Source organism: Agelaius tricolor, unplaced genomic scaffold, assembly GCF_023055355.1.
Source record: "Agelaius tricolor isolate 1412-34295 unplaced genomic scaffold, bAgeTri1.0.p SCAF_7, whole genome shotgun sequence".
Taxonomy (NCBI): Eukaryota; Metazoa; Chordata; class Aves; order Passeriformes; family Icteridae; genus Agelaius; species Agelaius tricolor.
Window position 1 is genome coordinate 30,711,187 of NW_027269267.1, and position 263,537 is coordinate 30,974,723.

General features: G+C 42.6%; 3 protein-coding genes across 7 annotated transcripts; 1 reads left to right on the plus strand and 2 right to left on the minus strand.

Annotated features, from left to right (window-relative positions):
• Nucleotides 1-7,659: 7,659 nt before the first annotated feature.
• Nucleotides 7,660-56,915, plus strand: TBC1D8 (TBC1 domain family member 8). 2 transcript variants are annotated; one of them, XM_071430791.1, is made up of 20 exons: nucleotides 7,660-7,918; nucleotides 21,545-21,655; nucleotides 26,073-26,191; nucleotides 27,550-27,778; nucleotides 31,426-31,666; nucleotides 38,994-39,201; nucleotides 40,366-40,560; nucleotides 41,792-41,974; nucleotides 42,355-42,505; nucleotides 43,561-43,775; nucleotides 44,569-44,686; nucleotides 48,764-49,049; nucleotides 49,526-49,655; nucleotides 49,928-50,026; nucleotides 50,530-50,598; nucleotides 51,908-52,148; nucleotides 53,702-53,767; nucleotides 54,369-54,458; nucleotides 54,619-54,719; nucleotides 55,953-56,915. In XM_071430791.1, exons 1-20 carry the CDS (start codon nucleotides 7,792-7,794, stop codon nucleotides 56,409-56,411), a joined length of 3,438 nt encoding a protein of 1,145 aa, XP_071286892.1. In that variant the 5' UTR covers nucleotides 7,660-7,791; the 3' UTR covers nucleotides 56,412-56,915. The 2 variants fall into 2 exon arrangements, with proteins under 2 accessions (XP_071286892.1, XP_071286893.1); XM_071430792.1 differs by having other exon boundaries at nucleotides 39,042-39,201.
• Nucleotides 56,916-57,448: 533 nt separating this feature from the next.
• On the minus strand, nucleotides 57,449-62,419 carry RPL31 (ribosomal protein L31). Its single transcript, XM_071430793.1, has 5 exons — nucleotides 62,303-62,419; nucleotides 61,590-61,706; nucleotides 60,041-60,166; nucleotides 57,975-58,087; nucleotides 57,449-57,514 (listed from the first exon to the last, which is right to left on the minus strand). Exons 2-5 carry the CDS (start codon nucleotides 61,694-61,696, stop codon nucleotides 57,483-57,485), a joined length of 378 nt encoding a protein of 125 aa, XP_071286894.1. The 5' UTR covers nucleotides 61,697-61,706; nucleotides 62,303-62,419; the 3' UTR covers nucleotides 57,449-57,482.
• Nucleotides 62,420-64,647: 2,228 nt separating this feature from the next.
• On the minus strand, nucleotides 64,648-170,505 carry NPAS2 (neuronal PAS domain protein 2). Of its 4 annotated transcripts, none has more exons than XM_071430795.1 (21): nucleotides 168,958-170,505; nucleotides 118,362-118,415; nucleotides 113,421-113,569; nucleotides 110,146-110,237; nucleotides 106,755-106,844; nucleotides 100,771-100,891; nucleotides 99,647-99,760; nucleotides 90,613-90,731; nucleotides 88,165-88,247; nucleotides 87,147-87,253; nucleotides 85,848-85,995; nucleotides 85,168-85,249; nucleotides 84,330-84,471; nucleotides 83,500-83,606; nucleotides 83,235-83,309; nucleotides 77,251-77,397; nucleotides 71,422-71,616; nucleotides 69,954-70,132; nucleotides 69,364-69,456; nucleotides 67,290-67,476; nucleotides 64,648-66,154 (listed from the first exon to the last, which is right to left on the minus strand). In XM_071430795.1, the coding sequence occupies exons 1-21, from the start codon at nucleotides 169,248-169,250 to the stop codon at nucleotides 65,966-65,968; spliced, it is 2,766 nt and encodes a 921-aa protein (XP_071286896.1). In that variant the 5' UTR covers nucleotides 169,251-170,505; the 3' UTR covers nucleotides 64,648-65,965. The 4 variants fall into 4 exon arrangements, with proteins under 4 accessions (XP_071286896.1, XP_071286895.1, XP_071286898.1 ...); XM_071430794.1 differs by having other exon boundaries at nucleotides 83,235-83,327; XM_071430797.1 differs by lacking the exon at nucleotides 168,958-170,505 and adding an exon at nucleotides 158,008-158,031 and having other exon boundaries at nucleotides 83,235-83,327.
• Nucleotides 170,506-263,537: the final 93,032 nt, after the last annotated feature.

Genomic DNA, 263,537 nt, shown 5'->3' on the forward strand with positions numbered 1-263,537 from the left:
CAATGCTCTGACACTTCTGCGACAACCAGGCTTGTGCTGTGACACAGTTTTGCTACTCCTGCAGCTGAAGCTCCCCACAGGTATTTTGAAATGCTCAGAAGGTGAACAGAAGTGGTGGCTCCTCCCTACACCTTCTGCTGCACCACCATGCCCAGCACAGGCAGCACTGGCAGTCCCAGCACGCTCACCCTGACGCTGCTTGGGTGATAATGTGGTGCTTCCACCCTTGGGGAAAGGTGCCAACTGTCTGCAGCTGCCAGACAGGCAGGCAGGATTCAAAAAATGGAAAACAGTAGAGCTTTATGTAGCTTCAAACTGGTTGTAGGGTCCCTATGTGCACAGGGTTGTGATGAATCCCATATGGTGTCAGACCTTGTGGCATACAGGTGGGATAGAGACCATCATGACTTCAAGGGACATAATATGCTTTCATGTGTTTCTGTTATGTAGCTCTTGTGAGGCATCTCCGACTGAGAAAAAGGCACAGTTAATGATTTTAAAAGGCCTTACTGTCCACACAAGTTGATATTCCAGGGGATCAAAGGAAGAACAGGGTAAGCACCTAACAAGAACCTCTGCAGCCAAGAAAAATGGAAATTCTTCCAGTTTCTTAGGTCATACTTTTAGCTAAGGCAAAATGTACCCAAATCCAGTAAAAGACAGCTATGGTAGGAAAACCACAGCCCATCTCCATGCAGAAGCCAGATGGGGCACTATAAACAATGCTGGCATACTTCTGGAGGTGGTTTAGGTTTGGGATTTTTTATTCCCCAAATCATTAAAGTATTGCTGAACTCCTGAAGACTTTTGATCTTGGAAGATAAATTAGTATGGGAATTTTGGATCAGGAAACAGTGCCGGAGGAAGCTGCTGCTAACAGAAGCCATCCCACTTCAGGCTTCCTTTGGGACTGCCTGGCACAAGTGAATGCCAGCAGCTGCATTTTTGGTAGCATGTTAGGGCAGCAAGACCTTTTTCCTATCAAGGTAATTTGCTATTGCTGCTGAAAGACCTCTGCTCTACAGAAAACTGCCATTAGAAAGGGGGCATGTTGCAACCTCTGTTCAGGAAGTGTTGTCCTCTCTGCTCTGGGCTTTTCACCTTGTCACAAGTTATGGAGCCTTTGCACCTTTGCTTTTGATTCTGCCTCCTTTGTTCCTGGCTCTGCTAATTTGCTCTATTGTTTAAGGTCTTGCATCTACCAAAAGGTAGAAAAATCACTGGCTGCTTGATTCATTCTCCCTAAAGAGCAGAAATGCATTTTAGGAGGCCAACTCTTCCATTCCCGCTACACTGCAGCGACTTATGCCGAGCCAGAAATAAATTGTATTCTTGGAGTGCAGTTTCTTATACAGAGCTGGCCATTCCTCTTCTTTTGTACCAGAATAATTTTCTTATCTCAATGTCAGACAGGGTTGTATATAAGAATCCTGAGAGGATGGGGTCTACCCATAGCCATATATTGAGAATGAAAATGAGGATGGGCAGGGAGGGTTTGGGTTAGGGTTAGGAGACTGGAGAAATACCTTTTTCTTTCCATCATAACTGAAGTAATTACAACATCTCCTCCTAGCTTCCTGGGGTCACTGCCTCTGTGCTCAACAGAGGTCTTCTGCACCTGCTGAAGGTGGGGAGGAAAGCTGGTGTGGCTGAGCTCTGGCAGAGTGCAGACACATTCTTAAGCACTGGTGGAGAGGGTGTCAAGTAGTGGGTAGGGCAAGACAAGGCCTCACTCCCCTGCTGTCCTTTGGAGAAACAGTGGCCCTGCCACTGTTTGCTCTCTGTCCCCTGTGTGCTCTGCAGAGATCTGCTATCTATGAGTAAAGGGCTAAGGGATTGTTTTTCTCATCCAGTGTTTTGGAGAACTGGAAATTTAGTGAGACAAGAAAAAGCTGGAGTTTACTGCCTTAAACCACATGTATGTATTATTTTAATTGTGTCCTGAGAGAGGCTGTTTTCATAGGAAACGTTTGTTAAATGCCTTGAAATGTGATGACCTTTCCAGTGTCACAGTAATTGTGTGGTTCCCAGAAGAGCTTTGACAGTACTAAATTGCAGAAGTGGGTTTTACAACTGGAAGTGAGGAAGTGATGCTGGAAGTAAAATAAGAAGTGGAATCAGCCACATAATCATTTTGGATATTGCTGTTCTATTGCTGGTACTTGAAATATAAAAATGCACATAATAATGTTATTGACAGGGAAAAAGCCAGGAAATATCATTGCATAAAACTGTGAGTCAAGACTTCTAATGTGTTTTTACAGTGTTGCCTATAACTTAATTATACTTGCTCCTGACACTGTATTATATCCTCATATATCTTCTTTATTGCACAGGCATTAATTTAATCAGAGATAATGAATGAAACCTCTGGAATTAATTACAGGTTGTAACAGTTTTGTTACTTTGCTAGAACAGGCAGAGGGACAAAAACATATGGACCCATAAACATTAACTGGCTTTTGCAATCCAGCCATTACAGGAGAAAGACAAGGAAGATTAAATTACTTGGAGATGAAGCTGAGAATGCTCAGGCAGTTTCAGTGTTCCTGAAACTCAGCAGTTCTCAGTGTGGAAGACCTTGACTACTACATTTCTGTGACCCTTTCAAACCAAAAACCACCTTGTGTTTGAATCTGTTCAAAAGATCTAAGCCTAAGAACTGCTTTTACAGATTCCCAGGATCTGATCTGTCTGGCAGGAGGGGTCTTTGCAGTCCTGTTTCAATGGAGGCATGCTGCCAGGATTTAGGATCTGCGTGTGAGCTACCGTGATTTCCCTTTCGGCCCTCTCATCTCTGCCAAACTTGAAGTGGACTTTCTGTGAGTGAGAAGCAAACATGGCTCCATTCCAAAAGCACAATATCTGGGAGGGTGTCTGACAGGAAAAAACCTTGCAGAAGAGCCTTTCAAAGCATCTTTAAAAAAATCCCCTCTTGAAGGGGATTTCTTGTGGAGAAAAAAGTCATTACCTGTGCTTAAAAGACAGAGGGTATCTTGCTTGGTTGCCTAATCTTTCTGATCACAAAGTTAACATCACAGAGTAACTCCATCATACATGAAATTATTTATCTTATCCTATTTCTAAAATGCCTCTAGTCTGGTCCTTGATGTGCTATTCACAGTAAAATACTTTCAGATCAATCTGATTTGCTTAGTAAGCTTAGTACTTAATCTTAACTTCAATTTTTTTAAAAAAGCAAAAAACCCAAACCTCTCATGCTGCATTTAGTGAATCACCTTTTTAATGCAATAAATACATCATCTTCTTTGTATTTAACACACAGGTTCCTGTAGGCAGCTATTTTGTTCTTTACTTCAGTCGTCACTTCCAGCTGAGCTCCACATATATCACACCAGTGCAATGTGAGCTCACAAGTCAGCTTTAAACCCTTAATAATTCCCATTGCTCTTGTCTTTTCTCCACTACATCTACATTTTTCAAATACTGAAGTAGTCTGCAATTAATATGATATATCAAGAATGGTCCCATCTGATTTTTGTAGAGGAGGACTATTATCTACCTGGTCTGTGAAGGAGATTTGTCTACTCCATGCAGGAAATATAATCCTATGTTGTGTGGAAAGCCTGGCAGTGTGAGCAGTGGGGTATTTTGGATCTTGAGAGTTCTTTCAAGAGTGAGCCAGTGCCTGGAGCAGTGTGCTGAGGGCTTAGGGCTGCCACTGGGCACTGACCCAGTGTGTCACTACATCTCTCCTTTGTTAGGTGTAGGTGGGAGATAAAGTCTTTTCAGTATGGTGATTCTGAAGACTTGTGGCTTCATTTCCTCAGCAAAATCCCTTCCCTGCTCTGAGGGTGCTCAGTGGTTTTCAGCCGGGGGGCTGTGGATCTCTGCGTTGGCAGATGGCTTCAAGGGGACATGCCACAAAGAAAAGTAAATTTACTGATTCCTGTTGTCATCTGATCTACAGGAGGCTGAAGCTGCAGTGGAATATTTTTGGGGCTGCAGAACATAAAGTGTTGAAAACAGCAGCTGTTGATTAGTCTCTGTGAGGTGTGGGTTTGTTTTTGTGGTTTTTTGTGGTTTTTTTTTTTTTGTTCCCTGAAAGAAGTATATTTTAGTTTTTTTCTCCTAGATGTATTAGCCAACAGTTTGAATGTCCAGTGTTATATTCACTAATGTGTATTATTTCCCTAGCACCCTAAACATTATTTCTCTGCACTATCTGCTGTCTCTGATATGTCCAAACTCAGGATCATCTGACAGTTTCAGCAACTCTGTCTTGGGAATTGAATCAGCTCACTGATCAGGGTTCTTCAGACACTAATAAACATACAAGGTAAAGAATCAAAACTGGAAACATGGAAATGATTGGATTGTGCACCTGCAGAATTATAACCAATTTCCAGCAGTCACAATATGACTAAGGAACTAACTTAGTCAAAAACACATTAATAAATTTAAGTTTTCAACTAGTTTAACTAGTTAAAAGCGTTCACTACAGATAGTCTGACAGGAGTCAGGGAGGGAGCATGGACAGCCTGTTTTTGTGGCAGCCCATGTGTGCATCAGCTGCAATCATGCACCTGCAAGCCCTGGAGCCTATCCTAGAACACTGGACACTCACAGTCTCCCAAGTTTGTCCAAGTGTTGCCAGTCCCCTCTGAAGGTTTGGTACCCTCTGCAGAGGGCCAGCCAGGCAGGAGGCCAGAGCACCACAGCTGCCTCTTTCCTGCCATCATTCATTTTATGCACAGGAGGAGTTTGCCTTCCTTGAGCACCTCAATGACATCCAGAATAAAAATTATATATCTGTTTGATGGATGAAAAAGATGAAGTCGTGTGAAGTTAAAGGGCAAGACTAGTGGTGGGAAGGCAGCCAGTGACAAAGGTAAGAAGGAAAAGCAAAGTTTTCCCTCTGAGTGTTCCCTATGCTGTCTATACTCTATTTTATGGATGCTCAGAATCTCTGCAGTTTATTCTGGGTATGACTGATGCTCCAACATAATCTGAATGGCAGACTGCCTTGTGCTACTAGTACTGAAATTTAAGAAAGATAGATAGCATCGTAACACAAACACAGTCATTTCAGAGTGTGTGCTAAGGGTGGTATAAGGCCAGAAACCTCATTTTCTTTCTGTTCTTTCCTTTCAAATACATCTTTATTTTTTACAGCTCTTTTTCTTCAGCTTAGTAACCTTAAGTACCTTCAAGAAAATGAGTAAGATAGTACTATATTTTCTAGACTTTATCAGAGAATAAATAAAAAGGTATATAACTTCTCAGGGTACTCTGATTTTTGTCTCATAATCTACTAGATTCCCATCCTCCCTGGTTCTATGTACCTCTCTAGACACCAGCATTTTAAAACTATTGCTTCACAGGAGACTTCAGAAGATCCTCAGATCATCCAAATCCTGTTCAAATACTGGTTATGAAAATAATCAATACATTACTGTAGGGCTTTCTTCATAAATAAATAAACTTACTCTTAGCTGCTGCCAAAGACTGTCTAGTTTTCAGGTAGAAGCTGTGCCTCAGGATGTCAGGGACTGCCACGTGCAATGCCATATTGGGAAAGAAGTAGATGCATTCAGTAGATGCATTTATTACAGTATATATTACAAAATGCTTTGTTTTACTCTGTCATCCTGAATAAGTTTTCTCTCATCTCATCCATCCCCCTTTTGCTCCTCTGAAGCCATTTCTCAGAGATTCTTTGTTAATTATCTGCCACCAGTTCTATGTGTGGGAATAGCTGCTTAAAAAGCATGAGCAATCCCATTTTGATTGAACAGCTGTTGGGCCAACTTGGATGTGGTTCCAGAGCCCATGGTTCTGAAGGAGTACTGTTGGTGGGGTCCAAGAGAAGCTTGTCTCAGGATGTAACACAGGCAGGTATGCATGACACTGGATCCTCAACTGCTTTTCTCTTTTGCTAACTCTCAAGCTCAAAAGGATGTCAAAGGTGAGCAACTTGTTTGGTTCTCTTCTAAATTATGTCTCAAATCAGCTGCCCAAAACCCAAGACTGAATGTAAAAAAAGCCCCAAAACCAATTACTGAATTTAATATTCAAGTATCTGCAAAAGGAAGAAATAATTCACCATCTCACTTCACTCACTCACTTCCAAGCATTTAAACTTTCAATACTTACATATCTTCAGGATAGTTTTGGGGGCAGGGGAAAATCTCTGAGCTATTCTTATCCTGCAAGAGCATTTAAAGTAATTTCTCCTTAAGTTCTCATTAATTTTTAATACATTATTATGTGGATGTCCATCTTCTCCTTTTGACAGTTTTATTTTTATATCAGACAAAGTGCTTGCTTGCTATTCTATGTATGGAAATGAAATTGTTGCTTTACACCGAAATTGTAAAGAACACAGATCACACAGTGTTTACCAGATTGTAGCTGAATACAGAATTTTGACTATTAAATGATCCCATTGGCAACTCAAAAGCAGTCCACATGGCCACCTTCCAATTCCCAACTAATAATTACTGCTGGCTGTGCTGAGTAGCGCACTGCAGCACTGGTACCTTTCAAAGAGCTGGTACACAACTCTTGTACCCATAGGCAGAGGCTGGGGAAGTGAAGATCTTTATCCCTAATCGAAATTCTCTACTTAGAGGCATCTTGGCTGAAATTTAGGTGTGATTTAACCCTCAGTGACTGAGGTCTTTAATCTAGAAGAGAGAGGTTTTGCAGCCTGCTAATTCAGTTGTTGTAAAGTAATTATTTAATATTTGCAGTTAACTGGAAAAGGAATGTGACAGAAATTAAGTACAGTGGCTATATTTTAATCATAGAATAATAGAAAGTGTTGTCTTGCGAGGAACCTTAAAGATGTAGTTCCAACCCCCTCCCACAGGCAGGGACACTTATTGGATCATGCTCAGAGCTCCATCCAACCTGTCCTTGAACACTTGCAAGGGTGAGGCCCCCGCAGCTTCTCTGAGCAACCTGTACTAGTGTCTCACCACCCTCATTAATGACCTGTGCTAATAAAAATGTAAAATACAGTGTCAGAGGTTTACAAACATAACGTGCTGCAGCAGTAACCATTTGTGCAAGTTCACAAACGGTACTGTCAATAGCTCAACCGCAAGCAGTGATAGATTATTTCTTAAATTGAGAAAAAAAACCCGAACTGTAAAATTTAGATTCTGACTTTTCAGTCAGATACGAGGTTTCAAGCATCGGCCTTTAAATACTAAAGCAGCTGCGGGTTCACGCTTTAGGCTTAGATCTAGAAGGAAACAGGAAGGCAGAGACACCCCCATCCCCCCAAGCTCTCTCCAAGCCCAGGACACCCTTTCCTTCCCGCACTGCTGGCGGCTCCGCGGGGGGACCTGCGGGGCACACGCCGGGGGTGCGGGGACTGCCCCAGCCGCTGTAAAACGCAGCGGGAGCCGCCCGGCTGCGGTCCCGGCGCAGGGCATCCTCCAGGACCCCGGGGTACCGCGGCGGCCCCAGCGGGCTCTGTGTGGGGCTCGGGGCGCCACGGGACCCCCGAGAGGGCGAACCTGGCCCTCCCCCGGTTCCCGGTCCCCCCTCCCTCCCTCCGGCCGGAGCGTCCCGCCGTCCCCCCTGACGGTGCGGAGCAGCAGAGCCCCGCTGCACAAAGCCCCCGGCTCCGCGGGAAGGGCGGCCCGTGCCCGGGCTCCTCCCCCGGCCCCTCCCCGGCGGCCGGGCCCGCGCCGAGGGAGCCGGAGCCGGCGCCGCGCAGCCCGCGGGGGGCGATGTGACCCGGGCGGCCGGGTGCGGTGCCGTGCGGGGCAGGCGGGCTCGGAGGGGGCACAGAGCGGGACTTCGAGCCGGGGGAAGATGTGGCTGAAGCCCGAGGAGGTGCTGCTGAAGAACGCCCTCAAGCTGTGGGTCACGCAGAAGAGCAGCGGCTACTTCATCCTGCAGCGGCGTCGGGGTCACGGAGACGGCGGCGGCCGCTTCACGGGTACCTGCGGGCGTGGGGTATCGGCGGGGCGCCGGGCCGGGCCGGACCGGGCCGGGTGGCAGATCCCCCCTGCGTCTGCCCCACGGGAACTTGGCCGCGCCGGGGCACCCGCCGGCGGGTCGGGCTGCGGGAAGCGGGAGCGGCCTCTTTGTTCGGGCCGGGCACGAGTGGCCCGACTCGGCGATAGCGGAGGCGCCGCGGGTCCCCCGCTGCGGGCAGTGCGGAGGCAGCCGCCGGCCGGGAGGTGCGGGCCGCCCCGGCTCCCCTCGAGCTGCCTGGGGAGCAGCTTCGCGTTTCTGCAGCCTTGAGCACCGCCGAAGCCACTTTTATTGTTACTTCCCCGCTCTCCCCTCCCGATGGGCTTCTCGGCGTGACTGAGGGCGGGCGCGGAGCCCGTCAGGAGGTGCGGAGCCGGTGCCCGTGGCCGGAGGATGCGGCCGGGGAGAGCCGCCCGGGAGTGCAGCCCGCGGGACGCGACGGAGGTCCCTGGGGCCGGCAGTGAGAGGTGCAGGGATGGTCCCGGGGGCACGCAGTGGGATGTGGTACCCGTGCCCCTCCGGGACCGTCCGCGACCTGCCGCTCGCCTCCCCTTTCTATAACGAGGGCTATATAAGTACACATAGGACTCCTGGCTTTTGGGCGAGACATGACATTGCGGGGCGGGGGTTATGAATTCACTGTTGTGTGAAGTGCCTTCTGTCTTATTTTTTGCATTAATTCTGCTCCGGGTTATGGTGGCTGTAGATCGGGCACGTTATATCCATGTGGCACTCCAGATACGTGTAGTGAAGGGTGTGCACGGAGTTATTCACGCTCTACCCTCGCAACAGTATGGATCCGTGAATAACTCCGGCGAGAATGATGTGTTAGGCTGCGCTGACGTTGTAGCATAGGGAATTTGGGCCAAACTTTTGGTTCGAAGACAGCAGCAACTGAATTCAAATAAACAATGCTTTGGAGAATTAATATCGTTTAACAGTGTAGTTCTTACTAAAAAGCAAACCAGGCTGTTTTGAATATTATAAAGTGAGAAGTTTTAATGGTAGCTTATATATTTGAAAGAATTGTCAGGTATTTTAACAATCAGTATTTTCTGTGGAATTTAAAAAGCTGCATTACCACGTTCAGTATTTATGTTATGAAAATCTTTTTTTCCTGAACTATTGACCCTTGCCATTTGATAATACTGCTTTCTGCATTGTTGCCTTTTTTAATTGGATCTTATCCTACCTGTCCATAAAGTGCACAAAACTTGAACTGTGGCTTGGTAGATTGCATGCTGTCAATGTATCACTAATGAAATGGAAGTTTTGCCAGCAAGTTAAAACACTTAACCTCCTATTTTCTTCTGCCCTGTTTGGAAGTCAGGCCGCTCTTTTGTGACAGTAAAGACGATGTGGATTAATTTTCAGAGTTAAAAATAGCCGTTTTACAGCTGCTTGATTTAGGTCCAGGACAATCATGAGGTTCAGTTTCACAAATGTTAATGCCTTGCGCCTGAGCTTTTCACTACAGAAATTTGCAAGCTTAAACCAAACAAACTGCTTTTCTCTCTGGTTCAGTTTCAGGTGAATCATTTTGCTGAATCTACAGTGCACAGGCTTGCTCAAATCTCTTTTGGCTGGCAAAGAAAGCCACTCCTGTCTTGCACATTTTTCCAAGGGAACTGTAGGTTCTGACAGTCTCTTAAACCATTTGGAAACGTTTGTATTTCAAAGGGCTTAAGAATTTGAGTCCTAAAACCAAAGTGCAGGAGTTACAGAGCATTTGATATGGCTGGGGTTAGATAGTGTAATTTTATTTTTTCAGTTTTTACTTGCAGTGAAGGAAATGGAGATGGGTGCTGAGAAACAGCAAGGCTTTGCTGGTGTGTGTTTGCTTTCAGTGCAAAACTTATCTCCTGATTCTTGCTTTACATGACTGTAGAGACACTTAATTAGTACATGTCTTTCCCAAACTGGCAGAAGGGCAGTAAAGCTCTGCCACATTTCAGAGTATGATTTACCAAGTGGCAAAGCCAAAAGCTAGAAGTTTTTGTCTGTGTTACTGGGGAAGCAAAGCTTAAGTGAGAACAATATCCAAATCTGTTTTCCCTTTAATAACTTGATCCCTGGGCAACTGCAGTTACATTTTATGAAAAGAAGTTCAAAGATGTGAAGATTTGGTACATGAGAGCAGGTGCCACAGCAGAAGAGGATCTCAGCTCCTGCAGGGGAGGAGGAGGATGCCATATCCTGAGGCTGTGTTAGACCTAGGTAGGATCAGCAGAACAAAACTCTGAGAATGTTAGATTTCATACAAGTGTAGATGGAGCAGCTGACCACCTATGACATAATTTGCTTTCAGCAGGGTGGAAAGGTGTGATGCCTGAGTTGCCCTTGTGCATGTTGCCACAACATGGTATTTGCACTGAACCTGTGTGAGGACATCTGTTTTATGGCCCAATTCTCATATTTGCCTGTCTCTTTCTTCTAGGACTCTTCTTTGTTCTTACCAGGGCATTTTAACTATTAGGTAAGAGTAAGTTAGCACAGCTGGAGGGTGTATTTTATGTGGATTTAATTCCTGAAGAATGCACTAAAGACAGTCTCTTGCACAAAAGTGCTTTTTCCCCCATATCTGTGTTTCTTTGTGTACTGTGTTTTTGTCAGACGCTGAGCAGATGTTTGTGAGTGAGAGACTCTATTTCCTACTGTTATTTAATTTGTGTCCTAGGGCAGTTCCCAAATGCACACTGGGCTTGCAAGCAGAGGGTACAAACAATGATGGGGGTTGTATTTAACTCTTCATTGCTTCCCCAGTCTTGTTCTGGTTTTTGTCTCCTTAGGGATGTGCTTTTTGAAGTAAATGTTTAACTTGCTCCTTTACCTGGATCTCTTCTTGACAGCTCTGCTGGTCAGAGACTTAATAAGAAAATTGAAAATGTTTAGAAATACTTTAAAAATCTGAATTGCAATTTTTAATTTAATGACTAATTTTAAGTTACAGATTTAAACAATTATTTAGCTCATCAATATCAGTTGATTTTGGAGTTTTCTTTGCCTAATTGTAGAGCACTGTAGTGATCCCTACAGAAAAAGATTTGTAATGTAGCCATGATTAACAGATCAGAGTTAATTGGATTTAATTCATACTGATGTCTTTGGTTCTGACATTACATATTAATGATAAGCTTGATATGACAGTAGTAAAAAATACTGTCAAATGCCTTATGGTAAATACTGCAAGATGGTTTAGCCTTTAAATGAATCACTACTTTAATTTTTAGGAAGGGATATTGAAATCTTTATGCACCTTCCTCTTTGATTAGTTTTCTGCATTTTGACAGCAAAACTGCTTGTTCTGGGATATGTTGGGAAGGATTTTATCAGGAGTGCTGGACTGAGAGTAGTCTTTCACTCTTCCTGAGCAGCTAGTGTTGCAGTTTTTGTTTATACAGTGCTTCACATTGCACACTCTTAGCATATAAAAACCCACTTAGCAACACTTGTGAATTTTTCCTTTTATAAATAAGGTTAAATAAGACCTTAAAATGAACTCTTGTTTCAAGCAGCTTTTTGTCTGGTTGAGATACAGTGCTTCTTTAACTTCTTGCTTGAAGTAGATCAATAAAAAATTATGTTTTGTTCTTGTTTTACCCATGTTTTTAATTTAGCTATGATATTTTTCCCTACTCTTCTAGCTTCCATTTTCAGCTCAGGGCACTTTCCAAGCTGGATATAGTTTTGCATTATTTGAAACTTGCAGAGAACTAACATTTTAAAAGGAAATTAATTTATTTTTTAGTTCTTACAAAACTTTTTTGGTTCACAACTTTAAATATAATAGACTGGCAGAAAAAACATCTTCTGTATATGAATCTAAGCCTTATTATTGCTTTAATAAATATAAATGTGGTAGGCATGGTAAATACATTTCCAAGCTCCATCTTTAATGGAGCTTGGAGGATTTAATTTTTTCTCTTAAATAAATTTTTTGCAGGGCAATAGCTTTTGAACTCACCTACCAACTACCTCTTGAGTGGAGAACTGTCTAGTTTGTGTGATAAGACCTTTCTTCCTTATTTTCCCTTTGCTTGGGTGTTAGTTTTTATAAGGCATACAGAGAAATGGCTACTGATAAGCTCTGTAAAATTTTCCTGGAAATGAAAAATTAAAAGATCTTTTGCTGCTCTTTCATACTCTACTGTCCAAGCAGTCCTGTAATCATTGTCAATAGTTCAGCTTTTGGTGGCCCTGCACATCTCCCAAGGTCTGAAGTAAATAATTTCATAATGGGAAAGGCAGTAAGAGGACCACAGTAGATGAAGATTGCTGCAGCTCAGATGGGGAATTCATCTAGATTGCCCCTATTCATTACATTGTAGCAGAGGAGGGTCCAAAATACCTCAAGACTTGGATTTTTACCAGGGAATGCAAATAAGAATCCCCATACTTTTTTTTTTTTTTTTTTCTTTCTGGAGAGGCAAAAGGCGAAATTAGTAGCCTGTCATATTAAACGAATTATTCATTATCAAATATCATAATCAATATTCATTATAAAAATATCATAATCATATAATTATCAAATAGAATAATATTAAAAGGCCTATCCCAATACAGTTTTCAGAAAAGTGTTCCTTTTTGTCTTAATATATGTTCAGGATACCAAAATAAGTTAGACTCAATCTCAGCACAAATGAAGAAAACCCCAAACCCAAGAGTACACTTTCATTTTAAATTAAGCAGTTTGAGGAGAGGAAGGTGCCACAATACTGATGTTAATAGAGGATATTGGTAATGGTTACTGTCAGTATTCATGGTTTTGTTTCCTTAAGGAACAGCTCTCTGAAGCCTTGCACAGGAGAAGGAGAAATATGCATACTTTATTGAAAGCTTGGACTCTTGTCAAAACATTATCTAGCCTTGCCCACAACTGGAATTCAGATCAGCAGGTTTTTTTTTTTCCTTTTTTTCCTCTCTTTATTTTACTGTAACATTTTTTTAAGGAGAATGCATATTTAGAAGTGCTTTCCCAAGAGGATGGCTTCTCCATTACAGTGTTTGGCCAAGAGGCATGACCTGGAAGGACAGGAGCAGGGTGCCAAGCTACCACCTGCAAAGCTGGGCACCCCAGTTCCTGACCTCTGAGCCCCTGAGCTGTGTGTGCCACTCTGGCCCCCTCTGCTTGCCTTTCTGGGGTGAGTTACCTGCTCCTGAGCACTGCTGTGGTGCTGAGATGGCTAAGGGGAAATGCAGGTGCTTGTGTTGTAATGTTAGCAGTGTGTTAAGTGCCAGTATTAAAGGTGAGGAAATACCTGTGCTTGGAAAGGAGGAGCTGGGTTGTGTCTGCACAGGGACTGACCACCACCTTGTGCAAGACTAATCCAGTAAACCCTACAGTGGCTTTTTATTTTCATGATGTGGAGGCCAAATGGCACAGAAAAAGGCAGGAAAATCCTAGAATGATTTGGGCTGGAAGGACCTTAAAGACCATCTAGTTCCAACCCCCCTGCCAAGGGCAGGGACTGCTCCCACTAGAGCAGGTTGCTCAGAGCCCATCCAGCCTGGCCTTCAGCACTTCCAACACAGGGCATCCACAGTTTCTCTGGGCAACCTGATTCAGTGTCTCACCACCCTTGCAGGAAAAAATGTCTTCCCTATAAAATAAATGAACATGTCAGTGGTGGGTGAGTTAGTGTAGCACTAGTTTGGTCTATTCAGCATTATTTACAGTACCCACCGAAAAAGAGACTTTTTTATACTCCCCTGAGTAGTGGTGCATGTTTGAATAATCTACAGGGCTGCAGCAGCAACTGGTATATCCCATCTTCTTGTGCATATTCAGGTGGAAAACAGTTTCAGGTATTTTTACTTGTAACATGAGAACCAAAGCATTTGGCTCAGTGGCCTTCAGGGTTATAAAAATAGGCTTGGCTTGAGCTGGACTGATGGCAGAGGACTGAGATAAGCAGCTGTGAGTGCTTTGCCATGGCAGCATGCCCACCTGGGGAAACAGCCCGTGGGGAAGCTGTGCTGGGGAGAAATAATCAGTGCTCCAGGGTGGGGATGCCATTTCCACCATTCCAGGAGAGACAGTTCATAATTCATCTCACTTCTTCCTCCTGTGTGGTCTCTCCCTCTGCATGTGGTGGTCTGACACAAGCACTTAGCATCACATCCAGGGATAGGGGAGTCATGGGGACCATGGGACACCAGCCCCCACGAGACTTGCTTGAGCTCCCCACATTTCTCATGTCCACCTTCTCTCCATAGCACTGGGACCTTGCATAATGATTAAGTATTTTGTTACAATTTGTTTCTACATACCAGGTTGAAAAAAGTCCCAATTCAACAGAAACCAATTTACCCAGTGGCACTGTTTGATCTGGCAAGGTCTGTGCTAGAAGTAATGTAAGGGTTTGGATGTTGGGTATTTTCCTGGGTGAATAAATACTTGGAGCATTAGGTCTTTATGCTGAAATCTAATGTTGTCTGTGCTTATCTTTCAGTGTGGTGAGCCCTTATCATTTCAAAGGAAACAGAGCCTTCCTACAGCCGTTGCAGGAGTCCTCCTTCATCCTTTTTCTTATGTACTTACCCAAATAAGTTTTGCAACTCCTTTTTTCTGGTGGTAGAAGTGTAATAAATACTTTTGAATGGGTACTGTACTGGATCAAAACCTGTTTATACAATTTTGCAGAATTCAACAAAGACAGTGTGGTTGCATTAAGCCGTTATTATTAGCAGCTTTGCATAACTGATGGTGTTATTATCCATCAAAACCATGGATTTTAGGGTGGCCTGAGTGAAATCAACAACCCACTAAACATCTGAGTTTTGAACTTTTAGAGAAATCAAATGATATGAAAGATCTAGAGATGTCCCCAATCATTTATGCTGGGGGCCACCACTGGCCAACAGTAGCTTCATGACCCCTGCCCTGGGCTGTATCCTACCTTGGTGTGGCTCAAAAGCTTCCACCTTAGCCTGGAATGCCCAGGGCTGGCACTCCCTGGGTGAGGATAGAGGCTGCAGTGGTGCTCACTGCATCTCAGCCCTGGGTGATGGTCACAAGTTAGGGCTCCTGCGTGGGGAGGTGGTTGAGGCCTGATGAGAATCAGCTTCATGGTCCTCCCATGCCTCTCTCAGCAAGGACATTGGTCCTAGGGAGAGCTTCCGAGATGCCTTGCAGAGCCAGGCAAGCAATCTGTGCTATTTGGTGCTGTCCCAGGAGTGCCCTTTGGCCAGGCTGAGCTTATCCTGGTGTGAAAAGCAGCTTTCTGTTCCAGCTAGAGCCCAGGGATGGCAGGGGTAGGGAATGGGTACATCCATGTGTCCCTCCCTGTGTTCTGCCTGGAGGTGGGCTGTTCCTTCAGGCAGTTTGCTTGCCTCCCCTAGCATGGCTAATTGCTGCCCACCATGGCTCTTCTGAGACACTAATTGTTTGTAAATCATTGCAGGATGGAGGAAGCTATGTGGAGAAGTGTAATTAGGATTCGGGGTATGAAGTGCTTCTCTGCCTCAAAAAGCCAAGATTAATTCTGCTTTATTGAAGCTGTTCAATTTCACTGTCCTTAAAAAAAACCTCCACCTTTATTTTTATGATCATGTGAATTGTTTGATTTGTTCTTTTCTCCCAATTCACATGCCTAAACAGCTTAGAGTGATTCTTGCAGCTATTAACTCTCCTTGTAAAACTGCAGCCACTGGGAAGCAGCCTGTACTGTTAGCTCCTCCACTTCCTGGAAGAGCTTTCTCCTTTCCAGTAAGAGTACAGCTTTTTTCAGACAACTGGGCTTATTTTTCTTTCTTCTCCCTGCTTTCTCTGGTGGAGCAGATGTAGCAAGCAGCAGTGAGCTCCCGAGGATGAATTTGAAGGCATGCTTTTTTCTTCATGGTTTCGCACTGGAGCAATGCTGCTCTGTGACTGTAATTGTAAATTCCCCAATTTGCTGGTTTTGTCTTACAAAAATAACCTAGTCTGACTGAGAAAAAAGGGTATGAGTACTTAAAACATGGCTTTGGCATGATATGAGTGAGTGTAGCCACCAAGTGCTCTTTTTCATGTCCCTGCAGATCAGTCACTGCAGTCCCTAGAGACCATGTGGTGCCATAATTTTCTTGACTTTGGAAGTGCCAGGTTCCTGCAGCTGAGAGAAACCTCAGCTTTGGAGTCCCTGAACATCTTGGCAATCTGGTTTGGGTCCTTGTGTGGTGGTGGTCCTGTGCCTGTTTTCTTGGAAGGGCTAGATGTGGCAAATACTCTTCAGTCAGGCATTGTTGCACATCTGTCTCAGGTGCAGTGGAAATCTCAAGGTTTTTTTTTTTTTTTTTCAAAGTAGACTTAGGAGAAGAGGAAGGACAGTTTTCTCTCTGCTTCAAACTTCTGCAGCAGTCACTTTGTTTGTACAGTGACTAAAGGTGTTCCCCAGGATGCTGGAGATGCAGTCAGGACTCTGTCTTCTCTGTCACCCCTTTCATTTTGGTAGAGAGGGTGTAAGTGCTTGATTTGGGAAGTTCATGGCTGTGTGGGAACAGGTGCCTCTGTGCATCTGACCCTCTGTTCCCCAGATTTTAAAAGCGCTATCAGAATTTCTTACTGACCAATTGCAGATACCACATGTAATTGCTTCTTGGAGCTACACTGGCTTTCATTCCCCACTTTGTAATGGATGGATGAGTTCATGTTAATCAAAAGATCTGGCTGTGGTGACTAAGTGTCTTACTTAAAAACCAAGGAGAACTGAAAGGGTAACAATGCTGAGTGTTGTGACACTGCAGGCTTCCTTATCACTTAGATTTAAATCTCCTTTTTTTTTCTTCTCCCCTTCCTTCTTCCCCCAGTGCCCCCCTTCACTTCCCACCCCCCCCCCACCAAAAAAAAAAAAAAAAAAGGCAAGCAGTTTTGGTCTTATCCCTTTTTGTTTATTTTTTTTTGGGAGGGTTTTATTAACTTGTTAGTCCTGGACTCCTAAGTCCCTCTGTCTTGCAGCATGGTTTAGCTGCTGAAGTGGCCACCCCATTTTTGAGTAGTTCTCAAAAAATTTCCCTTTAAGGCCTTTCATATATGATGGAGGTAGGTAGAAATCATCTTGCTGTATGTAGAGGGTATCTTGGACTGCCTCTTGAATATTGTCTTAAAAGATGGAAATAACAGATGGTTTTTCAGTTTGAGTTTCGAGTTCGGCTTTACTCACCCTCTGCCCCATGTCTTGGAAGTTTAAAATGATTTTAGAAATCCCACATAGATGATTAACAGTGATTTGGGAAAGGAGCCTGCATTCTTTAATTTGAAAGATATGGAACTTTAGTAGAAGTTGGTATAAAGTTAACCTAATGTAAACATGTTCCTTTTACTAGATTAGTTATGAACATGACACAAGAGAAATTGTAATGCAATCTTTTATCTTTAAGTGGGGGAAGAAACCATATCTTTAAAGATGAAGAGTAGTGCACTTTTGATAGTTCATTTGAGAACCTGATGCTTATAGAAATATCCTTGATTAATTTTTATATGTGTGTGAAGAAATGCTCAGCAAATCCATAGTGCATGATGTCCTGTTTGTGTTCTATTTGGTTACAGGTTGACCTCTGTAAAGGAGAGACAGTACCTACCTGTTGTAGAATTTGAAATTGTTTCATACTAATTTTAAACTTAAATTTATTTCTTGTATTGTATCCATTGTATGCACATACATTTGATACAAGTAGATGTGTTTTACTTGAAGGTGTTTTCTTTACTCAAGCAACCAAATATGCATGAAAGTAGATGTTTCAGTGAAATAAAAACTACCAAATAAAGCATGGGATTTCTAGTGAGTTTTCCAGATATGTTTTATAAATATACTTCTGAAAAATATAGATAGATGTTGCCTCTATCTGAAATCCAGCTTCCAGCTAAAGTGTTTAGATTTATTGAGAACGTATAACTTCAGTAGAAAAGTGTCTTTCCCCTTCTCCTGTCTTCTTCTCCATATGTGTCAAAAGTATGCATATTACACCAGACATCTGCATATGAATTTTAGCCTAAAAATATTCCTTCTGCATGAAGAAACTTGCACCTTTTGAGGAACCTGCAATGTTCTGTCAGTGGTCTTTCGTGAGAGGCTTTGTAAACCAATGTCTGCAGCTTTCCATAGTACAGTTAGTGTATGGTTATTTGCTTTTCCTGAAATGCTTTTCTGTGTCTTGGGAGGTCAGAAAATGGACAAGAAGTTGGTGAAGTGGCTCATTAAAGGGGAAGAGCTACTCTGAATTTTAAGTTCCTCCCAAAAATCTTGTCTCATATAGGATGAAAAAAAAAAAAAGAGTTTTGGGAAGAAAACCAGGGTAGCAGTTCTCTTTTCCTCTTCTGCTTCTGTTTCCTTTTCATTTTTTGCTGTCTTGAATTATAGATGGTTTCACTTTCATCTATGATGTGGAAGAAGTCTGCCTCACCCTGACTGAAGGCAAGCTGATGTGTCAATATGTGAGCCAGAGGCTCTTAATGTAATTTATCTTGCTAGCCAGATACCCTTCTGTTTTTTAAACACATTCTGTTTTATAAAAGACCTTCCATGGAACCAACTGATTGGACATGTTATGAGGCAGGTGTTTGCTCACAAGCTGGGTATTTTTCATAGCAGAAGTTTCAACATCAGTGTACTGTTGTTTGTTTCTTCACTCAGGGATCTTTAGGTTGGTTGTTTTTCAATCTTATGATGCAAAAGTTACCCCGAATTAATTATGAGGCAACTTACACTGGAAAAAAATTGCCTCTAGTTTTGGTAATTTTCTTGCTACCACAGTTTCAACTAAATTATCATATTGGCCAGGGTGTGTATATTAATGTTGAATCCTTTTCATGCTTCTGCAAATGCACTCTTAGTAATCTCTTTTTTCTGTTCTCTATCTATCTCTGTCTGTCTCTCAGCCAAAAAATAAAGGAGCCTCTAAACACGGGGATGGGACCCACTCTTTGTGCTGGCTCAACTTTAGCAGTACTTGCTCTTATTTTCCTTTGCTCCCCTTATGACCCCACTGCAGCCTCTCCTGGCAGAGGTGGGACAGGACAGGACTCCTTGTGGGTGGCTTAGGATTTATGTGTGGAGTTGCTGTTCCCTTGCAAAGCACTCACAGAGGGGCCAGGCCACCTGGGCTTTATTCTGGCAGGTATCCTGATGGCCATGCTCTTTTTCTTCTCTTTGTGTCTTAGTTCTGGCTCCTCTTTGTCATCCTGAGTTAATATTTTAGCTATGGATAGTTTAGAAATGGGAGGTGATTATTTCTTTGTACAGTTGAAGGAGGAATGGTTTTCTTTTTAATAGTTTGTAAGCAAAATGGAAATTGTAAGCAGAAGTAAACAGTGAGAAGAGGAATTGGGTTTTCTGGTCTGTTATTCAGGAAGAGAAAAAGGAATTAATTTTGCACAGGCTAAGAATTAGTAAGGCAAAACTTTGCAGCTACTTCTGTGCTGTCATGTGTTTGTTTCATGGTTTCTGAAAGGAAAAAAAGATATTTCACAAATTAGATTTTCATTTAGCATTCTCTAGGGATTTTGGTAGCACTTGCTGTTAGTTGACTTTTTTCTATGACTTTAGTGAAATGAAAAAGAATCTTTCTCCTAAGCCTATCATCAATTCTGAAATTTGAAAGTTAAATTCTATTTCTGTTCTCTGCATCATTAAATGCTTTCTTTAATCCAATGTTTTGAAGACTGCACACTAAAGTTTTCTGCATACTGCTTTCTGTGAGCACAGCTAATTTGATACCTTTTATACTAGGATGAGTTTTTATGCTTTTTTCTTGTAGTTATAGGAGAGCATGTAGCAATTTCAGATACTATATATGTCATCAGTCTGCAAATTCAGAGCTCCATTTTAAACAGATGGGTGTAATATGTGTTCACATATTTAAGTGAGACGCGCGCTGCTGTTGAAGAGTGTTTCACTGTACAGTTTTAAGACATATTGTGTCCAACTTCTGCTTGGTTTTGAAAGCATCATTGATGTTTTGTGTGTGTGCAAGGAGGAAGTATTTAATGTAATTTTCTTTGCTCTCAGGTTATTGATGCTGTTCCATGTGAGCTTCTTACAGCTCCTGGACCCGAAAGTGGTTCAAATGCTGTTTGGTTGTGTTATACTCAAATTAATTAGCTGTCATTTGTTATCCCAGTGAGAAGGCAATTAGGACTTTGTAGGTCTCTATTATTTCCATTAATCACTTGGGTGATGGACTGGAGAATGCCATATTTAAAACAGCATGTGGTGCCAAGGGCTGGCAAACCTTTTGGAGATGGAGATTAGTTCCTTTTGTGTTGGGTTAATGGTGAAGAAACAAAAATACTACAGGTTTAAAAAGTTACATGTGCAAAGAGAAAAAAGTATCACAGAAAACTTCCTAGATACTGTAGGGATAAAACAAACATGATAAGCTGTTCCTCCCTCTCTGCCATCCCTCTCCTTAGGAGATTGTGTCTCTGCAGAATGCACAGGAAAATTGAGTATAAAGCTGCCCTGAATTTCTATTTGTAAGCACCTTAAACCAATTCTGAGTTACTTTAATATGCCAGCTTGCATGTGTAAATCATGGCATTCAGATAACTTTTTCATGGATAGCTTGGTTTTACCTGTTCAGGGGAATGGGTAGCAAGAAACTCCAGGTGTCCTCCAGACTGGAAAGTCTTTTTTGGCGTTAGCAATTGCTGCAGCTCTTCAAAATGAATTTGTCTGTACTGAAATCAAGTGGTGATTTGCAGTGGAATACTGCTGCAAGCTTTCTTGGATACAGTGGTAGGTATGCAAGATACAGGAGGTGATCTTCCCTTCTGCCAGTGGCTGAGACTTCAGGAGCAGTGAGCATCAGGTCCAGTTGAGTGTTGTTCTTAAAGATAAGCTGGAGAGAGTCCAGTGTAAGTTCAAGAGCAGTGAGCTGTTTGAAAAACATGACCAAAAAGGAATAGATGAGATGATTTGGATTTCTTTAGAAATAGAGAAATCATTAAACCATGAAAATTTTTTGTTATGTTGAACATTAGTATCAGAAGTGCCTGTGGCCAATTACTCTGCATGTTCCAGGGAGCAAGATTAATTTCCAGCAAGAAAGTTTAAGATTGTGGTAGTTGACTTGTTTGTTTAGGGTAGGGTTATTTGTTAGGGTTTTTGTTTGGTTTTGGTTTGTGTTTTGTTTGGTTAGTTTTTGTCTTTTTTGTTTGTTTGTTTGGTTTGGTTTTTGTTTGGTTTTTTTTGTAAGAATATTTAATAAAAATAGTGGAAGAGGCTACCTGGAGAAATTGTTGTATCTTGATTGTGGCAGGTTTTGAAGAACAGGTTAGACAAACACCACTTACAGCATAGGTGTATTTATCCAACTTCAGAGCAGGGCTGGAACTGTAACTTCTTAAGATGCCCTCAGGTCTTTCCACTTCAGTTCTGTGGTTATATTCATATATATGAGGCAAAACCAGAAATGCAGAGGATTCTATATGCTTTTGATCTTCTAATCTGGTTTGCCTTTTGCCCTCTGAGCACCTGTAAATTAGAAGATAAAACTGGGGAAGAATCGTTACATTCTGGATTTTAGTTTTATGGCTGTAACTGTGAAACAGCTTCCAGGCTACAGAAGTGAGAACTGGCGTTAATCCTCTTTTCCCCCATTTTCTTTGCAGGTCGCTTGGTTGGTGCCCTGGACGCTGTGTTAGACTCTAATGCCCGCGTTGCTCCATTTCGAATTTTACTCCAAGTTCCAGGCTCTCAGGTTTACTCTGCCATTGCATGTGGTGAGTTATTGAATGGATCAGAAGTTTACTGGGCCATAGCTATTGGTGAGTCACAGACAGAAAACCCCAAACTGATTCTGAGCATGGTCAGTGTCTGCATGTCCAGGAAGCTCAAGGTAACCCCAGCTAGTTGTGTGTGTGTGGAAAGCTTGTTTAACAACCAAATTAACCTCTGGTTAAAATCACTGAAAAAGTGTTGCCTAGGAACATTAAGTTTCAATGGAAAACTTGTTTAGCTGAGGGTGGTTTGCTGCTTTCATTTTCTCTGCTGCAAAGTAGTGTGGTTCTGTTCCTATGCATGTCTTTTCCTGCAGAAGTGGTCATCCCTTACAGCAAGAAGCTACTTAGTCTAGGCTTTCACCAGCCCAGTCCTGCACTTGCTTACTGTGAAATATCTTCACACACTTTGCTATAATGAAATATACCTGGAACATTTGGAAGATTTAGGAGGTAAAGTTGTTGGAGAGAGAGAATGTCAAATCCCTGATCTGTTATGCACTGATCCCTTTTGCAATGTTTCTGCAACTTTTGAAAGTCAGGCTCATCTTCAGGAACGCGATATTAACATGAGTTGTAGCAACCTTGCCATGACCCAGTAAAAGCCATCTGAAGTTCCATTCATCCCACTGTTGCTTGGTCAGTGTGTAGGGCTGTTCTTTTCTCTTCTGCTCCCATGTAAAAAGTCCTAGCACTGAAATTTACAGCAGTTTTATTTTGGGAATGGTTCAAAGCTGTGACTGGGGAGCATGAGGAAGCATCTCTTTAATGAGAGGATGGCCAGATGCTGGAACAGGATTCCTTCTGAGAGGTGGTTGATGTCCCACCAGACCTGCCAGTGTTTAAGAGGCATTTGGACAAAGTCCTTAATAACTTCAGTTTTTGGTCTGTCCTGAAGTGGTCAGGCAGTTGGACTAGATGATTCCCAGGATTTCAAAGAAAACAAGAAAAGCTTTTTGAAATGCATTAATAACAAAAGGAAAACAAAGAATAATGTGGGCCTGTTACTAAATGAACAGATTGCCCAGAGTGGTTGTGGAGTGTCCCTTACTGGGAACTTCCAAGGGCCATTTGGACACAATCTTGTGCAATGTGTTCTGGGATAACCTTGCTTGACCAGGGAGGTTGAACCTGATGACCCATTGAGGTCCCTTCCAACCCTTTCCATTCTGTGATTGTTGTAGATCCCTTCCAACTGACAATATGCTGTCCTATTCTGTTCTTTCTTATACAGATCAAGCAATGAAATAGTTAGGTAATGTAAATGTTAACGTGTCATTTATAGTGTTTGACATAGCAGTCCCTTAAGTGGAGGAGTCATAAGTTTATATATTCATCCTAATCCTTTTCTCTCTACATGCTCATCCAGCAATTTTTCCTTGGTTCAGCAGAGATCCCTCTGCATGTTCCCTATTAATACTGGGAATTTTTCCCTGGGCCAGATGTGTGTATGAAGAGGCTTGCATAAAGTCCATTTGGGCTATTTTTATTTTGGCTAGGTTTTCTTTGTTTTGCAATTGCTCTGTGCTTTCTATCCCTCCTCCCCTCCTTTTTATATTTAAGTAATGCCCTCTCATGGAGAAATTTAAGAGCTTCATGCTGTTACAGTCCTGTGATGAAACCAGGTAGCTTCCACTGGAAAAGGTTTCATGGCTTCCTGATTATTTGAACATATGCAATACTACTTTCTGGGGCTGATCCTTGCCCCACCCACACTCTTACTGCACACAGAATTTGGTGTGGTTTTTTGATTTTGGTTTTTTATTTTTTGAAGGAACTACAAATTACAAACTTGCTGGGTTGGAATGGCTAAGGATTTTGCTGAGACAAACTTACATGATTAATGTTTTCTAAAATTCTCTTTGGCTCTTCTGAATGGATGCTCATCCCTGAGAAAATGAGATTTACAGTAATAGAGCGGAAAGCAGAGGGTCTGTTTTGTGTGCTGCATGGGGAGAACACGCCCAGATGCCAGAGCTGCGCAGAAGTAAAGAACCATGGAGCAGAAGCTGTTTGTGAATAATATTGCTGCTGTGAAACCCTGACATGAGTGTCCAGGGGAGAGCTGGCAATAGGAGGCAGAGGAGCATCACCCCAGCCCCTTCTTGGGAAGCTGGAGAAGGACATTCCCCAGACAGAAGTGGCCAGTTCCTGCTGCTGTACAGTGAGGGCAAGGAGCAGTTCCAGGAACTCCTTCCAGTCTCTCCTCTCCAGTGTAACTTAATTGTGGATAGCCATCATGTCATCAGGCAGTTAATTAAAATGACATTTTGCATTGTATGTTGGCAGCCCTCTGTTCCAGGAGCTGTAGGCTTAAATGATAATATATGCATAAGGGCCAGGTCTGTTACAGACATTTGCAAATCTCAGGGGGGTGCTAGGAAATCTGATCCCTGCACGGCTGTTTTGGCAGAGATGTTTTAATCCAGATGGTTAATCACATTATACCAGTACAGGAAAAAAAAAGTCTAACCTCACCCCTTGTGTAGAGCCACTTGAATTTTCCTTTCAGAAGGCTCATGGGCAAAAAAGAAACTCAAGACTCAGTCAAGCAAAGTTGGTTTTAGGAGAGGGAGAGCAAAGGATTTGGTGAAAAGTGGGTTTAAAGAAAAGATTCTGAGGAATCAGGCAGTGGTTTGCCAAAACACTTGACATGAGCAGATGAAGAAGGTGGTAGAAGGTGGAATAAAATGCTGTGCAGAACATCAGCACAGGAAGAGGAATAAGGAATGGAAATAAGAGATTGGCAGTGCTTGGGTCAAATCACAGAACAACTTTAAACTATGAAATACAGATTATAAATAAAGAAGGGACTCAAAAAATTGAGTTGGCCTGACCAAATGAAAGGGCCAAAATGATCTTTTGGTATTTGAGCAGAAACCCTGGGGGCAGGCAGGAGATACTGCAGGAGTCCCTGTGGAGTATAGCTGCTGCCTGGGCTCAGAGCAGTCCCAGCAGTGGGGATGCTACTGTGAAAGGGATCTTGCTCTCAGCTTATTTCACAAGAGGCAGCCTGACAGCTTGCCCATACACTTGGTATCTTGTAGGTTACTCAGAAATAAAAAGTCAACTCAGTATTTGCTTTGTGCAGCCATTTCAATATAAAATTACTCTTATTTCTGGTATTCTTAAACATTTATATCATTTGTTTTCTTGACCTAAAAGGCTTTTAAGTGTCTCTAATTGTATGATTTTTAAATTTAAATTTAACCTTGATTAATGATATTTAAGAAGTTCCATTACAAGTCCTTCCTGTCAGGGAAGTTAAAGCATGGAAGGTTTCCCTGCCAGCTGGCATTCTGCATGGAAAACAGAGCAGAGGGAAATGGAAAATCCTCACCTAAATTTATCATTTTTTGTTGTTGTGAGGCAACATGATGCATCACTAATGTACAGACAAAACAAATCTTGAGATAATGGGTCTTTTATTTGAGATTAATTTTATTATTATATCCATGTGTGATTTGTATTTCTCTTACATACAGCTATTTCTCTTCTTTCTTCCACAAGCAAGGCACTAGGAGAAGCACCTATTGCTGCCTTTACTTTTTTACCTATAATTTCTAGTTACTGACCAGTAAGATCTGGAGGGCTCAGATTTTCCCTTGTTGGCCCTGTATGGTGCCCATCTTGCTGTGACTTTTCTGTCCTCGTGCCATGCAGAGACAATTCAGTTTCAAGCAGAAGGAGCCAAAGCAGATCAGTAATGAGTGAAATATTATTTCTGGAGTTAGTGTGAACAGATTAGATTTATAGAACCAGCAAACCCCTCAGGTGTTTAGAGAAAGAAGCTTTAAAGATTTGAAAAGCTGTATTAGTCAAAGATTTCTGTTTGCTTTATTTCTTCCCCAAACTGTAGAAATGTGCTCTTGTAGAACCTTTAGGTGCTGCTGAACCAAACTCTTTTTTAGGTACTTTATTTATTGTAGAGGGTTTTGTATTCCTCTCAAAGGGTGGGCATGTGTTTGTGTGTGGGCTGTGTGTGTGCATGTGTGTATTGAGGGAGGGAGAGAGGAAGATCAGGGACTTTTGGGAGCAGGACATAAATCAAAGGTTTCCAGTGGCCACTTAGAGAATGTCATGTCAGAATAAGCTGCAGTCTGGCAGCTCAGGATGAAGTTTTGATGTTTTTTCTGCTTTGACTTTTAATGCAGCATTTGCTGGCTGAGAGCATTCGAGAAGATAAAACTAAAAGCCCTAAAACTAATTCTCTAAAACAATGACGTTTTTGTTTTTCTCTAACTATGCTGCTATGAATGAGACCTTTTTGACCTGTTTGCTACTAAGAATTCTGAGGTTGAAAGTTCAATTTCTCATAATGAATTTATGGAATAGTGCATTTTATGACTTTTTTTCCTCCCTTCCTTGTAATTTTATATTGCAGGATTAGTTTCAATATACTATTTTTTTGCTTTTCTAGGTGCCACTGCAGAGGAAATAAACCAGCACTGGGAATGGCTGGAACAAAACTTGCTCCATACTTTGTCTGTGTTTGACAATAAAGAAGATATTGTTAGTTTTGTCAAAGGGAAAGTCAAGGTAAGGAAACTGTCTCACTTGCACCCTCCCCTGTCCAATTACATGTGGTTTATTAGAAGAATGTCATGAAGTTGTTGTCACTCATGCTTGGTTTTAACCATAAAAACATGACTTGTTTTCTATGTGGCTCTTGCACCTGATGTGGCCAGCACATGAAGCTGCTGGCTCGCCACAGGGTTGGAGAAATGAGCATCCTTTTGTAAGGTTAAAGAATTTTAAAAGTAAAGGAATTTTGTGACCATAAATCAGATTAAAAATAACAATGGTGTGTGGGGAGTAACTTAGAAAGCCTGGAGTCCTGAGCTCTGCTTTTAATGAAATACAAGCTCTAAGAGGAGCTTGGTGATGTCTGGATGGGGGTGTGGGTTCACTGGTGGCTGCTGTACCTCAGGTCCTGCTACAAGCTTTTTCTTACTAAGAGTTTTAATGGGATGCTCTTCCCTCCATAGCCTCTTTTTCAGTTTGGAAATTTTGTAGGAACATAATGTATTTGTGAATTTCAACCTTGTTGCTGTAAGCTCTGTGGGCTCTGAATCTGGGGAAGAGGACAAAACCAAAACATCACTGTACAAATCCTAGTTTTTATCCTGCTTTCTTTAAAAAAGGCATATTGTCTTAAGTGCACTGAAATACCAAATACAATTAATCTCTCTTGATAACACAGTGACAGCCTGTTACCTAGCAGAATACATATCTAAAATTCTTCAGGTTTCATGAGTTAATGTTAAATCCAGGTTTTAGACCCTTGCACCTGCTGAAGACTTTTAGCACGTTAGGACTGCTTGGTAGTTACAAACTATAGCAGGTGCTGTAACACATGGATTATTTGTCTGCATGGTGCAATACATACTTAACTCCTTTGTTGTAATACCACTATTAAAAATCTGAAATCTTAATTACATTTATGTAGATGTTCTTGAAACAGTGTTTGTAATGGTTCCAAGCATGCCTCAAGTTGTTGACACATCTGACTGCTTTGCTTCTTCATAGGTAAATAGTACTGGTCAGTAGCCACAACTGTTACTCTATTTTTACTCTGTGTATACAAAATAAGAGCAGTCATAAGCCATAGTGAAAGTGCACAGATACAGTTCTGCCAGACTTGTTGAAAAAACTATGAATAAGGTAAAGAAGGCCCCAATAGTCTTGCTTTGGGAGCATTCAAAATGTATGAGAGATGCAAGCGCCAGAGAAATTTCTCCATGTGTGAAAACTGCGAATTGACTGGAATTTCTTTGTTGCATTATTAGAATTAGAAAGTGTTGCATTATTAGAATTTGAATGGGCAGCTTGTAGCAGCTTGCCTGAGTGTGAGTGTCATAGCTTTATGCTGACATATGGTCTTGTCCTGGGCTCAGGCACTGATTGCAGAGGAAACAAGCAGCAAACTGGCTGAGCAGGAGGAGGACCCTGAGAAGTTCCGAGAAGCCCTGGTGAAATTTGAATCCAGATTTAATTTTCCTGAAGCAGAGAAGTTGATCACCTATTATTCCTGTTGCTGTTGGAAAGGAAAAGTTCCTCGGCAAGGCTGGCTTTATTTGAGCATCAATCATCTCTGTTTTTATTCCTTCTTCCTGGGCAAAGAATGTAAGTGTAAATGCATAAGGAATCTTATGCTGGGGAGAGATAGAAATACATTTAAAAGCAAGAATAGCCAGAGTTCTTATGAAAAGCCTAGCTGACCTCTGGAGTTTAGTTTCTGAGTTTTTAGTTATTAGGTGAAAAATCCTGTTTAATTAAATTTTCACTTCAGCCTTTTTGTTTTAATATGAATCCAGTAATTAAAATAACGCTGCAAGAGCACACAGACATGGTTGCTACCTGGTTTTTCTTTTTGCCATGGTGAAGCAACCTTAAGATGTAGCAGACCTCCTAGAAGTTCTAAAATGAGGAGTTTTAGTGCTGAAAATGGTAAGGATGGGTCCCTCCCACAGGCAGGGAAGCAGTCACCACATTGCAGCAGGGTGGTAGGGGAAGGGCTGGTGGGGCCAGAGGTGCCTGAGTCAAGCTGCCTGCCTGAAGAAATCCCAGGACAAATAAAAGGAATGTGCCCTGGAGAACCAGGTGAAAATTCAGAGCTTTTAAGGAAAAACAACAGCAATTTAGGGATTTGTTTGTGTTTCTGAATGGCAGTGCAGTAAGGTCACAAGAAGCATATCCTGAGGCTTTTTGGCCCTTCAGATGGTTCAGCAAGTTCTAAGGATTTAGCTGAGGTGTTCTTCTACAGAGAAAGAATTGTGTGAATGAAAAGCCTGACAGAATAGATATAAGAAGGTAAAAATAAAAGTAACAGATGTAAAAATGAATGTAGCCATTTAAACTATAGCATTTCTCTGTTTAGTAAAATTGTGCATAAACCTCTAGCCTTTCAAGGCCTGTTTATCCTGCTGGAACTTAAACAAAGTCAGCAATAGAAACCTATACTGCTGTAAATATAGCAATGTTTGTCAGATCAGTTAGGAAAACTTTGCCATATTCCAACTGGATTTAATATTGAGATATAGCTGTAGATTTAGAAATGAAGTTCATCTTAAGAAAGATAGTAGCTTGTAATTTCTAAGACTGAAAACATACAAAGACATGCTTAGAGCTGGAGGCCCTTTCTTCCCTTATATTATTTCAAGCTACTTATTTTGTCATATCACCAAAGATGGGAGAATTATATTTGAAGTGCAGCTAAGTTTGTTATTCATTATAAAAACAAAAGTTGAGTTATGCTGGGAAGAACAGAATGGAATTTCTTCATATACTAGATATGTGAGTTCTTGTTTAATCCCCTTGTTTTCTGGTTAGTATTAAATTCTTTGTCAATCATTTCTTATTATTATTATTGCAGGTTTTCTCTTATTAAATCTGAGAGAGCCAGTCTGCCAAAGCACACAAAGCAGAAATTATACTTATTAATGATAGATAACAGTGGAAGGAGGAGGGAGAGTGAAAAACCCTTTATATGGTTCCAAAAATTTTGTTTATGTAATACCACAGATTGTTAAATGATAATGGAAATACAATATCATGTTGTATTGTTTAAGAAGAGATTTCTTCTCATGTCTTTAATGATATTCATTAGGAAAATCAATGAAAAAAACCCCAAAACAACCCAAACCAAACAAACAATTACATGTTTGCAACTTTTTATTTTGACCATGGAAAATGCAGTGTTCATTCAGCAGTGCAGTCAGTCACATTGTCTTTGTGTTCCCATACATTTACATGGAAATGTGAGAAAACCCCCTGAATTTTCTTTTGGTTAAACAAACTTCCCTAGCTCAGTGGGAAGCAGCATATATGCTGAAATGATTCTCACTTCCTTGATTGTGATAAAGCAGATTACTTCTCTTTCTAGCCTAATGTTTTGTCATGTTTATGAAATATTTGTATTACAGGGAATAATCCAGATTTAATACAGTTCTGGTTGTTACTATTTGAGAAGCCGATGCTGATTACATGCAGAACAAGTGATTCATTGCCTTTGTCTTTTTCAGGCAGCAATCACAAATGAAATCTGGTTATATCTGGTCTTCAAAATATTGCTAAGAAATCACATTTATTGTGTTCTTCAATACTACACAGAGAAAAAACTCAATATATGAGTTGCAATAAAATTAGATCTCAATTCTGTTTTACCTCTATAAAAATCCCCCCAAATCATAGAATGAAACCTCTTTATAGGCAAAGTGTTAAGTCTTCTGCTTCTGGCAAGTCTTTTCCCTTCTTTTGTTTCAGTTTGTGTTGAAGTGACCTGGAATGTGATATTAGAATCTGTTTTCAACTTCTCATAAAATTAATTTACGGCTCATGTGAATATAAACTCCATGGAAATTTTTTTTCCAGGACAAGTCCCCTTTTATCTTAACTTCCAAGTGTTTGTAGGATTTCAGAGGTTTAGATCATCAGATAGCTTGGAAGGGTGTGCCAAGGTTTCTTCATGTTTTTAATTAAATTTGTGTTTTTCTGAAACTTCGAAGACTTTGTACCTTTTATCAGTGGCTCGAGTCCTGTACATGCTGTTGTGCTTTTTCTGTAACCAGCACTGTGGAGCCGGTGTGACTCTGACCTGCCTGAACAGCAGTGCTGTTGCTGCAGCATTATTTAATCTTTCTTCCCTTGGCTGGGCTGGTGCAGTTGATTTTATGATCATTTGCAACAGTCTCTGCATGTTGATGCAGCTGTGCTGTATTTAAGTAAGAAAAAATGCAATCTGTAAATAATCTTGACAGCTGTGGTTCATGTAGTACAGAAAACTTGCTGAGGGTAGCTCCTTAGGTAATGAATGATCTTTGGTAAGTGTCATATATATATGACAATGTTTGTTATTACTGCCTTTTTATTGCTTTATTGGCATCAGGAGACCAGCTAGGGATGTTAAGGGGTGTAGTCTTGATGTTATTGGCACAGAGAAATCTGGGAAGTTTCCAACAGTTGTTAAGAAGAAATTGAATCTATTTTAAAGTCCTTTCTAGCCTAATTTCTACCCAGAGATTCATATGAGAGGCGAGTAACATCCTGCAGTAGTTATCTAAAGTAAGCTGATTCTGTTTCCACTTGTATTTATATGATTCAACAGCTTTAAGTATAGAGAACAGTGTCCTTCACTTCTTGTTCTCTATAAACAAGCCTGACTGCAGTTAATGTTTAGGGCAAGATGTGCCCTGTGCATCTTTTCAGTAAAAAGTAACCAAATGGAAAGATCCCAAATGCTAGGCAGCTTTTTTAATGTCTTGTTTATAGTCGTAATTACACTTTATAGCAGTCTCCAAAAAAGCTTTCTTTTGGAGGGGAGTTAGCTTTATTTTAAAACCCAAAGTAACTGTGCATGTAATTGGTTTTCCACCTGCCTAGTGTTTTGTTTCTAGGAGATAACAAAGCTTTTCCCTCTTACCTCTGTATTCTGGAGATGAACTGTTTCTTCTGGTGGAAAGGAAGCAGGCTGCAGAAATGACTTGTAAAGGAGTTAGGAGCACAGGGTATGGCAGATGTTCTGCAAAGGCACCACTCCCCAGCCTAGCATTTCTTGTGAAGATAGTTAAAATTGAGGGAGAGATTCTGAAAAAGGAGTGGGTGAGATTGAATGCAGAGTCATAACAGACATTTCAGCATGTGCTTGGCCTTGCCCATAAAAATTTCTCTCTCTCCTCTTTGGTTTGCTTTTCATTCTGAATTTGATTGTTTCCCAAATCTGAAAGATGGAACCAAAGTTTCCAACACACTTTTGCTCTTCTCTTGGATTGCAGTGAAACTTATCATTCCTTGGGTTGAGGTCCAGAAGCTGGAAAGAACCTCCAATGTCTTCATGACGGACACAGTCCGTGTCACCACAGCAAACAAAGAGCGCGACTTCTCCACCTTCCTCAATATCTCTGAGGCTTTCAGGATCATGGAGCAGCTGGCAGATGTGACACTCCGTAGGCTGCTGGATAATGAAATCTTTGAACTGGATCCAGGCCTGCAGGATCCTACTCAGATTACTAAGAGGTAAAAAGCTCAACTGCCTTATGAGCAATAGTGGGATTCATGGTTTGGTGTGTTAGCTGGGTAAGATTTCAAAGCTTTGTTTGATTGGATGCAAAAGAGACTTCATAGTTTGTTATGGTGTATCCAAAAGGTGCATTTTAACTTTATGCAAGATACATTTTTGACTTTATATTCTTCCCTTAAACAGCACAAAGTTTCAAAAATACTGTTCCCTGTGAGAACTGGAGTTCCCATAGAAGGGAAGAGTGCAGCAAGGGATATTTTCCATCTTCTCTGAAGAGCAGCATTATTTTGCTTAAATTTTTGGTAATATGTAGGGTTTCCTAGTGCCTTCAGTTCTCTGGAATTACTGCTTTTGGTCACATCTGAAACATGGAATTCCCACTAGTGTGATTGCCATAGCCAATTTAGTGAGCAGTTACAGGTATTACAACACACAGTTGTGGTACTGCTGTTGTCAGCTCTACCCCTTGGATCCCTGAAATGCATCCCTGCGTTCCTCTCCCACTACAGAAATGCATTTGGCTCTCAGGGAAAGATTGATGGCTAGTTCTCTGCTGGTAGCACAAAACATAACTCTGTGTTTTATTTGCTGCTTCGAGAAAGGGGGAGGGAAGCTGCCCTGAGGAATTTTAGGTGGGCAGGATGGAATAGCCCTAACTGGAATTTGCCTGGGGCATCAAGGTTAAGGTGCTAATTTAAAATACTTCTTTTCTGAATGGGATGTTTGTGGAGCAGTTATCTCCTCTTGAATCATGCTCTTTCCTGCTCTTCCTTCCTCTCCCTCTGCCAGGGGTATGAAGGGAATCACACAGGTGTTGCTTCCTGACTAAAACATAAGGAATGCATGGTATCATTTCCAAAAATGAGAGACCAGTAGCCATTTTATTGTTTCTGAGGTACATTTTTACAGTGGTGGTGGGCCTGTATCTCAGCTAAACACTTCTGCAAAGTTTCATAATGGAGTTTAAAACAATAAAATGGACTTCCTCTGCAATTTCATATATACACACAGTAAAGAAAATCAGTGACACCGGTGAGCAACCATAAACATCTTTGCAGGCTTTTTTAATAACCAGGGTTCCTCGGATACAAGAGCTACCACTTTTTTTACACTATGTATGTAACTTGGGTTTTTTAACATTGGAGGCTTTTGGCTCAAGAGATGTAGGGATGTGTACTTTAGCTAATGCAGAACATGGCTGTGGTAGGTTGTATCTCAGCCCCTTTCCATGGTTTACCATTTTATGTTCCTCTTGCTTTTGAGCTGAAAAGTTAGATGCAAGAAGAGAAATCCAGAGGAGATGTAACAAAACTCCCCTCTCCTGGGGAGAGATATTTTTCAGCATCTACCAATTTTTGTCATTGTCATTTCCCAAAATAGTCTTTGAATCAGGGGTACTAACTGAATGGAAAGAAAATAAAATTACAGTTTTAAAGAAAAGTATAAGCTTAGTAATATGCTATAAAAAGGGGCTCTCAGGGAATCATCTTGTAAGTACCTTGTGGCATTTTTGAAAAGCAGTGTGCCCATTAGCGGTCAAGCAAGAGAAACCATCCCACACACTTATTCAAACTGGTTCTCTCTCTCCTTCCCTCCAACTAAAGAATAAAAAAGAAAGTAAAAGGAACACAGGGAGAAGGAAGGACAAGAATATATTTACTGGAGATTTCCCGGTCAAGATGTTCTCTGACATGTGCTGTGACTTGGGATGGCATGGATGATACCAAAATCCCATTTCCTCTGCATGAATTAGGTAGTGGTTGGATAAGTTGCTGTTTCTGGTGCCCTTTGTCCCACTTCAGCAACCACTTTGATGTAAGGTGATTAAGCAAGACTGTAGTTTGACTAGTGGATAAACTGGTTTTTAGTGTTAACATGTTTTGGGGGGAATGTTTTACTTTCTTGGTGAATGAAGTTTTGGTTGCTGTTTTTTTTTCTTGAAGCCATTTTAGTACTACAAGAGCAATTACTTTTCTCTCAACATGTTCCCTCTAATTCTAATTGTTAATTCTTGTACATGATTTGGAAGCAAATAATAATCTACAAAAATGAAAGCAGACATACACATCATTTGAACTATTCTAGCTCTGACAAATTAATGAAGTTGTAGATGTCTTGTGTTTGCTAGGCTTTCTTTTGTGAGAGGCTTGTTTCAATATCTTTATTTTTATAAAAATACATTTTCAGTGCTGTCATGATCTGTATATTCTACAGTCTGAAAACCATAAACCTTTGCCATTCCTGAGGCTCTTGGAGTCATCTTCCTGAGCAGTGGAGGGATGGGACTCAGAGAGGCTGTGGGATTAGGCCCACAGCCTGTGGCACAAATTATATCATGGCCAGAGTCAAATAAGTCAGTATGCAATTTTTTGTGCTGTTTAATGAAATTATTATGCACAGAACAATGAATTATGAAGGGATTAATGGCAATGGAGGTAATTGCCATAAAAAGCAAAGTAAAGTTGATGTGTTTGGTACCTACAAATGCCATTTCTTGTAGGCATATGTATGTGCCATAGAATTTTACTGGAACACATATGGTAACTATTTTTTCTTTAAAAAAAAAAGGCTGCAGCAGTTTCTGGTATAGGTTTCTTGTACTTCTAATTTCCATCTCTTTCAGGATGTAAAAGTACCCATTTAATTTCTCAAATGTAGTGAGAAATTCTCCAGAGCAGAACCCACAATTTAAAAGCTTTAGTGCTGGTGTAAGTAAGGTTTCAACAGTGTGATATGTTTTCCCAGGCTCTAACCACATCAAGTTTTTTTCTTCATGTTTAACTGTGAATTACCAATGAGAATGACTTTGCTTCATGTGAAGGCAAAGAAGGTTGTTAACACTGATCTAAGCCCAATGGAAACTGTTTCAAGTATCCTGAGTCATAAATGTCACTTCAATCTGCATTTATTCCTTCAGAGAGAGAATCTGAGAATGCTTTAAACCTTGAGCAACAAGCAGAATGTGACTAGAAAAAAACTTCCTTTTATTGCATGTCTGTAGCAAAAAGTAGGGTTTGGGTTATCTCTTTCTGATTGCCTAATGTGTTTTTTAGGATTTGCAGTAATGGGCATATCAAGATCCATACCAGTACTTCACTGTTCTGTCACTGAGAAGTCTGAGGTCTAACTTGAATCTTCCACACTTTTTGGGTCTGCCACTTTTTATTCTACCCAGTATTATTGACTATTGAAGAGATAAGAAGTGCTCACTTTCTTTAGAGCACTTTGTGCACACTTAGAGCAATCATTTATGTGTTTGGGGGTTGATATGTATCTTCTTTATCTTCTTTCTCTCTCTTTTTTTTTTTTTTAATTATTGTTTTTTAAAGCTGCACTGCCCTACTTCCACCAGGGTTTTCTTAGTGTGGATTTTGGCCATTCTGGTCACTCTTCTCTGGACTTTGATCACTGATGCCATGTGGGGGCAGGCATGCGGTGGTGGGATATAGGATTGTCCCAGAAACCTTGCCAGTTCTGGGACTGCCATGCTGCATCTTGGTGGCCATGAACTTCTGCAGCCCAGCCAGTGTTCCTCTTCCTCCTGTGAGCATGAGGCTGTTGGCTCTTGTTCAGCTTGTGTTCCTATGTAACCCCAAGGGATGGCTCCTGGTGGAGTTCATCTCCGTGCTGCATTTGTGAAGCTTATGATGTAGAGCTGAAAATATTTGTAATGCTTTTTTTCCACAACATCCCTTAAATTTATAAATATAAATCTGAACCTGATCCTGTTGTTATGTTCATTAGACTCCACCAGTCTTGCATCAAGTGCAAGTTTAGTGACAATCTCTTGATCCATCATACAGGTTGCTAATGAAGACAGTGAACAGAAGCTAATCTAGGACAGATGCCCAAGGGGGTCCTCTTGATACAACCCTCTAATTTATTAGGAAGCCCTGAAGGGCTGTGTTTTGAGGTACTCTTTTGCAGCTGTCTTGGTCCAACAGTTTGCCAGTTCTAGTTTAATTAGTTCCATGAGAGGCTATATCAAGACTTTCATAAATTTTGGCTAAAACATTCATTGCAACTCCTTCATCTACAAGTCTAGTGTTCCTGCTGTGTAAGGGAATGATGTTCAGTTTACATGTGTCCTGACAAGTCCATGTTGGCTCTTCTCAGATAACATCTCCTGACTTGCTTATAAGAAGCCTTTCTTCCCACATAAATTTAGCAGTTCTTCTAAAAAAAAAAAGACATATGTTGTTGGATGTGTTATTTCCAGAGTATCTTACTTTCTGGAGTCTCAATAGTAAGAAGAATCTGGTAATCTGTCTCTTGAAGCAAGAGGTCAACAAGGCTGTTTAGATTTTAGATAGGCAACAAGTGACTCAGCAGAGCTAAAATCTTGCCAAGTTGGCTTCTGCTGGATTTAAAGCACAGAAAACATTTGACAGTGAGGACAGCATTTTAAGCATCCTGATGCTTTTAGGCATTTTGTTAGACTTGTGTGTGTTATTTCCTTTAATTTAAAGCTCTTGGAAGGTAACGTGGGGGTCATGCATAAGGAGTTATTGCAGTTCAGGTTTGCCATTCACTTTGAAGTGCTGGAGTTGGAGGCAGTCCATGATCCCATAACCTGCAGGTTGGGAGCTGCACTCAGAAGGAATTGCTGAGTTTTTTGAAAAGTAGGGAACAAGGCCGTTGCATCTTGTTGCCTTTATTCTTCTGATGCTTGTATAAATACTCAATAAACATTATTTTTACATAATGATAGCTTTCCTTTTTTTAGTCAAGTACCACTCAGTATGCTGCATTTGCTTAAAAACCAAACCCACTTGGAAATAGTTAAGTGAGAGTAGAAATTTTCAAACAGGTAGGGGTGCAAGTAGAAAGATTGCGTTTCTGTTTGGTGTTGGAGGTCTTGTGAAACTCTGAATGGAAGCTGTGGGACTTGGTGACATGGGCCATCTTTGTTGTATCATATTTAAAAAATTGCCTGTCTTGTTTTAGGAGCTAAATTTGTTTGTGGGTTTTTTAGAGTTGTAGGGTTGGGGGTTTTTTTAACCAACTCTAATTTTGTTTGGCTGTGTTTATGAAGGGAAACCTTTAAGCCCTAGAATTTGCTTGCTTAACAGGAAATATATTCTTGGTGTTCAACTTTAGAATAAAACCTCTTGTTTGAGCCCACAGTGGTAGGTGCTGACAGGATCTTGTCCCTCTGCTCCCATTTTTTATTCCAGGATCCCTCCTCCGAGCAGGCTGGCCCATTTCAGCACTTGTGTCTGGGGCAGCCCTGGCTGTGGTGTGTTCCCTGTGGTGTCCCTGTGTGAGCCTGTGTGTGAGTCATGGGGGGACAGGCAGTTCCAGGGATGTTGGGATTGGCAGCCTTCCACGGGTGAGTGGGGGTGGATACAATGCTGCTGAATTTACTTCGTTTCAGATGTGACTAATGTCATTCTTCTTCAGCTTAGAATCCTGTGGTTTGTTGTCTGAAAGTCCCTGCTAGCCCACAGCCCCAGGAAATGCAGGAAAATCCTGAAAACTCAGAAGCTTCAGATTTTGGAGCATAGGAAACAATCAGCTCTTAAATAACAGACATGCATGTCTCAGTAGAAGTCCCACTCTTCTGTATAAAGCCTTTTTTCACAAAAAGGTCGAGAAATCTTCAGAACCAAGTAGATGCTGGGGGGCTCTTACCTTGCAGCACAATAGCAGGAGAGCACAGCTCTACCAGACCTGACTGCAGATGCTATCAGCAGCATTCATCTGTGCTGTGCAGAAATGGAAAATATTTTAGTGGTGAGTTAACTAGGAGGCATATCCTGATCCAGCTTTGTCACAATGGTAGATGGCTGCAGGCACTTATCAGAGTTACTCTCGCTGTGGAATTTCAGCTCAGGAGCAACCTTTTTGTCTTTCTTCAAAAAGGGGGTTTCTCTTTGTTCTCTTTGAAAAAACAGGAGACTATTTGTCTGCTTTCTTTGGATAATATTATTAAGGAAGATAATGCTTGAGAAGGAAACAGAAGCTGAATGCTGGTTGAGCCCATTATGTCTTTTCTGTTGCTTGCAGATACAGATCCTCCCGTCTCAGGTCTCTGTTCTGGATTGTCTTCCTCCCTGTTTCTTGTGGCTAAGTCTTTTTCTATGGATTAAACTAAACTAAAAAACCCAAAACCCAAACAAATAATTTATTTACTTATTGAGCCAGTGGCTTCATTTATCTCAACATATATTTTAACAGGGAACAGGGCTGGGGCAGAGGGAAGGTGTCTGCAGAAGAAGTGGGTGAAGGAGGGAGTGGAGAGGGGATTTACAGCACCAAGGTACCACTCCCTGTTGTGCTTCAGCCCACGCTTTAAATTCTTTCAGTGGCACAAAATCAAGCTATTTTTTTTCCCCTAAGGTGAATCATGCTAGGAAAAATTTACTTGTAGTAAAGAAAATAATAGAATTTAAGCCCTAATGTTTCTGGAGCTGCTGGTGGTGAGCTAATAGCCGTGGCCTGTTTATAATGTAATTGCGTAGTTCTCTAAATTACTGCAGGCTTCTTCATTAAGGAAGGAGAAGAAAAATAAGTCCCCAAAGCCAAGTCTGTATAACCATGGCTCAGTAATGAAAGTTTCATTTATTTAAACTTTTCTCTTCACTTAAATGTGGATGGGTGCTGGAAGGAGGCCAAGTTCAAACTGAGTGTGGCTGGTGCTGTTAATCCCAACTGAGTCTGTAAGTGACCTGAAACTGTTCTGCATTTTGAAACTGTTCTGAGGGCTCTCTGAGGCTGATACCTCTGCAAGTTAAGGATTCCATCATGTAAATGCCACCATCATTAGCCCTTCTATTACTGACCACTTTGGAAGTAGTCATTGAGCAAATGCATTACTTTTGGGTGCAGGTGCAAGTCCCTGGGGTGATGTTGGTAATGCTACTGTAAAGGGAAACAAGGAACATTAGGCTAATCTCCCTTGCTCAATATATGTTCATCAGATGAAAGATTTAGTTGTCTCCTGGGCACTGAAATTTGTAACTCCTGGAGTCTATAAAGTCATACAGCAGCCATAGAAAATGTGTGGTTAAAAAATAATGTAAAAAAACCCCAAACCAGCAAAACAGCTGATTCAAATTAGTGTCCTTTCCCTTCCTACTTACTATACTAGTTGCTTTTGACCTTATTGTTAAACAAGTGGTTATTGATAGTGTTTTCCTTTTAACTTATTTCAAAGTTGCTTGCACAGTGCTCTGTTCACATAGGCACTGAAGATTGCTGTGCATGGTGTTTTTATTCTGTATTCCTAGCTCTTGGTGAGGCCAACAAGAAAAGTTAACCTCACACTGTGTGTCCTGACTTTCGGGATCTCGTGATTCGTTCTTGCTGCTTTTTCTTAAGGGATCTTGAAGCCAGAGCACAGAATGAATTCTTTCGGGCCTTCTTCAGATTGCCCAGGAAGGAGAAGCTGCACGAGGTTGTGGACTGCTCTCTCTGGACGCCCTTCAGTCGCTGTCACACAGCAGGGACCATGTATACTTCAGACAGTTACATCTGTTTTGCCAGTAAAGAAAATGGCTGCTGCACTGTGATCATCCCACTTAGAGAGGTAGCGTTTTTTGTTTGTTTAATTTTGGATCCTTTTCTGCCTTTTTCTACCCTAAGCCTCCGCTGCCACTTGACTTACCTTGACAAAGTGTTGTTTGATGTAAAAGAATAGGATGTTTGTGTGCATCCTGCCTACAAGATGGTTGTACAGCTTGTTCTGGAACTCCTTGGGGCCTGAGCTCCTAAAAATATGGGTGATTCAAAACTATCCATGAAGTGAAGCATGGATAGGTAATGCAGCAGGACAGAACACTGCAAAAACAGAATCTGCTTGGCCCAAGATTTGGACGGGGCTCGTCTCCCAGCTCCACAAACACGTACATCCAGCTTGATGTTGATGGAGACTGGCTTGGACCCATTCCAGCAATGCAAAGGCATCCTTGCCTGGGATCAACACAAGTGTTGAGCTTTCCCTCATAGATAGCCTTTAACAAACCTATGGGTACTTTTCCAGGCTGTAGGGCAGAGAGAAAGAGGGGATGTTATGCATGCAGTGATGGGCCAACAAATTTCCATGAAATCAATAGATGACTTTAAATGCGGGAAAGCACAAGGGAAGGTGGTGGGAGTAGAACAGGAGAAGGAAGCTGTCAGCTAACACCTGCCTTATCTGCTGTGGATACAAGGCTGTTATCATCTCTTAATTAAAGCTTTCCTTTCATCCTGGACTAATAACAGAGTAACATCCAAATCATATCGTAACTGTAGCTACTTACTTTCTACTGTTGCAGAAACAGAAAACAATATGAGAACAGTGTTGTATACATAATGAAAATTAACAAAACAACTGTTTTTTCCCATCTTCAAAGGTGGGAAAATAAATTTCCTCCTCCACACCCAGAATTTGATCAAGTTGATCCTTTTATAAATATTTTTTTTTAATCATACACCCCTTTCTTATCTTTTCCCTCAGTCTGCTGTTTAGAAGTGGGATGCAAAGTAAATTAGGAAAAAAAAAGGCATCTGGGATACTTTTTGGCATCTGCTTTGAGCTTCTGGAGAGACCATGAACTTCAGGCAGTTGGATGTGTTTGATCAAGGAAAGCCAATATGAATAACCACATTTAAAGCATGCATATGAAATGCTGTGTTTTGGTACACAAAATTTGAATATGTTTTTGTGGGTATGGTGCCTAATGTGTTTTCTGTAATGTCTCTGGGAAAGGTAATCAGTATAGAGAAGATGGAGGACACAAGCCTTCTCCCTAATCCCATCATTGTTAGCATAAGGAGTAAGACAGCTTTTCAGTTCATTGAACTGAAGGACCGAGATACTTTGGTGGAGAACCTGCTCCAGAGGTTCAAAGAGGTGAACTCCAGCAACACATTGCACTGCAACAACTTGCAAAATAACAATCAGGTACTGAGCTTTTATTTTATTAATAATTTAATATCCATTATTCCACTGTCCTGCCTTCTTTGGGAGGCCCCCAAATTGATCTTGAGCCAATGCTTATCTGATGCCACCTTTAAAGACCTGGCTGGTGAGATAGAGGACACTCACAGCATAGTTGTGATTGACATGCTGGGGAGAGCAGGGACTGGGATGGGCAGCTGGGTTGCCCTTCACAGAGACCTCCACAGTTTGGGGGAATGGGCTGATAGAGACCTCACGAAGTTCAACAAAAGCAAATGTGAAACCTGGCAAAACAAGCCCATGTGACAGGAGAGGCTGGGAACAGGCTGGTTAGAGAACAGCTGTGTGGAAAAGGAGAAGGAGTCATGAACAAGTTGAGCCTGTAAGTCAGCTGCGTGCTCTCACAATGCTGAGGGACAACCCCATATCAGGTTGTACTAGCAGGAGTGTAACCAGCAGGTCATGGGATGTTACTATTCCCTTTTATTCAGCACTTACGAGCCTGATAAGGAGTACTGTGTCCAGGTTTGACTCTGCTTGATTACACATGAAAAGCATTGATAATTTGGAGTAAGTCTAGTGGAGGGCTATAAGATGGTCAGGGGCTGGAGCACATGCTTTATAAGGAGAGGTGGAGGGAGCAGGGCTTCCTCAGCCAGTCTTCTGCCAAATAGTGGCGAGCTGGAAGATAAAGGCAAACTCTCCTTCCATATGCCAGTTGAAAGAGAAGCAGCCACAACTTCAAGGTTTAGCAAGGAAAAATCTAAATAGATAAAGAGAGATTTCCCCTCATGGTTAGGCAGAACTGGACCAGGCTGCCCAGAGCAGCAGTGCACTCTGCTTTCTTGGAGCTACTCAACTTGACTGGGCACAGACTCCAGCAACCAGGGCTGAGGGCTCCTGCTTTGAGCAGGCTGTTGAAAACAATAGTCCTCTCCAACCTAAATTGTTCTGTGATTTTGTCTTTCAAATCATAACAGTAGAAGACTGTTGGGTATCTTGTCATCAAGGACACTTAGAATTGGCTAACAACTTTTGTTTTAAAGTAACAACCCTTTTCCTGACGTGCAAATGAATGACAATTTGTATAAAGTCTTGAGTAAGACCTTTCTTCCTGAAAGTTGTTAAAGGTTTTGATGCAAAAGGCAAAGGGTAACCCAGCTCTGTCTTGAGGACAGTTGAGGATGTAGTTCTTAGCCTTTTCAGTCATTGCCACTTTTATTTGGCATTGCAGAACAGCCTTGCCTTTGGATCCATGTGCACGCTGGGGGATGATGAGCCTGCGTGTCTGGGAACAGAGGCTTCACACGGGAAAGAGAGAAGTGAATGTGAAAAGGAGAACAATTACTTGCTCAATGCAGAAGCACTAAGGTCAGACTTTCATCAGTCAGGAATGCCAGGCCTTGATTTTGGAAAGGTATGTAACATTTGGGGAAAGCTGTAGGAGTTTTAGGTTTTGTTTTTAAAAAGCTGGGGTTATATTCAGACAGATGTTTTTAGTAAAATGCACTCTGTATTGGTTGGAGAAGTTAGATATGGGACAACTTTTTTATTTGGTTGGATTTTTTTCTTCTCCCTCCCCCCATTTCATTCTGGTAAGTATTTCCAATTTTTATCCCTGTGTGGTGAATGAGGTATGCAAAGTGGGGAAAGTCAAAGTCCCTAGAGCAGACTTCCCATTTCCATTGGTAATGGAATACCTTGTGGAATTTCTAATATGTGAAATGCTTTTGTTTACCAGTTCTCATGTGAGAACATGAGGTTTTTTTTTTTTTTAACGTATGTTCTTGTTCCCAGTCTAGGGAGCAAATCAAAGAGAGCCTGTGGGATGACCATTTCGTAGAGTATGGCAGAACCGTGTGCATGTTTCGCACAGAGAAAATCAGAAAACTTGTTGCTATGGGAATTCCTGAATCCTTAAGAGGCAAACTCTGGCTGCTTTTCTCAGGTGGGCATGCTTAGAAATATTGGCTGTAGGCATCATCTGATTCTGGAGATGGCAAAACATTTAGGCAAGAAATCTCTCAAGGGCAATTAATGTCCTTTACATGGGACCTGTGATACTGCTTAAGGAAAAGACATGATCTGAACTGAACTAATAAATACAAGGAAGTACCCGGGTAGATCTGTAAAAGTTTTACCTCAGGATGATATCATATGACGTACAGAAGAATCAAAATAACATCTTTGTAATCTATGTAATTTAAAATTAGCATCACGTTTTCATAAAACAATGTTCATCTTCAAGCAGCAATTAGATTGTAGCATAAATACTGAGTTAGCCCTAGACAAATCAGATTATTGCAAAATAATGACAATCTCAAAGTTGGCAGACCTGCTCCTGCTTCTTGTTGAATGCTGGCAGGGCTTACAGAAACTGGAGATGGAAAAAACAGCTCATTGCATCGACAGATATGGCAGAGCCAGAATGTGCCTGCAGTGTGATCTCAAGTTAGTCCTTAATCCAATATATGGCATACTCAGACATTTGTAAATGTGGAGCTTTTCCTCCTTGAAGGATATGAACAGTGCTGAGTACATTTCTCCCAGTAATATATGAGGGTGGTGAGACACTTGGAAGGAGTTTCCCAGAGAATCTGTGGATGCCCCATCCCTGGAAGTGTTCAAGGCCAGGCTGGATGAGGCTTTGAGCAACCTGGTCTGGTGAAAGGTGTCCCTGCCCACAGCAGGGGGGTTGGAATGAGGTGATCTTTAACCAATACTTTCAACCCAAACCAGTACTTTCTGCTGGAGACATCTTTTGCTCAATCAGGGTGTTCTGAACGATGTTGTGTCACGTGAGCTTTGCTAATACTTAGTTTTTAAGATGTGTGTTTTGCTAGGGCTTTGTCTTTTAGGCCCGGATATTCACAGATCTTGGGGAAAGCCACCTTGCTTATACCCTTTTGAGCAACTTTTGAGCAGTAATTCCCACAACACTTGGGAGCGGATAAGGACGATGCTAAACCAATCTTCCTCTTCCTCCCTTCCTGCTGCCTCCAGACGCGCAGACGGATCTTGCCTCGCACCCTGGCTACTACGTTCACTTGGTGGAGGCCTCCATGGGCAGGTGCTGCATGGCAAGGGAGGAGATCGAGCGCGACCTGCACCGCTCGCTGCCCGAGCACCCCGCCTTCCAGAGCGAGACTGGCATAGCTGCCCTCCGGAGGGTGCTCACCGCCTACGCCCACAGGAACCCCAAAATAGGATACTGCCAGGTGGGGCATTCCCAGCGGGATTGTGCTCCCCGCTGCTTCCTCCCCTTCTCTTGTTCTCTTAAGAGTGCTTTTAGGGGTGCTTTTTATAAATAAAGACCTTTTAGTTGGAAAAGTACATAGTTTTAAGTATTAAGTGTCATTTTTCCTTGGGAAACAACATAGTCTCACCAAAAGGCTCTGTTCTACCAACGATATTCCTTCAGCATTTTGCAAACTGCATTTATAGTTACAGGAAGGGAAGAATTGTTTCTGATGCTTCTGTTTGTTGAAAAGGGCATTTCATGGACAATACTTGGAAGCAGTGCAGGGTGAATTGGCCTGCACAGATGAGATTTTATGTAGTGCACTGGGGCACAGGCTTAATGAACCTTTCTGCCACTTTATTCCAAAACTGATGATAAATGATGAAAGTCATTTGTCTAGCTGGTCAGCTCCCTGAATTCTGATTAACATCAGAGTGGTCCTGATACTGGAATAAGGGGCAGTGAAAGCAGCCCCAAAACATCTTGCAGTATCAGTTACCTGCTTTGTATCTTGGTAAATCCAGTACTGTGCTTTTCTCCATTGTTTCCTATTGCTCTTAGGAATAAGCTTGGAAAACTTGCTATGCCTGTGGGTTGCAATTATGTATTTGCCGTGTATTCTCTCTTTTTCTTTCTGTTTTTTTTTTTTTTCTTAGTTCTTTACAACCTGTTAGGCTACTTTTCTTTCTATAAAAATAGCCACAGTTGAGCTCTTGTCAGTAGGATTTGCTGTCACTAACAAATCCCATTTTCTTCTTTGTGCTTGTAAGTCTATGAATATTTTGACCTCCGTGTTGCTGCTGTATGCCAAAGAGGAAGAAGCCTTTTGGCTGCTGGTTGCTGTGTGTGAGCGGATGCTGCCGGATTACTTCAACCACCGAGTGATAGGTGAGCTCTTGTTCCTGGTCCTGCAGGCTGGGAAGGGGCAGCCATGTGGCACAGGGGTGGGGAAATGCTCAGGGTCAGTTGGGGTCCAGACCCCACGGATGAGATGCTCCATCTACTTGTGTGGTGTGCAGGGACAGCAGCAGTGGCTGCTCAGATTCCAGCCAGGGCTGGTTTTGGTCTGAAGGGTTTGAGCTGCATGATCTGTAAATGCTCAACTTCACAGTTTGTTTTTTTCTTTCCTGTTGGTCAGAAGGTGGGGACATTTTTGGCTGTTACATAAATAGCTTGTGGGTCTTGGCTAGGAGTGTGCAGTGTTAGAGACTCAGGCTGTTTAAGATGAATGTAGGAAAGATCTGCTGTGTGATCTGAACTCTCTGAATTGCCTGGCTGCTGGAGCAAGCAGGCTTGCATCTACACTAGCCCTTTGTAATGAGAGCTGATACAAGTCCCTCTGCCATGCACTGTGTGTGCTGTATAGTGCTGTATAGTGCTCCTGCATAGTGCCATTATTTTAAAGATCATTGTGCAGACTGCCTAATGCACCGAAAGAGGGGGGCTAAGCAGTACTTGTTGTTAGCAGTCACTTCCTTCCCTTCCAGAAATGTTTGGTAGCTTTTCCCTTTTTATTGCTAACCTCAGTCTGTAGCTGCAGCATCTGCTGTTACACCCTTGCTGTGGCAAAGAGAGGGACCAGGGTCACGTGTGAGAAAGTGAGATAGGAGCAAGTCCCTGGCAATAGTGGTTCTGGGAGCTAGAAATGGTCTGGGCACTCTTGTGCTGCCTGTGGAGTGGAAAGAGACACTTGAGAAGATTACCAGTCTTTTCCTTGAAGGATGGGGTTGTCGTACCTTCCTCTAGACACTGTGTCACTGCTCAGTTTCTGTCTTGTCACAGAACTGGCAAGAAGGTAAGTTAAAGCTGAGTTATTCCAAAGTTTAGCTGGATGTTTAGCATGTTTTGTGGTGCTTTGAATGCCACTGGTATTTTCTGGGCATTGTAACTGTCCCACTTGTCAGAATTTTTCTTCTTGTCTCCAGACATGACTTTAAACTCCTATTTTGATTACTGACTCCCATGTTTGTCTGTCTCCTTCCCTGATTAATGGAGGGAAACACAGCTCTATCAGTACTCAAGCATTTCTAGATATCAGCAGTGTGCTTTGGATTACTCATAACTTTCTGATGCTTGCTGGGCTATTGTCCTTAAGTAGCATTCTCTGCTCCTCACCTGAGTTGTCTCACCTGGCCAGCCATCCCTGCCTGGAGTTGTTCTTGATTTGTGCTTTGTATCTTGCCTGTCACTTGCCATGGCTGCAGCCTACATTGTGTAAGTGCTGAAAGTTTTGGTTGTCCCGTCTCTCTGTTTTCTGTCCCTCTTTATCCCAAGGAAGAAATGCTGTGTCTCTCTACTGCCATAACTCATACTTCACAGTGTGAAGAGCCAGGAATTCAGTTTGGAAGTTGCCCTGCTCTCCCTGGCTGAGTAGCACTGGTGCAGTTTTGCAGCATTGCTGCTTCACTGAGCACAATTTCTGCAGCTCTGCTTTACCCTAGAACTTAACGTGCCCAAATCGGTGCTACTGATCTTCTCCACCCTGCCCCTCCTCTGGTTCCTGTTGCTTGAGTTAGTGTTCTTGGCTCTGCATTTCAGTCGACCTTCTTTTTGATTTGCAACCAGCTCTTGTCTAAACTTTGTATTGTTTCTTCCTGCATAACACTTCCAAGACCAAACTTTTCCTCTTTGTGCACCCTGCCAATACTGTTTGTCCAAATGTTGATCTCTCAATAACTTTGGTGATCTCTGACCTTGCTACTCGTCACTGTGCTTTTCCTCTGCAGTGTCAGCCTGTAATCTCTGCACTCCAAACAGCCACCAAATTAATGACCTTGGTTATAGCAGGCCTTCTTAGCTTCCTTTTGTCTCAGACCTTTTCTTTATAACTTCCAAAATCTTCTATTTATTTATATATGTGTTTAGTTAGTTAGCTAGAATTTTTGCTTTCAAAACTTAGGCAATTCAGTCCTACTCAGCCTTCTTACTTTGATCTTCCTCCTTCAGCCTTGCCAGCTCTGACACCTTTCATAAGCTTTTTCATTATTTCACTGCTTGCAAATGGGAAAAGCCTGCAGGCAGGGCTCCTTCTTCAGGAATTCCCTCTGTCCTTCTTGTCTCTGCAATGCATAGAGGAAATTATAGGCAGATGGGTGCAAGATAGAAACAAGTTGTATATGGGTCAAGAGTGGTGGCAAGAGTCAGGCATATCCTATTCTCAATTACCATGACTTTTTCATCCCCTGCATAAACCAGTAGGGCATCTTACCCCACTTTACCTGTTAGACTGTTATCAACTTGACACTGTATTTCTTGAAACACTGAAAACTTTATTTCATTTCTCTGATTTGCCTTTTCAGTCCTGAAGATGTCATTTATCTTGCATCTAAGGTCATTATTTTTCAAATGCATGCCCTACCTCATGGTATTTTCCTACCTCATTATGGTCTCATGCTGTAATACAGATTCATTTGTTCAGATTTCATGAAAAATGAAAACATATGAAAAAATAGACAGAAAAGTTCATTTTAATAAACTGTTTGACTTTCATCTACAGTGGCAGCACTTTTTATAAGAAGGTCTGTGAAAGATCTGGGAAGTGTTGCATGTTCCTTTTAAAGCTCTGGTTTTGCTCGTGCTGTCTCTAAGTCTGGAATGATCTATTTATATGTGTCTTGCCTATCTGTCTCTGGCTTCCTTCAAATACCTCTAAATCCAGCTCTGTTTTTTGGGTCTGTGTTAACGATGGCTATTAAATTGTTTGCATTAATCTTATTAAAAAAACCCAAACAAAAATTGCCCTCTGTTGAGTAACTCCAGTCCGTTTTTCTCCTTTTCTTCAATCTTACAGGAGGCTTTTTCTTCAAAGCATCATGCTTGATGTGTTTCTCAAAAGCTTTTTGGATGTCCATGGGCTTTTATTTTTGATTTGTGGTGCTGTAATGTTTGTTCACTCACCAGCAGAAGCTCTTTTGGCCTGATGTGAAAGGTTCTAAGACAGAGAAATGTCATAGCTATTTTTTTTCCTATGATTTGGATGCAAAGCCAAAAGATGCTGGCTCTCTGCCACAAATTGTCCAGGTTATATTCCGCTTTTGAGCAACAGAAGTTTTGAGTGCTAGGGATATATATGTTTCAGCAATTAAAATTGTGTCCTAATATTAGCAGAATATGGACTGTAAGAAAGAAATTAAATAACTTGAAAAGAAAGACAAAATAATTGAAAAGCTAACTGTATTTTGTATTCAGGAATATTTTTAACTTGCGGTGTCTTTGGTCAAAGTCCTGATGTGGCAAATTTGGTTTGTAGACACAGTCTACTTCATTGAGAAGAAACTACATTCATTCTGTAACAGCTGCTGACAAAGCAAAACTGAACTAGTAGATAAACCAGGGCCCAGATCTGCTCCTTTGGAAAGACTGGTTGGGACAGTTAGGGAGTCTTTTATCTGGGCATTGCAGAAATCTTTTGTTCTTTGTGTGTAGATACATATGCTTGTAAGTATATATTTGTATGTGTGCGTGTACTTTCCTGTAAATATTATTCTTCCTGCCTGGTGTGTGTAGGTATATCTGGACTTCCATCCTACATTTTCTCAGTTAGAGCAAAATCTTTGCTGCCCACTTCCTTGAGTACATACATCAGAGAGGAATGTGTACTGTCTTATTTTTACTGCATACATCCCAAGTGGAGCAATAAATGCTTTAAGATTGCTTTTGCTAGCACTTAATTATTATGTGCTTTTGTAGCCAAGACCAACAGCTGCTGCTATTGCTATTTCATTGCACCCTAAAGGCACTTAGGAGAATTAACACACTTTTTGCAGAAAGTTGTACAGTAAGGTTTATGGACACAAGGGTTGGGCAGCAGGAGGATAATGGCATTTTTCATTGTAGATGTGTGTGTACCTTGCCTGTTTAAATTTTAAGAAAGTCTTGCAGTTAACGGTTGACAGCAGTGATTAGCTTAAAAATAATTTTTTCCTGTGTCAGTCCTGACTAATGCTGTTCCTTTGTAACTTGTAGGTGCTCAGGTAGACCAGTCAGTGTTTGAAGAGCTTATAAAAGAGCAACTTCCAGAGCTGGCTGAACATATGAAGGATCTGACAGCCCTAGCTTCCATCTCTCTTTCCTGGTTCCTTACCCTTTTCCTTAGCATCATGCCCTTGGAAAGTGCTGTGAATGTTGTGGACTGCTTCTTCTATGATGGCATCAAAGCCATTTTCCAGCTGGGCTTGGCCATACTGGAAGCCAACGCTGTGGATCTGTGTAACAGCAAGGATGATGGGCAGGCCCTGATGATCCTGAGCAGGTATGGCCACACAGGAGTGCTGCTTTCATCTCAGGCTCTTCTGCCCTAAAACAAAGGCATTGCTCAGTAGGCACCAGGGCCCTTCTGTGTCACCCTGCTGCTGCTGCTGTCGCAGTGTCTGCCTTAAACAATGGCTTTGCACGTTGGACAAGATGTCCTGTGAAATTTCCTGGCACTCCGAGACCTGCATCTCCTGCGTCAGCGTACAATATTTACTGCTGCTCTCCGTGCCTTCCCTGGACTGACAGGCTTCCTGCTCCAGACTTCAAGGAGACAGAAGTTTTCTTCCTTGGGCAGCATTTAGTCATTTGGCTGGCTTACTGTTCCTCAGATGAGTAATCACAAAGGCATTTTTGAAAAGTCTAGCTTGCCCAAAAATCAATTTATTTCTAAATCTGAGCCATAAGACTTATTTGCCTATTTGAATTGAGAAGAGCACAGAGCACAGTGTGTTCTTATACATTTCCTCTCTTCAGGTTTTTAGAGCATGTCAAAAACGAGGAAAGCCCTCTGCCACCTATTGGTAATCACCATGCATTCTTCAGTGACGACCAGGAACCCTCTCCAGTGACTGAAATAGCAAACCTGATTCATGACTCCTATGAGGTAAAAGAATTCTTTGTACCTACTAGTCAGTTAAGTTAGAATTTTAAAGAAGGTTTGATTCACTTTAGATGCTTTGAAAGTTAATACACATCTTTGAAGACTCCATGACTGAAGTGCTCTCATGCACAAGACTAGGTGTAGTATGAGTACTTAGATTAATTAGAGACTATGTATGCTTTTTCTTCAAGGTCTCACTGCACTTTAAAAGTGTATTTCCAATTAATAGAGGTATCATAAAACACAAATAATAAACTTCTGTTCCTCTCTTACAGAAATTTGGAGACCACTCTGTGGAACAGATAGAGCACATGCGCTACAAACACCGGATCCGTGTCCTGCAGAGCCATGAAGATACAACCAAGCAGAACGTGGTGAGCAGGATATTGCTCTGTCTGAGGTAGCTCAGCATTGCCTCTGGAGACACACAGGTTTAGTTTTTAAAAAGGGGCCACCAGGTCTTGAAAAATCATTGCTGACTCTGCAAAAAGCTCTTTCCTGGGATGCTGGTGGTTCTTCTTTGGCAGCCATGTGCATTATTGTAGTTTAGGGTGGCTTTAAAGTTCTGAACAGCTGCAGGACTGTCCAGCCCAGCACCTTATCTGTGACTGTGGCAGATGCCTGGGAAGAGGAGAGACAGCACCATGCGATGCCTCCCCAGCCTCTGTGGCCTGTAGCTTAGGGACTTCCTGTCTTTGTTTCTAATAGCCCTTGAGGGATTTCTCTTTTCATGGATCTGTCCAACTGGTGAACCTAAAGAAGGGGGAAACAGCACAAAGATTTTTTTAATAGTGGTTTTCAGCTGTTCCACCTAAGGACAGCTCGTGAGTCTGCCCATGTCAGTGATGTCACTAACATGATTTTCTTTCTTTTTAAGCTCCGAGTTGTCATCCCAGATGTTTCAATTCTTCCTGAAGATTTAGAGGAATTGTATGACTTGTTCAAGGTTGGTCTCCCTGAAAAGCAGGGGATGCACCTCATTGAGGCTTCTTTGGGCATAACTTCCAGCTGTTGCTTGGCAGTGCAGCACTGACCTCCCGTCCTCTGCCTGGGCTGTGCTCCCTGGGTGGGATCCTGCCATTTTGTCCTTTCTGTGGTTGTGCAGTTGTTAAAGAGGAACAGTAGTGTACTGATTGTTCAGAGAACTGCTCCTGAGATCCTTTCTAACTTTCTGCTTGGAAATGGTCCCTGACAAGCTAGCTTCTGTTAACTTTCACATGCAGAATAAATTAAACATTATGTAGCTGTGCTCATTGGGAACTTGGCAGTGCTTTTAAATCCTGTTCTCTAAATGCTCTTTAAAGGCAGACTCTCTTCTCCATGGGGGGAAAGAATCCCAAACCCCACAACCTTGTGTCCTTGCCATTTGTTCCAAATTTTCTTACAGGTTTGTTTTTCTTTTTTTTTTTTTTTAACTAAAAGCAGTTTCATTTCCTTTCTGTCAAGTTGATGTTTGATAAAACACACAATTAAGTTGGAGACAGGGACATCTATGCTTGTACAACTATACTTGATTTAGAGGTCCAAGCTGTAATTATTTCCCTTAATGGACCATTTCTTCTGTGTTCATAGCCATAAATACTGAGAATATGACTGTGGTGTGTTGTTAGTGTTACACAGCTTGGTCACCAAGAGCAGCTGTATCCTGCCTCCATTAGTGGTTGTAAGATGATGCTGCTGGGGCTTGTTCTTCAGTGCTTCCCTCCTGCTCCTCACTGCTGGTTTTGATCTTTGACTAGCTTCCCCTGATTTCATTTTCTGGTAGTGGGTCCTTTTTGTTATTTCCCTTGCTCTCCCAGGGACATCTTGCTTTGTTGAGACTCTTTGTTTTGCCTGTCCCTAACAGAAGACTAATGCTACAGTATCCAAATGGCGAGGTCTGAGAGACAATAAATGAGCAGGTCAAGCCTACGCTTACTCCATATTTTTTACAGAGGTGACCCTCTGTATCTTTGGCTGCTAAGGAACATCCTGGGTCAAATGCAATTAAACAGAGTTTCAGTAGCCCGCAGTGATTTTTTTTTTTTTCAAGAATCTGCCCTGTCTCCCTTCATATTTATTAATTATCCACTGGAAATTGTGAGAGTGGCTGGCTGCCCTGATAAAAGATTTGCTTTTTCACACAGGAGTGATCTTGGTATCACTATGACATCTTGCAGAGCGAATTTTGAGCACATTCCAGTGCAGTTTGGTGTGAATGCCTTTTTCTGCTGCCGTGCCCCACAACAACCTCTGTGTGTGTCCATCTCTCCTAGAGGGAGCACCTGCTCAGGTGCTACTGGGCGGGCGGCAGCGCGGTGCCGGAGCGCCACGACCCCAGCCGGCCGTACGCCGAGCAGTACCGCATCGACGCCCAGCAGTTCGCCAGCCTCTACCGCCTGCTCTCGCCCTGGACCTGCGGGGAGCACACCGAGCTGCTGGCCCACAGGACCTTCCGCCTGCTGGATGACAACATGGACCAGCTCATCGAGTTCAAGGCGCTCGCCAGCTGCTTGGGTATCAGCCGGGCTGGGGGCAGAGCTGGGGGCAGCAAGGGGGAGACAGCAGAGGTGAAATGCCACGTAACTGGCACAGAGGATGGTTCCTAGGGCCTGTAATTGTTGTCATCTTACTGCAGGGGTTCCATACTGCTGTCTCCTTATCGCTAAGGTTCCATCCCTTCTTGGTATTTCTCATGGGCAGCTCCTCCGAGCACTGACTCTTTCTTCTTCACAAAGGAGCCAACTGACTCCAGTTCCCCTCTCACCCAGCCACCCACTCTTTTATAGCACTCTTCTCATTGCTTAGAGCTGTGGCCTGTTAAAGTCAGGCCTGTCCTAATCTTTGATAACTGGCCCAGCTGCAACTCCTTAGGGGTTAGATTACTTTCTGCACTATCTTTTTCTTATATTCTATCCCCCTACATGTAATTACCTGTATCAGTGACCTTTACTAATTTTTTGTGTTTCAATCATCTGAAGTCAATTTGATTTAAAAGACAGCCTGAGAGTGTGATTGAATGTTGTATTAGAATATTTGATTTCTCAGACAATAGTAATTTTATTGAAAATCTTGTATGAGTGAAGAATTACACTTGGGTCTGCACAGAATGCTGGGAAATCCTCTCTACTGAGTTGTTACTCTCTGAGTATACCTCTGAAATCTCAATGTAGCTCTTTGAAACTGCTTCTTGGAGGCTTAACCTTACACAGCTGACTGCTGCCTGCCTTGCATGTTGGCAGTAAGCAGAACAAAAAAAATCTGGCCAGCAATCTGTGGGCTGTGCTAGGGTTGGTCTTGAGACCACCAGCTGTCCCAATAGGTAAAACTGCCTGTCCAAAATCTGGCTGAAGAGAAAGTGGCAGATCTCAACTGATGTCTGACCTCAAGTGGAAAAAAATGAAATTCAAAGCTTCAGTAAAAATCAGTGATTTTGTATTCTTTGCACTTAGGATTTTTACATTTTTTTTAATGTGAACACTAAGGCACCCTGTATTCTCTTTTTATTTGATTCTTAGAGGGATACAACTTTAAATTAAAAGTTTTCCACAGTATTTGAGTGCATTTGAAAGTTTAGAATCTAATTTTTACTGGTTATTGAAAATATGAATTATATTACATTTGAAATAGTTACTTACTTTGGGCTTACCCTATAGAACAGCAGTAAGGGCTGAAGGGGAGAAATACTAAGAATATGTAAGAATATCATACATATGAATATGTATGATGTCCCCAACATTATCTGTCTCCCCCCTCTCACATTTCTGTAAACCTGTGGCAGCAAACAGCCTTTACTAGATTCCCTGCCACCCTCCTTGGTCTTTTTAAATGATGCTGAAGCTCCATAGGGTGAGGTGCTCCCACTCTGTTTCACAAGAACAAAGACCAAACAGATGGCTGTCACCTGCTGTTCCTCATTGACAGGCACAACCTGAAGTTATACACTGGCCATATGTTTATTGTCCATGTAAACAATTGTCCTTTGTGCACAGAGACATACCTGATTTATTTTAAACCGTGGAAGTAAATGCTCTGGTTCACTTCCTTTTTGCTCTTCATTTTCCTTGCAGATGTTATGTATAATGGAGAAATGAATGAAAAGATAAAGTTACTTTATAAGCTGCATATCCCACCAGGTAAGAAATCTGAAAGGAAATTAATAACTCCGTTTCCCAAAAAAATCTCTTGCTTTTGGGAAAAAGCTGCTTAATGAAGAACCCCATCTTGCTTCCTTCCAGCTTGGAGCATACAGGATTTGTAGTTTCACTCACTGCATTTTACACATTACTCTATTAATTACAAATGGAACCTTTTTGGGTGAAATGCATAGATTACAATGTCAAAGCTCACACATCTGTTGCATTCAGAGATCTTTTGCAGCCAATTATATGGTTACTTACAGACAAAATACGAACTGAAATAACACTTTTGAGTGGCTTGTACTCCATGGACACTAGACATCTCCTTGTATATCTTGATCCAGTTTTGATTAGGTGACAAAATTCTGTGGTAGTTCCTCTGTGCAAAGTTTTTAATTAAATGTGCAGTTCTTGGCAAGCTTCCAAGTGCAGCACCTGTCTTACAGGAACATTTTACAGTATCATTTAGTTTCGTTCCTTGAAAGCGTTTGCAAAACATCTTTGCACAATTAGTTCACTTTCATCAAGTATGCAAATTTTAGAAAACTAACCGTTATGTCTAATTCAAAGGATTAAATTTGTCACATTTCTTGGATAGCTCTCACAGAAAATGAACGAGACAGCCAGTCACCATTAAAGAATCCTTTGCTGTCAACATCAAGACCACTGGTCATTGGAAAAGCAAATGGTATGTCCAGAATGGCTCTCTCATGTGAGTGCATGAGATAACCAACTTTCCACTTGTGATCCCTACCATGTTATCTCTGCTCTCTGGGTTTACTTTGAAATGTAAATTTACTCCAGTGACTTGAAAATTAATTATCCTGTTTATGTCTACTCCAAAAAAGGTGATGCAGTAGATTACCAAAAGCAATTGAAGCAGATGCTGAAGGATCTAGCCAAAGAAAAGGATACTAAAACTGAAAAAGAATTGCCAAAAATGAGCCAGGTATGTACCTTAAAGGCTGTACTCTGTTTTTAAAGAAGTGTACTCAAAATGAAATTATTGAATTCGTTTGGCTCTCTCTCATGAAGTATAACTGCAGTACAACTGAACTTGGATTCAGTCCTTTAGGCATTGAGGATTGGGCTCCTCTGATTCAGGGAGCAGGTGCTTAAAAACTTTCACTTTCAAAAAACTACCTTCCTAATAGTTCCCTATGCTTAGACTGGCTGGTGAATAGAATTTCAGAGTCACCCTCACCTGCAGCAGAACCTGCAAGCAAACAGGCTTATGCAGGCTGGAAAAAGGCGTCCTCCTAAGCCAAAGAATTCCCTAGAATGCACATTTTTATTGTTTTTCCATACCTCCTCTGCACCTAAGCAGTAACTTCTTAGTCCACCACACCTGGAACTTGCCCTGTCTTAGCCAAACACTGAGTAGAACTGCAGGAAGACAGCTGAAGGCTGTCACAGTCTTACCATCTGTCTCCTAATGCCAGTAGCTTTCTGTGTTGTTGGCATAAGGAAAGCTACTGGAGGGAAAAGGCCTCATGCTAATAAAACAAATGTACAGATGTGCACAAAGAAAGATGGGACTGCCCCCAGAATCCCTTCTGTGCTTGTGTTGCCAAATGAAGTTTTAAATGGGTGGCATGTACCTAGCCTGTCAGCTCTGCAGGGGCTCATGATCTCATCAAGGCATCATTTCCTGAGGGCTCACAACTCTCCTGACAGGATATATGGAGACATCCTCTGATAACCACCTGAAATGGGTGAGCAAGGCAGAGACAAAAGGAGCTGGGCAGGGAAGATATCTGAATTGTTGTAGAAAAGCTGAGAAAGAGGGGAGAGAAACAGAAGGGAAGCTTGCCTGCAGGCCTGTGGATGGCTACTTTGGTTGTAACCCACTCTGTGTAGCAGCCACCAACAGGGGATTTTCCCTTGCCTTGTCTCTCACTTGCCTGTGGATCATCTGGCGGGTCCTGATTTCCTTCATCAGGGCATCAAAATACTTCACTGCCCTCTTCCCTTTTTGATTTCAGCACAGGGTTTCCTAGCACCACTGGGGGTTGAAATCCTTTCTCTAACAGTTTTTAAAAGCAGGCAGAAGTTATAAAAGAACATATAAATGTACACAGCTTTCCACCTGCCTTTGCACTCCTGTGCCCTGTCTGACTTCTGCAGTGATCCTCAGCGTGGCTGTTCAGGACTCTGATGCTGGTTTTTCATCCTTTTACAGAAGGAGTTCATTCAGTTCTGCAAAACGTTGTATAGCATGTTTCATGAAGATCCAGAGGAGAATGATTTGTATCAAGCCATTGCCACTGTGACCACACTGTTACTTCAGATTGGAGAAGTAGGACAGAGGAGCATCAGCCTGGGGAGCGGCTCAGACGAGTTCACCGAGGACTTGCAGCCCGAGGCCTCTGCTTCTGACCAGGATGCTGTTTTTACTGACACTGTGAAGAGCCCTCACAAAGACTCTCAACCTTCACCTGTGACTGAAGGGGACTGGACTGTCTCTTTTGAACATATTTTAGCCTCCCTCTTGACTGAACAATCATTAGTTAACTTCTTTGAAAAACCCTTAGAACTGAAACCAAAGCTTGAGAATGCAAAGCTAAACCAATACAGTCTCAGAACAAATGGAATGAGCTGCCAGTCACGGAGTGAACATGCAAAACCAAGCATGCAGTAGCAGCAAATATATCAGAAATGAAATGCACTGAAATTATGCCAAAGGACATGCTGTAAAAGGCTTTCAGTTGGCAGTGGACTTCTGGTATCCAATTTGTTGGTCTGTGGTTTTCAGTTTAAGAGCTTTAAAAGCTAAAAGGGTGTGTAGGTTTGTTTTGTGCCATTGACTTATTATGTTCTTGTTCTGAATGTAAAAGGAAACATCTGTCTACAGTGTGAAGAACTGAAGCCCTCTTGTGCATTGGGAGAGCAGAGGCTGGCTCCAGTTGTCTTTCTTGTTTTAAGCAGGGGAAAACACTCATCATCTGCTGTCCAGTTTGTTTCGGTTGCCTTTTTTTGCACTAATACTGAAAACTGTTTCAATGCTGGTAATTGAAACTATTTTAATATATTTGATTGTATTCCAATTTTTATGTCTTGCTGAAATGTTAAGTGTACATGGACTGTGCTTCTGATGTTGGTCTGTGAAAACATGCACTTTTCAATAAACCCTTTTTGTACAAGACTGGCATTGACAGTATTTACTGGTTTAGGGAAGCTAAGTGCCTTTAGTTCCCACTGCTTCCAACAAATACCCTGGGGTAGCATGATCACAATTATTTCACTAATCAAAACCCTGGTTTTATGTTGTACACAGAGCTGCTTTGGGAGAAGCCTACTGAGTCTGCCTAAGAGGCCAGTGGGGCACATCATCCACATGAGATTACATACATGAAATATTGATCTAGCAGTTTTGGTTGAGTTTTTCTTGTTTTGTTTTTAAACAAACTGAACTTAATTTAAAATACCCGTGGTAAAGGCTCTTTAATACCCAGAACAAAACAAACCTAGCACAACTCTGCCACCCACAAAGAACATTTGAATCTCTTTATTCCATTCACAAGTAATGGAAATCTATTGTATCTAATTAAGACCATTACACCTTTATGTTCAAATTCAAAGAAAGCAAGATATTTTAAAGACTGGTACCTGTTCAACTCAATGCTTCACAGTTGAGAGCTTGAAAAGATTAGACAATAAAAAAAAACAATTGAAGAATATATTTTATATTTTTATTGTAATGGAAATCCATTTAATTTTCATCCACATTGACTGTCTGTAGACCTGCAAAACAAGACCACCACCTGTCATATATATGGAAGTCTTCCCAAGAAAGAACACCTACATTTTCTAGGGTAGTCTGCTGATCTACTTCTGGAAGAGCAAACTATATAGACAAGTATTTCTGCAAATGCTATAACAAAAACTTAGTTGCATTTACAGAATTGATTTTTATCAGATGACAAGCAGAGAGGGCTTAACCTGTCTGGGTTTTAACATCAGAGGATGGGCTTAGTAACTACCCTAGTGACTATGGCCTGTGTTTTTCAATCTCTCAAAATTTACATGATCATTTCACTCCTTTTTAATGTGGATCAGGGAGTCCTGTTCCCTACAGCAAAGCGAGGTTAAGCCCGTGGTTTGACTCTTGCAGCATGCTTTTCGTCTGAATTTTGCACAGCAGGACGAGCTTTGCTTCTTGTTCAGAGACATGGCATGGGAGAGATGCATGAACCTTCCTTACCTTTGAATGTTGTGACTGGTACATAGGTAACCAGGGTGTACAGCTTGTTGGGTGAATCCTCGTCCTCGTTGCGCTTTCTGGACAAACGCACACGGATACGGTAAGGAACATTCCTGAAATGAAGATGGCAGATTAATTTGCAGTGAAGTGTGTACTGAAACCCATGTATTCCTATGAAAGTTCTTTCTCAGCATCATACCAAGAGCAAGATCTTGTACCTTAAGAGACTGTATTGTTTGCCTTAGAGGAGCTCTGTTTTGTTTGTTTTGCTTGGTTTTATTCAAGTTAGCAGGTAAGATTAAACTGAGCCTTGAGTAAGATAAATTCATAGTCCAGTAGGAGCATAAAGTCAGAAGTGCATCATCAGTCCACTACTGAGGAAATACACCTTGAAGATGATCATCAAGTGAACATGACCAGCAAGCAGCTGTTAGTAACAAGCATTTCTTACTACAATATAAAATAGTGAGGAAAAAGCCCAACAATCCACCCTGAAAGCCCAAGACTTCTGTCAAAACTCAAGAGTATTGCCTATCTTTATGCCAGAAGCTGTGGAAATTCTAGTGAGCATCAAGCCTGAACCAAGATCTTACTTAAGGGCACAAAACTGATCATCATTTCTTCCTCACAAAGCCCATGGAATCATTAACTAAATTGTTTAATGATTTTGTTCGTAATAGGCAAATCACAGCTTAGTGTCCTCGCCTAATAATGCCCAAAACATGCTCTGAGGGGAGGTGCAGAATTTTTTCTCCACACCATTTTCCACATAACCTGCCACACTGAACTCAAGATTTTAGGAAAGTCCTGCTCAGAGTACTATGAGAAGGAACCTGCTCCTCCTCCCTGCTGCAAGAACAGCCTTTTCAAGAACATACTTATTACATCAGGTGGACATAGCATTTAAGACACAGCAACTGGCTTTGCTTTATTCCCTTCCTGTCAAAATCAAAAGCATTTTTCACTAATTTATGTATATCATTGACTACCATACCAGCCAACATGGTGATTTTAGTCTCTGCTGATCCTTCCAGAGGAAGATACCTTACTTTGCATACATTATGTATTCTAACTAGTAAAAACTGCAGATTCACTCATGTGGTGACTCCTTGCTCCACAGACTGCACTTGCACCAGTCAATATGAGGGAGTCTTGGTTAGCAGCCTCACTACAAAGCTCTGGGGTTATGTGTGCTGTCTCCTGGTTCCACTGTCACTCCCCATGAACTGGGCAGTTTAACAGGGAGGACACAGAACCCCTACCTGTAAGACCCAGTAACTCAGTCTCATCCTCTTTTCAAGGAATGGTTGGCCACATGATGCCAGGCAAAGCATTCTATGGATGTCATAGACCAGACTTAGGGATCTAACTCCCAGAAGACGTGGTTTAAACCCATGTGCATCTGAAAGAATCAATCCAGATCAGTTCACCTTTTATTACAGTTTAAGAGGTCCCACTCCCCACGGGAGTTCTACTGGACCACTTTACACATGTCATATCAGCTGCCTTGGTAGCAGTGATTTAACAGAAGTTGCAGTTTTTGGTCCCCAAACTACTTACTTATTTGTACTTTCAAGAAAAGATGAATGGTCCTGTTGAAAATACACTTCCTTTTGTGCAGCATTTGTTCAGCATGCTTCAAAACCTAATCCTGTTTAGCAACACTGCACAAATCCCACTCAACCTGTGACTGTAGTTATCACTGAAAGGTCAGGTTTATAAAAACTATCTGCTGCAACAGGGATCAAGGTACTACAGTATTACAATACCCCAATCCTTTCTCTTCCCTGCCCTCAACCCCCAAACCTGCACTCCCTCTTTCCCTTGCTTTATTTTTATTGAAAGTAGAAGGAAATTCTTTCAATCCCAGAGTTTACCAAAGCTTTGTTACAAATATGCCAGGACAGCTGACCAGAACACAGAGGTGACAGATTAGGTTGGTGTGTACACCACAAGAAGGAAGCATTTGCAAAGAAAACACAAATACTGCAAGAAGCATACAGTTTTTTCCTAATCCTTCATGTTGGTTTTTTCCTCAGCCAGTAAAGAAAATTGCAAAAACCCACCTTATTCCTTTAGCCCAGACTGCTTTGTTCAGTCGGGTATCAATGCGGACGTCAGGAGTACCCATCTCCTTCATGGCAAATTTCCGGATTTCCTTGAGGGCGCGTGGTGCTCGCTTCTTGAAGCCCCTGGGACAATCACAAGAGCCATTTCTTTAATTTCAGGACACTGTCAGCACTACACACTTGTTGCATGTGCTCTCCCAACATAAAACCCCCAAAGCACTGTGCTTAACAGCAAACAGCTGCACCAGCCTGACCAGAGCTTCACCCTGGCAGGCAGATGCTAACTTTAATAGATCAGAGATGTCACAGACACAGGTCTGAACAAAACCCGTATGATCAAAGCAGTGCAACAACAGTAACATAAACATAACCATGACTGTATTGGTATTGAAATAAACAGCAGAAGAACAAAACTGATGTTATTCTGAATATCAGCTTTTGCTGAACAGTACCTGATGGTTACCTTCTTTTACACTACCAGGACTACACCAACACCACCATCAGAACTGTTTTTCTCCCCCAGTACAGCCTGTGCCATTCCCATTATGGCCAGGTCCTGCAGGACTGGGCATCCACAGCAGAAGTAAGAGCTGCAGCATGAGTGTTCTGCCGTATTTATTAAACCCACACTGTGACAGGGGCTGTGTCAGTAGTACCCGAGGTCCCACAATCGGTTACATCCAGTTATATTATGTGCACACTGCTGTTGTTGATACTTTGTGCTAGAAATGGGAAGTGGATACTTGATCACAGTGAGACAAGCACTAAATAAAAAGCATTTCACTCTAGCATATCATGCCCAAAAAGAAAGGTGGACAGCAGGATCACCAGCATTAAAACAGAATGAAGTGCCAATCAACAGGCAAGGCCAGAATATCTTACTGCCAGAGCCCCACTGCCTCCCATTCCCAGCCACGGCTCTGCAATGCTCCACTGCCTCATTTCTCTCCTATTCCAGGATAGCCACTGCACCAATTATTTGGATTTGGATGGTGTCTTCCATGTGCTTGCAGGCACACACACAGAATGCAAGGGCACTGCAGCTTCCTCTGAAGCACCTCTCCACTACAGCTTCATGAGCTTCAGCATCTGGTCAATCAAAAAGCTACTCTTACCTACACACAACAAATATCCTTTAACACGAACCATATCCCATTTTACACCTCACACAATTCTGTGATAAACATTAAACCAATAATTTGACTACAGCAGTATTTAATTTCTGGAACTTTCTCAGTGGGCTGAAGTTTAGGCATTTGCTTGGGAAAGAATGACAACCTGTGCACAGAAGTAAACTGATCTAACTTTATCTTAAGTCCCAGAACACTCACAGTCACAGAAACAGGCTTATTCCTGAAAGCCACAAGTGAAGTCTGGGGCTGCACAGGTACAGAGCTTCTTCCTCGTGACACAACAGAGGCACAACACAAGGGACCACAAACACAACACTCTTAAGGACAGTCCTTCTCTGCTCTTTAAAACCTACCGAACTCATTTCCAAACGCCACTTCACAGAAGGCAAATTTCGCTGATAAAAAAAACTTACACGCCATGGATCCGCTTGTGAATGTTGATGGTGTATTCCCGAGTTACTACTTCGTTGATGGCAGAGCGCCCCTTCTTCTTCTCGCCGCCTTTCTTTGCGGGAGCCATCTCAGCGACGCTGAAAGGCACCGCGCACACATCAGACGCACATCTCGCACCTTGCCCGTCCCCTTCCCTCCCGCCGTCCCCAGCCCATTGCAAACCGCACAACTCCCACATTCACATTCAGAAACTTAAACCCAAGCCCCATTAACCCCCGGGGTCGCACCAGTCGCAGGCTTCACGCAGCAACTTCCCAGCACCACAGATGCTTTACTTCCATCTCCCCGAGAAGAGCAGGAAGCACATCCGAGACTCTTGGACCACCTCGCACTAACATCGGCCTCCTGGCCAGCCCCAAGCCCCCTCCCTCTGCAAGGCGACCCAGGAGCGCAGCTCAGCCCGTCCCGGGATGCACATGACGGGCCCAGACCGGCTCCTTCCCGGGGCAACAGCACGGGCCGTATCCCCGTCCCATGAGTCCCGCAGGCCGCCCGGGGAGGGCAGGAGAGAGGCCCCATTCTCGCCGAACGCGGACGCGCCGGGAGATCCCAGCCGGTGCCCCCCTTGCCGGGCCGCCCCCCGTGCCGGGCCGAGCCGCACTGGCGCCGCGCCGCGGGCTCTGCGGGGCGGATGGAGGCGGATTCGGCGGGAGCGGCCGCGGCCCACACTCACCCTGCCCGGGCACCGGCCGGAAAGGAGCGCGCGGGGCACGCTGGGAAACAGGAGCGCTTCCGGGATGGGGCCGGGAAGCGACTGCGCCGGCGGCGGGAGGGGCTGGCCCGGGGGGCGGTGTCTGGGTGTGCCCGGGCCGGGGCTGTTCTGTGGTGTCTGCGTGTGCCCGTACCGGGGCTGTTCTCTGGTGTCAGTGTGTGCCCGTACCGGGGCTGTTCTCTGGGGCCGGTGTCAGTGTGTGCCCGTACCGGGGCTGTTCTCTGGGGCGGTGTCAGGGTGTGCCCGTACCGAGGGTGTTCTCTGGGGCGGTGTCGGTGTGTGCCCGTACCGGGGCTGTTCCCTGGTGTCAGTGTGTGCCCGTACCGGGGCTGTTCTCCGGTGTCAGGGTGTGCCCGTACCGGAGGCGTTCGGTGCCCGTCCGCTTCCTCTGTAGGGTCTCTCCCTTTTCCTTGCAGTGGTGTGTGAGGAACCCAGCTTGGCGCAGTGGTGCTTCCAGCGAGCATTGTGCCTCTTGCAGATCTGGAGCTCTTGCTCCCGTGACAGAACCGAGGCATCCCGGCGTGGAGCAGGAGCCTGATGTAACCACCCTGCCTGCCCAGAAAACCGACCTGACCTGAGGGGATTATGCTGGGACAAGCTGGGTTTTGCCTATAATGAACTAGAACAGCCCAGCTCTGTTAGGGGAACTGGCATTGCCTTGTGTCTGCAACAGAGAACAAGGACAATAATCCCAAAACGGAATGTGTGTATGGGGAAGAGCACAAAAAACTAAGTCTTGACGTAAATCTGCTCTTGTGAGCTGTCTGTATCCTTCCAAACAATGTACTAAACCAGCTCAGGAGAAGGCAACCCCATGCTATTTACAGCATCTCCCTGTTAACAGCTTAGAGCACCACTGGCTTTAGAAAGTTTAGTGTTTGCTCCAAGGCTGAGTTTGGTTTGGACATACCACTGGGAATTGGGAGAGATGTGGGTTTGTAATCCCTGAGAGTAGAACAAATTCTTAAAGGAATTTCCCCTCCCTGTGTCTCCTGTCATAGTAGCTGAGATCCATCAGCTGCTTCTTCCACAGGTATTTCCTCTGAGGTGCTCCTATTCCTTCATTAGCTTCCTGCATGAGCTTTGAGCTTACAGGTTTGTCCACTCCTTTCCCAGGAGTGTCTGGGATTTATGAAGTCAGCCTCTAGCGTAGCCAACTGGCCTTTGCTTAGGTTTGTCTACATTAATGGAAGGAGAGAGGTTCCTTCAGACAATGAGTGAAACTTTCACATCTAGCTTTCTAATCTTCATCTGGTGGGGTCACTCTTGCTTCACTGAATGCAAGAATTTAAAGGGATGAGCAGGCTAATTCACCCTGGTACCTAAAGTTAGCAGTAAAAACGCTTTCTTAGAGACCCAGTACTTGATTCCCTCATCTTCTCTCAATGAAGGATGAAGGACTGAAATACACATGCACCCATCAGTGCTACCACCCAGTCTTGCACTTGAAGCATCGGGATAATTTTGTCAATGAATTTTCTTTAGAAGATTTTTAGCTTTTTCAGAACTCAGGGCAAATAAGCTTTTTTCCTTTCCATGAAAGCTTACTTTCACAATTTCCAGCTCCTAGCCCAGTTATCTCTATTGTTCCTATATGGCATAGGAACCTGTGGGCCCTGCTAATGTGATCCTTGGTACATAAGGGAGGGAAGGCCATGTGTGCACTTTGCTGAACTTAATGCTGGCTCCAGTGGCTGCAAGCTGCCCTGAGGGCCATCCCCTTTCAGTCTTACTGAGGGGAATGAAGACATTCCTGTGTTCAGTTACCCACCTCAATCTGTGCTGGAGCTTCTCCCTGTCTGCAGAGGGAAAGCAAGCCTGTACCTTGGCTGCTCCATCCTGTAGTCAATTTGAATTTAACACGAAAAGAAGCCTACACAAGGATGCTAAAGTGGAAGCCAGACTGTCTACAGGGCAAGTATTCCAGAAGAGATGTGCCCCAAAACTCAGGACAGCAGTGTCTTAATACACTGAAGGTGGACATGGGTCAAAGCCCTGGCCTATGCTGAATCAAACTGTTCTTTAAACCATCTGTTTTGTGCTAATATAAAACTCTTTGGTTGGAAGTACAAAGCTGCCTGAGGTCTTCAAAGGTGCTTAAAGTTTTAAAGGTGCTTAAAATGAGCTGTCTTCACTTGCAGCTAATAAAACTTCCTGAGCTTTCATTCTCAGTGTCTATGCCATGACAAAAACTACAAGGGAAAATACTTGGTATTGCTAACTGGGTGCCCGACACCATTCAAGTCTGTGGCTAAGATTAAAAGTCTAAAGTGAATCACATAGTTCAACAGTCACAGGAAAATGTGTGCAAGTCCTGCAATAAAGCCTTTTGGCTATTTTATTTTATTCTACAAATAAAGACAACTGTCCATCATTAAATGGAAAAAAATAATAGTTTGAGTTGTATATAGCATGAAACAGTAGTTCCCTTCACAAAAACATTTCTAATTCATTAGTTTATTACAAAATACCCACTCACAAAAAAACACAAGCACAATCTTTATACTTGTGAAATGAGTTGATATTTCATATACAAAATAATTTCCACATAATTCCATATAATTTTATTTTATATAGAAATAGGTCATTATTACAACAGCTGTACAATACACTACTTTTTATTTAATAATTACATAAAATCTTTCTTAGAAACATATCAACGGAAAACATACAAAAAAAGCGAAAAGTGCATTTTCTTTTTTTTTTCCTCCAAAGGAAAATTTAATCCCAAATGTTATAATGAAAGAGATATGTAATAGTCTGCAGCATCCCAAGTCAGTGGGCCAAAACACAGTGCATATTTCTCAGAGACTTGGAGTGGGTGAGTTTAGGTTGAAGAAGGATTCATGTTGTACTACTGGAGAATTGCATGATTGTGCTTACAATTTGAGTTCTCCTTTGCAATCACAATTCATGTAGGAAACAGTCCAGTGTGGGTTGTGGGTTTGTTTTTTTTGGTTGGTTTGTTTTTAGTAATGAAGAACAGTTAGGGTAAGCTGCATAATACTTTTCAGATTCTAAATCAAGGGTTATGAGCTGTAGACCATCTTCACCAATGGCTGGGCTTTCTCCTCCATTGGATGTGCTAATTTGGCCACAAGAATAAAGAAACAAACTTCTCTTTACAGAAAGTGCCTAGTTTTCTCATCTGTGCAGTTGTGCAAAATAATAACAATAATCATAATAAAAATAATCTCTTGTTCTCTCCTCGATAGACCTTTGACGCAGTGCTTTTCATACACAAAAGAAGAACTGAAACAGTGAAGGCCAAGTACCTCATGAGTCTGTTGGCAGTCTTTTGGAATTGCCAGATGGCTTCCAGAGTGACACGCCGGGACTGACCGCCTCTTCCCGTGCTCCCAGCGGTGATGGAGGCTGCACAGGATAGTGCTCCTTGTGATTTTGCTCTGTCAGTACAGCCTGTGCTCACGACACAGCGCAAACGGAAGCCAGCGTGCCGGAATGCGCTGTCCGTGGCAGTCTGCACTCTGGGCGTACTTCTGTCATAGAGCTTGGAAAGAAATGCTTGTGCAAAAGCCAGAACAGTAAGTACAAAGTCATTCTCTTCTGCCCCATGTGCCCATTGGTTAAAGCTAATCGTGCATTGATTGTGCTGGTGGGACTCTATCGCAGTGGCTGTGGTAAATTTGATGATTCTGATAAACTATTCCTTCTTCTTGATGTTAGCTGTTGCTGTTGTTGCTGCTGCTGCTGCTGTGTCTGATGATACCCCATATTTCCTTGCTGTGGTGAGTAAGATGGCAGGAGCAAAGAATCGGGTTGTTCATTGTGCAAAGAACTTGGTGTTTGCACCTACAGATAAAATAAAATTTATCATGGTGTTTGATTCTTTCATGCGTTAATGCTCTTTGTCCTCAGGTTACAGGATGCTTAGAAATACTATTGGTTTGCTGGCTTCTATTTCTGGAGCTGTTTGGCATGAGGTTAGCTTAACTAATGCTAGAAGGAATGGACATAAATTGCAACAAAGAACATTGAAATGGTTTTCTCACAGTAATGCACTGCCTGGGATGTGCAGGTTATCCTGAAAAGCCTGTTTGGGAACCGCGTGGGTGAACATGTCAGAAATGACATGGATGGATGGAATAAATGAAACAGCATTTTCTAATGTGCCTCATGCTGTCCCTTCTAGCCCTTCCTTTTCCTGAGCTTACAGTTGGGTGTGACCTTGCAGTGTTGAAGCTGATGTGAATTTTGCAGATGCTTTATTTGAAACAGTATCTGCCAGACTTTTTTCATTAATTCTCAGGCTATGATAAGGATTTCATTTCAATAACAAAGTTTAATAATTTGAGGTTGGTTATACTCTTTCAGTGATGCCAGTGGATATGTGACCAGGTTTCAAAGACTCAGTCCAGCTCCTGTTGAACTAATACAGACACACTTCATTTCCCCCCTTTACTTTAGTATGTGTTGAATTAGGTCAAAAATAAGTATTTTTACATATTCAAATCACCTGGTTCTTCCAGGCAACGTGCTCCACTTTATCTTCTTTGCCTTGTGGAGTTGAGAAAATATGTTAGTTTCCTGAAGGGATCCAGATATCTGATCCAGATCTATTTTATGTTGATGCCGGTAATTAAAAATCATCTTTTGACTTGTAAACTAAGCAAATTTTATACTGAATAAAGAGAACAGAACAAATCCTAAGGCATTGATTTTCTCCAGCTGGAAATAAACTTTAAATATATCCAAGATAATCTGATTATGCTTTAAATGTACAGAATTAGTAACTTCCTTTTAAATATTCTGATTGTTCCCACTGCTCCCTTGCTGTACTAGTACCGGCCACTGTAGCAGTGTGTCACATGTCAGAATCTCTTAAATGGACATTTCTGCCAGGATCAGGCTCCAGCAGAAACCTGGGGCCCCATTTGCAAAGCCCACTCACCTTGGTACTCTTTACACATCATCCTCTTTGTCCTACCTGCAGGTAGCGTTGTTGCTGATGCTGTTGGTGCTGGAGTTGCATAGGTGGCAAAGAGGATGGCTGGGAAGGTGGGGTAGTGGTGAACCCTTGGTTTAACACTGCTTGTCCCATCAGTACAATTGGAGAGCTGCTGCTGGAAGTCTGCACTTCCAAACTTTGAAACATTTGTTGGGTTTGAGAATACCTATGGAAGAAAGAAGCAAAACAATCAAGAACAAAGTGTTGGAAACAAAGGTCTTCTCTTAAAAGGGGGATGGCAATCCCTAGTCTTCCTAAATCATAGAATCACAGCATGCTGACCTTAAAGACTGTCTAGTGCCAACCCACCTCCCATGGGCAGGGACATCTTCCACTAGACCAGGTTGCTCAGAGCCCCATCCACCAATCTGGCTTTAAACACTTACAGGCATAGGGAACCCACCACTTCTCTGGGCAACCTGTTTCAGTGCCTCACCACCCTCACAGTAAAGAATTTCTTCCTAATATCTAATCCAAACCTGCCCTCTTTCAGTTTTAATTCACTACCTTTTGTCCTATTCCAATATGCTCTTGTAAAAAGTCCCTCCCCTTCTCTCTTGTAGCCTCTTTTAGATAGTGGAAGGCTGCTGTAAGGTCTCCCCGTGCCTTCTCTTCTTCAGCCTAAACCCCCCAGATAATTCCCAATAAATGATTCCAGTGCATGGGACCTGCTAATATGAACAGCACTACTGGCAGCACTGCTTTCCCTTGCTCTGTGCATGAGCTGGGCTTGGAGGGAAGAATACATCTCACCTCAAAATCCAGATCACATTTTAGATTCATTAAGGATTCTAGTTTATGCACATCTTGTCTTCAGCCACAGCATTCACATCCCCAGCTCATTAAACCAAATGGCCTTTGATTCTGTTTTAATATGCTGAGCCCTGAACTGCAGCAAGAAAGAAGAAATGCACCTCCTGTCCTGCTGCCTGTGCTCCCCTGTGGGGGTGGTGATCTCCTGCAGACACAAGGCTAGGGTTGATTACTTCCTAAGCTGCTCATACACATATTGCCACATAGCAGCAGTTCCCATCACCATGAGCCCTGCTCTAGGAACAGAAGAAACCTCTAGAAACCCTCTGGAACGAGGGATGTGACAGAACCAAAATACTCATCTCCTCTTGCCATTCTGCTTTTGCAAAGCAAAACTTAAATTTGTGTTGTTTTGTGGAAGGCTGTGGGCAAAACCACAATGGAACTATTGCCAACCCAGCCTAATTCTGTTTCTCCTGTAAAGGGTGATGAGATCATAGCGTGGCTTGTGTTCACTCAACAGCTGTTCAACATTAGGGTTTAGTTAGAAACGCTACAGTCTGAGTACTTGTATGAGGATGTGAGCTCTTATAAAGGGGTCCCATGAGTCAAGTCTACATGAACTGGGAGATGCATCTTTGCAAATAAGGCCTCTTTTATTCAGAGGCTTAAAAGCAGAGCTACAATATTTACATTTGACAAATTATCTCAAGATAATTTTAAACAACAATAATGATGTTTAAAAAAAAACAAGTACTGAATACCTACATTCCTGAGGTAACATTAGAAGAGTAGTGTTTTGTAAAAAGAATTATTTTTAAAGGAATGATGTGCAAACAGTTGCTTATTATTTTATCAGTTCACAATTAAGTACAGTGACAAAAAACAGCTTAAAAAAGGGTATATTTTGACCAGTGTGTTCTGCCTCCTTCATCTAAGTTTTGAGGAGATGAAACAACTGAGGTGATGCTTTCTATTTTCACCAATCATTTAACTGAGCCAGTGCTGACTTTCTCACATTTACCTTTGGTGGGTCAGAAGTTCTAGTGCTGAAGCAGGCAGCATGTGAGGGACAAAAATTCCCCCAGCCATGGCTTGTTAAAACGCCACTGGCACTTTGTGTTTCTCTCTGTCACTCTTCCTGATATGACCAGGCAGGATAAGGCTGACCCAGATGCTGGAAGGCAGGCTCAGCACAGTAACACATTCCCAATATTTATAACTACTTCATCATCTTACAAAAGAAGGCTACTTCCCCTCAAAAGCAACTTTGATGTTTTATCTTTGACAAGGCACGTACTTGGCCTGGGATCCCGCCATGCTGAGGTCTGAAGGGTGTCTTGCATTACAGGACCCAGGCATCATGGGCTGAATAGGCTGGCTAAGCAACAATCTGGCACATGAGGGAAAAAAAAAAGACATTGCTGGAAGAGAAGGACCATACAAATCCCACAGTGTGCAAAGAGAAGCGGCATTTTCACAGGCACCAGGCTGAGTGTGAGGAGGTCTGACCCCGCTGCTGGCTGTGGCAGGCGCGTCCTGGGCACTGCGAGGCGGAGGCTGGGGCAGCGCCTACCCTCTGGGCCGATCCGGGTGCCCGACATACACCTCATAAATCACACTTTTTACCATTATTATCTGCTAGGTATATGGATGCTTGAATAATATTTTACAACTTCGATTTAATTCACCTTGTGGTCTTCAAAACCAGCAGCAAGGTATCAGTTTTCATAACGTTACTGGTTGACGCAGCTACAGTTTGGGAGTTTTAATCCACCCGTGCATTCCTGCAGTCCCAAGAGCTGGAGTGCACCGCGCCCGCTGTTCCCGCCGGGCAGGGCTGTAAGCCCAGCCCTCAGCCCTCCGATTGCGGAGCCCGCCCGCCCGTACCTGAGCTGCTGGTCGTGGCTGCAGCCGGCGGGCGCGGGGGTGCCGCCGCGGGACAGGCCGCCAGGGGGCGCCGCGGGGCCGCTGCCGCCTGAGGCGAACGGCGCGGACGCGGGCGCGGGGCGGGGCGGGGCGCGGCCGCCGCCCGGCGCCAGCTCCGCGCTCCGCGCCGCCTTCGGGCCCTGCAAGAGAAGCGGAGAGAGCGGGGAGACAGCCCGGCTGCGGCACCAGTGGCTGGCGGTGCCGCCAGCCGGCTCCTGCCACCGTACGCGAAACGACTGTCATAGCCACGGCTGCCCCAGGCCCGCTTCTGCCGACCGGCAAACCTAAACGACCCCCCCCAGTTAAGGCAGGAGCGAAGTTAAGTGAGGAGCTGCCGCCGAGCCCCATGATAGGAAGAGATCAAAGAAAAAAAAGTGGTGTTTTTCCTCCCGCCACCCCCATTTCACAGAATGACTGAACAGGTCGGGTTGGAAAGGACCACAGTGGGACAATCTGGTCAGGCCTCCCTCCTCCAGCAGGGCCATTCCAGAGCACAGGCACAGGATCGTGTCCACAGGCACAGAAGCGTGTCCAGACGGGTGTTGAGAATCTCCAGTGAGGGAGACTCCACACCCTCTCGGGCCAACCTGTTCCAGTGCATGGTCACTCACACAGTGACAAAGAAGTTCTTCCTTATATTCTGGTGGAACTTTCTGGGCATCAGTTTCTGCCCCTTGCCCTGTATTTGTTATACACTCTCTACTTTAATAGAGTCATTATAACACAGGTATGAAGGAGGTGAAATGCTACAGCTGTGGGCTCAGAAGACAATAATGGAAATATGCTTGCCACACAATCGGGAAGCAGAGGAGCTCAGTTTTCTGTGAAGGGAGGTACAACAGGTGGGTGGAAGACCAAACACTGGAAATGTTGAGAAACCAGCAGTTTGAGCAAAAAGCCAAACCTAATAGCTTTCACAGATCTCAGTTACTGCTCAGGCTGAACTTTATTTTGCTCTGCAGGAACCTGTTAACGTTCACAGCCTGAGGGTCTCAAAAGAATCTCAATGTATTCTGTGTGCCACCACAGCAGACAGGCTTTGTTGCATTGGTGGTGTCCGACTGGGCTCAGGGAGCAAGTATTCTGAGAGGTCTCACTATTTCAAGTTTCCAGTGTGATCAGTCACAGGTTTCTTTCAGGACCACCCGAAGACCAGTAAGTCACTGACACATTTTCCATGCCCCCCTGTTCCAATTTCAAGCTGAAACAGCTGCTCAAGTAACCCTCCTGGCTGAGATTTTAGAAAAAGGCTTTAAGGTAAGGTAAATGCTGTAGGGAAACCCTTTTTATAGGCTGCCCTTTTACAGAAGCATAAGAAAGGGAAGGCAAAGGCATAGTTACAGGACTGACATGATTTTACTCGCTTGCTTAAGAACAGCTCAGTGTCTCCTTTCCATCTAAATGCTTCTCTGTTCAAAGAAATGATTACCTGGCTCGATATCACACTTGCTTCTCTCAGTGACTGCTGGTTGGTTGTTTGTGAAGATGTGATTTGTCCTTGAAGTTGAGAACTGGGGACAAGCTGCTGCTGAGAAAGGGTCCCTGACCTCTGCTGTAGCTGTTGTGGGTCCAGCTGCTGAGTATTGCTAAAGCTCAGGGACACTGTTGGCTGCTGTAAGATCATCTGGAAAAGAAGAAGGGAGGATTTATTTACATAGCCCAGATGTTTTGAATAATGAATGTGACAGAAGTAAATCCAAAGGTATATTCTAAAATAAAGTTACCACATTTCTGGAATCACAACACATCTACTGTTAGTTGGAAATCACCTATCATTCCTGCATTAACAGCTCTACTGTCTCTAGTTTCTTGGTTTCTTGTTCTGCAAGTGCACCCATTACTTGTGAAATGTGTCTACAAGGTGCAAGTCCTTCTCCATGGGGCAGGCACAACCCTCTTAAGAGTATTTCCCAGTACATTCACTGTGTTCTGGGGCATCCTGACCAAAGAGAAGAGAGTAACTCCATGTCTTTTCAGTCCTTTCAACAAAATCCACCTGCCTTTCAGACAGAACTATCTTTGAATTCGTCTCTGGAAATTCGACACTTTACACCCAGCTGAGTTGTCAAATGTTTTTAATGAGGCCACAGTCAGGCCAGAGCTCTCCAAGCTGAATGGCCGTGTCCTTATCATTGACAGGATGTGTAAACAGACAGTCACTGTCATTTATCTGATTTCCCATCAGGTAACTGTCACCTGGTGTTCTTCCTAACTGTGCCATGCATTTGACTTGTGTAAAAGAGCTAGCAGCTCTTCTCTTAGTGTTTCTGTAAATGATGTCCTCTCTACTTTTGCATTTCAAGATGAAGCTTTCTTTAAAAGTTACAGGACTTGGGAATTTTTGCTCTTCTAGGGGCTATTTCTTTTATTACAGCTGTGAAGAGGGAAAACTAATCTTTTAAAACAATGCATTATTAATGCCACAGGCTCTTTTTGCAGTATTTCAGACCTAGCCTTTCTGCCACCAAGGGCTGTATGGAGATACATATCCTACACTGTTGACGTAATTTTTGGATCTGATTCTGATTCCACACCACTGCTACATGTATGGAACTTCATTAATTTAAGTGGAGCTACTTAATTTTTAAATGAAATCAGAATCACAATTGTTCTCTTCATTATTCATCCATCAGTCTCATGCCTAGCAGTACATCTGAGGTATGCCCAGTAATTAGTACACCTTTGTGCAGCTTATTGCTGTATTAACAATTCCCTAAACTATCATGTCCCCTCTAATTTTTCCTGGAAAAAGCCCATAGCTTTCTCTAAAGGCCCAGCATAATGTATTGCTTTTCTCTGCAAAAGTATGGCTTGATCCATCATGGTTGTACTTATTTATCTAGCTTTAAAATCACAACTTATTTAAATATGATAAATTTTTAATTAATTTTTGTGTGCCAAGATTTTACCCAGGAAAAAAGGTACAGACAAAGCTTACATTAATCATCTGGGAGAAGGGGACAATTAAGGAAAAGCAACATCTTGTTTCAGGTGCTGCAGGCTAACCACATCTCAGAGATGTCTGATAGGAATAAATGGGTCAAGTGACAGGGTTGGGGCTGCTGCTTGCAGCAGGTCTGAAACTAGCTCTGAGTGTTTTCTGTTAAAAACACTGCTCACTGAGTTTGGAGCCATTACATATCAGAAAGACAGATGGTCTTGCAACTTCTGCCAAGTAAATAGGTCTTATTATGAATAAATCAAAGACAAATATAATGAAAATTCATTTTCTTGTTTATTTTCTGTACATAAAAGCTAAGTTTTGGACATGTTTAGTACATGAACTCACTTGATTAGCCCTAGCCGTGAGATGGGTCGCCATTGATATAAAATTGGATATAAAATTCAGAACAGGCAAAACAAGTGGTGCATGTGAAAAAAGTGATGGGAAGGGAGTGTGGACCCACTGGTACTGGAGAGATCACTGCAAATTAAGACCTTTAGGAGGATTAGCTTAGTGTCCTTGTACGTGGCACACAGCACTGGAGAAACACTCAGTTCACCCAGTGCAAATTCAACACTATCAAGGTGAATGTCAGGTGGGGTGTGAACTTGCAGCAGACTACTTATTTAGCACGAACCTCCCTGTGTGCTTACTTCACTTCCAGATGAAGGCCAAGGAGTTTATCCTCCAAAGAAAGCAGAGTAACCTACTTTGCAATTACCAGAGTGTGCCACTGGGTAGGAACGTGCACAGTTAATGGTTGGCAGCTAACACACCATAAATTTAGAACCAAGTTTATCCCAGTAGGCCAATTTCATTTGTTCATGTGTTCGTACCCTGAGAGGGCTCTGAGTGTTTCATACCTGGGGACCCTCTGTTGCCATTATAATGGCCAAAGCAGCATTGTTACCCTCTGGACATAAATGACCTGGAAAAAACAAGCTTAGAGCAGGAAGCAATGGTGGCCATGTCCCTGCAGAACTGAAAACTCAAGAGTTAACCTGACAGAGGATCGAAGCATGAAATTTCCACTTGTTAGTTAAACCTAAAAGCTTAATTTGTACAAAATTAATGGTGGTTTTTCATAATGTGCCTCTTTTGTGATAGTCTTGTCTGTGTTCCCCCAAAATGCTGAAATACAGCAGCTTTAAATAACAAGAAAAACCTTTTCATAAAAAATCAAATCTTTCCCTTAGTAGATAAATTAGCAGCCCCCTAACTGTATTGCTGCTAATGACATGTCTCGTTGGTGATTTTGTGGACTGCAAGGTCAGTGAAGCATCTTACAAACATTTTTTAATTGGCCAGATTGTTAACATACACAGCAAAGCAGCAAGGGAGAGGAGGGACCCTCTGACACTGCTGCTCCCTCATTCCAAGATAGAAGGGCCCTACAGCTAATGGCTGAACCACACTGACAAGGCATCCTGAGGAAAACATCTCTTTGACTCTACCTGTCCTTTGGATAATCAGGGCATTATAGCTTTTGGGCTCATCATTACAGGCATCAAGACTCTTTCTTTATGTAAAATATATAAAGATGAGAAGCACAGCACTGGGAAGCTGAGATTCATGACTTCGAAGAGATTCTGCTTTGCAAATGATGGGTGGCTGTGGATGGTCTTGATTGTAGTTCTTGCAAGCTGGTCAGGCTCAGCCTTTCTGCCTTCCTCTTGCATCTGTGAATCATTAGCTAGACTGTTCAAACTAGAGCAGACACAGCATCCTTCAGACTTCTGAGGTTACTCTTCCTGTTCTTGTCCTTCGTTGTCAGGAAGAGCAGTAACAGGGATCTAATGGGGTTTTGAACACTTTTATTCAGGGCCTGCAACCCTCCTGACAGTTTCATCTTTCTCTGCACAAGGCTCCTGCAACAGTTTCAAATGCAGACTACTGTGCTCAACATCTGTCTGTCTGGGAAAGCATTTCTTGGTGGACTGCTGTACTCAGTTTTGAAGATCTCTGAAGGAAATGGAAATCAAGCTTAATTCTCCATGGAGCTACCTGTACACTTCTATGTGGAAGGGAGTGAACCAGTGGGGATGATAGGCTAATAAATCAGCTAATAGGGGAAAAGCAGGGAACACTTTCCCCTTTTCAGACAGCCTACATCACTCCCCCACACTTACAGCTCTATTATGCAGTGTATTAAAGACACCAGAAATGTGCTTGATAGTAGCCAGTTTGTTACTATGCATTTTAGCTTTGATAGTAGACACAGATCAATGTCTGCAGACATCCAGCTCCCTGAATGATGAAATCTGTGCAGCAAAGCACGTGGTTGGATTTCTGATTTAACAGTTTACTCCTCGCTGCTTGTGAGTCACAAAAGAGCTGCATGCAAAAGTGTGCAGCTTTCTTTCAAATTGCCCCTAGCCAAGAAAGACAAAAATTATTCCTCATCTATCCTTGCAACATCACAGTAATTTCTTTCTGTGTTTTTTGTTTTTTTTACCTAGAGAAAGTGGGAGAAGTAAAAGGTCCTGGCCAGGAGTCAGTGTGACCACTTCCATCTCATCACCCTGTTTGATTGCTCTGAGGAGACCAAAAAGTACACAAAATACAGGGGATGTGTTCTCCATCCATCATTGCTGGATGATCCCCATCCAGCATTGCCATTTAAGGCAAATATGCAGCCCCCTGCATTTCCAAGCTCTTTCCATTCTCCCTGCCTCTCAGGACTGCATCTGTAGTAAGCTGGAAATTGGTAGGTACTGACACTTGTAGAGAACTTGTAATGGTCTGAAAATACTTGGTCCAACCTGGTGCAGTTTTTATGGGAGAGGACATTACCCAGATGGTGTAAGTCAGAGCTACAAACTGGTAAGGGGAAGGGGGGAAATACAGATCACCCCAGCATTTATTTACCCTCTGGGACTCTGCCTGAGCTCCCTGTGAGTGGACTTGAGAATCTGTCCCATGCACCCTAATGCATATAGGAGACAGCTTTCTAAAAACAAAATCTGTTTCTTGCTTATAATAATGTGCTCTGAAATTTTATTTTTGCCTGAATGATGAGAAAAGAGTGTGTATGATTATTAAAGACGTCACCAGGAGAGAGTAATGGTTGTCACCCAATTAAAAAGAGAGGAAGTGAGAATATCATGTCTCTTGATAGTCATAATAACAATAATAGCTTTCAGATATGTGACATGATTCTGAACTGAACACCTGTTAATTGCATAGAGACTTTCTCTTCCCATTAATCAAAGTCAGTGGAGAATCAATAGAAGAAACACATTGAAACTAAACCTGGTCTCCCTATGTGATTGTATGGCAGCAGGAACAGGGAGTTCTGGGTTTGGAACCCGCAGCTGCTGTGTTGTCTTACAGCAGTGCACATGCAGCACCTTAGGTGGCAAAGTTTCTAATTTGGCTTTGCTGATCCCTTAATTACCTAAACATACAATCCCAATTTGTTAATGTGTGAAACTGCATTTCACAGATGCTGATGATGGGTGAAAGTCTATTTCAGTGTGGAAGTTGCAAGCAAAATTCCCACTGACTTCTGTAGGTCCCATCCTGTTTGTAAAATACTCTTGAGATTTTTGTTTCCTTGACAAAGCTTGTCTTCTAAAATCATCTTGTTAGTAGAATACTCACCAAGTCCCCAGTGCCACATTACTAGCAAGGATCATTTAACGTGGCATTTATAGTTAAATTATGAGGAATATAGCAGTAATCACCCACATTCAAAAAACTTCCATAAAACAGGATGATTTGTCCACTTCTTGTTAAAGGAAACCTGTGATCTACTAAACTGCACTTACTATTATTTTTGAGGTTTGGTAGATGTAAGGGGTACAAAGCACATACTGTATCAGAGAATTCTACCTCTGTGTAGGAGGTGTCAAAGGAAGAAGCAGAGCAGGCTCAGTCAGATTCACCCTAAAGGCTTAAGCCTGTCTGGTGAAGAAAAAATTCAGATGCCTCCAAAGGTGTGAGCAAATGAACATCAGCAGAATTTCAGGGGTTTTAATGTGACAAGGAAGCCTGAACTTCAACATTCTTTCTACTACAGCTGCTCAGTCTGAAGACTTGGTTGATAAAGTAATAAAATGCTATTGTAAATGACCCTAATTATTCTCCTCCTCCTAAAGCTGAGGTATTCCTACCTTCTCGTCTTCCAGAGAGCTCTTAAACCTTTCCTGACATAGGTTACTCAAGAGCCTTTTAGAGGGCATCATCCCTCTAAAATTCAGATGACCTACTTTCCATGTGTCCAGATATCCTGGACTCTGGAAGAATTTTAATTTGCCAAGCCTATCAACAGAGAGAGGATGCTTGACTCTGTCCCTTCCAGTAGTTACACACCTGTACACTGGAGTCTTGGACCAGGCAGAGCTGCTCCTGGATCTTCTGGAGCTCCTCCTGCTGCCAGCGGATGTTGGCCTGCAGGATCCGTGTCCGCTGCTCCAGCTGGTCCTTGATGGTCTGGAACATGCTGAATTGTGCCGAGAACTGGGGGGAGGAAATAAAAAAAGAGGGAGGGGGGGGAATCAGTCATTCTAATACAAGCAGGCCACAGTAGAACATTGTTCTGTAAGGAGTTACTGGTCTCTTGATTGTAAACCACAGCTAAAAAATAAAAATGTCTTTGTAATATACTAACATGTAGACAGAGACATCTTGTCTATTTTCAGGGTTATGCATATTTATTAAATTTCCTCAGCTAGAATGATCTGCTTACAGTTAACCATGTTCTGTTGTAAGGACTGTTTTTGGGAGTATGCTACTTTAAAATATCAAGAGCATCTTTACTGGATGGCAAATGAGTGCATTATTTTCATTAGCTTGTAGTTTGGAGCCCTTAGTGTGGCATAACAGTATAATCCAGATGTGTTTTACTAATGCTTTCCTTTCTCAGAACAGAAATAGCAGTTCTGCAGTGCTTTGTTCTGCTGATGACTTACTAAGGCATCACACAATAGACCACAATAAACATTTTCTAGATTTGTACAGCTGAGTAGTACTTAAATGACAAGAAATACTCATTAAGTTATTTTTATATGTGATATAAAATGAATAGCTCAACTCAGTGGAAGAAAGGCTGTTCTAAATAATAGTAAAAAATGGAGATCATTAATCAAGGTCAAGAAGCAGGTGCAACCTCCAATAGCAGCAATACTGGCACAAACTGAAATAATCAAGAGTTGTGGAGAGGACTAACAGCAATAAATCCCTAGTATTTGGTGCTTTCAGGTATGATTCAAAGTTCACCAAAGTTAATTATTACTTTAATAGGCTTTGGAATAATTGCTTTTGATAAGCTCATATTCCAAAAGTAAAAAAGACAGTCTTTGAAAAAAAGAACAAAACCCTTCAAAAAATCTTTTTAAGTTTTTATGTAATCAAGGCATCCAAGATCTTCTTGAAAACATGCAGGGCTGAGAGTGTGAAGCAAAAAGAAAAAAATTGCTGTGACTTGAAAATGCTGCCCTGTCCCTGTATCTGTTCCAGTGGCTCTGTGCTAGTGGGTGAGCTGATGCTTGCTGCTGGAACCTTCCTGCTCCATGGTGCACTGGCTTACATTGTTTCTGGCTTTTTAGTAGGAAAAAAAGATAACAAGACAGGAATTAAGGAGTGCTCTGGTACTAGCAGGACTGTACACTTCCTTAGATGAAATTTTTGGCTACTTAGAGAAAGCTAAATGTGACAGAACACATTTGTATCAGCTAACTAGTACACCTTAAACCAGTTAAGTATGTGAAAGTACCTTTACCTTCCCTCTAGCAAAGCTGACATCTCCAAGTAAATGGCCTTTGGCAGAGAAAGAGCGAGGACTTCAGAAGGTTTATTTCCATTTATCAGGCAGAGGGTGTCTTTCCCACACAGCCTGGGAGGTCACTGCATAGAGTGATGGCCAGGTGGGGGTCAGTCTCACCAACCCTGCTTAGGGGCAAGGAGGGCTGCTAAGGTGGCACCTGCAGCTGCTGGTGACAGAGCCCCCTTTGCTGCCAGAGGCATCTGTGAGCACTCGCTGCTTGCACTGTCTGCCCAAGGAGGGGATGGGAGCCCTCGGCCCTGCTGTGACTCATGGTGCTCGTGCCTGCAAACAGCAGCGCCATCATCTGCAACCCACTCCTCTCCCAGAGCAGAAACATGGTGTCAAACCTCCCAAAGGGAAGTTTGTGTTACTTGGAATTGGTGTTACAGAAGCCAGAGCAGGGTCTCCTTCTTTCTTTCTTGCCCATGTATAAAGAATTAACCTGAGGAATGGTGGAGCAGAGACCTCAGATGTTTGGGAATAAGAACAAGTGACTCAAAGGGGAATCCACTGCTGTTCGTTGCAGCCCAGCCTTTTGGTTCTGAAGAGTCCCAGGTATTCTGGTTTTAGGACTGGAATGATGCTGTGAGCAACACATCATCGATGAGATGCAGCTAATTCCTGCTTTAACCTGGCCTGTACAGAAGGATCTTTTAAAAAGACAAGTCTCGTTATCTAATTATCTCTATATGAACTCTTTTAGCGAGGACTACTTTTAAGTTTTTAAAAGGATCCTTATTAGAAAAGGAATTAAAAACAGTTTTAGCAAAGAGCTTCATTTTAAGTGCCTGTCTTGGTGATGGCAGACTTTTGATTAACATGCAAATTCCTTGATGACCCTTTGAGAAAGGAACCTGATCTCCTTCAGTTAATCAATGTAAGAATTTAAAACTAGGTAATTTCACAATCACTTTATATTTCAAAAAGAAAAAAAAAATCAATTTTCAGGCCTTAGTTTTAAATTAGAATTTGCTTTGCAAAGTTGCATACAAGAATGTATTGCTGTTGATTTTAAATTATTATTCCTTAATTTTTTTGTGCAAGTTCTTATATTTAGCATATTCATCTTATATTGTCTTTTTGTTCTCTCTTTCACATGCTTTTTGTATTAAAATACTTAGCATCAACAATTAGCTGGTATATTGGAGTGAAAGCTGTTATGGATGAAGACAAGGAACTTTGTCTTTTGCTTTTTTCCTTTTCCTACTCTAACCCCCAAATTGTTGATAACTCTAACCATGACCCCTGTGCTCACAGAGCTCCTATTGTTTTTGTACAATGAGACACTAACAGCAATTGACCTGCTCCAGAGAGTATTTATCTCAAGATCATTAACCTCTCTACTAATTAAGGGAGAAATTTCTAATTGTATAATAAATTAAAAGAGCTTAACTCAAAACCTTTCACAGAAAACACTGCCCAGCTTTAACTCTGCCATTGGCATCAGATGAAGTTGCTCTTCATCTCACTTAGGTATTTACAAATCCACAGAATTCTGAGATAAGTGCATGTAATACACAGAAAACTGTCATCTTCCTAGATACAGTCAAACATGGGAGACTAAACCTGTGAGATCTCTTTAGTTGCACCAGTTTAATCAAGGTTTGTTAATGCAGGCAAAAAAAGCCCCCAAAACAAATAAGCAAAAACCACAGCAGTAATTTTAGTCTGGTTTCTTAAACAAAGAGTAAAATAAAGTGACGCATTTGGGATCATGTCAGCATATGTTCTGGTAGGGAGGGGCTCGATGCACTAGTGCTGGTTATGGTCCAGGGAGGCTCTACAGCCCAGGGAGAGGGACTGGCACTTCCATGCTGTGGTTCCTCTCCTCCACCATGCCCAAGGAGAGGTGTTTTTCTCCACTGAGTGCTACCCCCCAGTGCCAGGGTTACTCCCTCTCTCTAGGTGCTGGGGGGCTGCAGCCAGGAGTGGGGACCTGTGGCCCCTGTGTCTGTCAGGATAGTTCCTCATTTCTAATGTGATCAACAAAAAGATGGATGTCCCAAGACAATCTGTTCCTACAAGTGTCATGACAATAGGTAGCTGGGTAAAGAAAAGAGACCCTATTTGTTTTGTAGCTGAGTTTCCTTTAAAACTTTCTTTTCTGCCTGTCTTCCAACTTTCTCTCAATTCTTCTGGCCCAAGAGTTGAGCCATGTTTCTTGCTGGAGACATTCAACAGAGTTGAGAGAGTGTCAAAAATACCAGATTGCTGTAACTTCATGAAAGCTTTAGCTGAGCAAAGGAGAGAAGGATCCACTCATCCCTTGCTCCTGTGGGAAAGGCTGGCTCCATGCAGCAGTCCTGCAAGGCACAGCCCCTGGGAAACTGGATTTCATTAGTTTTGCAGCTCACCGAACGACTTGTTCTTTCTTCCTTCATCTGAATAACACCTGCTCAATCCCAAACGGATTATTAGTGTTAATTATTATTCAGTCATCAACATCCGCTGTGTTGCAGGGGATTTTAATTTATGACAATGAGGAAGGCAAACAAACAAATATTCTAATTGGGAGCACTTGGTTTAAAGTAAACCATTTACATTCAGGTGACATCTAGGGTGACACTGTGCTGTCTGTTCATTCACACAAGCAAGGCACAAGCTAAAATCGCATTTCAGTGGAGACAAAACCATCACAGCCTTTGCTGGAAATAAAACTACTCAAAGTTCAAGCAGATGGTGCCCGAGGCAGGAGCTAGCTGCTCACTGCAGACACAGTTGTGCCCACTTATAATGTTTTCCCTGCTGCAGCCACCCTGTAGCCAAATGTTAGCCACAAGGATACCCAGGGCCTTCCAGCTCCTGCCATCAGTCACCTTCAGCTAAGGACAAGTAGCAGAAAGGCAGCAGGGACAAACCTGTGCAGCTCCTCCTGGAAGCGGGGCACCTGGCCACACCATTTCTACAAGCTATGGGCTTGTGTTTTGCCACTAAACTGCACAACTGGAAATGGTCAGCTAGGAAGCCAAGAAGGTGTTCCTGGTGGGATGCACATGTACCTGGATTTGTCCCTCACTCACCTAGTGCTGCAGGCACCTTTGTTTTTTGAATAATTAATTATATTGCTGTAGGCTGACATGTTAATTATTTTAAAGTGGGATGTACAGTAGTAGTAGTATCATAATATTCATAGTAGTATCATAATATTCATAACAGTTTATGAAAATCACATGTGTGTGGAGACGTGGTACTCTCTACAGGAGTTTTACTATGGAGTGTGAACATCAGCAGCCTGGGCTGCAATGTCGTGGTGTTATTTCCCTGCTCCATGTCAACCTTCATCCTGAGCTTTGCCAGAAGCACTGCTGTGACTGCTGCCAGAGGGCTGCCTGAGTCCACAGAGTCAGCCCTCTTCCTTTCACTAAGATTTCGGTGGCCCAAAGAGGCTTAATCAGTGACTGGATGGCACTCTAATTTGTCAGAAAAAAAAAATGGAGCTGGTGCGCCAGAAAGAGCCTTTTACTGGGAAGGGACAAGGCAGTAGGCGTCTTGGTAAACAACTGGAAAGCTTCTCTTCACAAAGAGCTTTGATGGAGAAGAAAGGGAGGTAGAAAAAAGTCAAACAAAACACACAGAGACTTATAATACATAAACTAATTGATGTTTGAAAATGCATTAATGAATAACGGGGAGAAGTATCTGTAAAAGAAAATGAATGTTCAGAGCAGATAATTGATATGCTGTTTATTCGCTGCATGCTAGCATGGAGTCGTGAAGAGAATATTAAACATGGAAGATAAATGAGAATTTGTTATTTTAAAGCCAGGATCCTCAGGACTTTATATGCTTTATGTGCTACAGAAATAAACTCTGGGGTCTTGTGAGTGAGTATATGGTATCAATGGTAGAAGCAGTCTAGGTCCAGCAATATTCTGTCATTCCTAAAATCAGAGGATGACGGGGTGTATCATCACAGCATAACCACAGGAGAAAAACAATGTGCTGGGAACATGGTACTCAAATCTGCTTCTTCAAAATCCACTGCAAATGTAACCCTGAGGTGATGTTTTGGGCCATCACCCACTTTTTTAATAGATTGGAGGAATATGAAATTTGTCTTCAGTGGCATCCTCACCATTACTGGCACACTCATAAAATGGGTGTTGTTGAATTTGCATATCCTATACTGCTAGTTAGTTCTGCATCAGCACAGCCAAACAGGTGTTTTTAGCAGGACTGGGTGTCTCTGTTAGTTTTTGGTTTTAATTCTCATTGTGAATTTGATCTTGAAGGGACCTGGTTCTGTAAAAGTGAAGTTGGAAATTCTTTTTCCATCTGGTTTTTGTCCTCTCATGAAACAGATGTGTGCACACCTGAACCTACATGCACCTGGGCTTCTGAACACCTGCATGCAGTTATATGTTTAAACATACAAGTGTAAAATTCAGATTACTTTCCCACAATATTTTAAGTGGTTGAGAGTTTGGATTTGGGGATTTTAGTTACTACAGAGGTAACTTAAAAGCCCCAAAATGAGAAAGTATCAGGAGATAAGCAAGTGACCTATTCCACTTCCAAATCCCCAACTAACCTGTGCCAGAGGTGCAGGCTGATTTTGCAGAGTTGCTTGAGGCAGCAACTGCTGTGGGAGAAGCTCACATGGAAGCTGAGAAGGCAAAGAAACCTAGGTTAAAAAGAAAACAAACCAAAACTTTATTTAGAAGTTTGGCTCCTTTAAATTTTAGGTTTCTTCTAATGCCATGGCTTCTGTGTAAGTTGTTTTTAATTGCTAAGCTGCATATGTGGCACATGCTGTTCCACCCTCTGCCTGTTTCCATGATTCCTTGTGAAGTTACCTGAAGAGCAGTAGGCTGGCTGAGTCTATGCACAGATAAATCCTGCTGTGCGCTCGGTGTTCTCGGCAAGGGAGTGTTGGACTCCGTAATCAGCTTTGTTGGTGTAGCTGCAAGAAAAGCACCAGTGAGATCTTACATGCTGGAAATCAACCCTGTTTGAAGTGGGTAATGTGACAAGACCTGGGTAGAAATTGTAATGGCCTGGCTAAATTCTAGCGGGAGTCAGGGCTGTTCTTGTTGACTTCAATGGCAATGAAATTAAACTGATAAGGAGGGTCTGGGCAAAGATAAAAGTAAATGAGACAGATTATGATTCTATGCTCCAATGAGCAGTGCAAAAAGACCCATGAACTATTCTAAACCAGCTGGAACTCCCTTTATATGGGCCGAATAACTGTAAATTTAGGTTAGCTCGTTGGCTTTTTTTCCAGACCAGGAAGCAGAAAGAGTATTCCCAAGTCAACACTGGAGCATCCTAAATCTTGGCCAGAGGAGAGTCACCCACAGGCTGTTACTAGTCATGTAAGTCTAGAGAAATTTCATATTGCTCACAGAGGTGCCCTCAAATTTAAAGACAAAATTCTCATTTTTGTAACAGATTGAAACAGCACATTTCATGTCTAATCCCAGTGTTCATCTTCCAGCATTTAGGTGGTTGTGCTAGAACCTTCTCTCTTGCACATTACCATTTCAGCTTTTGCACTTCTTTGTCAGTGCATATCATCAATACCTCATAATTTACTGTTAAATTAGCAGCTGTGGTATATAAGCACACATTCTTTAACTTGGCTAAATGAAAAATAATTCCATAACTCAGGAATGCCACTCACACGCTGGGTCTGACTTGGGTGTGTGGGAAGATTTTGGTGAGCTCCTGGATGATGCTGAGGGTGTCCGACTAGCGCTGAGGATTGAGGCACCAATATCAAGTGCATTAAAGTGCTGTTCAGGATCCAAGCTGGCACCACTCTCCTAAAACAAACCAGAAAAGGAGAACAGCTACTGCATCTGTCAGAGGTAAAGCATTTTGATATTTAGTAATGGTTGCACTCCAGTTCTTTGGCAGACCTAAAATGACTTGAGCAGAACTAATCTCAGGTAGGCCAGCAGACCTGGACAAAGGCATCAATGCCCCTTCCAAACAGCATCAAACCAATGCATTTTACAAACAACTATCACTGAGCTAGTAAAAAGCAGGCTACTGCCATAGTCACTTTGTGCCTTCAGATGTTTTTCTGAATCTTTCTTTTGTGTTCAGTTGGATGTGACAGCAACTGCAACCTCTGTGAGACACTTGGCCGTGCACTGAGGATAAGCTTTGCTGTCTTTCCTCAAGAGATCACTGAGATGTGTCCAAGAGGGCTGATTGCCAGAAAGTGTCCAAATGCATCTCTAAACTGTAGTACCTTGCCAAGGAAAAGTGAGATATCTTACACTGCCCCTGCCCCTGCCCATGTTCCTCTTCATTTGTGGTTGTTACTGATCTCCAGGTTTATTCTTTCGTAAACCCACCTGATTTATGTCCAAATAATTCAAATGAGCAATGAGTTCTGAAGTTAAGAGAATCCACCAACATTGGAGAAAGACAATGCTGGAGTCTTCAGTGGTGTTAACATAGAACAAGTTGTGATTGCTACACAAGTTCATGAAAAGCTTTTCTCATTGTACCTTTAGTGCTGAGGACACCACCTCTGAGGACACTTCTTCCAAGCCCATCTCCTGTCTCCTCTCCACCCGAACATCTGCATAACTGAATGGAAAATATAATTCTATGTATCAACATGGAACTGCTATATTTCTTAAAATGTACTTTCAGAGAGTGGAGAAATAAATTACTGTACATTTTACAGGTTAAATGAACAGCTGAAAAGTGACTTAAGTCAAATGCTACTGAAAAACATTTGAGAGTGTTTTAATTTTCAGGTTTTGCTCTGTTCCTATCTTCTTGAAGTCAAGATTCATATTAAAGAACTATATAAAAAGGTCAAGTTCACATCCTACAACCACTTTATGACTTCACTGAAAAGCTTCTACACAGCTCTTTAAAAACAGTGTAAGGATTAGAGAATGTGAATATTTAAGGATGTCTATTTTCTAATTTTGCACAAAATGAAAAAATGCCATAGTTTATCTGCCCCTAGAGTAAAAACAAAAAAATAAGCTTAACATGAACTAAGGTTCAGTCTGATAATTTTTCTATAATTACCCTATTTCCTTCAGAAAGTTCAGGCTTAATTTTTTTGTTATGTAAATGATGTTATATTTTGGAAAGAAAATGCTGACAGATATGAGAATGCTCCTATCTTCCTGTCCCTTATGTCCTGGCCGGTTGATAGGATTTTCCATACCTTACCACCATGTGAGTGCACACAATGAACTCTGGCTTGGAGTTCCACTGGTGGTAGGTGATGTAGTAATGGGTCTGGAGCCAGATCCACTGCTGTCCTTTGGTCAGAAACCGATAGCAGCACGACTTCCCCTTGCCGAACTGCATCACTGCCAGCAGAAAATACACACAGCTTGTAGCACAGTTTCCCACGTGAAAATGACATGAAATGTGAAAAAAAAGTGACAAAAGTATCTGTCATAGGTAGACAGGAGTATAAGCACCAATTTTGAATAAGTGCTCCTCTCAGCCTTCTGACAGAACAAAAATCATAATGATTAGTAGGTATCTTCTTCTGACACTTTGGATAGTACATTCCTACACAGCACAATTAACCTTAAGTTTGGACACTAATGAATTAGTGTCCTCTACAATTTAAACAGAGATCTTACCCAGCTTTATGTGCTGATCACATACTGCTTAATTAGACACCTGGGATTATTTTCTAAGAGTGATCATCTTAAATTCTAGAGCAGAAAAGTACAGGATAAAAATGCTTGAAAAGATGAGTATTGTGTGCAGATGGATTTAGAATGAAGTAAGCATATGAGATAACACTGTGCGAAGACAAAATTTGAAAGAAAATTCCCAGACTGACAAGAATTCAAACTACGGTAAACCAGGGTGTACTGAAGGTTTTGAAGATTCAATAACCAAATTAATCTCTTCTTTTTCCCCCTGGTGATTTCAAGGGGTTCCCAAACATCCAAATATTTAGCCTTTCTATATTTCAATGTCAACATATAAAAACTAATGTTGACAGGATACTTTCAAGACAGGCAGAGGTGGTAATGTGAGATGTTAAAGCCAGTTCTGTAAGCAAATATTTGAAAAGCATTGCCTTATTTTCTTTACTTAGTGAAAGAGTTTTTCAATTAAATCCTAGTAGACTGTATTTAAATAATCACAGCTAATCCCAAATACACAGTGAACAACATTAGGGGAAATAATCCACAAGAACTGCTTGAACTATTTCTGCATATTCTTTACTAATAGAAAAGGGGTGAAATCTGGCATATTTTATCCATTCAGTGAGTCTCACTGGCTACTTTTGGGGATATAGAAGAGAAAATTGTATTTTTCGGAGCTTGGTAAGTCTGTCCCAGATGCCAATCAGCTGCAGTGTCTGCAGTCTGCTACAGCTCTGCTAAGATAAACAGGTGAGGCAGAGTCAAACCTCCCCTTCCAAACAACTTTTCACTGAAAAGAGGAGTCCCAGTGTCCAGTGACTTCCCAGGAACCCGGGCCATGTGTTACTTACAGTGTTCATGGCACCTTGCCAGCAGCTCTAGGTCATCTATGTGGTAATAGTCATAGCCAGAAGTACCCAGCACTTCAAAAGGGAGGTATCCGATGATCGGCGGCGCTCTGCGGTTGGGCACAACAGCAGGCCATGAAACACAGAACCAGCAGTTCTGCATGTTGATGCAGAGATGCAAACAGCCCAGATCTACTTTCACTTATCAGTGCATAGTTGTTCACCTCAGGGGGCTGGATCCTCACTTTCCCCCACCTTGAGCTTGGGATACCCAGCCGGGCACAGCAATACCGGCAGGCACCGTCCCACCAGGACAAGACTATGACAACACCCCTCCTCCAGGGAAAATGTGATTGTGGAAGGCAGTGCAGCTTCTCAGGGACCTTTATACAGGAATCTCCTGTGAGGGAGTCCTTCCTTGGCTGCGTGGTCAGGGGCTCTGCAATGGCTCCTGCAGCCCTTATACAGGGAACAATGTGTGAGGAGGTGTTTGGAAGCCATCATCTGCTGGGACTGGGGGGATAAGAGAGGAAATCATCTGTGCTGCTTTCCTCTGGGTGCCTGGAGAGCTCATCTGTGGCATGCTGAGGCACTTGCTTTGTACCTTTGCCAGCACAGATGCCTCAGGCCAGCATAGACTTTCCCTCCATAACTCAGTGGGAATTGCACACACGCAATCAATGACTGGATTTGGAAGGAAGGATTTCTGCAGCTGTATAATAATTAGCTCATTTTGCCATGTGACAGACTTTGGTCTGTTGATAATTTTAAGGGAAGGAAGAACAAGCTAATCACAAATTCAGCTGAAGAAATAGAGTCCTTTTGTTTCAAAAGCCCATTAAAAATAAAAGCAAAAGTAAATGCAAAATAGTAAACATCAGCTTTTGTAGGAATTTTATTGGCAGCCCTCCTGTTCATGAGATTTAGATGTGAAATGGAACACTACTTGAGAGAACTGTACTTGTGAAATAGTAGTAGAAAAGCACCAAACACAACCAGCAGGGCTTTTCTTGTCACCAACCTGTGATCCAGGAATAGAAATTTCCACTCCAGACTGTGTCTTGATGTGAATTCCTCTAGAGGTTCTTCTACAATGCACATCTCCTGTCCAGTGGAGAAAACTGACTTACTGAGAGTTGGAGCTTCACCCCTCTGCTTCATCTAGCTTTTGTTAGCTATAAATACATGGTGCATAAGAGGAGAAAACAGAGGATTCACCCATTTTCTGGCCATTCCAGAGAGCAAACTATTGTATTTATCAATGCCAACATTTTTTACAGGAGACAGGGAGAAGAACTTGTAATGCACACGTACTTAAGAGCTGAGACTGTGCCTCAGGGTGCCAAAAGTTTTTTGGCTTTGAAGCAGTGCCTGGGGTGTGATGGCCGTGGGCTTTCCCAGCATCCAGCCTGTGCCTGATACCACCAGGGCTTGCCACATCTTGCTTCACTCCCTCTGTGTTACTAAAGATACCCACCACCCTTGGTCCTTTTGGATGTCTGCCCACCAAGCTCTCTGAGAAAGGGGGACACTTTCCTTCTCCCTCAGTAGCTGCAGAGGAGCAAATGGCTCTTCAGGCAGCCAGCCTGCAGGGGATCTGTCCAGTGGGTTAAGGGGTCAGTGTTGCCTTGCACTTCACTGCCACAGAAACAAGCTGGCCCTCAAGATTCACAGCAGCCCCTCAGTGCTCATGAGCATGATAATTAATGAGTTATGCAAGGCAGGGCACAGGGCTGTCTGTGAGGCAGGACAGCCTTGCCCCAGAGAGATGAGGATCAGGAGGCAGTCAGTGGGGGTCACTTGCTGGGTGAAGGTGGGAAGCAGAGGGAAGGATGGCATCACAGTGCACACCCATGCATGGGCTGGGGCTGGCTGCGTGCCCCATGGCCACATCACTGTGGCCACCTCTCCTCTCCCACTGGATGCTTTGCAGGGGCAACTGCAGCTTCACAAGCTGCCTAGAGTCAGCCTGGAGGCTCCTGGCCTGGGACTTCCCAGCATCAGCATTCTGGATTTGTGGCATCTGGGGTTCTTGTGTCCTTTGTGTCTCTCCTGCAGGAGGGTCTCCATCCTCACTGGTAAGGACAGCCTGCCCAGTGCTGCTATTCCCCTGCGCCCTGATGCCACCCCCCCCGTGCTGTGGGCCCAGTGACAGCTTCCCATCATTTCCATTAGTGCTTCTCTCTCTGCTGTCCCTCTGGCAGAGGAGACCACTGATGTTTGAAACCCTTTGGGACCAGAGAACAAGCTGAGGTGTGCTGCAATCAAGCAGTTCTATGATACATATCAATGCTGACAAAGTTCTTTGAAGTCACTAGCTGTGCAGAGGCAAAAGGTTTCACAAACACCTTAAATTCCTCTCTCCCCCTCTCTCCAGTTTAGGCCAAAATCCATGCTGATGCCAAGATCATACACTAAAGTTCAAGATACAAACACTGCTGTGTGCAACCAAACTGCTGAATTGTCTTCCATAGCTGGTCAGATAAACATTTTACACTCATTTTACAGTAGAAAGCCAAGAGTGGGAGTTAGGTGAGTCACCCAGGTGAACTGAAGTGTGTTCAGGACTTTGTGGCAGTAAAAACCTTCTCAGGGTTGCTCAGCAGCTGCTTCCTCCCTAGCACTGGGCAGCTCATTGCCACAAGTAGCCCATTTTGTTTCCCTGTTTATTTTGAGATGCTAGCTCCCCAAAGACAAGGAATTTGCTTTTAGGGTTCTCAGAGAACCTTTAACTCCAGCCCTTCTGCTAATATGCTTATTGTGGTTAAGATGCATGGGCAGCATCCTCACTTACCTGGAAGGACTCGACTTGCCTGCAGGGTCAGGAATCAGTCTAGAATGCCCTGCCAGTTCCAGAGCAGTAATGGAACCAGGCCAAGGGAGTTTTCATATTGGTCACATCTCAATTACATTCAAAAAAACCTCCAAAACTCTGGGCACAGGACACCTGATGCAGCAGTTCACATTTGTCAATCAGGGAACAGCAGTGCTAGGCACAAGCTTGGTTTGTCTATCCTCATAACCACAAGCAGCTATCTTCCAGGATTTGTGAGAAGGGAAACAAGCAGTAGTCCACCAAACATGCTGAGAAGCACAAATGGAATTGTTGGTGGTCATCTGTATCACAAAATCACAGGATCACAGAATTAGCTAGGCTGGAAAAGACCCTTGAGACCTTTGTACATTGTCCCATTGCAGGAACAGAAAGCAGCAATGAGGAACCAAATTTCAAAGTGACTTTACAATTCCTATTGCAAGGAGGGTTCTGTATCCTGTGCAACACGGGCAGAAGTGACACTGCTTCCACAGATCCTGGCTTGCACTGATAATCCTCTTCACTGGATTTTTATGCATGAAATGTGATACCTGTAATCCATTCAATTAGCAAAACTAAGAACCTTCTGTGTTGCCCCATCTGAAAGTGTTTCGTGAAGTTCTGGAATGCACAGCACCCAGGGTGAGCACTTACCTTTAAAAACTGGGGTGTTGCCAAACGAACAGTTGCAACAAAGCAGATCTGCTTTCCTGGGGATGTTCTGTAAGCCCTTGGGACAGCCTCATCAAAGCCATTGCAAGTGGAGTTAGGCACTAGTTAGGGAAAAAAATGGGACCTGGAGTCATGCCTCATATAAGATTCGCTCTCCCTGAATATTTTGCACACTCCAAGTATACTAATACTATTTTTATTCAGAGAAGTGCTCTAAAAGCTTTTAAAGCTGATATGCATATATTTAAATCCAAGTCAGTCATGTTAGGCAGAAAGGCATCAGAGCTTAACTTCGAATATGAATTTTACAGGTTAATCCTGATAAAAATAAGGCCAAACCTTATTACAGAGCATAAACCAGTTTTCTGGAAAGAAACCCCACGCATCCAATTGCTCTTTTCCACCACTCACATGGAAAAAAAACCCCATGCTGTAGCATGCCTAGTGCTGTAACTTCCATGATGCAGTGAAAAGAAGTGTTGGCAAAGGAGGAAGCTGAAGAGAGTTCGTCAAGTCATCAGTGGCAGAACACCAGGGCCCACAGCCAGGGAGGCTTCATCAAACTATCAGGAGGATGCTTGTGATTCTTGGCTGCTGAAGAATGCCTTCCCCTTCTGCATGGAAAGAACTGTCCCCAGTATGCTCAAGCTCTCCTTGTTTAAAAGAAGAAGAAAAGGGACCCCATGTATGGCACTGGCCTCCGGAGATGGGCACATCTGGCAAGTCTGCAGAGGGCCTGCTGTGTCCTCCAACACTGGGCAGAGGGAAAAACTGGATGTGATGTGGTTACACATTTTGTATATGCTTTTCACCTGTGTCTTTCATGATTGCATGGCTTCAGCTGCTTTCAGAGCCCACTAGCACCTCCTGCCACAGAGATTGCATTGCCAAAAGGATGTGTTGCTGAAAACCAGCCCACAGTCCCATGTTAGAATGACATAATGCAAATTATTCCTCCAAGTTCAAGTTTAGAGATGGTAATCCCACTCCCACAGCTATGAAAGAAAACAGCGTGCCAGGCTGCAGTGGGAAGTGGGCTGGATTCTTGCCCTGCCTAGCTGACTTTCTCCCATAAGGGCAGAGAAGGTCCTAGCTAGCAGCCAGAGTTCACCAATGTGAGCTAATTTCATGCTAACAGGGATTAAAACTAATATGAAACTCTCTTTCCTTACTATTAGGCCCCTACATCCACCTTCATGAAGTTGCAGACAGTTTGGCTCTTCTGCACAGGGCAAAGCATTACTGTGAAATTGAAGAGCTTTGTATCTATATGGAAAGAAGATAAGCCATTTTTATCCTGGGGTGCTTCTGCACTGGGATTTCATTCACTGCCACAAATTGCAGAGATGGAAGAAGTCTCAAGTGATCACATGTGCTTTTGGAACCCAATTCAACCTATTAAAAGCCTTAGAATAAATATTGATGCAAGGATAACAGGGTATGAGACAGAAAAGAAAGTATTCTGAGTGGAATTCACACCTGTGATTAAATGGTTTAGGCCACTGCAGGTACAATATATATTACACCAAAAAGGAAGAGAAAGGTTCTTTATCTGAGAAGATAGCACAGATGTGAACATCTCCAGAGATCAAGTCCTCTCTTATAGACTGGAGGGCATGGCTAACTGGATATAGAGAGAAAAACTATGGGCAAAATTCTCCTCCTTTCACCAGCAGAGCACACGTGCTCTCGGGACTCCCTAGGAATACGTGTTCCCATTCTGATCCTGGAGTTATGTGTATGTATGTGGGCTTCTGTGTGATTATTAACACAAAATGTTGAAAAAAAGACAAGTTCTACAGGACACATGAGTAGCCTAAGTAAAGAGTTATTGATCCATCTCTGATATTAGTATTTTGAGCAAGTCTGTTGATTTCTGTAGTTGGTCCCGTTTAAAAATTAATGGGAATGCTATAAACCCGCATTACAGACACTGTGAAAAGTTACTTCTGAGCTTGCTATGTAGTATGTTGAGACATTTGAAGTCAGTGGGGCTGTTTCTCTCTTTAATAGCCAAGGTCAGTAGCAAATTCTTGCAGTCTGGGCTCTAAGACATGAAATCAAGATATGCACATTAGGCCTCTGAAATACAGGTATGATAAGTTAACCTAGTTAGCAAACCATGGGCTTGCAAATGACACCAGTTGTAGAAGGAAGTGGAGACTGAGTCACACCAAAGAGAACAGATGGCTTTTTTATGTCAGCTGTTGGATGTAAACAGCCACAAGCCTGAGATATATTCCCAAAAGGCAGCAGAATACATCCCTGAATGTGGCATTTACAAAATAGGATTCTATTTCCAACAGGTAAATGCAGTAGTAAGAGGGTAATAATTATTGTGTAGGATAGTTAGGCAGTAATTTGGGATTTCCTCACAACATTTGGAAATGATGAACTTAAGCAGCAGTGAATGAATAAGCCCAAAGAGATGAGACACAGCTGGCCTGGCTGGATGTTATCCTGTCTTTGAACAGCTACTGTGCCATCTCATACTCAGCTGCCTTTGACAAAGTCCAGAGCATTGAAGCCTCAATGATGCAGGCAGGTAGCCACTACATTGTCAAGTACATCTCCATCTGAAAATGACAACTACAATAACTGAAAGGACAAAACCACTCACATTTGCTTCTGAATTACTTTGCTGCCTGACTTCGGTTGTTGGTATCTTTTCTTTCCACAGCTCTATCTGCACAGCCTGCTTTGCTCTGCTTTTGCAGCTGGTCAGTGAATTTCAGCCTTTTTTGGTTAATGAATCTTGAAGTGTAGTTAAAAAAAGAGGTCATTAGATGAATTTTTAAAAAAATTACAATCCTGGTATAACCTTTTAAAAAAGCCTTCTGAAAAATCATACCTTATGACTCTCCAAGTCTCTTCAAAAGAAACACATCTTGAGGTAGCAAAGTTCAGTAGTGAACTTTCTGAGAGCACCACAGAAAACCAGTGGAACAGAAAATATAGGATCAAGCCTGAGGCTATGCAGATATTAAGATTTATCAGTCAAATATAGGGCTTGGAGTGCTTTTGTCAGATGATGCCTAATGAAATGTTAGGCTGGCCATAAACAGGTGAGCTTGGGTAAATGAAGGCCTGTGTATTTCACAATTAAATAATCAGGACAAAATATCTTGAGTAAGGAATCTGAAGGCCATGTGACAAAGCTAAATACATAATCAGAAAGGTGAAACAGTTGTTTCATATATATCAGCTAGCTGATGCTCCTTAGCGTGAATTTTAATCATTTTTGTGGTTACCTATCATGCCTGTTGCCCCTAGAGTACCACAAAATAATTCTGTAGAAGTATTAAATACCTGCAAGTATCTCATAAGACACAAAGAAACTGATTTACCTATACAGAGATCTTAGTTTTTTTTCTTTTGTTTATTTTTAATTTTTTTGAAGACCAGAACACTTGGAACAGAATGTTACAAATAAATAATGTACAAAAGGAACTAAGCCCTTCACTATTACAGACAAAAGGATTTTTATCCTTAGGGAGAGAAATCATGCCATATGAAGTGAATGAAAACATGTTTTAAAAACCCCAGATGCCACTTTATTCAGTTAATAATAGTACAGCAGTCAGTTGCTCGGTCATCTTACTTCAGCTTGGAATGTGTAAAACATAATCTTCCTAAGATAGCAAACCTCCTGCTTATGCCATTTGAAAGAAGAAATCCCTCCTTCCTACTTTGTCAAGAGATGTTAATATTTAAAGAACCAGTCTTAGTGACTGTCAAGCAAACTGAACAGTGATTTCAAAAATACAAGCCAAACAGACCAGAATAAACTCAAATTTGTTTCATATAAATTAATTCAGGCCTCAGATGAACAGAATATTTGGCAATTACCAGATATAATGAAGAAATCTAAAGTGCTGGTGGCAAGCCAGACTGCTCTCAGTAGATATGTAGATGAGTAACAGTGACACTGTCCATACATCACCTGTCCACTTTGATCTACTCTCTCCTCTTTCCTCCTCCTGTTTCTCCCCTGGCCATCCTGTGTTGAATGATATGAATGGTATGATATGTGTGATATGAATCCCAAGTAGATTCCTTAGAACAGGAATGGTGTCTTTTCTTTGCAGAGAGAGCCAAGCATGAATGCTGCATATTGTTAGGTGTGGCTTCTATGATATTGTTAATAGCAAATAATAATATGGGGCTGTTGGTTCTGATCAAAATATTCATTTTGGATTGAATTATTCTTGTTTCAGATGTTTCAGCATATACTTACAGAGCCTAAAGATCAATGTATCTTCTGTATGAACTGTTTACTTTTTTTAAAAATTAATTCAGATGCAATTAATTTTTCTGAAAGTTAAGACTTTTTTCCTCCTCAACATAGTAATTTTCTTGATGCTTATTATTGTATCTGAGAGATGTATCAGCTAACAGTAGAGTATCTTCCATTATTAGCATTCAGTAACCAGATACTTCCTGAGTTTCCATGTAATTGGGAACAAAAATGCACAATTTTAAATTCCACTATAATATTACATTACTTGATTAGGAACTCTTTTCACATAATGCTTATCTACTTCTTCAAGAGAAAAGCTTCAGGGATTTTGGATGAAAGGACAGATCTATCACTTAAAAGATGCTGGTGGTCCTTTTTAATATTGATTAACTCTTTGAAAGGGAGGACTGTTTTTGTCCCTTTCAGGAGTTTTTAAGCAAGTGTGTCACTTCAGAAAGAGGATACCAGAGCCAATATTTGGATATATAATTATGAGAGATCTTTGTGTGTTTACAAATGTACAAACAATTTTCACAGGAGGAATAAATCCAACCCATCTTATCATTTCTTATCTGAGTGAGCTATTAAGCGGCTTTGTAAAATAATGTATTCTCACTCGATCTGACATTTTATACTGGAGCTGAGCACTTCCTTGGACTTTTGGGGAGAGTTACCTTCATTACTTGCCTTCCCCCTCAGCCCTCAGGCTAGACTGGGTGAGAGCCACTGTTTTATTCATTGGTGATGCTGATATGACTCTCTCTCTTATCAGGTACTACAGGTTAATAGGTACAGTGATGCAATTGGCTCTCTCAGATGTGAGCTCCCTTCATGACTCTCGTTAAAATCTGGACTACAGACCCAGAACCTGAAATATATAAAAATATTGGACAGAGTTCCTATTTACAAATAAACCACAAACAACCCTGATGATCTGACAGCAAGTAGGCATTTCTCACAGAAGCAAAAAGGAATTCCACCTTCGTCGTCTGAGTGGCCCATGGGCCACCTCCTTTCCTCTCACGGGACTACTGAATCTTCACATCAGGTTACAGCCCTCCTTTTCTCATTGAAGCTTAATTAATGATGATTATATAATCCTCCCAAATGGAAAATCAAATCTCTTGTATTTGATTTAGCACGGCAGTGACTCATGCAGCACTCTGCACAGCTTGCACTGCTGTCTTGCTGGTCAGCTGCTCTCACTTGGGCACAGCCAGTGCAATGGGGATTCTCTCATGTGCAGGCAGCTCATGTCACATCCCTGGTGCAGATACAGCTGCAGAAATGCTCTGCAGTAGGGTTTGAGGAGTACAGATTCCTCAGGACCAATTCAAAGTGTGCATGCTCTTGCTAACCCTGGCACTGGGCTGTGTAGCTCCTCTAGCCCACAGCTGTAGCTGACCCTAGGAACTCCAGAGACAGTGATCTCCTGAAAGACAGAATACCTGCTGTGAACTGAGAGAGCTTTCCTGGGCAATTTCTGGGCCTGTACATGCATGTCCCTGCCTCTTCTGGGATCAGCAAAGATGCCAGTGACTGCTCCTCTGTGGGAGTAGCATGGGTTCGATGCAGATTGTGTGTGATCTGGCTCCCTGACAGCAATTCTGGTGACAAGTCACCTTGGCAGATATCAGGTATTTGTCCTACTTCAGCATGAAAAAAATTATCTTTGGCATCTCAGTATGACGGCCTTTAAAGCCTCAGAGCTCCCATTAAAGTTAGGGAGAGAAGCTAAGCCCCTAACTGGCTTTCTAAGCTGCAATCCTTCAAATTAATCCATTCAAACCCATCCCTATATGATGTTCTCAGCCAGAAGTCAACAATGAGATTAAGGGGGAAGGTATGAGGGAGGAGGGAGGGGGGCAAGGTGACTGGGGACTCACAGGCACGACCTCCTTGCCCCAAGCACCAACACTGTATGAACAATGAACAATAATAAAATAAGCCTAAGGAGATGATAATTCAAAAAAGATTACATAAAAGGCTATGTGGAAGTAGAATAAAGATAGTGACATTTCTGTTAAAGAGGGTGAAGTAGGACCTAACAGTTCTTAAAAACATCAGCAAAGGTTAAATGAGAAGGAATGGAGACAGATTTACTCCTGCTATGACTCTACATTAATGACAACAGAATAGCTAAGTATCCTGACAGGATATAATCTGCCCAGGGAAAAAAGAACTTCCCTGGCCATAGAGGCTCTGGCATCCTTGTGGCAGGAACATGCAGGCTGAGTGGGCTCAGAGTATGCTCAGCAAACCATTGGAAACAAAGGTAGGAGTTTGCATTGGGTGGCTAAAAAGGAATGGCAGGATTTGTATTTAAGGAACATCCTGTATCAGTCTCCCATGTGTAAAAACATGCTCACACTTCCACTGCTGTGAAAAGCTACAGGGAAAAACATTCTTCAATACATTCATAAGGAATGTCTCCTGCTAATTAAGCCTAATTTGCAATTTCTGTCTTTCTCCCCCAGCTAACTCTTATCTTTAGCTTAGAATCCTTCCTTCACAAACACCTCCAAAAAGCAGGCTTTGGGGCCAGCTGATCCTATGCATATAGGACAAATGCTGCCCTGAGTGATATGTCTCTCCCACCACCCTTCTCACCACTTTCTCTCTTGCCCACTTGGCCTCACACCTGGAGGATGGATGACTGGAGAATGGGCATTTATTTAACAGGAGGAAAAGAGGGCAATTACTGTCAGGCCCAACAGGTGACAGCCCTGAGGAGCATGGGCTGGGGGACGGTGCCTGGTAACTGTGGGCCAAGCAGAGGCAGGAACCCAGTCCACCCCTGCACCCACCAGATGCTTGGAGTTGTTTGTGCCACAAGTCCCTGTGCCAAAGCACAGGTGCCTGCCCCCAGCCCTTGGGTGGCTTCCCCAAAGGGTGGAGCATTCCTATGGCGCTCATTTGAGCTGATTCTCCTGTGCCTTGCTCAGGGTGCAGCAGGCTGGTGCAAGGAGCCCAGTGGATCCAAGGACAGCCACTTCAGGGGTCTGCACCCTCCTCTGGCTGCTCACCCTCTAAGCCAAGGCTATCAGCTCCCAAGCAAACAGTTTGCTGCTGCTACATGTGAGTCCAGGACACTCACTTCCACCTTTGCTGGAAGGCAGCCATGGGGGTGACTCCCAGCCAAAGGGGAGCAGTGCTGGACATGCACTGGTGAGGCATTTCCATCAGGCTCTGCACTGTACTGGCAAAACTAAAGTCAGATGGCAAGGGGGCCAGGAGGCACCATCTCACAGAGCCAGGTAAGGCTGCCCCTCCCTGTCAACCAGAGGGTCAGGCTGCAGCAGAGACGGGAAGAAAGTGGAAGAGACAAAATAAAGTGAAGATTTAGAAAAAAGTGGCACAAAGGGGGAAAAATGTGAAGAAGAAAGCACATGACTTGTTTGAAAGCTATTAAGATGGGGTCTTTGGAAAATGATTTGGTGTCTTCTGAAATCAATATGTTCCCATTTAGTTTCTATGCATTAAGCTAGGGAAGATAGCTGTAATGTAAGTTTTATCATTTTTCTGAGAAATAGCCACTGATGAAATAGCTGGGATGTGAAATACTAACGGGTAAGGGGGCAATATTAATGTCAGACTAAAATAAAGGGCTGAAAATCCTTGAAGAAAATGGATCAGAAATTCCCCTGGTAGAAATGTATCCTTATGAGTCAGCACCTGAAATCCGGTTTCTGCTCTAGAAAACAGAACAGCTTGGTGTGCGCGTCTGTCAGGCAGGCGCATTTCACTTCATTCAAACTAGAAAGCATACAGGCAGCTACATTTTTCAATACAAATAGAGCCTCAAATCAGATGGCACCAAACAAGAAATACATATCTCCATCCTGCACGTAGGTTTCTATTCTAGTCATGTGGAGCAAAAACAGAAAGTTAAATGGGGACAGGGACATTTTTTTTCACAGCGTGGCATGCAGTTTTTGGAAAGCACGGTGGGGAATTTTTTTGCAGAGGATGACCTATTTGGAACAATACCAGCAACTTTGGAAATGCCACTCTGGAGTTCAGTCAGGCAAGTAACTAAAGCAAACTTGGGCAGGCAGAAGAAGGAAAGGAATAAAAGAGTATTTCATTTCTGACACTAATGGCCGTGCAGCAATCTGTTTGTTAGAGAACGGGTGAGGTGGAAATCTGCTCTTCACCCTTTGAAAGATGGTTTCCCTGGACTGACTGTGGTGCATTAGTGACTATGCTGACTGCATGTCTTCCCTTTTTTTTGGAGAGTAGTGGGTTCTGCAGTGCTGGAGAGGAATGCAAAATGGCAGCTGGAGAGGGAGGTGGGTGGCAGTGTCCTCAGCCATTCTGATGAAACATGGCACTGCTGCCTTTCCCCAGGATTTTGCAGAGAAGGGTAAGAAGACAGATTTGTTAGGTTATCAGTTCTGGCACGGAATTTGTGTTTAAAGTAAACCAGCAGATAAGGCAGCAAGATTATAATTTTGCTAATAGGTGGGGCCTTAGCACACAGTATCAGTGAGCACAAATAAACCCTCATCTAAACCTGTCATTATTTGCAAACTTACCCCGAGTCCAGGATCACTGCAAGTGAAGGGCAGTAACAAAAGCAACTAACACAATTTCACTCATCACATGTATTCATCCAGCTATTGCAACTCAGCCATGAGATCCGTGAGAAGCAAAATTTATCCCGTAATGTTAAAAATAGTTCTGTCAGTTAAAAGCCTGTCTTGTTCAATGGAGCAATACTTAAATTTTATTTTACACAGCTAAAGGAACATTTATACAACAATTAAAGCTTACCATTGCTGTAAGACCGAAAATTTCCTACAAATTTTATGTATTCATATGTTGGAAATTCCTTTGGGTTCAAACTTCCTCTCAGAAGATGACAATAAAACTCTAGTTCATTGTCAGCTGGATTGTTAAAAGAAGAAGAAGAAGAAATAAATATACTATTTCAGCTAAACACAACCAATGGTGTCTTCCAACCCCAATCTTGCAACTGGCAGCACAAGAGCAGCTTGTTACCTGTCAGGAGTCTCAAACACCAATGTGCTATACATTGCAGGAGCAGAGGCTCTGCAAGAAAGCCTTGCAGGGATGCAGGTTGCTCAGCACTGTGCCCAGGCGTGCCTGCAGCTTGGGGACAGCTTTGAAGGCTTGCCCTTCTCTAACACCACCTCATCACAGGAGTTACACAGCCACAGCCTCAGTGCAGCCACAGAGAGAACTGGGTTCTTCACTTACTGCTTTTATCTATTTAGGCTCCTCACAACTCACAGCTGTTCTACATTCTGTGTTGGAAAACTATGCTTAATTACCTAAAAACATCTATTAAATTAACTCTGGCATATTAGCTATCAGCTGCAGGTTTTGTACGATACAGTAGATTGGGCAGCTGTACATCTTACATTATTGTGTCATTTTTGGTTTTCTGCATCTTACCTCCTAGAGTGAGTAAGGCTGAGGAAGTAAAAACATTTCCAAGGAAATCAAATTTCAATTGGAAAAAGAATTACAATAGTTTTAGAGGTATTTTTTGACTGTAAGGCAAACCAAAAGTACGCCACATTAGCTGATCTCTGAACAACATCTTACTTGAACAGGCTGAAATATCAATTAAGATGTGATTTGTCTCAGGCGAACTCTCAATTTCCATCAGCTAACCTATTTTCCTTAGCTGTCTCAAATGATATGATATTTAATAATTAACATAACTGCAAGTAGTCTTAGCCTAGTAAAATAAAGGCAAAGAGTTTCATTTAAAAATAGAACCAAAGGGTCATTCCAGGTGGCAAGATCTTTTTGAAAGGCTATGAACCTAATTTTTTTATTGCACATCACATAAAAAACTCTTTCTGGGAGCAAATTTTTTATCCTGCCTGTGCTTTTTCATTTACTAGAGAAGATAAAATGAAACTTACTTTTTAAGTAATCGGATGAGGCAGAATCTGTCATAAGCATACAAGAAGATAACATCTTATAAATTTCTGAGTGTTCTTGTTCTGGGAGGAAGTTTAACAAATTCTGATCCAAGACATCACACTGCAAAGAGAAATAAGTTTTGAGACAAACAGAAATATCACAACAAGCAACACTTGCAGAGATGTGCAACAATTTGTGGTACAAAGCCTGTGGCATTTGACAGGAGTTTCCTCACTGATTTCCAGGTACTCTAAAACAGAGGGAGAACCTGTTGGACAAACTGAGTGGCCACTTCTCTGTGGGCTGGTCATCAGATTAAGTCTCAGCAATCAGCAATATTTGATGTTTCTCAGAGACCATCAGATGCAGCAGGTATGTCGATGCAATTACATGATGAGACCTGGGAGAGGGCTGGAAAAGGGTGTCTGGCTCCCCATAGTGATACTAAGCTCCATGCGCCAGCCTGTTGTGGATCCCTGGGATTTGTTCTCTCCCTGAAAGAGCCTGACTTGCAGGAGCAGTGAGGCTGAGAGTCACCCTGAGTCAGCCAGGTCAGTCCCAGATCAAGCCCCTTCCTGGGGGAATCCCCTCAGCTCCTGGGAAATGCCCTTGGGGTGGCAGGTCTGGTTCCCCACTTCCTGCATCCTGGCAGGTGGGAGCAGGGAGAAGAGGACTTCCACATCTGGACATGACTTTACAGCAGTTAGTCTCCTGGGAGGGGGACTTCACAGTGCCACCAAGTCCTCCCTCTGGCCAGCCATGAGTTGAATATCCATGTGCCTCCAGCCCCATGATCAGCTGGCTTGAACCAGAAATCCATCCAACATCTAGGAACTGAGATTTGGGAACGGAAAGAAGAGATGGATTTGTGCAAAAGGCCATGGCTGGCTCAGGGTGGAGACAAGAACAAGTATGTCATGGGCTGCCAAGAGGAAGGTCTCCCTATGCCCAGTGTGGTGACTAACCCAACAGAGTGCATCTGAAAGGAAGCCTGAGAGAAAGTGACCCTCCAATGGCATCAACTTACATCTGTCCCACTTGAGACTACCTCAGGCTGAGCTGGCACACTGACACAGCTTTGTGTGTCATCAGAGCAGCTTCTATCAGACTGTACAGTCATGCTGAAAACATGTAAGCTCTGTATGAGACTGGCAAGTTATTAACCATCATCTAATTGTGTAAGATTGTGCTTTGGCTTCCATCTGCTTTCTATTCATGCTAGCTTTTCTGTGTGGAATTCCTGTTTAGAGTGGTGAAACTCATTGAGCAGACTTTAAAAATCAGTGCTATGCTTTATACACACACCTTAACAAGAATATATCACCTTAGATGATTCAGTTATAAGTATTATATATGCTCATTACTTGAATATGTTGTGAAGAATACTCAAAAGTTATTTTTGTGACCTTAGTTTATATCTTAGTAATGTGAATCCTACTGATACAGTTTGTGATAAAGGTTTTTTATGTACATATAAATACTTACATACACACTTCTATATACACATACTATACTTCACAAAATATAGTACATTGTTTCATGTAATTTTTTTTGTGCATATGAAGAGAGAGCCTTTGACAGGAAACTGCACTGGTAAATTCTGTTCAAAGCTTAGGTGTAATCTCAGAAATTATTTTTTTCCTGTAAATGATAATGATACCACCAGGTTAATTAGTCTCCCATCTACTCTGCAGTAACTGCAGGAAAACTAGATGTGAGCCATCACCACTCCTCTAACTGAAACCTTTTGTCTCCATACTGTGACCAAGCTCCAATTCCAAACTCTCATCTCTTGCAGAGGTCTGGCACACCAGTAAAACAGTGCACAGGACAGAATTTCTGGATCTTGTACACATCAAGACTTCAACAATGCTTTTCAATCAATATGTCAATCCAGAATACATTGCTAAGTCAAACAAAGAGATGGAAGCAAATATCCCACTGTCTCACTGGAACTGTAGAAAATGCCAAGCAAGCTATTCATAGCTAATTCTGCACCAGACTCAAAGAGCAGACACCTGATGCCATGGCAAAAAGGTAGGTGGTGAAACAGATAGGCTCTGCAAAGGGATCTGGACAGACTGGATCTGGAAAGACCTGAGACCAACTGTATGAGGGTCCAAACAAGGCAAAGTTGGTCACAACAACCCCAGGCAGTGCTACAGGCTGGGGGCAGAGAGGCTGGGAAGCTGCCCCGTGGAAAAGCACCTGGGGGTGCTGGTCCACAGCAGCTGAACATGAGCCAGCAGTGCCCAGGTGGCCAAGAAGGCCAATGGTGACCTGGCCTGTGTCAGCAATGGTGTGGCCAGCAGGAGCAGGGCAGGGATTGTGCCCTGTACTCAGCACTGGTGAGGCCACACCTCAAATGCTGCATCCAGTTCTGGGCTGCTCAATTCATCTCCCACTGAGGTGCTGCAGTGTGTCCAGAGAAGGACAACAGAGCTGGGGAGGGGCCAGGAGCACAGGTCTTACAAGGACCAGCTGAGGGAGTTAGAATTGTTTAGCCTGGAGAAAAGGAGGCTCAGGGGAGACTTTATTATACTCTTAAAACTATCTGAAGGGAGGTTGTGGTGACGTGGAGGTTGGTCTCTTCTCCCAAGCAACCAGTGACAGGACAAAGGGAAATGGACTCAAGCTGCAGCAGGGGAGGCTCAGGCTAGACATCTGAAAAAATTTCTTCATGGCAGAGTGATTAAGCATGGGAAGAGGCTGCCCAGGAAAGTGGGCAGAATCACCATCCCTGGAAGAGTTCAAAAAATGAGTGGGCATTGCACTTTGGTTTAGTGGGCATGGTGGTATTAGGTCAAAGGTTGGACTTGATGATTTTTCAGGTCTTTTCTGACCTGATAATATTGACAAAATTTGACCATCAGTGATAAAAATGGATCAGTTAGAGGGGAATGGTTTGCAGCTCTGTCTAATTATTCTGCAGTGAGCAGTTCTTTGCCACTGACTGAGACAGCCAGAGTATTGCTGAATGAGATAGGCAAAGCAGACAAAAGATAAACTACAATGACTGTGGGTAGACTTGTTAGATGGACTATGTTAATGCACAGTTATGCTGCTAAGCCTGGAATCTACTCTGCATCTTCAAATCTATGGATCCTGCTAAGCAAAGCTTTGGAGTATTTACTCCTGAAAGCTAAGGCAGGCAAAGAACACCTTTGCCTACATGGATGCTGGTTTGTTCTAAACACAATACATCAAGTTCTGCAATAATGGGATGCATAGTTAAAATATTTGTGCAGTTTCAACAAAACAGCTGTACTCCAGAATGGAACTCATAATTTCATTGCTTTTATTGTGGGGTGGGGGTAGTGGTTAGGTGGAAAAATTCTAGCTGCAGGGAGAAAAAAAATCAAAGGATCTAAGCAAACATGGTGACTAGGAAAGGGATGGTGGAGGGCTGCAAATGAGACAGATTTCTTTCCCATCAACACAAGAAATAAAGACGGCTATGCACTGGTGTGCTGGGATTTGGCCCCTGTATGAACCTGTATGTCCTGTACTGATTCCCACTGCTGCCCTGTAACAGCAACACAGCATTATTAACTTCTGCACACTGTAAGGTGCCACGTCCTGGATTCTTCCACCCTGAGGTTTGCCTTAAGCACCCAACACAGCAGAGCAGCTCCTTGAGTTTCACTGGGTCACCCCTGAGGAGAAATCTCAACCCTGCCAGGGACCTTCTGCAAAAGCAGGCAAGAAGGGACAGGGAGGACCCTTCTCAAGAGACTGCATATTCCTGGAGTCACAGTGTACCATCTGACTGGCAAATGCTGAGTTGTGATCAGATTTCAATGAGTTCACTTCAGTTAAGAGTCATCCTTACCATGTGAGCTTGACCTCTCCATCTCAACTAACCCTATGAGTAGTCTCCAGACCTCATTAAAAAACATCTAGATTTACAACAGGGGAAGTTTGTGTTTGAAAATTCTCCATGGAAGTACGGGAAGCTGTGTTAAAGAGAACCGGATATATTTGTTCTCAGCACTGGAACTTTCATGATTTTAATGAAAGAAAATACATCAGTTTTCTTAACAGGAGCCCTCAGAGAGCCCTGCTCTGCATTCTGCACAGTTTTGCATTCCTTTCATTGTACAAAGCAGAAGATTTTCAGAGTATTTTTTCCCTGTTGTCACAGAGGAGAAAGAATTGGTACTTTGTCCCTCAAACAGTGACTGAATTTAGCTTACAAATAGATCCTCGAGGTAAACAAAATAAGGCACATAGATTTTCCAGATAGCACTCTGATCAGTTTTAAAACTTAAAAAAAAACAAATGGCAAGGGCAACAGAGGACTAAAATACCCAGTGTGCACCTAGAAGCACCCTCAGCTGGGCCCCTGCCCATGGCCACAGAGATTTGCCAAGCTGGGGCAGGCAGAGGCCTTTATTCCTTGCTCAGTTATGGCCTCTGGGATGCTTCCTCTGCATGTGTGGGCTGGTGGGGCTGTTGTTAACCATTACCACTCCAGCAGCTGCAGGAAGGTCTGCTCCACCTCCAACCCAGCCAGGCTGGTCCCTGACTTGGACTGCCCTGTGCTGCTTCTATGCAAATAAAAAGTAATGTCCATCTTTATCCTTATTTTGGGCTGGATACCATGTCAGGTTATCACACAAAGGATGTCTTTGGGAGAGAAAACCAATTTAGGTTCTGATGGTACAACTCAGGAATTGTAAACCTGAATCTATCCATGTTCAGTCAGGGCTTCAGACTTCAGGCACAGGGTCTGAAATATGTTTTTCTGAAGAGGAATACTTTCCCTCAGCAGATCTATCACCTCCACTAAGAATCAGTATTTGAAAGGGATACCAATGAAACGTCCAAATGATGAAAGACAAGGAAATTTCATGGAAATCAGTAAGTGTATGAGAACTCCACAGCCTGTGTGTAGGACAGAGCTCTCCCACCCCTGAAGTGAAGAAAATGTCAGAAAACAGTCAAGTACTGGTCTTCTAAACTGTTGAGGATGAAAGAAAACTGAAATAGATAGACTCAGTTCAATCTGTTGTTGCAATATTTTTGCATTTACCAGGAGCTGCTCTTTCATCAAGTTCTTTTGTCTCAGAAGAAAATAATTTTCCTTCTTATTCCAGCAAGGTAGTGTTGTGAAATACATTTGTCTGGGTGGAAAACATAACACATATTTGGTGAAAAACTAAATGAGAGAAAGAGAATTGTAATTTTCTTAAGAACATGGCAGGGGGTAGTACAATAATGATTTGGCAGCTAATTTTTTCTCCTGGGCATGTATTTATTTGAGACCAGGGTACTAAAAATGAGTGTGAGGATTAATCCATAATTATTGTGCCATTTCTCCTAGAGCAGCCTTAGCAACAGGAGCAGGGTTTGGAGCGGTCCCTCTCCCCTGCTCCTCCAGCCCAAGCCAAAGCACAGGAGTGTCTCCTGGAGCAGCACACAGACAAAAGAAGCTGAGTGTACTGAGCATCGCTGCACGGGTGTAGGGTTGCACCCAGCACTGGCTCCACCAGCAGCTCCTGGGAGCAGTGTGCTCCCCTTGGGAAAGCACAGGGGAGCTGCAGGGAGAGCTATCAGCAGCCTCCAGCTCACTCCAGATTAAATGGGGCTTTTGTCCTTTACCTCCCTGGAAGCAGAATAAGGCCCTTAACAAGCTCCTCACTGGGCTGCCAGCAGCACTGGTGCTATTCTCTGCTAGCTTAGAAATCAGAGATGGAAAAGATCAGCCAGGTCACCCTGTCCCTCCCCTGGCCAGACTATTCCTGCAGAGCTTTTTCCATTCAAGCTGAAGCGCCTCATAGCAACAAAAACCTGAAGGATATGAATCAGACAGAGAGAGTGCAGAGCTGAGCAACAGCAGCAGCCAGCATAATGCAGGGACAAACTCCCTCACCACATTTTCAGGAAAACACCACCCCCAGCACTGTTTTACACTGCTCCTACAAGTGCAGTGCCCAATTCTACAACGTGTAGTAGAAAAGGCAGTGCCAGAATTACTCACCGGTAAATGCCCCAGAAGAGGTGTGATGCTGTCAGACACATAGATGATGCTTCCACCTGTGGTTACTGCTATAATGAAGCCATCTAATGCCTAAGGAAAACAGACAAGTGCAGAGTGCTTCAATAGGAATGAGTGGTGTAAACAGGACATCTCATCATGTATTGATCAAAACAGTTTGACTTCGGCACCATATTGTTATCGAGTTGTAGGAATGTTATCTCAAGTTGCAGAACAGTAATTCTCTGATTTTACAGTCTGATTTAACTTTTACAAGACTCTTTGTAGTCTAGTAAAACCTACTATTGAAGCAACAAAGGGCTCACAGGAACATTTCATGTCTCAGTTTTTAAATTAATCACACATTTTAATAATGCAAAATGACTAGGACTGGATCCCTTGGAAGTTATTAAAATGAACATTTGAGCTCTGTGTAAATATCAAAGGACGATGAAAGGATGCAGTCCTATCTCAAAACGGTACTTCTCTGCAAACCCCATAAATCTCAGTTTGTATTAATGTAACATTGTATATTACTGGGCTTTCATGTAAGTAAAAGCAATGCAAATGATCAAATAATCCTTAGCCTGAGTTTTAATTGAGTGATTTATTTTAAAGGTCATGGTATTAGATTACTCATTCCAAGACAAATTCACCCTTCTGCAGAGTTTCTTCCTCACTTTGGTCCCATCTTGTAGTAAGCCCCTTCACTCACAGGACTGAAGGGAAATGTCAGCCTTATCCCCACCCTCTGCACAGGAGCAATTTCACCTTCAAAGTGAGTCTCTTCTTTAGTCTGAGCTGCCAAGTTTTGAGCTAAGTTTTGCTCACAATTAAACCTAGGTGGATTTTGAGATCTAAGGCAAGATTAACTTAATTTTTTGGGGGATTCTCCTCAGAGTGAAATAAAGCTAGAAGATCTTCAGATCACTGTAAGGAGAACATCTCAAAAAATTAAGACACAACAGTAGGTGCTCAGATAATATATTAAAACCTTCCCATGGTCATTAGGGAGTCACCAGTGAGGCTCCCAACCCTTCAAGAGGAGCAAGTCTGGGTCCTTCCTGTCAGTTCCCCGCTGATCTGGAATCTGTTTTGCCAGCAGTACTTGAGCAGCAAAGGTCCTGCAAGCACAGCTGAATCAGAGCAGTGTTTGACAATGCTCCAGGGGCCATACCTGCTCAGGAGACAGGTGTACTGCAAACAGCCTGACCAGAGAGCCACGGCAGCATTACAAAACCATACCACAAATCCAGGCCTGCCTCCAAGACAGACTTGCAGTTGATCTTGTAAGCCACAGCACATCCTTCCCCCCCCGCTGACTTCAATAAGGGAAAGAATTCTGAGAATACTGGAAAATGCTAATTGTTAAAAAAAAAAAAGAAAAAAAAAGGGAAAACACAAAGCCTTGAATAAAGACACAAACATATGTTCCTTTTTCCAGAGAATGCTGAGCACCCACAACTATTTAAGTCAATGGGAATCTGCTGGTGCTTCAATCCTTTGAAAAGCAAGTCAATAACTTATACCCCAGTAGAAGAGTGAGTGTTTAGCATCTCTGAAAACCCTCCAGCTGCTATAGTTAGTTTGATTTTGTTAATCTAGGTGCAGAGAATATGTTTTTCTTTAGTGCAGTACATTCAAGCTGTTTTCTAAAAAAGCATGATAGCTGTTAACCCATAGAAGAGAGCAGTGGTTTTACAAGGCAGTTGGATCGTGCATGTTACTATGGTGAAGGTTGTTAGTTTTTAAAAAATCAAGTCTTTATTTCATATCCAATGCAAATTACACACAGTGACTCATATCAGAGCTTTGTGGTAAAATCAAGTTAATGTGTGCATACATAACTCTGTTTTTATTTACTTGCAACTGGACATTCCAACATTTAGAGAGAATTTTCATCTTCAAAGGTTTTACTATTGCATCAGTCCTAGACAGACAAACAGAGCCTAATGCCCACTGTAATTTGGTGACAGCCTTTTCAATGTGGTAAGAAAAGGCCATTTTCAGGAAAGCTGATATATTACTGCAGTCAATTATGCCTTGAGTCTTTTGAATTAGTGCTCAGAAAAAACCCTATCCATCTTTTAATAACAGGATGGGAAAAACTTCAAGCAGTCTTGTCCAAATGCTAATAAAATAAGATTATTAGAAAGGCAAAATAGCAGGGAATGATGAACATCTGTCACAACAGGACATCCCAATACCCAATGTTATCTTGAAGGGCATGGAAAATCACAGTAGCAAGAAGGTGATTTATAAGCTGGGAAACTAAAAGTGATTGTTTTAATCTAAAATTGTGTAGCATACAAGTAGAATCAACAAAGACCCAACCTGTCAAAACAACAGTCAATTTACTGCTATCTGAGGGACATATTTCAGTGCAAACTGAAGGAGTTATGTGTGTTAAGTTCCTGTGCACAGAGATGGAAATGGGTGGTTGTCAGAGCAATGGGAGCAAAGTGTCTCATAAAACTAGTCCAAGGGAGTCTCATCACAACAAATTGCAATGGCCAAAGGACTGCCAGCCTCTGGGAGCCAGCAACGTGCTCCGGCTTTATGCCACTCCTTGGTGGTGAAGTTGTTCCCCACATCCTTCCCTGCCCATCACCAGAGCCTGGATCATGTGCCACGTTCACACCATTTGTGGGAGGAGAAGCTTGTTCTCAAAGGACACTGTGGGGCTATGCAACATCTCTGTGTTTAGTACAGGAGAAGACCCTGGCTAAAGGCAGTTCTAGCTATTACTGAGAGAGAAAAATGCATTCTAGCAACTCATTTGCTTTTCATTTTGAATCTACATAAACACCATTGCATTGCGTCCCTTCAAATCCCAGCTAGCATTAAAAGAACCTATGCTATAATTGAAAAACTATGATTGGAAAATGCTAGAACAAGAGATGTTTGATAAGGGCCTTGAAAATCAGAGTGGAAGTACCAACTGTATCAAGCCAAGAGGAGCTGTCAGGCTTTATCTGCTTGTTCAGCACCTAGCACTAGAGGGATGCGACACCACTGCATTTCAGGTGCTAATCTTGCATAAATATTAGATGCTAACAATTCCTTCCAAGAACAGGAGAAAAACAGCCATGTGCCCTTTACCTCACCTCTGTTTGTAAAAAAAAATAACCTGTGATTTGAATCTTTGCCCTGAACTTCTTTTCTTGGGAGTTGCTGCACAGCTCTGCAGGCTGCAGCAGCCCAGCGCAACGGTACTGCTGAGAGGGAAGAGCAACAGGTGGGGACTTCACCCCAGTGACAGCTCTGCTTGATGGTCAAATACAGAGTTCCCAAAACCTCCTCTTTTGGAACTGCAGATGACAGTTTGTTCTAAATGCATGGGCGTTTCCGTGAGTGCTAGACAAAATTAGGAAAGGTGTATGTGCATGTTTACCTCCAACATCAGCTGGGTGAATTCTTCATTGCTGAGAAATGAAGGCTTCCAGTCCTGCTGAATTTCAGAAATCTCTGTCTGTGCTGAGACTTCTAGACAAAGAGAATATTTACATCTTTAACATTCAAATTAACTTCTATCTTGAAATATTACATATGAGTTGCTAGGAAAAGACAGAAATAACCTTTGTATTCAAAAATTGCAGTTTTCAAGCCTGAAATGTTTTCCTTATTTTTTACTCAAGTCAACTTGTACTGACTTCAGTGGGGGCTTGTATTCACAAGGCTATTGATCTCAAGCAGCATTACAGGGGTATTGATCAAAAGATAAAACCACTTTGCATGAAATTAAAATCAAGGCAAAGATTAGCATGTGTCCAATTGCTATTTACAATTTACAGCTTCAAAATCAGGATGCTAGAGAGGCTTCAGCCTATAGCTTCTGTGCCGAACAGAACAGAAAGAAAGCTTCTTCAGAGGAGCCCCAAAGGGCTGTGACCCCAAACTGCAGAGCTATTGCTCTGTTTTCCAAAAGGAGAGCAAATCACAAGCATTAGCAGCAGCTTTACACTGGTGCTACTGCCACCACCCTCTCTCTGCCTTCAGCCACATGGTGCAGGGTAGCCCAGGAGAACGAAAGGAGCACCAGCATCTCATCCCAAATCCTGTCTGGAGGGCAGGGTCCCCTGTGCTGCCAGCCCATAAGGCCCCAAGAGGAGATCTGGCCCACTGTTGTCCTATCCTGACCCCATGGCAAAGGGCTTGCTCCAAAGGGCTTTCCATGGAGGAGTGCAGATACACCAGGATGAACAACTCACAGCTTTGCACTGAAACTGGGGACCATTCTGGATAGCTGGTTGCACTGTTAGCTCTGAGTCAGACAGGATTCTGGGGGTAATTTACAGAAACTTGAGCTGGTTTTGTAGTTTGCTGCTCATTCTGCTTCTCTAGGAGGGTTCCCTCACTCAGGTCTAGTAGTGAGGGGATGGTGAGCACAGACTCTTCTCTTTTCAGCACCTTCTGTTGATTAGCACTTTAATTAATCCTGTTGATTAACACTTCCAGAGCATGTAATACTCAATGCTCTGCATTCAGAGCACATAGGTATACTGGCCAGAGAAACACAAATGAAAAAATGATACTAAAGACAGTAAATTTCTACAAGTGCCAGTGATTTTTGTCACCAAGAAAGAAATCAAATCCTCTGTTCAGGCTATATTAGTGGAGATGCAGCCATTTGCTCCTACCAGCTCATTTGAGTTGCTTTCTGCACTACTGGGGGATGTCACTGGCAGCACAGCAACTCTCCACAGCCCCCATGGTCTTACACACAGCTTTGGAAAGGGGACTAAGGAAAAAGAGTCCATCAGATTTTTTGAAGTTGTTTCAGAATATAGGATACTTTCAGCAGATCTGTAGCTTGGAAAAGCCAATGTACATGAAATGGTGAGTGTTGAGAGAATTACTTGAGATTTGGGAGATTCTGTGGATTATAATGAAGGAGGCTGTTTATGAAGGTAAAAATCTGAAAATTTGCCTTCTCCTCTGTTATGACTAAAATCTTGGTTTAGCCTACCAAATGGAAGGGAACATGACTCAATAAACCAGATCCAAAGTACACTGAGGATAATCAACACTTTTAAATGCTGATGCTTTGTATTATATTCTGTGACTACTAATCTGCTTTAAAAATAGATAACATTTGCTTTTTTTAGCCAGTGCACAAACCCCAGTCACATTTTGACCCAATTGCTGTGGAAAGATTTGTGACTGTTAGCTTTCCTTCATTTAGCTGTTTCTCAAGGAAAAGCACCTTCTGGAGTAAATTATTTGGACCTTCAGCTACATTTATACACTTATTTCAAATTTCAGGTGATCTTTCTTTGCTCAGATTTATAATTTAGCATATTCACATCTTCCTGTGCCTTGGGCAGCTAAAAAAAAAAAGGTGAGTTATTACTATAATTTAAAAAAAAAAGTGTACATAACTATTAAACCTTGAGATGTCCTGGTCATCCCCTCCTATACAAACCATAGGTTAACAGTTGGACTCATTGCCCTTAAATATCTTTTCCAACCTAAACAAATATACGATTCTATCTTGTCTGTGTCAAAAATTCATTTAAGGAGAAATTGCACTCTAATGCCAGAACCATTAAAATTATTTCCTCAGTAAGATCAACATCTGTGACTCCATTCTGTTGCAAGTCATGATATAAGAGTTTTATTGATCTTTCCTGTTACACCCAGAGTTCTCCAGAGAGTGCAGGAAGGAGGTGTTGGATGAGCCAAGGTAAGCCAGGTGACATAGTGCATCATCCTGTGAGACCCCTTTATGCTTTCTGGGACCAGGGGCATTCCCCACAATCACCCACTGAAACCTCTTCATCATAGGGGCAGAGCAGGAGAGGCCCAGGCCCATTTTAATCAGTGCCCTGATTTACAAGGGAGGAGCATTCCAGTTGACCACTACTGGTGGATGTCAAAGCATCAGGAAAGCCACAGTGCACATTCCCCCCTCTGAGTAGAAACTAGACCAAAGATAGTAGATCAGCAAGGTCAGAAATCTCCTCTGCCCTCTGTGAAGGTACATTTCTAAGGGACTTAACTGTCTCTGGTGCAAGCATTTAAAAAAATGAACTCCTGGCTTTCTGATGCTGAACTTGACTACTGCAACTGTATGCTGTGCACATAGGATGTAGCTTCTGCTTGTGCAAACTGGGTGAAGCATGTCAACTATCTCTGGATGCAATGTGCTGCTGCCAGCTTCAAAAAAGGAGGGATTTTCTGGTCTGAGTTTTCTACTCAACGTGGAAAATTGAGTCCTGCACAGTTCACTGAGGAGCTGGGGTGCTGAACAGATTGCTTCTCTGCATTTTTTCTGCAGAGAAACTGGGGCAAATGCTTTGTTCTTCTGCTCAGAATATTGCAAATTTCAAGTAAGGGAATCTTCCCTCTGCTCCCAAATCTCTCTTGTTCAAAGCATCTGTCTTCTTCATGAATGCTCCAGGGCACTGTTGCCGTCCTTCTCTCAGCTGCTGCCATTTGCCCCTTCTCTAGCAGGTTGAGAGTCATCTTCAACTGAAGAGCAAACAAGGAGATGGATTTGGGCAGCACAGTGTCTGCAAATGATCTTTTTTGATGAGGTAGGAAAAAACTTCAAATACCTTAAGTTGGCACTTTTAGGTCCCTCAAGCCATTCTGATAATCATTGAAGGAAACAAGATATTACAGTAACTGTCTGGCAAGTGCATGAAGAGCAGCACTAAAGCTTACCATTGTGTTTCTGCAGAAAGCCTATGACTTTTTCCAGCACAGTGGTTTTGTCCATTTTGCGAGTGTTGCCTGGAAGCATGGAGCTGAGCTCTTTGATGAGAACATTGAACTGATCGCGCCTCTTCTTCTCAGACTTGTTACGCGAAGCCCTGTAGACAGGGGAAAAGAAACAAAGGATGAGCAGAGCAAGAAGGAAAATCATCATGTACCTGCTCTTTGCAATATGTTTACATAAAATCAGCTTGGCTGCACGTGTCACATGTGAAGATTGACACTGGACTCCAGCAAAGCTGCAGAAGCAAGTAGGAGGCAATAGTTCCCACCTCCTGCTCTTGTCTTTGAGCCACCTTTAGTGCCCAGTGGGGAAATGGAGGCTCTGCTCACTCCCCTGTGCTGCCTCTGGACACTCTGGCTGAGCTTATCAGGACAGCATTGAGATTGTAGGTGAAGGAGCTCTGTCCATCTCCCAGACATATGTAGGATCTTAAAAATTCATGCAGTCTCTGAGGAGGCACTCAGAGTGAGAAGAAATAGGAATACTGTGACAACAGTAAAACTGTCCATAAAGAAGAAGAGTAGAGACTGGATCATACCCATCTGTGCAGTCTTAACAGAAGAGAGGGATCCCAGTCCTGCAGCTGTTGCACAGGAGCTGGGTTGATCTAGAAGGACTTGCCCACTTTGGTCACAGGTGCTCTGCCTACCTCCAGGCTGGCAGAGAAGAATCAGGATATTGTCTTCCAGTCATTGAGATCAGAGACCTGAGTAGAAGTTGCTGCAGCTCCTATCTGGTTTAGATGCCACTTTGTTTGGTCTCCTTTCCAAGGTCACAATGACAAGCAGGAGAGAGGGCATCAGCATGGATTGTCTGAGACTGGGATGCATTGCCAGACTTGGGGTCTTGGAAGTGCCAGCAGTGCTTGCCCTTAATCTGTGCCACTGGGAAAATCAGTGCCAGTGCCCCAATCTCTAGGTTTAAAACAAAGACTCTACAGCTTTCTTCACCAGTCTTGTCTGTTTAGATTGCAGATTCCTCAGAGAGAGACTGCTTCTGATGCTGTGTTTCAAGAGCTCAAAGGAAGAAAGGATTTGATTTCATTTGGGGTACTTTGGCACCATCATAATGCTGTCATTAAGGCTGTTGATAATCTTTTCAGCATGCGCATTTTGTTTTTTTTTAACCCTATGCCAATCTGTACACACACATTTTCTGACTTGTTCTCATGAATACCACAACTGTTTGACTCAGAGGTTGTCACCTGGACTTCTGTATCCATGTGGAAATAGAAATAAGTATAGCCCAGTAGGTTTGTTTATTCTTCTGAAAGGTCCTCAAGCAGATGAGATTTGCCTTGTCAATTATGCAAAGACTGAAAAATCTGGTTACATGTAGATGGAAAAGAAAAGCCAAAAGGCCAGTTCTCACTCTGACTTTTTCAGTCCCAGTTAACTCTGCCGTGCCTCAAAGCTGGTCTGGATGCACAATGCTGAAAGTCAGAGCAGAATTTAGCCCAGCATCTACATCCCCTGCGAGGACCAGCATGGCAATAAACATTTTCAGCAGAGAAATCACTACAGAGGCTTCTGGATGTTACTACTGACAGAGGGGTAATTTTTGTTTGCCTTGCTCTCAACCCTGAACACACTTGGAGATACGCTGGATAGAAGCCAATGCTTGATTATTTTACAGCTTTGAACACAAGAGATTGGGTGGATACTGCCTGACTGATTTCAGCTTGCTCTTATTACACTGCAAAAGGCTGTCAGAACAAGATGTGAAAAGCTCCAGCCTTATCCTCTTTCTCTACAGTTCAGGGCAACATTAAGAATATCAACATTTTACTTCCTCATAATTCAATCCTCAGTTCATTTTAAGCCTAAAGAGTCCAGATTTCCCTGAAAATAAAGTAAACCACCAGCTGTCAATAGGGAATGTGTTGCTTAAAAAAAAGGAAAAGAAAAAAAAGAAAAGAAAAAAAAAAGAAAAAAGCCTTGACAGAAATATAAAGTATCTATTTTTAACACTTGACATTTTATTCACAAAGGAAATATAAAACCTCCTCTAGTGGAAATAACTCTACCAAGATATGAATCGATGAAAACAGTCAAATTTTGAAAAGGAAAAAAAAAAGAGAAAAGATTGGAAAAAATGATAAAAACTATCCCTGCACAGTTGAAAATACTTTGTTTAGTACAGTTATAAATGCATGAAGTAACATAGTTTTCATCACTTCCCTTTGAAGATTATTTTCTAGCCTTGCTTACTTCACTGCTAGGGCATACAATTACAGTAAGCCCAAACAACCTCTGTCTTAATTCCATACTACTTGTCCTAGTTCTCCTCCCTCCTTGCTACTCCATAAAGATTACAGCACATTCAAGGGGAAGGAGGAGACACAGTATGAATAAAATCAGGATTTTTAGTGAATACAGTTATTTTTAGTGAATACAGTTAAAAGCAATATAGAACAGCCTGAACTCAGAATGATCAAAATCAACAACTTAACAGCCATTTTTATTCACTTACATATATGCTGCTTGCTGTCTTAGACAGATACTGACTGAGTAATAGATACTGCATTTTGCTAATTTACAATGAAATGTGACTTTACACTAAATTTCAGATTTCTTCTGGCTGTCCAGTGGAGTGTGTTATATATGCATCAATGCAAGTAACTGTACCACATACCTTCACTCTTAAATTTACTTTTTATTTCAGTGGAAAATGGCAGATAGTAGTCTTCATGATTAAGCACTTTCTCATGGTTCACTTCAAGCTGGTTTTGGTTGGAATTTGGAATTCAACTGAATTGTAAAAAAAGTATTTTAAAATTATATAGTATTAAAGTAAACTGAAAGAAGAGCAAATAGAGAAAAAAGTGCACAAAGAACACCTTTTGTTTAAAATTAATAAATATCTAAAACCAAATGAACCTCATCCAGCACCAAAGAACTGAAAAGGAAACCACAGTTTCTGATCTGAGAAGATCAGAAAACCTCATACAGGTCTTCAATGCTCCCAACTGTGGTGCCATCATACCCACATTTTAGTCCTCAGGTTGTCAGAGTGAAGTTGTGCCTTAGGGAGTCAGGTGATGCAGAAGGGGGCTCAATTTAACCACCGTTCTTCCTGATCTTGGCCAAATATTAAACACCTGGCACGAGGGTGGGAGTGCAAGTGCCTCTTCTCAGGAAAGGATGGATCCTTTTTTCATGTCTGTGTAATAAAACCTGTAGGTGCCTAATAAATTGCAGCAGATAGACATGGTGTGGATGTGTATCTCTCCACATACCTAACCTGAGAAACTCACCTCCTGGCTTGAGACCATCCCAAAAACCTAGGCCCAGAAGTTTTCAGTCTCACCTACTTTTGACCAAGAAAATAAAAGGAGAGAACAATTTCCTGGGCTTTTTAATCCCCTCTGGTGTTTCTCAGCCCTGAGGGACCCAGCCCTCATACCACATAGAAGGAAAAAAAAGCATGTCCCTTGTGGTACAGGACAGGTGAGAGTCCTCAGTTTACATGACATAGCAGCAAAATATTCATCAAATAGCTTCTCCTAAGCTTGACTCTCTCTGGAAGAAAAAGCTGTAGCTTTTAAATGAATCTGAACCGTTTCAGTACAATGTATTAACTTTAGATCTTCATGAAGCATCTCATGATTTCAAGCTCGATTTCAACTTTAGCTTTATTTCTAAAAAGCAAAATGAACTTAAATTACAATCTGAAGAAGCGGTTTCCTTTTCTAATTTTGAAAGTTATAACTTTTTTATGCACCCTGATAGAGGCCTGCCCCAGGGTACGACAAAAATTCCTTCTGGGAACAAACGGCATGAAAACCATACCAGATGGTGATGACAATTGCCGATAGCGAGGATACATATTATCCTATTTTTTTACATATATGCATTCATTTAATGAATTTTTCTTTTACTAGACAATTGGCACACAAATATCTTGAAGATGATCAGGCCTTTAGCAGGTGAAGCAGTGCTGCAAGGTGGGCTCCTTTCTGCACCCTCCAAAAGGAAGCAAAGGGGAACAGCTGAGCCTGGCTGCAGCCTGTGCTGACCTATATTGGTGAAACAAAGCTGCAGGGAGGGAAAGAAGCAGAGAAGGAATCAAAAGAGATGAAACTGGATCAACTGCTTGTGCCTGGACTGGAAATACTCTCATTAGAAGGAACCAAAGGGAAAAATGTGGGCAACCTCTGTCTCTCTCTAAAGTAATTAAACTGTGGGCTGAGGCATTGATAACCTCGAATGCTTCCAAACTGCAGATGCCGGTCAGCTCTGACAGTCACTAAGAGTTTCATTGCCACAGGTCTTCTGCCTTGAAACACACCTTTTCTCTCCCAACAAAGGGTTCACAGTGAATTCCCACCAACTGGGACTCAATGGAGTACAGACTGTATGTGAATATAGGTTTGTGCCAGTTTAAAGCTGACTTTTCGTGGTCTTTCTCTGCTCTGAAGGTAACTTCTGGGTGTTTTCATTGCTGTGAGATAGGCATTGATGAATAAATGAATAAATGACCATTCAATAGGGAAGAAACCCCACTTTTCCTGTTCTTTTTCTTTGCAAAATGTATTTAAAGAAAAAAGAAAACCACGACATTTTTGTACACTCTGGAAGCTCAGATGATGTATTACAGTGGCAGAAGAATGTTGTTGGTGCTTCAGTTCTGATGTTCTGCAGTCATGTGAAGAAAATGATCAATGCCTTGGCTTTTTAACATTTTCCACAGGAAACACTGCTAGGTTATTTTCTTCTTACAGTGCAGCCAGGAGTAGGAGTCTGTGAGATGGCAGTTTTTCAAGTTGTGCCTGACTGTATTTTACTCTCTTGCTCTTTGATTAATTGATTATGGATAAAACAGCTTCTGCAACAACAAGCAGCATCAAGCTCATCACAGAGAGTTATAAAAGAAAAGATACTCACCTCTTTGCCCTGTCTTTCTCATCTTCATCCATTAGATTGTCTAAGCAGTTTTTTCTGTTGAAGGAATGCAAGAATCAGTATGAATTGCCATTTTTTAAGCTCTATTTGCAGGTTAATCTCATAGTCACTCTATTTCAGTTTAATAACACTGTGATGATATCCAGGTCAGATAAATATGTCAGCAGTGCTCTATGCCACATTCTTTGATTTTAGGAAATATCCATTGTGGGTAATGTTATTCCTGAGCATTATGCTAGCCTAAGGGTCTCCTAGGCAGGGATCAAGGCTCCCAGGCACCACGTGGTGCATCAGCACAGTACAAAAACAGCCACGGGACACTTCTTGGGGATTTTTTTGTGTGGCAGTTACTCTCTGCAAACTTGTAGGCTGGATGAGCCTGGGGTGTGCTCAAGTTGAAAAGCATTTTCATTGCCCCCCATGTTCCCACCAAAACCATCTTCAGTGCAAGAGCCAGCATCACTGATGCCTTTGACCCCTCTGCTCTTCCTACTGGGAAGCTCTTCATCCTCCTCTGTGGATCTTGACCCAAAGCCAAATGAGATGGTAATAACTACTGAATTACACCTCAAATTCAAAGTGTCCTTATAAATCCCACTGTCTAAGCCACACTAAAAAACCCTCTTGCAGCCCAGTCAGACCACCTGCCCAGCCATGCTGTCACCAAGCACGGGGACTGTCCCATCCCCATCACTCTTTTTGCTAATCTTTACCAAAATGTTGTGACCTCAGCTTTGTAGTACAATTGCTCCAGCAGTGTGAGCCATAAGGAGAAAAGGGTAAATTGGGTAAATTAAGTAAATTTGTGTAGGCAAGGCAAAGGGAAAAATACAAAAGCAGCCCAGCTGAAGGCTGAGGGCTTCAGAAGTAGTCACTAGCTCACTGCCCACCCTCCTTTGACCTTATGAGACAGTGATGCTTTATCTGTATCCACTTCAGCCCTGTGCTACTGCACCTCTCATGGCATCTGGCACCCCTTTAGGGTACAAAATCCATGTGCTGCTGCATCCCACACAAATATTTTCTGAAACAGCAGCACAACGCCACTGGATATTGTCAAAGCCTCATTTTCAAAGCAGAGGTGTAGTGATAGGCAATGATAACACTCTTTTTCAGCAATCAATGTTTCTCATTTAATGAGTCCTCAACATGCAAGACATGAATAAAATTGGAAGGGAGGAGGAAGGAAGGTAATTGCTAGGCTTTATTTAAGTCCATGTTATTTTCCACATATGAGTCACACATAAATTTGCCTGTTTAAAGAACATTTTATGAAAAATCCAAAGTGAAAACTCAACAATAGTAAAACCAGTGCTTCTGTTATTAGTTCTCTTACAGCAACATTCTACCTGGTCATTACTCAACAGTTAGCTAAGAACACAAAACAACCCCATAACCTTTTATCAAATGAGTTATGAGGAATTAGATCCACTGGTCACTGATTGGAGGGTAAAGCTACTACTTAATGACACTCAGCTCTTTGATGAAGGATAAGCAGGAAATATGAAGGCCAGGAGACTAGTTTTTTCAGTCATAACTGATGAATTTAAATTGCTGAATTCCCTTACACAGAAAAACCTAACAAATAATACCAAATAGATTTTAGAATTTTTTCAGGTATTTGTTTTGACTTGCAAAACAGCCACAGTCAGCCATGACTTTTGACTTGCAAGTCAGCCAAATTGTAATCCATATTTTGGACTAGGAAAACGTATAAGGCCAGCAAAATTCTATTAACCAGTGTTTTACATATATTTTAGGTGTTAATTTTCTTAGTCCCATAATGAAACTGTTATCCCAATCACTCTGTTTTCAAATAATTCAGGCTAAAATGCAGTGACAATATTCAGTGTGTTTTGTTGTTATTTGTTCACTTACTGCAACCTATGCTATTCAAGAATACAGAGGGCATAGTTTAAATGGCAGGATTAGCACTCAGGATTTTGCAGTGTTTCTTGGCTAAATCTTTGCTCACAATCAGCAGGATGTTAAGGGGTATGAAGGGACCATGAAGATCATCTAGTCCCAGTGGACACCTTGCACTAGACCAGGTTGCTCAAGGCCTTATCCAACCTGGCCTTAAACACTACCAGGGTTGGGACATCCACAACCTCCCTGGGCAATCTGTTCCAGTGTCTCACCACCCTCACAGCACAGCACAGCACAGCACAGCACAGCACAAAATGTTCTGTTGCATGCACACTTGTTGAGTCTAGGGTATGACAATGAAAATGGAGCAGTATCAGCAGCAGAAGTCACTCTCCATGAATCCCTACAGGTCTTCCTCTGGCTGTAAGAGATTCCCAATAGAAAACAGGAATACAAGTGTGCTGAGTGGCTGTGAGGAAGGATGGAGGCAGATGAGACAGTCAGTATTGGTGCTGCTCAGCCGTGGCTCTTTTGGAGAAGCACAATGCACCTAATGAAAGGGGCTTCCTACAGCTGTATCCCATAAACCATCAAGAAGAAATTACAGTGCCCGGAAGCCTCTACTCTTGAGAGAGAGCAACAGATCAAACTGGTCTCTTCTGCCAAGGATTTGGCTAGATCTGTAAAGAAATTCATGGCCAGCTTCCAGTAAACAAGGTTTCTCAGTGACTGACATGAAATTCTGGACCTGCTGTGCTGTTGTTAGCATGAGACAATATCTAGTTGTCATTTTGCTTCTGTTTGCTCACATGGCAAAATCTCTAGAGCATCATAAGCATTGCTAACAGGGTTTGCTAGTACATATGTACCACATGAAATTAAAACTGTTTTCAACAAAATAGACACATCAGAGTATACAACTGCTGCAAACTAGTATTACCATTCCCCTCCAGAGCCCCACAGATGCTGCCTTACACCTTGATGGAGAAACCCATGTCAAGGAGTTTAGGTATGTGCTTAGTGCAACCTGCTTGCTTTATTTTATTCTCCCAATCCCTCAGCTGTGAAGGTCCCAAACTGCAAACTGGAAACCTACTGTCTCTTGATGTAGGAGAAAATTCTGACTCATTGCAATGATGGAGGCAGGCAGTAAATACCAAGGCTCTGTGCCACGGTTCCCCTGCAAAGAAGCGACATAAAAAAACAAGTGGCACAAGTACTTCTCAAACTGTGAAGAATCCTTTCACAATAAGAAAGGGAATTTGGAAACCTATAGGTAAGAACACCACATGACATAACTCCTGCTGGCAGAGTATTTAACAGTGACAGTTACATTTGGAGCTTCATTAGTATCATCATTATCATCAAGGAGTGAAGACTATCACTCAAAAAGATGGGAACTACTTGGAACAGGAGGAGAAAGCTCACGTACTCCCATCAGGGAGGAACTCATACAAACACACAGAAAGACGTATATCCACAAGTGGGGAAGAATGGCATCTTGGAAACAAAAGACTGGCTAAAGCTGTTAACCATGTACCCCTGGCTTAGTTATCAGATGCAGAATTATAGCACAAACATCCCCCCTACATTCATTCATACAATGAATAGTTGCTTGGGAAAGAAGTAATTCAGGCGGAGTGCCAGCTCGCTCCAGGGACTCTCTGGAAGAAAGGTTGCACATGTTTATTTTGATACAGTCTATTCCCACTGGACACAGAGCTTGAACTACAAAAAATCATCTGGCACTGATCACCTTATCCTGTGCTAGAAACATGTTTTTTATTGAGCTAAGCTACTGCTTTTCTGGGCTGGTGAGGTTGGTTTCACTCCTTCCTGCCCTACTGCTCATAAGGATATGCTGTAGACACTCGAATGCAGGTAATCAGTTGTTGATTTCCCACCAAGTTGCCACAAGTCCAGCTAATAGTTTTTACAAATCTGACTGATATTTATCAAGAATTTTAAATCATATTCATTTAACTCAGCTGAATTAAATCAGAAATGTAAATTTCTTTCAGAGGTCCTGAGATGTGCCTGGGGAACATTTGTGAGAAATCACAGTATTTATGCTTCCCTGGCCCTTATGTCTGGCAGCTCAAGGAAAAGACTGGACTTTTCCTCCTCTTCCCTCTCTAGCAAGGTGGGGTGTTTGCCTCCATCACCCCACAGGTTTGCCTGGGTATTCCACCACTTTTCCTGTACAGGTATGGTCAGCCCTGGGGAGAGGGATGCTCCCACCCACTGCAGGCATACCTGAGCCTTACACCTCAGACCTCACCCTCACACCACTTGGGATGCTGGTACAATACAACCAATCCTAATTAAAGATGATGGTATTGAACTTGAAGAACAATCCTCTCAAAGACAAGGGATGGGCAAGGCTTGTATGGAAAACTGGGATGCTGGGATGAAACACCTTGAACTATCCTCTGACCTCTGTGAAGACCCTTTCCAACAACTGCTGTCTTGTGAAGGAGGAAGAAACAGAACAACAGGGTAGGCATGCTCCCATGCCTTCCAGACACATTGCTCAGCCTCAGTTTCTAGGCACCCACTAGCACAGGGGACAGTGTAGCTTGGTCACTGTGCTGGCATTGCTGCCAGATCCCCTGCCCAGGGATGATGAACCAGGTCTGATGGGCACTGTGGTTGGTCAATGGCATCATCCCATGGGTGTTCACAGTGTGAGTTAGATGGGATCTGCCCACCCTGGGGAGCACCACTGTGGCTAGGAACTCCACCTGCTTCTCCTCACCTAAGCAGAGCTCTGAAATGAATCAAACTAACAAGTGAAGTATTCCCCTTCCAAGCCCTGCTGGAAGGCAAAGAGAAAAATCAGCAAACGGGAAGCAGCAGGAAAGGTCACAGAGTGAGAAACAAGAAGTGACCATCTGACCATTTTAAGCATCTTGTTTCAAGCTTCTGTAACATAGATGAAGCACTCAGATATCCCACCAGGAAAGGTACAATGTGAACACACAGCAGAAGGATTTCTACTCAACAGATTCACAGACTTATCAAACTGAACTGTACCACTCTATTCTCTTTTTTTCAGATATAAACTTATGAATTGTTACAAGAACATGCTGGAGTCCATAATTAAGTGACACATTCCTAACCATAGCAATAAAAATTGATTTATCAAAATGTAAACCGACTAGCCTTTAGAAACCTTAAGATAGTAAAAATTCACTTTCCTGATGATATACATGGTTATTTGAGAAAGATACGTGGCTTTTTAGTGGGAGAATGGCAGTCTGGAGTTACCATGGGTCATGTTATGCTGAGATTGTTATGGGAATTACTGTTTTCAGGAGTAAAGAAAAAAATCCAGAAGCATTGTTAAGTGTCCAGCTTTAGAGTTTTTTCCTAACAGTGTATAGCAAGGTCTTCCTGCATTCAGTAGGTTACTACATTTTGTTAACACAAGAGATATTTAGACCCTTCAAAAAAAGAAAAGAAAACTTTTTGAGGAAATACTGAACTTCATGAACCTCAAGGGCTGTTTCATGTTTCATACATATGTGTAAAATGAATCTTTAGATGGTGACAGGCTTAAAGCAAACAGACATTAAAAACAATCCATATGTGGACAGTAAAAAGAATAGAATTTGACAGAAATTAATGCTCCCCTCTTCTGAACTGGGGATGATAGGAAGATAGTTATAGATAATAGAGCTGAGTAGTATGAGATTATGACGAACAGAAATAAGGCTCAGAGCATATTCTGGTTTTATTCTGTTTGGTGGGAAGGGGTATTATTTTCCACATGTCAGAAACCTTGCACCTATTGCCATGTGCTAGACCCCTTTCCCCCTCTGCCTGGTGCAGCTGCATTTTGGGGTGTGCAGCCTGCGATCCCTCTGCGATCCCTGTGTGATTCACATCGGTTTAAGCCAGGGTGAGACGGCTGACGTCAGCAATGCTGGGCTGGAGCGTGGCCAGGGTGAGAGGCATCTTTTATCTCTGGCTTGTGAGCAACATGTAAAGTTTTGTGCAGTGTTTGGATCTCTGATGAAGATCAGTACATACATGCTCATTATCTTCCTCACTGCTGTTGTTACTACTGAATGACTACAGCCATTCAGACTTGAGTGCACAGGCTGTGAATCCCCATGTTCAACCGCTGCTCTGCTCTCCCCTCGCACGGCTGGAAACAGAAAGGCAAACAAATTAAACTAACATTAATCAGCAAAGACTGCCATCTGTATAACTCAGAGCACTTCTCCGCGTGCCCGTCCCCTTCCAGCAATGCTAAACAGGATTAGCCTTCCGTGGGCGGATGGGGAAAGTAGGTCAGTTCGGTAACATTGCTGCGTGTGATGAACGGAGGAGGATGTGACTGCAGTGGTCTACTGGCAGCCCTCTCGCCTTCTCTATGAGCCAGGAGATGAAGCACCTGGGCTTGTCATGGGGTGCATGAGGTGGCTCAGACTCTACATCCCTGCATAGTGACACCTGACAATTCTAGCATCAGGGATTTGGCAAAGTCCGGCTGATGCACTGGAGTTAGTGCATTTCAACAAGGAAACTGAGGCACAGGGCAGCTCAATGCTTAGTTATTACTAGTTTGTGTACAGCCAAATACTCATCAAAGCTTACACATAAGCCAAAGTGGCAAGGGATGGTAAAGCACCTGGTGGAGGTATTGTCTTTCTGCATTGACTTCAGTGGGTATGTAGAGATGGTGACAAGAAAGCCAAAGCTCATTTCAAGTGAGGTCTGCAGGGCATGACAAGGGCAACAAGAAGAGCTTCTGCTGCTACATCAGTAGCAAAAGGTTGAACAAGGAAAGTGCAGGACTGCTGCAGTACTGGAGGTACGTGAGGAGGTGAATCAGTTACAGCAAAACAGGTGAGGCTAATGCCTGCTTTAAGGCAGTTTTCAGCAGCAAGGTCTCCCAGCCTCCCTGCTGGAGGCAGGGGCAGGGAAGAGCAGAAGCACCAGCAACAGGTGAGGATCAGCTCAGGGAACTTGAGGAAGCCTGGGGGAAGTTGACCATACAAGTTGATAGGGACTGACCACTTGCCTCATTGGGTGCTGGGAGACTTGGTGTCCTTTACTAGGCTGATCTCTTTTTTTGAGAGCTTGTAGAGGTGCGGGAGGTCCCTGATGTTTGGAAACAGGCAAACGTTGACCTTCAAGAAAGGTGCAACAGGCCAATCAGCCTCACTTCAGTCCTTGGCAATCATGGAGCGAGTCCTGTTGGAGCACAGGGCTGGGCAGATGGAGAAGATGATGATCAAAACCAGCCAGTGTGGATTTACCTAGAATAACTCGACTGCCTGTTATGATGAAATGACAGGATCTGTGGATGGAGGGAGAGCAGTAGATGTCATTTATGCTGGCTTCATGCTCAAAGGCAGGACTGTTGTCATGGGGGAGGCTGAAGGAAAGGACAGACAAGAAACCTTATGAAATTCAGTGGTGCCAACTGCCAAGTCCTGCACTTAGGAATGAAGAGCCTTGAACTGTGATACAGTCTGGGGATGGACTGATCAGAGACCAGCTCTGCAGGAAAGGCCCTAGGAGTTCTGGAAGGCAGCAGGCAGTAGCTTGCCTTGGTGACAAGGATGGCCAACAGGACCCTGGGCTGCATGGACAGGAATGCAGCCTGATGAAGGGAAAGGTTTATGTCCCTTCACTCAGCACCTGTTATACCATATTTAAGATAATGTGACCAGTCTGGGGCTTTCTAGGACAGAAAACATAGATTTTAGGATAGAAGAAAGGTCAGTAGTATCCCCCGTGGTGGTGCCTGGAGCCCTTGACTTATGTGAAGAGGCTGGGGATAGCCAGACTGACTTAGTCTGGACAAGAGATGGGTTTGAGGACAGCTAAGAGTCTTCTCATTGCCTACAAGGGGTCAGTGAAGAACCAGTGCTGGGCTCCTCATGGTAGTGCAGAGTAGGAGAGTAAAAACTAACAGGTGTAAGTTTAAAGAGAGAAGGAACTTTTCTCCATGAGGACAGCCAGAGAACAGAGCAGACTGCCTGGAGAGGCTGTGCCATCCCCATCCCTGCAGGCCTGACTGGGCAAAACCCTGAGCAGCCTGGTCTGACCTCAGAGCTGGCCCTGCTTTGAGCAGGAGGCTGGACTGGAAACCTCCTGAGGTTTCAACCTCAACTGTCCAGTCATTCTGGATCTACTGAGCTGCCTACATATACTAAGCAAATCAGTCCCCTTGAATGAGTTCCTATATATGCTCTTGAAATATCTCGTATTGTGCTTTTGGTTTCTGTACTAGAAATAGCTTATGCACTGTCTCTCCTACATTGATATTGCTCCTGCTTTATAAACAGATACACGTCTTGACATTGTATGTCTGTATGTCAGGTGTTTGTCATGCCACTTCTAGATGTTAATTTAAAAAAATATTTAAAACTTTATGATAGAATTACAAAATACCCAGACAAACAAACAAACAAAACACAAAACCAACAACAACAACAACAAACCCCAAAAAAACACCCAAAAAGAAAACAAACAAACCAACAAAAAACCAATCAACCAAACAAAAAAACAAACAAAAACCAAAAAAACAAAAAAACAAAAAAAAAAAAAAAGGGAAGAAAAAAGGCCGAACAGGAGAATGGCCCTTGAATGTAAAACCTGTTTTTCTTCTCTCTCTACTTCTCATGTTCTTAATCTGTTTTAGGTATTTATAAAACTTTAATCCTCGTAATATCAGAAGTCCCGAATGTACAAAGACTTTAAAATGTGCTTAACTCTATACTGCTATAAGAAGGCCCTCATGTATGTGTATCTCTGCAAAATCCAGGTCAAAATGTGGAGGTAGAACTGCACAGATTATTTTGCAATTATTAGCTCTGAAACCTCTTGAAAAGGGTCTCAGTTATAAAGTATTTGTAGTTGTAAGAATCTGTTTATGTTCTTCTGCAAATATTTAAATAAGTAGAGTAATATAACATTTGACCTATGATCCTCTGATGGTCAAATGCTCAGCTGATACAGGCAAAATATGCAAGGACAATACTGTAAAGATTTATTTGTCAAAAATGCAAGGATTTTTATTTTGCTTGACATGAACTACCTGGGAAACACCAACGAAGCAGAAAATGAGTCTTTTTCAATGGGACTGTTATCAGTCATTCTCTTTATTTTCTGGCAGCAACAGTTTTGACAAGATCATTTTAACCCTTTCCATATGATTAAACAAGCTATGGTGGCACTGGAACGTAAAGCAAGATGTCCAGGAGCTGACATACTTTGGTCTCACTCCCCCCACTTCTTTGATTGTTAAGTGTTACTCCCCCTGCTTTTTTGTTTGTTAAGTGTTCCTGGATAGCTCTCAAATAACCAAATTACTCTTCTTTTAAAAGGCTCTGGGTCTAGAAGTAATTTTGCTAACAGAAAACTTTGTTCTAGAAATAAATTCTGATTTTTTGACACTGTTATTCAATTAATCGTCACAATTTCCACCAGCTGTGATCATTCCCTCCATACATAAGATGCTGAAATAACAGACTACATGTTTCTGTGGAGATTTCATCAGGAAAGCAGAAACTAAACATGAAGCCAAATTTCCTTTGAGTTTTAGGCACCTATCCTGATGTGGCATCTCCCTCTTATTAAACAGGACCTAGGGTGAAGGACTGTCCTCTCTCAGTGTCCTTGCCCTCTCCCTGCCCATGTGGTATTTGTTTGCTTCTTCAAACCAGCAAGAACTGGAGTGGGACTTGAGCCAGGCAGTGAGTGCTCTCCTTGGGCCCCCATCCTCATGGGCATGGCAGCATGGTGACACCCATGGGTGCTCAGCCAGGCCATAGATGGGGCTGGAGGTGGGAGGCATGAGGGGACAATGGGACTGCTGTCCCTGCAGAGACCCTGCAAGACAACTTCCCTGCCCCATGCAAGAGCCAAAGCTGTGGCCTAGATCTGCTGGTGACAGGAAAAAAATCCCTATACAATACTACAGAAATAAATACAGATATCAACACCAATAATCCCATTGTTTTTGTGTTAACAGCTTGATAACACATCTGCTTATAACTCACACACTGCACTAAATTTTCTGCTCTATAGTAACTATCATATCCCTGTCAGCAGAACTAAATATTTAATCATCTGGGGAGATGAATCATGAAAAGCTGTTTGGGGGAGATATTTTTAAATGGACAATTTGTTGTCATCTAATTTTGAGAACTTGCTGTCTCTTTCTTTTCAGAAGGGACCCTGCAAGCCTGTGACCATACAGATTATTGCTCTGTACTGCTTACTGTCTCCCTTGCAGGTAACACAACCTATGGAGTTCGAAGGTCAATTCTGATCAGAGCAAGGCAGGAGGCTTCAGGGTTTGCCTGGGCATCACCAAGCCTAAAGCCAGCAAGAATAGAGACACTCAACCTGCCTGATTACATGACACTTGGGGAGGAATGTTATCTAATTGCAGACTCCTAGTCTTCTGTCTGAGTCCATAAACCTGCCAAGAGTTCAGCCACAGTATCAGACCAAGGCTGCACCTGTATTTTGTGCCATCTTGAACACTGATGCCCTTGAGTCCCTCCTGTCTCAGACTGAGCCATACTCCAGCTACGTGCAAATACTGCTCTTCTCAGACCCTTCATGCTACCAGTGGCTCCCATTTCTACAAAGATAAAGTTTCTCCAGTGTGATGTAAAATTCAAATCAGGTTTTTACAAAATGAATCTCTAAGGGAAAAGGATAATTATTAAAGAACTTCGTTAGTGCTTTGCAATCTTAATTATGATAATTATATTTTTGTAGCTAATATAACTGAACTCCTGCTTTTAAATCCCATTAACGAGCATTTTTAATCCCTCTCCTACTGGGCCAACAAAACCATAATGTTGAACTTTACATTTACACAGGGCACTATTTTTAAGAAAAATGATGCACTGTTTACTGAGGATTTCCATTCCCTTTTATCTGCACTTCGAAGGTGCACCTTCTCCCAAGACACAATAAATTAAGAAAAGCAAAGACGGATTCAGCTTCAGCAGCTTGGGCTCAATATTCTCTCTTGGCAACAAAAGGGCACAGTCCCTAAGCCAGGATGGCAGTAGGCTGTGAATACTGGCTGCCTTCAGGAGTCAGTGAACAGCACTGCTCCACTGAAAGAACAGACAAAGGTTTTTCCCTGAACAGCCCAAGGGATGAGCTTCATCTGCTCTGGGTCCTCATGTGGACTTCAACAAGAGCACGTGCACCTCCCATGTAAGCAGAGGATGTGACCCACTGGATGAAAGAGAAACCTGTCAGGTGGAGGCAGCAGGAAGGTACACAGGACAACTCTGCCATACTGGAAGAGTCCCATGGATAAGCAGGATACTGAGGGATAGCAGGAGCCATGCTGCAGTGGCCAACAGGAACTGATGACCAGGGGAAAAGGTGGCAGCTGGGGGAAAAGGTCAAAAGAAATCTCAATTAAAAAAGAAATGCCTGAATACACAAACTATTAGTGCTGTGTGTGAGCAGGAAAAGGTACCTCCTCAATTTACTGTAAATCCTGAAAAGTTCCAGCAAGTGACTCTTTACAGTGACACAGTATTTTCTGAGTAAAGTTTATAATCCCTGACAGAGTGGAATTTGCTGCTCTGTTCTGTTATGACCCACCTACCACCACCCAGGTGCAATAGCCTAGTGGAGTTTTTTTATGAATCTGTTTGCAGACAAATATTTTACAATTACCTAAGAGAGAGAAAAAAAGAAAAGAATCAAAGAGGGAAGAGCATACAAATTCAGATATCTCAATAACGAAATTAAAACAATAATGCATATATTGAATATCATCTGCCCATTAATCTCTGGAGTAAATTCAGAAAACTAATTAAAAGCTTCTACACAGATAAATGATAAGCTTCTTTATTCAATGAGCTCAACATATGAACAAACAGAGGTTTGTGTTGATATCATCATTATTAGCAATTGCATTAAAGCAAATGATTTTTGTTGTGCTACTGGGAATACAGTGATTTGAAAAACAAAACACTATGAGATGAAAATTCAAACCTTTACAGTACCAAACATACAGCACTTCCTGGATTTTATTTTTAGTTAGTGGTAACTCCTATGGGTCAGCATGATAAAAAATAAGATGTGGAGAAACAACCCCAGAGCCAGTACAGAAACAGGAAAAATCTCTTCATAATCGTTCCCCAGTGGAAGGCCAGCTTTAAGGGCTGATATTGCCTTACCACATGGGAAATTCTCTAATTTGTCAGTTCTTCTGCACCTTGTGTCCCTTTTTCTGCTATTGGCTTCAACATTCTCAGGGGATTTTGTCTTGAATTTTAGAGGGAGGTTTTGCCTCTTCAACCGTAATTGATAGACGTTCTATTTTTGTGGTGCAACACGGCTGTGTTACATGATGTGTGTGGCAGTGCTGCATGGGGAACTTGCAAGGCAGCTAGAATTGTTCTCTTTTGGTCCTCTGGGAATAAACCTCATCCCAACATCCATTTATATATCTGTGACTTGAAAAGGGGGATTCTGAAGAACACAAGTTTACAGCTTAAGCTGTGTGCTCAATTTAAGTGCAGAGCCTGAAATAATTAGTATCAATATATAGTCAGTTTGGAATCTGATTATTTAGAATAAATTAAAACTGATCTGGCTCCAGAATTCAGATATCCTCTTAAGGATCCTACACAAGGAAACAACTTGAAAAACTCTGTCTTTTATTCATAGAGCATTCCAGTGATCCTGCACTGATTAGCATAAAAAAAGCTTTAAACTGATGAAATGTGGGAACAAGAGAGAAGTATAACTGCTTTTGTTAATATTTTTTATTCATACACCAAAATCTTCCTACTTCATATTGTACATTAAACTCTCCCTATTGACCAAAATGAAGCAGAGATTTTAAGAAGTCTCAGGCTAATGTTCTCTTGAACACAGGCTAAATGAAGGATACAGTCCATAGAGTGTAAAGTGCACTTAGATTTTAGCTTATTCACTCAAATGCAGCAGTTCAGAAACAGAGAAGTCATTAAAAGCCCCACAGCAAAAGATCAAATTATGCCTCTGCCAGATATTAACTTTGAAAAGGAACAGAGACAGTTAGAAAACCACAGTGAAATACTGATGTGCTGATTCACCTTGCACTTACGTGCTGCATGACTTAGAACTGCAAAATAATCTCTGTTCTGCGCCAAATGATATTGGGAGGAAAGCATCTTTTGGCTCTGATGGGTGCTGCTTTCCACTCTTAATGTGCATTTTCCTTTTTCACTTGCAACAAAATTTGCTGTCAGAATCTCAAGTCGACTTGCTATTTTGTCATCTGTGTCAAATATTCATACAGGCACGCTAAGTGCGTGTCCATGTCCCGAAGGGTATCGGTTGTTGCACATTGTTTCCTATCTTTCATAATTACCAGGGAAAAACTAGGAGGGGGTAAAATCTGACATAATTCTAGATCTCAACTCAAGCTGTAGGACATTTTGTTTATGTAGAGTGCCATAGCCATTACTGGAGCACCACATATGAAAAAATAGGACTTGAACCCTTAATGCACCACAAATTTTGCAGATAACCTAAAAAATTGGACTAAATATGCTGCAGAAAAAAAGGTACTTTACATCCCATCTTTTTTGTAGCCAGTACTACAACTTCAGCTCTTGAAACATTATCTGATCTGGCTGTAGAGACGTAGTTCAGCATCAATCCAGCTCATTGTAGGTCTGCTGGTTTACATATTTACCCAGTGTCACCAAAAGAAGCTTGTGTATGGCAGCTCAGTTTGGGGGAGGGCAGGGAGAGGGAGAAAGAGGAAAGAAAGAGAAACAGTTGGCAGGGAGCTGAGATTGGGGTCAGGTTGGATCCTCTGGTTCTCTGGCTCACAGTCTCGTGAGCAGCTGGGAGAGGTAAATGGAAGGGCTGTGAGTTGAGATGAGGAAAAAACAAAGTCCCATGTCCTGTTTCAAAAAAAAAAAAAAAAAAAATCCTCACAAAAAGAGAGACCCCAAAGGCAGTTTTGGGGACCCTAGGGAAAAATGCTGTTGTCACTGAATGGACTGGGAAGTTTATTTCCAAAAATGCTATTGCTCCTCCTTGTTGGGTAGGTTTAAAGCAGTCTCCAGGGTGGTTATTGAAACTGTAGCAACTTTAATGTCTGCGAAAATATACCAATTTATAGAAACTGTGTCAAAGGTAGTCTAAAATTTGATGCCACAGCACTTCACTTGGAAAAATTTATACTTCATCCTACACGACAGTATTTTAGGGGTATTCAGGTCTGGGGATCTTTTGCTTTTAAACAGAAAAATCTTAGGTTCTCCGTGGGTGGTTTTTTTCCCTCCTCAGCCTCCCTTCTTTAGATATTCAAAAGGCAAGATCCTGAGAAAACTTTTCTGCTGGTTCCTATTGTTTTCTACTTCCAAGTGAAAAAAGTACATAATGTTAAATCTGAACACCAAGACTCTATGAATGTGTAAACTTCAGCACTCTAAGTCTTTCAGCCTGTGCCAATGTAAACCACCTAAAGAGCAGAGAATTAAGTACACTTTATCCTCTCTGACCATGATTGAACATGTTCCAGTCCTAAAATCTGCTGCAGGGAGTCACTCAAATCCCCCAAAGCAAAGTAGGGCTTTTTCAAACGAGCATGAGAAAAAGAGGGACATCTTCATCCAAATCTCAGCCCCAGACCTTTTGCTCTCCTCTTTGAAAATTATAACCCTGCTGTTTCAAACCACCTCTCTCTAAAGGACATGGGGCAGAAAAAAGTAAAACCTACCTTTCCTAAGCTAAATGCTCCATATTACTTAAGTTAATGGGAAAACTGCACAGATATTTCAATAAGCACATTTGCAGTGCACATGGACATCTTTCTGTGTCACCCACCCTTTCCAATGCTGCTCCATTTATGTCTAACTGCCCTGTTTTTTTCAAAAAAACAGCTATCTTGGTCCAGCTTCTGGAAGCTGATACATTTTGGGAACCCAGTTATGGGCTTTCTGTCCAGCACAGCAAGAGCTTCTCCCTGTCCTGCTTCCACAGCTGTCCGTGGTACTCTGGGCCAGGACCTCTCCTCTCAAGAGTAACCACTGTGGGGACCATGGCACTGGGCTTCTTCCTCCTGCCCAAGCACACACCATCCCCACTCCTTGCACTCCAGTGCAATCCTCCTGTGCACTGGATCCAGTGCCTGAGTCAGAGGCGCTGCTTCTGGGCTGGTGCTGAATATCTGGAAGCACGTGGGTGCTGCTACCACAGCCCAAAGTGTTGGCCACAAGAAACAGGCATCCAACTGCCACTTGCTTGGGTATCCAAAAGGGTTTAAGCTATTGCTACTCAGGGGAAGTTGGAACAGAAATGCATTAAAAGGCTCTCTTTCCTTAGATTTGCTCTTCTCTCTTTATCACTCGGAAATATTTTACAGGAAAGAACCACAACGCCGTTGCAGCTGTGCTTCACTTAGTCCACTGTCTTGTTCTAAGCTATTTTCAAACTGACATTTTCCTGAGAAATAATGAGAAGTCTTAAACTATACTTCACTGCGTACTGTGTGAAGCACACAGTAAATTTCTAGGCAGCTAAAGAGCAATGAGTGAAATGCGAGACAACGTTTTTCCTGATATATTTTCTCTCTCTTCATGGAAATGTTGATCTGAAGGATTGTAATACTGCTACTGAATTCTGACCCACATGGCTATAAAGATGCATTACTTGCATCAGTCCAGGAGACAATTCTCTCAATCTTGCTTCCTCTGCAAATGCAGTTATCTTGCTCTGGCACTTTGCAAAATCCTCTAAATTACCATTAAATTAAATACTTTTAATTTATGAAGATTTTCAGCTGAACTCATATTTCTGTGCCATTAATTATCAAGTATATTACTGAGTCTTGAAAAAACATTAATAAATCAATCTAAATTAACTTCCACCTTCCCCCCTGAACTAGAGATGGGTGTCATCAGTCACACTCTAACCTGAGAAAGTTGTATTTCCTTTAGATTCATCATTCATCCAATTCCAAATCATGTACTGAGTGGGCTCAGGGCAACATTTTCAAACACATGGTTTTAAGCTAGTGATGGCATTATATTTAGCCATCTTAATATGTGGATGGATTTTCAGAGTTCTCCTGTGATTTGAGACAATTGCCCTTTTGCAATGTTAAGGCTGATTCATTTCTTATTTTGTTTGTTTTCAGAAACAGTAATTATACTGGCTGTCTTCTAGATAAAACATGATTTTCAGGGTAGCCTTAGACATAGTGGAGCTCTGGGAAAGTACAGGTGATAATAAAGGCAGAGACAAATCTGGAGTTGAAGGACATGTGGATGCTTGGGAGGGTAGTTAGTCCAATGGGTAAATACAGATTTAAGTGCTGATGTCTTGACACCCACAATTAAAAATATGGACCTTGATATGCAGTGCTGGTCTTTAGCATGCCCTCACACAGCAAGAAGGCCTGCAGGGGTTCAATAAAGGTAAGTCACAGCCCAGAACAGTCTAAGGAGGACTGTAGTAGCAGAGCAGGCAGGTGAGGTATTTCAGAAGATCACAGTGCTACCAGGGGCACCCTTCTTATCCCCTCAAAACAGTGTCAAAGAGTAAAAAAACAAATGTGCTATTTCACAGACTAGTCAACAAAAGTAGTTCCCATTTCATCAGTGTTTCATCCTTCATTTGCCAAACCCAACACAAATCTTGGCAGAGGAATGTATTTCATGAAGTTTGTGGACTGACTTAATGTATTAATCTTCACAGTGACACAGATTATTAGAAACTCAATGATATGTGGAATGTTTTATGATGTGCTTTCACGCTGATAAATAGCTAATCACCATGTATTTGTGACAACAGAGCATTACAGAGAGCAGTGATATGTGTTCTGAAAAACACCATTGGTCCTTTTACGCCCTCTGCATAATGCCCTATCATCTACAGCGCTTAACTTTGCAGTCTTGCTTTCAAAACCACACAAAAAACATCATTATGAGAATCCTAACATTTGTCAAAGCCTCCTTTCTCGTCTTTTGTGCCGTTGTTTTTTTTCAGTAAAAGTGCATTACATGCCATTTGACAGCTGGTAATTGTATGTGTATTGAATTAAAGCATTGATTTTAATTTTCAAAGTCAATCTCACTCTCTTTTAGCTGAATGAATTACTTTGTTCTTGAGAGAAAACATTGGTACTGGACTTCAGATACAGGATCAGAGCTTAGACAGCTTGTCCTCAGGGGTATTTTCTGCTGCTCTTTTGCTGAAATATCGAAAGGTTCTAACTCGCCCATTACCCAGAAAAAAAAAAAGATAATAAATTTCTGAACAGCTAGCACAGCTTCTAAATTCATAGCTAGCTTTCAACTATTTTGTGTTGGCTGCTAGGATGAGTTTCGATTGTACAGACAAGCAATAACAGACTGGGCAAAGCTGGCTAAGAAACCCTGAAAGAAAATCCAGGTGCTGCTAGGAATTGCACTGACTATCATGGATTGCAATGTATCTTTGGGTCAGTGGTGAAGTACATTAAGAAGGCTCCCTGGGAAACAGATGTTCTCTGACCTCCTGTACTACCCCTTTCACAGATGCAGACACTTTTTCTCCTCTAGACTGCTCCTGAAGAACTAAACTGCAGACTGAAGCAGCTGCTGTCATGTGGAAACCACAGGAAGGAGAAAAAGTAACACTACACATCTGAAAGAAGGATCACAGGTTGTCAATCCAAAGAGATGTTCAAATGAAGACCGAAGCTTTGCGCCATGTGCCAGCAGACAGGCTGCTGCTTCTTCTGTCTCTCAAAACCTAAATGCCACAAACCAAGTCTTTGACCTGGTTGCTCTTAACATTCATTCAAAGGTATCTGCTGTTTCCTTATTCCTAAACTATCAAACCTATTGGGCTCAGTCTGGATTTTGGCCCTCTCTGTGGTACATGAACCTGCCCTCCTGCTGCTCACACCCCTGGTGAGAACAGCTTCTTCCCACAGCCATCCCCATCCAGGTGTGGGGGTGCGTGAGCCTGCCCTCCTGCTGCTCACAACCCTGGTGAGAACAGCCTCTTCCCACGGCCATCCCCATCCAGGTGTGGGGGTGCGTGAGCCTGCCCTCCTGCTGCTCACACCCCTGGTGAGAACAGCCTCTTCCCACGGCCATCCCCATCCAGGTGTGGGGGTGCGTGAGCCTGCCCTCCTGCTGCTCACACCCCTGGTGAGAACAGCCTCTTCCCACGGCCATCCCCATCCAGGTGTGGTTCAGGGAAACACCATTTGCCTACTGGCATCCTCCAGCACGTCAGCTGGGACAGAGAAATGAGGCCAGACGCTGCTCTTACTCACATCAGTGAGAAACAACAGTAAGTCCTTTGAAATGTGTGGAGCTAAAGCTCTGTAAAGCTGACCTGGAATTGTGATCTAGCACTATACACTGAGTCACTGAAATGGAGCTAGAATGACCAAGTACAGCAGCTGCCTCTTTTGTGAAGAGGTTTCCTGCTAGCTGGAGTAGTGGTTTGGGTGAGGATTTGCCCGCTCAGGACAGCTCCAATCATGCTGCATGCTCTACATATGACAGAGATGAAATTTGGCTGAAGATTTTTTTTTGGTCATACTGAGTGTCATATTTGTTGCATAGTAGGCTGAACAAAGAAGACCTCTGCTGTTTAAAAATTTATGTTAATATTGTGCCTTGATTCCTCCACACCCTAATATTCTGCAGACATGCTATAGCCTTCCCTTGTTTCTTTATCTAGCATTTCAGTCCTTCCAAACAGGCATTATAATAACATGCAGCATTAAGACTTTATTAATTCAAATTTACCACTAAAATCCTCCCCAAAACACTCAGAAAGATGCGGCTTATGTCCCATCTCATGCATTTTTGCAGTTCTGCCAGTTTATGTGACACAAAATGCTAGTCCATTCTGGTTAGTGTGTGTCTTTTTTGCCCTAAGACCGGTGGGTTTTTTTGCAGCTGTGCATTAAAGTGGATTTTCTCTGAGGCATAATAAAAATATCACAGTAAAGACATACATCATCTTTTTGATGCCATGTTACGTGATGACATTTTTCATGGTACACTTAGTTTGCTTTTGTCCAAAGCAATTGAAAGTGTGAATGTGCACTGACCTGCTCCAAAGCAATCCTATTAGCCACCAAAAACACAGAAGATCACATACATCAATTTGAGTCTGTGCAGCACAGCATTTATTATTTCTGCAATAAACTGCAGAGAAAATAAAGTATTTCATTCATGTCTAGCTGCCCTAATGCGACGGTATTACATAACAGAAGGAAAAACAGGGATATATATGCAAAGGGCTTTTCTTCATCTGGCCCTGATGTCTGTATTACCACCCACTTTCTGGTTTTCTGTCTTATTTGACTTAAACTCTCTACAGCCTTTACAAGTGGAGTATCCTGACTTCTTCCTGCTGCTTCCAGGCTTAGACTAGCTCCTGTTTCACTGCTTCCATTTCCATGTGGTAAAGGGAGATACTGCTTCAGCAGCTTGATGCATGTTTGCAGTATTTGGCTATTTGCTTTTCTACAAAGAAAGTGATCAACTGATGCCATATCTTCATATTATACCTGAATTTGGGAACCTGACATTAATTAAAGACACAGCTGTAATAAAGGATTTTCTGAGAAGTGAGTGCTCCTTGTAATGCAAAGGTGAACCTTACAACAAAGCTAAGAATTTTTATTACACTAGAAATAATAGGGTGGCAGCAGATCTTCACACAGTATGGAAAAAAATCACGAAAATTACTGGCCTCTATCCAAGGACAATCATGAGGAATTTGGGGAATTAGGACCCTCTTCAAGGAAAAAGTCACCTCTTGGCCTGGGATGATGTGGATTCTACATACGGTTCTTTTGTCATCGAGATTACACAAGCTCCCCAGTCTTGCCTTTGCAAAAATATTAAAAGATTTTAAATGGACTTTATTCTACAGAGACAGAGTCCCAAATGCTGTTACACAAATAAAGTGATGAATAGGATGCCTATATATCATTTATTTCCTCTTGGAATTGGTGACCTTCCATCAGTCAGTAGTCTCCTTCACAGTCCCTCACTTGTGAATTATAAGTTAATCAAGAGTACAATGGAAACAATGCATCCATGGCCCGCTCACTGCATTCATTTCTCTCCTCAGGGTGGATTACAGATGTTAAAGTTGTAATGAGCTTTCTTTTAGTCCAGTTTTGACCTCAATTCTGACTTTGCCAGAAAAAATTTCTCATGTGAGTTCACACAAGATGTATTTGGAAAATACACTGGGATCTGGAAATGAGCGTTGTGAAGCTGGAGTAGTCTAAAAAAGAGTATCTCCTTAACTGCTCTATTTTAGTGTGGTGGGTTACGTGGAAAATAGTTTAAACAGAGAATACTATTTCACAAGAATCAGTGCAGAGGAATGAGTATTTTAGCATACTGCCCCATTTTACACAACCTGAGCTGAGCCTGGGGAATTTCCCCTTAAAGGGGATGCAATACCTCCACTGGAAGTATTTATTTTCAAAACACAGAGATGCACAATAGCTGTGAATTGAATACAAGGAAAGAATTATTCTCCTACAGTTGATAATACCAGTGGTAACAATGAAAGAATTATTCTCATTATAAGGAAGAGTTGATCTGAAAGGTAAAAAGAGGTGGTAATTAATTTCCTTTAATAGTCACACTGGGATCTCCTGTAGTGTGCAGTCTGATGTTAATAATATATTTTCCCCCCTATAATTAATGTTCATGTTCTGTTCCTGGGGGACTCTTCTCCACTACCCTCAGCATTGTCATTACTTAAGCATGCACAAGCAACTTTACCACTTTAGTGGCTGCAATAGCTAATCCAAGCACTGCATCCCTTGCCTGTATCTTCTCTCCTGTCATGTGGGTGGCAAATGGCATCACTAGAACATGCAACCTCAGGAGAGCTGAGAAATAATGAGGTATTTTGTCCCGTTGTGGAGGATTGTGCAGTTTTAAAGGAAACAGTAAGACGACAGAGAGGGAAAGAGTGAGCCCTCTTTGCCTGCCCTGCTTTCTGAGGCTTGTGATTCATGGGTGCAGATGTTGCACCTACTTGCCAGCACAGGGCTGGGGCACAGCATGGTGAGTAAGGAAGCCCTTGGATCTCAGGGCAGCCTGTGGCTCTCATGCCAGCCACCAAGGGCATAGGAAGAGAATGAAGCCAGGGCAGAAGCAGCATGGCCTGAGTTTCTTCTGGATGTCAGCCTGTAGTTTAAATGAAAGCTGTGCTGTGCACCAGAGACCAAAAAATGTTTGACTTATTCTAAAACACTCTGATTAAGCCAAGTTTGATGCTCCTTAGCTACAAATGCAGACATGACTCTTCTCAGAAAGCAACAAATCTGAGAGATTCTTGTGCTTAACAGAAAGAGAGTAAAAAGCTCAAGAAGGAATAGGAGACTAAGTGCTTTAACATTCTACCACTTCCTTCCACCTCTGCCAGATTTTATACTTGTTTAATTTAGGATTCCTGCAGGACAAAAGTGACACAGAAAACAATTATTTTCCCTTTATCACTAAATTTCCTTTAGCCTGCTATGCAATGCTGATGTGCATTCATCACACTTTAGAAGATTAGGGAGAATGACTCTCAACAGACAAGTTAGAAAAGAGGGAGCACAGCAAAAAGCTCAGATACAGAGCCATTTTGTTTTCATAGGATAGCAGAGATAGACACCTAGGAGAGCACAGTATTGCTTTTAAGCTAACTCAAGTCACACAAATGCAAATATCTTCTGTTTGGTTTTGCTTTGTTGTTTTTAAGAATATGTTGTCTTAAGCAACTGGGCAAAAGTTTCAAAACCAAAATGTTTCTGGAAGTGCTTTATTTCCCTCTTCTCCATCCATCACAGCTGCCAGCACTGCCCAGTTCAAACGAGCACTCCCACACCAGCATATCCAGCCTTACAGCACCATCCAGCTCTTCTCATGCACACAGGCAGGTTGGCCTTTGCTCCAATATAGGAACTTTCCCTTTGGCATTCACTTATTTCCTAAAATGAGAACACTTACAGCCACGACACATACCTATGACAGCACCTTTTAGGGCTCAACTGGTGGTCTATCTTTTTGTTTGAATGTGTGCTCTTTAAATTGCAAAAGCTCTTCCTGGAGCAGCAGAGAAAGCTAAAGAAACCCTGAGACTCACTTCCTTCATCTCCTCCCTCTGACCTTTCCTACCCTCATTTTTTTGGTTCTTGGCACAAGGAAGAGTAAACAAGTGAAAGACAGAAGCAGCACCATGTTCACAAACTTTCCTCCCTAATTTCACACTTACTTTACACCTGCATCCTGAGTCAAGGATATCTCACTGAATTCTGCTAAAACTGTAGTCTACCCAGAGATTTAAATATTCTGGAAATGACTGTAAATATAAAATGTAACAGATTTTGCCTTTTTTTTCCCCTTTAGGGGAAAACTGAAATATCAGCAGTTTCACTTCAGAACTAATTTTTATTTACTTCTCTAAGAATAAAAACTCTATTATGCCAAATTTTGTTAGCACATATAGACTACTGCCAGATGTAGATCTAAGAAAAAGGAAAAAATCCTGGCTTGTGAATGGCACCAAAAATGCCCAATACTAAAGACACAGATGTAATGTACACAATGACATTTCTCCCTAGTTGACATATCTGTAAAGCAGTAAAATGACTAATTAAATAACAAGAAAGATGGAAATGGAAGGTGCCACTATCACTGAGCCATTAACAAGAAGGTTCCATAAGACTCAGAGATGGGAAGTAAGCAGAATTAAGGCTATAATGCACAAAGCCACACAGAACAAACCCATATTCCTAGAAGAAAAGCCTGAAAAATAAACATCCGTATTCATAACATAGCTAACATAGTATAGTGACTTCATAGTAGCTTAACTGGAAATATTTTATTGTATGGAAAGTACTTTGAAGGGTGACATTTCAGCACATGAACACTGCTTATTCTGACAAAAGGTATTTCTCAAATACATTCAATTCAAGTTTTTTCCAAGCTTGCATTTCCTACTTTGCATTGTGGGGTAGTGGTGTGGAGAGTGTGGAGGGAAGAGGAGGAGGGAATGAAAAGTAGAGATTATTTTTTTAATTGAAGATTTCAGTAATTGTTTTCAGATCTTCACATATCTAGGCCTTGCACGTTTAAACAAATGCAAGTGCAAAATATTATTAATGAAATATAAATTAAGGAGAGAGCTGACAAAAAGGTGATATAGCATTCTCTGTCTGAAAAATGGCATATTTTCATGGAAAAAAACAGTATCAGAGACACTTTGTGTATCTTTCAAAGAAATCTTTGGGACACTGCTTTTATGGAAAAACTGGAATACATCTTCTCTTTAAAGAAATAATTCAGATTTTCTGACCTTTTCAGTAAAAAGTAAGAACATTTGGGAAGACAAATATTCCAGATTTTCTTATTAGATGTGTTTCATTTGCACATAACTCATAAGCTACTTGCAGGCAGTGTCCGCCAGAGTAAAAACTGAAATTCCCTGTTGCCTGTTCTCCCACACTGGGTAATCACACCTTGAGACTCTGATCCAGGAGGTGATGTGGGTAAATCATGAACTGCCCATGCGAGTTTCCCATTCTGTCAGACCAGCTGGGGATAGTGGTTTATGCCTTTCAATTAGAAAGCTTTCGTGGGCCTTCTCCCTCAAAACAGCAGGAGACACTGGGGTGCCAACAGATCCACAATTTCCAGTAAGAGAGCCAAGTAAAGCCATACAGTGGTGGTGCTTCACATCTGACCTCCCTGGTGCGACTGGAGACCTGTGGGTGCTGATCCCAGGCTCCAGGCAACAATATGATCCTGCTGAGTGAAAGCAGCTCTGCTGCTCTGAACAGTGCTCTTAAACAAACCAAGCAAAATAATACATTTACATTACCACTTACTCTGAGAATGTTACCTTCTCTAGAAGAGGGGATATCAGTGCTATTTAAAATAATTGTGGCAGCTTGGTGTACGTAGCGATGCTGTTCTCCCATGCACAGGGAAACTCATGTCTGGAGATGCACACACTGTCTTATCAAAGGTTTGTTTCTAATAAGGGAGTAACTTAAGCCCTTTTTAACACCTGCACTGCATGATTTAATATACTAATGTGTAAACCTGTCTCAAATGTCCAATCCTAAAAATGTTTTACTTTCTTTTCAGTACTCTTAAGTAGTTAGTCCTGCTAATTTAACTCCATCAGGCTGAAAGGCATTAAATGAAATGTCTAGAAGGAATTAATTTAAGTACTTATCAAAGACCATATCAATTTCCACTGGTAAGTAAAATGAATGTATGTGAACTGGAATCAGATACATTGATTCTGCTCTATTGTGAAAACATAGCTTGGAGATAAGTAGTACTATGATTATTTGCCCAGGAAAATGTGCATCATCCTAACAGAACAGTCCTAACAGTCATGACCTTGACTAAACTACTGCACTCCAGCTTTCTCAAAAGCAGTGCCAAAATACCAACAACAGCATGACCTACATGTCTGTTTTTTGAGGTGTCCATTTTACAATGAGGCTTTGAGAGAAGCAGTCTTTATTCAAAAACATTTATTGACTCATATGTGCAGTTCCTGCTGTACTTCTGCTTAAAGAAAACTAGAAGATAGGACACTGTTCAGAGCCTGTGCTTGGGCTATAGCTAAAAGGCAAACAAAAATGCACCTTGCACTGGCATTTTCAAAGGACAAGTTTGATACCATAAACAAAGCTCATTTGTGCTTCCTGAAGCATCGTTCTGCCTTAGGGGTTAATGGCTCAAAGACAGCACAGGCTGCTCCACATGGACACTAATGCAAGTTTAGGAATGGCATCAGCTGGTGTCTGTCTTTGGAAAAGCTGGAGCTGAATATTTCTGGCTGGCTCCTCCAGGCTGAAAGGCTGTGATTCATTCTAGGCTGGTATTCATGACTTCTGAAGACCTGAGTTTGCTCAAGTCTCTTAATACTCCTGCTGGAGCTGAGACTGGGGCTAAGGACTGATGAGGATGAAAAGCAGGTGCTATTGCTGGGAAGATCATAAAGCTCAGAAGAGCAGAAACTCAGTAAAGCATGACCAGCTGTAGGGCTAAGTGGGAATAATGTGCTTTAGGTCATGTTAGTCTGGGGTTTAATAGCTTGGTGTAGAACTAGAGTTTGGACCCAAAGAACTGAGTTAATCACTGGATCTCAAAGGGCTTAACTGATGATTCAGATAAAGACAACAGCAAAACCTCACCACTGGCCTCCCTGAGCAAAGGCAAGGCTATACCTTAGCCTGAGCCAACACATCAGATTCCTCGTTGCTCACCCTTGTGCAGCATACGCTTCCAAATTCAATTTTTAGCCATGGGAAGCCTTTATGCTGATACATCGAATTTTTCCAGGGCTATTATTAGCTTACTGAAATGAAAGTGCTTGTTGATAAGAAAAAGCTTAGATAAAAAACCAGGACAAAGTGACCCAAACACAAGTATGGCTTCACAGTCTTGCCAAATATACACATTGTGCCAAGGCCTATCATGCACTGGCTGCGTCTGTGCAGAACCTAACAAAGATTGGCAGGCAGGTAGCTTGGGAATAATACCATCCAAGGCAGCAGGCCCTAAGACACCCCCTTAAGAAACCTTAGAGGACCATTTCTTGACATCCTCTCTCTGCTGCTGAAAAGAACAGGGTCTGGTCAGTGACTTGTTCCTTCTGAGTAAATGAGAAAGTGGGATCATCAACCAATGATCTGAGAAATAAAGCAGCTTACAGCTTTCTATTGTTACACAGAAAGCTTTCTTTCTGTTACATTTGCACGTGATGTGTTCATCAGCAAAGATTTTTAGGGTTCTTGCCTGTCTTTTGGCATCGTCTCAATTTCACTAATAAAAAAACCCCTCTGGCTGTTAATCATAGATGCTGGGGGAAGCACCTTCTTTGTCTTGGGTCCAGCAGAAGTGTCCATGTTGTGATGGGAATGAGGATGAAAATGCCAGAAAGTCTCAAGAGACCCACTCAGCTGGACTGAACAAAAATGCCAGCAGAGAAAATGGCTTGTGCATAATCCTTGAGTAGATACAGGCTGCTAAAATATACCAAGGATGAGGGCTAGTGTTAGAGCTAGGTTTAAAGGGCAGGGTAGTGGAATCAGCAGCTTCAGGAGTGCTAATAGCACTGACCCTGCAAGGTCACTGGACTGCAATTGGGGCTGAAGGGCAGGTAGTTATTTGTACTGTGAGGAAGGGCATGTGAACTTCTTTTGATGTGCAAGTTAGGTTTAGAGATAAGATTGATAAAAGTCTCGTATCTGACTGGGTCTGTAGGGCTGGGAGAAGAATGAGACAATGACTGAGGATTCATTTCAGCTCAAAACCTGGGGTGCTTCAGTTTCTGCAGTTCTTCCAAACCTCGAATGAAAACTAATCTTCTCTAAGCTCCTTGGGGAAACCTGCTGCCATCCTACCACCCTGGGCTTTAGACCAAAAATTGATTAAACACTTCAGATCCCATTTCCCTTAACCCCAATCAAGATGAAGGCAGTAAAACTCAGCAAAGCATTTGCCTCTCAGCATATGTCCCAAACCTTCAGTTCAACCCAACAATTCCTGCTGATTGTCCCAGTAGAGCAAGTAGCTCACTTCTGCCTGATTTTAACTGCAATCACCATCCTAAGCCTTATTACATCTTTATCACCTGAAACTTGTAACAGAAGAGTAAATTTAAGATGTTTGACTCCTGCCTTGTCTGCCTCTCCCTCTACAGGTACAGGATCCACCAGCAAACTGAACTGCCCATTCCCAAAGCCCTACTTCATGTGTACGCCCAAGCTTGCTTACCTGTCCTACACCAAACCCAATGGGGCCAAAATTCACCTTAGAGCTTTTGGTTCTACCAGTGCACACTTCACAATGGCCTTCTGGTCAGTCTTCGGCAATCCATGAATATTTCTCCTTGTTCAGTATTTCCACAGCTAAAACTTAACAGTATCTCCTTCACAAACACTACATAAAAGTTGCCCAGTGTCTCCTCCTTTCCTCCACAGAGGGGCTTCAAACTCAGGTTTTCCTCTCATCATCCAGTATTAAAGGGATCCCAGTGAACTCTTGCAGCAATAAATGGAATTCTCCTGATCTTGTGATTGCCAGCAATAACCCAAAGTGACTGTTAATCTCAGTTTTAATTTTCTCTACCCCAAAGCCAAGCAGAATAAGATGGCCTGTGTGGAGTAAAGGCCTGAGAGCAGCTTGGAGACTGGTATTCCTTATTGTCTTGAGTCCATTTACCACCACCTCCAGTTCCAAGAGGTTGTGTTCACTAATGGGTGCTATCAGATATGCATGATGAGGGTATTTCAGTCTCTGCTGGGTGTGGGTCATTTAGCACACCCATCAGGTGTCCCATGTCAGGATTAGGAAGAGCAGAGATGGAAGAGTTCCATTTAGTACCATGTCCTAAAAGTTCCTCTGTTCCAGGATGATATACTGCTGTCTGGTTATGGCTATGCTTATTAGAATAGTAAAGAGTTTTTCAATATTTTTACACAGAACATTTCTCTTTCTTCTCTACAAAAATATCAAGCAAATAGTTTTTGACAGTTTTTGAGTCATTGAAGAATTCCTTTGAAAAAGGCCTGGCTCACCTCCTTTATGGTGAGGTGACTGCCTGATTGCACTGCTACAAAGCAGTACTGCTCAGCTTCAGGAGGCTCCTCTGAAGGGAGGTTCACTGTCTCTCTATGCTTACATTCTCCCATTCCTCCCCAGCCTCCCTAATGATAAATCAGACATTCCAAACGAAGTCTGAGGGTCTGAATATCCACCTTTGTAACTTTCTTGAGCCTTGTCTCCACATTAAGTTTTCTAGAAGTGGGCTGAGTTCTTTTAGAAGTGGAGGGATTGGAAAGCACAAAGGCAATCTTTCTGCCTTAGAGCCATGCAGGAATTCCCCGGCCACAGCATTGGACATGGAGAGCATCCTGTCCACAGGTCAGTGAAATGTTCTCTGTTTTAAACTGTTGCATTGCACACTCGACTGAAACTTTTGGTTCTGAACAAGTTATATTTTTCTGGCACGTTCCTAGGAATGTAGATTTTCAGTTCTGCTGCCAGGTAGAAGCGAATAGTTGAGTTTTTTAAGAGCACCAAGTGGCCTATTAGCAAGTGTAAACGCATCCAAAAAAATGAAAAAAGACTGTATTTCTGCTTCTGATTCACTGTTCTGTGCCAAATAACACTTTCTCAGTCACCTTTTCTTCCTCAAAGAGAACAGGTTGTGACAGATTGAAGTCTTCTCCCCTGCTATGTCAGGAGCCTTTATGTGACAATTACAATATCATTTTTGTTTTACGATCAGCTGAAGTCAGTTCAAAACAGCACGTCACCTCACACATGAAATAGCATTACTTTATGTGATGGGTACTGGAATTTGGCAGGAGCATTTCCTCATTTGCAGTCTGCTTTTTTCTGTCTCAACTCGATGCAGAGTAACTTCAGTTTTGAAGTCAGTCAGGCTTATCTGGAGGAGTGACTCATCTAGGGCAAGCAGAGTAGCCAGCTTCTGCTTGCTCTGAAATGTTAAGGAGTGGAGGAGGAGAAAAATTACAAATTCATGATGGGGAAGACCTCAGACCTTCCAGATAAAACCTGTGATATTTATCGGCAGCCCTGTGAGCAGCAAGCTCAGTGCTCAGCAGGCAGTCTCTTTATCCCCTCACTTTTTCATGGTGTTTGCCTTTCTCTCTTGTTGCACCCAGCTCACGTGCCACAGGCAAGACTGGCCTCAGAAAGTTCAAAGAGGAGCCAGCTGGCTGCACATGAGTGCTCAGATCAGTGGATCCTACTGATGTAATCAACAGCACCACGTCTTCTAGCTTTTTTTATTTTGTACGTCTCTAGAAGAGCAATTAGCCAAGAGCAGGTCTAAATGCTGCAGTGTTCAGAGTGATTCTGGCTTTCCCTGACAATTGCTTTTTCACATCATCTATTATACCTAGGAAAGTAATAAAGCATTTCCCATTAATAACCCCTCTCACTTGTGATTTCTCTTTTTGTGGCCAGAAGAGACAAAGTGTTCAGTCAAGGCACAAAAATCTCTCCAAAACAACCAGTACTATAATTCTTCATCTGCCAAAACTGCTATCACCATGAATTCAAGACACTCAGTCCTAAAACCATCCACTCTTCCCAATTTCTGACCGGTTCCTACTTCTTTCCTGGTTGCCAATTTTTTTTTTTTTCTAAAATGCTTATTTTTTAAAACCAAGACCAACTCACTTCAGATGTGAGACACTTAATCCTCCTGCATTCAGATTCAAAAGGAAGTGTTTGTAGAAAATAAAATAAGTTTTTTGAGCAGTAAAACTGTCAGAAAGTTCTTGAGTAGGTTCTCTGGTGTCTGCAGGGACAGGAGGCCCCAACATAAGATGCATGTGGACCTGTTGCAGTGAGTCCAGATGATTGACCATAGGTCTGGATCATTCCACACCTCTCCTATGAAGACAGGCTGACTGAGATGGGATTGTTCAGCTTGGAGAAAAGGCGGCTTCAGGGAGACCTTATAGCTGTCTCATGCCTGAAGGGGCCTGACAAGAAAGCTGCATGGGACTTTTCACATAGGCATGGAGTGATGGGATGAGCAGGAATGGCTTTAAACTGAAAGATGGTAGCTTTGGATCGAATGTTCAAATAAATTCTTTGCTGTGAGGGTGGTGAGACATGGGAAGATGTTGCCCAGAGAAGCTGCGGATGCCCCATTCTTTGGCAATGTTCAAGGCCAGGAGAATGGAGCTCTGAGCAACCTGGTGTAGAGGGAGGTGTCCCTGCTTACGGTTGAAACCAGTTCATCTTGAAGGTCCCTTCCAAATGAAACTATTCTATGATTCTATGATCTGAAGGAAAATAAAGAAATCTTCATCATTAAAAAAAAAAAAAAAAACAAAACCCAACTTTGATTTGTTTATGGAATAACCCTTTATTTTACTATGCTATGAGACACATGGCCTGACATTGTCCTCTGTATTGTCTATTGTATGGCCCCGTCAGACATAGGGAGAAAGATAATGTATTAAACACTCAGGAGCAGAAATGCAAAAGCTCAAGGTGGAGATTCAGAGGTTAGGAGTCGCTGAAATCCATTTGATTTCATTCTTAAAAAATTATCAGACTGTCAGACTGAGCATGTCCCTTTGACTTCAGTATTCCTTGTGTTTTAAAAATCTAACCAAAGAGCATTAATGTTCACTGCTGTATATTTACAGTATACAGTACAAATGAGAACAGTAACTGCCACTCAGATGTAATGGTCTTTCCTTTAGATGCTTGATATTCTATACTGCTAAGTGCTGCGTGAAAGTTGATTTACAGTCTATTTGGAAGTAAAAACTGCATTTAGTACTTTAATTTCCTCATCCCATTTTAATTTTTTTTTTCATACCCAGGCAGTCCAAGAAAAATGCAAGTTTTGCAGATATCTTTATCGATCTTTGCTTTGTGATTTAGTAATGTGCATCATCTGGTTCTTACTTGTACATCTTAAAAACCCAGAAAAGGAAGATGTTGAGCCCATGTTCTAAAATAGGTATATGTTTTAAACATGCTATTAAATTGTAGCTTCTACATTTTCTAGATTTTTCCATTTCCTTTCCCGGAGTTTTAATTCCTTTGGGGCATATCATAATGTCCTTACTCAGACAAAACTACTTTTCTATTTGCATTGTTTCGGTTGAAAACTGCATGAGGCAGTTAATATCTGCAATACAAGTACCTCTTTATCATTTGTCAGCAAAGTTAAATGGTTTTTTGACATACTAACTATTGAATAAAGTATTAAGGTCACTGGTCCTTTTCCGGCAAGTATTGCCTTAAAAATCCAGCAATCGCTCCAGATTAGTAATCACAGTATTTATACAGATTTTAGGCATGATGGCTCATGTGCACTCAGTTTTTTGTACTGTTTATATAAAAAAAAAAAAAAAAAAAAAGCAAGCTCCCTCAGTCTTGCATGGAGGTTTCCACATTCTCATCAATTCTGTTCACACAATCAAGCTCTCTGGAAGTTAAATTTCAATTTATCATTTTCATTTTTGTACTTTTTCCCCTTGTGTTCGCCTTTCCCTCCATATTTATGCCTTTATCTAAGGATTTTGGGCAATGGGCTGTGGGCCTGCTCTAGTGTCCAGGAAGTAAGCTAGGAGAGTGCTCAGCATTTGATCATCACCATGCCGTGTGACATTTCACATCTTTTATTGTAATCGGAATTTCAATAGCCTTGTCAATACCAATGAAATTTATAACGTGCCAGGAGGGCGCTCTCAGATTAAGCTGTTTTCTTGTGTATTAAAGGGCTGTCATGGAACATTAACCATGAGACATCAACGAAATGGACTGAGACTTTAACACAAGTTTAATGACCTAGAGCTGGAATTCAGTGCCCTTTCTCCTAGGAGAGCTACTTTATTACTCTACAAGTAGTCTCAGTTTGTTCATGGGACTGCTTGTAAGATGCACTCAGTGTGATTAAGAAGGTCAGAATCTGTCCCTGTTGACAAAAGACTACTTTGACACTTCAGATTCCCTTTGTGCTGCTTTTGCTTTGACTGGTGAGCACTTCATCAGGTGAGTCATCCCCTTTCACTGGGACTAAAGCTTGCACAGCTTGATCTATTTGGATTTATGGGCATACCCCATTAGGCTACACCACCGAAGTGAAGGACACTGCTTTGGAATAATGAGGTATTCACTGTGAGCAAGTAATATTGGACTGGGGCTAGAAACACACTGTGAGCATGCTGGCAAAGGAGACGATTCCTCTGAAGTGATCTGAGCTGGCTAATATTCTGTAGGACTAATAACCCAGAGGGGAAGATTTGTTGCATAAATGCATATGGGACTGTGGCTTTAAATTCCTGCCTTACAGATGGCCCTAAGCACAGCCCTCACTAAGGCACTGAAGCAGCAGGTAGGATTTCAAGCCTCCCTTTTATCCTGAACTTCCTCAGGGACATGCATTTTGCCTGCTAGGTGAGCAGGCAGTTCAGGCTCTACATCTTGAATGCTCAAAGCCATGAAGAGTAGGCCAGCCAAGCTGGCTTGTGGCTACCAAACAGACATGGTTGATTGTCCTGCTTCTCCTGCACTGCTTATCTTCATTGCTGGTCCATGTTCCTTCTGTGAGCTCACTAAATTCTGTAATTTGGCAAAAAAACCCCAAAAAACAAACAGCCATCCTTTACTTTTTTCTTTTATTTTCTGATAGAGAAAGCTGACAGGACTTCTTCAGAAGCCTCATTAGGTAGGACAGCAAAGGCAACTGGCAGAAGTGCCCAGCTAGGAGCAGAGAACAGGAGAGGGAAATCTGGCATTTATAAATGGGACTGGTCCTCCACCACCAAAGTGCACTTGTGGTGGCAGACTGAACTTAAATAAGTTGTAGTCTGTGATGAAACCTCATCTTTCAGTTGTCAGTAGACTTCACCATGAATCCTCTCAGTTATCATAGCAACTTCCCTGCATGCCTTTCAGGGAGGCCTGATTTTGTGGTTGTTTAGGCTCAAGAAGAGGAGGTTCAGGGGAAATCTCATTGCTCTCTACAACTGCCTGAAAGGAGATGTAGTGAGGTGGGGGCCAATCTCTTCTGCTGTGCTTTCAGTTATAAGCTGACACAGGGAAGATTCAGATTAGATATTAAAAAAAACCAAACCACTGTTTGTGTTGTCAGACATTGGAACTGGTTGCCCAGGGAGGTGGTGGAGTCACCATTGCTGGAGCTATGTGGATCTGGTGCTGGGTGATGTGGATTAGTGGTTTAGGGGTTACAGTGATAGTGCCAGGTGAGCAATTGGGCTGGATTATCTTGTAGGTCTCTGCTAACCTTGATGATTCTATGATTCAATTGGGCCAGTTTGTGTCAATTTTGCCATGAAAACTAGAAACTCAATTGTGGAAGAAGACTATCACATTTCCCAGGCAACAATGACAGCATTATTCCTTCTGAGTAATAACAATATCAAGATTACACTATTAAATTGAAAGATTACACTATTAATGCAAGATTACACTATTAAATTGAAATAGTTTAATTTTAAATTAAAATTCAGAGTATCTTTCTGGGAAGGTTCTCATGTTTTAAAAAGAAAGGAAAACTCAGGGAACAACAGGCCAGTCAGTCTCACTATGCTAAGGCACATAGAAAATAAGGAGGTGACTGATAAGCCAACACGGTTTCACTGAAGGCAAATTGTGCCTGATAAATTTGGTAGCCTTCTACAAGACTGTTACAGCATTGGTGGATGAGAGAAGAGCAGCTGACATCATCTACCTGGGCTCATGCAAAGCATTTGACACTGTCTGGAACAATGTCTTTGTCCCTGCACTGGACAGACATGGATTTGATAAATGAACCACTCAGTGGGTAAGGAAGTGGCTAAATGGTTGCACTGAAAGATTTGAGGTCCACAGCTTGCTGAACAAGTGGATAAGTAGCATTCCCTGGGGGTCAGTACTGGGACCAGTGCTGTTCAACATCTTTGCAGTGATACACAGGGCACCCTCCGTAAGTCTGCCAACAATGCCAAGGTGTGTGGTGCTGCTGACACTCTGGAGGGAAGGGAAACCACCCACAGGGACCTGGACAGGCTTGAGAGGTGGGTCTGTGCCAGCCTCATGAAGTTCAACAAGGCTACGTGCAAAGTCCTGCACCAGGGTCAGCAATCCCAAACAGAAACATAGGCTGGGCATAGAAGGGATTAAGAGCAGCCCTGAGGAAAAGGACTTGTGTGCTTATTGCCCTGAAAGTCAACCATAACCTAGGCTGCACCAAAAGAAGTGTGACTAGCGGGTCAAAAGAGGCAATTATGTCCCTCTACTGTGTTCTGGAATATTGACCTCAGCTCTGGAACCCCCAACATATAAAGGACATTGACCTGCTCAAGTGAGTTCAGAGGAAAAAAAACAAAACAAAACAAAACAAAACAAAAAAAAAAACAAAACAAAAAAAAAAAAAACCAAAAAAACCCCAAAAAACCAACCAACCAAACAAAAAAAAAAAAAAATCAGTCTTATTTCTTGTCAAGGCTTTCTTTCATCTTACACTATGAACCACAGAAATGCTAGAGTTTTTCCCTCAGGCTTTGATCACTGTATTACCATGACAACAAGGTATTTATTATAGCCATTATAGGTGGACTTCAGATGGTAAGTGGATCCCTCAGAAGTCCATGGGTGAGCTTTTGGTCTCCAAACACCAAGATAAATGAAAGAATTACTCTCTCCCGAAGAGGTATCTAACAGGTAACTTATTTGCTTTCAATTTTTTCAGCCAACTCCATTGCCTTCCATCAGTTTAAATCTACTGACTATTTTAATTATACGGAAAACCAGGTCAAACTTTTGTTCACCACTTTGCTTTGCTTTTTGCTGACTGAAACCTGTAATCTGGCAAGTCAATGCATCAATCTGACAGGATGCGACATATGGGCATCACAAAGGTTTTTATTCTTACTGTTTACATTATTCTACTTTTCAGAGTTTTCCAGCCTTGCACAGCAGAAAGCTGTAAAGCTTTGTTCTCAAAGAGCTCACAACTAAAGAATGCTATTTTGCATACATAGAGGCTTGGAGTGTAAAAATATATGATAGAAACAAGAACTATTACTCCCTTGAAGACATTGATGCATGAGGGTAATCAAGTCACTTTAGCAATAAAAATAGCTTCAAACTTAAGCACAAGTTTTAATACCTTGTTTAGTCAAAGGTATACTACAAAACATGCAATTCTAGCTCAGCAAGCAAGATAATGCAAGATTCTTAAAGACTGTTTCCTCAGCTTAAGGGGTATCCAGACAGACAATGGAAGTCCTTCTAAACAAGGCTTTGTAGACAAAGTAAATTATAAATACACATTAAAACTGCCATTAATGCCTGTCAATCTGCTTCTAAAAGATGTAATTAGGAGATCAAAAAGCTAATTAGAAAATCTGTTTGATCTCAAGAGTTTGGTTACATACTGACAATCTTGAAATAATTTGTATCAGAAAGAACTGTTAAAGCTTTATATAATTCTGAACTTGAGCAACTGATATTTTCTAAGATTCAAAAATGGTGCACAGTTCTTTAAAATGAAAATTGTATCACCAAGGTAGTCATAAAAGTTAGTACTTATTAGTAAGGAAAAATGTTTATTGATTTACTTAAACCAGATAAAATGTATAACTAAAAATCTCAAGAAGATGATTTAAACATACCAAACCCAATGTTTTCCTAGCAGAAACACCTGAAAACAAACAAGAAAGTGTGCAGGAAATATGGATTTTATATAGGGCTATCCCTCACTGGAGCTCTCTCAGCTTCTGCCTTTTCTAGGGAGCAGTCTGGGGACAGAGCCTGCCAGGAAGCCTTGCCTGGTTCTTCCAGTTTCAAGAATCTTAGAAGAAACCACCACACTTGGCTATACAGAACATTTCCATGATTAAACCACTTGGGTTGAAATTCTGCAGTCTGGTGTCTGCCTGGGAATTTTGATGATTCCTATTTTCAGCCAGAAGAGTTAAGAAGTAGAGATTATATATTTATGAGAAAAGTTAGTCTTTGCTTTGCAGGTGTGTGTGCTCTTTGCAACAAGGATATCCTCATTAAAAAATCTGCCTGAATTGACCAATGTTTAATAAAACTGAAGCTTTTACCCAACTATATTGAGAGTAATGTAATGTGAGTACTGGTTTGGGCCAGGCTAAGCTAGCACTGCTGGCACAAAAGTGCTCACATCCTTCCCCTGCCCATCCCAGCTTATGCCAGTAGCTGTGAAGTGACTTAGTGAACTGATTGTGAACTGCCAGTGAATTAAGCTGATTTAAAGGGACCAGCAACAATTAAAAAAAAATAATTATTTGAATACAGTGTGATTACCAAACTATTAAGTACTGCATAACAATGAATATACAGGAAGGGAGTAAATCAAAATTACACAGGCTGACTTAATTATACTATTTCTTAATTTCTGAGTGCTCAGTTTTGCATCCATTGTTAGCATTCAAGGCAGTTTCTGTGAGTGTGTGACTTTACTAGATCTTTAAAAAAATGGAAAACCTCACTATTTGGCATTGTTGTGATACTTCCAAAATATCAGCAGTCTTCCACTCATGACAGGTAACAACCTGCATCAGCCAGAGTGGTCACAGGGTCCTGCTGCAGGAAGGGACAATGGGCTGCAGTAAGAGGTAGGCCATAAGATGGCTCTCCTGCTGGGCTTTGAGGCACCACAGAGAGGCACCATATTTGCCAGCACTGGCATGCCCTCCCAGAAGACCACACAGGCCAGCTTTTTCTGCCTGTCCTCCCTGACTGTCAGCTTGATGCCTCCTTCTGTACCTCAGATTCCTCCTGACCTCCGTTATACACTGCAGGATGAGCACATGCTCATCTTCATTTCTGGCTATCTAAGCCTCAGGTACTTCCTAAGAACCCCACTTTCAGACTTTTCTCAGCACAAAGACCCTCCTCCTCCAACCTCTTCCTCCCATGTTGCCACTCAATCTCCCTCTCCCAGGCTCAGCTCCATGCTTGCTCCCTTCATGACATCCTCTCTTTCCAGTAGATCACACACCCCATCCTTAGCCAAGCTTGTACTAAGGGCCTCTTTTTCATCTCTTCTTTTTCCTCACTGCCATGGGTTGCAGCTGAAATTTCCTTGTCTCCCTTGCTCCTTGTCTGTGTTCTTTCTCCTACTGGTCATCATTTTCAACTCCATCCATGCTCACTGTTCCCACTCCTGCTGGTCCATTTTTCACCCCAGTGCATCATGTCCTTGCCTGACCTGTACAAATCCTTGAGTCTCAGCCTTGCCTTTATTTCTTCACTCAGCTCCCCTCAAGCCCCACTTCTCCTCTCATCCAGAAATGTAAAAAGTTCAGCAGTTACTCTAAAGTGGCTTAAACCCACACTGGTTCCAAAGGAGATTCTTTGTCTTCCTCTCACCTCTGCAACCTGTGCAGCTGCCCAGTAACCCAGCTTAGGAAAATGTAACAGCTGACAATTAACCCATCCACATAAAGAAAAGGCTAAATTTCAGCAAGATCAGCTTTCTGCTCTGACACACTGGTGTCCAGAGTTGGGAGTGAGGCAGCACTATCCTTTGCAGTAGCAGCAGGGATGTACATGGATGTGGTGGTCTGACCCTGGCCAGATGCCAGGTGCTCACCAAAGCTGCCCTATTACTCCCCTCCTCAGCTGGATAACAGACACAAAATGTAATGAAAGGTTCAAGAGCTGAAGATGGGGAGAGAGACTGGAGATCATCCACGAGATACTGTCCAGAGCAAAAGAGACTCAGCTTGCGGAAATTAATTGAATTTATTGCTAATCAAATCAGAGCGGGATCATGAGAAGTAAAACAAATCTTAACACCACCTTCCTGCCACCACTCCCTCCTTCCCAGGCTTAACTTTATTTCTGATTCTCTAACTCCTACCCACCAGTGGCAAGGGGACACAGGGAATGGGGGCTGCAGTTAGTTCATCACATTTTGCTTCTGCCACTGCTTCCCCCTTGGGGAAAGGAGTCCCTCCCCTGTTCCAGTGTGGGGTCCCTCCCACCAGAGGCAGTTCACGGAGGACTCCAACAGGAGTCCTTCCCACAGGCTACAGTTCCTCACTAACCACTCCATTGTGGGTCCCTTTACCACAGGGTGCAGTCCTTCAGGAGTGGACTGCTCCAGTGTGAGTTCTCCATAGAGTCAAGTCCTGCCAGCAAACCTGCTCTACTGTGGGCTCCTCTCTCCATGGATCCACAGGTCCTGCCAGAAGCCTGCTCCTGTGTGGGCTTCCCACGGGGTCACAGCCTCTTTTGCACATCCATCTGCTGTGACATGCAATCCTCCAGAGGCTGCAGGTGGCATCTGCTCCCCGTGGACCTCCAAGGACTGCAGGGGCACAGCTGCATTACCGTGGTCTTCAGCACAGCCTGCAGGGCTATCTCAGCTCCTGAAGCACCTTCTCCCTCTCCCTCTTCACCACCCTTGGCATCTGCAGAACTGTTTCTCTCATTTCTTTTCATTCCTCTCTTCTCTGTCCAGAGTTACTCCTGCCCATAACTGGTTTTTTCCTTCTTACGTATGTTATCCCAAAATCATTAATACCTTTGCTGAATGGCTTGGCCTTGGCCAGCAGTGGCTCTGCTTGGAGCCACTTGGCATTGGCTCTGTCAGACATCAGGGAAGTTGCTAGCAGTTTCTCAGAAAATACACACCTATAGCCTTCACTACAACCTTTCCATGCAAATTCAATACAATGGATAAAAGCAGTCTTGCAATTATGAGTTTAGCCAAAATGGGTAAGATTTGAGGAAGCAATGGGAAATCAGTCTTAAATGGAAAAATACACTATACAGGCAATGCTGCCTGAGTTCATGCCAGAAACATCTTATGACTCCCAGTTACTGCTTTGCTCTTTAAGACAATGGTTTACAAGAGGTGTCATGCTTTGGCAGAGTGAGAGGAGATTCACATCAAATACATTTCTCCAAAAGAAACCTGCAGACTAGCTATGAAACAAGACTAAGAAGAAACTTCTAAAACGTTATTAACTCCAGAATAAAATGCAAAAAAAAAAGGGCTGGCCTGAAATGAGACACTTCCTACATTATAATCCCCCCAAAACAAGCAACTTCCACTGTCGTCACGCTCAAGTCAACATGCAAGAAGAAATGCAACAATTAAGGCTATTCATCAGTTGAGGTTTTGAACCCATTATCCATATTCTATTCAGGTGTAGTCTGTATTTCATATTTTGGGGGACACTGTCAGTGAGGAATGTGAAAGAACCTTCAGTGGACCCTATGTTGGAAACATCTTTCTGCCAAGTCTACTATGCTCCCCTGAAGCATTCTTTTACTGGGATAGCTCATTCTGCTCAGGGAAAGAGTTTAGTTTTGCCAGTAAAGTACCTGCACACAACACATATCTGTTAGAGGAAGTTACCGCTGTGCCCTTACATGTGCTAGTGTCACAAAGATGTTTAAGAACAGACAAGATCTGGCTCACCAGAACAACCTTCCTGCACAACCATTTCTGAGCTCTCTCTGCAGTGCCTTTCTCTTTCCTTCTCTGTTGCAAAACATTAATCTAGATTCATAATTCAGATCCTCAAAAGAAGCGAGAAAGGTTACATCAGTGCCTGAGTCACTTTAAGTTTTGCACACAAAACTGTGAAAAAACATTTTTCATGAATGAAGTAGCTAGAAAGAGGCAAAGGTTTGGGTATGTGCTCACTGCTGACAAATACTTAATAAATTTCAGAAACCTTCTGTGGCTGATGCAACGTGAGAAATCCTCAGAGGACTTAGCATACAGCACCGTCTTCACATGCAGATAGCCAAAAGTGTTTCGCAAAAGAACACTGTCCTCTTCTTGGGGTGCCAGATGGGTGAATCTTAAAACTGACAAACATGAGGTTGCAGAGCAACCAAAAAATTCTAATTATAAACCTACGTCACATCATCCAAGCCATATGCAGAGTAATTCAAAATAAGGAGAAACAGAGGAACAAATGGGTAGACAAAAGCAGAAAGTTCAGGCCTGCTCCTCTTCTTGAGACCATACACAGACAAAAAGAACAAGGCCCCTTTGTGGCATTCTGATTTTCAGACAGTACATCTTCACAGCTGCCGTGCTACTGCGATGAGTGCTCCCTTTCCATCCAACCCATCCTCGCTGCTCCATACATGAGTCAGACTGGAGACCCGTTCAGCCCCTAAATATGTGCTTAAGTCTTTCCATATTCAGGAAAGAAACTCAGATGAAATTCTGACTAATGAAAAGCATGTGCTTAAGTGTTTACCTGAATAAAGCTGCTCTGCTGAATTTGTGCGAAAATGTCAAACGCATGTCAGGCAAACTCAGGATCTTCCACAGCACTCCTGTTTGCAGAGCCTCTGCCATGAAAAGCACTGTATCCCAAAGGGGGAAAAAGTTTTTCCTGGAGAGCAGCCCAGAACGAAAGGAGCCATCAGATCAAAGATAAGTCTTACCTCCCCCACTACACCCCTCACTTCCCCAAACAGCAGATCAAGGCAGAGGAGGACTACAAAAAAGGAAAAAAATAGATTCGTTTTCCAGCAGAAAAATGAGACGTTCCCCTGACTCCCTTGATTTCTCCAAGCAATACAGCTAGGAGCAGGCTGTTGCTTGCCTGGAAGCTCATAGACCACAAGATGTGAAGTCATGGAGTGCCAGTGTAAAGTTATTTATTGGCATCTTCCGCCGCCAAGCCACTTCACAGTTTGGCAGTACGCAGGAGGGTGTTCAAACTGACCACAGCAGGCTGACCTTTCTGCTTCCACAGACAGAATGGTCTCCAGCCCCCATGATTCAAGAAGCCATGGATACTTTTGTTTGTTGGCCATTATTCATTAGATTTGGGAGACCAAGCTGTTTAAACTCAAACTTCTTGAAGCGAAGAAAAAAAATGTTGCACATTTTACATTATGTCTTGAAAATATGAAAGCTTGCTGCAATCTTCAAACACAATATTTATGAATTGGTCTTTCAGCCAAATCCACTTTTGCATAAGGATATACAGCTGCTGGTACCCAAAAGTATGATAGCTCCCAAATATATCTTTGCCATTTTTAAAATCATTCTAGGGGTTTGAAAATAATATTTTCTTTCATTGTAAGCGAAATCTCTAGCTCTGATGTTTCAAAGACAGTCTGAAATTAGCTGGGTTTTGTGTGTGTTTGTTTGTTTGTTTGTGCACAAGAATAATTGATTAAATCAGCACAAGCGTAACTGATTATACACTCTAACAAAACTACTGAAGAATTCAGCAGCAAAACCAGCAGTATCATGAAGAGCTATATCCAGTTTTTATGCTTACATCTCCTATATGGAATTCCCTCTTAATTATACAGTAGCAAATTTGAAATGTGTCATCACCTCGTACCACTGGATATCACAGATTACAAATGAATGTAACCTGAATTTTTCAACATTGTTAAATAAATTTTTTTAAGATGTCTCTTTAAACTTTTTCATTAAAGGGGAAAATTTGCATAGAAGAATATTTAAACATTCACAACTTACAAAGAATGTCAGCCCTCTTTCATTAACCAGAGCAATGACCCTCTAATAGTTTCACACTGAGAAAAAATATGCAGAGAAATATGCCATGTCTAATGCCAATCAGGACTTTGAAAAAATATATATATTATAGACTGGTCAAATGAAATGTGAAATTCAGACTTAAAAATTGAACTTTCATCCTTCAGTCTTCTGAAAAATAATCTATTTTTAATGGAAATAGAAAAGCTATCTTTATCAAATTTCTCATTCAGCTGACAACAATAAATCTATTGTTCAGATGTAGTGGAAATGGGTCTTTGGAAGAGGAGGGTTTTAAGAAAATCAAACAGAAATTGCATCAAAGAAGAAATGCTTCTTTAACTGTCATTACTCTCTATATATAGCCTGCAGTTTTTGATTCGTTTTAGGTTTGCCAGAATAACAGGCAATTGGGCACCATGAAAAATTATTTTTTTATCATTCCCATAAGAGAAAACGTATTTGCTTGTTTAAGGGAGAATAAGCAAGTTTAGTGTTATGTCTTTTGCTTTAAGAAGTATGTCTGCAGGGATCCAGATGCTGAGAAGCAGAAAGCTGATAGCTTTAGCTTGAAATGCTACACTGTACATTAAGAAGCCATATACCGACTATTTATTTCACAAGCATGAATTAGGTCCTGTGACAAAGAACAGAACTTTCAGTCATTTCAGCAAGAAAATAACAATACTTGGCACTCTCCAAAGGTTTTCCATCTGAAAAATACAACAGTTAAGAGGTAGCAGGGTGAGAGGGGGACTGAGCCACTGTGCAGGAAACCAATGGAGCTGGGACATCCAGGGAGAGCTCCAAAGCCACCAGGTGTTGCACATCTGGAAGCAAAGTGACAAGGTACTTACTACCTGATGTATCCTGATCACCACAGAGGTGATCAATGCCCAAAAAACCCCTTACTGTAGCTCCTCTTCCTGTCAATGGCCTGTGTAGCATCTCAGAGCCCCCTGCTTTGTGCCCCTCTCTGACACCTGGTTATGACTGGCACCCAGAATTGTTCATACCCTACAATACTCTGTAAAGCTGTCCTAGTTTACAGATCAGAGAAGTGATGCACAGAAAGCATTATGTATGTGGTCTAAGCTCATAACATTGCACAGTAGAAGAATTATGAATAAAACCCATTTCTCTGGAGATTTCCAATTTTGTCACCCTCAACAAAACCCCTTTTACACAGACTTCAAAATCCGCAAGTATTTTTTTCTGACTGCAATACTATGCCAAATATTTATTTTATCAGTCCAAAACTCATTTTACTGAAACCCTGCATCAATACTTCAGAGGAAACGCTAAGATTCTACCCAGAAGAAGAGGAAGGATTACTGAGATGAATATTGTGCAAATAAATCTCTGCCTGGATCACCAATCTTACAAACTGCTGCTTTGCCCTAAGGCAAGTACCTTAAAATAAGCACCTGTACATAGAAGGGGTCTAAGCAAGCTAAATGAAATTCCTGGAAACATGCATGATGTATATCAACTTTTTCCAGTGCTGTAGTCAGTGAAGGTGAGAATAACAGACTGAAAGAGAGTGCGAGACAGTAAGAGGAGAGAAGAAAGGAGGGGAGGGCAAGGTGGAAAGTAGAAGGTGCTAAGACCTGAGAGAAGTAAAAAGAAAAAAAGATCCTAGTAAAGGAAGCTAAAGATTCAGAACCAGAAATATAAAAGGAGAGGGAAGAGTTAGAATACAAAGTGAGATAATTTTAAATTTTTAAATTAAAAAAAATAATCAAACCCAGAAAGTGAGAAAATTTAGACCTTTTAGAAACTCAAGTCAGTAATTTTCTGTCAGCCAAACTCTCCTTGATTTTTGCCTTAATGGGAGTGGGAGTTTTGCCTTAATGAGGACAGCAGGACAGGCACCAAATGCAGCTTCATTTCTTATACTTGAATAACAGCGAGACATAACAAGATATTCTGTTGTAGAAAAAGATTATGCATTTTTGAGTAAATATGGATGTTACAAGCCAGGCAGTATAAATGTAATTGCTACAACGAGCTGAGTTACCTCAGTGTGTGTCAGCTGACAATAAGGTCCTTTGTGCTGGAAAGAAAGAAAAAAGATGGAAAAAAAATGACTGGTGCCACTCTACAAACAATCAAATTAAAGGCCCAGAATTATTCCAGCAAAGCTCCCATTGATTTCAGTGACAGCCCAGAAACAAAGAAGATTCTTCAGTCCTTCTTCTAAAATATATAAATACAGGAATGACTATGAGTGACCTATTTATTTTTCATCAGTCTTGCTCTTGCTGAAATTGTTGGAAATGCACCCAGCTGCTTTACAGAACTATTGTTTGATTAGGCTGTTTATGTGAAACTATCTATCCCAAATATTGTATTACTATACGAAAAAAAAGGCATTGAAAAGTAGATAGGAGAATAAAATATTCTTGTCACCTTCACAGCCAAAGATAAAGCAAATTATAACAACTCGTTGTTTATCTGATGAACAGGATGAAGATTTTGCCTGAGTAAATAGTGGCCTTAATGGTCCATGTAGAAATCATATAGTTGTCTTCCCCTTTATAAATTATGAACTAAAAGAACCCTCGCTGGAAGTGTAACTGGAATGTGGGTATGTCTAATGCAAAACCTCCAATTTAAAACCTTTTCCTGTTTTATATGTCAAAACCAGGAACAGACAACATACCACAAGTAAAATTTATAGAATTACCAATAAAAACACCGAGAAAGATATTTTGTATGAGAATTAGAAATAACAGAGAAATATCCTATCTCTAGCTGATCATGCTGCACACAGTATTGACTAAATTTTGCAAGCATACTGTTCTTATGCATAACATGGGAAATATGTCAACTCTCCCAAAGTATTAATGAGAGGTGTCCCACCCAAACTAATAAATCTAGGGCATGTTTAAAGTCAGATTTATTCAGTCACTGACTCAATCAGATAACCAGGAATGCTCAGGTTTTGCATGGTTACATCCACCTGTTGATTTAGAGATTACAGGTGGAAGCTGCCTTATTAAAATTATACTCCAGCTTAAAAATTTGACACACCTAACAGAGAGAATCAAGAGAAATATAGTCTGGTCTGTTATCGATGATAAAAGGATAATAAATGATCAAACTCAATTATTACTGTTTGCAGGGCTAACATTATGCTTAAAGAAATTCATTGCCATCTGCAAGCCTGTTAAAATTGATTACAATTTTCTTGTGCTGGTTTTCTTCCCAATGGTTGAATAGCATTGTCTGTTTTTAAAGGAAAAAAAAGCCCCAAAGATGCTTGAATAATAAATTGTTTATCCCTTGATAGAACAAACCATAGTGATGAACTTTAAGAATGGTTACCAAATTAGAAATGAGAGTGAAAAACAAGTACTTTCCTGTTCAAGGCTTTGTTTTTAATGTCTTTTTATTTTTAACTAGATTGAGTGCTGATTACAGAAAATTCAAGGCTACCCAGACATCAGGCTGCTCAATTGACTGGAAAGTTTGATGACTTCTCTGAAAAGTGAGGTCTGTGTATGAAATTAAGTCAGTATCACTGGTTCTAGATAATTTAAGGGGGAAGAGAGTAAAAGGTTAATACTGCTTATTAAATAATGTTAAATGAGATCAAACAAGACATGCAGGATTCAGGAGGGCTCTTGGAGCTCCGGTTGTTTCCCCAGGCTGCTTATGCAACCTTGTTTGTGCAGGCAGTGCAAGGGCCTGCCATTTTATTACATAAGGTAGCCCAAAAATATACAGCTAGGCAGTTGTGAGCTCCATTAAGTGCTGCATTGGAGTTGCTGTATCAGTTAGCATCTGGAAATTTTAGGCAACTACCAGAAGGACTTAAGACATTGCTGAGTTTGGGAATGGTGCTTGTTGTTTTAATAGCAACAGACCTCATCCAAAAGCCAGCAAAATGCCATCAGTGTGAGCTGTATTTTAATACATTGTGCTTTGACCATCGCTTAAGTAAACAGGAATACAGCCTTTGGTTTAGCACAGCCGTCACAAATGCAATCCATGGCTTTAAAATCTGCCTTTCAGATGATTAAGCAAATTGTCTGGTTTAATAAACAGCAGTCAACACAACATTTCTGTTTTAACCAGTGCTTAAATTCAGTGGATAACTGAAGAAATTTAATTCCCAGTCCTCTCATTCTCAGTTCAGAATGTCAAGGCCTGGTCTTGTAGAGACAGATGAAACTCTAACTACAGCAACACCTTGTCAGAGAAAATGCCCTCCTTGGCCCAAATCCTCTCCCTGGCACCAAGCAGCAGGGAAGGCTGGGGAAGCCTGTGTCAGCAGGGTAGGCATGTAGCAATATTACAGTCTCCCAGCAGGAACTTCTTCAGCCAGGCACTGTATCTCATTATTCAATGCCTTCAGGTGGGATTGCTTCCCTGAATGAAGTGCTTTCTGAACCTACTTGAACCCAAGAAGATAACCCTCACCATGACTGCACAGCTCCACAACAGGACACCAAGGAGGGCTCTCAAGCAGTATACACAGCTTTTTGGAGTACAGTTCTGGACCATGCCTTGGCTCTTCTTTGGAGCACTTCAACCAGCTCCTCCCAACCAGCCTGTTCCATGGCAGATGTGCTGTGATGGAGCCAGCTCTGAGCAGGGAAGGTGCGAGCCACTAGCAGCATCTTGGCTTTGGGAACTGAGGGGGGCCAGATGCTGGTCCATTTCGTTTTGCAGAGCAGACACAGGGAGACCTCCTGGCTCAGCAGCCCCTCTCAGCCATGGCCAGACACAGGTGCTGAGGAGCAAGTACAAGAACAAGGCAAACCAGTGGTGGTTTGCCTTCAGGATACTCACCAAGCTTCCAAAATATGCAGCTCAAAACTTCCTATGCCAGAGGCAGTGGTTTTAAATTTAATAGCCCTTGATGGATTTCTCTTCCATGAACTCATCCAGTCACCTCATTAGCTGATGTAACCTCTCAGCATCCACATCCTGTGGTGAGGAGCTCAGCAGTCTGACCATGCCATGTGAAGAGCAATCTCCTTTTGTTTCCATTCCTGCAACTGCCTGCCCAGTGCCCTCTGCTGCTGTGGCTGTGATCAGTCACTCCTGGTTTGCCTTCTGCTTTGCTTTATTTTACAGATGTGTGTTGCATCACTTTATCAGCATTGTCAGTCCTGAGACAGGAGTCACTCTGTTTCTCTGATCCCCTTTGCTACGACACTCCGAACTGTCTCCCTTGCCATTAGCCATCTCTGATGTGGGGAATCAACAGCACAGGACACTGAAGATAGAGCACATTGCAGCTGCTACCGTGAAATAATGAGGATTCTTTTTTATAATTTCCCATCATTTAAAAAACAATCTTAATGTTCTATTTCCCTTTGGTTTTTAACTCACACCTGCACATTGCATTGATTTTTTTTTTTTCCCTGAGTTGACCAGGGAAGATTTTGTCTAAGTTTGGGCACCTTCAGTGACCTATAGCAATTAATTTCTATGATTATAGATATATTTTCTTCTATTTTTTTTCAAACTGACATGCATATTACATTTATATCACACGAAGATACTCAAGGAGAAAGGCTGATTGAAATGTTCCAGTAGATGACACTCTGTCATGCCAGCACTTTGTGTACATTTTGAAATTAGAGGTTTCATACCTGAATTTCCAAATTTCAGTTCTGATCTCAAACATACATACATGTCCTCTCAATTTTTTTTCCCATATCATCATTCCACTTGGCTAGAAATCTTCTATTTTATGCAGATCCCTAAGAATGGTAGTAAAACTGCTGAAAAACACCTTCTGTCATAATCAGGCCAGCAGAAGCCCAGCTGTTATACACAGACTTGTGCCCAAGCAGGACAAGGTTAGATAAGCACCCTGCTCCCACCATTTACATGGTCATTTTTGGAGTATCTTGACACTCAAGGCCTGCTACCTGCCACAAAGACACAGGAGAAAGAGATGGCATTGCCTCAAAGTGCTTGGTGGTAAAGGAGAGAACAAGAAACAGCAGGCAGATGGGGTACTATAAATCTGGTATTATAGTATGGCAATACTATTTCCTAGTAACAAAGGTCCAAACTCACCAGTGACCTAAGTTTTGTGAGAGCTTTATTTTGCTGAAGTCACAGGTAGATTTTCAGACCGAAGCAGGATTAAAACTAGCACTAGGGATGCAAAAGACTATTCTTCCCAAATGTAGCAGGCAGCCTGCAATAAACACTCATTTCTGCCATGGTCCTTGGATAAAGCAACAGAAGTGTTTTTACCAAAGTGTAATTAAAACCAACGTTTTGGTTGGACTGAGCTGTGCCTCATAGTTTGCCTTCAGGGGAAAGAGACACAGGAAGAGCAGCATAAAAACCAGTATTTATCCCTCTATCCCCAAAATGTACGTCCAATTTATGTGGACGAGGCCAAGAAAGCCATTTCCCTAAATCCCTCAATCTAATCTGCCAACATCCCAGAACCACCACAAGATAAATGCAAGGAGCAGAGAATGAACCACATCTGCAGCTTCTCAGCTCCTTGTTCAGAGTATGAGCCTATATGACCCACATCCCTTATCACCCCCTTGCCTTTCCTGCCCTGCAGCTCTTGTAATTTTGAATTCAGCTGGCAATATACTGTTTCACATACATACATGCATACATATATATATATGTATATCTTCTGTGTCCCATACCATGTCACAATGGCTTTAGTCCCTCCCAAAAAACAGCAATACCAAAAGCAGCATTGCATAAATAAATCCGCCACCATCTATGCATTCTGCTTAAATGCTATTACATGGTGTTTCTTTTTCAAACTTCATTAGTTAGACTCATAAAATCATTTTATCAGCTGATGCAGATTACCTACTGAATTAAATTAGCTAAAATACAAATATTTGCATGGCCTCAGCCTACCTTTTCAAGAAGTTTTGTTATGATCAAGGATTGACAGACAGTTAAACCAAATCCAGAAAAATTATTTTTTTATACAGACAATGATCCCTCTAAAAAAATCTGCAATTCAAGTGCATCTCTCCTAAGAGCCTAGACACAAAACTATAAACACAAATGGAAGTTACCTAAGTTCATCTAACACGGAAAGAAAAGCAATTAAATGCACATAAAACGTGTATTTGGCTGTTATTTTTAACTGTATGACATTTACCAATCCAGGGGAGAGGAAAAGAAGCAGAGGCAGGGGCTGAAACACACAGCAGGCAGTGTGGGGAGGAAAATGAGAAGGATGAAAAGGTAGTAGTATCACGCCCTGGTTATTGAAAGAATGGAAACCATTGTGGTTTTGCATGCTCAGATCTCCTGTCCCTGTACACCACAAGTGTCAACTTCCTTCTTTCCACCATGCCTTCTCTTGTCCTGGGTTTACTACCTCTATCCTGCACCTTATTCGCAAGATTTGTCATCTATGACCCCACAAATCCTTTGTCTCAAATCTCTGCTCTTCAATTTCTCCATGTATCCATCACCAGTGCTTCTTCTCAGAAGTGGGACCGTTCGAGTCCCACAATTTTTGTCACCATGCAAGTGAATTAAACAGTTTCCTCCTCCACCCTTCCATGGCATTGCCAGACACACTCTGCCACCGAAGACACAGTTGAGAAAGTCTTCGATTCTCCCTCCTGCACTCACTGTAGAAGCAACACCCTGGAAGAATAACTGGGGGGAAAGTCCACTCAGCCCATCAGCCACCAGCTGGAGGGCTCTCATCCTTCCCAGGAAGAGGAGCAGTTGCTCAGCTCCTAACAGTGCTGGGATGTTCAGCATGCCTTGTGCTGAGAGCATCTTCAAGTGAGTGCAATGGTCAAGCCCTCAACAAGTTTTCTCCCAAGAGCACACGCCCTGAGCATTGTGATAAAATTATACTGGAGAGAAATTCTGGAAGATTCTCAGAGGATCAGCAAAAGACACACCCCCATCACAAGATGATCCCAAGAAAAATATCTTTTCCCTGCTCCAAAACATGATGCCACGAGAATTTAAGTCTCAAAGAAAGTGTTTCTTAGCATAGTGAAAAAAATTCAGATTCCCAGATAGAACAAAGTCTCCTAATGCAGGATAGTAACCTAAACCATCTTCATCAAATACATTTTCAAAGACCAAGTTTCCATCTTACCATGATCTCAGAAATAACCAAACCACTTAATCTGAAACTTCCCAAAGACTGTCTTCAGTGGACACTCAACCTGCAAAATACCAGCCTAGGCTTAAGCTTAGCAAAAAAACCTGACAGCAGAGCATTGTACTAGAAAGCACTAGCTAATTTTAACTGTAGACAACATTGCTGCCTATGATGAAAAAACAACTCCTTCAAGGGCTCTTGCATGCTTCAGGGTAGAGATTTGGGCAAAAATATTGTAATTCTGTGGCTTCAACCCTGCAAATGTGCAGGAAGGGACCTTTATTCGTGAGGGAAAACTAATTTAGGAAAGCTCACTTTCTCCAGGCTTTGGTGCAGGGCACAGAAGTGCTGCCAGCTTGGGGAATCACCCTGATGTCACATACCTAGTTCTAGAAAACCTTCATTTTCACATCTTCAGTGAAATAATGTACGTTTTGGCAATCACATTCTCCAAATACCCCTGGCCATCTCTGCAGAGATGAACTCTGCGTTCATACTCATCTACTGAAATGTATGCAGGATTGGACCCTCCACCAGCTGACAGCTCTCGGAATCAGATGTGGATCAGTGGATGATGAGCTGGCTATGTCTGGACACTGTGAACTCTAATTATTTAGCACCACCAAACAAACTAAACCCGCAGTTTAGGGCATTAACATCTCACACTGGGGTAAATTAGATAATTTTCCACTTCAAGAGGCAACCACTTGTTGAACTGAATGCTCAGGTTGGCTGTGCCCATCCGAGAGATCCTTACAGCCCTTCAGGAGGTTTAGCGCCATGAAAAAATCCAAGTTCCTCTGCTGGCTGTAACGCTTATAACCGCTAATTATTTCTGAGTCACTTGAGTGAAAGTAAGCTGCCATCCTGTAGACAGCTAGGGAGTACGGAGCAAAGTTTCTGGATGAGCGTGCTTGTTAATTGACAAATCGGGCTAGTGACCATAGAGGAAAACACCACGGCACAGCTCCGTGTGAATCCGGTGCTGCCGTTCAGCCGTGTATTTAAGGTTTACCCCGCTCCACACAGGGATGCAAACACGCGGGAGGGGAGTTCTGCGCAAGGCTGCAGCAGCAGCAGGGCTCTCCCAGCACACGACACAACCCCTGCTCCCCCCGGGAGCTTTCACCCATTCAAAATCCCTACTGGTCCTACTGGAAGTTTTCCTTGAGCAAACACCTCCCGGTCGCATCGCAGACCCCGTTCCAGTCTAGCTTATAGGTATCACCAAAGTCAGGAAACGTTCAACCACACCATAACGAGATGGCGAGGAGGACTGCTTAGGGGACAACTTATTTTCCAAACGGAGGGGCCCGCCCGGCCGGACCCCGCCAGCCCGGCCAGGACAGACACGCCGCACATAAGCGGGCTTCCCACGGAAACTTTCCCGCGGCAGAGCCACGCCACCCCGCACCACCGGGCACGTCCGTGACCCCCGCGGAGCGGGGACACCGCGGAGCAGATCCCGGCCGCCGCCGCGGGGTCACGCGTGGCCGAGCATATCCTGCGAGGGTGCCCCGGGCGGGCGCCCCCCAGGCGGGTGTCGCGGGCGGGCGCCCCACGGGACGGAGGCAGGGTCGGGGCCGCACGGCCGCGCGTTACCTGGGGTGCCGGTGCTGCGGGAGCGCGGCGGGGAAGCCCCAGCCTCCGCCGCCGCTGCTGCTGCTGCTGTCCGCGGTGGCCACCTGGGCGCGGGAACCGCCGCCGGTGCCGGTGCCAGCGAGCTGGATGCCGCCGCTTTTCCGGTGCCTCCCGGTGCCGTTGCGGCAGCGGCCGCCGCTGCTCCAGCCGCGCAGGAGGCCGGCCTCGGGAGCCGGCAAACTCTTCCTCGCCGACGAGGAGCCGGGGACACTGCCCGCCTCCTGCCTGCCGCCGGTGCCGGTGCCCTGTCTCATGGTGCGCGGGGCCGCCGCATGCCGCTCTGCCGCCGCCCCGGGCGCCGCGGGACCCACGCGCGCCGGGGCCAGGGGCTCCGCCGGCACCGGGAGGCCGCCGGGAGCCCGGGCTGCTGCGGGGGAGTGCGGAGGCCAGAGGCCGGGGGGGCTGCTGGCTGGGGCTCCCGCTGGGGCATTAAGTTGGACGCGCGGCCTGGAGAGGCAGGGCGGGCGCGGGGGCTGCGGGGCCGATAGTTCTCCGCGAAGTTGGAGCCCGGCGGGCGAGGCGGGGGCATCCTCTCCGCCGGCCCTTCATCGCCGCCCGCCGCCGCCTCCCCTCGCCTGCCCCCGCCGCCGGGCCACCGCCCCGCGCCCTCAGCCGGCGGCTCTGCGGGGGCGCGCCCCGCGCCCCGCGCCCATGGGCGCAGCCGCGGCGCCGGTGGCAGAGGATCTCCCGTGCCGGTTTCCTCCGCCGCTCGTCGCCTTCTCCGGCAGGGAGCGGGGGGAGCTGGGGTGGGGGGGAGGGGGGTGAGGGCCGGGGGGCGCCCAAACGCGAGGCTGTTGCTCAAAATGGTCAGGGAGGGGGAAAGGGACCCCGGCGCTAGGCGCCCCCCTACCCGCGGTGGGCGCCGGGAGGGCCGGGCTGGGGCGGTGGGTAGCGAGAGGGCTGCAGAGGAGCTCTCCCGCCCCGGCTCCTGTGCACAAGTGCAGGGAATGTTCCACTGACCTACATATTTTTCCAAACATACGTGACCTTTTTTTTTTTTTCTCTCTCTCTCTCTCGTTCTGTGGGAGGAGACAGGCGAGGATCCAAGAAAAGGAGAAGCTGGAAAGAGAACGAAAGGGGAAGCAGGGAAAAAAAACCTCAACCAAAGAGCCAGCCCCGCATCAAGGATGGTTTCACACCGCCGCCGCGAGCGAACCCCGGCGTGCCCACGTTTACATATGTCTGTAGCGATATCCCCGCTCCGCACCGGCGGACGGCTCGGTAGCCTGACCCCGGGAGCCCCCGGCGGCGCCGCCGGCCCCGCCGAGCAGGACTGCGCCCGGTGCCCGGCCCTGGCTCCCGGGGCGATCCGGCGGGACCCCTGCGCGGCTCCGCTCGGCGGGCTCGGGACGCCCTCCCCGCTCGGCCCCCGCCTCAGGGGGCGATCCCGCGCCCTGTCCGTGCCCGCTGTCCCGGCGGTGGTGGCGGCGGGAAGCGGGCCGGAGCGGGGCACGGCACCGTGCTGCCCCGGGGCAGGCTCACGGCCTCGCCGGGCACAGGCAGGAGCTCCCGATCTGGTTATGCAACGGCGCACAGGCAATTGGAGCAAAACCTTGACAGAGAGCGCTTTTTTTTTTTTCTTGTTTCAAAGTAGGTCATTCTTTTTAGTCCCTGTTTTGCCTTTTTTTTTTCGCCTTTTTTTTTCGCCTTTTTTTTTTTTTCCTCTAATACTCGTCCTGCAAAGTGGCCAGTAAGAGAGAAGGCGGTGTGCTCGAGCCCGGTAGGAGCTAGCTGGCGATCGGAGACTTGCTCTTGCCTCGACGGGCACTCCTGCCGGTTTCTGGCGGCGGCTCCGGAGTTGCCCTTCTTTCCCAAGGAAGGCAGAAGTGGCCGGGAAGCGGGGGCAGGGCTCGGGCAGAGCCCGCCGCCTCCTCGCCGCTCCCGGCCGCGCTCCCCGCGCCTTCCGCCGGCTCAGCCCCAGGAGCCCCCGGGCCTCGCTGGCTATTGCCCCCTGCCCGCTGTCGCCCTCGCACCGCCTGTGTACCCGGGGCTTGTTCGCACTGCTGGCAGACACCTCTTTCACCGGCAGAAGGGGTTTCTCCCCGAGATACAGTATGTGCTTTCGGGAGAGTTGTAATTTTTTCTGTTCATAGGAGGGTTTTGTTGGGGAGGGAAAGCCCCCGTATCGAGGTGCAAGCTGTGTCCTTTCCAAAAGGCCTGACTGCACAGCCATGCCTCTTCCAGTAGAGTTTGTGTGGTGGGCCGGGCGCTGTTTCCCCATGTCCCCCGATGACTCCTTTTGTAAAGACACGTTAATCCTCACAAAATATCCACCAGCAGAGAACACTGCCCGCTCCGGGTATGCGTCTGTGGATGCAGCCTGTGAACTGATGGTTGTTCCAGCTACCTGGCCCTTGTGGGGAGCTGTGCTGCCTTTCCCACTACCCCCACCACCCAGCTCACCCAGTTATCCCGCCGTGATGTTTGCCTCCTGCCATACACCTTACCCAGCCAGTTATTTGATCCAATTCAATCCCCAATGCAAATGTGAATAACTACAAGGTATGGAAAAATATTGTGCTCCTTTGCTGAGCACTTTTACACCATACTTTATACAACAGGCATGACTAATGTCGAAAGGGTAAAGTTGTTTACTTTTAACCAAGATTAAATACAAAACTTCAAAAAGCTCCTCCCTTCCTTTGGATGAAACCCAGCATTTTTTCCCATTTGGAAATTGTCAAACAGTGGTTAAACAATCCTTTGGCAAACAAGTAGTGCCTGAGGGAATAAAGCATCAGATACATGGGGAGTGGAATAAAAGACATTTATTTTCCTGAGGTACTTTTCTTGTGTTGCACAATGAAGTATAACATAAAATCTTCAAGCCTTGTAAGGTTAGAGAAAAGGAACTTCCCATGATTATATACACTACATGATTTGATATTCCAGTCCTTTCAAAAATCCTTTCCCCAAACCAACCCTGTGCTTTCAGAAGCTGGGAAGCCAAGTACCTTAAGGAAAATACCAGGCTGAGAAATGCAATCAGACACACACAGGGGCTCATGTACAAAATTACATCTCTATCGTGCTGCGTTTTAACATCTTCCCTGTGAATTTCTAAGGACACCATTGCACAAGTGAACAAGTGAGACTGGTTAAGGTTTGTTTCTTAATTCATTCCCTAGGTTACCAGAGTAAACTTTAATTAGGGCAGCAAAGAGCAGAGCGGCTGAGGGTGAGGCAGGCTTTTCCCAGCTCATACCTGAATCCCATTGTGAAATACCAGCCATTCAAAACACAAAGCCTTTCTCTCCGTCCTGTGACACATGGAAAATAACCAAATACTGTCAATACCATGTTTGGCTTGGAAATTAACCAAAGGGTTATGCTAGATGCTACGCATAAGAACTTTAGGCAAGGAGCCCAGCTTCAATTTTAAAGAATGAAATCTTTTAATAATAATGAAATATTAGTAAGCAACTTTTCAGACACCAGGAGCCTGTGATCCAAAGACACAATCCCTTTTGTTTTGACTAGAATAGGCTGGCCAACCTTCACGGCCCAGAAACAAGGCAAGAGGGTTTTCAATAGGCTGTGAACCACAGGCTAGGTGTCTCCCAGTGAGAAGGGCCAAGGGGAAGAGTCTGAGAGGACAGCAGCGCCCCAGGGACTCTGCTGCTCCATTGTGGCAAGACCATGGGAGGGATTTGGGTTGGGTGTGAGTTCAACCCAGACACACTGTGTTTAACTCTGCTGGTTTGCTTTCTCTTGCTGCCAGGAGTTAAATTTAGGAGGTGCTGCCACTGCAAGGCGTAGCCCTTGGCACAAGACCTACCTTGGACATCCCTTGGCTCCAGAGCCAGAGCCTGGCCACCACAATCTGGAAGCAGAGATCTCCCAAGTACCTAAAGGGGGCCTACAGGAGAGCAGTGGAGTCACTTTTTGCAAGAGCATGTAGTGATAGGACAAGGGATAAAGGCTTTAAAATGAAAGAGGACAGGTTTTGATGAAATATTAGGTGATTTTTTTTTTTTTTTACTGTGAGGGTGGTGAGGCACTAAAACGTGTTGCCAAAGAAGTTGTGGATGCCCCATCCTCACAGTGTTCAAGGCCAAGTAAGATGGAGCTTTCAGCAACTTTGTCTAATGAAAGATGCCCATGGCAGGATGATCTTTAAGGTACTTTCAAATCCCAAATGTTCTGTGATGATTCTCTGATTGCCTGTTCTATATAAAGGCTTTTAATTTTCAGCAGACACCAATAGATGTTGTGGGAAAACAGGATGCCATTTGCAGCCCATAATTTAAATGTGAAGCCTACATTCAGATTAGTGTTTGTGTAGAGGTAAATAGGGTTCTCCCAAATAATCATCCTCTAATCAACATAAATGGCAACAGTGGTGCAAAAGTCAGAGATGGCACTGTAGAGCAGATGGAAAAAAAATAAAGGACCCACAAACACCTGACCAATTCCACTGAATATGACTGTTCTCTTTAGTTTTCAAGAAAGTAAGGAAATGGACAAGGATTCATTTGATTCATATTAATTAGGGGGCACAACAGACTTTGGATCATTTTTCTTACCTTACACGTTGAAAGTGAGAGCAACAGGAACAAATAAATGGCAAATAAATCAAATGTCTCATGTAAGTCAGAGAAGTCAAACCAGCTGTGTCTGCTGGGAGCTCTATGCTTCTTTCCAGACAGGCTGGCTGGAGGAGGCAAGCATGGGAGCACAAGGACAGATGTGAGGAGCTCCTTCTTTGGGTAATGTACTTCTGTAACCAATTTTGTTAGAGATTTCTGCAGGGCCGAATAGTCTTGTGGGGATCAGCATTATTTTTCATTCTGCGGCTTGCAGCTTCCTGAGGGAGGGAGAGGTAGTGCATACTTATCAACCAGCAGCACAGTCTTCAGAGCAGGGAAAAGCAGAGAGATTCCACAGTGAAATGGACTTCAGATGCATCCTACTGGAGCTGCCCCAAGCACTGGAGTAGGATGTTTGATGGGTCGTCAGGATCTATTCCCCTAGAAAACCAAACTCCTTGTTTTTCTGCATGGTTATTACAAGAGAAGAGAGAATTTGCTGATTTGAACTTCAGTCAGATCTGGTTTGAAAAAAAAAAATCCATTGCCAGGGTTTTCATGGAAGAACTAAGCCAGGTGTACAATCTACCTGAGGGTTTGACTTTCTCAGCTTATTCAAAAAAGGGGTTGTAAGTTTCTTTTAAGTGGTTAATGCAAAGAATGGGGAGGAAGAAGGCGTGGGTTGAAAAATTAGTTGCAAACCATTGAATAGACTTGCTGTCTGGAAGGGCTGAGATTGCAGCTGGGTGCCCAGAAAGCCCTAAAGCTTGCTTGCAATCTTGTGGCTAAGCATGTGCATCTTTTCTGGGAAGAACTTCCCGACAACATGAGCTGTATGTGTGCACTCAATTGCCACGGAGCACACTGCATGTGTGTGTGTGTCAGCCTGGCGAGCCAGGGCTCAAGGCTGTGGAAATAATTCCTTGTGTGGGAAAGAGATGATCCACTTACCCTCTGGCTGACAGCAGTCTTTGTGCCAGTGCACCCATACAAGACCTTTGGTTCACTCATAGCAGAATGGGAATACATCTCATGGGAATACATCCAGTTTCAGTGGGATTGTGTTGGTTAATAGGAATAAGAAACTATGGCATGGCTGTGCCTGGGAAAAAGACTCTGTTCTCAAATCAGGCTGATGGAGTTTGTTCAGATTTGAGAGCTGTTCAAGAAAAGGAAGCTCAAGCTCGAACCCAGGAGTAAGGGATCTGCTATTTTTGCTCTCGAAGTCCCAGTGAAATGGAAGATTATAAGGGGTTTTATTGCTACGACTGAATTAAGAACAGGTGGGAGAAGTCTGAATGCAAACACAGCATCTTTGTCCTAACCTTGACTGAGAATAAAAGACTATTGCTAATAGTTATTACGTTTAAAATCTTACATTACTGTTGCACTGTGTTAGTACTTTTTTGGCAGGCATATATTCCTGTGGACCTGTATAAAAGTTTTAGTTCCTGGCCAGTTTTACAGAGACCTTCTACCTCATGCAGAAGCTCTTGATGAGCAGAAGGAAGGTGTAGTTAACTGTTGCCTCTCTCCTTACATGAAACAGCCTGATGGCCATCTCCAGTGATTTCAGCAGAAACTGGATTAGGCCTGGATTTCATCATCACAGTCAGGATTCCACAGTTTTTCAAATAATTTTGATAACTGCTCTCCCTCCTCTTTTTTTCTGGGTACTGATTTTGCTCACATATTTGAAGTTATACTACTCACAACCACACACTCCCTCTTTCAAATTCATCTCAGCTTGCTTTGATTCTGTGCGACACTCTGCTCTTGCACCTACCTTAATCTCATGATGTAATTGCTAGTCACAACACATGCTACTAGAAATATGGATAATTTAAATGTGGAAGTTTAGTAAAGAACAAAAGAAATATAAAGAAATATTCAAACTCAGGGGCATAGAATCTCTCCACACATATTCAGCTCTGTCATCTATGATTCTCAAAGCAGTAAACAACTATCATATCGAGACAGTGTGGAAGTCTGAATTTATGTGCTGTTATCAGATTCATTTCTTCATTGTGTCTTTCAATCTTTTTTAACCTACTGCAGTCCATGGGCACTAGATGTTAATGAGGCCTTAAGTGTGTTCTTCCTTGGGCTAGTCCTTGCTCAAACAGATACTGAATTCCTGGTAACAATTAAAAAAAAAAAACACTCTCCTAAATTAAACCATATAAAAATAATTTACTTTGCTGTTTCAAACTCTTAGTTTGAGCATAGTCATACCATTAAAAAAAAACTTCAGAAAACTTTTTCCTTTAAGCTAGATAATGTCCTTTCTCTATTGCCAATGAAAATGGGCGAGTTCATGAGCTGCTCTTCCTTTTTTGTGGCTGTCAGCTCTTCACCCTCATATTGATGCAAATGTGGCTCTTATTCTGTTGTAACTGCCCCAGGAGAGTGTCAAAATACAATCAAAACAATTTCAGTAATGCAAAACCAGGTGAGGTGTTCCCTTGATTTTGCAAAGTCAGAGATGGGGCTGCAAGAACTTGAAGGATGCATTTGGCTTCCATCTCTAGGGCAGGTAGTGCATAGATGTAGCTTCTAGCAGAGGCTGTGATATTCCCCTTTCACAGAGCATTGCAGGAGGAAAGGAAGCAGAGGAAGAGAAAGTGTTAAAAAGGTAAATATTGACTCAAAGAAAGGAGATATAAAGGAGAATGTGGGAGAACTGTAAATGAGCCAGAGAGGATGGAGAAAAATTCTTCAGCAACTGTAATTAGGTTATATTTCGGAAGTAATTGCAGTGTTCCAGCATCAGCAGATACTGTAGGCAATGTTTGCCCCCAGCTCTGTTTGCTGAGAAGGCAGTGAGTTGTTTCAGCCTGCAGGGCCTGATCCTGGTGTGGTGGCATCAATTGTGCACAGACATAGCCCAGTGAGGCAGCCAGTGTCCTCCCTCTACATGCCACTGGGAGCAGCCAGAAGAAGGTTAGCAGGAAGCGGTGAGTGCAGAGATGAAAACACAGTGGCATGTGTGGATGCAAACACACAGCCTAAGTGAATAATATGTATTTAAATGAGCTGCTGCTGCAAAATTGTGTTAGGAATTTAACACCGGATAAAAGATGTTTAAATTGTCACCAGTATCTGGCTGATGCTGCCACCTCTGCATAGGGGAGGATGAGGCTGGACTAGTGCCTGCCTCCTCACCATAGGCTGGAGCAGTAAGTGGGATGCAGGAACTGCATTGCCCTCCGGTTCCTTTAAGATACACTTCTCCTGTGTAAAACCAGATTATATAGGCTTTCTGCAGGGAGAATAGATTTCACCTTTAAGTCTTCTGCAGACATTTTACATTAGCAGTTCATGCACCATCAGAAAATCAATTACCATTGGTATTACGTGCAGATGAACAGTGCAGAGTAACAGAGAATTCATTTTACACAATGCTTTTAATAAAATGCTAAATAGAGCAAAATATTTTCCAAAGGGCTATTTATAGGATCTGTGTAGGAAGCATATCTCCAAGGGGAAGTTTGCACCTTTGTGATTTGGAAGAGGACTCTCAGAATTCTTAATGCTAACATTGGTCAAGAATATATTTCTGCCAGACTGGATTGTAGACGAGAGCAGTGCATCATCTATAGTGCAATAGCTGTCACTTCACGTGGAGAAACACTTTTCCTTTCAGAAACAAGAGTTTCACACACTGTGTTGTTGTAGTGCCAGTTGTTGCAAGACCCTAAAGTAACTAAATTACTGCTTCATTCTTGACACTCTTATCATCTTTTCCTGTTCTTGAAGCCAACACAGTTTGCTGATTAGATTTGCTGCATGTATTTCAGTAAATCATTTACTTCAGCACCTTGTTAGAAACAGACATCTGCAACAGCAGTCCTACTCCTACCTGAGCTTGGGTATGTATATGGGGCAAAGAAAGGGACTCAGGTGGTTTTATCAGGAAGCAATTATGAAAATAAGAACAGAAATGCAGGGCCAGACCAAAGTATGCTGCCTCTAACTGTGGCCAGAAAGAGAAGTCTGAGGAGGTGAGTAAGAATAGCACAGGCATACACTTCCCTGGAGTGGTTTCTCAGCCATCAATGGTTTATGCTCAGGAGCTTCCCATATGCCCATGTAACCACCATAAACAACATCTTCCTGCAGGGAACCCCACAGCTTAACTATACATTTTATGAAGAGCCATCTGGTTTTGCTCAATTTGAACCTGCTGGTGTTATTTGGTATCTTTTTGTTCTTGGGTTGGAAGAGAACAATCAGTCTCTCTTCAACCTCTTTATGCTCTTTGTGGTTTTATAGACATATGGCATATTCCCTCCCAGTCATCACTTTTCCTAGCATGGAAATTGCTCTGTGTTTTTGATCATCCCTGTGATTCTTCTCTGAATGCTTTTCCACAGTATTTCCTGTAAGGTGAGGACCAGGACTGCATGTAGTGTTCAACAGGCAATCCAAGTGCACACACACTAAATCTGTACAGGTGCATGATGATGTTCTTGCTTTTCCTTCACTAATATTTGCTAGCACAGGGCTATGGCTCTTGTGTCATTAAGACCTTTGGAGATGCGTAGTAGTTCAGTTACATGGCCTCAAGAAGGGTTCTTTCCACTTACCTTTTATTTTTAAAATAGGCTGTCTGAATCCAAATTAATAGAAATTTGTCTTAATCTATCTACATATTTCGTTGTATTGAAAGAAAAGAATGGCTAGAATATTGATAAAGGGAAAATGTATTCTTATTTACTGTAACTTCCAAGATTTCTGAAGGGGCTATATTTAAGTACGTATGCAAAAACCAGCCATTTTGGGGGGGAAGGGGGATCAATCACAGAAAGCTTGAATAGCAAAAGGAAATGTTTCAAAATGTTCTAAACTTGTGGGAAAAATGTATGACAGGATAGAATAGAATAATAAAAGAAATCCTTCCACAATCTCCTTGCAATAGAATGTACTCCCTTCTTTTAAACGTTTTTCTTAGAGCTAAAACTGATGAAACCATGAGAACAACTAAAATAGATGAATCCTTCTGCCAGTTGCTATTACAATCTATTACTTGCAGGAAGGAAGCCTTTTTGTTTAAAAATATCCTCCCTGCCCTTAAAGATGCAGTGAGATGTTTGCATTACTTGAAATCGGTTGTAAATATCGTAATTACCCAGTTCCTTTTTCATTTTGCAATCCTTGCTGGATGTATTACTGTAAATCTCTCAAATTTAATCTAATCTGTGCTGCTACTACTAAGTTAGACTGATATGGCACTATAGAAAACCAGCAGTGATGACCTAAGTTTCAGTCCAACATTTCCTACTTCCAGGATAACTGATACCTATTTCCCACTTGGTTCCACTAAGCAAACCACAAAACTCCCCAAATTCCCCAGCTGATGCCCACCCTCAGGTTTTCCACCATTTTTTCCTGCAGCATTGGCCTGTACTCCCTGCCACCACCCTGTCATTAGTCTGACAACCCCAAGCCAAGTGACATGGGGTACAAATATTGAACTTGTGCCTTAAAATGCCTTTCCAAAGTTGTGCCTAAGTATCTCCAGCTGGTTTAGGAGAGTGAGTGAAATGGCCTGAAAGCTTCATTTCAATTAAAATAAGCTCTGCTCCAGGTCTTCTTGCAATAATCAGCAGTGGCATTCAGCTTTCAAAAGCTGATGTTAATGCTTTATTGGCATGAGTGTGCTGGCCTGTTTTCTACTTCTGAGAAGCACAAAAAGAGCTCTGGTCTGCATCACACAAACAGAACTTCATGTTTTAAAAACCTTTGATCTGAAAATTTACTACCCTTACCACTTCAGCTTGGCTTATATATTTGGAACACTTCCATGGATATACAGACATTTCTTTGGGCATGATGAGCTTTTGACTTTTGCCTTTGATTTTTTTTAGATAGAGAGCTAAGATCTTTTCTGTGAGCATGCCTGCCCCAGGCAGCCACTATTCACAGTGGAAGCTGAGTAACATTTTGCTATTCAAACAGAAATCTGAGAGTGTTGTACAATTGCAACAATACGAGACCAACATGGCAAGATGGCATGGAGCCATTCATTCCTGCCTGGTTAAGAAGGAGGCTTTGGGAAAGGCAGGTGGAGAGAAGGGTATTGACAGTATGTTAGCAAGGCATGAAGCAAGGCTTGAAGAACATGTGAGGCATTGAGAAAAGGAGAGATCAAGAAGATGGGATGAGATGCACAGAAGTCTGTTGGGAGATATGGACTAAGACTTGCAGGGATTTGGTGTGACCTGGTGATGTAAGCACTTTGCTGAGGCCCTGGATACTTCAGCATAAGTCTGAAGTTCAGTGAGCTGCTTTATTGCCACTGAAAGGTCACTTCACCTCCCCAGCTCTCAGATTTCCCCCCACCCCCAAATCTCTTCCTGCTCATCAGATAAGCATCAACAAAAAATTGTCAAGAGAGGAGGAAAAGAAAGATAAATTATGCTGTAGCTGAACGATGAGGACATGGGACTGGAGTCAAAAGATTACATGATTCTATGTGTTTTATGGGAAAGGGATGAGACAACTTTAGCTCCCTTCAGAAGATCTGACATTGTTATGTTCAAAGCTCTAAATGCAGAGACATGATCCTGGAGATGAGGTACAGAACGTGCAGCACTCAGCCAGCATGAAAAAATCATTGCCAGGTAGAGATAAATGTAGCAGAGTGAAATTATATAAACCCCTCTCCCTTGGTCTTTAGCTGCTAAAGAAGGATGGGGCACTGAGAAACCCCTCCTATTTGATGGGGCAGAGCATAATCAGCTAAACTGATCCTTTAATAGTGCTCAGGGAGAAACACATGCTAGTGCTGCTTTGTATTTATTTTTCATTTTAATAATCAAAGTCAGCTATGTCTTCATGGATGTATTTGAGTTTGCTTTCAGTTCTCATGTATGTGATGCTATGCCTTATCTTGCTCTGGTGGATCAGTTTGTTTCCACAAGGTTGGCAGAGTGAGGAAGAGCTGCAGTCTGAGCCTTGGATCCAGCTACACTCTCCATTGAAATGGTACCACACACTGGCACTACAGTGTAGGATTCAGGGTGCACCCAACAAGGGAGAGGAATGATGCATTTGACTCCAGTTTATCAGAAGGCTAATTAATTACTTTATGATACTATATTATTCTACATTACATTACATCTAAACTGAATCTGCCAAGCACTCAACTGCACTCAACTGCCCAGAATCTCATGACTGTCGGCCGACAGTTCCAACACACCCACAGATTCAATTGGTCAGTGAATCAAAACACTCACACCAGAATCTAATTACTAATTCTTTTCAGGTAAACAATTTTCTACAATGCATTCTACTTATGAACAACAAGAGGAGTAGCAATTGAGATAAGAATTGTTTTTTTCTTTCTCTGAGGTTCAGAGAATATGAATCCCAGAAAATATCCTTGGGAAGTTGTGCCTTACTTTTCTCTGTGAAGAGAAATGTGGCTACACTACAGGCCCAGGTGCTGCACCCGTGCCCTCTCAGACCCAGGTGTGAATGCAGGACTTGGGATTTAATCAGTGTTAGAGACTTTCAGACAATAACTGCAACACATCTGGAAATGGCAAGCTGTTTATGTAAACATAGCCATAGTGTATCTCTTTTCAGAGAGGCAGTATCCAGGATTCAAAAAATCTTCTGAAGTTAGGAAAAAAGCTTGTGTGCAACCTTGGGAATTCACTTGGTTGTCAGCAGCTGGTCAGGCTTCCTGATGCCAAAGTACAGTCCCTCTCTGTACCAAGGAGGGAGCTCCCAGATGATGTCATGAAGGAAATACAGCAAACTGTGTGCAAATGAAAGCATTGAGCTTTCCTGAAGAAATTGTTCCTTTCACAGAAGGAAGAGCTATGGTCTGGTGTAGGGGAAATCTGAGACTCCTAAACATTCCAAATCCGTCCAGCATAGACTAATTATTTATAATGTTATAGACTTTAGCTGAAATTATTAATTACTTCAGCTCCCCATTCAAAGACTCCAAACTGTGTCTACCTGTCTACCTAGGCTTCTGCAATAGCCACTGGAGATCTAAAGACTACAGTCTGAGCCAGGGTAGTTCAGCTAAGCAAGTGATGGAATTTACCTTCTAACAATGTGAATTTTATCTCTCAACTCCATTCTGTGTTGACTAAACTTCCATTGACTCTAGTGGAAGCTTAGACATGTAGCTCACATATCTATACTGCATTCAACTAAATTTAGGCATCCCTATCAGCAGCTAAATCCCCCTCTATAAGGTTTATTAGGTCAGACTCATCAGGGCAGGTGAGTGGCCTTCTGTTCTGCATGCATTACCTCAGTGCAGAACTCATATTGTCAATACTGAACATTGAAGTGACAGGTCTGAAAACAGAATAAATTGCTTCAGAATGTTATATATAGATTAAATGCATTTGAAATTTCAGATTCCTGAGAACTAAAATGAAATGTCTGAAGGAACACCTGAATGCACCATCCAAAGAATATGATCCTGAAATTGAAGGAAAAATAATGGGGCTGATTGCCACCAAAACTTACCAGAGAGGATGAACTAGACCAAAGTTAAGATCTGTTCAAACTCACACACAGTTTTCAATGCAGACAGTCAGGAAACAGTCCAAAAGAGAGTGACCCTTCCCCTTCTGTGCCGTCACAACTTCAGCAATCAACAGCCACTTGGGTACTTCATATGCTGAAGAATGCATCCAGACAACTTTGTGTAGCTCCTCTGTGGGCTCTCTCCTCCATTAAGTAATTCAAGCTCTTTTGGAATTCAAACCCCTGTTCCTGTCTTGGAACCCCTCAACATTCACTTCTTCAGGATGAGAAATTCAGGACCTACTGCTGTGGCACTAAGCTCCACGATTTAAATATGCTCTGCGAAAAATCTTTGCTTTCCCTTGATTTTCTTCTGATGTGTTTCTCAGAGGTGCTGCCTTGTTCTAGCATAAGATGAAATAGTGAACTGCCTTTCCCCACTCACCTTCTCCATCACTTTTCAGATTTTATAGATGTCTATTGTAGTCTGTCTCTGCCAGAACAAATGTTGTTTATAATAGCTGCAAATGTTTGAAAAGACACTGGTTTGTATGATAATCAACTCTAGGAACCCAAGCAAAAGCTAACTGTAGAAAGACACCTCTAATGAATATAAAATACCTAGGGATTTAAGACTGGATTTTGTCCCAATAAAGTCCTTTGTTTTGGTCAGACATTTTTAGTACATGAGTTGTTGGTTCCTGTGAAACAAGACGGAGGCTGACTGGAGTCTCTTTCTCCACTTGTTTTAGTTCTCACATGAGATGCAAGGTATGAAATCCTTACCTGTTCACAAAACTCCCTCAGAGCTGAATGCATTGCTAGTGGTATCTTTAGCTTGCACTTGTAGGGAATGAAGAAATGAGAAATACAAATGCATATTGCTAACCACTAGTTTAGATAAAGCTTGTATGTAATTCACATTAACTTAAAACCTTAACAGGTTTCAGTCACCAGAGGATATTTTGTTTAATAGCAAATTTTAATACAGCCATAATAAAATGCAGAACCCTAATCATAATCAACTTGCAGTTCTAGACAGAAGGTGTACATGTCTTGGTTCATATACTGAGAAAAGTCTACTTATGTTAGGTCAATTTGGTAGATAAATGTGCTTTTCAGTGATAAGGAGAAGATACACTTTTTCCATTGTTTTATTATTCACACATTACTTAATGCAGACTGGGAAAACTAACTAGACAAATTTCAGTTGGATTTTACAGTAAATACTTTCAGTGCATTTAATAGATCTACTGAGCAGTACTTACAAGAGATAACTTCAGCAGTTAACAGGAATGTAGACTGAAAAATTGAGTGCATATTACTGACAGAAAGATTGGAAACTGATAGATGAGCATGAGAAATTAGTGCCAATAAATGCAGCATAAATTACAGACAACTTAATCTGCTGTAGAACACAGATTTTTCATCATCTCAGAAGAGAAACTCTAGATCTCAAATTCTGTGTGCTGGCATAAAAGCCCTGTTTATCCTATGTGGCTCCTGTCTCTGTGCGTATGTCCAATCTATCACTGAATCGCAGCTTTTCACTGAACCTGTGCTTTTGGGACATGGTATATTGTATGATAAATTTTGAGTGGGATGGGAAACTATTTAAAAGAAATTAGCTTGTTCAAGCATCTGCCTTTCTTACAGTTTTTCAAAGCATGCCCTGGTCTGGAAAAAACTCCTGGTTCAATGTCTCACATACACAGTTAAATTAAAATACTTAATTGTGCAGAGCATTAGTCAGTGCTGATCTCCTGGGGAAACAGGAACTTTATGAATGATGTCTGCTTCCCACTGTGAGGAGTAAAATTACAGTGTTTAAAGAATATATGTGTTAAGTCCTAAGGCTGTTTAGAGAACCTGAGATACCATAATAGACTATCATGTTATTGTTAAAAGGAGTTTTGTGAAGCAAGGTATTTAGTTTGGAAACTAAAAGGAAGAAAATGTGAAATAAAATGGGACAAAATAGTTGTTTTACTTGCTGATATGCTAATTAAGAAGGGGAAAGTGGTTTTGTTGAGCTATGCTGATGAAAAAAACCCTGGGAATAAGAGTCCAGGTGTATTTTGGAGGGAAAAATGGAAGTATATTTGCAAGTGTACCCTGTGCATCTCAGAAGCATGTTGATGAGTGTCAGCCATGAACACTCCAACCAAGTGAAGTGTGCTACCAAGTGCCAGAGGTCACCAAGTGTGATACTGACAGCAAACCCACAGTCTGTAAGCATGGCAATATGGATTTTCTGATTAGATTGGGATGTGAGCACTTTGGGCTTGGGCAGGTGATCCAAGCGTGCACCTTTACACCACTTCATGGGCAAAGGGGCCCTGCTGGCTGTTGGGACTGGAGCCCACAGACAGCCCTAGCTGGAAAGGCAGGGAATCACTCTTGCAGAACCCTGAGCCAGGGCATGGGTGACTCCATCCTGTCCCCAGTGGAGGAGGGTATGGTGTGCCTGGTGTCCGAGGACAGAGGAGCACAAGCACTTTACCCAGACCTGGCTTGTCATGGCTCTGGCCCCTCCAGGAAATAACTTGCTTTTGAGCCACAAGACAAGGATAGAAAACAGTAAATGCAAGGAAGGTTTCAGAATCAAGCTGGTCTTTGGTTTTGCTCCATCCATTGTTCATAGACCTGCCAGCCTGCAGTCCTGATAGTGGTTATTGCATATTGCAGATCTGATTCTTTCCTGGGTCCCTCCTTGAACAGGACACTGCTGATGGCAGCATCATTGACATTTCCAGTGACAGCCATACATGTGCCTGCCATAAAGCCCTGGGACAATCCAAACTTGGCCATTTGAAAATGCTGGGGTTTTCTTACCGGGAGAAAGAGAGGAAAAGGTTTTCAATGGTTTGTTTTGACTGTCCAAGTGACACTACTGGGAACAAGGTGGTGTCTCAAGGAAAAAGAAATCAGAAAATCCATGTTTATAATCCCACTTCAAGCCTACTTTAAACACTGTCCAGAGCAATGTCTCTATCAATAGAGATCGAGCAAGACAACTGTGCAAACACACCTGTGCTTTCTGTTAATTTCCACTTTCACCTATGAGTCAAGAAAAGTGAAAATTACTAATTTAAAAAAAAAAAACCTACTTGTGTAAACATTGTCTGTAACTATTTTATCAGTTTATTTTGTTTTTACTTGTGGAACATGATTAGAAGAAGTAAGGACAGTAGAAGGAGGGAGAGAGTGAGAGAGTGGGGGAATGTACCTGTAGTTTTCAAAAAAAGCATTATGAATTTTTCCATAAGGCAGTTTTAAGCTCTAAGTGCCCTGACAAATCTGTAATGTGATTTTCCAAGTGGTGTGCAAAATGTCATCCAAGTTTAAATCTGTAATATTGCTTTAATCTCCAAAAATTAAATAATAATGTTTGTCTTTACTGTGTTTGATCCAATCCTGCACTCCTTTCCAGAATCAGTTCCTACTAATTTTAGTGATCTGGGCCAAGTAATACACATTTGACTTTTCAGTTTATTTACAGCTTGGATCTGTCATTGCCATTAGGTATCTAGGATACACATTTCACACACATACAGCACAGCACATAGAGAACATGTACTTGTAGATATACTTTCATTGAATATGATAATGTAAGAATCACTATCCTACCTAAAGAAATGAATTTGAATTGCATTACGTCTCAAGCTACCCTCCAAACACCAGATAAATACCTTCCAAAAATAGCATCACTCATTTTTCGCAGCAGGTGTCATTCATCAGGTAGGAGGCTGCATCTAAACGTGTTAGTAATAATAATTCAGTTTGGTATGTGACTCCAGCTCATTACCAGCAGCCCCAGGCACTGAAGGCTAGTGAAGTCACTAGAGCAGTGCAGAAATACTTAATCCTATAGCAAATATTTAGTCCTATGACATGACTATTACACAAATATTGGTCCTGTACATTAAAAAGAATCAGAAGAACCTGGCTTTCTTCTTTCAGCTATCTGTTTGCTCACCTCCATGGTCCTGTTTGCAGAGCTGGACCAGCTCCAGGCTGCCCACCTTACCTGATCAGGAAGGGGGTGGTGGGCACAGGAAAGGAGGAGAGGAGGGACCAGATCCTATCTCTCCACAGGCAGGACTGATGGCTATGCCTGCAGCTCTCCCTGTGAAGAAAGGACATTGCAGGTGTGCGATGGTCCACTCCTCCATGCTTCTCCTGTCCCTCCTGTGGGATCTGCTCCCAGGTGGCAGCCCCTCAGTGATCTTTTTTGTTTTTTTTGAGGTGGCAATGATGCCCTGTTGCTGCTTGTCATGCTGCTTGTCATGCCTTGGGCACCTTGCTGCATTGCCAGGGAACACACTTCAGTGCCATGGTTGCCATCACCACGAGAACACGGTGCTTGGTGTCCCCCAATTGTTGTGCCACCATGCTGGCAGAGGATCCCTGCCAAAAGGCAATTTTGGCATCCCCCACTCCATGGGCAATGCCACCACAAGTAGCAGAACTGCTGATGAGCAGTGCCAGTGTGCAAAGGCTAATTAGGAGTCTGCAGGGAATCTTGCTGCGTGTTTCTGCTTAATTTGTAATATTCACACTAGGCCTGACAGAAAGCCACTGGGGGGACAGGAGCATTTCCAGTGGCCTTTAATGGGTTGTTTGCCCTGGGACACTGGTAATGACAGCCCCATTTGCACAGGCAGTGAAAGGGCTCTCCTCAGGCCCCACCAGACACCAAAGCCTGTTGACCTTAATTAGATTTCATGGCACACTTGGCTCAGTCCTGCAGCAATTGCTCAGCCTTTACTTATATGCACTGGCTAAATGGGAGTGCCCTCCTAGGCAGCAGTTCAAAGGGAGCCCAGGATATGAAAAGACCCATCTACGGTGCCTTGTACCTCTTTTCAGAGCAATATGCTAAAGATTAATTTTTTAAGCAGCATAACAGTGACAAGCAATTGCTTTTCTGTTTATTACTACTCACTATTGTTACAGAAGTGTTTCCAAACCTTGCTTATGTCTGGTGTGTTTGTGGTGCTGCACAACACAAGCAGCAGGAGCCCATATCTTCATCCCAGGGTGTTGCCACTCAGATGACTGCTGGTTTTGGTTTGAAATCTCAGTTACAGACTCAAGGCAAACTGAGTGTCCTGGTTCAGGGCAAATTTGGGAGACAGCCCCCAAAGGGGCTCCTCTAGAAAAGCAGATTCAAATGGCACCTCCCCCAACCGGTTTGGGAGAAAATACCTCCTTAGAGAAAAGTGGAAAAAAGCTGTCTATCAAACAATAAAACCTAAACAATATTAAACAATAAAACCTCTTGCTTTTCCAAAAGAGATGACAAACTCAGAAAAGTTCCCTCCCCCGGTTGCAGCTCAGCTCACTCAGTCTCTGATCAGTCCCTCCAGTGATGGAAATGTCACAGGCCAGGCCCAGCCCGGTGGGCCACAGGTGGAGCTGCCGGTGTTCCTCTGGTGTTCAGTCCAGAGCAGGTTTAAACAGGTCAAAGAAAAGGGAAAAAAACCCCCACAGTCCAGGGAACTTCTTTGCCTCAGCTAGCTAAAACTAACTAAGAGCAAAGGAGAGCTCTGTCCCGCTGTCTGTCCATCTGCAGACAACAGAGTCCAGGAGCGGGAACGTGGAGCAGTGAGTGCAGTGTCTGAAAACAAACTGCGTGCTTCTTCTCTCCCCCCTTCCCTCCCTGGAACAAATCTTAAAGGTGCAAAACTTATTATTCAGCATAAACAGAACAAGAAGATTTGGGATAAAAGCATCATATAGTCAACCCCAGGACCCTGAGCTGTGCTCAGGTGACCAGCCCCAGGCATGGACAGTCACCTGCAGGTGGTGAGTCACATGAGGAAGGGGCCTGACCCCATCCTGGTCTCTGCCCCTAGGGATGCAGGGGGCAGCCTTGCTGCTTGCCTGTGCTGAGGGGAAGGAAGGCTGTCCTTTGCACCAAAGTCACAGAGCAAGTGGTGGAATTACTGTCTCTGCTGTGTCCCACTGCCTGACTTTTCTATCTGGGCCCATGGAGGAGAAGGTCAGGGCTGGATCCTGTCTTGCAGGAGGAAAGAGACACCTGCTGAGGCAATGCAGCCATGCCAAAGAAGCCTTTGCCCTCATTCCTGCCAACAGACCACAGACCTAGAGAAAAACTTCCTCAGTAAGTCCTGAGGCTTTATCCTCCTCCAGAGTCCCAGGAAGTACAAACAAGATCACACCAGGTGTCCTGACATTCCTTTTCTTGGATCTTCTGGAAAACAGAGATAAATTCCCCAACAACCCTTGGGGAGTCAGAAAAGGAGTCCTCAGGCTTTGATCATTTCCCTGAGGAGGAAAAAATTAGAGAGATGGGGGAAAAAATGTGTGCAGTGCTGAAGGGACAAGAGAACGGTGAGAAGAGGAAGATGCTATGGTAAAGAGAGAACAAGGAAAGGTGAAGAGTGGAAGGGATGGAAAGCAGAGTGCAAAGGAGAGAAGCCCTGAACATTTGAAAGAGCAGATAAATGAGAAGCGAGCTGAGATGGGAAGGAGAAGAGGAGCACTAACTTAAGAGAGACATGTAACAAAGGGAAGAAGAAGAAAGTCTTAGCAATGTATTAAATAGGAAAAGAATGGGTGAGGAGCTAAAGAAAGAGAAGACTTTCTTGTTGAGAAAGAGAAGTGAGAGCAGGGTGATTCTAAGAGGGGAAAGTACTGAAATCTGAAGAAATACATTACAAGCTAGACACACAAAAGGAGAGGCATAAACTGTAATAGAGAGTAAAAGAAAATGAAGTGAAAAAAGGAAGCAGGTGGAACAAAAGGAAACAGTGCATGTAACATAGTTTTAAAACATTAAACGTAGAAGTTGGATTTAAAGAAAATATTGCTGAGCTCATTTCTCTCTTAGAACTGTTCAGTATGAAGTGAAACATATGTACAGTCTGGCATTGCTGTTCAAATCCGCTTTTAATGGGTACAGATAATAAAGCTGGTGACCGCTTAAGAGCCAATGCCATTACAAATGATGACCTGTAATCCACTGTAAACTCTTACCCTCTGCTTACACAAACAGACCTGGGTACTTGAAATGAAAAGTTTCTTCTTATTCTTGTTCTTTTCATGTGGAGATCATTGGTCTCCTGGCCAAATTTTATTTTCCAAATGACAAATGGTTAAAACACTGGGTTGTGGGGTCTGTCTAGAAAGAAAACAGTTTTATTTCATATCTCCACTATTAGGAGATGCAGTAGTCTATTCTGTTTGCTACCAGTGAATGTCGTGTGGAGGATTACTGAACAATTTGGCAGAGGGTAGTTTCTTTTCCAAGTGATAAGGTGTTTTGGAAGAGCTGCTTGTTGCCAGCACAGCCTCCAGCCAGCTTCCTGGAAGGCTCCTTGCTCCTCCTTTGCATGCCCAGGGCCAGAATTGCACACTGGGCTGAGCGGGGAAAGGAACAAGCCAAGCACTTGGAGCTACCCAGTGCTGTGTTACCTGGCATGATCTGAGCACTGTGCATGCAGAGGGTGTGACTTACACATTTATGAGACATGGGCAAGGGCATGTGATGGTGATAATCCTGGTGAATGGGGAATGCAGAGCCTTTCCTCCTGCAGGGAGAGAGTTGCCAGCCCCAAAAGGAGAAGCCAAGACCATAGTCTAGGCAGTGTCCTGCCCTACGCTGCAGAAAACATCCTTGGAAAACAGTGTGGGATGCCCCTTCTGAGTGCTGGGCTGGGCTGAGGGGCTGGAGGTTGGTGCAAACTCAGGTCTTCAAACACGTGCTAATGCAAAGAAAGAGAGTGCAAGATGTAGAATGCCTTTATGCAGGTCCTGTGATTTGTAACCACTCCTCCCAAGCTCACCAAACTGCTGCAGCTCCTCATGCAGTAACCAAATAAGATCACATTGCTTGGCAACATTGTCCTTCTGGAATCAGCTCTTCTACAGTCACCTCTGCCTCTATCCTTCCCTCCTTCTCCCATTCAAAAACATCACCCACAGTCTGGTTCCCCCATGTCTCATCAGAACATAAAGCATGCGACCTCTCCACCCTTTACCATGCATGCCACAGAGCAGATCCCAGTTAAAAATCTAATTTTAATGTTGTTTCAGTCATCACTGGACTTGGGAGTTGATGGCAAGAGGTTGCAAGAAGGATGGACAAAAGACATAGAAACCCACAAGAAAAACTAATGATGAATCATCATTTGAAGGGTGAGTCATGCCTGAGTGCATGCATATGTCAAGCATGAGGCTGGCATAGCTTCACTTGATTAACCCACATGTGCTTTGTTTAAGCCTTCTCTTGCAGCTCTGCTTTTAAGGAAACAGTAACACAAAGTACTTGTTTGTGCAGTGATTTTATTTCCTATCTATGGGAATATTTTGGTGGATCCTAGCAGAGAAGCCATGGCTGGAAGAGATACACAGTTTTACTTCGAGTCCCAAGACAGGGTCAGTTCCACTCTAATTCTTTTTAATCAAGGTTTGTATGGTCTGCTCTTTAAATTTGCTGGAAATGGAGATTCAGACCATCCACCACTATAAACTCAAACCACGCACAGCCATCACTGGATTTACAAGGAGACGAGCAGCTATCCTTTAACAGGGGCAATTTCAGGACCACACAAGCAAGCATCCTGCTTTCAATGGCACCCTACTCTCCCTGGGACCCCTTATCAGTGACAGGAGGCTGCACAGCAAGAGGTCTGTGCTTCTGCCTGAACATCCCTGCCGGCTGCCTGACCCCTGGTGCCAATGTGAGGGATGGGGCAGGCATGCCCAGCCCCAGCAGCAGCAGCGGCACAGGGTTAGGGCTGTGTGGAGCGACGGAGAAGCTGAACCCCAGGCTATCATCCATCCTGTGGTATCTCCTGCTGCACTTTGACAAACACTTTGAAATTACCAGAGTCGGAAGTGATGCTGAGTGAAGTGATGGTGGGGCTGCAGCTGCTGCTGGCACGGCTGCCCAGCGTCCCCAAAGATCAGGCACTGTTCTGCTCCCTGCCCCTGGTGAGGCTGATCTGCTGTTAGCACCCTTGCCAGCAGCAGGGCTGCCTCGTGGTGGCCCTCAGAGGTGGGCTGAGCAGTCGCCAGTGTCCCCGTGCTCGTGTGACACCGCAGCTGGGCAGCACAAGCCCATTCACTGTTGCAGTGCTCTGCTGCTCAGCTGGCTGCTGGACTGCTGGCATCACCAAAGCCCTGCCAGCATTTGTCTTGAGTGACACCAAAAAAACCACCACACCCTATTATACTTGTTTCTATGTTTCTGGATAGTAGGAGGGAAGATCTGCTTTATGACAGCAGAAATCGTGTGGCAGCCTTCTGTGATAGGCATGCAGAGTTTTCTACCAAATAGACTGTATGCACTTCTTCTATAGGAAAATACTTGTATATTAACTGTTAAGGATCCTGGGTCATTTTCTGCACTGATGCAGAAGGATTTTGGGTCTTGAAACTTATTTAGAAAAGGATCCAGTGCTGGTAAATGCACCAAATTTTGCTAGGCAACCAGGTGGTCTAGAGAATTCCTGATTTCTAGTCAAGTGTTGAGCAGCACAAACACAGAGATAATATCACGTAACTCTTGCAAGCATTTAGCCATTGGCAAACAGCTGCCTACCAATCTCTTTATGAGATTTATTTCTCTCTCATGGTTTTGTCAAGGAAACAGTAGTCATTGATAACATTCAGAAACACAGAGGTGCTATTTAATACTTGGGATAGTAAACAAGCCAAAAATCCGCTGTGGAAAATAAGCTTGTGTGAACATTTGACTTTAAAAATAATTTTCTAGATTATGTGTGCCTAGTGTTTATAATTCAGGGAATATTTGTTTGCAAGTAACATCAGCCCCAGTATCCTTAGAGCTATAGGCTTTGTGGTTCTCTGATCCCTAACCCAGGGGGCATCTTGAGGCTGTGGCTGAGGTCTCCAACGTCATGAATGACCCAGATTAGTAATTATGTGTACATAGCAGTGTTGGTGCTGTGCTGGGCTCCCTTTGGCATGCTTTTTCCAGCCCCAGTACTCTAGAGGTGTAGTCTGTGTGGTTCTCTGAACCCTAACCCTTGTGCCAGCTTGAGTCGAGGTGCCCAACATAATGGGTGGCCCAGATAAGAATGGTGTGGAGTGCAGTGCGGTGCTCCCTTTGGCATGTGCTCCCTTTTCCAGCCCCTGTGGAAAACTTTTTATTTTATCTAAACATCTCTATTCTAACAGGCATTTCAGCATTCATACTGTGGGTTGCAGCAACATCACTCATCTTCCTGCAGGCAAAACTCTGTTTTGTTTTGACAGTCATTCCTGATGCTTTTCCTTTTGGAAAAAAAAAAAAAAAAAAACAAAAAAAAAAAAAAACCAAAACAAGGCAACTTACCCAATATAAGACTTGGGGTAGTCATGGGAAGGAAACAAAATTGGAATGCAGTTTGCCTGGTGAGGCATTTCTGCTTTTCTTCTTTCCAAGCAGAGCTAGATCATCAGTCCACAAAGGGTCAAGCTGGGCAGCCAGTGCCAATGTGTCTCTAAAATTGAAGTACCTAATTTTTTCCTCAAAACAAAAGCACTGCCTACAGTCCTGAGCCTGTGGGAAAACCACTCCTGACAGCTGAGCTCAGTTGCAGCATGCTGCAGCTCTGGTGCTTGCTGATTCCTTTAGGAAGGGAGAAAGGGAACACTGGGAAAATTACACTTGAAAATTTATTTCAGCACATCAGAGAAAGCTCCATCCCCTCTCACCTGCACAATTCCAGCAGATTCACCCTTCGAGAGGCAGCTGGAGGCCACGTACCAGGCAGGATCTGTGCTGCAGCATAACATTTTGCCTTAATTTTGGCTGAGTGCCACAGAAGCACCCCTATGAATCCATCCCTCAGGCTCGGCAGGCAGCGCACGGCTTAACGCCATATTAAATTGCCTCTTTCATTCTGCGCAGCGCAGCACAGCAGTATTGGCAGAAGGAAGGAAATGTAAAAGCATATCACATGAGTCAAGGCAGATTCTGTACTGCAAACTTGCTCTCTCCATTAGGGCAGCTTTATAAGGGCTGATTGGTTCCTCGAGGGGGAAAGATGGGATTTGGCACTACAGTGCTCAAGTGCTTTCTCAATAAGAGGAAGAAAAACTATTATGGCCAACTCTTATATCAGGGCTAGTACTGAGCTTGCCTTTCAATTACAAAACTGCATTTTAGGGTTTTGCTTCTTTGCTGCTTATATTTTCCTCTGTAGGGCTGCTGTTGCATTTGGGAATTTCCATATGTGTTTCTGATGCAGACCAACCGGTCAAATCCAATTTCTGCTCAAATTTATAGCGAGTTTTCACTCCACCAAAAATAACCCAGATTTAATACCAAGAACATTAGAGTCCCTCAAATGCACGCTTTTTCCTCTGACTCACAAGTAAAGAGCAGTCTTTAGGCACATCCTAAGGACACTAGTGTACATCATCAAACAGCCCTGAACCTGACAGAATGGTGTCAGTTCAGCTGAGGGAACAGACTGCTCTTGCTAAGCTCACAGCAGGGAAAGGAGGGGATTGTGGCAGGTCACTGTTTTCACACCTAGGAAAGGATTTCTTGGGCGCTTCAAAGCTTGGTGCATTCCCTCTGTACTTCCCATTCCTGGGTTCATTTCCCCAAATAGGCACTGCAGAATTGCAGACCTCCCCTGGCTCTGCACACCACCAGGCAGAGCAGACAAGGAGAGGAGGAAGGAGGAATTACCCTGGTGATCCTTTCTGTGATTCCCCAGCAGCTGCAGTCCTCAGCTGACCCTGGCGGGGAGAGACTGTGAGAGTTACACTGGATTACAGATCCCAGCTGCTCTTAACCCGGGGGCAGCCACGGCTGCCTTGGCCAATGGTGCAGCAGGAACTGTCTGCATGCATGGCTTCATTGCACCCAGGCAGTTATTTATGCAGTCTTCCTGAGTTCCCTTTTTCTTCCTTTTATCCCTGCAAATCTTCACTGTGTCATTGTGTGGCAATAATATCATTGCCACTAATCTTGAGACAGTTTGATTCTTATGTTTTTCAATTAAAGTGGGTGGCTAGTCCTGGGAAGCCCCACAGCTCAGCAGAGCAAGGAGTCTGGATCCTAATGGAAGCTGATGGTTCTTTCGTCTTCTCCGTCCTTAAAAGGTCCTTCCTACATCTTGTGCTAGTGACTGGTACAAAATGAGGGGATGCAATCAGCATATCTGGTCACCAGGATAGTTCCCAGTGCTGGAGAAACTGTCTGGAAGAGCAGCAGTACTGCACTGAATGGTAGCTGGGACCTCAGACCTTTTTCTGTTTGGATCTGCCTGGGAATTCACACCCCTCGTGCACAGTGCATTTTTACTTCATTCAGGGGAAAATGGATGCATTTCTCCTTTCCAGTTTTGGAATATTTGTATTTTATATTTGGTCTTCAAGGAAAAAATATTTGTACCACCCACATCACTTCTGTCCTGGTAGCTTCTTGTTCTGTTTATAGCTTTATTATATAGGGATATACATCACAATCACTTACATCTGTAATTTTTACCCCTCACAGCCCCCCATCACTGCAGCCAGGCATGCCCAGAGCTGCCCTGTAAGAGCAAGGAAGCACTAGGAGGATCCAGAAACAGGAGATCCCCTGTGCCCCCTCCCTTATGACTGTCCTAAAGCAGCCCTGGCTGTGTATTCAATGCACTGGGGATGGTTTAGGGTCTCTGTCTGACACTCACACTCATTTTTGCTTCTGCAGAATAAGGGTATTCAATGCTCATAGCAGCAGATTTCCTAACCTACATGGGTTTTTCTCCCTTGACAGAAGGTTTTGGGCTGCCTCTGGTGGGAGACTCACACACAAACTCCACAGGCTAGGGGGAACTGGGGAAGAATGCAGAGCCCTCAAAACCAAGCAAGGTTTGGTAGAAAATTTGGGTCTGGCCTCTTCCTTCAGCTGAAGTCTCTTGAGAATATTTTGGCTATTTTTGAGGCAGTCCTAAAAAAATAAGCTTGGAGTGGAGTTTCTTTTATTTTGTTTTTGGGTTTTTGTTTAATTTTGGTTTGGTTTTTGGTTGTTGTTGTTGTTGTTTGTTTTTGTTTGTTGACTTGTTTTATTTTTTGCTGTTGAACCCTCGAAGGACATTTTGCTCTGCCCACATAGAGTCCTTCTAAAAATCTAATGTATGAATAGTTGCACTTAAACCTGTTATAAATTCCATAGTTTTTTCAGAGATTTCTGTTGCAAGCTTCATTACCATAGACCTGAATCTGCTCCATATAAAATGAATGGAAAATATCCATTAAATCAATTCTGAATTTAAATATTTGCTATAGTTATTGAACATATTCTTTTCAAAAAGAATCTCTGAATTCTATGAGAGATGATCAGTTCTAGGAATGAGCATTGTTGTTTAACACTGTTGCTTTATTCCTGAGATCTACATAATATGTAAAGAAATAACAAGTGTTTTGCACTTCTTTAAGGGCTGCTGGTATCATTCTGTTTGTCTTCTGTGGATGCTACAGACTCTTATCTCACACTCGTCACCACAACACAAGGTTTCTGGAAAGAACAAGAGAGGCCAAGTTTTCAATGATGACTTTTGCTTTCCTTTCTTCAAGAAAGGCCTAATCCATACAATGTGGGAAACTGAGCATCCAGCTGTTCAGGGCAGCATGCTTGTCTTGAGGTCACAGCTGTGAACAGACATGAGCAAAGTTATGGGACTTTGCTGAGCCGCAGCCTAAATTGTCCAGCATATACTTCAGTCCTGTGCTTAGATATCTAAGTTGTTCCAAACCTTATTGACTGATCAAAATCTTTGTGTGTTAAGTGAGTTTTTGTAGCTGAAAATGCCACATTAGATGTCACCAAGACCAACAGTCTTTAAATCCCGAAAATATGGGCCAGGCCCATGCTCTGGCTGTGGGAAGCGAGGAGAAGGGAGCACTGCAGACCTGGCATCAAGCAGAGGACAGGCTGGCTCTGTGCAAATCACTCCTTCCAAGTGCCATAAAGTCATGGTGCTTATTAGGTCAGAAACCTTGAGCTGGTGGAAACACTTTCTGCCAGTGTACGCTAGAGCAGTCTGACGTGTGAACTCCCTTATGTTATCAGCAGTGGGTAGGAACAGAAAAAGCCTTTTTCTCTCCAAAGGCAGTAAAATGCCCTGTGGCCCTAGCTACTTATGCAACCCCTAAGAATGGACCACAGTTTCACAAATTTGTGAATTAGGTTACCTGATGACAGAAACGGGAACCCCTACATAATATCCTCATAAATAACCACAGGACACAGAAATGAGTCTGCTGTTCCAACACTTTCTGTTAAATAAAATCCAGCCCTGCTTTGGTTAATACACTGGATATTTAAAACTTCTTATTCTTAATCTGTGTTTGTGTGCTAGAGGAGTAGTAGCCAACTCCAGATGACAGGACAGATGGAGTTTTACAGTGCATAAAAAAAACGGGTTCTCGATAATAAGTCATATGTTACACTTGCACATTCTTCTACAGAATTAAGATATTTCCTTTAACAATTAAAAAAAATTGAAGAGAATTGGCACCACAGCATTTTGACATAGCTCTAATAAAACTATAGAGCTGAAACTATGGAAGTTCCACATCCTTCCCACAGGACACTACCCAGAAAAACAGATTTAAAGAAACATGATATGCTCATCAGGCTATACTGCAGCAGAAATTCCTCCTCTTTCTGTGTCAGAAAGGTTTCTTTCAATAAAGAAGGCCACTTTTCTCTTGCTCTGCACAATGCACAATGTATTCTGAGACAACTGGGTTCACTCAGCTTTCAAATGCAGACCTCTCCAAAGATGTGCAATAGGAAAAAGAGTGTGAAACATGAATTCCCTCCATCTTTGCCACCTTTTAGCAGCCAGCATTGGACATCACCTTCACCTCAGAGCCTTCTAGTTGCTCCCTCTTCCTAATCATGAGGAGAGGAGGTTATCACTTCCCAGCAGGGCACACTCCCTCCACACCTGGAGCTGCAATGTGTGATGTTGTTGAGTTTAAAGTCTAGATAGTAACTAAAAATCCCTACAAAGACTACCTAAAGATTTCAGAAAAGACACTGAAGGTAGGTTTTCAACATCATCCAATATAGGTCTGGCAGCCACTGAGCTAGCCCTCAAGCCAAACCACACTCATTCTTTAAATCTGTATCTTCTCTTTTCAAGGTGGTTGTTTCCTTGGTGATCACCATGACCCAGAGATTCAACTCATGTGTGCAACAGGAAATGGAAAAGAGAAAAGAGCTAATACAGAAAGAAGGGTTTGCTAAAATTACTTTTGTCACCTTCCTAACTGCAATGGTTTTCCAGAAAGGAAAGTTTTTACCTGCCCACCTTCTGATTAAGGATTTTTTGTGTAATAATGATATTTTCTGGAGAGGGATATTGCAGCCACAGGACATTGCATTATCAAGTGAAGGAGGAGCTGGGTCAGATCCTGAAACTGAAATCTCCTCCACACTGTCCTCACCCTTGCTTAGACCTTTATTTTGAGACAGCCTTCCTTGTGAGCATTTTCAGGAGCAGATGTGGCAGACCCAGGGAGCCTTTACTCTCTGTATTTGTACAACCTCTGGTCCCTGAGCATCACTCCCTTCAAATCCCAGTGGGTGAAGTCTGCAGTCCAGCATTTTTGAGTATTTCTGATTACCTGGAGATAAATCCCCTCTGTCCCTTGACAAAACGCATTCAGGCTCATGATAGCCAGAGAAGCAGAAAACTTTCCCTGGAAACTCTTTCCCATAAAATGTCTCAGAGCTCAGCCAAGTGATCACTCTGCTGATGAGCCCAGAGCAATCAAGCACAGCAAGTAAAGGGCTTGCAGCCTCTCAGAGAAGACCTTCAGCATCATGAAGATCTGAGTATGATGATCCCACCCATAAGTCCATAACTGAACAATGCTGGAATATATTATTTTCTTTCTGTTTCTACTGATATTTAAGGCTTAGTCACTCCCTCTGATGGCACTAGGTTAGGTCATTTCCTCCCTGTTATATTTCCATAAACTAGCAGATAACAGGTGTTGTCAGTATTCCAGCATCAGTGGGTGGGGAATCATCCTCACACCTACATCCACTGGTCTGAGCTATAAAGAGGCCAGTTAACAGTGATGTAGATGGCTGGGAAGGAAAGCCAGGGGTGCATGGAGAGAAAACACCTTCTGGAGTACCTCTGGAGTTCGTGTCCTAAGGCACCCCATGCAATGGCTCCATCCTGTGCCAGACTTTTATATATTTCTTTTCCTCAACAACTTTGTTGCACAACTCAGCCCTAAGGGCAACACTCATACCTGTGTTTGAAAAAAGTCTTTGCTAATAATCTGCACTCAAGCAAGGAATGAGTACATCTTGTGATATACCCTTCTGCAGGGCTGAATACTGAGTTTCAGGTAGCCAGGTCTCACACAATCTCAACAGACTGCAGTGGAAAAGCATAAAATCTTTCAGGGGAAAAAAAAAGGATCTGTAATTTTTCCTGCATTTTTTCCCTTCAGAATGGGTTGAAAAGGATCCTCTCTTTGGATTTGGATCCCCTCTTCATTTTAGAATTATTTTTTTTTACTACAAAGAAGTATTTTAATTGTGATAGTTCAGAGGTGAGGACAGAGATTTTCTGCAGCTATGGGTTATGAGGGGTGGGTGATTTGTGCTTTTGAGTAATTCTAGTGAATATCTGATTTTCCATGGCTTTGACTGACTGCCTTTTCTAACTGAATCACACTCAGACTTCCTGTCATTTCTGAATATGTCTATTTTGGTGATAAATTGCACGTGACTGTATTTATTTGTAGAAAAAGTAGGTCAGGGTAAAAGTTGTTAGGTGGACATTAGAAGTGGAGCCATTGGAAGAACTTGTTCGTTTCTTTTCCTAGCATTTTTGAGCTTTCTTAACACTTCCAAATATTCTCTCCATCTGTGAGTATTTTTAATTTACATTTGCAATATCATTATAAATTTGCTATTTATTTTTGCCTGTTTCTTGCAGAACCATGAACATCTGAGGAAGAATGAGAAATAAAGATGGATTCTGATGGATTCTTAATGACAATTCCAGTTGAGAGTGTATGAAATCTGTGCATAATTTCTTTGTTCTTATGTAAAAATGATGGGGGATCACACTGATGTTAAGGTGAGTCTCAGAAATATAAGCACCTCCACAACAGACCATTATGGAAGCATCTACCAAAGGAAAACTCTCTTTAAATCTACAGCATAGGTGTTTATCTTAGGAAACTCTGAGGGCTTCTGTTCCATGTATAGGAACACTTCCCATTTCACTACAGGTATTTGCATTGTCTGTATGTGCTTTAAATCCCTCTTGAAATATCTGTGTTTATATTTGCTGCTTTTTTTGCATCATCCTGATCTCCCAGTGCCTGCACTGAGATGATGATGAATTTACCAGGTTGTCTTTCCTTTTCAGATGGACTCCACCTGAATTCTTCTGGCCCAACAGCCATCTCCCTGGCAGCACCTCTGTGAGTTGTGAAAAGGTCATGGATCAGCTGAACTTTAACAGCATCGTGTGCCTTGCAAACAAGTTGTTAAGAAGTCATAAACCAGCAGGCAGATAGCCTTCTGGGAGAGCAAATGAAATCTGAATGACAGTTTGGTCCCAAGCCCCTTCTTCCATACCAAATGAAAGAGCATAAAACTAGAAAAAGCCATCTCCTGAGACTGCTGATATCACAGGTCTTTGCAGCCTTCAGAAAGTTCTGAAGGAAAATGGCATGTCCTTATAGCAGAACCTGTGCTCCCAGAAAAATGCCAGGGATGCCTCCTCTACCATATCTGACCTCAGCTGTCCTTTGACTAAGCTCCAAAGGCAAACCTATGCTGGTAGACTCCCAGGAGCAGACTTTTTGTCTGATCTTGATCTGATTTCCTCCTGAGAAACAAATTTACCTAGAAAGTGTGAATTTAAGGAAGCCCAGGAGTCTCTGTTCTGATAGGAGCCTGTCTGGTTACAGGTTTCCTCCAGTTCCACTGTTGCTGCTATAGATGTCTTCCCAGAAAATTAAGAAGGTTTCATAGAATCATGGAATCATCACAGAATCACAGAATCACTTATGTTGGACAAAATCTCTGAGATCATTGAGTCCAGCCTTTGACTGATCACCCCTTGTCAGCTCCACCATGGCACTAAGTGCTACCTCCAGCCTTTCCTAAAACACCTTCAGGGATAGTGACTGCACCACCTCCCTGTGCATTCCAACATCTAATCACCCTTTCTGTGAAGAAATTCCTCCTGATGTCCAGCCTGAAACTTCCATGGTGCAGCTTGGGCTGTGTCCTCTTATCCTGTCACTCATAGCTGGGGAGAAGAAATTGACCCTCACCTGGCTACAGCCTCCTTCCAGGTGGTTGTGGAGAGCAATAAGGTCACATCTGAGCCTCCTTGTCTCCTGCCTAAACAACTCCAGTTCCCTCAGCTGTCCACAGGACTTACCCTCTGGACCCTTCACCATCTCTGTTGCCCTTCTCTGGACATGCTCCAGCCTCTCAATGTTGTTCTTGCAGTGACCAAAACTGGACAAAGGATTAGAGGTGTGGCCTCATTACTGCTGAGAACAGGGGGACAATCACTGCCCTGGTCCTACTGGCCACATTAGTGCTGATACAGGGGTATCAAGCCAGGGTGCTGTTGGCCTTCTTTGCCACCTGGGCTCACGTTGGTTGATGTTCAGCTGCTGTCAGTCAAACAGCACCCTGAGGTCCTTTTCCAATGGACAACTTTCCAGCCACTCTATCCCCAGCCTGTTGTGCTGCCTGGGGTTGTTGTGACACAAGTGAAGGATGTGGCACTTTGCCTTGTTAAACCTAATACTGCTGGTCTCAGCCCATCTATCTGTCAGCCTATCCATCTATCTCAGCCTTTCCAGATCCTTCTGCAGAGCCTTCCTGCCCTCCAGAAGATGATCACAGATTGGTTCAGGTTGGAAGGGACCTTAATGATTACTATGTTTCCCATTGTCCCTTCTCCCTTCCATGGACAGGGATGCCACCCTCTATGTCAGTCTCTGGACAGTTTCCCTAATTTCTGTTGACTAATTGCTGAAGAAGTGAGATATGCTTGTTTTGATGTTTGGAGCCCAAAAAGATAGTGATCTAATGAGAATAACTGACGCCAGGTGTTATGTTTTAACTGACACCAAACGTTATATTTCACTCTATTATTTGTTATAATTCTGTTCTTCTCCATTTAGTGGGCAGAATGGTGAGAAATGAGTCACTGCATCCAATAGATCTTTTTGGTTAATTCATATCGAATGACAGAGTCCTTCAATTAGCCAGTCCTAGCTTGGCAATCAATTACCTGGAAAAGTGTATATAACATCTTGCCTAATGCACCATGTCTTATAGTTTGTATCATCTGCTTACAGCCAGGTTTGAGCACTTTGCACTGTAGTAAATGTGCCACCCCGTAAATAAAATTTTAGTGGATGGAAAAGGAATAAAGATGCATGAGCTTTGCTGTAGTACTGAGGGGAATATCAACAGGGTAGTAAAGAATGAAGATATAAATTTATCTGGTACTTCCCTGACACTGATTTGCAGACACATATGCACACAGGAGAATTGTCTCTGTGACCTCTGCTTGACAATGATAATATGGTAGTAATTGACTTCTCACTATTGTGAAGCTATTAGAATAAAAATGGACATACTTCCAGAAGCAAATTTATTATTTGTTATAGCTCCATCAGAAATTCTTTCAGGTATTTTCTACCTTAATTCTGCTCTGGAGCCTAATTCTTTTTGTAATTAGTAATTATGATGCATATTGAAAAATAGCACATAGAGTAGGCAAATTGATGTGAAATGAATGTGTATGATTCACACCAAGTTCCTTGAAACCTACTATTTCTGTTTTTCTTTTTCATAAGATGGACAAGTGAGTCTACTTTAAAGAAAATTACTCCTTGGCAACAGTGACCCAAGAGGTCTGCAAGTCTGCATAGCAAGCAATCTCGACAGCTTGATTATTTGTTATAAGAACAGCTCTGAAACATTTAATCTATAGAGCATGTTATGATTTCAGCTGAGAAATTTCATCTTCAATATTCCTGAGGACTAAACTAAAGTGAGAGGCGGGCAACTGCAAGTCACTCATTAGTACCCACACCATGGTTTAATCCTTGTTAGAGGAGAATAACAAATGTAGAGGGTTCATTTTCCCCCTCACATGGGAAATGCGATTCAAGAGTGTATTTTTTAGCCTGCTCAGAAGCATGCAAAAATAATGTTCATTAGCATTAGGGAGGATAGAGATGCTGTGTGAGAAAAGGATATAGCGATGATCATTGATTCTGGCAGAAGACGTCAGGAGCTCTCTTTGAAGTCTGACAACAGGAATCTGTGCCCAGATTTGCCAGGCTTTAATCTGTGACAATTAAATTAAGGGATAATGAAAAAGATGGTGCTGTCTTCATTCTTGGTTGAATTAATGATTTCTGTGTTGTGGGGAATGCTTACCTTTCAGGCTGGTGGTTACAGAGCTTGTGTTCCATCAAACTTTGAATATAATACTGGATTTAAAGCCCTCAAAGCACTTACAATTTTCTTTCCTGTGACTTCACTGTTACTTCTGCAGACCACCAAGTGCACAGGTTGTAAATGCTACAGGGATTGATGTTAAAGTAACTAATCCAAGGATGTGTGGAAGAGACATGAACGCCAGCCATCGTTGCACAGGGAGGAGGACCTTGTGGTCCAGGAGGTGCAGCCAGACATGCAGGGGGCAGCTTTTGGTGATGGGGAGGGTGTTGGTGGCATGATGTCACCCCTCTCCATCCTGGTGCTGCCTTGCTTGTTTCTCTGTCATGTCTCTACACACTGAGCTTTGCTTCTGCCTAAAGCTACCCAGAGCCAGTGCCTGCACATCCACTGCACGCCTGCACTGCTTCTGCGGCTGAACTGGGTTCACGTGACCTGTTATAAAACCATGTTATTGTCTAGTTTAAAAATGGCATAGCTCAGAAATGCCCCAGAGCAGCTCAAATTTTTCCTTCTGGAGAACTCTTGAAATAAGATTTACAACATTCCCACTTAAAAATCATGCAGTTTAGTAAAAAGAAATTCCTATTTTCTTCAGAGACAGATGGATAACATATTGTCAGAGGAACAAAACTAATAGTAATTTGGAATTTATTAATATTTGTCTGCAATTTTTTATACTTTTAACATTTCATCATATCACAAGGACTCACCTATGCCCCTCAAGCAATATTTACTTATCATTACAGTCAGCATTTAGAATGTATGATGTGACAGCTAATATTTATATAAATGGTACAATAAAGAATATAGTTAAAGTTCCCTGAGTTGATCAGGAAATCTCTGTCTAAAATATAATGTGATCCTTGAAATTCCTGGAGAGAAGGTAAGTGTTCCAGTGGTCAGGCATTTTGTTTCAAAAAGTCATTGTACTTCAGCTACAAAGAAAAATATGCTTATTTTTCATAATTTCTCTTATGTATGGAAGAAACCAAACGTGTTTATTCTTGAATATAGAAAGACAAGTTATGTAAACTTGGAAAAGAAAGAGTTGCATTACCTCAAGATGAATTGCTGCTGGAGGAAGGAGACACACACCATTGCAGCTTTCTAAGCTCCACATTTGGAAATGCATTAAACTTTATTAAGCTTTCAACATATTTTATATGTTTTACTCCAGTTGTACTGTGTCTAGGCAGGATACATCTGTTGTAACTCAGGCATCTGAAAGTCAGACATCTAAGTTTGGCTTAGTCAGCCAAACTGCCTTTCATAGTCGAAAGATGGAGGCAAGCACCTGCAGAGAGTATTTCATCTCAGGGTGGCGCTGGGGTGTAGCAGGAGGTCAGAGCAGCTGCCCTGGGGAGTGACAGGGTCTCATCAACCACTACAAAATCAGCCTCGAGTGACCAGCTCCTCCTTAGATCTTTGAAACATCCTAAGTGTGACAACTGCTTAAACAGAAAGGTCCCCCCAAGACTGGTGATGACAGAATACTCACACCCATTGACAGAGCAGAAGGTTTCAGGCTGGTTCCTGTAAAGAAGATGAAGTATGCGACATGCACCAGATGTATATGAGTGACTTCTCTTGCCAAATTTATTGTATCATATTTGCCTGGGTCTCTGTAAGGGGACTAAAGGATGCCAAACTTCTTGAGGTCTGATTAGTTTCAGCAATGCAGAGCCTTTATGGGGATGCTGCTGATTGACTCTGAGAAGAAAACAAGACTAAATTGCTCTGTTCACTGTGTTAATTAATTAAGGCTATCTGGCAAGGTAGGCTGCCTGCCTTTTTATTTTCATCCCAGTTTCAACAAGAAGCCAAGACAAAAATGAGGCAGAGAATTAGCCTGAAAAAGCAGTTGTCATGGTGTAGGCAGGCATTTCAGCTACACATATTTGTGTACCATAACAGTTCTGAATTTGCTGAAGTTGAACGTGGTGTGTTATAGTGCTTCCACTGATATTTGCCTTGTGCCCTAACAGAAAATGAGAACTACTGTCTTTGGCCATATGAAAGATAAATGTGTACAACATTTCCCCCCACCTATTCTAATAGAAATATTCAAATATTTAATAAGTTATTCTATTTTCTTCTCTAACATGTTTTTCTGTTTTGGACTTGCCTGCCAGCCTTTGTGGTTTTGACTGTCTCTTAATTGCTTGATAGCATGAGACAGATACCTGAATTCCACCTCAAGGAAAGCCTTTGCTGTTCTCTTCTTAGCTTTGTGTATTCTTGTCACCCTTCCCCATCTCTGGTGGAGCCTGGTGAGAGAATCAAACTCCACGTCACGCAACAGTCGCTCCAGCCTGGCGCAGACAAAGCTGTCAGTATCCCAACAAGATTAACTACTGATTGTGTCTGATCTCAGGCAAGATCCTGGAGGGAGCCACATGCAGTTAGCTGCTCTGCAGGCTGTGTAGTGTGCTCCCGTGCAGTGCTACAGACTAAAAGGGCCAGAGAAATGCCAACTGGCCAGCCAGGGTGGGAGACTCACCTGAAACAGAGTTGTTCATGAGCCAGTTAGATGCAGGAGCTCTCATCCAACAGAGAGGCATCGCCATATCTAAGAAGGAAAAAAACAGTGTTATTTTATTTAAGAGAGTGGTCAGAATGCCTGCTGGCAAGGAAGAAATAGTGTGAACTGCAAGATGACAGATGAAACTGGTCTGGACCCCTCAAAGAGCTCAAAGTGAAGCCTGAATACAAAAGAGAATATGATTATGAAGGAGAGATGAGCTGATCTTGAAGGAGAGGTGATCTGAGGGGAACACGAGGAAGACAGGCACTGGGGGCAGCTCTCCAGTGGGGCTCCCCCAGAGAAGCTGTGCACCCCCAGTGAAATGCCTTGGGGGTGTCCCAGAAGATGCACCTGGCAGTGCCATGCACAATGTCTGGAGTCCCGGATGAACTTGTCAGGTCTGGGGACTGATAGATGGCTATGCAATGCAGCCCCATAACTTCCTATTGAATTTCATCCATTGCCTATTCTATATACATTTGTAACTGTGTTGCCTGTTTTGGATGCTGTGAATAAATGACTGTATTTGCCTTTTATTTTAACCTGGTTGAAGTTAAGTGTGATTTCAGGTAACAGGATGACAAGTGACTCTTTCCTCAAAGATACAGTGAATCTGTGAACGAGGGTCTGGTTTAGATGACAGGTCACTCCTGCTATCTTTTTCTCTGCCATCTCAAATGATGAGTGTCTGTGCAGGGTATCAGTTCAAACGGCAGCAATGAACCATGTTGTAATCAATATGATGTTCTGGGATGGAATTTCAGTCTTCCTCTTTTGACTTTTTTATAAACTTAGGAAATTAGAAGCACAGACCATGTCGTATGGAAAGAATATTAGTAAGGTACTGCATTGAGCAACCAAAACTTAGTATCAAAGACAGAGTTCTGTAAATACACATAACACTGACCAAAGACAAGATCCTTTTAAATCTCTCTGTTGCTTCAAGATGTCTCCAGTATGTTTTATTGGTTTATCACTGGTAGAGGACTTTCAAGACATCTTCGTGCCACCTAATAACTCATGCAAAACACAATCCCATTTTATTGTTGATTCTTGGACACTTACCTATGAACCTAACACCAGATCCTCAGTGGATGTAAATCATCATAGTCACCATGGAGGTCAACAAAACAGAAACAATTTGTGAACTTATCACAGGAATAATGGGACAATTCAGTTTGGAAGGGACCTCAGGAGGTCTCCAGTTCAACTTCCTGCCCAAAGCTGGGACAGCTTTGAGGCCAGGCTGCTCATGGCTTTGTTTTGAAAAAATTCAAACAAGAAAACAGCACAGCCTCTTGGAGCAACCAGCTCCACTACCTAGTTGTCCTTACATCCAATCCAACACTCTCTTTTTTCACCTTATGGCTTTTACTTTTCCACTTTTCTTGCAGTGCTACAGAATTGGGGAAGAGTAGCTTAAAAACTGCTTGGTGGAAAAGGACCTAGAAATGTTGGTCAACAGCCAGCAGAATGGGCCAGTGTGCCCAGGTGGCCAAGAAAGCCAAAGGCATCCTGGCCTGTATCAGCAGTAGTGTGGCCAGCAGCACCAGGGCAGGGATTGTCCCCCTATTCTCAGCAGTAAAGAGGTCGCACCTCTAATCCTTTGTCCAGTTTTGGGCCAGTCACTGCAAGAACAACATTGAGGGGCTGGAACATGTCCAGAGAAGGGCAATGGAGCTGGGGAAGGGTCTGGAGCACAGGTCCTGTGAGTAGCAGCTAAGGGATCTGGATTTGTTTAGGCAGGAGAAAAGTAGGCTCAGAGGTGACCTTATTGCTCTCTGCTACCACCTGAAAGGAGATTGTCTGTCTTTTCTCCCAAGTAACAAGGATAAAAGGAAATAGGTTCAAGTTGCACCAGGGGAAGTCTAGACTGGATATGAGAAAAATATTCTTCATCAGAAGAGTTGTCAGGCATTGAAACAGGCTGCCCAGGAAAGCAGTGGAGTCAGCAGCCCTGGAGGTATTTAAGTGACATATAAATGCGGCCCTTGGGGACATGGTTAACAGTGATTCTGTAAAGTGCTATGTTAATGGTTAGGCTCAATAATCTTAAGGGTCTTTTACTACCTAAACAAGTCTATGATTCTGTGATTGTTTCTCAGCCTCCACCCTTGTGATGCTGTGAAGTGCCAGGTTTTGGCTTCTTCATGGCCTCTCCTAGATGCCGGCCAGCTGTTAGGTCTCCTCAAAGCTGTCTCTCCTGCAGATTGAGCAAGTTCAAACCTCTCATGCTCCACATGCTGATGCACAGGCATTGCATCTCCCTCTGCTTTCTCACCCAAAGGTGAGAAAAAGCACCTTGTTCTCCTCTGGTTGTGCAGAGCTCAGCCCGCCACACATCCCACAGGGGTGTATCTTGCAGTATCCAGTGAGTGAATCTGGTTCCTATACTTGGACTTACAATTGTGTGCATGTCTTAAAAGTTCTGGGTTTTTTAATGATAGCACTGTCTTTGTCTCCCCTTCATTTGAGAGTGAGATAGGCTCTACTATCTCTCTAGATTGTGCTATCTCTCATTTTCAACTAAGTGCACTGTGCTGTGGTGTCATTTTTCAAACAAAGCCAAAAGACTTGCTCTATCAGGCACGATTTTGATTTCTTACTTTACCCACTCCCATCTCCCTCCTCCCTGCAACGAGATGAAAACATCAATATCTGTTTTGGGCTCCCAAGGTATGACATAATGTCAATGGAATTTGTTTTTAATCTGGGTGACTAACAGTTATCTGACAATTCAAGTAATATTTCTCCACATCCATCTGTCAAACTCCAGCAAATGTACAGGGGAGACAGTGTCAGATTTAGCAGCCAGGCAAGCCCATTAACACCCTGAGACTGCAACTTCGACTCCCTGCAATATGATTTTCCCCATGCCTGTCCTGTGCTGCCCTTTTCATTTTTTATTTATGTAAAATTATAACTCCTCTGTTTGAAAGTCATCTTCTTTTATTTCTGAGGCTGTTTCCTGCAGTGAGTCAGGTCAGGCGAACTATTATTAGGACCATGTTTATTTATAATGGGTAGTTTAGCATTAAGCAACGAGTTGTGACAGGCTGTGCGTTTCTGGAGGACGCTGGCAGGCTCGGGGTGCCTGTGCAGGCGCACAGGATGCCGAGGGCAGAGGGCTCCTGCCACCCCAGCCAGCCCCCAGAGACGCTGAGCTGCCAGCAGCTCCCTGCCCTGACCAAAGGGAGCAAGACGAGGATGCGCCAGAGCCAGCGCCGGTGCTGGGGGCTTGGGCAGCGCCATTGATGTCCCCCTGGCAGTGCCATCCCTGCCTCACTGCGTGCCCTGCTGAGGGGCAGCTCACAGGTGGGACTCCTGAGGTGCAGAACAATGGCCAGAAGCAGAATTCTGCCGCCCCAGTGTTTACCAGGTGTCCCTCTCTCGGGGTCTCTAGCCGGTCAGAGTGACCCCAAGATGCATTAGAAAGTCTCTTTTCCCAGCCCAGTGCTCGAAGAAGGAGTCAGGGCTCTTCATTTCTCAGTCTCAAGGTTGTTTATTGTATCTTATCTATAAAATTCTTTCTCATGTCCTGCTGAGGTCTGCTCAGCAAGACAGGCAGAGGCACTCTGCCTGCCCCCGGGGTGGTGTTATCTTTTTATACTAAAAACTACATGTACAATATTTACAATTACTTTCCAATACCTATCACCTGTGTTAGACAGTGAGCTTCTACTCTAAACCAATCTAAAAATGCCAACATCACAGCAGAAGATGGAGACCAAGAAGAAGAAGAAGGAGAAAGGCTGGACACGCTCAGATTCCTCCACTTGCCCCCTGAGCCCCCATTCTAGAAACTTCAAAAATCTATTTTTCACTCCATGATAAATTCGCTATCATTCTACTTAAATTTTCATGGCTTGTAATTCTTCATATAAAGGTTGGTAATTGTTTTTTCCAAGGGCTAAATCAAAGGGGTCTTGGGCTCTGTGCCAAGGTCTCTGAGCCCCCTGGACAGGGGCTTGAGTCCTCCAGGGCAGCCAGAGGAATTTCCTGGGTTCCAACATCCCTCTTTTTCACACCCTGTGTGCCTTCCCTGGCACCACTGGCTTATTGCCCCCTCTCTATGAGGCTCTGATATGTTCCATGGAGTTTTCTGACTCTACAGTGGCACTTTGAAAATAATTAAGCTATTTATTCATTTTTATTCTATTCCATCTTTCCTGACAGCTTCAGATCCCACAAGCCTGACCAGAGAGCCTGTTGAAGACTGCAGAATGTGGAGGAGACCGGCACATTCCTGCAGTGATACTCAAACCAGAGCAGCAAAGAGGGCCAAGGGCCATGGAGACCCTTCCCTTTAGTGGAAGGGTAGGCAGATATAATTCACCACTTGACTGCCACACAGTGGGGCAGCCTGTGCAACCCACCTCAGTTTCCCTTGGAAGAAAATGCTACTTGCTTTTTGCCATCTTTCCTCTGGTCCTGTACCCTGAAGAAGAGCTTGTGCTAGTTGAGTAACTCTGTGCAGAAATGTATCAGGTTCAGGCACATAATTTCCCCCCTCTCCCTCCCATGCACCTGAGTGTCAACCTGCAGCTCGTGTGGGAAGGCATCTGATTTAGCACAAGGAATTCTGCTGCTGGAGGCAGACACACACTGCTGAAGGTGTCCTTAGGAGAGATGGGACCCCCACATTGGCAGGGGTAGGATGCAGGTGTTGTGGCCTGGACCCATGGCCTGTTTCTTGCCAAAAGCAAGCCCACACAGCCTACTTGCAGCTGTGGAGGTTTTCATCTCTCCTCTTAGCTGATTCCAGTACCTCCTTTACTCCCCTGTGAATGTGAGCAGTGGCAAGGAATGTGGTACTGGGGATTGGTGAGATGATCATCTCCTGGGTTTTTTCCTTTTCCTAGTAAATCTCCACTTGCACTTTTCTTCTTACCTATGGGTTTACATTTGCTTGACTTCTGTCCTCATTTTGTTGAGGAGATAGTGAACCTACTTGAATGTTTATCATCCAGCAAATCCAAGATGACATCTGTGCTTCTGCATCCATCTCTAAGTGCGAAGCTGTGACCATGGCTGTCAGGAGATCCACATCCAAATCAGCTACCAAGGAGCTAATCCAGCAGCTCTTATTCAGTTCTTAGCTTGGCAAAACCCCAATGAAGATAAGGAGAATTTTAACTGATTGAGGATGTCAGGTTCCAATAATGAGCATGGCTGTACTTCCTGAAATGTGTGTGCATGAATTTGCTCAAGAGTGTATTGCAGAGGTGTTTCTGACATTTGGCAACATTAATATTTAAGCGTTCCTGTGTTATTTTTGCTAAAGGAATTAGAAATTAGCATGCCATGATCATAATAGAGGAGCTGAAAATAAAGAACCAGATTGTGCCCTCAATCCACATGAGCAATTCCCATGGATGTCACTGGAAATTGTGTGCACACGCCTCTGAGGGCAGAATTTGGCCCAGCACACCTCTTTCTGCGGTGCCTGTGCTACGCTGGCCGCTGCCAATGAGAGAGGAGTGCAGGCCTAAATTGTTTAGCACCCAAGCCACCTGTTGTGTTTTTCTTGCTGTATTTTTCCTTCCTTTTTTACAGAGATTGAAACTGTAATTCTTCCAGTGGCTCCAGCTGATGTCTTTGCAGACAGTTCCTGCACACCTCTGCTAGCAGGAGGGCAGTGAGTTGCCCACAAGGTAATTTGCTGCTGGAGGCAGCACACACAAGGTGTGTCCCTGGCAGACCATCCTGTTGGAGTCTGTACCAACAGGCTCCACCTGGTTCTGCTGGGATTACAGAGGTGTCACTGGGACTGCCTTGGGGCAAGGACATGGGCTCCATGACCTCTTGTTATTCATTGTTATTCAGTCTGTGATAAATCATTGCATCTTTTCTGCCCTTGAGCTGGGACCTGGTGGACTTGGCACGTGTTAAATGTTATCCTAATGAAGGATGCTTTCCTGAGACAAGATTTTTAGCTGTAACGTTTTTTACTCTACAAGACCTCTGGAGAATGCTTAGTTACATCACATTTATAATGATTATTAAAAATAAGAAAAAGGGGAGGTTCTGATTTAAGAATTTAAGATTTAATAATATCCCAAAAGATAGGGACAGGGATGTTTCATTGAAAAATAGTTGACATTTTACTTTGCTCCTCCAAAATACTCAGAAGTAAACCAGTCCTAAAAATGGCTTGATTCATCAGCAACAGAGTACTCTCATGTAGCAAACTCTAAAAAAGGTGTCAGCTGTGACAAGACTATATGTGCTATACATATGCTTTAAAAATGAGTGGTAGCAGACATTTTGAAACACCATATTGTGATCCAGCAAATTACACAAATACAAGTCTTCATCATTCAGGCAAGGCACCTAACTCAAACCTTGATGAGGTTTGAAGGACTGCCTTCCCATTGACTTTGTTGATGTCTGTCCTGCCCCAGGTACCTGGAAGGGCAACCTCCAAGCAGTGTCCTACCAGGTCACTGCTGTGAACTGCAGAGAGCTGTGGGGGCCCACAGTCTTACTCCCTCTGTTGCCTCCAGCTGCTAAATTTCAGTCAGAGAAACATGCCAAATACTTTCCTAATACCATTTACCCATGCAAGCAGTGGTTTTGTTGTAGTTGCCACAGGGATCAGATGCTACTGAGACTAGAATGGGGGGTACTTGCTTTGAATGTGATCTGCCCTGTGAAAATGTGAGTTGGTTTTTCCTATAATTCCAGTTTGAGACAGTGGATTTTCAGAAGAATGGACATGCAGTTTATAGCTCTTCCCAAATGAAGAACATGTAAACTTCAGTCTCCATCCCAACAAAGATACAGCCCATCCCTAGGCATTTCTGAAAGTTTAGGATTTCAGGTGCACAAAAACACACCGGAAGAAAATATCCAACTTTCTTGCTCCACAGTTAAGTCAGGCAATCAGTGAAACCAAAGATAAAAAGCACTGGCAGCAGATTTATGCATCTGTTGGCATAGCAAGAGAGAAGAATTAATGCTGAAAGTAGTGAAAAGAAAACCATTACACAGGATTCTGTACACTGCACTTTAGGAATCAGAGTTGATAAGAGGCTTTCAGAGCTCTGGGACAGCATTTCTGGCATCATTATTAAACATTTTGTATGAAATAGTTATGGCAGACTGGGGAAGAGTGGGTCAGGGGTTGCAAATCTTGCTGTCAGTTCTAAGGCCTTGCTCCTGCTCCCAGTGAAGGGAAGGGGACATCTCCTGAGGCACATCGGAGAAAATATATGAGTTGACACTTTAAAAATTAAGCCTCCTGGAGCTGCTGTGTCGATTATTATCCCAGAGACAGCTTAAGTGATTTGCCTACAGTCACGCAGTGAATTGGGGTTGAGCCAGGAATAGAAGATAGGGCTCCCAGCTTCTGTTCTTTTTCTTTTACCAACCAGGCACATCCCCAGATGTACAGTGTAATCCACATGGGGACGAAAATCCAAAATCAAAGATTTAGCTCACTTCCTAGCACAGCTGTATGCAGCTCTGCAGCACAGACATGGAGACAAATCTTACTGCCCCAGTTAAGCAGTGTAACCCACTGATTCCAAAGGAGTTGCTCACCTGATGAATTTGTCTTCTTGATACCAAATAACTTAAATCCCTACAACATCAATGCCCATCATAAGAGAAGACTGTGTGGTAGCCCAAATTATGTGCCTGGGATTAGAGCCTTGAGCGATTTTAGCTGAATCTATGATATAAAATTACAGTTTTGTGTTACTAATGCTTCACTCATTAACGTGCAAAGGCAAATAACTTTGCTGGAGCTCTCAGTATCACCTGGCTATGCAGGGAGGAGAGGTTAAATGCAGAACAGACCATACTTGTAAGAAGATTAATACATACAACAGGGATAGTAGCAGGCTTCTGCTGGGTCTAATCTGGCATCTGACCGGGACAGAGAGAGAGAAGGAAACTCTAAGCCAGTTAAAGTACTGGATTATTGATAGCAGAGGATTCACAGCTGATAGGGGAGCTGGAAAGAGCAGGTAGTAGGGATTAAATGCAGGGCAGAGCACATAGCAAAAAGGAGGTAGAAGATACTATATTTTACAGGGAAATTCTAAAAAATGTGAAAGACTTCTGAGCAAGGAGAGAAGGACCCAAATATATCCTAGCTTCCTCTCTAAAATTGTATCTTACACATCAAGGAAAAGGTATTTGAACTTGGACATATAAATTATCCAAGAAGATGTGTTGGCTAAAAAGAATTCCAAGACCTCCTTGACCTGCTCTGCTCAGACAAACAGTAAATGGAGAATAACAATTTAAATAACTGATAATTACTGAAAATCTGTCTGAGACTTCCATGTAGATAATGTTATCTTGGGTAACAGGCAGCTGAAGTGGGCTGAGGAGTGCAGGCTCTCTGCAGCACAGCTGGCTAATCACAACAACCCTTGACAGATATTTTTTAATGACTGATATTTGAAGGAAAATGACTTTGTAAAGTTCTGGAACAATGTTTAACAGGGACATTTGGGAGTAGCTTTCTTCTTTTTGCTTGTTTGCTTGTTTTCAAAGGAGGATGCTTCAGGCACTGAGAAAGGCTCCAAGGTATCAGGAGTAGGTGATGACTTTGAGGTGAGAAGAGGAAACCAATTCCTTCCACTGACAAGGAAATCTGAGATAGCAAAATGGCAAATTCACAGTTGGGAAGCACTTATTAGGGCTTTCCTATTACACCTGACAGGCTGGGAAGAGTTATTAATAAAACTCTTCTAATGTGTTTCTAAGAATTAAAATCAATGCACTTAGAGTGTTTCTGGCCTGACATAGAGTTTGCTGAAGCCAGCACTGCCACTGCTTCTTACCTCTGCAATTTCTTCTTGTACCTTCTCTGTCTGTCTCCTAGGTCCTGGCCAGTTCCCTCTGAGCTGACATGCCCGCTCCAGGTGGCTGCTATTTTAGCTAGGTTTTTCTCTTCATTTGGGCTGTGACTAGGAAAACTTGCCTGTAGCAATGTGTTAAGAGATCTTACTATAGTCTGGATCACGATTAAGTTACAGTAAAATTACAGACTGTCTAGAAAAAAATGAGCTATCTCAGCTCTGAATATCACAGAATACATTATCTCATAGATTTATTTATTTTATATTGCCTGTTTAAAATTCTGTGTGACTCCCTAAGCTATCTATAGGCACTAGTTTAAATCAGAAAGGAAAAAAAAAGTATGTTGTGTTATATTTGGACTTAGAATTTGAAAAATGAGACAGGATTTCGATACACTTAGTTTTGTTGAAACAGTAGGTACTGCTAATAGTTGATACATCAAACTGAGTTAAAGAAACTAAAATCTAAATGGCTTGAAAACCTTATTTCCATTTCCATGACAGCTTTGTCAATGTACAACCTGTTCCTGATTTTCTTGCATCATTGTATTGGCTATGTGGGTACTACAGTTTAAGAGCAACTCATTTTCTTTTATCTTAAATCAATTTCTAATCAACTTAGCCCAGCAGAAATAAACTAGGTTTAAGTGTTTAAGTGTTTATTGAACATCCACATTTCTACTCATTTGACTATACTGATTTAAATGGAGGCCTTTAGTTAAACTGTCCCAAAGACACGTGCAGGCAAGGGCCCCTCACAGCGAGTGCAGGGGGGTGGGTCTGGGGCAGTGTGTGCTGATAAAGGAAAGAGACAGGGACTGAGCATGACATGACTCTCAGTCATGAGCACTGCTTGCTCCCTGGTCTGATCCTGAGCTGTTACAACTGGGGAACAGGCCAGCCCCAAAATTTCTCTCCCAAATCAGTAGAGATAAGAAAGAACTAGGTTTTCACTCCTCTACCCTACATGCCCCATCCTACCCCCCAGTGGTCCTCTCTTGGTCAGAAGTGGACACATAGCCTTTGTGCCTGGATCTTGAGCAAGGGTGAGACTTCCAGGACAAAGGCAACACAAAGTAAATAAAGGCAATAAGAACAAAATCAAAATTCTCTCCTGACTTTTGATGGATAGGCATGTGCCAGTTCATTCAGTGCACAGTAATCTTGTCTTCTTGTTGGTTAGAAAAACCTGATGACATTTGCTGAGCATCTGCACTGAGCACTTAATTGTCCTGGTTAGTCAGTGTCTGTTGCCTACCACCTAGTAGTAAAATAATCCCTTATAAAATGAACTTTTCTTCCATACTTTTAACAAATTAAAATGTATCACTCTTGTCTTTGTACTAGACAAGAGCAGGTGCAGAGAGTCACCCCTGGCCTGGCTCTTCCCCCAAGGCTCAGAGGAAGCCCCCTTGGTCTCACATTGCCTTGCAGGTTTGAGAGGGCAAGATAGAACTAATGCAACCTGCACAGTGAGGAAGGGATTCAGTGCCTGCACTCTGTCCATGTTCCTCTTACCCAGATGTCCAGACACCACCTCTGAGTGCCAGAAGGGCTCAGAAGGTCCACAGCACCCCGGCAGTCACCCTGTTCCTGGTGCCAGGAAAACGTGCAAGCCTGGGCTGGGACGTGCAGGGTTCACTCCCAGCAGTTTGGCTGTCTGTTCCTACAAATATTGACTCCCTGTCACCAGCAACAGGAATACTGGGAAAGGCTAAATCAAATCTTTATCACCTTCCCAATCATCAAGAGAGCAGACAAGAAATGTTAGTCAGTACAGCAGGAATGAAATCAAGTATGTAAGAATTTGGATGGATATAACCAAAATATAGTGTTTCAAGCTTCAGTCAGGTTGCAAGGATACAATTTTACCTTGGAAGCACACATTAAAAGGCAGTGAGCCATCCCTCTAATTTTCTCCTGGTTGAGCGATGGAAATACCTACAAAAGGAAAAAAACCTCCCAGCCCTGAGAGAAAGATGGAATCCAGATGCCAAGCTGTCTAGCCCCAGTTTGCTTGGCCACTGCCAAGTTTGGGTGGCATTTTGTATGTAGCAGGGAGGTCAGCTTATACCTGAGACTATGCCCACACCTCCTTGGGGAACTTTGAAATAGCAGAGATAATGTCAGCCCAGTTACCATATGCTTTCAGTCTGCCCAGGCAATGATTGTATAATAATCCCTAACAGAAAACTGAAGACGAGATTTCAAGTGGCTGCCAGAAAACAGTTTTTCACTTGGAGTGGCAACTCTGAATAAGGAAGCATCTGGCACATTTGATCAGACAAAGAAAATTAGGTCACTCAGAAAAATATTTGATGCTCTTCCTGAGGAACATAATACTAAAAATGCATCTATCTAGAAAGGCTGCATTCTCCTCTTCGGCACTGTTTCTCATATTGTGATGTGTTGTATTGTTCTGAGTAACGGCGCTATATTTAGTATCTGTTAAATAGTGGAATAAAGATTATATAACTGATCATTTTCCCTCTGCTAGTAATAGGAGTTTAAAATCAAAGAGAGTTTTTGGCCATGGGTTTTAAAAAAATTCAAGGCAGGACAACTGCTTTTGTGCGGTTGACTGCTGGATGTTTTCTATGAGGTTTTTTAAAAAAGTTGTGTTGAATGAAAAAGTAAGTGATCTTTTTCATATATTTTTCTTCTGTTGATTTTAAGAACTTCCCATTTTTTATCATTGCTGAACGGTCAGTGGAGTGACACTTCACCAGAAAGATCTCAGAGATGGAGGAGTACACTGCTAAATGCCCCTTGTCAGGGAAGGGAGGGGATGAGGATTGCAGGGAGGGTCATGGCAGGAGGGACAGAGTTAAGGGTATGATCCTTTGCAGGGTGAGGATTAGTATTTCTGCTGACTATTCCTGCCTGGCAATCACATGCCCTCCCTATCCCAGCATGACACCATCTTCAAGGTGTTCAGAATGGCCAGGGAAATATACAAATCCACACCGGTATAAGCAGTGTTGAGGTGCTTTGATTACTTCAGGGAAGGGAAGAGCCAGAAGCTGAAAAGTCCAAACAATTGCATTTGTAACATGAAAACTTGTAGTGGGACAGGGGCTTGGGCTACTGCTGAATGCTGGGGCCTGGGTTATGTTGTGCAGCAGCCAGCAGTTCAGGGGAACAGCCCAAGCATTTCAGACAGCTGGCTGGGTGTGAGCTGGTGCTGACTCTAACACTCTTCATCAGCACCTGGGTGGCATGGCTTGTCACTCTCTGGGAGATTAGGGAAAAACAGGACTCCTCAAGACAAGCTTTTGCTAGCTGGAGAGTTGGCCTTGTTTGTGGCTTATGGAAAAAACCTCACATATCCAGCATTCTTGCTCCATTTACTTAACTTCCAACAATCCATCCTCAAAGGAAGTTTTAAAGGCAAAAATCTGGTTAATTAATGTAGATTTTTCCAACTTCCTAAAACCAGGAATGGAAGCAGTGACCACAGAGTTTTCAGACCCTACAAACTCAAATCTGATTTAATGCATAAAGACATGGTTATTCCTGAATTAATCTTTCCAGATGGTAAATGAATCAGCTTGTGGTATTTTCATTTGATTGCAAAGATGTCAGGTAACCAAAAAGGAGTTCCATGCTGCCATCTCAGCCTAATTTGTGGTAGTGTGGTACCGTGACTGATTTATTCACATCAAATCTATGATCCTTCAAACACTGTCTAAAGAACAAAAGTATCTATATGATATGCATAAAATCTGGTCTTGATTTTCAAAATATTTTAAACACAGATGTGAATGTGTCCTTACTTACTGCCATATTTAGTCTTACAAATTTTATCAGCAGTTGGAAGAAAGTTTAATAAGGTAAAAAGCTTGCCCCAGGTCAAGTGGCATGTTATTCAGAAGTGGAATTAGGCTTCAGGAGGTTTCTGCCACTTAATCATAAACTTGGTTCATTGGTTCTGCCTCTTTACATATTCTCTCATTCAGTCTTTAGTTTTTTACAAGGGCTTAACTGCCCTCATAAATCATAAATGCAAAAGTTTTGAGAGGCTTATTTAATTCAACAGCCTCAGAATGGAGTTTTAGCCTGAAAAGGTACTTTTGAGAATATATAAATTCAAAGCATCTGGTGTAAAAGGTGGCTGAACAAATGGGATGGTCTCAGTTTCCCAGCATCTATCCCATCCTCCCCAGCCTGGAGGAGCTGCTTTTTCTCTCCTCTTCTTCAGGCTAAGCACTACTTTTTCAATCCACATGAATTATTTCACTCTTTTGATTGTAAAATTGTGTAAATGGATAAACACTTGCTTTAGTCTGTTTAAGGGTCAGATGCAGTCCACAACAGAGAGGGATTTCCAGGATGGTATGTCAGTATACAAACTTTTGATACAAACTCTATTGGCAGATCCACATTTTTAACCCAGGAGCTGTAGATTGAGAGGAGCTGGGGCAATCTGGCTCATCAGTCAGGTGCAAAGGGTTGCAGTGAATGGCTGACATCTGACTGGTGACCTGTCACTTGTGGGGTTCCACAGGGCTCCATCCTTGCCCCTCTGCTCTCCAACATCTTCATAAAGGAGGGCTTTGGAGATGGTGAAGGGCCTTGAGGGGAGGCTGTATGAGGAGTGACTGAGGTCAATTGGCTTGCTCAGCCTGGAGGAGACTGAGGGGAGACCTCATCAGGGTCTACAGGCCCAGGCACTGATCTCTCTGGTGATCAGTGGCAGAACATGAGAGAACAGCATGAAGCTGTGTCAGGGGAGCTTTGGATCAGATATTAGAAAAAGGTTTTTCACCCAGAGGGTGGTCAGGCACTTGAACAGGCTCCCCAGGGAAGCGGTCACAACACCAAGCCTGACAGAGCTCGAGAAGTGTTTGGACAGTGCTCTCAGGCACATCTTGGGGAAGGTCCTGTGCAGGACCAGGAGATGGACATAAATAACGCTTGTGGGTTCTTTCCAACTCAGGATGTTCTATGATTCTGTGAGTGCTCCCATTTCCACTCGAGGGTTGTGAAAGAAGGGCACTGAGCTCCTCAGAGGAGAGCAGGATGCATCTCCCAATAGGAAAGGAAATATTAATGATTTTCATTGCTATTTATATTTTATCACAAGGCTGTCCCTAAATAGGAATTTATACTAATAGCCATTACTGTTGCAAGCTTTGGAGAGAATCTTTTTATTTTGCAGCAACTCCAAGAGAATACATCACCGAAAGAAAATGCATTTTATTCCTTAATCAGTGTTGCATAGAAATGTTTCACTTCTTTCCTCTATTGACCAGAAACCCGCCAAAAAAACAAGTTCAGGGAGCAGATGTCAGCTAATCCCAAAGTCTGTGCTAAGAACACGATGGCAACTCACGGAGAGTTCAACAGAATCTAAATGTCTTGCTGGTTTAGCTTCGAGCAGATAAGCCCCTGCATTTTAACTTGGGAGCTCAAAAGGGATAAATAACATTTCTGGAGCCAGCCAGCCAACAAATGGAATTTCTTAGCACAATGTAATCTTGCTGTGGGGGTTTTCTCGGGCATGTGTTTCCCATCGGGTGTTGTTACACTGCTGTGTGTACAGGGCTTATCTCCAAGCAAAGGTGGTAATGCTCAGCCATTGATACCCCATGACTTACTGAAGCTGTAAGATGGATGAGGAAGGATTACTTGAGGCATTTGATTCATAGCTGATACTTTTAAAGTAAGTTCAAGGATGTGACATCACTATTTGTCATAAGTGTTCTTGTTGTTGTAGGGTGTGTTCGTGGCAGGAGGGGAGAGGAGCTGTCATCATGTAGATAAGCCAGAGAACTCCAAATCATTAGCAATAAATAATTCACTGCACAGAAGAAAATAACAGACAATGTCAGGAAATGGAATAGTGCTAGTTCACTTACATCTCTTTCTGTGCCTCTGATGAAAGGTTTTTAACCTTGATTATACCCTGTCTTAACCAGGAGATTTGCTTTCTGTAGGGATGCTCAGCTCCAGGCAAGATAGAAGGATGTTCCCAAATCCAGTAACTGGGTCAAATCTAATTATCATAGATAATTTGCACATTTCATTTATGGTAAAGGGAAATGTGTCTCAAGGTAGGTGAATCCAGTTTGGTTTGACAAAGACAGACTAAAATAGCTTCTAAACAGAAAGAAAAAGGTCTTTCTGCTAGACCCAATTACTGAAATGAGAAGACAATTTTAAAACCTTCATTCCAAACCAATTTCAGCATTAAAATTAATCAAAGCTGTAACAGACAGTAAACCCCCCTGAATTTCTCCAAAGCCTGGAGTTCCCCTCTTGTCTGAAATGCTGAAAAGTCAACATGCATCACAGCTGAAGATGAAACGGGAATTTCCTAAATTTTTTGTGCAGGACAATAATATGGGATTTTTTCCTTACAAATGTAACCATCTATCCCACTTGGATGTAGCCTTCAGTTAGGACAAGATTAAAACAGTGACAAGAAGTAATTTTTACATGTAATCTAGTTTATTACAAGTAATCAAAGCATTTTAATGTTCTATTTTGAAATAAAAGTAAACATAGTAGTACAGAAACTGAGCTTCCTGCATTGTCCAGGGAAAAAATAAATAAGTTGTCATCTCTAAACAGATTTGATAAAGTAATACAGCCCTAGAGAACATTATTGTTCTCTTCAATAGAACAGCATTTCTGTTTGGAAAAGGGTTGTGCTGTATTTTACCACCCAAAGCTGGAGGTGAGATGACTTTTCATCAATGCCTCCTTTGCACTCTCTCTACATTGTCTTAAATGCAGCCCAGCCAGATGTGAAAATACTATAGAAACTTTCAATGAATGAAATCGATTAAAGTAGGAAGTTTATTTCTGTACAGAATTGGTTTCTTTAAGTCACTTTTCTAGAGTACATGTTTGTTCCCTCTCTATCTCCTTTTTCTCTCTGTTTAGCTAAATAATAAATTTTAAATCCCTTATAAAAACGTACGCAGCTGTAATGACTGGGAATTTTATAACATTTTTAGCACTCAATACGATCAAGCAGCTTTACAGAAAATATCCTGTGCTCTTGAATAAGCAAAATGCAACACATATTCATAAATATCCCTAAATTTACTATGCTGTGTGTTCTGTATTTCTGAAAAATGACATGGATCTGGAATATTAGATGTGGAAATGGTTTATGCACAAAATGTCTATGTGTATGTGTTTGGGCCCAGGTGCTTGGTGAGAGCTGGCTCAATCAATATGTCTGTATGTTTTCCTCTGCTTCATTTTTTCGCTGTAAGGTGTTTGTTCCCTAGCATACAGCTGTGATGGAAGTGTTCAAAAGTCAAGTGGTGTAATTCATAATAGAGGCTTTTTGAAAAGAAAGGAAAAAGCAGGGAGGAAGGGAAAGGAAAGTGAGGCAAGGCAAGACAGTGGAGATAAAAATTACATATTATTTCATAAGGGAAGTATTGAGCTGTTGAAAAATCAAAGAAATTTAGGGAAAAAGTTTTTGATTTTGTTTTGTTGATGTAACAAAGAAGCCTAAATCTGGAATCTTAGTATTTCTTTAGTTTTACCTAAAATTCCAAGGATGTTCAGATGCTCTACTTCAGCTTTAGTCCAGTTTTAATACCTCAGGGTAATTTGTGCCTCCTGACTTCTTTCTTTCTTGCTTGCTTCAAAAACAAGTGGAAAGGCAGCTGGGCATGCTGTCATGCCAGGAGTCTCAGAAGGTATCAGCTCTTTCATTAATTACTTCTCTGCTCTCCCTCTGCTTTATGTTAAAAACAGCCTAGTTGAGGATGTAGAAGTTGTGTCGGCCGCAGCGAAAGCGTACTTGTGGGACCCTTTAAACTGTCAGGTTACATCACATAAACTGCAAGGATCATATTCAAACAATTGTAAAACTATTTTCTTGCCCGAAAGAGCACACCATGATACCATTTAGCTGGAACCTGAAGCTATGGGGATCCTGCTGTGGTATCATGTGCAGCGAGTGCATGTGATTGTTCTCCTGAGGCATTTGTTACATGCATCTTGTTAACCCTAGTTCAGTCAAAAGAACTGCCTTCACTGCTGCTTGACCTATTTTAGCATAATTTAGCCCTGAATGTGGTGGGTTTCAGTTGCAGTAAGTTATTCTGCTGGCATTAATACCATGGGAACTTAAAATGGAACCATAAGGGTTTGAAAATATCCATCTTATTAACTCAACAGTTTGGTTTCAGTAATTTATGCATCTTTCAGAACTGACCTAATACTTAAATGTACATAAAAGAGCAAACACTAATCAATCCCAGACTTCTCGTAACAAGCCAGGCTTTTCCCAGGTTTCAGAAAATGGAGCATATTTAAGAGTTTTCTAAGCCTTGTTAATAGCTGCCTCTACAGGACTTGTAAAAGTGCTAAAAGTGCAAGGAGGATTTACTGCCATTTCTGCAACAGCCAGAGTAGAGTTAGATTTATTTAAGAGTTGAGTGCAAAGGGCAAGATCCAAATCACTTCCTTACTGTCTGTGTTGAGTCTGAGGCATAATTCAGACATTTGTTCAGAAAGCACCCAAATCCCAGCAGACACTCCTGGCCGCCCTGGGACCCCTCTGGGCAGCTGCTGCTGTGGTCTGGCTCCCCCTGGTACCCAAGGGGTCCAGCAGGCACCCAAGCCCACAGCACATACACAAAGTTCAGCTTGAAGCTGAGCTGTAGCAGTGAGGGACACACCTGCAGAAACATCCAGAGAAAGCCCCCAGCAAAAAATCTACAGGAAAAAAGTTTAAATCCACCAAGTCCAGTACATGGGCTTACCACCAGGCTAAAGAGGAAGCAGAGCAAACACAGTAGGGAAGTGCTGTGCTAGATGACTCTTGTGTATGGGCTGCTGTATTAAAAAGGGGCAGAAAGAAGGTCCCAGACCCACTTCAAGAATGTTTCTGATTTTTCCTGATAACTGTTGCATGAAAAAAGCGTGAAGGCTGCCAAGATCAAGAACCTCTCAGCTGAGAGCCATGATCAATTAACTGCACCTCCCCAGCTCCTAGAAGATGATGGGGAGCAGCTGTGCCTGCAATGCCCAGTCCCTTGTTACCTGTTTCACCCCACCAGCTCCTCTCACTGGAAAAGGCATAAAGTCCTGGCTTTCACACAGGGAAAAACTCATCACAGTCCTGCTCAGAGGTACAGGGCAGCACCAGGACTTGTCAGTGCCTTCCAGGTAAGGGGGGGACTGCATAGTCCAGGTTCTGCAAGGTGAAGGGGATGGGTTAGGTTAAGAATCAGGCCCCTGAGCTATAGAGGAGGGGTCTCTAGATCATCATTAGTGTCTCAGCAATTCTGTCTTTAGCAAAAAAGGTTTCTGGAGAGCCTTTATGCCTCAGTTACCCTTCCCACCCCCAGAGTCGAGTGCCTCACTGCCAGACTGGTAACAGTACCTCTCCTGGGGCCAGCCACTATTGCTGAGACATCACAAAATCTCAATCTGACAGCTAAAGTATAGCTCTAGCTCTGCAGCGCACATTAAAATCTGGTTGAGGAATGTGCTTTTTAACTAATAAAACTGCTGTGTGCTTAAGGTTAGACACATACTTATAGATGTTGCTGAAATGGGGTCAAAGAATACAGCTCTCACTCCTTGCTTCAGGAATTGTTGTACAGTAAGTTATTGTGACCTAAATATTGTGGCCTCTGCTGACACTTCATGTGATAAGGCAAAATCCATTTTAGAAATTTTAAGGGTGACATATTCAGTGGTGGGGAGAGCTAGGAGACAGAGTTAGCCAGTACTGGGACTACTCCTTCCTTCCCTTGGGCTTAAATTAGTATGACATAATTTAAGGTTTGGGCTTGGAGCCTTTTAGCAAGGGGTGTAAATTCAGGATTTTCACCTGCAGTCTCCTGTGTGAGCTCTGTGACTGACAGGAATGCCTACACCACGTTTTCAGGTGCAGCAGAGGACTCGTGGTCCCAAATGCACATCCTCAGAAGTGAAGGGCCATCCCAGCCCAGGCTCAGAGGAGGGAGAAGGAAGCAGAGCAGTGCCCAGCAAACCACACAGCAGAAGGGATCTGCAGGAACTTTACATGAAGTCGAACTTCACTTCCCTTGTCAGCCTGCTCTGAGTGACTCACTGGAGGTGCTGAACAGACTAACGAGTGGGAGGAGGAAACAGGGCGGGGGGGGAGGAAGAAAGGGAGACAGGCAGTAAGATGAAAGTAGGAACATTGATATATGACCAAAAAAAAGTAGAAGAGAGGCTGTTTTTTAGAAAGTTGCACTACTCCTTCCACTAGTCCTTTTCCAACTCTAATGTGACTGGCATAGAATCCAACATCTCCAAGAGTGGAGGAAGAAAAAAGATGTATGAATAGCTAAAGTGAGATGATATCACTTTTAGCCTGATACTTATGATGAAACTCCAGGGGTTTGATTTATTCAGCTGTCACTTACTGTTCATCCCAAGCATAACAGAGGACATGTTGGAATTGAAACCTTTATTTAGGGTTTGTTAGCATGATTCAATTTTTTTACTGGCCTTCTGGGAGTTATCTTTCATCTTTAGACAGTTATCATTGCTAAGAGGAAAAGAGATTTTTTTTTTTTTTTTGCTAGCTCTGAGTGCAAGGTTTTTATTAAGTAAATGGGAAATTGAGTTTGCTGGGGTATGTATGTGCTGAGATGTCCCCTGACTTGTGATGGGAGATGCTGCAGTGCTGACTTTTTTTTAGAGGATCAGAGCTATAGGGCAGAAGTGGCTCTTTTGGGCATCTCTCCTTTGAAGATACTGCAGAAGAGCAAGTATGCTTAACACCAAACCAGATTTTTTACTGTTATTGAAGACAGGGTATTTTGCCTAGAGAACTGTGATAGCACAGGGACACACAGTGTCTCTAAAGACCAAAAGTAATATTTATTACTTTTCCTGGAGGGAGAGCCCCCTTATATCCTAACCTTCCTGTGTTTCCCTCATCCTTTCCCCACCCCATCCTACTTTCAGTCTCACCTGCAATTCCTGAGGGCTGTTTCTCATCGGAGCCTCTGAGTTTGCCAAACTCTGCGTTGTTGGTGCGATGTACACAAAGATTTCTTCCAGATAAATGTCTTTGTCCAAGGAGTAATTTGCGATTGATATCCTGATGTCCATAAATAAATGGCCACAAAGTCTGTGGTGAGTCCCGTGGGCCCGGGTGGGCCTGGGGGGATTGCTGTCTGCAGTGAGCCTCCTGCAGGGCACTCAGTGAGGGCCTTTTCCATCCACAGAAGGGCTGACGTGAAGGTACATCAAAGACAACAATGAACGCCTCCTGCTCTGACCTACATATTTCATTCTGAGAGACTCAACTACATTTGCTAGAACACTTGGAACAACTGTTATCTTTTAGAAATGAAAAGTCATTTCTCCAGGGAATAGCGTGGGGTGGGGGGGGACACACTGTAGTGGCTTGCTAGGGTGCAGAACATTTAAACTCTGCTGTATTGATTGTAGTTTATGATTGAATGTAATCATTACTGTGTCTATATTTTTCTGTTTCAATGAAACCATCAGGCAGTGAGTCACGCTGTGCATGTAACCCAGAGGAAAGTGCAAAGAGGCTGCTGAGGAGTAGCAGTACAAAAATACCATTGGCATCTTTTCCCTAGGAGAGCAGGGCTCTGGACAGCTTCCACAGTCTATTGCTGTTTTTCTTTTACATGCATTTGCTGCTAAAATGTGTAATAGAATTGAGGACAAGGTTGTGAGTAAAGAGTCTTCTCGCACATGCTGTTCCATAATTAAAGAACAGCTATAATAGAAATCCTGCTTTACTTCTTTTCTTTTTTTTTTTTTTTTTGCATTAATGAGCTCAAATTCTTATAGGCATTAAAAGGGCATATGCTTTTCTTCTAATTTAGAGATTAAAAAATCTCACAGCAGATCAAGAGGAAGGCTGCAGTTTGAACTCTTTAGTGAAAGAAGATGCACTGTCATTAGCAACAAAACAATTTTAATTAGCCTGGTCCTGGATTTGTGGTAACACATGCCAAAAGGATGGTAATTTGGAAGAATGGGAGATACTATCCTCTTGGTTTAGTACAGAGGGTTCAATTCCATAAGAAATGAGAGCCGTTCAAAATATTTCAATTGCAGTTTTTAATTACCTGGATTTTAGATAACATTTTTGTTGTTGGGTTTGGTTTGGTTTTTTCCACTGAAGATACTAAAATTCAATTTGGGAATTCTCTCTGCTTCCCTAGAATCTGGCTTCTTTCAGTCTCATTTGTGGATGGAGCATATTTTTATTAAGCTAAAGAGAAGAAAGTCATCCTTATTAGGAATGCCTCATTGCATTAGGAATCAGGGTCTGTGGCTATCAACCTGTGGAGACACAGTGGGAAGACATGATTGCAGTTTGATTCAGCTGTGCCAGGCACTGAGTAAAGATTATGCACTCAGACAGGAGCCCTGTCTCAGAGCACAAGTGAAGAACGCTGTCCTAACTGCACAGAGCATGGTTATGCTGGTGTGTGAGCAATGGCAGCAGAGCCTTTCCCTCCTGGTTTGAAATGTCAGCTCTGTTGAGTTAAAAACCAGAGGATTTTTAAGGGAGTTTCCCAAAAACCTCATCTCTGGGACATGATGTGTGCCAAAACCACCCCAGCAACTGCATGCTGCAGCACAGTGGCTTGTCTTCTGCCCCAGCAGAGCCTGGAAGGATTTTAAAGAGAAAAGCTAATTGCAACACAGGGTAACTGCATGCTGGAGCTGGCTAACATATAAGTTCCAATTTCTCATCCCCCTCCCTGCCAACTTATATCTGATGTGGTTAATGGAAAGCAGATGCAGAGCTACTTTAATGCTGCCCTGCAGTGCTGTTCCTGGGCCTCCCACCCCACAGCTTCCCAGTTGAGGGGATGTGTTAGAATCATAGAATCACAGAACTGTGTGGGTTGGAAGGAAACTTGCAGACTATTTAGTGACAACTCCCCTGCCATGGGCAGGGTCACCTACCACTAGACCACATTGCTCAAAGCCCCATCCAACCTGGCCTTGAATAATTTCAGGGATGAGGTAACCACAGCTTCTCTGGGCAACCTGTGCCAGTGTCTTACTTCCTCACAGTAAAAAATATCTTCCTATTATCCAGCCCAGACCTTCCTTCTTTCAGTTTAAAGCCACTCTCCCTTGTCCTATCACTACATGCCCTTGTACTTCTCCAGCTCTCTTGCAGGCCCCTTTAGGTGCTGAAAGGTGTATAAGGTCTCCCCACACCCTTCTCTTCACCAGGCTAAACTGCTCCAAATCTCTCAGCCTTTTCTTTGTAGGAGAGGTGCTCCAGCCTTCTGATCATCTTTGTGGCCATCCTCTGGACTCTCTCCAAGAGATACACCTCCTTCTTATGCTGGGCACCCCAGAGCTAGGAAGCAGAGGATGAGATTTGTGCACATGTTGGTGGCCATGGTGCCAAACCCTCAGGCTTCCCTCCCGCACTGCCCTGCTAAATGACACTCTCCATGGCAGGAGAAGGAGGCACCACTGCAGAGCACCTGCCTGCTGAGGTGGCTGCTGCACAGCATGTCTGCTGTGCACCTCTGCTGGTGGCCCTGGCCACTGCCACCCCTCTGGGGTGTCCAGCCCATCCCACTGCCCCTCCTGGCACCCAGCACAGTCCTGCAAGGGGCTACACCACAGGGAATGCAGGAGAGGCAGGAGCCTTGCCAAGGCTTCAACTTCTTAGCCAAGTCAGGGTTTAATTTCTTCTTTTTCTAAGAAAAGAGAAAAGAATCTCTAGTCCTAGGGGCATCTTCAGGAGGAGCAGGCGCTCAGGAGCCCCTGCAGGTTGACAAAGCCTCTTTAAATATTTAATTTCTCTTGAGGTGTGATATGTTTTTCTGTCCGCTGGGAGACTATTAATTTGTGCCTTTTTTTTCCTGAGGGACACTTTACTCTTCTGGCTTTTAAGTCCATTTTTGGTATTCTGTCACATATTGGTGTGTACTCTGAGGGGATCTTGTCAACAGAGACAAAATAGACTCTGCAAGTCTAGCAGGGGTAGCACTGCTGGTGTTTCACATGATTTACTTTGGTGAGGGTCTTCTCCATGTTACTGAGAAGAATACACTCAGAAAACCTAAGCAGGGATTGGGTTTTCACTCTCTTTATTCCAGCAGGGCAGTGGAGGTGGCATTTTGGTACAATGTGTGGTTAAATCAGATTATATGACTTGGAAACAGAGGTAAACATGAGAAATTTTTTTAGAAAATCACTAGATGAGAAGGAGGCCCTTCAAAAGAAGGGTTTCTTTCTTAGTGTCTGTGAAAAAAAAACCATAGCCAGTCACTGATAGTTGAGCAAAAGACTTTGACCCAGTGGTTTTGCAGAGAAAGGGGCTGGCTTTTGATAGCAAAATCTTGCTAGGTTGTTGAATCCCATGTTGCATGGAAACAGCATGAAACAGAAACACAAGTGCAGAAATCAGACAAGTTGCTTAAAAATGAATGGAGAAATGTCTCTTGTTTCTTTATTCTGGGGCAAAAGTACGTTTTACATCTGTCACATGTGCCACTAACCCCAGGGGTGGCCCAGGCAACCTCCCAGTGCCACCAGCTTCCTCCCTGTCCAGGCTGGCAGTCAGAAACCTTGTTCTTCTGCCAGTACACAGAGCACATTTGAGCTACTTGTCATTGTGATGGCAGAAACCCCAGAATGTCAGCAGAAAAGTAATTTCTTTCTCTGTGGAACTGTATTTTAAAGAGATTTTTGAAACTTACTGGAAAAATACTTCCACCTTGAAGAAGCAAATGAATGGTAGTAGTCTGCATACTTACACAGACAGCTGTTACCTATTTTATTAGTCAGTGCTTGGATCTCAGAATCAGAATCTGAAATTCATCAACATTGGCAACACCCTACAGTGTCTTCCCAAGAAATGAATACTTCTGACCATAGGCATTTTGAAGCAACTTTGATATTGGCATTAAGTTGCTGTTCAGAATTATTTATTTGGGAGGAGATTTCACAAAGCTCCTTCCTTTGTTAAATGGCAATGTAACATATCAAAACACAGGCATTTGGATCTAATTAACAATAGCAAGATTTTTCTTCATGAAGAAAACAGAGAACCACTTTGGCCCACGCTGTTGTTCCTGCTGATGGGTTAGTTGTTAGGAAATAATTTCTAGCATCTTCTTCTCTTTGCATTTTTATTTTGTGTACCATCTTCTGGCAAAGGCACCATATGGGGTAGTCTTTAAGCCTTTTCAAAATACAGGCAAATGCTCCTTTTTTTTCCTGAAGTTGCATACTAAATTATAACAAGGAGCTATTTCATTTTCCACTCATTTGTCTCAGAGAAATAAACATTACGTAATCAGAAGTAATTCATAATCTCCAGACAACAATGTTATACTTAATATGAGGGAAAATATTTTCCATCTATGCTACTGCCACACAGCTCTCCCAAAGAGCACTTGGTGTGTAACTCTGATATTACAGTAAAGCCTAACTTTTAGCTTTGATTTCAGGAAATCTGAGATGATCAGGAAAATACTCTGGAAAGTATAGTCATGTACCTCAGAATATTAATTTTTCTACTAGAATAGCAAAATGCATCCAAAGCTGGGATTTTCCAGCTGTGCATCATTCACATGTGCCTGGATTTGTGGGCATACATGTATGTAGGCTTTTGGTTCCCCTTTAATGCTGAATTTCCTAACAGATGGACAATGACTACTCCTATCTCCAGGTGCTTTGATACATGTGCTACAGAGATATTTCAGTAAATTAGGGGAGGCTAATTTTCAAACACCTCACACAAACTGTGAATTTTTGCAAGTCTACTCAACATCCTCAGCTGTGAGAAAAGTGGTTGAAAACTGAACTAGCTGCATGGACAAATCACTGTGAGGTTGGGAGCAGTGAGGTTCTAGAAACACTTTCCTGGTTCAAAACAAGGCAGCTGGCTCTGGCCCTGCTGTGCACCAGCACATTGGAAGCATGTCAGGGATCTGCTGAGCTCCCTCTTCCCACTTTTGGAAGTTCTTTGTCAAGAGAGGAGTCAATGGCCTCTGTTGCATCTCCTCTCTGTGACTGAAGCCCAGTGGCAAGTGTTGCTGTCCTTCAGCTGGCCACTACCTCCTTACCTGCCCCTGGGTGTTGTTAGCACTCTGGGCAGATGCCTTTTAGCCCTTATGTCAGTGACATGACATTTTCTGCAGGATTGTTTGTTTTCATTTAAATGCTCCTTTAAAATGCATATTCGTTTCTCTTACCTTATAAAAGGAAACCATGGCCCCTCTTTTTTATCACTTAGAAGGATTAAATTAGCTTCTCAGCTGATGTTAGACAAGATATACTTCATATTCCACAGGCAATCTGACTATGAGGCCTGAACTGAGCAAGAGTAATTCAATTGACTCTACTCAAGCTGCACTAATTTACACCAACTATAAATTAATCTTTTCTTGTGAAATATGTCTAGGAGTGACCTTGCAGTATTCAACTGACTGAACTAATTCTGGGCAGCATCTCACTCTTAAAATAATGTAAAAGCCCTTTTTAGGAAATTAGCCAAAACTTTGGGGTTTCACCTGTGGAGAGATAGGTCAAAGGGCAGCACTGTAAGAAAGATGACAGCAGAATTAGGCCCATCTCTTACACAGTCCACATACTAACTACATTTATCTATGATACAGATGATGAGAACACAGTATTTTTCACAGAATTTTTCCTTCTTTTCCTTGCTTGTTCCTGTCTTTTCATGGTATTTTTTATTCTTGTTTCTGCACAAAAGCCTACTCTGTGCAGTTTATTAACATTAAATACCACAGAAGATGAAAGATACAGATGGCTGCATGAAGACTGTGAATCTGTAAGAGAGATCTTTGCATTTTCTTCAGCCACCCATGTTTTGCTTATCTGTGCAGGGTCACAGCTGTTGACAGGACAGCCAGCATTACTGCAGGGAGACATCGTGCTGGAGCACCAGGGCGCTGCTCTACCCGAGCAAGGGAAGGCAAGAATGAGCACAGAAAGTTTTCTATAAGGGGCACTCGATTTCACCCAGTGAATTGGGGCTCAGGCCAAGCAAACCTGGCCATGCCATGCTGCCTCCAGTTTCTTTGCCACCACCATGCAAATCCATATTCATGGGATCATTCAAACTGAAACCTTGTTGTGCTATTTGGGACTGCAATGGCAAAGGTCCCAGTCAGTATGAAGCTTCCTGGTCTTCCTATGCCAACATGATTCTGTGATTTTATTCTATGATTCTTTGACTTGCTGTCCCTTCTTTGATGAAAAGTTAAACCAATATTCCCCATCCGCCCCGTCTACCTGGCAAATGCAATCAGAGCTCTTTACTTAAAGTAAATAACTGAATACATTTGCCTTAAGCTACCCTTAGCACCTTTTTAATCAGGGAAAGAAAGCACTTACAGCAATTAAAGCAAAAGTTAATGTGTAAAAATCAGCTTTTAAATTAGTTTCTCTTCACTGTCAATTATTTCTAAAACATTTTTGACTGCTTAAATTAATTCCAATTTGAATTCAAGACACACATTGCCACAGAATGAAATTCAGGACATCATTTTTTTCTCCTCACTACTGAGCTTTACAGTCATATCTTTTCAATTTTTTTCTGCTTCTCTTGAGTCATCGCTAATGAAAATTCTAAATATAGGTATGACTAACAATGCAAACTTTAGAAACTGTATGTAAACTACCACAAGAAAAACAGATCAGAGAGTTATGCTCACCAGAAATTCAAACAACTGTTGCCAACCACTACATGCAAGTGATGATTACTGCACTTTTCTCATTAGAAAGGCAGCTGTCATATAGCTTACGGTTTGGACAGAAAGAAATAAGTTAGCATATTGCTTAAGAGCTGTCTGCTAAATCCTTGCTCTATTTTGCCAAAAATACACTAGAACATAAAATCCTTCATTCTGCAGAATAATAAATGTCATGTTTCCATTTCCCAGTGTCTTGTCAGATTGTTTAAGATAATCAGGATCAAATAAGACAAACACAATGAGCTTCGGACCTCAGACTTCAGAGCAGTGGTGTCGACACTCCAAAGACAAGTGACAAACCAAGCAAATACTAAATGCTTGGTACTGTTGCTTAACCTATCACAAGGATAGAGTTTTTATCTTTTAATCCTATTTTTTGACAAGAAGCTACCAATACAACCTCAGACCTCCACTGTCAGACAGTAACTCTCAAAGACTCTAGCAGGCATACAGTCAGGACCAATAGTAATTATTTGGCATGCCCAAGTAGAGGCATCTGAATCAGACGGGCAGCCAAACATCCCTGAAGATGTTTTGGGCTGGGGGACCCAGATAAAGCACAAGCTGATCAACCACCAGCTGATATTTAATAATACTACTACTGCTCCTACTACTAGTAATAACACTGATGATGCTAATGGGATAATGCCAAAGGAAGTTCACCACTGAGCTCTTTTTCCCCCAGTCATTCTTTGCCTCTAATTCCCCTGTGTTCAGGTGAATTTTTCCCAGTATCTGACAGTCCAGATTACCTGAGTATTTGTTTACAACAACTGGTACATGAATTACATATGGTTAAGGCTATTCCTACACAATTGCAATACATAGTTGGACAGGAACAATCAGGGCTGATTATTTCTAGCATGTGGGGTAATTAAATATTCCATGTTATTCAATGCAATTTGTTACCACCAAATCTCTTGAAGAAGTAAAAACTAATGTGAAGATAGCTTGACCAACATCTAAGCAGCGTTGATGCCAGATTTAGCAAATTCAGTGATGCTGAATTTAAGAGGGTTCTACCATCTTCTGTGGACTTTCACTGGAGTCTTCTGTTCTGCCCTATCTTATTGTCAGCACATTCAGCACTGAATTATCTGAACCCATAAGGCTAGCTTTGAAAAAATCTGTCAGTTTGAGATGAGATACTCACTGAGATTTTCAAAAGAGCTTATGTGTTTTTTTACCTTGGCGTTTATAAAACTGCCACGTTGATGAGAACGATTCCCCAAGTTTTGCTGTGCCATATGGTCCATGTGCTGTTAGGAGGCCATCTACTGTGTTTCCTTGTTAGTCATTCAACTACATATTGCGTCCATCTGCAACTCTCATATGTAGTTTCACTGTAATTGCCCTTTTCATAGTGCATTTCATTCTGCTTCGTGCTGGCTTGTGATAATGTTCTTTCCAAGACATGCTTCACCACACACTTTTTGAAAGGTGCAGTAGTGCCGTGCTGAATGGCAGGGTCGATGCAGGTGCAGAGTGCAGCTCTAATGTAAAGGAGGAAGGGTATGGGTGCTCATCTTGGGGATGAAGAAAGACATTATCTTCATTATTATGAAGAAAAGTCCTCACTCTCCTTCCCCTTAATCCTCAGCAAAACATTTCAACTGTTCCAGAGATGCAAAGGGTCTCCTCAGCCAGCTGGGCTTGCATTACTCTTTCATTCCCTGCACTTTGCCACACTTCAGAAGCTCTTGTCCCAGCTCAGTGTCTCCTGAAAAGTCTTTAAGAAAACTGTCCTCAGCCATTACCTCATCATATCCTTAAAGTCCCCTGGAAACAGCCCTAAGAGTGGTGTTGGGGAGAGGCTGGGACTGTACCAGATCCTGCAGCCAGATAACTGTGCTGTGCTCACACCACAGCTCCAACCTGGGCAGAGCAGCCAGTGTGAAGGTCGTACACTGCACTCTGGTGTCAGCAGAGTGAGCAGGAGGCACCTTCCCCTGTGCCAGTGCTCGACAAATCCTCCAGCACACTGCTGGCTTTTGGGATAATTCGAGGCTGACACAATTTGTATTCCCTTAAAGACCTCATTACACATATTGCTCATTTAACCTTTAAAAAAGATGGAAGAAAGTGTGCCAATGGATTCTGGCTGATAAATATCTAAATTAAGTAAATTTAATTAAAAACTGTTGTAAATGTCATCTAATCTGTGGATGCTGCAAAAATTATGGTTGCAGCTTTGAACCAGTTTCAAAATGTATAAGGATCTCCTTACACAATTTTCTACAGAATATTTTTTTCTTCTTGGTTTCAGGAGAGCAGTTAAATTGACTTAATTTTATTGCTCAGTAAAAATATTGAACTCAAAACTTGGAGAACTTTCTTGCATCTTGTTACTGCCAGGTGATGCTGGCTGGAACACTGGTTTCTTTCTAAAGCCATTAAGTGTTATTTTGCCAGATAAAAGATGGGGAAGGAAAGAAAGATATGTGCTAAGTTTCATCTAGGGAATCCTACTTCTCAGTACACAGGAAATAAAAAGATCAATGCATTTTTTTTCAGCTTCTATTCTGGCCATGTTGTGCTGTTTGGGTGAAAACACCCTCAGCCCCTATGTTACTGTAGTGCACACCAGTGACAGCTACTCAGTGGGGAGCACAGTTTGATGAATTTAACAAAATCTTGTTGGCTGACCTTTCCATACTGGAGACATGATTTCATTTCTGTTGTCTGAAAATGAGCACCAACAAGACAAGTTATTTCCATGTCTCAGCTGGAATATCATAGTCCTAATGTGTTTCCAAGTATTTATCTGTATAATGCTATGGCTTTCAGGTCTATCTAAGAACAATAACATTTTTTTTCCTTTCTGCTTTCTTCATGTACTAGCAAAAAGTCAGCTTATTTTGATCTATTTTTTCACTCTGCATGCTGCAAATATCAATCCAAAAAAGCCCCGTGCTTCTTGGAACAGCGAGGTAGGAAATCTCCCAGAGATGTATTTGCAAACCAGTGCTGAGGCACATGCAGAAACTGGTTCAAGACCTAGTTCACAAGTAGTATCCACAATATGTAGGATCCCAGACAGACAACCTGAGTGGAGTACTGATGATCCAAATTCAGTATTTTGTTCCAGTCACCTTCCGACATTGCTGCCAACCTCGTTCTTCTGGTTTAATCATTCTTCTGATGTCATTAAAATTTAAAAGCCTGATCCCACCATAAAAGGCTGGGGTTTTCTTTTTGGTTTGTTCTTCATAAAGGCAAAGGGGATCACTCAACAGATCATTTGTGCAGAGGGTAACCTGGCAAAGCCACACCAGCAGAATGGGCCCCAGGGGTGACCAGCAGCAACAGCAGGGCAGAACAGGTAACCCACACCAGAAACAGGAACAGCTTATCAGACTGTGCTTTTAAACTCACTGTCCTCTGTGGAGATGTCAAACCCAAACACCTGTGTTCCTAAAACCTACATTGATGTAAGACAGGCATGTCTGAGAGGATTCCAAGAAGCAGTAAGTGTCTAGGAGTCCTTGGTGCTTTTGCTAATATTCCCCTGCAATTGCACCCTTCAGCGGGGTGTCTTATAAATCCCAAAGAAATGCAAAAAAGTGTAAAAAATGTTCAGAAAATTCAAAATATTCAAATCACTGTTCACTAGGCCACAGGTCAACCTCTCCCACCATTTGAAATATACTTTCATCTCATTTAATAACTCATCTTTTGAAGAGTTTTGAAACCTTTCTTTTCTGCCAGAGAACAGATTTGGCTCTAAGGAACATTTATGTTTTTATTGCTTTTTGTTCAGATAGTACAAAGCAATGTACCAATTCTGCTCCCAGTGAAGTCAGTGACATAAGTAAAACTGATGGAACAAATTCAATAAAAAGGTGAAATAATACAGCTAATACATGTATGGATGTATAAAAACTTATGGTTTGGGTTAATCCTGTTTTGGGACAAGGAGAGAGGAGCAAGGACAATGTTCCCCTCTTAAAGTTCAGATCTCAGGTCTTTATGAGTATGCTTATTTCAGAGAGAATTCTTTTCTGCCTTTTTTTCCTGGTATCTCCTATGCAGGGATGAGCAATTTGTTTTTCCAGTTTTAGCTGAGGATTACTATAGCAAGTACAATATGGAAAAAAAACCCCAAAAAACTGTAAGGTAGATTGATTTCTATTTGCAACATATTTTTCAGCTTTGCCTATGGCTTATTCTTGAGACCTTATTTCTTTATTTCATACCCTACTACCTTTCACATCCCTCAGCTAAAAATAGCCTTTACCTAGAAAAAAAGTCCTACTAGCAGTTCCAGATCTAGATAGTATATACATACCAGCTGACTTCAGGATCTCCTCAGACCACATTTTTCTCTATTCCTCTTGCTAACACTGCCTTTCTTACCATTTCCCACACTCTGAACTTTCCTTGGGAGCGTTTTGACCTTGCGTGTGGCCCTTCTGTCCCCAGCTGTGCCTTTGCCCAGACCCTTTGCCTCAGGATGACGTTTCCAGGCAGGTGCTCCTTGCAAAGCTGGGTCCTGGTTCCTGGTGGTCCTCAGGGCACAGCCAAGAACAGGCCTCAGTGAGAAAAATCTGCCCCATGCCTGCTGGCATTTCCACCTGCTTCCCACATCAGCATGCAGGCAATCCCAGTGCTGTGAGTACGACTCAATTCCTTCTTCAAAACCTGATTCCATGGAAGACTCCCATAGAAACTGTTGGGCCAGTTTAGGAGAATAAGCTCTATCCATCTCAGCAATAGCTTTTAACACTGAGCTGTATGAGGGCAAGTCTGATGTGTGTAACCCCAACTCTTCCTGTCTGAATTTCCATGGATACTGTTCTGGTGTTCAACAGAGCAGAACATCCAAGTGAATTAGACTAAAAACCACCATTCTTTAACATTAATTTGCACATGTTTTCTTGCTGCCTTCTCCCTCTTTGAAAAAAACCAAACCAAAAAACCAAACCCAAACACAAAGACAACTATTTCCCTGCCTCAACATTCACACAAAGTCACTGAGCTGATTCCTTTACATGCACAGGCAGCAACAGAAGTGGCAGGTGATCCTCACATTCTCCTACTTGCAAGATGCCTATCTTATTGCACCCTCATAGCCCAGGAGCTCTTCCGCTGAGCTGGACACCCAGCACTGTCACTCCTAAAATATTTGTGAGTGCTACAGGATTTTCTAGGGAACGATTTCTTGAGGCAAGATTTAGTCAAATTTAATCCAAGTCACTCGGTGCAGCTCCATTTGTTAAGAACAGCTCCTGTGCTTGAGAAGAGCCCGTCGCTGTGTTTTGCCTCACAATGCTACAGAGCACAATAACAACAACATTAAACTCAATACCCTGAAGGGGCAGTTGTAGTCAAGGGTCACATTTTCCTTCATTCCAATTAACCTACTTGTCATATTGGATGGTAGATGCACTCTGCAAACTGCCCTCAAGTGTTTCTCATGCTCTTTTAGTAATAGAAAGTGGGGAGAAATAAAATAGTTCATGCTTTGCTGTTTGACTTGTCCTTGGTATTTTATCTTATTGGAAAACCCAAGGAAATGAATACTGCTGTAAAGATTTTAAGTGTCTGAAAGCACAAACAGGCTTCTGACTTGTGCAATATGCCTGGAACACCACTGCTGGCAACACCAGTCCCAGAGAGAAGAGGGACCAGACCCTTGGGCTCCTGACCAGATTTTGCTCAGCCCATCTGCTCCTATGACAAGTAAGAGTTGTGGTGGATGCCAGGTACCCACCAAGGCCATTAAATATCTTTCTGTCCTCAGCAGGACATGGGAGAGAAAATATAATAAAAGGCTTGTGATCAATAAGGACAGAGAGGGATCACCCACTAATTACTTTCACAGGCAAAACAGACTCAACTTGGGGAGAAATTAATTTATTACTGATTAAATAAGAATAGGATAATGAGAAATAAAACCAAATTTTAAAAACAGCTTCCCCCCCTACCCCTCTCTTCTTCCTGGACTTAATCCAGAATTCTCTGCCTTCATCCCATCAGTTGTGCAGTGCAATGGGGAGAAGAGGCTGCAGTCAGTGCATCACACATTGTTTCTGATATTCCTTTTTCCTCAGGGGGAGGATTTCTCACACTTTTCCCCTTCTCCAGCATGAGGTCACTCCCACAGGAGACAGTCCTCCATGAATTTTTCCTGCGTCATTCCTTCCCACAGGCTGCAGTTCTTTACAAACTGCTCCAGTGAGGCTCCTTTCCGCAGGGTGCAGTCCTTCAGGAACAGACTGTTCCAACAGGGTCACAAGCCACAGAATCATTAAGGTTGCAAACAATTGTTCAGCTGTCAACCCAGCATCACCAGAATCACCCTTAAACCATTTCCCCAAGTACCACATCCAGACACCTCTTGAACATTTCCAGAAGTGGTGGTTCCACCACTTCTCTGAGCAATTTCTTCTGATGCCTAATCACTCTTTCAGTGGAAATCTTTTTCTAATTTCTAATCTGAACCTGCTTTGCCTCAACTTAAGGCCATTTCCTTGTGTCCTTCCACCTGAAATGTGGCAGAAGAGACTGACTGCCACCTCACTGCCAGCTCAGGTAGTTTTAGAGAGCAATGAGGTCCCCGTTGAGCCTCCTCTCCTCCAGACTAAACAACCCCAGTTCCCTCAGCCACTCCCTATAAGACGTTTTCTAGACCCTTCACTGCCTCTGTTGCCCTTCTCTGCACATGCTCCAGTGTCTCAATGTCTGTCTTGAAGTTAGCTACCCAAAACTGGAAACAGGAGGTGTCACCAGTGCTGAGCACAGGGGGACATCCCTGCCCTGCTCCTGCTGGCCACACCATTGCTGATCCAGGCCAGGTCACCATTGGCCTTCTTGGCCACCTGGGCACTGCTGGCTCATGTTCAGCCACTGCCAACCAGCACCCTGGACTGGGGCCTGGTGTTCCTTCAAGGTTCTCCAAGGTTGTTTCTAGGCGGGTAGGAAAGGCAATGTACAAATTTGTATGAAGCACATCTGAAAGTATGAAGAACACTTTTCTAGAGAGTGTATTTGCAGCTACCCTCTTTCTTCCAAGTTTGTATCTAATCTCCAAATCCTGCCCTTGTGTTGGAAAAAAAATGTCCTCTACATTCTGGACTTGGTTTTGCATGGTAACCAGTAATGACCTATACTCATTTTCAGCTAATTCATCCCATAAATACAGGCAGGAAATGTTTTGTGCCTGTTTCTCCCTACTAAATTGAATGTATTGCTTTTGGGGAAGAGTTCTATCCACTTGTCAGAGGCACTTCATTCACCACGTTATTTCTCATGCATAATGAAGCACACCTGAACTATGCAAGGACCCTATCAAGCCAAAAGAGAACAGCAGATGTTTGTGGAGACCAGAAATCTCCCCTTTCTTGGCACCCCAGTGGCTTGTGAGCTGCATACTCACCAAACCCCTGCCTTCACCACTGCAAAGTTGTGCTCCAGCCTGCACCAGGAGTGCAGCCACAACCTGTCCCTGAGGAGTTTATCTTGCTTCTCACTCATACCTCAGAGCACCCAATGCTGTCATTGATGCCTTTGGTATCCTGAATTGCTTTTGACAGCATGCTGGGTTTGCTGGACATCTCTATGAAGTTTAGAGATTTAGGTGATTAAACTATGAATAAATTTCAGCTCTACAGTTTTCGGTTATGTTCGTGTCTCATCTTCATCTGGTTAGAACAAGTATTGCAGCAGGACCAGTGAGCTTATGTGACTTCCCCATATGCCTGGCTGTGCTGATTTTTCTCCTGCTTGTTTTTATTTGGAATTTGGCACTTTTAGCATTTCCATGCTACAGCTTTATTGTTAACTTTTCTTGCTTGAGTTAATTGAAAGCTATAAAGCACCTGAAATGCCTCAGAGGCTTCCACTGTCAATAGTGAGATGAGCTTTTCTCACATCTTCAATTTCCTCGGAACATTTTGCTTGCAGATACAGGATAAAATGCAGCTGGAACTTTGCTTGTTTTTTTCCCCTCTGTTTCCAGATGGTTTGGAGCTCAGGTGAAGATTTTAACTGCTCCAGTAATCCATAAAATGCAAAAATATCTCAACAAAATATTTGATACTGTGGCACGCTGGAATGTCTCTCTGAAACCAATCTCTGTGCTGCAGCAAGGATATTTCACTGATATTTCCAGATATTGCACTAATATCTCCAGACAGAAGGGACACGGCTTTTCCCAGCTCTGAAACATGCTCTTCTCCTTGCTGGCTCTGTCAGAAGTGGGAGCTCTGCAGGCCTGGATGACAGCAGCCTGCCATACTTTTTTTTGCTTTTGCCCAAGCTGCACTTTGACTCTCCTCCTTGCTCCCTGCCAGCATTTCTCTTTCACTGCATCCCTGTTCTCCTATGCTCAGAGTATTCCTGAGCTTAAATCATAATGTCCAGCAAATTGTGTTTTGTCTTGACTTCAGCCCAAGCTTAAAATATCCTTTTACTGAATAAATTAGCAACAAATGAAAAAAAAGGATGTGGGGATCATCCCATCTTCTACCTAAAGATGGCAGATGAGACCTACCAAGCAGTGCAGACCACTAGGCAGCCATGAGGGACATGGATGGGTGGTGGGACACCCATCTGCATGCACCTCCTTCATAGGTGGCTTGCAGATGACTTGGTGTCCCCTGGGGCAGCAGCAATCTGCTCTCCACAGCAGACATGCCCCTTGGCTCTCCTGTCCCTTGGCTGGGTGTGAGCAGGATGCCTGCCCTGCACATCTCCCGGTGTGAGACAGAGGGGCTGCCACACAGAGCCATCCTCTAATGAAAAGCCAGCTGGCTGAAAAGACTGCACACCTTATCCTTGGAACAAAGAAGGTGTTTAGTAGTCCTGCAAGGTCACCAGGGAAAGCAAGGAGCTCTGCTTTGTCATAGAACCATAGAATCAGAGAATGGTTTGGGTTGGAAGGTACTTTAAAGACCACCAAGTTCCAGCCTCTCTCCTATGGGCGGGGACACCTTCTACTAGACCAAGTTGCTTAAAACCCCATCCAACCTGGACTGGTCACGAATTTGTTTTTCTCCTGGGTCTTCACCTGGAGCTCTGGGGTTCAGCTTGCATTGGACATGAGAGCTGAGCAAAAATACTCTGATTTAATAAAGCACATGCTGGATTTTCAGAATACTGCACTGAACTCTGGTCTTATAATCATCCAGCCTGACAGGGTTCCTTAGAGGGGGAACTTCCAAAAGAGGCTCAGAGCAAGAGTTTGAGCTGAAAGCACTTTAGCCTCAAAGAGATGGAATTTCAAAAGCCTGAATTACGGTGTGATAATACCAAACATCTTCCTCTTAAGCAGAAATTTGGGAGCAGTCAGGATGGATCTGCCATGCCAGTTGTTTCCACAGAGCACAGTGGTGTTGCTGTCTCCTTGTAAGCAGAATGAGGGGAAAGGCAGAGAAAAGGCTCCTGTGAAGTGGGGATCCCACCATTTCAATATCAGCCTGTTCAGCCCCAGCCCACTGCCAGAGGGAAAATCCTCACAGCTGGTGGCCCAGCCATGGATGAGCAGTCTTATCTAGCTCATGTCTTGAATCCATACAGTTTATCTTGACCCTTGATACTCAGCTCTGCTTCCTAAGGAAGCATTAAGTTGCCTGAGTTTGCATGAGCACAGGATCCCATGACCTTGCAACAGAATCCCAACATCTTGTTCATTACAGGGACATAATCGAGGAGGCAAAGTGGGGCACCCATACTGATCATTTAATTTTATCATCACTTCCCTAATTTTTTCTCCCTGGCAAAACTGTCTTGAGCATCTAGTTATTCTCTGACAGTGAGAGTGATAATAGAAGGAATTTTTTTTAAAGTATGGTGTTATTCAAGATCAGAACACTTCACATCATAAAATATCATTAAAGTGTTAATTCAAGGTTGGGGAAGATGAGGCCTTTACAAGACTAATGCAATTAATTCTGCTCATTAACTACAGACTCAAAATACATACAGAGAGGCTGATCTCACTCCTGCTGTGCAGAGTTAGGTCTGAAAAATGATTCTTTTCCAGTGGATTTCCCAGTGATAAGGTGGCATGGAAAGTTCCCTCTCTGTATTACATACCGGTGAACATAAAGTCATTGCTGGAGGAATGCTACATGCTCTAAATCTTTTGGTGTGCAATAACTTCTTGTCAAAGTAAGAAGCTTAAAGAAATTGAGGTCCAATACTAAATAATTTCAGTAATTGAAATGTGTTAGATTGACAGTGGGTTTCATTGCCTTTTTTAAAAAAATATAATCCTTCTCACTCTGCAATCTGTCTGAGCACTTGAATTTTGGAAGGCCTCAGTTCTTCACAGTTTACCAGAGCTAATACCAACCTCAGTGCTTCTTGCTTTCTTTTCACAGAGGAATTCTCACAGTGGGATATTTTCAATATAACAAAACTTTGATGTAAAAAAGCAATTTATTTTTCCAGCAGCTCTCAGTATTCCCTTTGCTATAGCTGAAGGTATAGCAATATCACCCTCATAATCAGCCTCTTCTTTCTATTTGGTGCTACAAGAAAGCCTATGCTTGTTTGCTTGCAATCATTAAATGTGTGTGTTTGTGTGCATATGAGAGAAAGAAGAGGGGAGGGAAGAAATAAACATCTGTCCTACCAATATACAACTTATTTGCTGGGCCCTGGGGAGCTTTCCTTCTCTCCTTTCCCTATTGCAGACAGTCACACTGCTTTCCTTATCTCTCCTGTGATTACTTGTATTGTATTCCCACAACTCCTTGGGACACAGCTCCCTGGGACAGGGATATTGTCCTATAAACCAAAAACACAATGTCACCACCATAAACTAGCCATTCTGCAGAGAGTCAAAGCAATGAAGCCTGGTCTCCTATGGACATGAGGTGGAGGACAGAAAGGGAAGGGAGGGAAGAGCAAATAAAGAAGCTCTTAGCTCTGCCCTGCAATGGGGAGAGAAGAGTGGATTTAGAAAAACAAATTCACTGAAAGATTTCAGAGCTAACTCAAACTACTTGCTAAACCTCATGATCACCACAAATTTGATTCAGTGCAGTATATTTGGGGCTGTGCCTTGCTTGCACCAAAAGTGCTGCCCTCATGCTACTTTTTTCATTGCATGAATGTGTCTCTTCAACACTTGTTTCATAGATTTTTGTTTCCATCTCATGGTCTTAGTGTCTATTAGAAATACAGCCTCGAGGCAAACTTTCTCACAGTAGTGCCTTACTTTGTTGTGTGCTGCAGCACACATAGTTGGCTCTGACAGCATTAGTTTTGCACTGGTACACTGTCAAACCGGCTGCAAGAAGCATTGTGAAAAAACAAACCATCTGCTAAGTGAAACTAACAGCCTGATTTGGGTTTTATGCTACTATTTAGCTCCATTTAAATATCCTATTTTCCTATATCTGAGCTGGAAACCAAAATCTTGCTGCAGCACTTGTATTTGACCTGACTGCCAATCTAAGTCCCACTGATAACTGCTTAATGTACTTTTTGGGCTCCCTGTCTATCAGCCCTTCTCTGAACTACTCAAAATTCAAGCAAAGTCATGATCTGACTGGTTTCTTGGGTCATTCTTTAGTCAAAACTCCCTGAGAAAATACATTTTGATTGGATTGGATAATATTAGGGGTCTTTTCCAACTGAAATAATTTTATTATTTCATCCTGAGGATACAAACTCAGACGAATGTGGAAGTTTCTCAAGACCCAAGGGCTCTTTTAGTAAACCTAGATGGAATATTCCTATTTAGTAATGACAGTAAGAATCACGGAATTTTGCAGTGAAAGGTACACACTGCTTATACTGTATTAATAACTCAAACAGCTTCATCAGCTTCAAATTTGTGTCTGATTCAGCCTTTACCCAAAGTATTGGTGCCTAAATGGATCAAGCATAGAGGCATCTCAGCCTGGGGGACTGGGAGACCATCTCTGAAGGGAGATAGGATACTATGACATAGGAAAAACCAAGTGATTGGCAGAGTTCTTAAAAATTTTACTTTTAATATTATTATTTTTAGCATTAATTATTTTATTATTATTATTTGGTATGTGCAAAAATAAATACAGAAGTAAGCCTTGCTAGGGAAAGTAGTGTAACAGGTGATTCCATGCTTGCACCCCATGGCTCTCAGGTGTTTGGGGCTGGTTTACAGGTCCTCCAAAGGTAAGAATTGCTCACATGACACCACCACCTCCAAAGAAGGAGGGCCAAGGATTCTTGTTATTCTCAGTTGCTCTTTTCCATTTGACAAGCAGTGAAGAGACATGATCACCATCCCAGAGTGGCTGACAAGCAACAGGCAGCTGAAAACATAAACAAGCCTTTACATCTTGGCTATAGGGCCAGGGTCAGTGTGGGCAAAGTAATATCCTTGCTATATTTTCTCTCTTCTCCCTGGAAGGTGCATATTTATGCAACGAGTGTAGTGGAGAATACTTTAAATTTCTCATGTATTCTTTTCTCTGGTCGCTGTAATGCTGCTCATTATTTCTTCTCACTTCACTGGAATTCTCCAGCTGGCAGAAATGTAATGAGAAATGTACTCTTGTGAGGGCATTAGATAAGTAAAAAAACTGTTTTCAGAAGGATGTCATAGATGAGATCCTGAAACCATGTTTGCATAGCTTTTAATGTTTTTGCCATATTGTTTATCCTTAGTGAAGTGTAAAACTGAAGCACATCAGTGTTGCCTAGGAATCGGTATGAGGCAGCTAGGACAATTTTTTAGTACGCACTTTTTCTCTTACAGCACTTGTATGTATTTGTGTATGGAAAAGTACAGTGAACTTTAAAAAGCTGGACCATTATTTAACTGTACTGACACCATGTTTTTCTCTGGAAAGAAGGAAGTATGTTTCAAACTTATATAAAGATTGTCACTCATATCCCTTTTACTATAACTCATGTTCATGCTGCTGCGCTGACAAAATCATTATATTTTTTAAGTTAATGTAAAAATTTAAGAAAAATTATGTATGTACCTCTATTTCTCTCTCTCTTCTCTTTACCTTAGCAAAATACTATTTGCCATGTCTCATATCCAAACTATTTTTAGAAACATAAGCAAGACCATTGACTTAAAACCGCTGTTACAATTTGTGGTTGGTTCATTTTCTTGGCTAAACTCAGGTATGAAACTGGTGTTACAGCTAGAATTACAACTGAACATAGAAATGCGTAGCTAAGCCCTATTAAGTTCCCATAAGAATAAAATAAGCCTGAAATAAATAATTATTGTAATATTGTTTGAATTTCATGTTGATTTTGTTGAAGTGAGAGTGCCTCTCCCAGATTGGTTTCATCTGGAAGCTGAGAGTTGCTCTGCCATGAAAACCAGTGTTTTAAGTGGGGACAATTGGGATAGTCCCTCCTGAAGTGCACTCCTGATCTGAACTGAAATACCAATGTAGCTCATCCAGAGTCTCTGCCAAAAAATGACTCACAACATCTGCTCTGAGCTGCTCTCTGGAAGCACACTGGCTAAAGAGGAACATAGGAGAAACTATGCCTAAATGCCCCTGGCCCAAGCTTCCATGAGCTGCCCTTCCTCTTTTTCTTTCCTTCCCTGCCCTGGCATCCCCCACATCACTTAGATCACTCTTCCATTCCAGCTTTTTTGTAAATGAAGAAACAGTTTTAGTTATTGTTTTGAAAGGCTTCTCCTGTCATCCACAGCCTATATTTTGTGGTACATGTATCTGGTATCCAGCTTTTCCAAGATTCAGTGACATATTGTAATTAGGTTGTACGGTAAAAGTTTGGGAATTAAGTTACACAAAACTCACTTTAAGCTCTTGATTTTTTTCTGGCAAAGTTACAATGAGAAATCAAAGTTTCCATTTCCCAATTTAGAAAAAAGGATGATCAAGTAAGAGCTCAGAAAAAGAGTGTCTGAATTACTTCTTTTTTTTTCCTACGGAAAATTGGAGAAGGAGTTGGGTATTTGGGACACAAATACCAATTCATTGTGTACTGTCCTCATTTTCCCCATGTAAAGCACAGTTGGGAAGAAAAGCTCTAGTGGGCTCACATGCTAATTTTTCTCATTGCCTCTTTAACTTGCACAGATTTTTCAAATATTGACTAGGCTTTGAACTTGACCTACTTAAGGCACTGGATATGGTTTTCACTTAAACAAACGCCCCTTCAGATCATGTCAGTATTATAAAGGGGCCTTGCAGCTACTGTGAACTTTGAGAATATCAGCATCTTAATACTCCTTTACACTACTGGACATACTGTGAGGGAAGTCAGCTGTCCTTCTCTGCTTCTCATGGTTTTCGTGGCTCTCAGTGTTGTTCCTCAGGACCAGTTTATGCTAATTGGTATGAAATTGAATTCATTCTCAAGCCTGGACCTGCTGATCACCTCTAAGTTGAATGCCTCAGATCAACCTTCATCTTGAGCTGTGCCTGAAGCAGGAAACTCTTTCTTGAGGCAGGGTCAGAGGCTGAGGAGCCTCCGTGTCCTCTCCTTGCCTGCAGCAGCAAACTCACAACTCATCTTCCTTCTGCACGTCATCTCTCCTCTCTGCTGCCTGGCATTTGGCCTGCTTTATTTACTCTGCATTGTTCAGGGAGGGATTTTGTGCTTTTCATGCGATCTTCCCAGGTTTCTGATTATGCTCCATGGGCAAAGAAGCAAAATACAATTCAAAGTCAGCCTGGTGAGAAAACTCAAAGGCATCTGCTGACAGAAAGAAAGAAAAATGATACAGTGTTGTGGCTTGCATGGATTTTTGAAATTGAGACTTGCATACATTTCTGATATATAAAATCCTTTTCCTTCTACACAGTTTCACAATGAATGTTCTTACTGTCAAGAATATTCTCAGCTTACCTGAGAAGAACAAAATACATGACCTTTGCAATCTAACATTTTCAGTCACCCAAGAAGAAAAAAGCATATCTTTTCTACTCCTGCAAAACCAAAGTACTTCAGTCCAAAAAGCAAGGAGAATTAAAATAGTAAAAATAATAAAAGTAATATTCTACTTTCTTTGTCTAACCAAGGTTTCTGCAATGAAAATAAACATCATCTAGGAAGCTGGAGTACAAACGGGGCAGGGAGAGTGAGAAGAGATAGCTTTTTACCCTCTGAGAGTGGAGGGGTGGTTTGTGGGTTGGGAGTTTGCAAAGGGAAGGAAACTCAGAGTGCCAAGGAGGGGCTGGAGAAGCAGAACCTGTGCATTGTCCCCACCGCAGAGGAAGGAGGGAGGTGGCTCTCGTACAGCTCTGGCTCTCAGCTGGAGGGTGCTGACGGGTAAAGGAGGAGATGCTGATAAATTCTGTCCATCTGCAGAAGAGCTGATGGACAAATCTATCTGGGGGCTGGGCCATGCCGATGAGCGACTGGCCAGCAAAAGGCAGAGCAGCTCAGCAAGTGAGGGTGGAGCTCGGTATCCCAAACTTGTGTGTCTCCCTAACGCCTCTCCCAGCTGCTCAGTGCAGCTCAGTGCTCCCTGCAGGTCTGTCTCCCCCGAAGTGCCGCAGGTGCCCTGCGGGGCAGGGTCCCAGGGCGGTGCCAGCGAGTGTCCCGGTGCCGCAGGGAGGGATGCGCCACCGCCAGGGTGTCACAGCACGGCCGCCACGGCTGCCCGGTGCCGAGAGCCTGCAACCAGCCGCCGAGTGTTGCTCAATTCTTAAACTCACGCCTGCTTTAAGCAGATTCTTTTATTCAGCCTGATGAAAAAATTCTGTTTGATGTTTTCACAAACAGCATCTTACGGCGTTACTTCGACTTCTTCTGTGGCGCTGCCCTTTCCGAAGTCATTATTACTCATTAGGTACATTGTGCGGAAAGCAAAGTAGGTCACGGATGAAAAGCCCCATCTTAGCGAGAGGCACCAGTATAGCACAAAGCTATTTTCAACTTTCATGAGATAAAAAATGTTTTCTGTAGGATGAAAGCTGTCACTGCCAGCTTACAATTGAATGCCAAGTATGTAAAAACTTCCATTTTAGATTCCCAGGCTTTCATATGTTAAATGCATTGTTTTAGAAATTCATTTCAAAGATAATTCCCGCTGTATAACCCACACTGCCTTACACATACCAGTAGGGTATGTGCTGAGGACAGGTACTCAGCTGGTATAAATCCCTGTCAGCCCCAGCAAGATGGGACCGTCTCAATGAGGATCTGTCCTTGAGAGTCCCCAGAGGGGGAGCAGTAGAGGAGGTGATCTGGGTGGGTGCTTGGGGGTAGGATGGCAGCCTGGAGCTTGGGCACTGGAAAAATCCCTCCTAGCCCTGCCTATCTGTGCTTGGCACTGAAAGAGTGAGGTGGCAGCTGCGGGCTGGGATGGCCTCTAAAGCCAAGACGACAACTTCAGTTGCAGCACCCAAGTGCACATCATTCTGTCATCATTGTTGCTTTGCACTCTGACCCATTACATAAAACAGAGACTTAATTTTTGTTTGATTGCTCCTCCAACTTTTATTTTTCATAATTACTTTATACTATAATTACTTTATACTTACTTTATACTTTTATGTGACTGTTTTCATAGTTACTTGGAGATGTCAAATAAAGGTGTCAAATACAAAATCAGACTTTCTAGAATGATCCTTAATCTCTAAATTGTTGGATGTCTCTCTTCTGGTTCCCAATTTAAAAAAACACTCAGCAAACTCTTTGCTTTATCAAATTTCTAGTAGGATTTAAACTCTGGGTTTAAGTAGGAATTACACTCATAGTATGTCCCTTCATCAACAGAATATGTCTGAAGTACTTTCAACTGCTAGAGAGGTAATTAATATAATTATACTTTCAAGTTCTTACTGCATAAAATAAGTTGACATACATGGCAACAGAAATGTTGCTAAATATGTTTTGTTGGTGTAATCAACTTGCTCTACTGATTTGAATCTATTGATATTTTCATTAAAAATCTGTACAGTTGAAATCGAATGTTATTTTTCTCTTTAAAACAATAATTGCTTAAAACTAAAATGTAAAATATGAAAACATAAGGGAAAATCTATATTTATTATCATATGTTTGAGTAACATAAGTTACAATAAAAGTAACAAACTGTATGATTGCATATGTGGTTTTAAAAAAGACATCCTTTACCTTGGGAAAGTTATTTAGTAAACACTTGGAAATAGGGTTTACTACAGTCACAGGTAATTTTTTAATCAGAGATAACTTCTACGGTAAGTACAAATGGAACATTTTCTGCTTTACATTTTTTTCAAGTAGCTCTGGTCAAGGACAAGTCCTCTGGTGAAGGACTGGGTCATTTAAATTGAAAGCCAAGTACTCACTTAAAAAACCAAAAATACTACTAGTGAGTAAAAACTAATGTGAAAGGATAAAAATTACTAGTTGAAAGATAATCAAAAGGCAGGTGGCCATAAACAATAAATTTAATTAGACAAACAGGAATGTTGCCTCCTCTGTTTATTAAAGGTGTTTAATTGCTTAAAATGCTATAGCACATTTACTTTGGGGAACACAGACAGTGCATCTAATTTAGCTTTGCTGAGATGATTCAAACAATAACAAAGTGTTGATTTCACATCTTTAAATTAATTCCATTTTCATTTAAATTGTAAGAAGGAATAATCATCTAATAAATAAGAGATGCTTTGTCTGGCATTTCAAAATTAAGTAACTCACAAATTAAAGATCTGAATAAATGTTTGCAAACCATAACTGCACAGATAATTTGATGTGGATTTGCTCACCTTCTAGTGTTGTACAGAAAAAAAAAAGCACATCAATTCTTGATTACAAACTTTTGTGTAGGGAAATATTCTGAAGGTATTAAGTTAATACAAGCAGCTAAAAATGATTTGCCATTTTCTGTTAATGATTGAAATCATAATTAGAAACAATTGTTTACTTTATTTGAATTCAAACCAGTATCTATGACATGTAGGTACCCACTAGTTTATTGTACACCTCTTTCAAGACATACAAAATCAATTACCTGCTATGAAATCCAGTGCTGAGGACCATGCATGGGTTCAGGAGGCTTGACCTCTATTCCTCCTCCTGCTATGGATGTGCTCTCATTGCCAGGTGGATTATTTAATCCTTCAGAGGATCACAAGCTGTCCTGGCCAGTACAAGACTTTCAGGTCTGTGATCTCAGTAGGCATCCAGAACCACCCTGACACTGAGTAGAGATGTTCTGCACTGCTTTAATGTGTACAGTGACCTGCTGCTGCTGCATGCACCATTTGGTTTATTATCTCATTGCCATTCCTGGAAAGTTTAAGCTAAACCAGGCAGAAAAGTTTAAGCTAAACCAAACCAGGCAGGATGTGTCTGTCTTAGTGTGAGTTTTTTTATTATGCCATATCTGCATTTAGGTTTTCAAGATGCCCAGAAAAAATACAATGCCATACAAAAGGAGAGTTGAACAAGTGCAAGGAAATTATTCTATGAAAGATAAATAAGAAATCTTAACTTGAAATTTCTGTGCTCACCTATATGTATTTTTGATACCTCCAACCCCCAAAGGATTTTTGTTTGTCAGATATTTCTGAGAACTAATGTATCATGAAGGATTTCCAAGTTGCAGCAGATTTCTTAACCACTGACTGTCAATTTCCTGAAATGGGCTTTTAAAGGTGGGGTGAAATACAAAATTGATGCCAGGAAAAAAGTAAGAGAGATGGAAAAACTTGGTGCCAAAGTAAAATAGCACAAAGCAAGAAATTCTGATTAAGTTAACAATGTGAAAAAAACCCAAACAAAAAACAGACCAAAAATACCCAAGTGCTTGATTCCTTGAGCAGAAGAGAAAAAATGAGTAAAACACCCAGATTTGTTTGAGGAAAAAACCTTTGGGTCTATACAAAGAAAGGTAAACTAAGTTAAAAGAAACAGATTCAGAAAGCCTGAAGGCAAAGGCTGCCATTGGTGGGTCTCCTTTGGAGTGGCTAGAGGAGGCAAAAGGGACTGGACAAGCAGCAGACAGGGATGCAGGGATGCAGAAGGTTTGCCTGCAGGAGCTCAGGATGGCATCCTCCCCACATGCCCATGGGAACAGGACTCATTTTCCCTCCCCATCATGTTCCTCACCATGTATAAGGGGAAAACCACAAAGCAGCTAACAGTGCAAGGCCACAAGTGGAAATTCCCAACATTGCATCTATCATGTCTTCTTGGAAAACGAAATGTCAGAAATACTCCAGGCTTTTAGGAGGACATAGAAAAATGAAAAATATTTTAAGCAGTTATTGACTTGGTCAGTAATAGAATAAGACCATAAGAGCTTCTAAAAATTATTTGCAGTAGACTCAGGCACACAGAAATTGTAATATATGTCACTCTTTGAGTGTGAAAATTCCACATCTATGTAATGTGATTTGTGATGTCCACACAATATGAGAGGATGAAGGTATTTCAGTCTCTGAGATGTCCTCAGATCTGCATTTTGGCTTGCAATGCTTGAACTCCAATGCCTATTTAGAGAAAACGATACACACGGAGCGTATCGAATGGATGACTGTGACAAACCTCTTCCTTTTCAGCAGGTCAGGGTTTATTTCCTGTCAGGTTTGCATTAATGACCCACTGACCTACTTTTCTGATCCACCTGGCAGAACTCTGCATCCCTGAAATCTGAGACTTTGTCTGCTTCGAAGATTTGTTTTGGTTAGGTTTTGTGACAGAAACCATTAGGAGAGTGACACTGCAGATAAAAATGAAATGTGCTCTGCTCTTTGCTATCGCAAGTGTATTTTTATTTAATTGTGTAAGTGTTATCCATCATGATAGAATTGTCTGCTACTTTTTTTTTTTAATGGTCTGTTTTATAAGGTTTTCTTCTCCCTCCCTCATATTACAAAGAAAAATGAGCTGTGTACATTTATCCAGCGATTTCTAACCAGTGCTGCTTCTTCGCCTGCTCTAGAGTAAGAGTAAGTGAAAAGGCAGGCATAATGGATTAGTGAGGAAAAGGCATCTTCTGCCTGTCTTAAATCATCTACTTTACAGAGAATCTTAAATTGCTAGAAATAAAAAAAAACTCCTTGGCAGCGCAACAACTGCATATAAAACAAATCATATTTTTCAGTGAATCGTAAATGTCACCATCTCAGATAACATTTATGCTTTCATAGAAATAGGAACTTAATTTTCCCCATTTATATTATTAACTTACTTTGGTGAATCAGATCACCTACATTAAAACAGAAGCAGCCGGTGACTCAGAACAATGATACGTTTAAAGATCAAGCACAGCATTTGCAAGTACGAAGCAGCACGCAGATGGAACTGCTTCTTTGAACCAGCAGATAAAGATTGATCTGTTAAAATCTTGCTAAAAACGGGCACCGAATGCTTGTTGTCAGAAGTGACTGACAGTCTTTGTCCGAAGCTGAAATGAAGTTGGGTTTGCCTATTCATTCAGTGGGTGCACAGTGACAGCGCAGGAGAGAGGGAGGGCTGAGATGGGCTCTGATGTGACAAGCAGATTGCCATTGCTTTGCTGTCCTTTTATAAATTCTCCAGGCTAGAAAATAAACCCAACAAACAAAAAAAAACCCAACCAACCAAACACCTCTGTTATTGCAATACATTGTTTAACGTTGCAACCTTTGGGGTTTGCTCCCTCTCCCTCTGGCTTGGTACTTGTATCATCCCTCAACACCAAACCTGTCATGGCCATATAGAAAGCCACCCTTGTACAATATAAAGGCCAGAATCTTTATTTCAGCTTGTCAGAAGGGGAGTTAAAGGAAATACTAGGAAATACCAAGGCCTCACAGAAAAATGCAGATTCAGTCCAGTGCCATGACCGCAACCCTCCCATCTCCTCTTCTCCATGCATGTGCAATTCATTTGTTTGAGAGCTGAGAAACAGTGACTAGACTATGTCCACAGCACTTTGTAGGCAGAAGCAGCCTTGCTTTGCCTGTGCTCTAGAGCATCCAGGTGTGTGGTGTTGTGAATGAACACAAAAGTGGCCATACTCAGCCTGGCACCAAGTATGAACCCTTCAGCTTGCTGCGTCCCAGGGTGCACTGAACTAAGCACCAAACTCATGCAGCTCCAAGGATGATCAGAGCCCTCTCAGGACCTGCTTGCTTTCTCCTACAGACATATCCCTAGTAGGGATATCCCTCATGGGGCAAAGACTCGTCCTACAATACTCAGTTAACTCATTTCCCGTATGACAAACTCAAAAAATTAATATTCAAAACACTGTAAAAAGTAGATCTCTATCTCAGCCCTAGCAAGTAACAGGCTGATAGTTGCATGTAAGATGGGCACTACTTCATTATAATTTAATTTTTGCTTGACTCATCTCCACTTTAGAATAAAGAGATGCTTCTGGTGACATTGCCAATCTTTTTCATGCAGTTATATATTTACTTAAAAGAAAAAGAGCTCAGAGACTGACACAAATGCTTTGAAAATATGAGCTGCAAGTCTAACTCACACAAAAATATATGTGTGAATGATGAGAGCAAATCCTGCATGCCAGCAGAAGTCTGGGTGATGGTAGTATTTCATAATTATACCCAAGTTAAAGGTTCTCAGCTAGTTTAGGGGTTGTGGCATCTAATCTGCAATTTAATGAATTAGGGGTTTTCACCAGGTGACAAAAACATCTTGATGTATTAATGAAAGCAATGTAAAGCATATGTCCTATCACATTCCAAGTGAGAAAAAAGGGATTATATTTCTCACCATGTATATCCCAACCATTCCAGCTACATGCATATTCCATTTCATCCTAGCATCCCTTACTCATGAAAGCAAAATGAATCAGAGGGTAGACTGTACAGCTATTTGATTCAGTCCCTGCAGATTGCATTGATTTTTGAAACACAATAAACATTCTTTTCAGCAGTATGTTTTGCTCAAAAGATGTTTATATTGCATTTATTAGACTTCAGAGCTGTTGAGTTCAGAGCTATCTTTTAAGGCAAGTCTGTAGGGGCTTATTTTTATGTTTCTGATTTTAAAGGCTGTCTTGACATGTGGCTGATTTAAGTCTCTTTTTAGGATGCTAATGTTGAATAAGACAATTTTACAGGTGTCCCTGGATTCAACCATGGCTCTTCCAGAAGCCCCTAAGGCCCCAGACTACCCACTAGTGGCATTAGAAACACGGAGACACAAATGATGGCCCTATTTATTTTTTTATTTCACTGTGGAGCATTAGAATCTGTGACCCAAGGAGCAGTCATCAAGGAAAGATATGGAGTTGTTGAATGCTTGTGAGCTGACCCAGCATGAGTATTTATCTGTATTCAAGCATCCTGGGGCTTTAAAAAAAATGCAGTCTAATAAAAATTTCAGGCATCTGAGCTTCTTTTCACAATTTTTATTTGTTCCATCCATTTCAGTCTTCATTGCTTGCCTTCATGATCTTTGAGGTCAGTAATGGCTTGCTTTCCAAACTAAGCCATTAGCTGAGCTAAATTCTCAAATAAACACCTACATACACACGTTCATAGATGTTCCTTCATAAAAAAATAGAAAAGTAGCAAATTCAAAGTTTGCACTTTTGATTTAATGTTCTTTGAATCACAGAAGATGATATTTGTAAATAAATAAATATTTCCTTTCCAAATGGGAGCTCCATCTTGCACTCCAACTCAGTGCCCTCCTTTCACACCCCTTGAGTGGAAATGGGAGCACTCATAGAATCATAGAACATCCTGAGTTGGAAGGAACCCACAAGGATCATCAAGTCCAACTCCTGGCCCTGCACAGAACCATCCCCAAGAGTCACACCACGTGCCTGAGAGCACTGTCCAAATGTTTTTTGAACTCTGTCAAGCTGGTGCTGTGACCACTTCCCTGGGGAGCCTGTTCCTGTGCCCAACCACCCTCTGGGTGAGAAACCTTTTTCTAATCTCCAACCTGAACCTCCTCTGGCACAACTTCAGGCCATTCCCTTGGGTCCTGTCACTGGGCACCACAGAGAAGAGATCAGTGCCTGTACTTCCCCCTCTCACCACCTAGGACTGTAATGAAGTTTCCCCTCAGTCTCCTCCAGACTGAACAAACAAATTGACCTCAGTGACTCCTCATGTGGCTTCCCCTCAAGGCCCTTCACCATCTCCTCAGCCCTCCTCTGACACTCTCTAATAGCCTTATATCCTTCTTACACTGTGGCACCCAGAGCTGCCCCCAGCACTCGAGGTGAGGCCTCCCCAGCTCAGAGCAGAGCAGGACAATCCCCTCCCTTGCCCAGCTGGCCATGCTGTGCCTGATGCCCCCCAGGACAGGTTTGGCCCTCCTGGCTGCCAGGGCACTGCTGGCTCATGTTCCAATTCCCACTGACCAGGGCCCTCAGGGGCCTTTCCATGGGGCTGCTCTCCAGCCTCTTGTCCCTCAGTCTGGCTGCCCCACCCTAGGAGCAGGATACAGCATTTGTCATTGCTAAATTTCATGTTGTTGGTGATTGCCCAGCCCTCTAATTTGTCGAGGTCCCTCTGCAGATTCTCTCTGCAGGGAATCGACAGCTCCTCCCAGTATAGTATCATAGGCATATTTATTCAGTAACCCTTTGAGTTCTGCATGCAAGTAATTTATGAAGATGTTGAAGACAGCTGGGCCTAAGATGGAACCCCACTTGGCTGGTCAGCATCCTGATGTAGCCACATTTACTCCAACCCTTTGCACCTGATCCATCAGCTGGCATGTCACAGCCTGTCTTGGCATTTTGCAAAAGCAAGCCCCTGGGCCTTTCTTCTCCATGCCTTTTCTTTCACATCTTCAGCCAAAGAGCTATCTATAATTTTTGTCACTTTCATTTCCAGTGTGTCACTATGGATTATGAAATGTAAGCCACCGTCCGCCCATTTAATGGAGCACATCACTGTGGACAATCTCCCTGGAATGTAAATCAGTTTACTGTTACCTGGTTACTGCTGGTACATGCACAAAATGGAGAGGAAATGGCTCTAGCAGGCTGTAGCTTTAATATAGGGTGTTGAGTGTCTATCAGACTCCCCTTATTTTAATAGCTGTGCTCAGAACAACACAAAGGTGTGATGGGAATATGTCCGTCTGTATTTAGAACACCATGATGACAAGAATCATTCCCACAAGCCAGGTTTAAATGGAAGTTGCCTATCATATCTTTTTTTCTTCCAGAGAAGCAGCTCATGGTCTTTCCAGGAGGCAGCTGAGCAGACTGCCTGAAGGGCAGGAGAGGGCATCATGCCAGCTGGGAGGAAGATCAGCCTGGGTCACACATCTCCATTCCTAGCATGGGGTCCATCTCCACCAGTCTGAAGGAGCTCATGGCAAACAACTCTGTAAGCATGGCATAAACCCTCTCATCCCTGCATTTCACATCCAAATTGGAGAAAAACATTGCAGAAAGGAGCAAGATCCAAATCAAGCCTCAGTAGCAGCTCTGGGAACAGAAGGTGTGGGGCTGAGGAGAGCATTTGGTGCCACTCACTTGTCTGACAATGCTGATGCCACTGGAGCTTTAAGTCAATTGTCACTGAAGGATCCAACATCCTTTAAATCAGTTTTTCTCTTACAGGCAGACTTTCTCTAATACAATTCGAGCAAGGCTCTGCCCTTGAACTGGAGGCATTACAGTAATGATGGAGGCTTGCCTTCCTTTTGTCCCCACAAAGTGCTGAACACAGAGATAAGGGTATTCAGTTTCCCCAGTAAAGGCTTGTGAAAAAGCACACGTGCACATGCTTTCATAAATACTACACACACGTGGTCACAGAGATACTGGCACAAAAAGATGCTGAACCTCGTAATGGACATGTCAGAAACTAAATCCTTTGTATTCAGAAAAGCTGTGGTGTCTTAATGGCAGTGTTCAATACACTCTCCACAGTTATCCATGTAGAGAAGTGTTTGCTGCCAGAAACAAGGGCATTTCCAAGCAACAAGTGGACTATGTTTTGTTTTATGTTTTAGCACAGAACCCAATGATCCTTACAGGAATGACCAGCACTGACAGATGTGACCAAGTTGTGTCTGAGAGCACAGTGACAACCATGTGGCTGACCCCTAATGACACTAAGAAAAGCCCCTGCAGACATTAACCAAAACTCTTTCTGATTCTTGCAGGATGCCACTTCTTCAGCAGGTTGTATATTCACCATGCCAAAGTTTTGTATGACTGTCATTTCCTATTGTGTTGCATTCCTAGATGTGGTCCTCAGAGCCTGCCAGGGGGAGAAATCCCTATTGCTAAGGAAGTCCCAGGCAGAGGATGAGGAGAGGGGACAGAACAAGGCTGTGAAGGTAACTAGTTTTCCTTCTTTGTTTTGGGGAGAATTCAAGGGCTATCTCACAGTGAAATCTAATTTGTCCTGATCTCTGCATAGCAATGTCCTGGACTGCTGATTTAATTAATAGGCATTTGACAGATTGAGGAGTGGCTGGTCTAACCAGTACCTAACTAGATCTTTGATTATTTAACAACATTTAAGCAACATATGAAGTACTCTGTTCATAGTGGATCATTACTTCTAATTATGAGCCTTTACCTTATGCCATTGATCAGTGACTGATTCGTGAAACCTAATCTTCAAGTGCAAAAACATTTTGCTTTACCTCGTTCCCCCAAGTTTTCAAATTTCCCCTTTTTCTGATAACAAAATCACTCTACAATAGTCCTGATTTTACTGCCAACATGAAAGAGTTCAGAGACTCTTTCTGAATTACACAAGACAACTCATTCAAGTTTCCTCTTGGGCCCACAGAGGATCTTTTACATTGTCGGCACGCACATTTTTCCTACAATTGTATCTAAAGATTGTGCATATTGCATTCAGGTTCCCTTCCTTGAAATTCATAAAGTTAAAAGAAGAAATGGCCTCAACATCTTATTGTGTAAATCCTTCTGACACAGTTTCCACATTTTTGTAGAAGATGAGAACTGATCAGTACAAAGTAGGTCAAGAACTCCTAAGAGACACAGTGACTGCTTTTGATTTTTCTACCTTGAAGTTCAAAGAGCATGAGTAAGTTCATTGAAAGAGGAAAAAATGAGTTATTTAAAGAAATAAGGATTCCACTTTACATGTAGTGACCAGAGAACTTAAGGAAGAGGAGCAGGTCATAAACAAGGTGGAGTGTGCATGCACATGCATGTGCCTGTATGTACTTTGCAAATATTGTTTTGAGACAACACTACCATTAATTGAGGATGAACTCCTCTTAGCATTAAAATCTGCTCTTTTAATAATGAGTTTGGTAAGAAGTTTCATTCTATATGCTCCATCAGTACACTATGCTTTATATCAACCTCAGTAGAGCAACTACATCTTCAAAAAATTTACTAGAGCTAAGGACTACATGGACTGAAATTTAGAAAAGACAGCAGCTACTCTCTCCTCTAGCTTCTGTAAGCTAAAGTAAGTAGTCTTTCAGCAAGGGAACTATATATTTTTACAGGAGCTGTACCAAATAAGCCGCTTGTCTTTAGGACCAGGCATTGATACCTTAACCTCTTTTGTGTGCAGCACAGACATTGTCTACATGTTTATGGTGTAGAGCAATAGAAATGTTAAGGAGAGTGATGGTACACACTAGTGAGGAGTTCCAGAATTGGGACTTAGATCATCTGTGAGAGCACTATACCCATCTAGAAGAGTGACATTTTCACTGTTCTTCTGTTCAGGGGACAAACTAACTGGGGAGTTTCAGTCTCAGCTGCCCCATGAACGTGTGCCAAATCAGGTAATGACGAGAGAGCTGCACCACCTCAGGCCCTCCTGGCCACGTTGTGGCTGCCTCTGACCCTGCTGAACTGACATTTAGGAGAGAAATCAGAGCAAGGTTAATGTGACAGATGGAGACAAATACCAAGAAATGATGGAGGGCTTATCCCAGAAACACTAGTGTGGTCAATTTAAAAGCTGTTACTTGGATAAATTCCCCTTTCAAGTAGTGAAAGATGTTTGATTAAAGCTGTGTAGGTGGCTAAATTCTGTTCTGTACAGCTCTATCACTATTAGAGATAAACCCTTTGTTTCATACCAGAGAGAGGGCAAGAAAACCTCTCTGCTGAATTAGAGGTAACATGAGTAAAAATTGAGAGTAAATCGCTCCAATTTACCTTGAATTTCTTTACTTTATATATTTTTGTTAAACACTGCATATTACTGCCATTTGAAAATAGGCTTTTCGTGCTCCACACCACTGAAAAGATCTGCTACAACATTACAAGGAGCACTTGTTCATTCATGCTTTCAGTGGTCCACTCAGAAAACAGTCACAGGAGATGGTCTGTCCCTCCCAGAGCTCAGAGTGGAGGTGTCTGTCTCCCAGCAAGTCCTGGATTTGCCTCAGGAAATCCCTCTTGTCCTCTTGCTTTGTGCTGTGAGTGTCCATTCACTGCCAGGCAGTGCTTGTTGTGTGGTACCTAGGGAGGAAGGGTTTGTTTTGCCCTACAGCTTTCTCAAGACAGAGAAATATTAGGAAGGAAAGGATTCTCTGAGATATAGGATAGCTTTGCTTTGATAAAACTTCACCTATGAGCCATACCTGGACCTGTTGGAGCACCCAGCTCTCCCTGAGCCCTGCAGGGGGCAAATAGGGTTTCTCTGGTGGCCCAAGGGCACATCCTGTCTCATGGCACCAGTGGCCTGGCACAAACAGGCATCACCTGTCAAACAAAAGCACATAAAGCTGTTGACAAACACAAAGGCACAAAGAGTATTTTTAGAGGCTTCCAAGCCTTGCAATTGTTGAATAATGATAGAAATTAAGGGAAAGGTTGCAATAGCTGTGATTGTCAGAGATAAATGTAAGTCATCATTAATAGTGAGGTAATATTTTTTCCTAGATTGGCTGATGTAGCTGGGGGGAAGAAAATAGGAAGATGAACCCCAGGGAGCAGAAGCCCTTCTTCTGGTTGCCAGGTTCTGTTTCAGACCTTGATCACAGCCCAACAACTAGTCTACTCTTTTCTAACTAAATCAGTGAATGTAAGGAGAGATGCTACTTCTGCTAACAACCCTCATCTAGCTAAAGTGGAGAAATCAGATTTGCGGCTCTGGGATAGGCTGTTTGTGAATAGCTCTGATTCTTTTTCCTGCTGTGCAGTGACCTCAGCCAACACGAAGTGCATAGCTCTCCCTCACTAACCTGGGAGTCTAATTGGTATTCTGTGAAAGTCCTCACAATGCCTTTTAGTTAAAGCAAATGTCAGAAAACACAAACTCCTGTTTTCTTTGTGAAAATTCCTCCAAAGGAAACTGCAAGAACCACACAAACGCTACCTCTCAGCACAGGCTGCACATCCAAGCACTTAATTTGGACTTTTGAAAGAAGGGCTGTGCAATACAAGCTTCAAGATGTTTACTTTCCTAAGTCTCTTTCTGGCCAAGAAGAATGACTTCATTCACAGGGTGGTCCAAGCTTTGTTTTGTGTTCCTGGAGCCCAGATGCCCATTTGGAGACTCCCCTCGCGAGCCATGTGGACACAGCACCTCCTTGAGCTGAGGGTTTGGCTGCACTCAAGCACAGTAGGAACATGAGGAACTGCTGGACTTCCCCCAGGGTGCAAACAGCTGCTCCCCATCACCTCCCATCCCACCACACAGTCACGGCAGAGGCACAAATAAGACAGATGGAGTCAGCCCACAGGCTGGATTTGGCCTCCAGCTGGAGCTGTCTGACTTCATAGCTTGGAGCTGGTTAAGCTAAGGATTGATTACTTGGTGGCATTTTTTTCTCTAATGACATTAATATCATCTGTGAAAAGCATGACAGTTTCTGATGGCTGCTGTGTATCTTACCTAACCTGGGATTCCTGCAAATCAGGTGTTGAAGCCTGAAGCCACCACCCAAGGCTCCTTGTACAGCTCATGCAGGGAAATGGGCATCTCCGGGGGTCAGTAGTCCTATCTGTCTTTGCCATCTCTTCTTCTGTTTTTCCTGCTAAGGGGGGTGAAAGTCTGGCTGGGTGAGGCTTGAACACTTTAGCCTTTAGATACCAAATTCAAGCAGATGAATCTCCCACTCATTAAGGCAGATTACCCAATTAACTAGAAAGTCTCACTAGCCCCTTTCTCAAAAAATTGCCCGCTCAGAAAGCTGGTGAATAAGTAGGATCCTCACTCAAAAAAATCCTTCTGTCCTATATGTGCAAAAATAAAGATCACAGTCTCTGGAGTATGTTGATTTTCTGGCCTGTTTCTGGGACAGCCTATTTTCCTGTACTCAAGAGCTTTCCTTTTATAAGAAAAAGTAGCGAGCCCCCACCAGATTTTCCTTTTCCATCCCCCTTAAATAAGGAAGCAGCACCTTCAGTGAGCTTGGGGATCCCCAAGGCCCACGTCCCCCTCAGTTGTCCATCACTTGCCAAGCAGGTCTGCAGTGCACCCCAGCTGAGGGGCCCACTCCTCCCAAGCCTTGTCATAGAGCTTCCAAAACACAGCCCTGCTTCCCTCACCTGAGAGCTTCTTTCCAGCAATTTCAATGGAAAAAAACTGGAGAGAAACCCTGCTCACCTCATTCTTTCTGTTTCTCCCTCGTTGACAAGAGAGCTTTCAGCTGGTGGACAGGCATTGAATTTCTGTGTGCCTGAGCCATGTGCAGTGCAAAGCAAGGTTAATAGATTTTACGGCCAGAGGGAGTATTCTGATCACCTCATCCAACCTCCAGCATCACACAGGCCAGAGGCAGGAGCTGTAATTACACCAAGTTTCCAGCAGAAATGAAAGAACTCAGTCCAGACCTAATTGTCCTGCCAATCACATCAGCCCACAAGTGCCCAGATTCTCTGACCCTCAGTAATTTTGCTGAGGAGAGTTTATAATCACAAGGTGTCTCAACATGCAGCTCGCGTCGCGTGCGAGAGAAGACTGACGTGTTCGGCTTCAGAAGGGGAAGAGAAGAAATCCACGTGTATCTTCCTGCAAGCGGAGTTCTTCTTTTGCTTTTTACATTTTTTTCTCCACACAAGGCTAGAAATGCAAAAGGTAGCTTTCTCCTTTCCTGAGGGCTCTTTACAGCTGTTTACAGCTGTGCTGCACTCTCTCCATCCGAGAGAGGCTGAAGGGCAGCGTTTCTTCTCCTGCCTGGCTGCAATTAATAGTGGCTGTTGGCCCCTTGACCTCTTGTCTGGTGATGTGCTTCCAAATGCATTTGTACACAGTTCCAGGACTCTAATACCCTCTAAGACAAATTCAGAAGACCTACTTTGAAAAGTATCTAGAGGGTAAGGAAACAGTTACCAGACAGATTTATTGCTGAGTTTTCCTTCTGTTCAGATATGTTAATAAAATGCCATTCTGGTTTAAGGAAACTTGGACCAGAGAGTGTTTAGACACGACTGCAATTATTCCTTGGAGCTGGCCTCATGTAAGCTCCTGCATTAATGAGGGATCATCTCTATTTGCACCAGTTCACCAGCAGCACGACCAGCCAGCAATTAAATTCTAACAAGCACAAGGCTTGCAAGAAGACTCTCCCTGCACACAGACAAAGGTTGCTTGGGCTTGAAACCAAGCAGGAGGATGTAACTCTCCTTTTCTCACCCAGCCAGCCCCTAATAGATATGGATTTTTTTCCCAGTTAATACAGTGGCGTGCCCTTATCAATTGCTATGTCATCAAGTCCTATGGAATGTGTAAATTCTCCCTCTGCTGGAGTGTAATCCTATTTGGCAGAACATTACAAGGGCTGTACCAAGAGTGATTGAGAGGCCGCAGCAGAGAAGCAGGAGAGGACTTTTGCCAGGGTGTTTTCAGCTGCAGGGGCCAACTTGGCAATTTTCTTATCATCTCTTTCCATTTCCATCCTCTGACATCCCAGCTCAGTGCTTAGCCACCATTCAGAGCAGGTGTACCTCTCCTTTCTGGATTGCCCCGATAATACTCCCTGAGCCACCTTTGGCAGTGCCAGGCTCCCTGAGGAAGGCAGGAAATCTGCCTTCCTCACTTGGATGATCTGGAAGGAGGTGAGCTTTCTGCAGAGCAATACTGCTCCAAGTGCCCCTGGGCACGTCAGTGGCTCAAAGATGCCAAGTGCAGTCCAGTACTGAAATATACAAACTCTCCCCTTTACGTGCTGTTGTTTTTGTGTTACCTTTTAATGTTTTAGTATGATATGCCTAGTAAATCTTGAAATGATGATTTTTAAAGTTCCTAAGATATAGAAAAGCATTCATAAAAACTTTATTCTTTTCTTTTTAAACTTGCCACTTTACCAGTAGTTGAATTTCCAGGTGAATCACTTTCCTATAAAATGTCATACTAATAATAATGCCTATAACTCCCAAAGTCATCTGTTCCTTTCCTTTGTCCAAGAGGAACAGTTACTTACTTTGGTTTTAAAGACTCCCAGTGGGGTCTGTGGCATGTCCTCAGACGATCCTGTCCAGTGCTTCATTTTCCATCCTGTTAGAAAGCTTTTACATAATGCCTAACTTAAGTTATTCTTGCTGCAATATGAACCCATTATTTCTTTTGCTTTTCACAAGGGAGAAGAATTTTTTCCTCTTCTCTCAGCAGCAGTCTTTTGCATATTTGAGGAATATTATCATTCTCCCTTCCCCCATTTTTAATCTTCTTTCCTTGAAGAAAAGCAACCCAAATGGAGTAATTCTTTCTGGTAGGTCATGATTTCAAGCCCTCTGATCCTTCCTGCAGCTCCCTTCTGGATTCTCTCCAGCTAGGCCATATCTCTCTGGGATGCAGTGCCCAGTGCTACACAAAGTACTCCAGCTGAGACATTATCTCTGCTGAGTAAAACAGACAAGATGGTGTATGAGTTTTCTGTGCTACATTTAGTAATTTCCAGAGAATCTACTTTTCCAAAAGAATAATAAACTATGCCTTTGATCCTGATCCAAGCAGACTTTCTTACTAAAAAACTGGGAAAGAGAAATTAATAGAAATCAAAACTTTGAATGTGTCTAGGAAAAGGAAACATTCTTAATCCTGTGCATGGTGCACTAGATACTCTTACATAAACAAATATTTGCTGAAATGTACTGGCAGAACAGGTTCAGGAAGTTAAAATAAGGAGGTTTAGCTGCTAGTGAGGAATGAGGTCTTGTGTTTTCCCAGTGATCTTTGGTAGAGAGCAGCCCTTAGTCTCAGGGCTCTCTCTTTTCATGGTTCCCAAGGTATCCCATGGTTCCCACGGGGATATAGCACA

Coding starts and splice junctions, on each gene's coding strand:
- NPAS2 (XM_071430794.1), bottom strand. CDS start 169,250: ATGAGACAGGGCACCGGCACCGGCGGCAGGCAGGAGGCGGGCAGTGTC. Junction 85,250..85,847: donor TGCACTCACATGGTGGTAAG/GTATGGAAAATC, acceptor TTTTCCATTCAG/TTATGCAGATGTTCGGGTGG. Junction 83,607..84,329: donor ACCCAAGTCAGACCCAGCGT/GTGAGTGGCATT, acceptor CTTTTCTTGCAG/CTACACCAACAAAGCTGATT.
- RPL31 (XM_071430793.1), bottom strand. CDS start 61,696: ATGGCTCCCGCAAAGAAAGGCGGCGAGAAGAAGAAGGGGCGCTCTGCC. Junction 60,167..61,589: donor CACAAGCGGATCCATGGCGT/GTAAGTTTTTTT, acceptor TGATTGTCCCAG/GGGCTTCAAGAAGCGAGCAC. Junction 58,088..60,040: donor GTCTGGGCTAAAGGAATAAG/GTGGGTTTTTGC, acceptor TCTTCATTTCAG/GAATGTTCCTTACCGTATCC.
- TBC1D8 (XM_071430791.1), top strand. CDS start 7,792: ATGTGGCTGAAGCCCGAGGAGGTGCTGCTGAAGAACGCCCTCAAGCTG. Junction 49,050..49,525: donor GCCCTGATGATCCTGAGCAG/GTATGGCCACAC, acceptor TCCTCTCTTCAG/GTTTTTAGAGCATGTCAAAA. Junction 49,656..49,927: donor TGATTCATGACTCCTATGAG/GTAAAAGAATTC, acceptor CCTCTCTTACAG/AAATTTGGAGACCACTCTGT.